The sequence below is a fragment of the Lynx rufus genome, unplaced genomic scaffold, assembly GCF_022079265.1.
Source record: "Lynx rufus isolate CCGP_SWC_20201006 ecotype Redwood Valley unplaced genomic scaffold, mLynRuf1.p SCAF_3, whole genome shotgun sequence".
Taxonomy (NCBI): domain Eukaryota; kingdom Metazoa; phylum Chordata; class Mammalia; order Carnivora; family Felidae; genus Lynx; species Lynx rufus.
This window is the reverse complement of record NW_025814845.1, coordinates 188,283,065-188,571,422: the sequence shown is the minus strand read 5'-3', so window position 1 is coordinate 188,571,422 and position 288,358 is coordinate 188,283,065. Positions and strand designations below refer to the sequence as shown.

At 44.9% G+C, this 288,358-nt stretch overlaps 3 protein-coding genes, 1 long non-coding RNA gene and 1 pseudogene across 4 annotated transcripts; 2 read left to right on the top strand and 3 right to left on the bottom strand.

Moving 5' to 3' along the window:
- The first annotated feature begins 50,538 nt into the window (after positions 1 to 50,538).
- Positions 50,539 to 255,703, top strand: WWC2 (WW and C2 domain containing 2). Its single transcript, XM_047091855.1, has 23 exons — positions 50,539 to 50,669; positions 151,069 to 151,178; positions 162,788 to 162,991; positions 163,805 to 163,881; positions 183,559 to 183,638; positions 190,587 to 190,716; positions 193,869 to 194,015; positions 195,043 to 195,116; positions 199,065 to 199,307; positions 204,958 to 205,047; positions 206,091 to 206,710; positions 209,857 to 209,986; positions 210,818 to 210,898; positions 210,997 to 211,083; positions 213,720 to 213,912; positions 215,530 to 215,694; positions 228,330 to 228,460; positions 230,639 to 230,837; positions 232,064 to 232,228; positions 233,602 to 233,694; positions 236,294 to 236,536; positions 253,104 to 253,231; positions 255,514 to 255,703. The coding sequence occupies exons 1-23, from the start codon at positions 50,539 to 50,541 to the stop codon at positions 255,578 to 255,580; spliced, it is 3,588 nt and encodes a 1,195-aa protein (XP_046947811.1). The 3' UTR covers positions 255,581 to 255,703.
- LOC124520422 (mitochondrial import inner membrane translocase subunit TIM14-like) lies at positions 168,220 to 169,830 on the top strand (annotated as a pseudogene).
- Positions 255,704 to 259,417: 3,714 nt separating the features above from the next.
- On the bottom strand, positions 259,418 to 260,080 carry LOC124519934 (claudin-22-like). The gene has a single exon (XM_047090404.1). It carries the CDS (start codon positions 260,078 to 260,080, stop codon positions 259,418 to 259,420), a length of 663 nt encoding a protein of 220 aa, XP_046946360.1.
- A 1,560-nt stretch (positions 260,081 to 261,640) lies between these two features.
- CLDN24 (claudin 24) lies at positions 261,641 to 262,303 on the bottom strand. The gene has a single exon (XM_047090406.1). The coding sequence runs from the start codon at positions 262,301 to 262,303 to the stop codon at positions 261,641 to 261,643; it is 663 nt and encodes a 220-aa protein (XP_046946362.1).
- Positions 262,304 to 283,879: 21,576 nt separating this feature from the next.
- LOC124521296 (uncharacterized) lies at positions 283,880 to 285,500 on the bottom strand. Its single transcript, XR_006964444.1, has 3 exons — positions 285,415 to 285,500; positions 284,197 to 284,314; positions 283,880 to 284,003 (listed from the first exon to the last, which is right to left on the bottom strand). It is a non-coding gene; the product is annotated as an uncharacterized LOC124521296 (long non-coding RNA).
- Positions 285,501 to 288,358: the final 2,858 nt, after the last annotated feature.

The following is a 288,358-nucleotide window of genomic DNA, read 5'->3' as shown; positions in this document are numbered from 1 at the left end:
TTTGTAAAATAACTAAGCAGGGTCCTATGGATGACAGACAATGGCGACAGAGCCTAGAATCAGTACATGGTCATTTTCATTTCCAAGGAAACTTAGAACGCTGATTTATTCACTCCAAGAGACACCTTCTCTATGGACAGTTTAGAGTTTAGTCCCTGGGAATGGAAATCGTGTAACTTTCTCTCATCTTTCAATTCATTTTTCTTTACTTTTTAAGTAACTGGCTCAAATTGATCATCTTCTTTTTAAAGTTTGTTAACGTCTATTTATTTTTGAGAGACAGAGACAGAGACAGAGACAGAGTAGGAGTGGGGGAGGAGCAGAGAGAGAGGGAGACACAGAATCCGAAGCAGGCTCCAGGCTCTGAGCTGTCAGCACAGAGCCCGACGCGGGGCTTGAACCCACGAACCAGGAGATCCTGACCTGAGCCGAAGTCAGATGCTTAACCGACTGAGCCACCCAGGCGTCCCTCAAATTAACCATCTTTAAGAGACGAAGGGTAAATGAAGAGTCTGGTGCCTCATAGAAGTCTTACCGGCTAGAAACCCGATAGAGTGGATCGAGCCGGCCAGACCAGATTCAGCCTCTACAACTATATGTTGAGTGACCGAGTCTCCCAAACACCTGCTTAGCCCCTGGGCTCCTCCAAGTGGCTCTGTCCCTCCCCTCCCCTCCCCTCCCCCGTGCCTGTGTCTGTGTTCTCTGGCGCTTGGTCCGTGAGTCCTCACTACTGTTCCTTCACCAAAAGGTCACAACCCGCGGCGCTGGTGGACTGACCATGGCCCACAGTCATAATTTCTTTGGCTCGCTTAGCGGTGTTAAAAATTTGCATTAGGTGCTGACATTTTTAAGTGGGGAGACCTCGCATTTAAAAAAAAAAAATTCTAGATTTCCGTCTTCTCTTTAAAACTCGGAAGGTGTGGGGCGCCTGGGTGGCGCAGTCGGTTAAGCGTCCGACTTCAGCCAGGTCACGATCTCGCGGTCCGTGAGTTCGAGCCCCGCGTCGGGCTCTGGGCTGATGGCTCAGAGCCTGGAGCCTGTTTCCGGTTCTGTGTCTCCCTCTCTCTCTGCCCCTCCCCCATTCATGCTCTGTCTCTCTCTGTCCCAAAAATAAATAAACGTTGAAAAAAAAAAAAATTTAAAACTCAGAAGGTGCAACCCTGGGCAACACTGTATGGCCGCACTGAGCTCAGACAAGATTGAATGACCCTCTAATAACACGGGTCATAGTGGTAGTGGTGACAGCTAATGCTTTTTATTGTTAAGTTTATTTATTTTGAGAGAGACAGAGAGAGCGAGGGTGGGGGAGGGGCAGAGAGAGCGGGAGACCGAGAATCCCAAGCAGGCTCCATCCTGCCAGCGTGGAGCCCGGCCTGGGGCTCAAACTGACGAATTCGTGACCTGCTTGCACTATGGGCCACACCCTGTCTTAAGTGCTTTGCATGTATTGTCATCGAAGCCACACCTCAATGCTATGGGGGGAGGGGAAACTATAGTTATCTATCTCATTATCTTAAGCGAGGAAAACAAGGCACAGCGAGGTCAAGTAACTTGCTTCCAGCCACATAGCTTTAACTGGCAGATCCAAGATTTGAACCAACCAGCCAGCCTCCAAAGTCTGAATCGTTAAGTCTAATAAGTGTCGTCTCCCAGAAGATGCTGGCCAGGAAGGGACCCGTGTAGGCATATGGATGGTTAGATGTGAAAGTTATCGCAATTAATGCGTAGTGATTAAAGATCGTATGGGCCCTAGAGTCAGATTGCTTCCGTTAGAACCTGGGCTCTGCCACTGGGAGAATGTAGGCAACCTGGTGAATATTTGTACGCTTTAGTCTCATCTGTAGAAAGGGAAAGTAGCGACATCTCCATGGATTCATTGTACTTTACAGAATTGAGGTGCTAGATTTCTTTTTTTTTAATGTCTTCTAAAAAGTATTTTTGAATGTTGATTTATTTTTGAGAGGGGGGCAGACTGCAAGTGGGGGAGGGGCGGTGGGGGGGGGGGGACACAGAATCCAAAGCAGGCTCCAGGCTCTGCACTGACAGCACAGAGCCCGATGCGGGGCTTGAACCCATGACCTGAGCCGAAGTGGGATGCTTAACGGACTGAGCCACCCAGGCGCCCCCTCGAGTTCTCATCATAGGTAAGTGCTGACACCTAGTAAGTGCTTAATTAATGTCCACTATTATTACTTTATGTGGGTAGCTCTTATAACGAAGAATTTCATCTGTGTTGGATTAAGAGAAGGCTTCAGCATCGAGCACCTTCTCCAATTTCTAACATTTTGCATTTTGTCATTTAAAAGAAATGTTTACAGACGAAAGTAATGTGCTCCGTGTCTCGGAAATAGCGTTCAAGTACGATTTAGCTGGAAAGCATCATTCTATAAAACAAAACTAACTCTGAAAAAAAATAAAACCAACTTCTCACTTTAGTGTCCTTCAGCAAGTGTTTATTGAGCATCCAGAATGTTCCATTCATCATCGCATCGCTAATGCTTCAGCCGGGCTCTTGGTAGGGATGCAATAAAGATTTGTAAACTGCGTAAAAGATAAAAGCGAGAAGTTGACAAAACTTTGTTGGTTCTTCTAAAAGGTAAGAAACCAGAAAAAAAAAAAAAAGTTCTGAGAATCACTTCACGTAGAGTAGGCGAGCAGACAAACATACGAAATGTAATCAAAGAAATTTTTCTTGCTAGGATCAGAATACATTAATACTAACGAAAACAGAACCCAGACCCCTTCTGACATATTTTATACTGTTTAAAGATAAACATTTGTGCACTGCAAGCCACAAATGGATTTAAACTCCGATGAGGACTTTATAAGCCATCTGCTAGTCTCCTAATGAGGCTAGTAACTATCATTGTTTACATCTAGGCACCGGGGGTCATGGATATTTGTTGTAATGAAAACTGCAATGCATCACTGCAGAATCTGAGAGTCTTTCTTCACAAGGGCTAATTACAAATATAATAAGACAACATTAAAAAAAAAACTCTTGGAGTCCGCAGAGAAACCTAATTTGGCACAACAAATACCAACCGTAGTTCCCGCTCTGTTTTCATTTCACGAATTCTGATTACAGAAGCCAAATCATATTTAACCACTAACAATACAAGGCCTTCAGTGGGTCCTTTGCTTCAGATCACTTAATCACAAGATAGATGCTTCGTGAACCATCTGGATCCGGAAGACGTTTGCTCTGACACTCGAGCATAAAGTGTGCAAATGCTCAGCAAGACCCACAGGTTATTTTGGGGGGGGGGGTGTTTTTAATAAGGTGCTACTTTGAACTGGTGCCCAAACTGAACTTGCCGATTTGTCAGTTCAGCTGGGGTGGGGGTTGCGGGAGGGAGCATGTGAAAAATTCTTTCGGATCATAGAAAAAAGAAACTGATTGGCTGACTGAATTTTTACCTTCCGGTTGGCAGTCTGAGCATCCCAGAAATGTAGTCTGAATCACAATTGCCTTGATCTGCGTATTGTGGCGGTGTTTCCACAGTCCCCTGGAGAAAAAAATAGCCTGTTGCATTGATTGGTGATATCCACTTGAGCTCATTATTCTCAGCATCCCAGAGAATGGGAGGAGAGTCTAGGAAAATGTAGACTCTCGGTACGAAGGGTTCTTACAAAATGTTTCACATTGATAGCACTATCTGAACCTGAGCTGTCAAAAATGAGATAATGTTTTTGATCTCACTTAAACTGCCTGTTAATGGTAATAATAAGACCACAGGAATAAACATACCTTGTCTTTGTAGAGTGTTTCTCATATATTCCGAAGCCTTGTGAATAAAACACAAAACCAGACAAAATCAAAACACAAACAACAACAACAACAAAACCCCACTAAGTAATGCATGTATCCCCTTGGGAGAGAATAAAGTTTGCCAGTAATGTTTTTAAAATAGGAGAGAAATTGGGTGGATCCCGCACTACCAGATATCAAAACATATTAAGTTTTGATAAGGTTGGAAGGTCCAGGTACAAGAATAGAATGAGCGCTCAAGGAACTGAACAGAAGGTGAAGATCCACAGGTTATGAATGGAGTCCAGGAAAATTGTGCCGAAGGTATTTAAGAAAGTGTATGTGGTATTTGAAGTTAGTGGAGAAAATCTGGGTGGCTCGCTTGGTTAAGTGTCTGACTCTTGGTTTCTGCTGAGGTCACGATCTCGCGGTTCAGGAGCTCGAGCCCCCCGTCGGGCTCTGTGCTGACAGCTCAGAGCCTGGAACCTGCTTCGGATTCCGTGTCTCCCTCTCTCTCTGCCCCTCCGCGCTCGCGCGCTCTCTCTCTCTCTCTGTCTCTTTCTCAAAAATAAATACACATTGAAAAAATACTTAAAAAATTTAAATAAGTGGAGAAAATAAAAATTATTTCATCAATCACACCAAGATAAGAAGGTAATTTTGGGGGGCATGGGGGCATCCTTCGTATCTCTCATATGCCAAAACAAAGTCCACAAAATTAAGAATTACGTGTAAAAAATGAAACTATGAAAAAAATATTTTAAAAAATGTAGGCAGATATTATTATATTGTATTATATTATATTATATTATATTATATTATATTATATTATATTATATTATTAATATAATCTCTGGGATGGAAAAAGCAGAAACCGCAAAGCTTTGTGGTTCACAGACCACAGATCGTCCCTAGCAGACTATCAAGCAACTCGCAGGAATCTGCAGAGGAGAAGCTGTAAACCGATTCTGTTCATATAGATGTCATAAATTTTAAATGTGAGACAAACTGTGATTTTCACAGAAATGCCAATAAATTACTAAAAAGATTATGGGTTTAGGGGCGCCTGGGTGGCTCAGTCGGTTGGGCGGCCGACTTTGGCTCAGGTCACGATCTCGCGGTCCGTGAGTTCGAGCCCCGCGTCAGGCTCTGTGCTGACAGCTCGGAGCCTGGAGCCTGTTTCGGATTCTGTGTCTCCCTCTCCCTCTGACCCTCCCCCGTTCATGCTCTGTCTCTTTCTGTCTCAAAAATAAATAAACGTTAAAAAAAAAAAAAGATTATGGGTTTAGAGGTTGCACGTAAGCTGTAAGATGTGTTGACCATTTTGGAGGGAACGCCGTCCGGTAAATAGAAGCTACTACCTTCTGGCTTATGTGCTTCCAAATCATTCACGTGGTACCGCTTGTTTAATTAAACGTGCCTTTTTAGTTTTACCCTCACGTTGCATGGTAGCTCCATTTCACAAAAGTGGATTAGTGGCTCAGAATGGTTTATTGAAGGACAAAAACCACAATGAAATAATAACACGCAGACGACGACTCAGAGCAGCGTCATCTATCTATGTAGAGCACAGGATTGCCGTGTAAACCGAGAATGTGGATTTGTGCATGCTGGGACAGGTGCGTCTGTGAAGGTGCTGATTTCACATAAGCTTTGGAAAAGAGAAGTGTGCATAATAACGTAGGCTTCTGATATCTGAACATGGAATTTTCGTTCCACTCATAATCCAGGCACTTCGTCCCTAGTGCACTGCCTGCATTGAAATTTTGTCACACAATGACATGAAGCCATCACATTTTTTGCATCGTTTTCAATCCGGTCGGTGACCTTTCTAGCATCCATACAAGGTTTGCTGGGAGAAAGGCGAAATACTGCTTTATAAGTAGGAAGCTGATCAGTGTCATCCCTAATGGCAAAGAAGAGGCAGTGATGGTACCAGGTGTCGGTGACACAACCGATAAGAAACGTCAAACCAGCCCTGGAGTCAATGGCAATATTATGCTTATGGGGAAGATAGAACAGTTCTTGGCAAAATGCCTCTGTCCAAGGCCACTGGTGGACATCCTATCAGATCAGTGGCAAAGTGAGAAAGTTATTACCATGTCTGCCTCCTGGTGGAGATTTCTCTCTTTCCTGCTGGGCAAGAGCTCTGAGAAACAGAGCACGAGTCTGCTCCTATATGCACAGGACAAGCGCGGGAAAGACGTTCTTTGTGGCTTTTGACTCTATGTAACCTCTGAAAACCCTCACTCCATAAACTGGTACTTTCTTGTTTAGTTAGTGATTATTTAACCAATTAAGTGACAACGTAGTTAATTTGTCCACCGCTTATTCATGGGGAACGGTTGCTGGACAAAAAGATGCCCCTTGACCTTGGTTACTAAGTGTTGAAGAAAATAGCGAAATAGGTAAATATCATCCAATTGCCAGCCCTACGCATACACTGTGTGAAGAAAATGACAATGAGTGTAGACTGCTTTTCCACACTGAGGTATGCTGGTGATTTCAGGGAAGGAGGATCACACAAGACTTCAAAGTCTTTAGACAATTTCTGTAACCTCAGTCATACCTTGAACAACCATTTTATAATTGCCAGTGACTCGTTACCAGCGATCTAATAGGAATATATTTGCTACCGTCTCCCAAGTTGAAAATCTCAGTCTTACACGGCTTTGACCGTGACGGACTGTTGTGTTAGCATCTCACAGAATAGTCAACATAGACCAGCTAAGAAGCTTGTCATATTTTCTAGGTTTTTATTCTATCTTAATATGCAGAACTAGCTGACAAACTTGACAAACCATCAACTCCTCACTGCCATTCCTGAAAACCTGAACCTTATTCAGAACAAACTAGAGGGGGAGCATAACACAGTTCTGGGGCAAGACGATGAAGGCACCGTCTACTGTAAGTACGAGAAACGGCCCTTCTTCCTGGTGGGCAATGAAAGAACATACTTTCCAGATCAGCAGCTGCATACCATATAGCCATTCTGAGTTCATCTGCCCTAGTAAACGTACCACTTCCAGAATGGCAGCTAAGACTGGGGCATTACATGCTAAGTCTGTGCTAGTCCACGGTCATCTGCCATGACCCACCCAGATTTTGCAGGGCCAGACTGGTGAATTCAGTGGGGTTCTAATGAGGGCACCATGTTGAATTACTTGGTCAGACTTTGAATTATTTGAGTCTTTGACGGTGGCTAGAATCTCTGCTATCCCTCCGACATGATCTAGTTACTTTCATGTTTGGAAGGGGTAGTTTTGAGAGCTTCCCCTTGGTCTTTCCTTCTATGGTGGTTCCTGTTCCACTACCTATTCCATAGGTAGTTCCTATGCCAAGTGTGATCAACCCCATTATGTGCCCTGGAACTGGGGCACAGAATAGAGGTGAGCAGGTGGGCGGGATATGTGGACTCAATGTGCCATAGGCTTTATTTTCAAGGGCTTTATTTTCTGACATCCACACTGCTGGGCTCTCACAGAGAGGCCACAATGGCATTTGGCTCCCTGACTATCAGTGTCAACCCCGATGCTGTTCCCAAGAGCCCTGGAAGGACCCGGACATCCCCCTCTTTCTAGCAAATGGCACATGCATACACGGCCAGAGTTTCTCCTGGGATGCCCTGGGGGAATTCGTACTACAGAGCCTGTGCGGGAGATGCTGTATAGACAGGGCCTTCCTGCTGGGGACCTGGCCTCTCCTTCAGTCAGTGAGCTCTGCGTTGAGAATCAGCTTAGATCTTGAAGTAGGGCAAGAGGTTCTAACCTTCCATTGAAAGACGGCTGACTTTGGCCTCCCGATCATCTAAGCTTGGTCTCTTTTTAAAGCTTAAGACAGCACTAAGACTTTTAGTGTCTCAAGCGGGACCCATGTATCTTGCTTCTAGAAACACCGTGTTCTGTGAGCCACAACAGACTCCCCGCAGACTCTGCCACAGACCCCGTTACAGACTACCCTCTGTGGAACCCTCCAGTCCAGCTCTCGTTACACACGTACTGTCCTTACAGCGATCATGCCATCTAGCCCCTGACAATTAAGTTCTGCCCCTGCTACTGTGGAGAGCCCATCACCCTTATTGCTACCAGAGAGGACAGTTCTCTAACTGCATCTCCTACGTCAGCCCCGGCCTGTGGAAGACAGCCGCCACTGAGTTCTTCAGTGACACCGGTGCCCCTCACCGGTGCACGTCTTATCACTTCAGAAACGAAGGGTCCCCTCAGGGAACGCAGTCAGCTGATCTCATGTAGGACACCTACCCTAGCAAGCCCCCTCGCTTGGTCTTTGATTCTTTGCCCCAGAGCCGGCCAGGACCCTTCTGTCATCGTTGTTCATCTCGCATAGGCCAACACTTTCTCCAAGTTTCTAAGAGTCACCCAAGCAGGATATTAGACCCAACTCCTGGGGCCTTTGCCAGGGAGTTAAATCCGGAGGGAAGGGGGAGTGCTCCCACACTGACCAACTGCCCCCTTCACCGGCTGTATTTTCCACCCCCGCGACCCAGCTGCTCACAGTTCACTCCCAGGCAGACTCACAGGTTCCTGCCAGGACGTGTCAGCCAGGCTCTACGGCTACTTTGCTATGGAACCCCTGCTTCCCTTTGCAGGCTTCGCTGTCCCCAGTCACGTCGTGCTGATTTTTGGCTCTAATTATGGGTCTGGGGGCCAAGAACAGAGGTGCAGGCCGATCCTGGGGAAGCCAAGCTATTTCTCAGAAGGCACTGTCTTACCACGTCGTCTTCAGGCCGAGGGGACCCACTGTCTTCCAACCAGGCAGTGGGGGCCACTTCTGCCATCCTGCAGCCTTCAGGGGGCTATCACTGTTTAAAGTTTTCGAGCACGTGTACCTACGTACCCTGTCGTAAGCCGTGAGGTCCTGTTCCTTCCCTAGCAAAGCCCTGAATTTATCTTCCCGCCAAATCACCGCTTCTTGGTTCTTTTCTTTCACATCACAGAAAAGCAGCATCTCTTGAGAGCGTTGGGTTAAATGTTGGAACGTAAAGAGATGTGACTGGTGCCTCCCTTCGTGGGGTTCCAGTGTAGGATGGAAAGCAGAAAATGTACATCAAAAGCAGAAATACAGAGGGACCGCTATTTAAGCCACGTCTCTTGAAGTCACTGCCCCTGTCCCGGAAGCATGCACGGAAGCGTTCACGAATCACTCTGCAGAGGGTAGCTGTCTCCACAGTGAACAAGCATAAAGTGAGGGTTTAGGATATATTCGCCATTCTCTGTGTCATTGGGGAACTGTCACTCTTCCCTTGCCCAAACCTACCTTCAAATTTCTTGGTCACAGACTTTGCTGTTTACTCTTGCCTTTCTGAACTCTCCTTACCCCTAGATTTGTCACACCCAGCTCACTTGGCATGGAACCACCCTCCAGTAAGACCCCTTCTGGTTAAAACTGTCCCCCTGAGGCTCTCCCAGCTTAAATCCTGGCTTCCCGACTGAGCTGTGCGGGTCTAGGAACTCGGGAACATACCAACAGTGTGGAAACGCTGGCAACCGTTCAGTTCTGAGCTCAGGACACCTTTTTCTGTATTCGCCCAGTAAGCTAGGAACAGGAAACACGTCCCAGACTAAAGAGAGAATAGACGCTCTAAAACTCAAGGGTGAGAAAAGATGAAAACAAACTCCAGGAAGACAACAGGTCACTGAAACAGAGCTGTCTGTTCCCATCAGCAGGTGAGGAAGCCCCCCCCAACGCTTTAGCTGGCCCTCCTCGATGCCCCATGAATCCCTCCTCCATGTGGCTGAGACATGGCTCTCTTCACTCTTTCTATCCAGCAAGTAACCAGGGTTGTGGTATCTGTTTCTCTCCTTACGTCAAACATACCTCGAGAGCAGGAACCATGTTTATTATGCAGCTCCCCACGTCTACTTGGCCCCACTTGGGGGCGGGATGGGAAATGTCTTATGCAGAAAGGCAGGAAGCATTCTGGCTAGAGGTGTCCACAGCTCCAACATATGGGAATCCAGGATAAGCCAAGGAAGTGGGCCAAACCACAAGTTGCTGAGAACCGGGGTAAATTTTGCCAGAGCAGACAGAGATAGGAAGCAGTCGGGACAGCGAAACATCAGGAGAACTGGGCAGGGGCCAAAAGTTTGAAAAAAGCATGTGGTCATTGATTCACAGATGCCTGGAGACCATGAGGACCTTAAAGGTCATATGGGGGTGCCTGGCGGCTTAGTCGATTAAGTGTCTGACTCTTGATTTCAGCTCAGGTCATGATCTCACAGTTCGTGGGTTCAAGCCCCATGTCGGGGCTCTGCAATGATGGTGTGGAGCTTGCTCGCGACTCTCTCTCTGTCTCTGTCTCTCTCTCTGCCCCTGCTCAGGTGTTTTCTCTCTCTCTCTCAAAATAAATAAATAAACTTTTTTTTAAAAGGTCATGTGACATAATTGAGACCCTATGAGCTTAAGAAACAGGACTTGAACTTCCCTCCATCGTCAAGTGATAAGAACAAGTAGGGCTTGGTTTTCAGAGGAGTACTGGGATAGTAGGCAGAGGAAGAAAGACTTAGGAACTTAGAAACCAGAAAGCTGGGTACAAGTAGTGTTCAAGGTTAACCTTGCTCCTAAGGTATAAGGAAAGAATCAGTTACGAAACCAAATAAAAAGTCAGCACAGCAAGATCTTACCAAATACATCACTAGGCCAAATGAAGACAAGTAGAAATATTTTGGGAATGGATGGATGGATGATTAAAAGGAATTTAAGATTCTAGACCATCTGTATACAAGGCTAGAACTCCTCAAATTCTTGCCTGCCAGGAATCAGATTGGTTCCAGATTCTGGACATTCTAGGTGAGGACAAAGTGGCCCCTATTGTGGAGATTCTCCATGCCATGGGGTCAAAGGATGCACCAGACCACGGCAGAGCTTACAGTTAGAGGAAATAGCATGGGTGTCAACACACAGAGGAAAGAACTGAAGGCTATGTCATCCCAGGTTTACTTCAAGCTAGAGAGGTTGGTAGCTTGGTCTTATATTCACCCTCTCAACCCAACCGACGGCCCATACCAACTCATCAGCCATGTGCGTGCGCCATCTTGAAAGTGGGTCCTTCAGCCCTCAAGTCAAGGAACTGTAGCAAAGGCCAAGTCGAACAGAGATGAGCTGTGCCCTCCAGGCACTGCCCAAGCTACCAAAATGAACAAATAAATTAATTTGTTGATTTCGGCCACAACATTTTGGGATGGTCTGATACACAACAATAGACACCCCCAACTATCCTGTTGTTCCTTCTCCCTCATCATTTCTTACACGTGCCCCTTCCTCTTCATCTCTCTTGCCACTCTCTTATTTCAGGGCCTCATCATGTCTGACTGCAACAGATTCTAACTAGTTTCCTGTCTTCCGCTTCCTTTCTTTCCCACCCCCCCGCTTCCCAAAGGCATACATACCCTCAATCTCTTCTGCCGAGTAATTTTTCTAAAACGTCCATCGGCTAGAAATCCTCCACTGGCTTCCTGTGGCCATCAGAATAGAAGAGAATCTTCCTTACTGGGTGTGTAAGGGCTTCTAATGTCTAGGGTCCTGCCCACTCATTCAAGTTTCAAAACATCCCCCTCCTTCACCGCCCTCTACAGTCATGTTGACCTACTTAAATTCCCCGAATGGGCCACGCATTCTTCCGTTTCTGTGCATTTGAAGACGCTCCCCCCGACTTCGAATGCCTTTGCACCACACATGCCCAGCCCGCAACGCCAGGTAGAAAACACTGAGCTCAGGCACCCCCATTTCTTGAGAACTTTTGTTCACCTCTCTCCACTTCCCTTTCTCTGCCTTCTCACTGCCGCACTAGGAGTGGTGACTTCTCTGTGGTCCCACCCACAGAGCCCTCTGCGTGCCTCTTCTCAGAGCTCACAGCACTGCTCTCTCTGTCTACAGACCTTCCTGCCTCCACCCTATTATTTCGGGCTCCTCAGTGGTGGGAACAGCATATATCTGAATCCCCAAAGCACGGCACGTTGTCTGAACAGCCCAAGTACGTACAATTCAGAATATTTTGTTGAGCAGATGATTGCGAGTCATTGCGGAGGACACGTGACGTTTGTTTTCCAGGCTCCGCGTTCTCCCGTGCTGGAAACTTCACTTCGGCGTCCTCTGGAAAACCACTAATGCTGCCGCCTGCTTAGGAGTTTTGCATGAGGCCGAGCCCCCCTCTGACTGCAAGAGTGAGTTCACGGAGGCTCAAGCCAATCACTGTTTTCTACTCCCTTGCCCCACGATTGCTTCAGGGTTGGGGATTTAACCCTGGAGGAGCCAAGAGGACATGAAGACACTCGGCTGAGGCTTCTGGAAAGAGACGCTTGCGCTCTTTATTAAATGGGCGTTCCAAAAGTGCGAGGCTGGCTGTGGCGTTCCCCTGCCACATCTTGTAACCAGGATGGGGAAACCAGGGCTTCCGGGAACTGGGGTCAGGAATTGCCACTGTAAACACCTGAAAAAAGGAGCCAGCCTAGGAGAAGCGCTACAGAGAGGAGAATCCTGCCACACCGCTTCCCCTGTCAGTCAGGCCAATCGGAAGCCATACCCCACGGGATATCTCAGTTGTGGGAAACTATTTCATGCTATTATCTCAAAAGCTAGGGTGCCTTTGGGGGGGGGGGCTCAGTCGATTGGGCGGGCGTCAGACTCAATTTCAGCTCAGGTCACGATCCCAGGGTTGTGGGATCGAGCCCCGAGTCGAGTCTCGTGTCCGGCTTCTCGCCGAGCATGGAGCCTGCTTGAGATGCTCTCTCCCTCTCCCTCTGCCCCTCTCCCTCGCTCGTGCTCTATCTCTCTCAAAATTGTTCTAAAAATTTCAAAAACTGTTCGGCTTCACGTATCATCGTTTCTTTGTGTTTGCTTCCTGACTAGATTGTCTGCTCTGTTGGGTCTTCTCCAACAGAACGCGCGTCTATAGAAGACGCTCAGTATGTATTTGAGATATTGATTGTGTGGAAATAAACGAAGATCAAACGAGAACAAGCAAAGGTGATTTATTCAGTACTCGCCAGAGCGAGGAACTCCGCTATCATCACTTGAGTTTTGGCAGACTCGCGGGCAGGCGGAGAGTGGGAAAGCCTTACCGTGGAAGAAAGGGAAAGCATCCGATGGGCCCTGCTTGGAGGCTGTTGGTAGTCGGAAGCTAGAGCGGGCTAACTGGGAGCAGGGCATTTGGTGCGATTGGTTAGGGGTCATGTTTGGCTTTCTCTGGTTGGTCCTAAGTTGGAAGCAGAGACAAGAATTAGGGAAGCTGGCAGTTACTAATTAAGTCTTGGCCATTTTGGACCCATCTGGACAGAGTGACTGTTTATTTTCCTGAAACTGCTACTAGAGACAATAGTCTGACCTCCCACAAGCCTGAGAGCAGGCCGGTTCCTGGGCTGGTTGCTGAAGCCCTGGGAGTCAGTTTTATGTTTCCATCTGGTCTGGCCATTGTTCGTTTGTGCATCTCGTCTATTGTTGGATCCTTTCTCTGACCTACCTCAAGAGACAGACTTTTCCAGAACAGTTGGAAATTGTTATCTTTATTGCTAAAACTTAAACAAAAATGTGTCTACTATTTTTAATGCTCAGGGTTGGCTCAAATCCAATCTGGATTTGGAGAATCAGATCCAATCTGTGGTGATATGTAAGACAAGCTCGAAAAGAGAAAAACAACCCGGCCCACGTAAACGAGACAATAATGAATTGGATGCCGTACCTAGCGGTAAACAAAATAAACTAGAAAGGCATTTCTCTACCTGTGTGGTGGCTTCAGGAGAAGCTGAAAAGTCCCTGAGGATTAAGAATGTCAAGTTTCCCTTACGCGGCAGAAATTCTAAAGAATTACTGGTACTTTTCACATATTGAATAATATACCAAGTATGGATATAACCTAAGTGCAGCCACATGTCCAGAGCTATAAAGTATATTTTTAGGCTTGAAGGGACTTGAAAAGTGCGCAACAAATTTTTTAACGAAAAAAGTAATAAGATTCCAGGGTAAGTTTAATCTTTGTAAAAATCCCCCTTTTCACCATAGACACTTTATTGGTAAGAAAGCCTCCTGGTAATCAGGTTCACGATGATACTGCTACGTTTTCACAGTATATGTTCATAAACTTTAATTACTGGCATTAAAAGAAAGCAGCGCATATGGTAAGACTATCTTGAAATGTAAAGTGACAGATGTCTATAAATATTAAAATTCTGTGATTATCAGTCTAGTTCATTAATTATCTGCCTTTGGATCATAAAAATAGGAACAATACTGATCACAAACATTCAGTCATTTAATGAATAACGCCTTCTAGGAGGAAAATAAGACGTGGTAAGCTGAGAGGCCTTTTTTGGGTACTATTTTACTTTTAATAATCATGCAGTCAGAGGTATCGTGTTGACTCTTTGTACACTTTCATAGTGTGGATATCGCAAACCAGGTCTTAATTTGGATTTAACTATATAAATTTCCTCCATATTTTTTTTTTTCTGAGGACAGAAAGAAAACCGGGACTAGTGGAGGCTTGTATATTGATGGGAAGAAATTAGAATATTGTTTGACCTGTTTGATATCAACGTGATTATTAGAGTCAGCAAAAGAGTAATGTTTGGCTTTCCTTGCACTAAGGATCCTTACCAGGGGGCCGGAGGGTTCGGGCAGAGTGATTTATGGCTTCCTCTCAAGATGATCGAAAACAGGGCTTCTCAGACTTTAATGAGCATACAAACTGCCTGGGGGTCTGGGTCTAGGGTGGGGCCCTGAGTCTGCATTTCTGCAGAGAGATGCTATGTTGCCAATCTAAGGATTCTGAGCCTTGGTTAGAATACCCAAGACCTGGGTTATCAGTCACCAAAGACCTTTAAACTGCCTTACGGTAATCAACACCTTCCTGTAGCTTGGCTTGTCAAAAGTCTCATGAGCGTCTTTAAAGACATGTTCATGATACGCTATCAGTCCTTTAGCGCTGATTGCTTTAGGGAAATGTGTTCTTCAGGGCAAACTTCCCAATGGAAATCTCTATGAGCCCAGGGGCGGGGCAAGTTCCCGTCTATCATTGACTTCGGGGTGCAGGCTGGGAGAGCTTGCCATCCTAGCTCTCTAGGAAACAGGACTGTTCAAAATGGTTACCAGTAAGTGTGACTGTGGAAGGGTATTGTAAACGCTGGTGGTTCCAGTAAAGGAGGCTTCAGTAAGGAGGCTCTGTGCCTTGATTTACACTCCCGCAAAGATCCCAGGGTCTTGGGATCCAGCCCTGCATTGGGCTCTGTTGGGCTCTGTGCTGAGCATGGAATCTGCTTAAGATTCTCTCTCTCTCTGTCTCTCTCTCTCTCTCTCTCTCTTCTTCTGCGCCTCTCCCCCACTCGTGCTCTCTCTTTAAAATAAAAATTTTATTAAAAAAGGAGGCTCTGTATTATGAAATATTCTGAAGTAGTCCAGTAAAAGATTTCTACTTGCCCATTCAAATTCTTCATAAATAAATGAACTGGTAAATTTTGACTATGGAGGTAGTTTATAGGATTTGATTGATTTCTTTCAACAGGGGGGATGGCGAGCTCCTTCCCCTGTGCCTGGAGGGGAGGGGCTGGACAGGCATCACTTCGAGTTCCCTGCTGACACCTTGCCAGGCTGGATGAGAAGAGGGTTGGGGGGCGGACGGTCTGGGACTTGGAGTTCCCAGACCACCCCCCTGGCCAGGTCAGGTACTTAGCTAGAAACCCACAGACTCCTTTATTCCCCAGCTTGTCTTAAGTGTGCCGGGATCCCTAGGGGTTTTCCTCTGTTTCCAGAATTTTGCCACTTCTTTCCTAATCCAGTGCACCTGACCCACATCCGTGTTCCTCAAGGCAGGGATGGGCGACTGGCAAATAATCCAAATATTACGTGAAAAAGACATTTGGGTAATTTTTTTTTTTTTTTTGTCTGAACCCTCTCTCCGTCTCTTTCTATCCAAGTGTTCCCTGTCCTTCAAGGTCCACGTGGATGTCACCTCCTCAGAGCCTCCTGGGTGCCCCCAGCCGACGATAGGACGTGTTATTGTTCTCAAGGTGCTCACCCCATCTGCCTGCCGTTGTGTCCGAGTGCCCAGTCTCCCCTAAAACACTGCAGGCTCCTTGAGAGCAGACACTGTGTCTCTTTCATCTCCAGCAGGCACTCAAGAAAGATTTTGGAAGGAAGGAATAAATAAAGGCGGGCAATGCCTACCAAGGTGTTATTGCAAAACTAAATCTCGGATGGGGCGCCTGGGTGGCTCAGTGGGTTAAGCACCAGACTTCCGCTCAGGTCATCACAAGGTTCCTCAGTTCAAGCCCAGTGTTGGGCTCTCTACTGTCGGTGTGAAGCCTGCTTTGGATCGTCTGTCTCCCTCTCTCTCTCTCTGCCCCTCCCCTGCACTCTCTGTCTCTAAAATAAACATTTAAAAAAATTCTCAAAAAAACCAAATGCTTGGCTTATTCTTATGTGTTACCTTACCTTTGATAATTATAATGCCACTTAGACAGCGTGTTAAAATTTATAAGGCATTTTGGGGCACCTGGGTGGCTCAGTCGGTTGAGTGTCTGACTTCAGCTCAGGTCACGATTTGTGGGTTCGAGCCCCGCATCGGGCTCTGTGCTGACAGCTCTGAGCCTGGAGCCTGCTTCGGATTCTGTGGCTCCCTCTTTCCCTGCCCCTGCCCCGCTCATGTTCTGTCTCTGTCTCTGTCTCTGTCTCTTTCTCAAAAATAAGTAAACATTAAATTTTTTTTTAATTTGTAAAGCATTTTAACAACTGCTTTTTTATAGACCATTTTTTTAAACCATTGGTTTCCAATGCTGTGCCACGAATGCGATGTTTTGGGGTTGGCACCTCTGTTCTTCTGCCCCTGAATTACAACCACTAGTTGGTTGCCTGCACCCCCAACTGGAGATGTTGCCTGGGTAATAGCTCTCAACTCCACCAAAAGGTCATAGCCAGGGACTCAGGACGTGAGCACAGCAGTTAATTCTCTGCTACAGCTGAGGGGGAAAGAAGAGTGTTTTGCTTAATATATTATCAGGGTTGGTGGATATTCCCTCCGTATTCTCTTTAAAAGTAACACTCCTCGTTCCCACAAATCTATTTTACTAGATTCAAATTGCCATTTTGTTTTAGTTTACTCTTCATCTAGATTGCCTTATTTTGTTCTGTTTTTTTTTTTCAAATCTTTTTTTAAAAGTGTATTCATTTATTTTGAGAGAAGGAGAAAGAAAGAACACAAGCAGGAGAGGGGCAGAGAGACAGGAGAGAGAGAATCCCAAGCAGGCTCCATGCTGTCAGCAGAGAGCCCAACGCAGGGCTCGATCTCACGAACTGTGAGATCACGACCCGAGCCAAGATCAAGGGTCGAACTCTTCGCTCTCTGAACCACCCAGGCGCCCTGCCTTATTTTGTTCTATTTCTTTTTTTTCCTATTTCGTGTAGATTTTCACCTCTTCTTTTCTATTTGCCAATTCTTTGAGCCCTTTATGTATTTGTCGTCTAGCCGTTTGCAATGAACTGAATGTTGTGTATCCCCTCAAAATTCATATTTTGGAACCTAATGCTCAGTATAAAGGAAAACCTGATGTCCGATATAATGGTATTGGGAGGCGGGGCCCTTGGGAGGGGCTGAGCCCTCACGAATGGGATTAGTGAGTGCCCTTACGAAAGAGACCCCACGAAGGTCCCTTGCCCCGTCCACCATGTGAGGGGACAGTGAAAAAGATGAATCAGGGAGCGGGTCCTTATCAGACATCAAATCCGCCAGTGTCTGAATCTCGGACTTCTAGACGCCAGAACTGGGAGCAAGAAGGTTCTGTTGTTTATAAGCCCCCCAGTCTGTGGTATTTTGTTACAGTGGTCGGAACAGACTAAGGCACTATCTAAAGTGTGGTACCGACAATGGCCATCTTCTTCTTGCTTATTTAAATTTTCTTAGGGATTATTCATTACCCGTTCTCTTACCCGTGTCTCAATTTTACGAATGTTCTACATCATCACTTCCTTTATTATTTTGGTTGTTTTTCCACTTAACGTTCAAATGACCCCCACCCAAAACAAACAAATCAGGAATTACAGTGTCATCGCTTCGGGGCCCACCACTTGGCTTTACTTGACATTTTGCCCAACTTGCTTCAGATTTTTATTTTCTTGGAAAATGAAAAATCGCTTACGGAAGTTCATTTCTATTCCAATTTTGTAAAAACAAGATGTTACCATGAACTGACACTGAATTTTAGCAACCGCTCCTTCTGTGTTTTCCAAGACATTCTCCTTCTTTCCCCTTTAAATCTGTTAACATCACAAATAACAGAAACACAACTTTCCCATTTTAAACTATTTTGCACCCTGCAATAAATCCAACTTGTTCTCGATGTATTCTTTTATTTATATATTGCCGATGCTCAGTTTGCTGAAATTTATTTAGGCTTTTTGTGACTGTGTTCACAAACGAGATTCTTTATAACCTTTCTTTCTTGCACTATCCTGGCCGAGATTGCATTCACTGGGAGCATTTCTTCTTTCTTTATTTAAAAGAGTTTTTATAGGGGCGCCTGGGTGGCGCAGTCGGTTAAGCGTCCGACTTCAGCCAGGTCACGATCTCGCGGTGCGTGAGTTCGAGCCCCGCGTCGGGCTCTGGGCTGATGGCTCAGAGCCTGGAGCCTGTTTCCGATTCTGTGTCTCCCTCTCTCTCTGCCCCTCCCCCGTTCATGCTCTGTCTCTCTCTGTCCCAAAAATAAATAAACGTTGAAAAAAAAAATTTTTAAAAAAGAGTTTTTATATCATTCAGATAATCATTCGTTATACACTTAACGCTTCTAGGAGTGGGGTTTTTGATTGGTTGATTTTTTTTAACTACTGATAAAATTATTCCATGATTATTGATATGTTCAGGTTTTCTGTTGCTTTTCGAGTCCCTTTTGATAGGTTATATTTACTTTGGGAAATTGTTCATTTTATCGGTTTTCCTATTTTTTTTATTTTTATTTATTTTTGAGAGAGAGAGAGAGAGAGAGAGAGTAAGCAGGGAAGGGGCAGAGAGAGGGACACACAGAATCTGAAACAGGCTCCAGGCTCTGAGCTGTCAGCACAGAGCCTGATGCGGGGCTCGAACCCACGGACCGAGAGATCATGACCTGAGCTGAAGTCGGACACTTAACCCACTGAGCCAGCCAGGCACCCCTTGGTTTTCCTATTTATTGGCTCAAATTCTCTTCTGGTTTTCAAAATCTCTTCTCTCTTTTAGGCAGTGTCTCCATTTTAGTCCTTGTGTGCTGTGAGGGTGTCTCATTTTTTGTCCCATTTTGGTCTCATTTTTTCCAGCCCAATCTTGCTTGCTCACCCTACCATTTTATTAGTTTTTGCACTGAATCAGCTATGGGTTTTCCAGTCTTCTCTGTTGTGTGTTTGTTTCCTCTTTCAAATCAGTTTATGCTTTCAACTAATTCCTTGCATCTGGTATTTTGGGGTTTACTCTGTTGAACATCCCTGTATATCATTGTTTCCTCAGGCCTTAATTTTTTAAAAATTAAAATATAAGCAGTTAAGATGGTTAATTTCCCACTCATGACCACCTTTGTTGTACTCCCCACGTGTTCTTTTTTTAAATTAATTAATCATTTAAAAAAATTGTTTTTAGAGACTGAGCGTAAGCGGAGAGAGAGGCAGAGGGATGGGGGGGGGAGGGAGAGAGAGAATCTTAAGCAGGCTCCACGCTGTCAGCCCAAACCCTGACGCGGGGCCCCATCCACCACCCTGGGACAGCGACCTGATGTGAAATCGAGAGTCAGACGCTCAACTGACTGAGCCACTCAGTCGCCCCGCCCACACATTGTCACGAATCTTACTTTCATGATCACTTGTCTGCATGCTTGTTTTCTAAGTGAAGAGGCAGTTTGGGCTGTGATAAGGAGGATGGTTCTGCCCCTTGGGCAGGTTATCGAATCACTCTGTGCCTCAGTTTCCCGACCTGTAAAGTGGCGAAAATGATAGTTGTCCGGGTGCTATGGAGATTAAATTGGCGCGTGGGAGGCCCGGCGGCTTCTCCCACCGTCTCCCACAGGGCCTGGCTGGCCGAGCTTGCCTGATGCTGGTTGCTGGGGAAGCAATGATTCCACACCCACGGGGAGAATGGAAAGGAGAAATCGCAGAGCTGTTCTTGTGGAAGGCTGTCAGGTTTCCGCAAACCATTAGCTGCTTTTTCCACGGGGTTGCCCAGTTGAATAATCTATAGCAGTAAAGTGCTTTATGTACCGTTAAAGACAGTGATAAATCAAACATCCGTGTAACAACCTGAACTAAGAAGTAAACACAGGCAACACCCCAAAAGTCCCTCCCTCATTGCTTCCTGTCCCCAGTAGAAATAATAACCATTTGTCCTGACTCTTTATTGTTTTTTTTTTTTAATGTTTATTTATTTTTGAGAGAGACAGAGACAGAGCACCAGCAGGGGAGGGGCAGAGAGAAAGAGAGGGAGACACAGAATCCAAAGCAGGCTCCAGGCTCCGAGCTGTCGGCACAGAGCCCGTCGCGGGGCTTGAACTCACAAACCGTGAGATCATGACCTGAGCGGAAGTCTGACGCTTAACCGACTGAGCCACCCAGGTGCCCCTATCCTGACCCTTTCGAGACTCATCTGCTTACTGTTCTTTGTAGTTATACCATCTATGAAAGCATAATTTTGTGTTTTTGAATTTTATACAAGTGGAATTTTATTATCATTATTTGTGACCTACTGCTTTTTTAAATTGTGATGAAATACACATAAGCATGAAATTTGCCATCTTAACTATTTTTAAGTGTACAGTATAGTTATTATGCCATCATCAACACCATCCACCTACAGAACTCTTTTCGTCCGGGGCACCCCGGGGGGCTCAGTCGGTTAAGCATCTGACTCTTGATTTCGACTCAGGTCATGATCTCATGGTTTAGGGAATCAAGCCCCATCTGTGAGCACAGAGCCTGCTTCAGATTCTCTCTCTCCCTCTCTCTCTCTGCCCCTCCCCTGCTCTCTCTCTCTCTCAAAAGAAATAAATTAAAAAAAAAAAAAAAAAGAACCCTTGGGGCACCTGGGTGGCTCCGTCGGTTAAGCGTTCACCTTCGGCCCAGGTCACGATCTCACCGTTTGTGAGTTCGAGCCCCATGTCGGGCTCTGTGCTGACGGCTCAGAGCCTGGATCCTGCTTCACATTCAGATTCTGTGTCTCCCTCTCTTTCTGCCCCTCCCCCGCGCACGCTCTGTCTCTCTCTGTCTCTCTGTCTCTCTCTCTGTCTCTCTCTCAAAAGTAAATACCCATTAGAAACGTTTTTGAAAAAAGAACTCTTTCCATCTTACAAAACTGAAACGCTGTACCTGTCACATAAGAAGTCTTCATTCCCCTCTCCCGCAAGTCGCTGACAACCACCATTTGACTTCTGTCCCTGTGAATTTGACTGCTCTGGACACGACCAATACACGGAATCCTACAGCGTGTGTCCTTTAGTGACAGGCTTATTTCACACACGGTAACGTCCACGGGGTTCACTCATGTTGCAGCCGGGTGTCAGAATTTCATTCCTTTTGAAGGCGGGCCACCATCCCACTGCCGGTACAGACCACACTCTGTCTACCCGTTCGTCCCCTGATGGCCACTTGGGTGGCTTCTGCCTTTTGGCCGTTGTGCATGAGAGTGCCGTGAACGTGGCTGCATGAACATCCCTACCAGTCCTCGCTTTCGCTTCTTCTGGGCACGTACTCACAAACAGAATGGCTGGATCACGTGCAGTTCTAAGTCTTCGGGGCACGGCCGTGCTGTTTTCCACACCACCTGCCCTATGTCACACTCCCACCAACAGTGCACCAACGTTCCAATCTTTCCACATCCTCGCCAACACTTGCTAGTATGTATTTTTTCTCTTTTGACAGGAGCCATCCTGATGGGTAGGATCCCACGGTGGGTTTTTTTTAATATTTATTATTTATTTATGTATTTATGTATTTATTTACTTATTTATGAAAGAGAGAGAGCAAGAGTGGGGGAGAGGCAGAGAGAGACAGAGAATCTGAAGCAGACTCCACCCCGTCAGCGCAGAGCCCGACGGGGGACTCGAACTCACAAACCATGAGATCGTGACCTGAGCCGAAGTTGGACACTGAACTGGCTAATCCACCCGGGCACCCTTTGGATCTCACTGTGTTTTGATTTGCATTTCCCTAATGATTAGTCATATTGAGGATCTTTTCATGTGCTTATTGGCCATCTGCCTATCTTCTTGAGAGAAATGTCTATTCAAGACCTTTCCCTATGTCTTAATAGGCTTGTTTGTTTTTTGTTACTTTGTTTTAGGAGTTCTTTATATATTCCGAGCCTTAACTCCTTAACGAGATATGTGATTTGCAAATATTTCTCGAATTCTGCAGGCGGCCTTTCACTCTGTTAATGGTGTCCTTTGATGCACAGAAGCGTTTCATGTTGATGTAATCTAGTTTATCTAATTTTTCCCTTTTTGGTCTGTGTTTTGGTGTCATATCCAAGAAATCATTGCCAAACCCAATGGCACGAAGTTTTTCCTGTCTTCTTCTAAAAGTTTTATAGGATCTCGCGGTTTGTGGGTTGGAGCCCTGCATTGGGCTCTGTGCTGACAGCTCAGAGCGCGGAGCCTGCTTGAGATTCTGTGTCTCCCTCTCTCTCCCTGTCCCTCTCCTGCATGTGCTCTCTTTCTCTCAAAAATTAATAAATAAACTTAAAAAAAGTAAACTAAAAAAAATCATTTGACTATACGTATAAGGGCTTATTTCTGGGTTCTCTATTCTATTGCATTATTCTAAATGTCTGTCTTCATGCTCGTACCACTCTGTTTTGAAGATAGGGTCTTTAAAGAGATAATTAAGGTAAAATGAGGTATTTAGCATAGGCTCTAATCCAATATGACTGATACCCTTATAAAAAGAGAAAATTTGGGGCGCCTGGGTGGCGCAGTCGGTTAAGCGTCCGACTTCAGCCAGGTCACGATCTCGCGGTCCGTGAGTTCGAGCCCCGCGTCGGGCTCTGGGCTGATGGCTCGGAGCCTGGAGCCTGTTTCCGATTCTGTGTCTCCCTCTCTCTCTGCCCCTCCCCCGTTCATGCTCTGTCTCTCTCTGTCCCAAAAATAAATAAACGTTGAAAAAAAAATTAAAAAAAAAAAAAAAGAGAGAAAATTTGGGCACAGATAAGGTTTATTTCCCACCCTCTAGATTACACGTAGCTTACCAAGACCTCTTGCCCATCCTATCCCATTGAAACTGCGTGATGTGTAATGCATCATTGTGATATTATATGAGATGCTTTTATTTCCTGCCTTGAGAAGGGTAGTTTCAGAGGCTTCCACTTAGCTGTCTCCATTCTGAGAGCAGCTAAGGGACCCAACGTAGAAGTTAAGGCAACTGCAAAATATGTTGATTCCAAATACACACTCAGGGACTGGGGCAATCACTCCTGGATGGGTCCATGGACCCGAGATCACTATGGACTGGACCTTAGCCAGGACTCCATCTATTACCCGGCCAATATACGCCTGCAGTCTAACAGTTGGAGAGGAACATCATGATCTTTTGAGTCTTTGGGTTATCCGTGTCACCTCAGACCCTGTGTCCGATAATTCTAGAAATGTCTGATTATCTCTCTTCCTCCAGTCTGCCCTCCTGTTTCGCTCCGAGGACACTATAGCTTACCGACTATTGGGCCATCTCCTTGCAGAGGGGGCTACCCCTTGGCTCTCCTCTCTGAGCTTTCATGGTCACAGTGATCGTGACCCCCTGGTGCCTAGTGCATCAGGGCTCCGACCTCGCCTCCATTACCGCAGCTTCTTATTGTTCCATGGCTGACGATGAGCCCAGCTCCTCCCATCAGCCCTGGCCGGCAAAGGGGAGCCATCGCCGAACTTCCCACCAGCCCCTCTCTGGAGCACATCTTGAATGGCTTCGGTCAAGACCCTCTCGTAGTACATAATTCACTAGTGGGTTTTTGGTCTCACATAACCTGTCCATCCCAGCATGATCACAATGTCTCGGACTCTACCATTTGGTAGGGCAACGCGGGCATTTCCACTCGGCTGGGTGTTGGTCGTCCCTTTCTCCAGGCTTCCAAGAGCCATCCCGACGAGGAGTTTGCCCCCATTGCCTGAGGTCCTCGCCAGGATGTTAAGTCTCATCTCCCAGGAAATTGCTTATCCAGGCTGACATTGCACTAGCCTTGACTGAGCATCATTAAAGTTCAAATCCAGGTTGCATCCTGGCTAATTGGTGCCATCCTTGTGGGATATGGTCTCTTTCCTCCCTCATCACGTCCCACATGCCTTCGGCTGGGTTGCACGGGGGTTCGGTCCTAGCCGTCATCCTGGCGGCCAAGATAGGAGGCAGGACACTCCTAAGATGGGACAACGGCTGTCTTGTGGGGAAAAGGCCTCCTCAGTGTTCTCCAAGATGGCAGAAGTGCTCTTACTGGAGAAGGCTGGGAAGCCTGGAGAATGGGGGGTTACAGAGCCAACATCTGCAGGGCGTTCATTCAGATGTCTCCTTTCCAGGTTTCAGAGTCCCCGGCTTTTCCCCAAAAGGGCCCTACCTGTCGTGTAACAGATCCGTCTGGGCGACACACGCAAACGTCTCCGAGAGCTCTGTCTTCAGCCTGCTGCTCCCCACCGAGGCTCTCACACTTAGCCATTAACTGCTTGTTAATGGCCCTTAGTTTGTCGTTGTCCCTCTGTAGGCCATGGATACAATTTAGCGGCAAACAGCCAATTGTTTTCGTAGCCATCCCCACCCCCTTCCCGCCATATTGCTTGAATGCCTGCATCACTGACACAGCCCCCTCACTGGGACATTTGTTCAGATGACCACTGGTGAAATCTTTAGCAACTAAGTCTCCACTTTGTGCCAGGGACTACTCGGGCCCCGTCTACCAACGGGGACAGTGCCCTAGTGTCCTCCCGGTCCCCTTGGCAGTGCGCAAAGCAACCTCAAATCCCCATTCATCATCTATGGTCTTGGATTATTCCTGGTACCACTTGTGTTAGTCCAGATCTTCCAGAAAGCAGACACCACGACAAGAGTTTATTGGGGAAATGCCTGTGAAGGAAAATAAGCATATGGTGAAGGGAATAGGAGTTGGGGGTTATGCTACAAGGCAGTTCTGGACCCTGGGAAGGAGGAAAGGGAGAAAAAAGAAGGTCAGGTGGGAGAGTCTTAAACCACAATGTAGTTGTAAGGAAGGGCAGTAAGGCCGTTAGGGGGTCATTAAGCCAGACTGGCCTGTCACAGGAGTCCTGTGTCTCCCAGAAATAGGCTTCCCTCGGGGTTCTTGCCGTGTCCAGTCATGGGCTGGGAGCAGCCTGTAGAAGACAGGTCCTCTGCACGAATGTGCCAATGGGTATCAGAGCACAGCAGCTGGCGCCATCAGCCATTTATGGTCCCCACCCAGAGATCTGGGGCGCATTTTCATGGCGGCCACAGAGACACTGCAGATAGTGGAATTCTCAAGGACAGACTGTGAAACAACTACTTTTAGGTATTAAGAAGTAAAAACAAAAACAACAACAAAAAAACAAACTAGCTTGAAAATATCTCCAGGGAACCAGAAACTATAAACACTTCCTGAACAAAGAAACAAATAGAACATCTCAACTTGGAAAAATCTAGAGCTGAAATGAATTACTCACATATAGTTTAACAGCAAGTTAGACAGATCTAAAGAGAAAATTACTGAGATGTTAGTCAGAAGAAATTGTCTAGAATGCAGCACAGAAGACAAAAAACACAGAAAAAGAATAAAAGACGTAGAAAAGAGAATAAGAAGGTCAACTATATATTCAGTGAGAGCCTAGAAAAAGAGGATAAAACAAATGAGTAAAAACAGTATTTGAAAAGATAATAGCTAATAACCGATAAAAGACACAAATCCACAGATTTAAGGAGTTCATCAAATACAAAGCAGGAAAAAAACATCCACATCCTGACATATCAAGTGAAACTAAAACAAAACAAAACACATTTTTTAAAGCCTAAAACAATAATAATTATTTTTAAGATCCAACGAGAAAAATCTTAAAAAGAGCCAAGAAATAAAATGAATTGCCTTGGAGGGATTTACAGTCAGATGGATACCTGACTTTCTAACAGCAACAAAGGAAGAGCTTCAGGGTGCTGAGAGAAAAGAATTGTCAGCCTAGAATTATTTCAGGAAGGAGGGCAAATAAAGCCATTTTCAGACAAACAGAACAGAGAAATTCAGAAACAGCAGAAATTCACGAAAAGGAAATTCTAAAGGATATACTTTAAAAAAGGTAAATGATCCCATAATCGAAGGCAAGACATGAGAAAGAAATGAAGAGCGGAGGATGTGATAAAATAAATGTTTGGATTGGGGCACCTGGGTGGCTCAGTCAGTTAGGCATCTGACTCGGCTCAGGTCATGATCTTGCGGTTCATGGGTTCGAGCCCTGGGTCGGACTCTGTGCTAACAGCTCAGAGCCCAGATCCTGCTTCGGATTCTGTGTCTCCCTCTCTCTCTGCCCCTTCCCCTCTCACACCCTGTCTCTCTCTCTCTCTCTCTCAAAAAATAAATAAACATTAAAAAGATTTTTTTAAATAAATGTTTGGATAAGTCTAATAAACACTGACGGTATAAACCAACGATAGTGATGTCTTTGGGAATTTAACAGAATGATAGAAACATAGCTGGTATAATCTCTATGGAGGGAAATTTGGCAATAGCTATCAAAATTACAAATATACGTACTCTTTGATTAAGCAATTCCACCGGGAATTCTAGGAGTGTATCTGAAGGTTACATATTTCTTATTTTAATCAGTCTTCCCGATTGTTTCGACTGAAAATAAAGATATTTCAGGCATGTGCACACTTTAGTGGAACTAAGAGAATGCTCAGTATTCTGAAATTGTGTAATTCTTACTAAATTCTTTAATCCTTACTGGCTTTCCGTTTACCCTCACTGGATTTATAAGTACGTCTATTTCTAAATGTTTTACAATTGAATCACAATTTAAATGCCTTCAGGACATCATGTTATTTAGACATTCCATGAGATGTTAATCTATGAGATAACATTTTTTTAACATTATAAACCAAAGAGTCCCCAATTTTTGTGTTTTAATTGCAGACAATTCTTGTCTTGAAGTGCTCTACATTTCTAAAGTTCTAGCTACTTGTTTGGATTCAAAGTGAATTTTCCCTAAAAATGGTTTTATTAACGATGTTTACAAATAATCTGGAGAAAACTATTTAACACACAACAAGCTGAGATGGTCTACCCTTATGATGAAAATTAGCAAAAAACATCATTTATTATTGCTAGAAAATTGAGAATGGATGGGAAGAATTAGAAATCTTTGTCTTCCATATTGGTGCCTCAGAAAAAGTGGGTAAGAGTGCAAATATCATTAGGGAGAAGACAAAAAGGGACTTTTGTGAAACTCTGGGCCCCTTGGGAGGCTTGAGAATTTCATGGAAAAATCATAAAATTGGTGATATCCTTTTTTCCCAGAACAATGTCCAAGAGGGTGGCATTTTTACTTTAAGTCATGATGGGTGTTAATGCTGGTGCACAGATGGAACCCAGGAAAGGAGAAGGGAAATAACCATTTCTAAGGAAACCAAGCAAGAATTGAGGGAGGGAAGAAGGGCAGAGGGTGAAAAAGAATGTTCCCAAGAAAGCGAGTGCATGGGATTAAATAAACTGAAGCGCAAAAGTAAAGCAGATAGACAGGTCTGCCCCTAAGTAATTATCACCTGTCCTGACTCTCATGTAAACTCAATAAATGTTTACTGAGCAGAGCGAAACTGAACTGAACTGGGTGTAGGATGCTCTAGAGAAAATCGTTCGGGGGTAAATGTTAGTTACCCCTATTGACCGCCAGGTGGCAGCATCATCTCATGACCCCTTGGGTGTCCCAGGTAAAACCCCCACAGGCAAGGGGAGCCAGTCTACAAATACAGGATTGTACATGGATGTTCATTAGTCGCGTGTTCACAATTTGGGAAGAGCTCGTATGGGCTCTCCAATCAAGCCGAGTACAGCTAGCGTAATCTTATGATGGATTTTTGGTCCCAAATTCCCCACATATTTTACCCTGAAATCATTGCTCTTCAAAAATTGTCCCCCGCCAACTACATTTCTAAACACCAGTATCAAGTTCAAAACCCGTGGAATGGGTAACATAGCACCAGTTTTGATAACAGACACTCAGAACGAACTATTGCTCCGAGATGTTACTTTTCTGATGGTAGTTGTGAGCTGACCTATTTCCAAAAAAATACAATTATTCAAGTTTCATTATTTCAGGCTGATTCATACGTGAATATTCTTCTGGGTATTACTAAAATAAAAAATCAGGTGAAACAGATTAAAACCTATATTTAATGGTCCCCAAAGAAACCCTTTTAAAAAAAACCTTCTCTCTGCCCATGCTAGAGAATAATATCAGAACAGTTTGAAAGTTGAAAGCAAGTAAAGTAGAAAGTAAAACAAAATGTCCTTAGAATGTGTTGACCAAGATTTGGATAAATGCTGAAGAGAACGAGAAACATAACTGAGAGATGAGCCTTTTTGTTTGTTTGTTTTTTCTTTAATCTCTCGTTTATGTAAGTGCTGATTGCCAGATTGGGATCACTTCCGTGATTCTCCTTTCTCTGGATGCACTCGGAAGATTCAAGCCCTCCTCTTCTGCACTCCGTGGCTGACAATGCACCCATCAGCACAGTTCTGTTTATCTCCAGGGGTGGAAAACTCCAAAATCGCCCTCTTCACACAGATCTCCCTTTCGCTACCAAGAGTTATTTCTCTGTATGCGGAACATCTACCATGGAAAACCCGTGGAGCTTGGAGCACCCGAGAACAAGATAGAAGTCAGATGCCACTTCCTTCTCATGGCCGTGCAGGATTTCACACAATAACCATTATTTACACATGAGTCATTAGCCTCACTGGAGATTCATTTGATTCCAGTGGACTTGAGTCTTGTACTTCTAACACTTTGCAAGGAGTGGCACTAGGTAGGCACTGACCGTTGAAATAGTGAGCGCAGGCCATGGTATTCTTGAAGTTTTATGAATATGCCCAAGACGAATGAGGGATGCCTGCGCTCAAATTATTATCCTCAGTTCTACAAAGCAATGTGGATAATACGTAAGGAGGTCAAACCCACCATAAGATATCAACTCATACCTGTTAGCATGGCCATTGTCAAAAAGACAAGAGATTTACAAGTGTCGGTAAGGATGCGGAGAAAAGAGAAGCCTTGTGCACCGTTGGCGGAACGTAAATCGGTGCAGCCACTGTGGAAAACGGTATGGACGTTCTTCAAAAAGCTAAAAATAAAAGTACTATGTGATCCAACAATCCCACTTCTGGGGATATATCTGAAGGGAAGTACGTCAAAGAGATATCTGCTGTCTCATATTCATTGCAGCATCGTTTACAACAACCACGACTTGAGAACAACCTGAGTAGTCATCAAAGGATAAATGGGTAAAGAAGTGGGTAGAGATGTATGCTCTCACTCGATACGTGGAATCTAAACAATAGAAGAAGAGATCGGATTTGTGGTTACCGGAGGTGGGGGCGGGGGGGGGTAATGGTGAAGGGGGAGGTCAAAGGGTGCAGACTTCCCGATACAAGATACATAAGCACTAGGCATGAATGCACATGATGACGACAGCAAACACTGTGGTATGATATGTAGGAAAATTGTTGAGGTACAGCAAATCTCAAGACTTCTCTTCACAAGAACAATTTTTTTCTTCTTTTTCATTTTCTTCTTCTTCTTCTTTAAGGTTTATTTTTGAGAGAGAGAGAGAGAGACAAAGCATGAGAGGCAGAGGGGCAGAGAGAGAGGGAGACACAGAATCCGAAGCAGGTTTCAGGCTCCGAGCTGCCGGCCCAGAGCCCGACGCGGGGCTCGAACCCACGAACCGTGAGATCATGACCTACATTGAAGTCGTATGCTTAACCAACTGAGCCACCCAGGCGCCCTCCACTTTCTTTCTTTCTTTCTTTCTTTCTTTTTTTTTTTTTTTTTGTATCTGGTGAGATGATGGATGTAAACCAAACTCATTTCCCAATATATGTAAGTCCCAACATGGCATACACCTTAAACATACACAGTGCTATGGGTCAGTTATACCTCCATAAAACTAGAAAAAAAATAGTGACTGGGAACGGGGAGAAGGTGGAAAGTAAGTGAAACTCTGTGGGGGATGGGTTTTGGGCCTTGGAGACAAGGCCTGAGGAGGGAAGGGGATTCACGACGGTTGAGTGACTTCATAGCTCGGGTCACGAAGAAGATAATCAAGTCATTAAGGGAGGGAGGGAAAACGGGAAGACGTATGGATGAAAAGAGAATATTGGGTGAGGGAGTTCGAGCAAGATACAGCTGTGAAGGTGTCAACACGGCATTTGGAAAGGTCTGTGTAGACCTCAGGAGGGGTGAAATGAGGGCTGTGGATTCAGAATTCTTCAGCGCGAAGGCCACAGTCGGGGCCACGAGCGTGAGTACTAGAGACGAGACACGAAGAAAACATACAGAAAGATGGATAAGAGTGCTGAGAAAGAACCCAGAGAGCCTGGACAGGGTGGGGCAGAGAGAGTGGTGGAGGAGGCAGGGGGAAAGCCTGAGTTCCCAGAAACGGGGCACAGTCAGCCGGGTTCAAGGACGGAGAACCCGCAGCGGGAGCCAGTTTCAAGGCCAGAGCTCGAGACTGCACTGCGTATTAGCTCGCTAGGGATGTCGTAACGCAGGAGCAGAACATTAGCACCACAGACCACGTGCCTTAATTGACAGAAATTTATTTCCCGAAAGCTGGAAGTCCAAGGTCATGGTTCTGGCAGTGCTGCTTTCTTCCGGAGGCCTTTCTCCTTGGCTCGTAGATGGCCGTCTCCTCCCCGTGTCTTCACGTGGCCTTTCCTCTGTGTGTGTCTGTGTCTGGTCTCCTCTTCTTATGAGGACACCCGTCACACTGAATCCGGGCCCATCCACAGGACCTCATTTTACCTTAATTATCTCTTTAAAGTCTCTGTCTCCAAATACAGTCACATTTTGAGATACTGAGGGTTAGGACCTCAGCCTGTGAATTTGAAAGGGACACAATTCGGTGCATAATAGACTGTGGGATCTGAAACTTCCTCACTGATCAACCAAGGGACGTGCATTATAATGACCATAGCTAGTCCTTACTGAGCACATATTATATGCCAGACCAAGTCTGAGCACTTCACGTGTATTAACTCAGTGTATACTCTCAACAACCCTGTGAAGTAGGTACTGTTATAATCACTTCTTTCTCCCATAAAAAGAAACAGCAAAGCCAATGGATAACTTGGCCAAGGTCCCACATCTTGGCAATACACAGTGAATTTTGGTCAGTGATTTCTGTTGGTTTTTTTTTTTTAAGTTTGTTTATTTATTTGGAGAGAGACAGAGACAGCTTGAGTGGGGAAGGGGCAGAGAGAGAGAGAGAGAGAGAGAAAGAGAGAGAAAGAAAGAGAGAGAATCCCAAGCAGGTTCCACTCCACCAGCGCAGAGCCCGATGCGGGGCTCGAACCCATGATCCTTGAGATCAGGATCTGAGCCGAAGTCCTAGGCTTAACCGACCGAGCCCCCCCAGGTGGCCTGGTCAGGGAATTCTTAGTTTCCTACCAGCAGCACCAGAGAGAATAACGACAGATGTTGCCGAATACTAAATGGAGCAGAAGCATTTTCCTCTGAGCTGGGGTTGACCGCAGGCTTTCTCCGGCGTGAGAGGAGGATTCTGGTGGCCAGAAGCAGCAATCTGAGGAGGAAGGAAAAGAAACAGTGACTAATAGATGGTTAAAATGCCTCAGACTGAAATGCAGAGGAAGCAACCCCATTTTGACTTCAAACCTCTTACATCCATTATGACCAGACATTTATTTCAGTTCTGTTTCCTACCTTTGGAATTGTAGTCCCAGAAAAGTACTATAAAACACAGTGAGGATATATTCTACACTGCATTTCTATGCTTAAAGATTTTAAAAATGTGTAGTTTGCACAAGAATCTTATAGTCCTGTATTTCCTATTGATTTTGGCTTTCTTGGTTTTTTATCAGAGATAACTTTGTGACCTTCGACTCCAAGGCAGACTTTAATGTGAGAAGACTGGAGAGAAAGAAACACTGAGATTACACACACACACACACACACACACACACACACACTCAACATGTACACACCAATAAAGATGTGAGAGGAAAGGAAATAAAATTAGGTTACTAAAAGTAAATTTCACACAGCACCCATCAGTAAGGGTTCCTAAGAGAAGCTGGGTAGCCTGTCACTTTTACCTAGGAGACAGAGTCCCACGGCCATGGTACCAAAGACCAGAAATGGCTCTAGAAAGGTCTCAGACTGCTTCACTTCGTAGACCCCTCTCCAGAGGAGCAGTCTGGAACAAGAAGCCACAAGAAGTTTCATGAAAGGAATTGCCTCTTCTGTGAACACTGGGAGGTGATCCGTGGCTCGAGCTCTGACCACTGCTGAGAGTCTGGCCCCCCATTGGCACAAGAGACCCTTGGCACTAGACCTCTGCAGTACTCGCAGTCCAGTGCTGAGGCTGCCTTCGCCCTCCATGCTTCTTTGAGCCACTCATCACGGTCACATCTCACCGGGAGCATCTGATTGGCTGGGCTAAGTCGACGCACCGCCTGTGTTCCCATCCTGGTCCCTCTAGCGGGAGGCGTTACCTGCCTTCCATCGAGTCTCCCACGCCGGGCTGCACCCAAGCTTAGGAAGAGGGTTCAGAGGTCGGGAAAAATAAAGTCCTTTACGATTTTTCAACAGCTGTTGTCAGAGACGGTGAAATGCTTGAAATCGTGAGCTTTCTAAATTAGAAGCTTAAAAAAATTAAATTTATTCAGTAAGGATTAAAATATTTTAAAATGTACTTCCAAGATAATGAGAATCACCTGTTGGGGTAAGGAGCTAAACACAGAGGGAGGGAGGACCAAGACAGACAAGACTGTTAGAGGCTGGAAAAGAAAGAAGGGGAAGGGAAAGTGAACCACTTCTGAGCGGTGCTATGTTAGACACTTGCAGCCAGTGTCTCAATGCTCACTGCAATTCCGGGAGGAAGGTGTTTGTATTCCCACGGAAGGAATAAAATTGGAACTCACGGCAAGTGATTGCTAGGGTCACCCAGCTAGTATGTGGTGCTTCCAGGAATTTAACAAAGATCGTTCTGGCTCTCAGAGTCTAGGCTGTTCCCCTGGGCTCTTATAGCTTCATCTAGTGCTCCTACCAGAAGTTCCTGGACATGTGCACACACAAAGAATACAGTCCAAAAAAAGAATGACAGAAAGGAATGCACACACATATCTCCATATTTGTGCATATGTCCCTTACCTCCACATTCACTGAAAGAGGAAGCCAGGGTAGCAAAGGCATTCGTCCATGCCCCAGGAACTCTTGAATGGAGCGGAAAGCTCCTACTTGGCCAATAGGTCAGAGGTTGCTTCACCCCCTTTGTAGGGAGAGTCTTCTAGCTTGCACCTTGGACTTTTCAGAAAGGGGACAATAGTGCCGTCGGCTAAAAGGAAAATCCCCTGTTGTCGACACACTTGTTTTTGGGTTTTTTTTTTTTTTTTTTTTTTTGCATTGAGAAACCAAAGCAAAACATGGGAATGAACTTTGTAGCTATTTCACTCAAAGAAAACAAAGACCAACTGGAGTGTTCACAGCCAACCGTGATTGGACAGCCATGACTTTTTACTGTGTGTTTGCAAACACAACGTGTACGTTACCTGGAATATCTTTGTGTACAAAATTAGAATGCATGTGGACAACCTTTCTGCAGTTCGATGCAAATCGATACTGGCCCTGTGATACATTTCTCTGCTTTACGGAGTTAAACAGGAATCCACCAAGAGGATTAGCTAATAATATGTGGCTCTAGTGAATATATTTAAGTCAAGAACATCTCAGTGTGTGATTTCTCTGGGCATTGAGCCCAAATTAGTTTTACGGTGCTCAATCTCCCATATTTATTTTTAAGTGAATGCTTTATAAATTATTATTCTATTATCCATGATATAAATTTTGATGGGTCAATATATAAGAATGAAAAAGCATTAGGCTCTGCAACTTACAACCGCAATGGCAGAAGAATGGACTTTTCCTGCCAGTTACAGTATAAACGCCAAAATAGTCTGGAGAACTTTCTGGACTTTATGGCAGTTCAGAGCCCATCTGTTTCATCTGCTATTTGGCTGTCTGAGTGGTTGGACTTTATTTCCTCTATGTTCTACTGAACTTTTAAGAACAAAGACTTACAGACAAGGATTGTGCACAGATGTGTGGCGTTACGTATTCAAATAGGTTTTTATATGCACTTAATTTGTCTACCTCAAATAATGTAGTGTATGATGTCTTCCGAATGATATTTTTTTCACCTGGTGTACTCAACAGTGTCTTACACAAAACAGCCATTCAAGCATACTGGATTTTTGAAAGGCCTTGTTAGGCCACATAAACTGGCATTTTTCCAAAGAAGAATTATTTAGAATTAATACTATTTAAAGATTTGTGTGTGTGTGTGTGTGTGTGTGTGTGTGTTTAAAATTTTTAATTATTCTTTTTTGTCCCCCGAAATGTTATTTCAGGAGATTTGGTTGTGTAATACAATAAAAGTTGTTATACACAAAATATACGATGTTTCAAAATAGATAAGACCAACATTTCTTGGCTTTTGTAGATTACTAGCCAATGGTGCATGAAATGAATTAAATTAAATCCTTATTGAGCTGGAGTCATGGATCTGGAAGAAATTTCGAGATGCAAATGGTATCGCCCCCTCTGATGCAAGTAGACCAACTTACCTGCTATAAAAGGCAATGATTGAATTTGTACATTTCAAGATATCTCGGGTCCCGACTGGCTCATTAGGAAGAGCATGCAACTCTTCGTTTTTTAAATTTTTTTAATGTTTTTATTCATTTTTGAGAGAGAGAGAGAGAGAGAGAGAGACAGAGCACAAGTGGGGTAGGGGCAGAGAGAGAGAGGGAGACACAGAATCTGAAGCAGAGTCCAGGCTCTGAGCTGTCAGCACAGAGCCCAACGCGGGGCTTGAACTTGTGAACCACGAGATCGTGAACCGCGAGATCATGACCCAAGCTAAAGTCAGACGCTTAACCGATTGAGCCACCCAGGCGCCCCAAGAGCATGCAACTCTTGATCTCAGGGGTTGTGAGTTTGAGCCCCATGTTGGGTATAGAGCTTACTAAAAAAATAAGCAAAAAAAAAAAAAAAAAAAAAAGGATATATCTATCTTTAAAGAGAGACATCTCCTGATTTCCTGTTCCCGTACAGTGTTTGAACTCACAGAAAAGAAGCTGTCTTAGGTCTACCTAAAGTAATTTTCTTTCAGTCAGCTCTCTACTTTGGAATGATTTAGGTTTACATACACACTGCACCCAATTGCCCCTAATGTGGAAATCTTAAAAACCATGGTCCATTTGTCAAGCTAGGAAATTAACATTGGGACGTTACTACTCACTAAACCCCTGACTTTGTTCAGATTTCACCAATGTCTTTTCTGTTCCAGAATCCAACCAGATGCCTTTTAGTTATCATATCTCCTGAGTCTAGTCCGGTCTATGATAGTTTCTCGCTCCTTCCCTGTCTTTCATGACCTGTTTTGGAGAATGTCCCTCAATCTTGGCTTGTCTGATGTCTTTCCCAAGATTAGACTGGGGTTAGGGGTTTGGGGCGCACATAGTGCAGGACAAAATACACTTCTTATGACATCATATCAGGGCACATGTTATCAATATGACATCACTAGTAATATACTAACCTCGATCACTTCATATTGCCAGATTTCTCCACTATAAAGTTACTGTTTTTCCCTAGTCTATTTTTTAAAACGAGTCACTGACTCCAGCTCATACTTGGGAGGGAGGAGAATGGGCTTCATCTCCTGGAGGGAGAAGTAGCCGCATAAATTGTTATGAATTCTTCTGTGAGAAAAATTTGTTTCTTTTGCACATGTATTTATTCAATCACTGACTTATTATTGGACTCACGTATATTTATTTTATTTTGAGTTGTAACCCAAAACCGTGTTACTGATGTTGTTGGTCAAATAGTTCCAGTTTTGGCTATTTTATGCTATCTCAGGTTGGTGTGTTAAAATGTACCCATGAGAGGGGCGCCTGGGTGGCTCAGTCGGTTAAGCATCTGGCTTCAGCTCAGGTCATGATCTCACAGCTCGTGGGTTCAAGCCCCGAGTCGGGCTCTGTGCTGACAGCTCAGAGCCTGGAGCCTGCTTCGGATTCTGTGTCTCCTTTCTCTACCCCTCCCCTGCTTGTTCTCTCTCTCTCTCTCTCTCTCTCAAAAATAAACAAACATTTAAAAAAAATTTTTTTAATGTTTTTATTTTTTATTTTTGAAGGAGAAAGAGAGAGAGAGAGACAGAGCATGAGCAGGGGAGGGGCAGAGAGAGAGAGGGAGACACAGAATCCAAAGCAGGCTCCAGGCTCCGAGCTGTCCGCACAGAGCCGGATGCGGGGCTGGAACCCATGAACCGCGAGATCATGACCTGAGCTGAAGTCGGATGCTTAACCGACTGAGCCACCCAGACGCCCCTATTATTTTTATAATTATTATTATTATTTAAAGATTTTATTTTTAAATAATTTCCACACCTAACATGGGGCTCGAATTGACAACCTCGAGATCAAGAGTCACGTGCTCTTCCGACTGAGCCGGCCAGGTGCCCTAACGATTCTTAACTTTTTAAGAAAGTCTATGGCAGAAAATTTACTTGACCAAAACATCCAATAGCCAACAGTGACCTGATGATGTTAAATTTTACAAATGTTCATAAATATGATTCATAAATCACTACGAGACAGAAAGAAAAATCGTTTTGCTATGGAAAATCTTCGGCAGTTTAATATTCACTCTGTACGAATCAACGCATTCCTCTGTGGCAAAGCCCTCAGCCATAACTTCTCCAAATTACACATTGTTCCTTTAGTTCAGTGGTATGAGATCTACTCTGTATCCCTTTTTGTCATTATTATTGTTTTCTGCTGGACCTATTTCCTTTTTTGCTGAGAAAGTGGACTTTTTTTTTTTTTTTTTTTACTTGAAGCCCGATCTTCCTTTGGGTCTGGAGTTTTTATTTTATTATGTAGTATTTCATCACTTTAATATCCCCAGTGAGAAAGCAGCACGGCAGTATTAGCATGTAACCTTGACATTCAAGGAATATTTTAAATCTTTGCAGTGGCAGTTTCTTTAACAATGTAAAAATATCTGAAATATTTAGCCTTGACAAAGATATAAGAGATATGTTCTGAACCTATCATTCGTCCATATCTCATTTGAGCATTATAGCTGCTCTGTCTACAGTCTTCCTTTCAAGTTCATGGCTATTGGTTCATAATTAAAAAAAGTCTTGTATGGTTAGGTGGAAGGAAAACATCATAGAACCAGAGAGACCATTCAGAGTCGATCAGGGCAATATTTACAAAACTCACTTAATCAAAGGAGTGATGTGGAACTTATTCAAGAGAACCTCAGGTTATTGGGAAACATAGATTCCACTCCCTTCCGTCGGCGAGTCTGATGCTGAACACCCGAATGCTTAACAAGAGTTCCAGATGGCGTTCACCATTAGGCAAGTTTGGAAACACTGATTTCATCCAAGACCCTGATTGTGTGTGAGGAAACTGAGGCCCGGAGAAGAAGATCCGCTTTCCTCTGAGTGCCCCTCCCCCAACACCCGTTAAACACCTGCTTGTCGATAGCACCAGTAAACTGGGAGCAGATGGCAAGGTTTGGGACAGTGCACGGCTGTGTTCTGCCGGTGGGATTGTACATTGGTACAACCTTCCAGACAGACAGTTTGGCAATTCATGTCAAAATATTAAGCGCGCTCGTCCTTTGATCCAGTAATTCCAGATGAGAACGGCATTTCTTAGACTGTCACTGAGACCAGTTGCATCAGAAGCACGTAGGAGCGGTGCTCCGATGGAGAATGCGCTATTAGGATCCATTTTTGAGAGGCGAGGAAACTGAGGCACAGATAATTCAATTTGTTTACCCAAAGTCACGCAGCTCCGTGAGGAAACTGGGACTCAGACCCCAGGAAACTGACTGGAGCGCCCGTGTTCTTGGCCATCTCACTGCAGGGCAGTGGTTAGTGTGGACCATTACTATGAGGTGCACACTGCCTCTTTTCTTTCTGGGCTCATTCAAAAGTGAGTCATGGCTATTAGTGAATGTAATTTAGGTAGACTTGGACCAGGTTTCTCACTGTCAATTGATGTCAGTTGGTGGTTGCACAATATGAACGTGCTTCATGCCGCTGACCCGTATTGTTAAAAATCATTAAAGTAACGCATTTTGTGCTATATACGTTTTACCATAGTAAAAAATGATGATAATGGGTTATAACACACTTTATGAAAAACAATCCATAGGTCCTTAATGATAAATAATAATGGTAATAATGATGTCGATGGCAAAAAGAGATAGGGAAAGTTCTTCACACACACAAAAAATGCCACCTGCTAAATGTGGAAAAAACCCCCACCATTTTGAAAAACCATCAAGGTAACAATTGATATGTGTAAGTATTGGATCTTCAATAAAATGCCAGATCCAATGGGTGAAAGGTTCGTTTGGGAAAAGGATATTCATGCGATCTCAAAGCGTCACCTCACGGATCATTTTTTAGAGTTTTTTTTTTTTTTTTTTTTTTTTTATAAATTTTTTTTTTCAACGTTTATTTATTTTTGGGACAGAGAGAGACAGAACATGAACGGGGGAGGGGCAGAGAGAGAGAGGGAGACACAGAATCGGAAACAGGCTCCAGGCTCCGAGCCATCAGCCCAGAGCCTGACGCGGGGCTCGAACTCACGGACCGCGAGATCGTGACCTGGCTGAAGTCGGACGCTTAACCGACTGCGCCACCCAGGCGCCCCTAGAGTTTATTTTAAAAAAAAAAATTTTTTTTAACGTTTTATTTATTTTTGAGATAAGAGAGACAGAGCATGAGACAGAGAGAGACAGAGCATGAACGGGGGAGGGTCAGAGAGAGAGGGAGACACAGAATCTGAAACAGGCTCCAGGCTCCGAGCCGTCAGCCCAGAGCCCGACGCGGGGCTCGAACCCACAGACTGCGAGATCATGACCTGAGCTGAAGTCGGCCACTTAACCGACTGAGCCACCCAGGCACCCCAGAGTTTATTTATTTTTTGAGACAGAGTGGGGGAGGGGCAGAGAGCGAGGGAGACAGAGATAATCCCAAGCGGGCTCTGTGCCATCAGCAGTGGGGAGCCGGGCACTGGGCTCGAACTCACGAACTGCGAGATCGTGACCTGAGCTGAAATCAAGAGTCCGATGCTTAGCCGGCTGAGCCCCCCAGGGGTCCCATCACCCCACAGGTAATCAGTAACTACAGACGGAGAAAAGACATCTTTAAAATGGCATCAGATGCCCCTGCCAGTTGCCGCGTTAAGCGAGCAAATCAGGTTTCGCCAGTGGTGGCACAACACCAGCGACACGTGCCTCCAGATGTGATGAGGTGGCAAGTGTGCAACCCCGACTGTGAAGTTCTCTTGACACGAATTTTAATCTGGAACTAATCCTGGGGAGCTCAGCTAAAACCAGATAGTGAGATGTTTTGCAAAACTGCTGGCTTAGACTCTATGTCGTTGCCGTGAAAGATGAAAAAAAAATAAGCAAGGGCATGTTTGAGATTAAAGGAGACTAAGCAGGCAGGACAATTAAGGGCAATATGGTTAAGTTCGTTTTAAACAAAGAGAGGACGTCTTGGGGCAACGGGGGAAATCTGAATACTGACTGTATATTAGATAATATTTATTATATCAATTTTAATGTTTTAGGCTTGATAATAATGCTGTGGTTATGTGGGAAAATCTTTTTTTAAGAGATACATCTTGAAATATTTGGGAATAAAATGCCATATTTGTAATTTACTTTCAAAAGGCTGAGTAAAAAAGTCTAGACCTCGAGCCATAGACGGAATTAAAAGCATTGTGGCAACATGTTAATATTTGCCTCTGAATCTGGAAGATGACACCTAAGTGCTCGTTGTTCTTTCCATTTTTCTGCAGTTTTTCCATTTTTCAAAATAAAAAGTCGAGTCTAACTCTCTAAGTTATGTCTCAAGAAGTAAATGGTTTGGATTTCTTATTTCAAATATACGAAAGTAAGGGCGCCTGGGTGGCTCAGTCCCGTCAAGTGTCTGACTCTTGATTTCGGCTCAGGTCATGATCTCACGGTTCATGAATTAGAGGCCCCCACCTCGGGCTCCGTGCTGACAGCGTGATGCCTGCTTGGGATTCTCTCCTTTCTCTCTCTCTGCCCCTGCCCTGATCGTTCTCTCTCTCTCTCAAATAAGCATTAAAAAATAAGTAAACAAAAATCGCAGTATTACACCCATAAAATTATGGATATTTAAAGACACAAAAATAGCGCAATCTATGGGAATACCCAAATACTGAGAATCAATATTGCGGGCCAGCAGGGACCTTGTTCTTATTCACCTTTTAGTCTTCAGAACCCTGTTCATGGTAAGGGCTTAGTACATGTTGAATGGAGAAGTGAGGAATTTGTTTTATTTTGTAACCGGATGTTTTAGGCAACTCCTTGGAAAGGTGATTTGGATGTTTTATGCAGAAAGAGGGGAGGTGAGCTGGAGGGTAAGAGTAACAGAAAGTGGCTTGCATGGAGCGCCTGGGTGGCTCAGTCAGTGAGGCGTCGGACTTTGGCTCAGGTCATTGGGTCTGTAAGTTCAAGTCCCGCATCGGGCTCTGTGCTAACAGCTCCGAGCCTGGGGCCTGCTTCCAATTCTGTGTGTGTGCCTCTCTCTGCCCCTCCCCCCCCTCAAAATTAAATAAACACTTAGAAAAATTTTGAATTGAAAGTGTTTGGTAAGTAGGTAGAACATTCCCTGTGTAGAATTATTGTTGTGTATAATTTGTTATAGTTTTTAAAAAGTTCTGGTACAGGGGCACCTGGCTGGCTGGGTCTGTAGAGCACGTGACTCTTGATCTTGAGGTTGTGAGTTCGAGCTCCACGTTGGGTGTAGAGATTACTTAAAAATAAAATCTTAAATAAAATAAAAAAATTAAAAATTCTGGTACAGGATAATAATTTGAAGGATATAGTTTCGTGTTATGGAATTATCATAATTGGATCTTCTTTGTATATATGTCCCCAAATCTGTAAATAAATGAACAAGGAAACTCGTAGTCTCTTTTAAAAAGAATAACCTTCAGTGTGGCATTTGCTTTCACACACACACCAAACGTGCCAATTATAACTGAATTTTTCATCTGTTCACGAAAGCATGTTTCCCAGGTGTTGGGGTAGGTGTTGGGTATTCCTCACACTTCGAGATCAAACTACAGTATTTCCATGTGTGTGTGTGTGTGTGTGTACGAGAGAGACAGAGAGAGAGAGAGAGAGACAAAGAGAGAGCAGTTGAACATACAGAAAAGTGGGTAAAACAAGGCATACATTTTGACCAATAAATAGTAAGCAAACAAGTGAAAAAACAGAACATTTTTAGAATCCCCCTTCCTATGTCCTTTTCCCCAGGTTCAACATCATCTCTCTCTTTAGAAGTGAGCACGACCTTGACCCTTGTGACAATTATTTTCCTGTCTTTCTCTATATTTCTACCTCTTTGTATACATCTCTAACCCGTACGGCTTGGTTTTACCTGTTTCCGTGGACTTCATGTGAATGAAATCATACTGTACAAATTCTTCTGTTTCCTGCTTCTTTTCTCCAACATGACGTTTTTAAGGATTCACCCAAAGGGTTTTGTGCACGTGTGGACAATGCATTTATTATTACTGTATTGTACTCCATTGTTTAAACATGCTACAACTTATTCATCCACTATATTCTTTATTGTACATATGCAAACTTCAGTTTTGGGGTTACTGCAAGTAATATTGCTATAAACATTCTTGTACACGGACCTGATGCATATATATGTGTCTCTCTAAGGGTATACCTGAGAGTGGAATCATCAGGTCATAGGTTGTGGATATCCTCAGGTTTCTGAGATTAGGCCAGATTGTGATTATACCCATTTGTATTCCTACCTGTCATTAATAAGAATTCCTGTTGCTCTACATTCTGCCTAACAATTGATATTATTTAAAAAAAATTTTTTTAAGGTTTATTTTTGACAGAGAGAGAGAGAAAGAGAGAGAGAGACAGAGCCCAAGTGGGGGAGGCAAAGAGGGAGAGGGAGACACAGAATCCAAAGCAGGCTCCAGGCTCTGAGCCATGAGCACAGAGCCCGACGTGGGATTTGAACTCACTAACCGTGAGATCATGACCTGAGCTGAAGTCGGATGCTCAACCGATTGAACCACCCAGGCGCCCCTATACTTGATATTATTAAAATTAAAAATTTTTGCCAATCTAGTAGTTGTAGGAGTTATCTGGTTGTGCTTTGAATTGTCATTTCACTTCATTCATTTTACCAATGATGTTGAGCACCTTTGCATGTGTTTATTGGCAAGATAGATTTCTTTGAACATGTTTTCTTCCATGGACCCTTCCCCCACCAATCAATTTGAATATCCCCCAAATCGGACATGTTTGGGAGATTATATTGTAGCTAAATTTTTTTCTACTTTTTTACTTTTAGTTTTAATTTTTTAAAGCTTATTTATTTTGAGAGACAGAGAGAGAGAGAGAGCAGGGGAGGGGCAGAGACAGAGGGAGAGAGAATCCCAAGCAGGCTCTACACTGTCAACACAGAGCCCCACTTGGGGCTCGATCCCATTAGCCATGAGATCACGACCTGAGCCGAAATCAAGAGTTGGGTGCTTAACTGACTGAGCCATTCAGGTGCCCCACTTTTTTTTTTTTTTTTTTTAGAGTAGGCTCCACACCCAATGTAGGGCTTGAACTCACGACTCTGAGATCAAGAGTTGCATGCTCTCCCAACTGAGCCAGCCAGGCACCCCAATTGGAGATAAATGTCTTAACATCAAATTCAAAGCATTGAGGTCAACATCAGAGAACTAAGAACTGAGGGGAAGAGAGAAGATGAAGTGAGGTAAGAGAGACAGGCTGATAAATAATTACTAGAATAATAGTAAACTTTTTAAAATGTTTATTTCTTTTTGACAGAGAGAGAGAGAGAGAGAGAGAGAGAGAGAAAACACAAGCGGGGGAGGGGCAGAGAGAGAGGGAGACAGAATCTGAAGCAGGCTCCAGGCTCTGAGCTGCCAACGCAGATCCCAATGTGGGGCTCGAACCCGCGAACTACGAGATCATGACCTGAGCTGTAGTGGAACGCTTAACGACTGGGCCACCCAGGCGCCCCAGAAATAAAAACTTTAATGGAAATTTCAGAGTGGTTGAAAGGGAGAGGTCAAATTCCCTCCATAGGAGAGAATACAATCCCACCTTTTATTTATTTTTTTTTAATTTTTTTTTTGTTTAACCTTTATTTTTGAGACAGAGAGAGACAGACCATGAACAGGGGAAGAGCAGAGAGAGAGGGAGACACAGAATCTGAAACAGGCTCCAGGCTCTGAGCTGTCGGCACAGAGCCCGACGCGGGGCTCGAACTCAGGGACCGTGAGATCATGACCTGAGCCGAAGTCGGACGCTTAACCGACCAAGCCACCCAGGCGCCCCCCAATCCCACCTTTTAAAGAAGCTATTTTTCAGAGACTGTAAAGCTGGATGGAAACAAATGCAAATTGAAGATGGCAAAAGAAAAATAGAGCCTCGTATTATTTCATTATATAAGAAAGAATGTTAATGAACACCTACTCCAAGAGTCTACCGCGCAGGGTATACAAGAGGTGCCCTCTGAGGGCCTCACTCACATAAATGTGCATTTAAGCTTTTGTTCCTTTCCATTATAAGTTGGAGATTCTAAATGTTCAATATCTTTTTAGCAACCATAGAATTTGCTCTGTGTGGGGCTTCCATCTGCAGTGAATAAGGTAAAACCTCATCTGTTTGATGTTGCTTACAATTGAATTTCAATGATGGTTGTTGCCTAAGGTGTTGTTATAATAATAATTAACTGGGGTTGGGGGGGAAGTAGCTTATGGTAATCAAGATTTCTGGTTTGGCCTAGCGCTGGGAATTCTTAAAGATCACATGCCTGTCTTCTGAAGGACTGTCTAGACCGATACATTTTAGGAATTATGGATTCGGGCTACCAAGCCACAATAATAGAGGTGTTATTTATTTCAACCAGTTCCGTGGCAAAGAACAAAAACAAAAACAAAAAACCCACTCTGGTTTGATTCCGAAAAAAAGGGACGTTCTCTTTATGAAGAAGTTCCACTTTATATAATCGCTGATCTCCCGGAGGAAACGGGGAATATTAAAATATTGAAAACCTGGTCATCTTGTCCCACACGTGAGTTGGTGCAGTAGCATAAGGATAAAGGTTACGGCAAGAATTCATTCACAGATGGTTTACGTGCTAGGAACTACTTTGCACACACATCCTGAAAATGGGGACCACATTTTACAAAGAAACAAACTAGAGCATATCGCATGACTGAGGAGTCAGAGGCCAAATATAGGATTATAGATGGGTTGCTTAAATCTTACTGACTTGCCCTGACATGTCCTTTCCCATATTCAGTCCAGAATCCTCGACCCTCTACAGACTTTCAGGTGGGTGACGCCCCACCATACATTTGCAGTCCTGGCCTTTTGTTTGAGCTCCAGTCCCGACCTTTCACTTTCTGCTGGGTATCTCTAATTTCTAGAAACAACCTCCATATCAGATCCCCCTTTGGACTTCCTCATTTATTTCGGCTATTTGAGTCTCTCTTGACGGCCTAAAATCTTGGACTCCTACCAGACTCCTCCTTCTGGTCTATTCACTGCGCCCTTCTTAATCTAATCAGTAGCACATTCTTGCTAGATCATTTCTTTTCATCCCCCCTTCCCCCACCCCGCTTGCCTTATTTTTAATGCAGACCTTTATCTCTCTCATACCTATATTATCACGCCGGCCTCCTAACTCCACGGCTCCAGCCAGTCTTGGGCTCTTTTGCGCCAGATTTATCTTTGAGCTTTGCACACCCGTTTCTTTGCACAAGCATGCCCTGCCTTGCCAGTCCGTTCTGGCGTCGTGTCTGAGCTCAACTCTACCCCATCCCCTTTCTTTAATGATCATTTTCCTCATGTATACTTCTTTGACGGACCCCCCCTGACGGCCCCCTGTCTCTATTAAAACTCCCTTAGTTTACTGTCTCAGTTCTTCCTTAGACACTACGGAAGAGTGCAGAACACTGCTGTTGGTCTTTACATTTTATGATTGGCTCTACCTCCAGGGAAGTTAGCAAGCGTGTCTTTTGTCCACTCAGTGTATCCTGGACATCTTTTTTTTTTTTTTCCAGCACATATATATTTATCTAATGCTCTTTATTTTATTTTATATTTATAAGTAGGCTCCATGCCCAACGTGGGGCTTGAACTCACGACCCTGAGATTGAGAGTCACGTGCTCTACTGGCTGAATCAGCTCTTTTAACGCCTGCTGAGTATGGGGTGCATGAAAACTCATTGAACCAGTCTGTTACTCATGGACACCGGTGGTTTTGTCATCGTCAAACACACTGCAATGAACACCCTTGCATATCTTGGGGGGCTATAATACCCATAGGTGAAATTGCAGCACTGGGATTGCTGGATTGAAAAATATTTTTTAAATATCCTTAAACATATTTTAAAAATATTTTTATCTCCTTTATATATTATATATATTTATATTTTTTACATCTTTATATTTTATGTTTTATATGTTTTATATTTATACATATTTGTGTCTGTTAGTATATACTTTTAAAACTTGGATTCGCATAATTTGCACCCTCTGCTTTCATTTCTTTTCTTTTCTTTTCATTTATTTTTTTAATATAATTTATTGTCAAATTGGCTAACATAGAGTGTGTTCAGTGTGCTTTTGGTTTTGGGGGTAGATTTCCGTGATGCATCGCTTACATACGACACCCAGGGCTCATCCCAACAAGTGCCCTCCTCAGTGCCCATCACCCATTTTCCCCTTTCCCCCCTCCCCATTCATCCTCAGTTTGTTCTTTGTATTTAAGAGTCTCTTATGGTTTGCCTCCCTCTCCCCTCTGTTTGTATCTATTATTTCCCCCTTCCCTCACGTTGCTGCAAATGACAGGATTTCATTCTTTCTCATTGCCAAGTAGTATTCCATTGGATATATAAACCACATCTTCTTTATCCATTCATCAGTTGATGGACATTTAGGTTATTTCCATAATTTGGCTATTGTTGAAAGCACTGCTATAAACATTGGGGGTACATGGGCCCCCATGCATCAGCACTCCTGAATCCCTTGGGTTAATTCCTAGCAGTGCTACTGTTGGGTCGTAGGGTAGTTCTATTTTTAATTTTTTGAGGAACCTCCACACTGTTTTCGAGAGCGGCTGCACCAGTTTGCATTCCCACCAACAAGGCAAGAGGGTTCCCGTTTCTCCACATCCTCACCAGCATCTATAGTCTCCTGATTTGTTCATTTTAGCCACTCTGATGGGCGTGAGGTGGTATCTCAGTGTGGTTTTGATTTGCATTTCCCTGATGAGGAGCGATGTTGAGCATCTTTTCATGAGTCTGTTGGCCATCTGGTCTACTTTCATTTTAGATATCACGCATCTTCCTGCCCCCCGGGATTTAGACATTGACCGTGGGGGTTTTGTTTAATGGCAGCTCATCCCCTCAGACTATGACTACCAGGAAGGTGTTAAGCCAGGTAGAGAAGAAGGGAAATGAGGGCCAGAAAACAGACTCCTCAGTGGCCAGTGTATAGCTTCTTAGACTGGGGGAATCTGCTATCCTCTGCCAGTTATTACCTGGAGCCCAAATGAAATCTGAATGTATCTATTTATAAAATAGGGATAATCTTTACTTCATTTTTATAGATATGAATATAGATGAAATAAGATTTCATTGTCTTGGGGCGCCTGGATGGCTCAGTCGGTTAAGCATCTGACTTCGACTCAGGTCACGATCTCGCGGTCCGTGAGTTCGAGCCCCGCATCGGGCTCTGGGCTGATGGCTCAGAGCCTGGAGCCTGCTTCCGATTCTGTGTCTCCCTCTCTCTCTGCCCCTCCCCCGTTCATGCTCTGTCTCTCTCTGTCTCAAAAATAAATAAACGTTAAAAAACAAAACAAACAAAAAAGAATTTAAAAAAAAAAAAGATTTCACTGTCTTAACCATTAGGAATTCTCCAGCAGGTTGGTACTGTGCAATTGTGTGAACTCAGAACAGCAGAGTTCAAACTTGATCAAGATAAAAAAAGCGGTAGAGGGCAGTGAGTTTCTTGTCACCTTAACCGCTTTTGTGTGACCAAATGTTTCCTGTGCCTACAAGTGGGAAAGAAGGAGTGAGCTTGTCTCTTAATTGCTTTAGAGTTTTGTTGATTTACTTAACGCACCTTTTTGAAGTCCCGCAATTTATGGAACAATAAATATCATTTTACCACAGTGTGTTATTTTGGCATGCTCATCGGTTTTAGAAGTTTGGGTAAAAATATTTATCTGAGGGGCGCCTTGGTGGCTCAGTCGGTTAAGCAGCCCACTTCGGCTCAGGTCGCGATCTCACAGTTTGTGGATTCGGCCTCTGCACTGGGCCCTGTGCTGACAGCTCGGAGCCTGGAGCCTGTTTCAGATTCTGTGTCTCCCTCTCTCTCTGTCTCTCTCTCTCTCTCTCTGCCCTTCTCCCGCTTATGCTCGCTCTCTCTCAAAAGTAAATAAAGATTAAAAAATATTTATCTGAAAGCTTATCAAATTTGAAATTGTACCACGAAGTATTTTGCAGTTATTCATTCTAGTGAAACAAATTAAGTTGTGGCAACTGGAAAGTTACTTTTTTTTTTTTTAAATAGCAGGATGTAGACATTTTAGTATAATACATGTTTTTTAATGGGTAGGTGCGGGAGCCTGGAAGGAAGGCTGAAACAAGAATAGTTTGGCTGCGTTGCTGAGTGATGTTATTAGTATACTAGAATGCAAATTTTAGCCATGCAAGTGAGTGAGCCAGTTCAGAGTGGTCCAAAACAAAGCCCCTTCACCTTCTCACACCTTAGTAGTGTGAGAGATTAGTTTCAGACAGGCCTCATTTTTTTCACACCATTCAGAAGTCCAAATTTAAGATTACCCACCAGGATGTCACATGTCACTGGGAACTGGAGAAGCTTGCCTTGTGTGATCACGTCTTGACGAGTGGAGTGGGGGCAAAACAAGAGACCGGGAGTTGGGGGCTTCTTTTTGGAAGACCTAGAAGGACAAAGGGATTGAATTCATTGGATGACTCCCTTCCTCGCCTTCTGCTTTTCAGAGTTTCTGGTGCTTTAAAGTTTCCACGCCAAGTGCAAATACAACTCTAAGACTCCGGCGGGAGAAGGCAAGTCCAGTGGCTGCCGTGAAGCTGTTCCGAGCCTGGCCCTCAGTCCTTACTCTTCAGGACCTCACTCCTCCCTCCTCCACCTTCAAGACTGACTGCAGATGGCCGGACTCCCTGGGAATCTGAAAGCCCTCGACATCCCTGGGGCAGCTGCTACCCCAAACCTCGGTGTGCTGTACCACTGTCAATCCTGAGTCACTTGACTCCCTTACCGGTCTGTGAACCCAGGAGACGGGACTTTGTTCCAAACGCTCGGAAAGCCCCTGTCCCCTGTCCGACGCTGTGTCCTGCACAAGGTGGGGAAGTCATTTTGTGTTAGCCGGCAGGACTAAGCGAATTCATACCAGGAGGTGAATGACTGAGCTCCGGGACCCTTCTTTAGGGTGTTTGACTTTTAAAATTTTATTTATTTATTTATTTATTTATTTATTTATTTATTTATTAAAAAAAATTTTTTTTAATGTTTGTTTATTTTTGACAGGCAGAGCATGAGCGGGGGAGGGGCAGAGAGAGAGGGAGACACAGAATCCGAAGCAGGCTCCAGGCTTTTAGCTGTCAGCACAGAGCCCCACACGGGGCTCGAACCCATGAACAATGAGATCCTGACTTCAGCCGGAGTGGGATGCTTAACTGACTGAGCCACCCAGGTACCCCATACTTTAAAAGAAGCTGTTAGTAACCCGGAAGAATATGAATGGGGGATGGTGTAGACCCAGCTGGAGAATACTTTTGGGCCTGGAAGACCCCCTCCCAGACCCAGGGGCTGGGGGCACTGAATGCCCTGCGACAGGGCTCTGCCAGTCCTACCGCTCCTGGCACTGTCCTACCCGGAGCCCGAGGTCCAGCCCCTGGTCAGTGCCCACCGGAACGCAGGAGGGGCTGAATAAAGAACTGCTTGTGGGCTAAGAAAGATCCACGTTCCATCTGAGATTCATCCAGGGCCTAGGAAAGCCTGGCTTCCGGGCCGCAGTGGGCTCCCTCCAGCGTGGTGGCCCACACCTTCTTGGCCACAGCGGGGTTCGGGTGGGGGACTTCCCGCCGCGGGGGCTGGGCGGAAGGGACCGGTTCCAGGATTTGTCCACGTCCAACTGTCCTAAACCCCTGCAGCGGAGGCCAGCGGCAGAGGGGCCCTGATGGCTGGCCTGGTCCCCGCGGGTTGAGCGGCCCGACCCGGCGGGAGGCTAGGGTGCCTTCTGCTCCCTGGCCCGCCTGGGGGTGGGAGGCAGTCGCTTCCCAGGATCAGGCTGGAGTTTCCCCCACAGGCCACAGGGGCAGGCGTGTCACTGCGCTCTGGGACCGCTGGACCCGCCTTCGCTTTCCGCCGCGAGGCCCGTGGCCTCTGGGCTGAGGTCATGGAGGGCCAGGCGCCCTGCAGAGGCCCCAGGGGCGACACCGCCCCGGACACGCCACCGACACGCTTCTAAGCGCTTTCGGTGCTTTCTACACTTTTCCACCACCCCGAACCGCCCTCGGGTGCCGAAGTAGCCCAAGGAGCGGCGTGGGGAAGCCTTTGTGCCCTCGCTGCTTGCTGGGACTTTTTCTTCCCGAAGAGAGCTTCCCCCACCCCTTTCCTCTCGAAAGTCTTGTGGTTTCCCTAGAAGTCGGAAAGAAGTTGCGAAGGTTGCGGAGCGCTCTCTGGCTCTTTTCTGTCCCGAAACTTTAAAAATCCCAAGGCGTGTGGCCGCCGGGAGATACTTGGGGTCAAGGGGAGGGAGCGAACAGCGCATTCCTTCGCCCTCTTCCCGCCCACCTGGTCCCCCAGCTCCCCTCCACCGCCCCCGCCCCGGGCTCGGCCCGGCGCCCCAGTTCTTGCAGCAGGCCCCGGGAGCTGCAGGGTTAAGCCCTGGAATGTGGCGGCGAGGAATGTGCATGCAGATGAGCCCAGCGTGGGGAGGGGCGGGTGAGGGCGGACCCGGGGCGGGGCGCATGCTAATAGCATGCAAATGAGGAGGCCCGTCGCCGCCGGGGCCGCCGCTCCGCGGAGCTTCCCGGATCCGAGCCCAGACGGCGGCGGCTCGGGCAGCCTGGGCGCCGCGACCCTCGGCGGCCACAGGGGGACGGGGAGGAGGAGGAGGAAGAGGCGGAGGCAGCGGTTGCAGCCGCGAGGAGGAGGAGGAGGAGGAGGAGGAGGAGGAGGGTTCGCTCGCCTGCTCCGACGCAGACATGGTGGACTGATCCCCGGCGGGGCCGAGAGCAGGGTTTCCTGAGGCGCCCCCCGCGCGTGGCCCCGCCGCGCCCCGCGCCCCGCAGCCCCTCGCCGGCGCCCGCGTCGGGTGCGGCGGTCGGGCCGGGCATTCGCGTTCCCGCCGCGTCCCGCGCCCGGTCCCTATGGAGGCGCCGCTCGCCGGCGAGGCCGCCGACCATGCCTAGGAGGGCCGGGAGCGGGCAGCTGCCGCTACCCCGGGGCTGGGAGGAGGCCAGGGACTACGACGGCAAGGTCTTCTACATCGACCACAACACCAGGAGGACCAGCTGGATCGACCCCCGGGACAGGTGGGCGGCCGGGCCGCGGGGTGGGCGCGGGGACCCGCCTCAGTAGCGCGGCGGCTGTTGTCCGGGAGATCCGGCCGATCGGCGGCGCCCGCGGCGCGGGGGGCGTGGGGCGTGGGGCGTTGCCGGCCCCGGGGTGCCGGGAGGGGTCTCGGCAAGGAGGCGCGGGACCCTCAGCCGGCGAGGAGCCCCGTAGGGGGCCAGTTGGAGCCGCCCCTTCCAGGGCCTCTTTGCCTTGCTCCCTTCTCGACGCCCCCTGGGACCTTTAGACACTCCCGGCCGGGAGGCAAGGGTGGCATTGGCGCTCCGGGCTGGCACTCCGTGTCCAGCTAATGGACCCCGAGGGGCCACCTGAGCCCCGTGGCGAGCTCGCTTCCGCCTGAAGTGGGCCAGATTTGCGCTGGAGGGTATCTTCGGCCTTTGGGAGGAGGGGACGGGCCGGGAGCCTCCTGGAGAAGGCCTGAGTGCAAGGTGGGGAACCAGCCAACCAAGCCACCTGTGGCATCTTCTCTTGGCTGTCCTTGGCTCCCTGCCTTGACTGCAGGCTCTTGACGGGGCGCGCCACCGGTCAGGCCGGAGGTCCTGGGCGAGGAGGGGGGCTCCAGGCACCCTTCCTCGCCGAGCCCTGGCTGTGGGTGTGATAAGCTCTGCCCCTCAGAGTTTAGAAACACTTTTTTGGGGGTGGGGGTGGGGGTGGTGGTGTTACTGCGTACTGCCCTCACCAGAAACCTTGAACTGAGTCCCCACATCTTGAAAAGGCAGACTGTGTTTTGAAGAAAGAAATGCAGTGAACATTGGAACAGACTTGAGCTTATCACGATTTCTTGTAGTTTTCAACCCACACTTGTTAGTCCTGCCCGGAGGTAAAGAGGGGAACATAACCAAATCATCGTCTAAGAAGTTCCGGAGCTGAAGTTTTGCTGAATGTTCACAAATGTTGGTCCTTTATCCCGTCTTGTTACCCTTCAAAGGAAAATTTCTTATAGTGCGATTTATTATAAGAATAATAGATATTCCTAATTGTAAATTGGCCATTAAGGAGTCCAATTTTTACAGTTCCTAACTGTAAATTAGGGGTTTATAACCTTTTTTTTTTTTTAGGTGCTTCCACTAAACATTGCCCCGTTTCTCAATTTGAAGCTGGAAGAGTTTCATGCTATATGTCCTCAATTAAGTTTTCTCTTACGAATATTGTTTTTGAAACCTATTAACGAGTAATTATAAATGACATTATAAATTTATGGAACAGCCCTTATTAAATTATCCATGAAGGTATCAGTTTTGGTTTCCCTTCTGAAATGAGAAAAGGCACCTTGCTGAGGTTCTGGCTTGCCCCAGCCTGGCGGCCTGTTGCTGGCCTGATAAAAAGTTATGACAAGCATCACACCTTCACAGTTTCTCCAGACGTACTGGTTGTTGTCATAAACTTCCTGCTCCAGGTCAGTTATTTGACTTCTGCCCTTGCACTTGAAACTATTTAACAGATAGTAAATGTCAGTGATGATGGTGTGCACCCAGCAGTGACTTTTAAGGCACCTGTGTAAATATTTGGCTTTTACAGTCCTGTGGTCATTCTGCTTTCTGATACTTGGAGTTTCAGGCTATTGAAATCACAGTGAATTCTTGAAATATTTAGGCATTTCAGAGTCTCTTCATTTTGCATCTTCTATTATATCGTGTCATTTGTGTTTACCAACAGAGATTACAAGAATATGTAATGCCCGGGTAAAGCAAATAGAAAGTGAAGTAAGAAATGACTTGGCTTATCCGTATCACTACTTCTTAAACAAGTTAAGCATGCCTTTTATTTTAAACTGTTAATGGATTAACAATTATTATGAACTCTGTTTTCAGGAAACTGGGTAACCAATAACCAGTTCATTTGATGTGGATAAACAGTTTTGACTAAGATAACTTGTTATGATTCTAGTTTTCTGTGCAGCGGTTAGATCTTTAAGTATTTGGCAATATAAATTTGGGTTATACACATTTCTGGATCTCACTCTGAGTTTTAAAAGATTCTACGAGATCAGGGTCAATATTGACAATACTTAGTTTAAATTCGATTGCTTTCTTTTAGGGCAACGAAGTGACTGTAGGTCTGGCTAAGTTGTGTGAGAGATGGTGGGAGAGGATATTTGGAGGATATATTGAACTCTAGTCAATTTTGTCAGACATGCACCAAACTTATGGAAAAAGAGATGTGACACCGGCCTTTCGGGGGTGTGCCCATTCTTCTACAGGATCACATGACAAATCCTGAAAGAAAGTCAGTTGATAACTGTGGGTAGGCAGCATTTTGGAACCTTCAAAGTCATTTAATTAAAATGGTCATGATGACTTACCCAGTTCTATTTATGTTAAGAAAAACTCTGACGGTCTATCAGAATTTGTGAAGTATTTCCGATTGTATAGACGAATATGCATATTTGTGTGTGTGGGGGAAGCTGGAGGCTTTCATGAGAACGTAATTTTCTTCAGTAAGTAGTGATTTTGGAATACCGAAATATTAAAATTGCCCCAGCACTTATTGACTGAGTAAGCTTAGGTGAGTTTGTGAGTCCCTCTAAACCCCTGTTCTCAACTCTAAAATGGAGGTAAGACCACCTACCTCATGGCGATGGTTAGGGATCCATAATTAGGGCCCAGCCGAATGGTCATGGGTGCGGTGGTGTCATTCCAGTTCAGGAACTGAGGGGTGGTTCAGGTTACCCCTGGAACTAGTGGGTGTACCAGCACATATTTATTCAGTATTTATTGTGTGACAGTCACTGTGCTAAGCTCTTTAACTGTGATCTCCTTCTATTCTCCCATTAGTCCTATGAGGTCGATGCTAGGATTGTCTTGCAGTTACAGAGGAGATGGAGAGACGCCATGGCTGTTCAAGGTGGCCAGGATTTGAAGCCAGGTAGTTGGACTCTAGAACCTGTGTCCTATGTCATTCCTCCAGACCGCTGGAACACCTGGACGTGCTTAGAGGTGTTTGGGTGGAGTGGAACCTCTTTGCCCGGTGTTGATTTCTCAGGCCGATTGACCTGTCTTTATTGGTCTTCAAAGGTTCCTGTTAACTTTTTATGATTCTTAGATACATGTAGGATCTGGTTCATGAATGCTTTGAGCCTAATGGGTTGAAGGCCTGCCAGGTTGACCCCACTGAACAGCAGTGCAGGGCCAGGTAGAACTTGGAAATTCATTGCCCTCTTGGGCACATGAGAAGTTCTGTCTGGGGAAGAGTTAAGGGCTCTGTCTCGTTCCTGAATAGACTGCAATTTTACGATAACAGGCTTGACTTTACCCGCCCCCCCTCCCCCCCATCACCGTTCCTGGGGAAATCTCCCTGTCCATGATTCCTTGCTCCCCTCCCCCACCCCCCAGCGGGTCAGCTGTTATTTTGCGGGTCTACTCCCTCCCTCACCTCTTATTTTGCCCACCGTGGACACCCTTTTGACCACACCAGTTGGTGTTTATGGTGGCCCATAGATCATGGCCAAATGGTGTGGTGCTTAAAAAAAAAAAAAAAAACGGCTACATTCAACATAGGAGAAAAAGGTAGGACGGATTCATTGCCTCTGAAGGGACTAGGGGGCTAAGGTGGGCAGGCCTCAGAGACTTGGGTGAATGGTGGTACAAACTCTCAGTAGAATTTTTCTCATTTTCTGTGCTTGGATTGACTGTTATCCGGAGATACAATAACTTTGTCTAGTTGAACGTGAAAGATTTACCAGCACACAAAAACTTGCTGATTTATATAGTCTTTGGTTTATGGCTAGGATCAGATATTGAGTGCCCTGTGTGCTTTCTAACTGAAGGGAAGAAGTTCTGGGGGGTGGGGAGGGTGACCGGGAGGAGGAAGAGGATGTCAGCTGGGTATCCTTGATGGCTGAGCTAACTCTTGGCTCTTTACACCCAGTTTATGGCACGTGATTAGGCTCTGAGGAACTCTGTATTGTCTTTCTTTCAAAGTCAAAGCAAGTAATTTTGCTAACCCTCCTGCTAGAGTGTAAATTCCTCAAGAGACCTAATTGCTTATTACTGCTTTCTGTGTCCTTTGTCGATGGTACATGTTAAATGAATATTGCTTAGGTCAATTAATGAAGAAAGTTGTTAAATTAATGAAAGAATGCTCGTTGAGCTACTCTCTTATTTCCAGTTGCTTATTGTTCGGCTTTCAGAAAATAAACCCATAGCCACCAACAACCAGAGACAATTGATTTTCCAGTTAGATTAAAAATAATGAGAGAATGAAGCCGCTACATTTTGACTAATCGTATAAATATGGGAATTACTTCTAAGAGCAAAGAAAACAAAATCAGTCCTTACAGTCTTAATCACGGCTGCCGATGTCATAGATTTTGCCGGAAGTCGTTCCTCCCCGGCCGGCTGAGTTCGGGTGCCAAGTGGTTACTGTGAATTATTTGAGTGATTATGGTTTTTGAAGTGTGGAGAGGTTGTTAAAAGAAGGGTTGTTTTTGTTTTTTTGTTTTTTTGAAAACAACAACAACAAAAAAAAACAACCCACTCTGGGAAGCACTAATTTAAACTACACTGTGCTGTCTTCCAAAAATTCCCAAAGAAGTATTTCTTGTTTTCAACACAGTGTGCTTGCAGGAGGGCATAGTGGTTGCTTAGTATTAGTACTGAGATTTCTGCAGTGACTTTAATAGTCCATACTTGGCAGTTTCATTTTGTTGCAAGACCCAGGGCCATACTTGCTTTTTCCAGAAAGACTATTATCTATAAATAAGTGATATATATATATATATATATATTTTTTTTTTGTAGCTGCAGATCACTAAGTTGTGAGTTACATAGTCAGCCCTTGTGAGGCGTGGCCTGCCAAGGCCCTGCTCTGCCTGCCTGTGCCTTAAAAATGGCGCCCTCTAACTCGTTTCCGGTAAATGTCTGTAGGAAAAAAAGATGCCACCATTAAAGAGGGGCGTGGCCACCTTCATTCTGCCGATGGGGGAGTTACTGAAGTGGTAGCACGCAGTGTGAGCCCTCATGCAGTGTAAATTCCTGGAGTTAGGGCCTGGGTCTGTGTATGCGCTGGTCCTGTGAACTTGATTTAAAATCGGTTGACCTGATTTCTTATTAGAATTTTGGACTAGTTTCTTCATTTCTGAAGCTCCTGTTATTGGAAAAATGATCACAGAAGTATATAGAATAGGAAAAGGGAATTTTCAGGACAGTGTATGTATAAGGTGTGGGTTAAAAGTAACATTTCAGAATGCTTTCACTGTCTTCAGTGGCTTTTCTTTCCAGTTACTTATTTTATTTTTTATCGACAGAAAAAAAAATCGCATAAAATTCACCATTTTAACCATTCTCAGGTGTACCAGTAAGTGATTTTTAGTATATTCCCAGGGTCGTGCACCCATAGCCATTATGTAATGCCTGAACATTTTCTTCACTCCAGAAAGAAACCCGGTACCCGTCCGTTCTTTCGCCACCCCGGCTGCCTCTGGCAACCAGCCATCTACTTTCTGTCTTCATGGTTGTGCCTATCCTGGACATTTCATGTAAATGGAGTCATACAGCGGGTGTCCTTTGTGTCTGGTACAGTGTTTTCAGGATTCATCCGTGTTGTAGCATTGTGTCAGAGCTTCATTCCTTTTTATGACTTGGAAGAATATTCTGTTGTATGGCTACACCATACACACTGCGTTTATCCCTCCGTCAGTTGATGGGCATTTGGGTTGTTTCCCCTCGTTGGCTCTTCTGAATAACGTTGCTGTGGACATTCACGCGTCATTTTCGTATGGACGTATGTTTTCGGTTCGCTTGGGTAGATACCTACCAGTGGAACTGCTCCGTCATATGGTAATTCTGTGTTTAACTTTTTGAGGGATCTGCCAAACCATTTTCCAGGGTGGCCGTGCCATTTCCCATTCCTACCAGCAGTGTCCAGAGATTCGAGTTGCTCCACATCCTCACCAACACTTGTTATTTTCTGTGTGTGTGTGTGTGTGTGTGTGTGTGTTGTAAAGTATTTCTAGTGGGCATGAGGTAGTATCTTACTGTGGTTTGGATTTGCGTTTCCCTTTTCGGGGTGTTTTGATAGCCTTCATGTGACCCGAAGCTTTCCCGCCTTTCTTCTAGCCTTTTAGTCCTTCCCACTCTCCCCACCTTTTTGTGTCCTCTTGCTAATTACCTGACCAAGAAAAGTTAGGTAAGAGACATTAGTTCTTTTTAGTCTCGCATCGTGCTTCCCTGTTTCCCCTTTCTGACCCCTTTGAATCATTTTAACGCTGAAGTTGAAGATACAAGTCATTCAACAGTTTTTACTGTGCCAGCCAGCTAAGTGCCCCGGACTCCCCAGCTCAGGCTACTCACTGTGTCGTTTGCATAAGCACCATTTAAAAAGTGAAAGTAGGGGCGCCTGTGTGGCTCAGTCGGTTAAGTGTTGCGACTCTTGATTTCGGCTCAGGTCATGATCTCAAGGATTGGGAGATCGAGCCCCGCATGGGGTTCCACACTGTCTGCTTGGGATTCTCTTTCTCCCCCTCTCTGACCTTCCGTGCTCAAGTGCACACACTCTGTCTTAAAACAGGTAAAATTAAAAAAAAAACTAAAAAAAAATAAAAATCTTAATTTTTTTTTTTTTTTAAAGTGAAACAAAGAAGATTTGGGTAGTGTGCGTTAGATTTTCTTTAGCTATCCCTTTAATTTAGCCTAACAGTGAGGAGGAAGAGTTGAGAGGAATTAAAAGTAGAAGGCAGTGACAAAATCATATTAACTTTTGTCTTCATCTCAAATATGATATGTTTAAGAGGCATAGATGTGAATCATATAAATAATGAACGATGATGTATGTGTATATGTGTATAGCCAACTTATTAAAAATGATTTTGACATTTAAAAGCTTTTAGTTTAGTCCTATATGGTAAGATTCAAGTTCATTTTCATTATGTTCATTTTTTATTTTGTAATTTTTTAAAGTTTATTTATTTATTTTGGGAGAGGAGAGGGAGCGCAGGAGGGGCAGAGAGAGAGGGAGAGAGAGAATCCCAAGTAGGCTCCGCACTGCCAGGGTGGAGCCCGATGCTGGGCTCGAACTCATGAACGTTGAGATCATGACATAAGCCGAAACCAACTCAAAAGCAAACGTCGGACACTAAACTGACTGAGCCACCCAGGCACCCTATTAATGTTTCTTTTTTCAAACAGTTGGAGGAAACCTGGCAAACACTGCCTCAGCCAGGTGATCAAGGTAAATGTCAACAGTGATGGTGACTCCTGTTGAGGTACCCTTGATACGATGTGATGACAGTGGCACTTTTTCTAGGCGGTCTTCCTCCCCCCAAACTAGCATAACCCCAATGTAATCATGAGAAAAGCACCCACCAAATCTCAGAAGAGGGACATTCTACAAAATAACTGCCCCATACTCCTTAAAACTATCACGATCATCAGAGACAAGGAAAGCCTGAGACACTGTCACAGCTGAGAGGAGCCTCGGGAGACATGATGAGGAATGTAATATGGCATCCTGGATAGGGTCCTGGAACAGAAAAAGGACATTAGATAAAAGCTAAGGAAATCTGAAAAAAAGTATGGATTGTAGTAATAATAATCATAACATCCTTATAGGGGGAACCGAGTGTGGGATATATGGAAGTTATGCGAACTACGTTTTTTCTATAAATCTAAAACTGTTCCCCCAAAACAGTTGAATTTAAAAAGATTACCAAAAAAACACGCAAAACAGTTGGAAGTGTTTTTCTTTAGTCAAAATGTAGCCGTGCTATATAATTATGGTTTTTATGGTATCCTCGAAAAGCAGGGGTGGCCAAACTATGGCCCAAGGGCCAGATCCCAGCCTGCAACCCTCTTTCCATATAACCCCCCAGCCAAGAATGGCTTTTACATCATTAAAAGGTTGTAAACAAACAGCAACAAAGAGGAAGGTGTGTCCGAAATAGTACGTGGGCCACAAAGCTTCAAACACTTACTCTGGCCCTTGACGGAACGATTTTGCCGACCTCTGATATAAAGTGAGGTGATAAAGTTTTTAAAATACTTCATGTAAGCATTTCAAAGAAATATTGATCTTCTGTGATACAGTGGCATGTTTATCAGTCATCCTTGATCGTTCGTTTATGCCACAAGTAGTCCGGGCTCTATGCACTGTGTGCTGTAATGATGAATCACACACGGATGCTGAAGGTGAGGAGTGGCCTTGATTTTCTTATCACTTTTCTTTTAACGGAACGCAGCGTGTCACGTGAGTTTTCCAAACCCATTCTTCTCTGAAGTAGCTGGAATTGTATGCAGGGACCTGAGAAAAAACAGGCAAAAATGAACTTTTGGAGATACCATAGTTGTACCGTTTACAATTGGAAAGGATAAACATAGTGATCTGTGGTGATGGTTGGAAACACCGATTTCCCCGTGATAGACTGATGGTATTGATAAAATCACCAAGTGGGTGGTGATGATCAAGTAGAAAATAAGTCCACGTTTGACCTTGATAAAGCGGGTGCCTGTCACAGCCAAGGGTGTTCCAAAGATGCCGTGAAAGGCTAAGATTGTATGGCTCTGTGAGTGAATTTTCCTGTGCTGTTAGCCCTGATGCCAATAAAGAAATCCTAGTTCTGAGAGACCCGTGGGGAGCAGCACTGAAGATGGAACCAGCCGGGCAGTTGGGCAGGATAGTGGGGCAACAGAGTTAAGCTCCGGGACCCGGTCTTTGACTCCTGTACCACTTGAGGAGTTGAGGTGGTCCCGACAGAGACTTTGAACAGAGGTGAACATCATTTACCTTACTTTGGTCTCAATGGCAGTAGGGGTAGAAAATGTATAGGTTATCTTTTTTTTTTTTCTTATAGAGAGGGAGCGGGGGAAGGGCGGGGGGGGGAGAGAGAGAGAGAGAGAGAGAGAGAGAGAGAGAGAATCCCAAGCAGGCTCCGTGCTGGCTCTAAACTCCTGATTAAGAGCCTGTCTTCGGGGGAGCCCGTGGAATGTGTTGTGCACGTCACTGACACGGCTCCCTTCTGTGAGAAGGTAACTTTATTAAGTGGCACTGATCCTCGGTAAAGTTTAAAGCTTGGGACACAACGCGTAACCGCGGAAGAGCGGGAGAGCACGCGGTTTCAGGCAGTGTAAAACTTTGCAGCTTCCTTAGTGGGATGGTTTTTCACAGAGGTAGACGTACACGCGGGCCTTTTTTTGTTTTTTCTTTGAAATCCGAAGCGCGAACGAACGCGTGGGATCCGTGTCGTGCGTGGCGTCCCCGGGCTGCCGGTTTTGTCGGCTGACGGGTGTAGGCCGGTTCGTCTGTGGCTGCTCAGCGGTTCCGTCCGCGCTGTGGGTTCCTTCCCTTTTTGCCGATCGTCCGGGTGTTTGAACTTGCTGGGGGTTTGCTTTCTCGCCTTGCTTACTTTCTCCCCTCATTGCCTCCCTTCCCCCCTTTCTGCTAAGTGGCCCAGCTCGTGACATTTCTCATAGGACCGATGACTGTAGACCGGTATTTAACTTGGCTAGACATTAATGCCCTGGTTTGCTGTTTGCAGATCCAGACTGCGGGGCTGACTTGGATGTCTAATACTCTGTCCGCACCCCCACCGGAGGGATGCCTTTCGATGTATATAGATGCATTCTTGAGAGATTTCCTAACGTCTCGCATGTAAGGAGCATCTGTGTGTCTGCATCACTAATGTTCTCGTAAAATTGAGTTCAAGTCAGTTGAGGACGGAGACCCGCTTTGCACGTACGCCGTTCCTTTGTGCTGTCTGCTCACACTGCCGGTCCCCACGGGACGTTTAAGAACCGCAGAGCCCCGTGCCCCTATACACGAAATGTAAGTATTCGAAGGACCTTCGTCTTCTTCCAGCAGCTTCCATAATCTGTCCCCAGCCTACTCTTGACTGACTTGACCCTCTAGTCACTCACGCACTCGTTGATTTATTCGACCCTTCATCAAAGATTTGTTAAAAACACTACATGCCTAACACGTGTCTTGGGGACGTGGCATGGAAGGGGAGAGGCAAGGTCTCTGCTTTCATGGATTTTACATTCCAGTTCAGGGAAGAGAAAGGATAAAGGCAGTAGTGAACGTGTTTTGATGAAAATAAACAAGGTGGCACGGTAAATGGTGTCAGTGGCAGCTGCTTTGGGCGGGGTGCTAAGGAAAGGCCTTTCTGAGGAGTGGACGTTTAACGAAGACATCAGGGTGAGAAAGAGCCATCCCTGGGAAGATCTGTGAGGAAAGTGGCCCAGGCAGAGGAGAAGGCTACGGGGAATCCCAATCTTGTGTCATAGCTGCTGGGAGTATGTGGCCATTTAAATTAATCAAAATTCAGTAAAGTTAGAAACCTGCTTTCTCAGTCTCACTAGCCACAAGTTAAGTGCTCAGGGGCCACACGTGCAGGTCTAGGGCATTTCCATCAGGGCAGAAAGTTCTACTGGACTGCACTGTCCTGAAGAGCTAAGGAGGTTGGTCCGTTCAAGGAGCTGAATGGTAGCCTGCATGACTGAGGTGTAGAGACACGGAGGGACGAGGGTCTCGTGAGAATGAGGCGGAGAGGTGGAAAGGGGTCCGATCGGGTATGCCTTGTAGACCATCAACGCTTTCAGGGCATTTGGGAGCCGTGGAGAAGTTTTAGGTCGAATGGAGGTGTGGTGTGCGTGTGTGTGTTCCTGTCTTTCCATTAAGGGCGCATCGCTTTGCGAGACCTTATCCATTTTTAAAAAGAGGTCACTGCTCTATGGAGAAGGAGTAGTGGATGTTACTGCAAGGAGGTGATCGAGGGGAGAAACCACGAGATCTTGGCTTTGGCGGTGGGGAGAGCAGTGAATGGATTGGGATGTTTTTTAGGTAAAAGTGACAGAATTGCTCATGCGTTGGCTCTGTGAGGCGTGAGGAAAGGAGAGGAACGAGGGATTTGCTGGCACACCGATGGGGAAAGGGTGGAGTACGGCCGGTTGGGATGCAGTTGGGTCGGTCATCTGGAGTACTTCTGTTTCAGATCTGTAGGTCTGAGATGCCTGCTAATACGTACACATAGATACCCAATAAGCAGCCGGATATAGAGTCTGGAGTTTGGAAGACAGCTCAGAGCTTGAGATAGTAAATTTGGGTGTAGATGGATAGCATTTTTAAATGGTGGGATGGGATAAGGTCCCTGGGAGAGAAGGAAAAGAAGAGGGGCCAGGACTAAGGACAGGCCTGAGGCTCAATACAGGTCTTTTTTGTTCGTTTGCGAAGCCTTGTTCCAACTAAGATAGATGGTTTACTTATCGTCATTGGAAAATCCCTTATACGTTGCACCAGGTGAAAAATGATGGGGACAGAGATGACGGTCATCGTGATGGCCGTCACCGAAGCCTTCACGTATGTCATCTCGGGCCCCATGAGGGTACGTACTGTGTCTGTCTTCTTCACCGTTGCATTTCAGCGCCTAGTTCTGTGGGAGCTCTTCATAAATGTTTATTGAATAAATGAAACCTTTGATAGGTACCGTTATTGCCCCCATTTTAGGAGGCTGAGGCTTCGCAGGTTGAGCGACTTGTCTCGGGCACAAAGCTGTTAACGTGGTGGCGGCCAAACTCATCCGTGTCTCTGTGACTTCAGAGCTGTGTGTTCGGCTATGTTCTGCCTCTGACAACCGCCAAGAAGAGCCCTTGGCCTCTTCTCTGGGGTTGGAAGTCATAACGAAGTTTCAGCACTTGGAGCTCTCCCTTAACAGCTTAGCCACATGCTGTCCACTAATGCCTTCATCCTCACGGGACTTGGTTTTTGCATCTGTATCGAACCAAATTGTGCGCCGTGTTGTCACCGTTGGGTTAAGTCCCGTACACTGTGGTTTAGTCAGGTCCCTCCCAGGACGGCCAGCACGTCTTGTGAGTAACCTTGCGTTGATTCTGTCACTTGTGCCTTATTCCAACGCTTTGAGTTCCTTCAGAGGCCGAGATCCCATATGCGATATATCCTCTTTATCCTTGTCTTCTGGTGCTAAAAACCCTTTGACCTGGTACCACAACCTTCTCCCAATCCAGGCTTCTGTGGAATCGTCCCTTTCGCAAGTGTGCCTTATGCTACCTGCACCCTTCCAGGTGAACCGATTAGTAAGGATAGAGAATTTTCAAAGCATAAAGCTGAATCCCAGGTCTTCCAGATTCTTTTCTAGAACTCTCTTTCATCGGTGTAAACCCTGGTGGGTGATCCATTCATTGTCTGAGAATACCTTGGTTTTACCTCGAGTGTGTACCTTACAGACCTTGACTGAAACTGCTTTTTACTTTGACTCTTGTGGTTGAGCCTAAGTCTTGGGGGGAAAATCATCTTTTTCTGTAAATTGCTATGCCCCAGTTTGCTTTATATTGCTTGGATTTGGAGTCAAGCTCTAGTCTTCATAAATGGGAAGTGATAGAAACTGAGAGAGTGTGTGGTGTATTTTTGTTTGATTTACTAATGCTGTGAAACTTACCTGGAAGAATACAAGCCCTACTAAAACGATGGTTCTTAAGGAACCTTGTAACTTGTATATTCTTAAACCTCGGCACAAGTCGCCGCACTTGTTTTGGTCTTTGTGATAGCTAAACAATATATCGTGTATCTGCTTCTGCTTGGGAATCTAGTATTCTTACATTTCTACTTTTGACTTGGTTTGAGATCCAAGTTTGTGAATTTTAATTAAATGCTTAGATGATGCATGTGAAAAATCTTTTGTTCCTGTGTTGCTATGCGCAACGGTTGTTAAAGTTCACCTTCCCCTTTCTAAAGAAATGTAGACAAATAAATACATGAATTGTAACGCTCAAAAAAGGGTCATCATTTAGTGTTGTGACTGTTCTGCTTATAAAATAAATCGTTCCTGTGACCATAATTATCACGGCGAAGGGAAGAATGCAGTAGAAGTGAATAATCATCCGACACATTGACAAAACATTCCTAAAATACTATTCAAATGAGGAAAGACTTACGGGGCTGCAGCGAGTAGCCGAGCGTTGAGTCCTTTTAGTCGGTGCGTCTGACTGCGCACTGGCTGAAAAGAAGCTGTGTGTAGAGTGGTTTGCATAGAAAAAACCATGACTTATCTGAACTCCCCCAACCTTTTTTCTTTTTTTTAAAAACCCTGCCTCACATCCCCCCACACCACACTTTATCTCACTCTTAGAAGACTTCTTTTGTCCTGACAGTATTTGTTTCGTTGCTTTCCACCCTCCTTCCGTCTAAACTTTACTGACTCCTGGTGATTGCTTAGGCTTGCCGTTTGATTCTGTTGTGTGATTTTTGATTACACTCCTTTGTGCTGTTTAAACTAGCAGTGTTTACCTAAATTAGTGGTGGCTGCCAAGGACTCAGGTTGGCCCATTTGAATGAAAATCGAGACAGCGTTGCCCGATGCATTTCCCTGAGCTCACTCCGCCGAGGGGCGCTAGGAATTTGGCCGGACGGGGAAGCCAGCTCCCCGGTCAGAGGCAGGAGGGCTGGGAATGGCCGGCTTAGGGACTTACAGTGATAATGTAATTCATTCTCCCGCGGGGAGTACAGGACTCCGGGAAGAGACGCCCTTTGCCTCCTGCTTTCTTGCCTCCGCCCAGCCCGCTCTGGAGAACGAACCCCCCCCCCCCCCCCCAAGTGCCAATCCTTTGCACGGTTTGCAGGGAGAAAACAGGACTTTCTTCTTCCAGATTTCAGCACCTCCTGCGGAGCTCTCCACCTCGAGGAAGGGGTGTGGGTTCCTCCGCACGCCAGCGTCTCTGTAGCCGCGTGCTTTGGATGTTGGGAAGCAGCGATTTCTGTTTCAAACGGAAGTCTTATTTTTAATTCTGAAAATGTAAATTGGGCTTTTGCTTTGTAGTTTTTGGTTAAGATGCCAGTTTTAAAAGCACAGGTAGAGTGTTAGCATGCTCACTCTAAAATACATTCTGGGGGCGCCTGGGTGGCTCAGTTGGTTAAGCGTCCGACTTCGGCTCAGGTCATGATCTCACAGTCCGTGAGTTCGAGCCCCGCATCGGGCTCTGTGCTGACAGCTCAGAGCCTGGAACCTGTTTCAGATTCTGTGTCTCCCTCTCTCTCTGACCCTCCCCCGTTCATGCTCTGTCTCTCTCTGTCTCATGCTCTGTCTCATGCTCTGTCTCTCTTATCTCAAAAATAAATAAAAGTTAGGGGCGCCTGGGTGGCGCAGTCGGTTAAGCGTCCGACTTCAGCCAGGTCACGATCTCACGGTCCGTGAGTTCGAGCCCCGCGTCAGGCTCTGGGCTGATGGCTCGGAGCCTGGAGCCTGTTTCCGATTCTGTGTCTCCCCCTCTCTCTGCCCCTCACCCGTTCATGCTCTGTCTCTCTCTGTCCCAAAAATAAATTAAAAACGTTGAAAAAAAAATTAAAAAAAAAAATAAATAAAAGTTAAAAAAATTTAAAAAAATACATTCTGGGAGAAGAGTCGAAATTTAAAATGAGCATGTAGTATTTGGGATGGGTATTCATTCACCCAAACCCTGCCTGTTGTGTACGAAGTTCATTTCCTTTCCACTCTTGTCAATTCTTGTTCCAAGGGCCATCTTTAAGTCCTTTATTGTGATATTCACCCACGGTGTTAATTATAGAGTTCCTAAGCAATCTGTCCAAAGAACTTGAATTTGTTTATTGATGGGTTTTTCAAGAAAGTCACAGCGGAAAGTCACATTTCTGGATGGAAATCATCTAGACATCTGGTTTTATCAAGGTATCAGAGGTGACGTCCTGGCGGTGGAGATGGAAAGTTACCTTTGCAAGTATGGAAAAGATGTTTTTACTACTTTAAGATGAACTCCTTCTAAGTTAACTAATAATTTCAGGATTAGAAAAAAAAAAAACAGGTAAGCTGGTTTTCCTTTTGTGGCCTTGAAGAGTAAAATGAAGAATCACTTCGTTGGAAAACCAGTTATTTTAGAATTTTTAAGGTCACGAGGTCAGTTGTTTGAAAACGGATGTGTGTGTGTGTGTGTGTGTGTGTGTGTACATTTCATTGAAAAACACCTTTATTCATGTTGAACAGTCATGGCACATAAAAATGAAATACTGTGAACTGATAAAGACGTATGGGTGCCAAGATACAATAAGAAATCTCTGATGTGGTCCCATCTGAGTTAAAGCATGAACGCACTCCTCCACACTCCTGCATTCTGATACTTGTCAACTGGAATGGTTTTGAACAAGGAAGCTTTATTAGCAGCTACTTCGGGGGAGGAAGACTGCGATTGGGATAAAAACTTGGATTTTCTATAATCACTTCCGGGCCACATTTATTATTATGTACATAACTTCTCACTTATTGAAACAAAGCTCCTCTTTACAGAGAAGAAAAAGCCCAAGTATTTTATAACTAAAGAGTGTTTGTTAAAATCATAATATCCTTAAATTTCCATTAATTAATATTGTATAATTTTCACCCCTCTGAATTTTGCAGGAAATTCTCTAAGCGCCTCTGGGATAAGACGGATGGAATAAAACACATTTATTAGTTTGTGAATGTTATTTATTGTTCTTAAAACTAATATTGTGGAGGAAAACAATGAGATTGTTGATATGTGTGATTCTTGCTGATTGTTTCCCAAAGATAGAAGTAGAAAGATGTCCATAATCTGTTGGTTGTCTGTGGAGAGAACATTTCTAATATCTACATATTTTAGTTTTGCCAGGTAAAATAGTTTAAGTATTATGCAGTTGCCTGGTTTAGTTCGAAAATTAATTTAAAAAGTTACATTTAAAAAAAATAAAAATAAAAATAAAAAGTTACATTTTATTCAGTGCGTATCATCTACACATGAAATATCTTTCTTCTCTTTGAGTGAGGACTGTTCTAGGGGAGTGGACAAACCGTGGCCTGGAGGTCAGATCCTGCCCACATTTGCCCACATTAGGTGTGACCTAATCAAGGGTTTTACGTTTTTAAGTGGTTGAAGAAAAATCAAACGAAGAGGATTTTGTGACGTGAAAATTATGTAAAATTAAAACTTTTGTGTCCATAATTCAGTTTTATTGGAACATAGCCACACGGATGTGTACATGTTGTCTACTTTTAGACTATAAAGGCAGAGTTGAATCGTGAGACAGAGACTCCTTGCTCCCAAAGGCTGACTTACCTGTTATCGGTCCTTTTTAACAAAAAGTTTGCTCAGCCCTCAAATAAGATAATACTAAAAAAAAAAGTAGGAATGCATTTCTTTGTGGAAAACTATTGATGACAGTGAGTCTTCTTGGTAAATCGTTTACCCTAATTTGGCCTCACTATATAGCATGTGTTCTGGATGGCTGTGTGTGTGTGTGTGTGTGTGTGTAAACCAACTCACCTCCTTTGCTTCTCTTTGCTAACTTTTTCTTATTTGACTTAAATTTCATTTTGCTATGTTATGTTTTTATAAGCCACCGTCAATTGAACTCGTAGAATTGGTAACCATAATAGCATTCCAGTTAGTTTTTGAGGGCCTTTATGTGCCGGAAGTATGGTAGGTGTGTTAAATATATCATCAATTATCATAGCTTTTTAAAAAAGTTGTCAGAAAACACATAAAATTTACCGTCTTAACCTTTTTTAGCATATAGTGCGGTAGTGCTAACAACACGCACATTGCTGTTGTGTCACAGATCTTTAGAACCTTTTCATCTTGCAGAACGGAAATGGTATCCCCTGAATAGCTCCTCTTTCCCCCTCCCCCGCTGCCAACAACCACCACTGGCGGTTTCTGAGAGTTTGACTTAGCTTCCTCGTGGAAGTGGAATCATGGAGTACTTCCCTTTCTGTGACTGGCGTATTTCACTTAGCATAACGTCCTCAAGGTTCATTCATTCATGTTGTTGCACGTGACAGGATTCCTTTCTTTTCTAGGGCCGCATAATATCCCGTAACTTGTATATACCATATTTTCTGTTTCCATTCATCTGGTGATGGACATTTATTTATTTATTTAAATTTATTATTATTATTTTTTAATCTTTATTTTTGAGAGAGTGAGAGAGGGACAGAGTTGAGAGCAGGGGAGGAACAGAGAGAGAGGGAGACACAGAATCCGAGGCAGGCTCCAGGCTCCGAGCTGTCGGCACAGAGCCCAACGTGGGGCCCTGAACCCACGAACCGCGAGATCATGACCTGAGCCGAAGTCCGACACTCAACCGACCGAGCCACCCAGGCGCCCCTTACTTTCTTTTTTTTTTGGTGATGGACATTCAGGTTGATTCCATCTCTTGGCTGTTGTGAATAATGTTGCCATGAGCATAGCTGTGCACATATCTCTTTGCGATCCTGTTTTTAATTTTTTTGGATACATACCCGAAGTGGGACTGCTGGGTCATATGGTAATTCTATTTTTATTTTTTTTAAAGAACTTCCATCGTGTTTTCCATAGAGGCTGCACCACTGTACGTTCTCACCAATAGTACAAAAGGGTTCCAATTTCTTCACATCCTGGGGCTCCTGGGTGGCTCAGTCGGTTAAGTGTCTGACTCTTGGTTTTGGCTCAGGTCACGGTCTCGCGTTTTCTGAGTTCGAGCCCTGCATTGGGCTCTGTGCTGACAGTGCAGAGCCTGCTTGGGATTCTCTGTCTCCCCCCTCCCCGCCCCTCCCCTGCTTGCTGTCTCAGTCTCTCTCGAAACGAATAAATACACTTAAAATTTTTTTAAATTTCTTCACATCCTTACCAACACTTGTTATTTGCTGTTTCTTGTTTGTTTTAATTTTTGTTTAGTCGCTATCCTCATGGGTGTGAGGTGATACCTCATTGTGGTCGTGGTGCGTATGACTGCTGATGGTGAGCATCTTTTCATATGCTTCTAGGCCGTTTGTATATCTTCTTTGGAGAAATGTCTATTCAAGTCTTTCGCCCATTTTAAAATTGGGTCGTTTGTGTTGTTTTTGAGTTGAACAAGTTCTTTGTATATATCAGATATTAACCTCTTATCACATATATGGTTTGTAAATATTTTCTTCCAGTTCATGGATTGCCTTTTTACTCTATTGCTCGTCTCCTTTGTTGTGCAGACTTCCGAAGTTTGATGTAATCATACATGTCTATTTGTGCTGTTGCCTGTGCTTTTAGTGTTGTAACTAATAAATCATTGTCAAATCCAATATCATGAATCTTTTCACTATCTTATATGAGGTTTAGTTTCTGGTCATGTCTTTAATCCACTTTAAGTTAGTTTTTGCATATGGTTTAAGCTAAGGATCCAAGTTCATTCCTTTGCATGTGGATGTCCAGTTTTCCCATCATCGTTTGTTGAAGAGACTACCCTTTTCCCGTTGTGTAGCCTTGGCACCCTTATTGAAGATCCTTTGACCATACGCACAAGGATTTATTTCTGGGCCTTGTTTTCTGTTCCTTTGGTCTATATGTCTGTTTTTTATATCAGCACTTTTAGCAGGATAGGTAATATCCCCCTATAGATAAGAAAACAGGTTTAACTAGAAGATAAGGAGCCAGAATTTGACCACAGGCTTTGAATTTATACAGTACTCTAAGCTAGTTTGTCACTCTTCAGAAATCAAAAGGTCATTAGTACGTATCCAAAACCAGAAATATCTGAAGATGTGATGTGTTTCACTTTTAGGAACGATTATATGTGTATATAAGTATATATGCATGTTTCCTGTCTCTCCTGCTAAATTATAAATTGACTGAAGGTTGGAATGAAGATTTTTTGGTATGTTTCCCAGCACAGCATATATCACCTGCTGGTAACTGGAGGTTGGTATACACTTGTATGAATGTGACCTAGATGACATAATAATGATCTTACATTTGTAGTGTTTACTATGAGCTAGGCACTCTTCTAGGCTCTCCACATGCCTTATCTCATTTAATTCTTACCAAAACACCTTGAGGTGGATAGGTTCACAGTCTTCGGTGTTAGCCTTCTGACTTCATTTGCTTCTTTATTCATTTATATGAAAAATTCCATCACCTGCCCTGTCTTTGCTCTCTCTCCTAGGCTCTGCAGTTCCACTGTTGTTATGGTTCTGTCTTTAGGGGGTAAATAAAATCCTCTTTCCCCATCCTAGTAAGAGGCGGAAGATGCCTCATTACTTTAGCAAGTCAGGATCAGTTAGCAATTTTTTCCCTTTATTTTTCAATTTTTCTCATGTTTTGAATAGGTAATTACATGTTACACAATTCAAGAGCAAAAAGATAGTGAAAAGTCAACCTCCTTCCCACCCCTCTCGGTGCCCCATTTCTCTCTCCAAAGGGAGACCTCAATTACCAGTTTCCTGTGGATTCTTCCAGAGATATTCTTTGCATAAGCCTATATGGGCACATGTATGGTTCTCCGAATATCTTAGCTTTTTATTTTTTGATACAATTGTACTGCCGCTCCGTGTTTTCCTCTTAGTGGGTTCCTCTTATATGCTGTTGCATATAACCTGCCTCTTAACACTCTGTTTTGTGGGTGTACTGAACCTTTTTGAACCATCGCTTCATTGACGGACATTTAAGTTTCTCCCAGGTTTTGTTTTTCTATTACAACAGTGCTTCACTGACACTAATGTGTGTTAAGTTTCTTTAATGCAAGTGAATTTCTAGGAGTGAAAAGGCTGGGTCATCGGATTTGCATTTACAATTTTGATAGGTTGCTGTCCGTTGAGGTACCCGTTTCTGCTCCCGGCAACTTTCTAATTAGTGACTTTTCCCCACACCTTTGCCAACCATTATGTTTCAAAACATTTGGTATTTTTTTACTGATAAGAGAGATGCAAATTAAAATGACAGTGAAATAGCATTTTCCACTTTTATGAGTGAGATAGAACATTATGTCACTTACTTAAAAGCCATTTATTTCTCCTCTTTTGTGAACCAAGTCTTTTTATTTTTTTTTTTTTAAGGATTTTATTTTTAAGTAATCTCTATACCCAATTGGGGCTTGAACTTACAACCCTAAAATCAAGAGTTGCACACTCCACCGACTGGGCTAGCCAGGCACCCCAAGTCTTCATATTCTTTCTTTATTTATTTTTTTGCTATTACTGATTTGTAGACTTTATTTTATATTAGGAAATTGTGAAATCAGTGGGCAAAAATAGATTATTCAAGAAATGGTGCTGGCCCAATAGGCCACCCATATCAAAAAATCCAATTCAGATTCCTGTGCTTTCCATACACAAAAATTTGTGGATTTATCAACGTGGAAAAACAGATTTTAAGCTACTAGAAAATTAGGTCGATGGGTGTCTGTGTGACTCAGTAGCAGGGGTTAAGAAGTCCAGACTGTTTAAGAAAAGGTTCATACATCTGACTACAGAAAAAACTTGACATGGCAAAAGTTACAAATTTAAAAGACAAAAGGGTAGGAAGGACAGCGTTGCATATAACCATAGAAAGTTAGTATTTTAAAAAAAATTTTTTTTAACATTTATTTTTGAGAGAGAGAGAGAGAGACAGAGCACAAGCAGGGGAGGGGCAGAGAGAGAGAGAGAGGGAGACACAGAATCCGAAGCAGGGCAGGCTCCAGGCTCTGAGCTGTCAGCACAGTGCCTGACACGGGGTTTGAACCCACAAACTGTGAGATCATGACCTGAGGCGAAGTCAGATGCTCAACTGACTGAACCACCCAGACGCCCCAAATGTATGGAGAAATCTTGATCTCACTAGTAATAAGCGAAACACAGAGTAAAACTCCCAACGAACTACCATCTCATTTTCATCAGATTTACTAAAGTTAATAAGTCAGGATAACATCAGATATGGAGAGGATCTGGGACTTAGGAGCTTTTATCACTGCTGATAGAAATGTGAGCTGGGGCACCTGGGTGGCTCAGTTGGTTGAACGTCGGACTTCAGCTCAGGTCACGATCTCATGGTTCATGAGTTCGAGCCCCGTGTCAGGCTCTGCACTGACAGCTTAGAGCCTGGAGCCTGCTTCGGATTCTGCGTCTCCCTCTCTCTCTGCTCCTCTCCCGCTCCTGCTCTATCTTTGTCTCTCTCTCTCAAATAAACAAACATTAAAAAAAAAGCATTAAAAAAAAATGTGAGCCGATAATATCACTAAGGAGAACAGTTGGCAACGTATGTCTGCTTAAACATTTGTACTCCTCTAAGTCCAGGGTTCTTTGCATGCCCTAGAGGAGGGCATATGTACAAGTGAGTTCATTGTAGCATGATTTGAAAAAGGAGAAAGTTGGCAACAATCCAAATATCCATCAATAGGGGATTGTAATGAACAACTTTTATGGTTTAGTTATGTAATAGAATGCTATACAGCACTTAAAATAAATGAGCTAGACTCTTCTTACATGTATCAACATAGATAAATCTTGATGACAGTGTTTAGAGAAAAAAGCAAGTTTCAGAAGTGTATATTCATGTAAATTTTTTTAAAAACCCACAAAACTGGAGTTTATAGCATTTGTGGATACATATGTGTTGCGGTCAAGATGTAAAAACAAATGACCCACCCGGACATAAGGAAAGTAATTGCCTGGAAAGGGAAGGGTATGTGAGGGTCTGTCCTCAAAGAGATTCATGTTCTTGGGGTGTGTGGGTGGCTCAGTCGGTTGAGCATCTGACTTCGGCTCAGGTCATGATCTCGCCGTTCGTGAGTTCGAGCCCCTTTGCCGACAGCTGACTCAGAGCCTGGTGCCTGCTCCGGATTCTGTGTCTCCCTCTCTCTCTGCGCCTCCCACACTTGTGCTCTGTCTCTCTCTGTCTCTCAAAAATAAATAAATGTCAAAATATATATTAAAAAAGAGATATTCATATTCTTTGTGTTTAAATCTTCGTTCCTTAAATCTTGGTATTGTACACGTAGATGTTCATTTGTCTCTGTATTCTTTGATACACTTTAAATATACATTTTGAAGCTTGCCACACGCCTTTTCACTGTGTAGAGATACTCAGTGTTTTAAGCTAATAACATAGTGAAATTTATTGATAATTTAATGAATTTTATTAATTTTGAATTTTGATATAAAGCCCCCTCAGTCATTTAAAAAGTGTATTGCTGGATTGTTTTCTCTTACTTTATTTGGGACTTGTACAGTAATATTCATGAGAGTCATCTCATTTTTTTCTTCCTCTCTTTTGATGCTCCCTTTATTAGATTTTGGTCTCAGTGGTACACTGACTTCCTAAAATCAATATGGAAACTTTCGGTCCTTTCCATGGTGCAGTTCAAGGATCGCTGGAATTGGGTGTTCCTTGCAGTGTGGTAAGGTTCACAGTTGTGACTTCCCGTATGTATTCGATCTGCTCTTCCTGAAGGGTTAGTTCTCGCATAACCGTTTTCATAGCGGTGTGGCTGGTCAGGTTTTTGTCCCTGTCTTCAGGGATCAGTTCAGTATTTATATTTTCCTGGAAAATCATCAGTGTTTCAAATTTATTGGACAAGATAATCCCTTAATGTTCTTTTCCTTTCTACTACATCTGTGGTGGTTTTCCTGTTCTCATTTATTACTTCGTGTATTTGTGCTTTTTCATTTTTTTATCCTAGTTTAGGTTAGCTAATTGCTCAGCTATTTGGGTATTTCTTCTTAAAGCAACCAGCTGTTGAATTTATTCTTATTAAGTCGTCTTTTTCTAATTCAGTAGTTTTTGCTTTTATCTTTATTCATTCCTTCCTTCTGCTTTGTTTCTCATTTTTTGGGTAATTTCTTGAGATTGCATAATTTATCCTCATTGTTATTTATCGGTATTAGCAGTTAAAGCTATGAATATTCTTTGGATCTGATGGGGTTCAGGACATACTACCCCCAAATATGGCACACTCCTTAGTCTGTCATATTCCTCAACCGTTGTCCACTCTTCATCAGACCTAGCATAAACAGACACAAGTGTAACCACCTCTTTGGCTCGTCATTTCCTTAGGAAGGCTTTCGTGTCGCATAAAACCTATTACATACATTTCTATGTTTCTCTTCTATTAATTTGTCTTTGTCAATTTATTTTTTTAAAGTTTATTTATTTTTGACAGACACAGAAAGAGAGAGAGAGAGAGACAAAGTGCAAGCAGGGGGAGGGGCAGAGAGAGAGAATCTTCGGCACAGAATCCGAAGCAGGCTCCAGGCTCTGAGCTGTCAGCAGAGAGCCCGATGTGGGGCTCGAACCCACGAACTACGAGATCATGACCTGAGCGAAAGTCAGATGCTTAACCGACTGAGCCACTCAGGCACCCCTGTCTTTGTCAATTTAATTTTTGGACCCAGCCAGGGACCTTAAGAGAGTCAAGGAAAAGTTTTCCCTGCTTTAGTTGTATCAGAGCTTCTGATATGTTATGACTTCGTCATTATTGTTTACTCATTCATCATTACTCAGTATTGAATTCCTCTTTATGTCAGAATTTAGAATCTCTGGTAAGTCGGACTTTCTCCAGAGAAGCATAGAAATGACTAACCTGCTAAATTATTCAGATGTGTTGTGTAGCCAAAGAGATGATCCCAAGTGTGGGAAACGTCCCAAGTGTGGGAAATGTCCCCGGTGCTGCATCCCTGCCAGGGGTTTGGAGGTGACACGGGCTACGAGGCTGCTTGTAATGTGCGTGGGGCACTGGGGCGGGGAAGGCTGGTGTAGAATTGCAGTCTTTTCTTTCAGTTGCCTTCATTCCCCTGATAGCTCAGGGCTGGAGGCTCTTACATAGAACAAGGTATTTTTCTCGGAACAAGGTGCAGGGGCGTGCTCGATTTTGCCAGTTCTGTTTCCAAATGACTCCCATTCAAGGGCGCCGTGGGATCTGCCTTCATGTGTCGAATTCAGGTTATCTGACACACAGTTTTAGCTGCATATGGGTGCTCCCTGGCAACTGTTCTGTTTCGGTGTCGTAGCCGTGATTGCCTATAAAGCACTGTTTTCATAATTATAAAATTTTAGATAAGTGGGTTGTTATTTTATAAAAATGAATGCTAAAAAATGGAAGATACTCCTACGAGTGAAAAATATGATGACTCCTTCGCTTCAATCAAATGCTTATTTGATTTAAGGTAGCTGTGTCTATGTTCAGTTGTGAAAGAAAATCAAAATTACAGATACTCATGTTGGCATTGTATCATACAATATTAGGTCTAAAATTTCATGATATCGTCTACTTCCTTGCTCCCTCCCGCGCCCACACAATGTAAGGTCTATGGAAAACTTTTCCTACTCAACTTAGTGTGTTTTTTTTTGTTTTTGTTTCTTTTTTTTTAGTGTGCTTTTCTAGGAATTTGTTTTTTAATATCAAAGCAGAAGATTCTGTATACTCCTTGCTCAAACTGCCTCCTGTCTGTAGGTGTCTTCCGCGTTCCGGCAGAATTCATGCTCCTCATGTCCTTCCCTCCAAATTAGAGGAAGAGTAACCTCCCACCTTCTCAGCCGCGCCGAACGGAAAGGCCTTTAAGACTGTGTAATGAACGCCCACGTTGGGCAGATGGCAAGTGTTGGCATCGGTCACGTCCAGGACTGGACGGGGGTGAGGCCTAGGACGCGGGACCCGAGGAACCACTCCCCACTGTGCCGGTGCAGGTTTGGGGTCAGCCGTCGCATGGCGTGATGCCGAGAGGGAGGGCCTCCTCGAGTTTCGTGTCCTGGGGCCCCGGCTTGCCTCCCCGTAGCCCCGGCCCTGTCCGCTTCCTCCGCCCGTGTCTATCTTTCCTACTTCTGCAGAGACCGTCTCTGGGGGCCTGTTTGTCCTCCGAGTAACTGAGACGCCACCATCTGGTCCACTGAGGTACCCAGGTAACTTTTGTTCGCTGCCGACCAGAACCGGGTGAGAACCAGTTCTTGTTCTGGATTGGTTTGAGAGATTCAAAATAGGACTTGGTGGTAGACGTGTGATGTCCTCCTCTCTGCTCTGGTCATTTTCAAGGCTACTAAAACTAGAAGTTTCTTAGGAGTAGCAGAGGAGCTATTGTAGATGAAATGGAAGTGATTTCCTTGGAACTTTCCAGGATTTTCAGGTCAGACGGTAGATGAGCTTTTTTTTTTTTTTTCATGAAGTTTATTTATTTTTGAGAGAGAAAGTGAGTGAGCACCAGCAGGGGAGGAGCAGAGAGAGAGAGAGAGAGAGAGAGAGAAGGATACACAGAATCTGAAGCAGGTTCCAGGCTCCAAGCTGTCAGCACAGAGCCCGACCCAGGGCTTGAACCCAGGAACCGTGAGATCATGACCTGAGCCGGAGTCGGACGCTCAACCGACTGAGCCACCCAGGCGCCCCCGGATCGATTAGCTTTTACATCAAACCTGGTTGAGTGAATAGGAAGAATAATTTGGAAAGTCTCTAAGGCCTGTGTATGCTCACACTAGTTTATTTTCACTTACGAGTGAGAATGGGGAGATGATTTGGAAAAGGAAGCAGAATGCTGTACCAGAACTCTCTATTATTTACTACGCTCTGAGATTAGTTGCATTTTGAATTAGGTGCAGGGATGAGTGTGGGTAGATATTCGGTACATCAGTTATTTATTGCTGCGTAACACGCTACCTCTAAATTTAGTGGCTCGGGGGTGCTTACGAGTAGTTTCGTGACTCCCAGGCTCACTTGCACATCAGACTTCCTTCAGAGTATGATCCACGTTTCTCTAATGCGAGTGGGGTCTTCACTGTCCAGTGAACAGACACATTTGTGTTTTGGGCTCCCCCACCATCCCCGCTTGGAATTCTCCTGTTCCTCTTGTCATCCGTGTCCTGTGGATTCAGTAGGAGACACTTGCCGTTTTCGTTCTCTTTCAATACATCTATTAACTCTTCATTCCGTCGCTGATACTTAGTGTATGCCCGTTGTGGAAATCCTACCCCTTTTGTTGAGGACTCGGTCAAGAATGGGCACGTGACCTGTTCTGGCCAGTGAGAGGTCAGGGGCAGTCCGCTGGAGGCTGGGGGCGGTGGGGGGTGGGGAGGCTGGACGAGAAGACGGTCTTGTTCTCGTCCATGGTGTTTCTCCTGGAACTGTGGCGTCCGTCGTGCTGCCCGCAGACGGTGAAGCCACGGACAGCGGCACGGTCCTTACCGTTGAGGCGCCGCAGCCGTCGGCTCTGGGGTGCCCACTGTCGCTGTGATCGGTGGAATAAAAGATTTTCTTACTGTCTGAACCAGCTTCACGCCCAAAGCTTTTACTGGCAGCAGAAAACTTGTAACCTCACCCATGGCCCTTCACATAGTATTGCGGTTCTAGAAAGGAGGATTTGGAATCTGATGGACTCTTAACTTTGTTTTGGTGCCTATGTAAGTGTATCATTTAATCCTTCGAGTGTGATCCTTTTGTAGAGTAAGGAAACTGAGGTTCCGAGTTTGCTGAGCTTGTTGGGACTGAGCTAGGGCCCGAAATAAAATCAGGTCTATGTGACTCCGCTTCTCAGGGCCTCATCATTTAATGTGAAAAGTGGAGATATTCTATAATGCTGACCTCATAGGGTTGTTGGGGGGATTAAATAGGTAATTTAGAGTTTTAAGTATATGGTCTGCTGAACAGACATCAATAAACAGCTACTATTATCATTCGTGTTGCTGTTATTTTTCCCTGTCGTGTGCTCACCGCTTCGTACGGTATCTGGCACGTTTCAGGCTCTGCGTAAGTATTTGCTGACTCATGAATGATTCAATGGCTAAGTTCTCGGATTCTGTGACTTAAGGTGCTCGGGCATGTGGCACCTCATCGTGCGTGCCATTTGACTACTTCACTAAGATTTCTGGCCTCCCCAGTGCCATTGATTTGCATGTTCCTTGGCAGGAGGGAGCAGATCTTACCCTTTTCGGTTCTCCTACCTGGTTCAGTGGTAGGCATTTGAAGGCTATTAAAAATTAAATACTTGCCGTATTAAGAAGTGTGTTTCAAGAACTTTTCTGTTTGGAACACTTGGCCCCTTGCGCTGACTATAACATTTTCATGGGAATTGAAAGTTTTGTAAAGTATCCTATTTGTTATCAGTTTTTTGGGCCGGGTTAATAGATTGAAGAGAATTTATTTTATGGATCACTTCTGAAATTCCTGTTTGCCTTACGCTTTGTATCAGAGGAACTAAAAAATTCTTTAGAAATACTTCCTTTGTTTTTCAGATTCTCACTGAGACGTGAACAGAGATATAGCGCCTCTGTCTCATGAGTTGAATAACTTTTTTTTTTTTTTTTGCCTTCTGAAAGACAACTGAATCTGAATTTTACTCTGAATTTCTGATTTCTAGCTTATTGTTATGCACTACATCATACTTTCTCTCAGGAGCTATAGATCTGTATTCTTTCCTATGACGGCACATGAGAACAATGGACATTCCATTCTGTCTGCCCTCTATGCGAGAAGGTCATGGCACAGGTACAGTGAGACCTTGGAGGGATAGTTTACGTTAAATGTGGTTGGAACAGCCCAGTAAGCTCAATTTCTCAGTTTTAATCCATTGTTTTACTGTTGTGATAATCTTTTTTTTTTTTTTTCCTGCCTACATAGATAACTTTGCTGTATTGGTATTACCCATCAACACAGAAAAGAGTTGTCATTTTGTCCGTATGCTTCAGTAAATTAAGAAATGCTTTTGGGGCCTGGTTTCCTCTTTCTTTTTTAGGGATTTTATGAAGAATGGATATGCGTTGTTTTGTGAGAATTAAATCTGATTTGCCAATAATGAGTAGGGTTGGAATATACAATTGTCTTTTATTTCCACGTCGAAGTGGTATTCAAGAAGATCGTGGATACTTTGGGTCCTAGAGACCGCGGCTGAAAACGACCCAAGCTAAAACGCGGCTAAAAACGACCTTTGAAATACCTTGATGCTTCTTTTCTTTCTTTTAATTGCTCATCTCCTTGAAATAAATTCTTCCACATTCAACAGTCAACAAATATTTAGTGGGCATCTGCTCAGAAAATGATGTGACTGATGCTGGACTACTTAACGACAACAACAACCACCACCTGAAACCCCTGGTCTCGTTTTCCTGCTCCTTTGCTTAATTATACTCTGACTTTTCAAAAGTAAACAGAGGCATGGGAATGCAGGCTGGTGCAGCCACTCTGGAAAACAGTATGGAGGTTCCTCAAAAAACAAAGAATAGAACTACCCTACGACCCAGCAATGGCACTACTGGGCCTTTATCCATGGGATACAGGTGTGCTGTTTCGAAGGGACACATGCACCCCCATGTTTATAGCAGCACTATCGACAAGAGCCAAAGTATGGAAGGAGCCCAAATGTCCATCGATGGATGAATGGATAAAGAAGATGTGGTATATATATACAAGGGAGTATTACTTGGCAATCAAAAAGAAGGAAATCTTGCCCTTTGCAACTACGTGGATGGAACTGGAGGGTATTATGCTAAGCGAAATTAGTCAGAGAAAGACAGATATCATATGACTTCACTCATAGGAGGACTTTAAGAGACAGAACAGATGAATATAAGGGAAGGGAAACAAAAATAATATAAAAACAGGGAGGGGGACAAAACATACGAGACTCACAAATATGGAGAACGAACTGAGGGTTACTGGAGGGGTTGTGGGAGGGGGAGGGGCTAAATCGGGAAGGGGCACTAATCAGTGTTGCACTAGCTGCTACCTAAGTTGGATGCAAATTAAAAAAAAAAAAAGTAAAAAAAAAGTAAAAAAAAAGTAAATCAACCCAATCAGGGTTGATTCAGGAAGACGGAAGCTATTCCCTTTTCTAAGGCATAGCGAGCCTAGGACGCAGTCAGCTGCGCATTGCGGAGCGAGGAGAAGCTGGTGTAGAAGGTGCAGGCCTGAGCCAGCAGCGGTCGCTTCTCAGGGCTCCTGGCGGTGACTGCAGCTCCGGCCGGCTTAGCTCCTCCGGCTGCGGGCGTGTAGTTCTCCCAATCTGGGGGGTCGGAAGGCTGCGGCCAGCCTCTGTTGGGGTTCCACCTTCTACCTTCATTCGTGCCTGCTGATCTCACGGGAGCTCCTCTCCTTGCAAAGCCACCGCGAACCCTCCAGGCGGAGGGGCGCGGGGCCAGGATTTGTGGCCGCCCCGGGTGGTGGGTGGGGGGACAGCCAGCAGTCCCGCACGAGAGAAGCCTGCTTCTCAGGCTTCCTTTCATGTAGGACACGGTGGCCCCTTTCACCTGCTTGGGGCTTATCTGCCTTGCCTTGCATGAGGGTCCCCCCACCTTTTGTCTCCTCTCCCTCTGTGTGTGGCCCTCTTCCCGTTCCCTCCTCCCTTCCCGCCCACAAAGTTTTGTGTCACACGTCTTAAGAGCTTCGTCCTGGTGTCTTCGTTCTTCACCATGCTCTCTCCTTTGGGGGCCACTGTTGTCGTCACACGGGCGATCATTGTTTTCTGTTAGCGAGCCTCCCTGTGCTACGTACATCACGGAGACCAGGCGAGTCCCTCGTCTTTGCGTCGTTCCAGTAGTTCCCATAGTCGTGACTCCCTCCTTTACTGGCTGTATTATTATACAGTGGAGTCTCCTGCAGTCCCACCTCGAAAGAGGCTATATCGTTAGCAGTGTGTTATGTATTTGTCACCTTTTCTAAACAAAAAAAATGCCTGTACTGACATATTTACTTTTTGTAAACAAAATGGGATAATATTAGACACAGTTTATAGCTAGAGCTTTTCACTTAATATCTTAGTTATCTTTCCCTATTCGTTCAGGTAGCTTTAATGCAAGCTTTTAATTAACAGCATCGTATAGAAGTTTCTTATAGTATTTACTTGTAGTATTTACGTGTCTATTCATAGGCATTGGGATCGTTTCCAGTTTTTTGCTCTTGTAAATGATACCCCAGTGACTGTCCTTACATGTACAACGGTGTGCGCTTTTGAAAATGTAAATCTTTTACGGGCACCTGGGTAGCTCAGTCCCTTAAGAGTCCGATTTAAGCTCAGGTCATGATCTCGAGGTTCGTGGGTCAGAACCCTACATTGGATACACTTCGGATCCTCTGCCCTCTCTGCCCTTCCCCCTCGCTCTCGCTCGCTCTCTCTCAAAAGTAAAAACTAAACATGCAAACAAATTTAAATCCTTTATTTTGAAATTGTTTTAATCTTACAGAAAAATTGTAAAAGTAGCACAGAGGACCCTGCCTGACCTTTTCTCCAGGCTCACCAGGTATTGTGAACATTTTTGCCGCATCTGCTTTATGATTTTTCTCTTTTGAAAATTTATGTAGAACTTTTGTTTTCTGAACCGCGTGAGACCTTGCATATACATTTTGCCCCTTTCCCCCCGTGTTACTTCAGAATGTGCACGTTCAAGAACAAAGTTGTTTTCTTATCCAGCCTCAGTACGGTTTCAAGATTCGGGAAATCGATGCCGCGCTCTCATCTGCTGTCAGCACAGCATTTCATCAGTTGCTCCCGTGATGTCCTTCCCCGCTGCCCGCGTAGGGGTCAGAGCTGAGCAATTGCATTTAGTTGTCACGTTTCTTTAGTTTCCTTTAATCTGGAACCCGGATCATCAACCCTTTATGGCCCTGACATTGCTGAAGACTGCAGGTCAGTCGTTTTAGAACATGGTCCCCGGTTTGGGTCTGTCCGATGCTACTCCGCGATTAGGTTCTCGGCTGTGCGCCCTGGGCAGAGTATACTGTCACCTTGTGCCGTGTTGTGTCCTTTTCATGCGTCACAGCAGGGGCGCGCGGGGTCCTGGTCCCCCTCGGTCGTGGTCATGCTGTGTTGATCACATAGTTGAGGTGTTGTCTCGTCTCTTCCCTTGCTTCTTCTCAGTCTCCCGCGTGCTCCTCTCGTTGCCAGCTCACCGGGAACCATCCAGACAGAGGGGTGCTGAGAAATTATTTACTGTTTTCTACCTTGTAAGCGAACAAGGGGTGTGGGGAAGACACTTTGAGAACGTAAAAAAGTCCTGTTCCTCTTCAGAATTCCCCTTAGATTCAGCATCCATTGATGCCCACGCTTTGCCTGCCTCCCATCTTGATAGATTTCAGAATGTTGATTTTCTGTCCTTCCCATTCCCCCCACTTGTACTCCTCATCATAGTATAAGGACGAGCCTTCTGCTGTCACCTATTTTTATGTGTCCGTTTCATTATCATTGTGGTTGATACGCTATTACTGTCCTGCGGGTACTTAAATTCTGACCCCTTCAACGTGCAGGATCTTTTTGGAGGATACATTTCTACGTGTGAAATGGCCTTCTCTGTACATGTACGCTTTTCATAGCTATTTTCAGTGTTGCCCTCACAAAGTGTGTTCATTCCCACCAGCAGTGTTTGAGAATGCTTGTTTCCCTCACAACTTTGCTGTGATTCTGGGGTCTGCCTGTCTTTCCTGATCTGATGGGGTGGAGTGGGGGGGGGGGGAGGGAAACCTTCTTTAATCGTTAGACTGGATTCTTTTAGTAGCTTCCTTGGAAAGTGTTTTTCTCATGTTTAAATTTGGTTGTTTTTTTTTCTTCTTATAATCTGCAAAAGCTCGTATTTAAATGCTTATAGCAGTTAGTCATTTGTTAATGTACTGTATTTTTTTCCATATAGATGTTATAGAGTTTTATGGTGTTTAATGTTTTGAATCTTTATTTAATGAGTTTTCCCAGTCTTTTCCCTTGTGCTTTTGGGTTTTGTCAAATGCCTATACAGGCCTTCTCTGTCTGAAGATTATGAAAATATTCTTCTATTTTTGTCTAGTCCTTAAAAACATTTTTTTTATGTTTTTTTTTTTTTATATCTGAGAGAGACAGAACATGAGCGGGAGAGGAACAGAGAGAGAGGGAGACACAGAATCCAAAGCGGGCTGCAGGCCCTGAGCTGTCAGCACAGAGCCCGACGCGGAGTTCAAACCCACAAACCGTGAGATCATGACCTCAGCTGAGGTCGGACTCTTAACTGACTGAGCCACCCAGGCGCCTTTTTTTAAAAAGAAATTATTTTATACATTTAATCTTCAACTCATCAGGAATACATTTTCCCGTTATTATTTCACATGTTCGGGGCCAGGCTCCCCTTTCCGCTGCACAGCAGATGCACCTTCTGGCGATGTTTGTACCATTGTCATTTCCACCACCCAGGAACAGGGTCTTCTTTGACTCTTCTCCAACGCTTCTTTCTTTGGCTCTTGCTAAGACATTCTCCTTGTTCTTCACCTTGATCTTTGACCCCCCCTCCCCCCGCTACTTGGTGTTTTTTTATCGGGTCTTTAAAAATCAGTCTTTTTAAAATTCTGTGTCCGTAGGGGCCATGTACCCGTGACCGTTGCATCACCACTGCCAGCCACAATGCTTGGCACATAGAGAAGCTGCACTTCTTGAGTTGACTGGCTGTTCCAGGATTTTGACAGTAGCTCTCAGTTCAGTCTTTTTTATTAGTGTCTTAGAGGAACGTGTATCACATTAGCAGATTGGATAAAGTGGGGGAAAGATCAAGTACACGGCACATCACAATGCGTTGTGGATTTGAGTAAAGTAATGAACTCAGTGAAACCTAATGCAACAATGTACGGCCTTGTAGAAGGATCTAAAAACCTATTGTATAAGTATGGTATTTCCTGATGGAAACGTAAGGGGAAATGACTTAAAAGTTTTCATTGATAACTTGGGTTTAACATAATTGAAGAGGGTGATCTTGTTTCTGAAGATGTTGAGGTGTCCTTATGTGACCAGAGGAATAAATTCTGCTTTTTCCTGTGAGGAATTATATTTAGAATATTCTGTCTGGTTTAGGAATGTCAGTCCCGTGGAGCGCCTTCAGAGCCGAGGGCTTGGGGGATGGTGCGTCATAGGAATTGCGTCACAGGAGGATGGTTGGTGACAAGGCAGATGCTTAGCCTGAAGAAGAGAATATTTCAGGGGACAGGGAAGTGTCTCACAACTGGATGATCATATAATTTTATTGTCTAACGCAGGACTCTTTGAGAGTGAAAGAGGTCAGTGTTAATAATTATGCTGGGATGATGGGCGTAAACTGGGACTCTTCAGGGCAAGTGGAAACATATGGTCGTCTACTTAAGATAATCTTCAAACATTTGAAGGTCTGTTATGTGAAAGAAAGATTAAACCTCCTCTGTGGGAGAGATTGGGCCAGTGCATTTGTACCAACCCATCAAATATTTGTGTATGTCTTTTTTGTAGGTACTGTGCAGATGTCCATTTTCTCATTACCTGTAGCATAACCATTTGTGTGCTCAGGGTCCTGTACCTTTCACTAGAGGATGTTAGAACCCATGCCTTTGATGGCTTTTATGGAGACCTCGCCCTGCGGTTGTGGGATCCGAACCCCTGCATTCTGGATTAGGGCGTGGCCCCTCCCGCCCATTCTCCACAGTACCGGCCGGCAAGCCCTTTGTCTCTGGACTTTCCCCCCCACTTTCAGCTCTAGTGCTGTTGTCTTGTTCACTGTAACACCTCTCCTCCTAAATACCTTTCTGTTAAATGTTTTATTTCTGTGAGTCTTGGTTTTATGCTAAACAAAAGAGGTACCTTTTCTTCCTCGTGGCAGGGCCATCTCTTCAGCTTTAAGGGGTACAGACTTTGGATGTGCTCATTCTTTCTGTGGGTGCTGTGGTCATTCCTTGGCTTCCACCGGGCGCTGATGGGGTGCTTGGTCCTCTAGTACCTTGTTTAGCCCTTCACAACAGCTCTGAGTGGCACATGGGACTGTTTCCATTTTCCGTGTAAGGGTTGAGAAGGGTTCGTCTCTGCTGGAGGTGACCCAGCCCATAGGTATACCGATGGATCTAAGCCCAGGTCTCTTCCTTTGTCCCCTTATGTATGTATGTATTTATTTAAATTTTATTTGAGGTGGGGGGAGGGGCAAAGGGAGAGAGAATCCCAAGCGGCTGCACGCTCAGCGCAGAGCCCGATGTGAGGCTCGATCCCACGACCCTGGGATCATGACCTGAGCTGAAATCAAGAGTTGGATGCTGAGCTGACTGAGCCATTCAGGTGCCCCATCCACGTATGTATTTATTTGACCAGTATCAGAGTGCACTGTGCCAGACTTCGTCTCTCCCAGATTCGTAGCAAGTCTCCCCCCACTTCTTCCCACAAGCGCACGCTCGAGTCACATGGGGCACTTTTCTGTACCTTCAGAGTGCCAGATTTCTTCCTGCTGGGGTAAGACAGACCCAGCCACTGTCCCCATGTTGTTGGGGGTCTAGTTGAGTAAACAGATCGAGAATATGAGTTTTGTTTTACATATCACGATATTTAAGAAGACAAGTACAGAATGTAATGGCAGTGTGCTGTGTGGCCCTTGACCTACTCTGGGAGTCAAGGAAGCTTTCCAGGGGAGCTGAGGAAGTGCCACTGAGACAGAAACCTGAAGGATAGTAGGAGTTAGCTAGAGAGGAGTGGGATGAGACTGCTTTGGGGGACAGAGGACAGTGCACGTGTAGAGTCTCTGGGGGAGAAACTTGATGTCCTACAGGTTCAGAAGGAATCCGTGTGTGTGTGTGTGTGTGTGTGTGTGTGTGTGCATGCGCACCTGTATGAGGAGAGAGAAAGAGAGAGGGAGATGCTTGATACAAGACTGGGGAGTTACACAGGGGCTAGATCAAGGTCTTGGTAGATTATCTGGACCACCAGGTAGTTTTTCTTTCCTTTTAGTTTTATGTGTCTTTTGCATACGTGAAGCGATCACGTAATGGGATTTTCAAAGGACCGCAAAGGGCCCGGTAGTGTTGTCTCCTTCCCGCCTCGTGTCTTCCTCCCTCCAGTTCCCTTCCCTGGAGACCCCTGTAGCCTCACTTCCTGCGTGACCTTCCACAGAAGCTTGTGCACAGACGGGTAGATAGACGATGATGTATTTTTCCTCCCCCCTTTTTATGCAAATAGCAAAATACTATATAGACTGTTTGGCATACGTTACTTTTTTCATTTAACATGTTTTAGATGCCGTTCCGTGGCAGTAAAGGAAGAGCTATTTTGTTGGCCCGCAGCCCTCTCGGTGGCTTCCCAGGTGTCATCTGAAACCGGCCTCCATTAGTGGAAGGCAAGGAGAGACCGGAGAAGAAGGCAGGCGCTCCAGGTGTAGGTGGCAGTTTTCACGAGCAAAGGAAACTGCCTCACAAGGCTTCCCTGGGTGGCAGCAAGACAAGTGGATCCCCGCACCGCCCGCCAAACTGTGGAAGTCTGTACGGAGGCCCAGCACGGGTTCAGTCAGCATACCGTGCAGGTGTTCTCAACGTCACATCGCTGTCGCAAGGCTCCGTCCCTGGAGCAGCGGGACAGGCAAGCCGAGCCTACTTCCTAAGAACAAGGGAGGCGGTGAGGAGCCTCTGATTGCCCAGGTCCGGTCATGGGTCCCTCGGCAGCTGTGTCTGTCCGATGACCTCTCTCAACCGATTTCGTTCTTTCTTCTGGCTGCATGGTATTCTGTCGCAAGTATGTATCTAACACCAGTATACCTGACGAGTGCAGTATTGCAGAGGTGGAAGATAACTAGTAAACCGTTAGTATTTCAGGCGGGAGATGATGGGGCCTTGGATTCAAGTAGTGGGGGTGGAGCTTATATGTGATCAATCGATCTACAACAAAAGAGGCAAGAATGTATAGTGGGGACAAAACCATAAATGTGAGACCTGCGACCATAAAACTTCTAAAAGAAGACATAGGCAGGGATCACTTGAGCATCAGCCTTAGTAAGACATATTTATGGATATGTCCTTGTAGACAAGAGAAACGAAAGCAAAAATAAACTAATGGGACTGCACCAAAATAAAAAGCTTTTGCAGAGCAAAAGAAACTCTCAACAGAACAAAAAGGCAACCTACTGAACGGGAGAAGATACTTGTTTTTTTCGTTTTGTTTTGTTTTTAATTTTATTTTTTAAAATTTACATCCAGATTAGGTAGCATATAGTGCAACAATGATTTCAGGAGTAGATTCCTTAGTGCCCCTTAGCCATTTAGCCCATCCCCCCTCCCACAACCCCTCCAGTAACCCTCAGTTTGTTCTCCATATTTATGATCTCTTATGTTTTGTCCCCCTCCCTGTTTTTATATTATTTTTGTTTCCCTTCCCTTATGTTCATCTGTTCTGTCTCTTAAAGTCTTCATATGAGTGAAGTCGTATGGTTTTTGTCTTTCTCTGACTAATTTCACTTAGCATAATACCCTCCAGTTCCATCCACGTAGTTGCAAATGGCAAGATTTCCTTCTTTTTGATTGCCGAGTAATACTCCATGTATATATATACCACATCTTTATCCATTCATCCATCGATGGACATTTGGGCTCTTTTCATACTTTGGCTCTTGTCGATAGTGCCGCTATAAACATGGGGGTGCACGTGTCCCTTCGAAACCGCACACCTGTATCCCGTGGATAAATGCCTAGTAGTGCAACTGCTGGGTCGTAGGGTAGTTCTAATTTTAGTTTTTTGAGGAACCTCCGTACTATTTTCCAGAGTGGCTGCACCAGCTTGCATTCCCACGGGAGAAGATATTTGTAAGTAATATGTCTGATAAGGGGTTAATATCCAAAATATATAAAGAACTTACACTCAACACCAAAAATCTCAAACAATCCAATTAAAACGTGGGGAAGGACATTTTTCCAAAGAAGATACACAGATGGCCAAATGACACATGAAAAGGTGCTCACTGTCATTCATCAACAGGGAAATGCAAATCAGAGCTACAGTGAGAGATCACCTGATACCTGTCAGAATGACTAGCCTAGAAAAGACCAGCAATAACAAGTGTTGGCAAGGATATGGAGAAAAAGGACTTGTGAGCTGTTGGTGGAAGGAAGGTTAAGTGCAGTCACTGTGGAGAATGGTGTGGAGGTTCCTCAAAAAATTAAAAATAGAAATACCATGAGATCCAGTAATTCCACTCCTGGGTATTGACCCGAGGATAATGAAAACACTAATTTGAAAAGATACTTGCAGTGCTATGCTTATTGCAGCATTATTTATAATAGCCAAGATGTGGAAGCAACCTAAGTATCCATTTGTAGATGAATAGATAAAGAGATGTGGGATATATAAATGGAATTTTATTCAGTCATAAAAGAGAATGCAGTCTTGCCATTTGTGACAACATAGGTGGACTTAGAGGGTATTAAGTGAAATAAGTCAGAGGGACAGATTCCATATAATTTCACTTATATGTGGAATCTAGAAAACCAGATGAAGAAATAAAAAACTGAAAAAAACAGACAAATACAGAGAACAAATTGGTGGTCGCCAGAGGGGAGGTGGGTAGGAGTAAGGGCGAAATAAGTAAGGAGTGAAGGGGCTTAAGACGTATGGAGTTCCAGTTATAAAATGAGTAAGTCGTGGAAATGAGAGGTACAGCATAGGGAATATGGTCCATAAAATTGTAAGAACATCGTATGGTCACAGATGGCAACTACACTTACTGTGATGAGCACTGAGTAATGTATAGAATTGTTGAGTCACTGTATTGTACACCTGAAACTAATAGAATGTTGTAGGTCAGCTATATGTCAATGACTTATTTAAAATTTTATTTATTTACTTATTTTTTCACAGAAAAATAGTGGTGATGGAAAGAGAGCTTAAGTGGCTTTATACAAGAGAGATTTAGTGTTAAACAACGGGAGGTTCTGTTGATTGATGGAATATTAGGGGTGAAACACAGGGCTGTCTTCCAGCCTTTCAAGCTTGAGCAGTTGGGTGGAGGATGATGTCATTTTATAGGTTGGTTAACACTAAAGGAAGGTTAAGGTTGAGTTCAGTTGTACACCTGTTGAATTTAAGGAATGGGTGAGACAAGCAGATGTGAAGTAGTCACTTGACTGTTGGAGCCCAGAGCTCAGGAGAGAGGATTAGTCCTAGGACATAATTTGGGAGATGATATTGTAGAGTGATACACAGTTGCAACAATGGTAATTCACATTTGGGGAACGGGTGAGGTCACCCTGGTCGGTGACCTGATGAAAATGTTGTTGTGGTGGAAAGTGCTTAAAAAAGCATGTCTTTGTAGTCTTTGAGATAATGACATATAGCTGACCCTGGCACAACATGGGTTTGAACTGCATGGGTCCACCTACGTGTAGATTTTTTATAGTACAGGACTGTCATTGTTTTTCTCTGTCTTAGGATTTTCTTAACATTTTTTCTCTAGTTCACTGTATTGTAAGAATACAGCATATAAAATATATATATATATATATATATATATATATATATATATGAAACATACACAGTATGTGTTAGTAGACTGTTTATGTTATTGGTAAGGCTTTCCGTCCGTAGCGGGCTATTGGTTAAGTTTCAGGGAGTCCAGTTATACGTAGATTTTTGGATGCATGGGGTTCGGTGCCCCTAATCCCCGTGTTGTCCATGGGTCAACTATACCCAATGTTATAGGGTGTTATTAAAGTCCTGTGAGTGAGTGTGGAGACGATTACAGTTTGTTGTTTGATAACAATTAGCTTTTGAATAGAGTTCCTTGTGAAGTTGGCTATCACACAACTTGACAACAGCTTATTTATTACAAATGCATTACAGATAGTTGGAATCATTCATTTATTCATGTAACATGTGTTGAGTTCCCACCTCGTTCTGGAAGGGTGTTCATATTTAGTGTTGTCTGGAGATAGCCATTGTTTCCAGTTGCTTCTTTCACTTTGTAATTCTTGATTTCAGTTACTGGGGTGTCATTGTCTTCAACTGAGTTGTCGGAGTTATTTTAACTGAATGTAGTCATGCAAGTTTGCACCAAGGGTATCTTTTACCCCTATTTCCTCCTGACAAAACTTCAGACACACTAATTAGGGTTAAAATACGAACTGTCCCATGTACGTGCTTATTCCTGAATTGGGAGGTATTTATAATAGTCATCGCAGACTTTTCTTAGATAGCTACCAGCTTTTTGTTAGTCCTGAGTTCTTTTTCCCAGAAAGAGGAGAAATGGTGGGTGGAGGAAGTGGCCTGTGAGGAATTTCGCTCCTTCAAGGTGGCTACCTTGGCCAAAGAAATTTCCGAGCCATTGGCCTGGTGTAATGGCTGTCAACTCTGAGGTAAGCAGTAACTAAAAAAAAAAAAAAAAAAAAAAAAAAAAAAAAAAAATTATACATGCTTCGTCCTTACCCTAGAGAGAAACAACACAAAACCAACAAATTGTTAGAAATGGAAACCATTACAAAAAGCAAAAACATTGTGTAACTGTTTGGGAACTATGAACATTCTGGTAGTTAACGTATAATAGTTTTGTAAGGGAAGTAGGGTGATAGATGCAAAGTTTAATACTGTATTTGGTAGATACAGTCCCTCTTTTGGGAGTCCTGGCTGTCTAAAAAACTGTTTTAACCACATAGTTTTTTTTTTTAAGTTTTTTTTTTCAACGTTTATTTATTTTTGGGACAGAGAGAGACAGAGCATGAACGGGGGAGGGGCAGAGAGAGAGGGAGACACAGAATCGGAAACAGGCTCCAGGCTCCGAGCCATCAGCCCAGAGCCCGACGCGGGGCTCGAACTCACAGACCGCGAGATCGTGACCTGGCTGAAGTCGGACGCTCAACTGACTGCGCCACCCAGGCGCCCCTTTTTTTTTTTTTTTTATTTTTTTTTCAACGTTTATTTATTTTTGGGACAGAGAGAGACAGAGCATGAATGGGGGAGGGGCAGAGAGAGAGAGGGAGACACAGAATCGGAAACAGGTAACCACATAGTTTTAATGTGGTTTCTCACAACTCGGTGATTAGAAAACCGGCAACGTAACAGAAGGTGGCAAAAGATTTGGGCAGACTCTTGACCGAAGAAGATACAGTGACGGGAAAACAGTACGTAAAAGATGGATGCTCAGTATCATTTGCCATTAAACTGCAAATTAAGTCCTCCAGAGGTCCCACCGCACACCTACTGGAATAGCTAAAGCAAGCAAGGCAGCAAGCGGTTGCTGACGCCGACTGCTGGTGACAACGTGGCCGCTGGACCGCTCGCACACTGCCGGTGCGCAGTATGGGACGGACACGCCGGTGAGCAATTTCATCCGCCTACACAGTTCCATCCCGCAATCCCACTCCTCGGTTATTATTCAAGAGAAATGAAGACATGCGTCCACTGATTTCTCGTAAACAAACTGGTGCTTCTGTATCGAGATTCTGCTCGATCGTAAAAAGCGACAGGCTGTTGGTACATGAGACGGTATGGATGCATCTCCGATGCTACGTCGGTATTTATCAGCCTTGAAAAATTGCTATACCTCCTCTAACCTTTTTAGATTTTCCCCCCGAACTGCCCATTTCCCTTGTGAAATTTTATTTATTTATTTATTTAGGTTTATTTATTTTTGAGAGAGCGAGAGAGAGCTAGAGTGTGAGCGAGGAGGGGTAGAGAGAGAGGAGACACAGAATCCGAAGCAGTCCCCAGGCTCTCAGCTGTCAGCACAGAGCCCAGCGTGGGGCTTGAACCCACGAACTGTGAGATTGGACGCTCAACCAACTGAGCTATCCAGGCGCCCCTCCCTCATGAAAGTTTAATACCTCGGGCCGTAGGTGCTGAGGCCCTTTGGAGGACCCAGACCAGTGGAATGTCTCAGGTTTTTGCACCTGCCCGGAACCAGTTTTTACCTCCTTGGGGACAGTATCGCTCTCACTTCCCCATTGAGAATGCGTGGGCTAACTGAAGGAAGCCGAATTCATGAATTTATATGCCATTCTCAAAAAGGAAGAATTGTCAGGTCACAGGAAAGGCCCGTGCTTACCAGGGTAGAAGGAGGGGTCACAGACGGTCATGAGGCAACTTTGGGAGGTGATGGGAAGGTTCTGTTTCTTGATTGATTGTGGTGGTTGTGCTGCAGTATGCATTTGTCAGACTTAACTAGAATTGTACCCCAAAAGACTGAATGTTACGGGATTTACACTTCAATAAGCCTCCCTTTCCCAAACGTAGCGTCCTGGAGAAGCCTGGAATGGTTCGTGGGGAGTAAGAAGATCAGAAGCGTCAAAGGCTGATCACTTGGGAATCCTGCATCACAGAGTGTGGTCTGTACGCTGAGAGATTAACGTATGAAATCATAAGTAAACCCACAAAACTTGCTGGAAACACATAGATGAGTGCGTGTGTGTGTGTGCACGCACGTGTGCACACAGGCATGCGCACACGTACACACACTCACCCAGTGGGAAGCCCAAGGGACAGTAAACGATGGTGTAAATAGAGATTGTCTAGGGAGTCATTGAGGGTTTGATGGCCCAGCCTCCTGAGGACAGAGGCTTGATAAATCAAGGTCAAAAGTCCTAGTTTTCCCTAGAGACCTGTTAAAACCAAGTGGAGGTTTGATTTGCAAAAAGAGAACAGAAGAAAAGCTGCCTTCTGTTTCTTCGTGGGAGCTGAGCTGGCTTTTTGTCTGTCAGTCTGACTTCAGGTAAAAGTTCCCCAGTTCCTGTGGCATCCAATCGGGGAGAAGTTTTTATGCTACATTTGCTTTTTGTTAATACGCTTTTTTTTTTTTTTAAAGTAAGCTCTGCGTTCAGTGTGGGGCTTGAACTCATGACCCTGAGATCAAGAGTCACTTGCTCTACTGACTGAGCCTAACCAAGCGCCTCTACATTTGCTTTTTCTTCAGTTAAATCTGAGACTTTTTTTCTCTTACTGCAGTCTCCAACTGAAGTACATGTTATCATCTTCTATCAAGAGGAGCCTGGCGAAGCAGGGCTGGTGGAAATACAGGTTTTGCTTTTGGAATATCTTTAACAAAGGTATTTGAATTTGCAAGTGTTGCCAAGCAGTGGAGATTCCTCTCCCATTAAAGCTCTTATGTGTAATCATTGTATGCATCTCTGAGCCAAATGCATGCATCTCTGTATGCATTCTGAGCCAAAATGTTATAGTTTCAAATGCTCTGGTGACAAATGAGCTTTTTTTTTTTTTTTCCTTTTCTTTTGAAAGCCCTTACTGAATTATCACATATTTTGGGAAGTTTCGCGGATAGTGCTGTAAGGAAAACTCTGCTTCTTGTAATCTTTCTCTTGCGGTAGTAGGCATAGGGGTTGTAGGAAAGGTTTTTGACTAGTGCAGATATTAAGGAGAGCACCTTATGGACTGCATCTTAGTATATCTGAAAGCCGTGAAGGAGATATTACTGAGTTCGTTGATCACAGGGAGACAGGCATCTTGTCAATACCTGTTGGTTGATATTGACAGCATGCCTTCTGGGGTTGGAGAGCGCTTTTTCTAGGAACACAGGGAATACAAATGAAACTGAAGATATGCAGTCTTCAAGTTCAGTCACACTTTCAACTAGCCTCGTGGATCACTGGCCCCTAACCTGTCACCTACCGCCGTTACCACAAGTGCTTCTGTAAGATTTATCACTGTTGATGCGGCCTTTAATTTGGCTGAGGTAGTGTCTTTCAGGGTTCTTTTTGCTACAGAGTTACCTCTTCCTTCCCTCTTCCCCTGCTACACTACGTATAGCCCTCACTTAGGGAGTGGGGGCTTATGCTCTGCCTCCTTGAAGGCACAGTATGTACATACATGACGACAGTGATTTTATAAGCTGGCAATAGAACATTTGAAACCAAAATGAAAACAGTAGCATTACCAAACCTAAGGTACACAAAACTACCGTCTTTAAAGTGCCTAAAATGCCAGTGGAAGAAATCAAGGGATACCTAAATGAATGGGGAGACATAGTCATCGATGGGAAGACGAAATAGTACGGATGCCCACTCTTCTCAAACTGAGCAAATTCAATTCCCGTAAAAATCTCAACAGGATATTCTTTCTGGATATACGCACGCTGAGTCTAAAATGTATCCGAAGAGGTCAAGGAGCTAGAAAAGAGAAAAGAATTTGGCAAAAGAAGCTTAAGTTTGGAGGAATCACACTATCCCCTGATAAGACCTACTGTGCAGCTATAGTAACTGTATTAGGGTTCACCAGAGAAACAATCGCTAAGAGGTATGTTCAAGGAGTTGGCCCACACAATTAAGGAAGCTGCTAAGTCCACAGTCTGCGGGATAGGCCAGCAGCTGAAGACCCAGGAAAGAGCCGATGAAGCTTGAGTCTGAGGGGGTCTGTAGGCAGAATTTCCTCTTCTTCTGGGATCCATCTTTTTTTTTTTTTTTCTTAAGGCCTTAACATCTAATGTGAATTTCTTCTAGAAAGTACCTTCACAGTCATGCCTAGGCTCAGGTTTGACCAAATATCTGGGTACTGTGGCTCAGCCAAGTCGACATATAAAATTAACCACCAGTAACTAAGACAGCGTGGTACCATGAAGGGCAGACATGGAGATCAATGGGACATAATAGAGAATCCAGAGATAAACACACAAATGCGGGCAGTTGATTTTTGGAAAAGGCTCAAATGCAGTTTAATAATGAAAAGATACTTTGTGTTCAACAAATAGTATTAAAACAATTGAATATCTATGCAAAAAAACAAACCTCCATGTAAACTTAACATTCTGTACAGGAATGAATTCAAAATGGACCATACATGTAAATGTAAAATATAAAATGAAAATTTTAGAGAAAGCATCAGAGAAAATTTTCATGACCTTCTGTTAGGCAAGGAATTCTTCGACATGATACCAAATACATGATTCACAGAAAAGAACAGTAGCTTAGACTTCATCAAAATTAAACAGTTAAGTGAAAGATGTTAAGACAATGAAAAACTAAGTTAAAGGGGCGCCTGGCTGGCTTGGTTGGCGGAGCATGTGATTCTTGATCTCGGGGTTGTAAATTCAAGCCCCACATTGGGTGTAGAGATTACTTAAAACTAAAGTCCTTAAAAGAAAAGAAAAAAGAAAAGTCAGCCTACAGATTGGGAGCAAATATTTGCCAATCACATATCTGACTATATTTTATGTAAATTATTCTTAAAACTCAACAATTGGAAGCATAAATACCAATAAAAAGATGCCCAAAAGAAAGCCTATATGAAAAACCCACACCCTCAATGTGGAAAAGTGGAGAGCTTTTCCTCTACAGTCAGGAATAAGACAGAGATGTCCACTCTCACCACTGTTAATCAACATATTACTGGAAGTTTTAGACAGCTATCAGACAACAAACGAGAAATGAAAGGCATCCAGATTGGCAAGGAAGAAGTAAATCCCTTCCTATTTGCAGACGACATGATGCTCTATACGGAAAACTTGTAAGATTCCACCAAAAAACTGCTAGAACTGATAACAAATTCAGTAATGTCGCAGGATACAAAATCAATGTGTAGAAATCTGTTGCATTTTTATACATCAGTAATGAAGCCGCAGAAATTAAGAAATCAATGCCATTTACAATTGCACCAAAAACATTGAGATAGCTAGGAATAAACCTAACCAAGGAAGTGAAGGCATCCACGCTCCCAGATTGGAAGAACAAATACTATTAAAATGTCTATACTACCCAAAGCAATGTACACATTCAATGCAATCCCTAGCAAAATACCAACAGCATTTTTCACAGAACTGGAGCAAACAATCCTAAAATTCGTATGGAACCGTAAAAGACCCTGAGTAGCAAAAAGTAGTCTTGAAAAAGAAAAGCAAAACTGAAGGTATCACAATTCTGGACTTCAAGTTGTGTTACAAGGCTGTAGTCATCAAAAACAGTATGACACTGGCACAGAAATAGACACACAGATCAGTGGAACAGAATAGAAAACCCAGAAATGAACCCGTAACAATATGGCAATTAATCTTTGACAAAGCAGGAAAGAATATCCAATGGGAAACAAGTCCCTTCAACAAACAGTGTTGGGAAAACTGGACAGCTACATGGAAAAGAACTGGGCCACGTTCGTGTAGAATACACAAAAACGAAATTTGAACTAGATTAAAGACCTTAAGTGTGAGACCTGAAACCATGAAAATACTAGAAGAGAATACAAGCAGTAACGTCTTTGTCATTGACCATAACAACTTCTTTCTAGATCTGTCTCCTGAGGCAAGGAAATCAGAGCAAAAATAAGGTATTGGGACTTCATTAAAACAAAAAGCTTCCAAACAGCAAAGGAAACAATCAACAAAACTAAAAGACAACTATGGAATGGGAGAAGAGATTTACAAATGGTATATGGGATAAAGGGTTAGTATTCAAAAACCAAATAATCCAATTAAAAAATGGGCAGAAGACATGAACAGGCATTTTTCCAAAGAAGATATATGGATGGCTAACAGACACATGAAAACATCCTCAACATCACTGATCATCAGGGAAATGCAGATCAAAACCACAGTGAGATATCACCCCCCATCTGTCAGAATGGCTAAAATCAACAACCAGAAACAACAGTTGCTGGTGAGGATGTGGGGAAAGGGGAACCCTCTTGCACTGTTGGTGGGAATGCAAACTGGTGCAGCCACTGTGGAAGACGGTACAGAGGTTCCTCAAAAAGTTAAAACTAGAACTACCCCACGATCTAGCAATTGCACTACTAGGTGTTTACCCAAAGAATACAAAAATACTAATTCAAAGGTATACACGCCCTCTGATGTTTATAGCAGCATTATCTACAATAGCCAAATTACAGAAAGAGCCCAAGTGGCCGTCAACTGATGAACGGATAAAGACGTGGTGTATGTATATGCTGAAACATTAATTACTCAGGCATAAAAAAGAAGAAAATCTTGTCATTTGCAACCACATGGACGGAGCTAGAGAGTGTTATGCAAAGCAATAGAAGTCAGCCAGAGAAAGACAAATACCGCGTGATTTCACTCATATGTAGAATTTAAGGGACGAACTGGCAAAGGGGAAAATTTTAAAAGAGAGAGGCAAACCAAGAAACAGACTCTTAACTGTAGAGACCCACTGATGGTTAGGGGAGGGGAGGTGGGTGGTGGGGATGGGGGAAATAGATGATGGGGATAAAGGAGTGCACTTGTCATGATGAGCAACCCGGTGACGTACAGAAGTGTTGAATCACTATATTGCACACCTGAAACTAATATTACGCTGTATGCTAACTAACTGGAATTTAAATAAAAACTTAAAACAATGCTTCAAAGGTTTGAATAGACATGCCACCAGAGAGGATATACACGTGGTAAATAAGAGAATGAAAAGATAAGCAGCATCATTAGCTTTTAGGGAAAGGCAAATTAAAACCACCGCTCTGTTACCGCTGCCTGCCTATTAAAAAGGCTAAAATGAAAAAAAAAAAAAAAGGTGACACAACAAGGGCTGATGGAATGTGAAATGGCACAGCCATTCTGGAAAAAAAGTTGCCTAGCTTGTTAATGGGGTTACACGCAAACTTAACATATGACCCAACAATCCCAGTTCTCCATCTGTTTTTTTTAGAGAAGTAAAAACTTATATTCATTCCAGAACCTGTACATGACTGTTTCTAGCAGCTCTGGTCTAAATGCCCCCTACCTAGGAACACCCAGACGCCCCTCAGTGGGTGCAGGAACACTGCTCAGCCACAAAACTGAAGGCAATAGATTGGCTGGATCTCAGGCATCTTACTGAGTGAAAGACTTCTGTCTCAAGAGGTTACAGACTGTCTGATTCCATGCATATGATATCCTCAAAAAGATAAATTTATGGGTGGTTGGGTGGCTCAGTCAGTTAAGTGTCCGACTTTGGCTCAGGTCATGATCTCAGGGTCTTGAGTTTGAGCTCCGCGTCCGGATCTGTGCGGACAGCTCAGAGCCTGGAGCCTGCTTTGGGTTCTGTGTCTCCCTCTCTCTCTCTCTCTGCCTCTCCCCCACTTGTGTTCTTTCTCTCTCTCTCAGAAATAATAAGTGAATACACTTAAAAAAATAAATTTATAGCGATAGAGAACAAAGCAGTGTTTGCCAGGGTTTGGGGGTGGGTGGGCAGAGGACCCCGTAACTACAAAGAGGTCAAATGAGGGAGTTTTTTGGCGTGATGGAATTGTTCTGCGTTCTGTTCACGGGGGTGGCAGCTCTAATCAATACATTTGCTAAAATTCACAGGCTGAACACTCTCCGAAATGCCAGTTTAATTGTATGTCAATTAAAAAAATAGCTCATAATAAAAAGGACAAACACATTAAGGTCAACACAATGAAAACTTTATATGTATCCATGTGGGTGACTGTCACTCATTTACAAACATTGCTCTGTCATCTTACGTTATAGAGGTACAGCCTGGGGTGGGGGTGGGGGGATCCGTGTCTGGTTTTACCCTGTGAGGACAGTCCTACTCCAGGCATATTTTACACGGCTCTTCGGGCACACGCGCAAGGGGAGATTCCCCAGAGTGCGTACTGAGGGCTGGGTCTGTTGGGCTGTTTCACTAGATAAAGCCAACTTTTTCAAAAGAAATTTTTTTTTTTTTTTTTGTAAAGCAGTTGCCACTCCAGCAGCAAATGAGATTTCCCATTTGTATACATTCTTGGCAACACTTGAATTTGTCTGACTTCTAAACTTTTTTTCATTGCGTGGGTTTCAACTGGGATCTCATTGTGGTTGAACATCTTATGTTTAGAGGCCATGTATTTTCCTTTTCCTAGACATTTCTGGATGGGCTTCTTTTCTTTTCTTTTCTTTTCTTTTCTTTTCTTTTCTTTTTTTTTTTTTAGTTGCTCACCTTTTTATTGGTTTGTTGTTTATTGAGTCTTAAGAGTTCCTTATATATTAAAAAAAATTTTTTTAACGTTTATTTATTTTTGAGAGGGGGAGAGACAGAGTGCGAGCAGGGTAGGGGCAGAGAGAGAAGGAGCCACAGAATCCGAAGCAGGCTCCAGGCTCTGAGCTGTCAGCACAGAGCCTGACAAGGGGCTCAAACCCACAAACCGTGAGATCATGACCTGAGCTGAAGTCGGACGCTTCACCGACTGAGCCACCCAGGAGCCCTGGGAGTTCCTTATATATTTTAGAAACGCATCCTTGTGAGTTATATGTGTTGCCAGTATCTTCTGGTTTGTGGCCCATTTTGCACTCTCTTTATGGAGTTTCTTGTGAATGGTAGTTCTTAAGTTAATATAGTCAGACCCGTCTATCTTTTCCTTCGTGATTGTGCCTGTTTCCTATTCAAGAAACCTGCCTCTTGTATCCTGAAGTCATAAAGCATCCTGCTATATTATCTTTGCAAAGCATTAGCGATTTGCCTTTCACATTTGGGTCTTCAAATCCCCAGGACTTTGGTTTTGAGTAGGGGGTATAGGGTGGGGCCAGTTTCACTTTTTCCCCGGTGGGTCTAACTTGTCACCACAGCACTCTGTATCCAGACGTCCAACTTTTCCCACCCAAGCAGCCGTGATACCTTTTCCAGGTCAGTTTCTATACATAGGTGTCAGTCTTTGTGTGGCTCTGGTTTTGCATTGCTGTTCAGTTCTAGAACAAATTTCAGTATTTGGTAGTGAAGGTCTCTTAGGCTATTTGTGTGAAGACAGTGACTACATTTGCAAATAATGACATTTTTGTTCTCCTTTGCTGTATCCTTAATCCTTTTCCCCCTTTTTTCTTGCCATACAGTACTAGCTTAGATTTGCAATACAGTGTTGAATTCAAGTAGTAATAATGGGCAGCTTTGTTTTGCTCTAAATCCTACAGGAAATGCTTTCAAGGTAAATAGGTGTTTTGTGGATACCTTTATCAGGTTAAGGAAGTTCCCATCTATTCCTAGCAAGCTAAGAGTTGTTTTTTTTTTTTAAATGATGTTGAATTTTATCAAAAGGTTTTCTGTTCTTTTTGAGATAATCAGGTGTTTTTTTTTTTCCCTATGAATGGCACAAATTTCATTAAATGCATTAGTTGATATTTTAATGTTAAGCCAACCTTGCATTCCTGGGATAAACTTAAGTCGGTTATGAATTATTTTTCAGAGTTTCATTTGCCAGTACTTTTTTTTTTCTTCAAATTTAAAATGCTGTTTATGTAAGATGCATTCCTATTTCAGGGATGTTAAATTTTCTTCCTTCCTTCCTTCCTTCCTTCCTTTCTTTCTTTTTAAATGGCTAATGATGATTAGATTGTAAAACATATTGTGGTTTTGAGAGAAGTTAAAATATTTGAAATGTTGTGTCTTGATGCCAATTAAATGTTCTAATATTATATGTTTTGTGTTTGTGTTCTTAAGTGAACTTGACCTACAGTTGTCCTTCCTCATTCTTTTCTTGTCAAACTTAGGTATTAAGGCTGTGCACTATAATAAAATGAGTTGAATAATGTGTTTACTTTTTCGATATTCTTGAATAGTTGATGTAATATTGTCTTTATTTTATTCTTGGCTTCTTGGTTGAACAAGCCTATAAAATCATATAGGGGTAACATTTTAACTACTGATATAGTTTCTTTAATCCTTATGAAACTATTCAGGTTTTTTTTTTTTTATTTTAAAGTTTATTTATTTAAATAATCTCTACACCCAACATGGGACTCAAACTCATGACCCCTGAGATCAAGAATCACATGCTCTTCTGACCGAGCCAGCCAGCTGCCCCTCTATTTATTTTTGATTCAGTTCTTTTGAGGAATTTGTTCGTTTCATCCATAGATCCAAATTTGTTAGCCCAAAGTAATTCATAATAGGTTCATAGCATATGGTTGTTTAATCTATGTAGCATCTATAGTTGTCTACTCTTCATTTGTGCTATTGTCTATTTGTGTTTTATTCTTTTTTCTTCACCTGTCTTTGTTAGACGTTAGTCAATTTCACTGTTCTTTTTAAAGAGATGAGTTTTGACCTTGACATTTTTCATTTTCTTTATCACTTGCTTTCTATGCCAGTTATTAACATACTTCTACTTTGGGTTGATTTTGCTGACTTTTTAAAACTTCTCACAAGGGATATTTAACATATTACATTTTGGTCTTTTCTCTCTCTTTTCTTAATGTTTATTTATTTTGAGAGACAGAGAGGGAGAGAGTGAGGAGGGGGCAGAGAGAGGGGGAGAGAATCCTAAGCAGGCTCTGCACCATCAGTGCAGAGCCTGACGCAGGGCTCGGTCCCATGAACTGTGAGATCATGACCTGAGCCAAACCAAGAGTCAGATGCTTAACCAAGTGAGCCACCCAGGCACCCGTTGGTCTTTTGTCTTTAAAATTGCACTTGCTAGGGGCGCCTGGGTGGCTCAGTCGGTTAAACATCCGACTCTTGATTTCAACTAGGGTTATGACCTCACAGTTTGTGAGTCCTGCATTGGGCTCTACACTGGTAGCATGGAGTCTGCTTGGAATTCTCTCCCTGCCTCTCTCTCTGCCCCTCGCCTGTGTACTCTCTCTCTCAAAATAAATAAATAAACGTTTTTTAAAAAATAGAAAAAACAAAAATTGCACTCGCTAGATAATAAGCTAAGTACACGGTGTTTTACTTGAATCATATATTTTTACATGCAGGGTTTTCTTTATTGCTGTTTTATGAATTTTGTAATGTATAGCTATTTTTTTCTTTTACCCGTAACTCATTTTCCAAACAACTAAGGTTTGTTATTGATTTTGATTTCTGATATAATTGAACTGGTGTCAGAGAATATATAATATGTACAGTGCCAGTCTTTTGACTTTGTTGGAACTTGGTTTATGGCCTGTTACATTATCATTTTAGTGAACATTACATGTGAGCTTGAAAACAGTATGTATTCTACAGGCAGTTATTGCAATGATTTTTTTGTATACAGATTTGAGACCATTGCTTCCAAGGGACAGTGGTCAGTGCTGGCAATAAACAGAGAAAGACAAGGGCAGATTTGCTTCATTGTTATTCGTGGGAAGATATTGATCCACATGGGGTCATAGATATGAACTATTAACTTGGAACTTTTCAGTGCTGTCAAGAATATATTGAGATCACAGCTATTTTTTAGTGTATATATAGAAACATTCTTTTTTAATAAGCAGATAGAATTATGGTTTTACTATCAGATAAAACGATTTATGAGCTCTTATAGGAATAGCACTGGAAAGAAAAAAATGAATTACTCTCTCGATCTGGGCCCACTTTCGCTTTTTTTTAAACTAATATTATAGCATGACCTTCATAATAAAAGCAACCACCTTTACAGGTTTCATTCTGGACCAGTCATGGGTTAAGAGCCTAGAGCCCAGAGTCAGGCTGCCTTATTTCAGATCTTGACTTCTCTGCTTAATAACTGTGACCTCTCTGTGCCTCAGTTTTCCTGAAATGAGGATGCTGGTTGTACCCACTGCACAATGTTATTTTGGGAGCAAAATTTGATAATTGTGCTCCTAAGAATATTTGCCAATATTACGTAGCATTTACTCTGCTACGCGCTGTTCTGAACGTTTACCGTAAGTTAATGAGAGCCTCACCACAACCCTATGAGGCTGACGTTTAGATTTACGGAGGCTTAGAGAAAGGCACAGAGAGAGCAAGCAATGAAACCTTTCCAGAACTGCTGACTTGTGTTACTAAAGCGGGGAAATCCTGACCCGAATAGCTCCTCTGTGTGGATGAGAGAGGTTTGAGGGGAACCAGCTGGGGAGCATTTGACAGAGGAAGAGGAATGGGTTTCTGAAGGATTTCAAGGCTGTTAAAGATCATTTGATTTCCATCCCCTACATCTTAGTCGGCTCGGGCTGCCTTAACAAAATACCATAAACTAGGTGGCTTAAGCGACAGACGTTTGTTTTCTCACAGTTCCGGAGGCTGGAAGTCCAAGATCAAGGCGCCACCAATTGGATTTCTAGTGAGGGCTCTCCTCCTGGGTCGCAGAGGCCACCTTCTCACTGTGTCCTCACACAGCCTTTCTGTCTGAGTGCACATGGACAGAGGAAGATTCCTCTCTCTTTAGGCCACCAGCACTGCCAGATCAGGGCTGCATCCTTATGACGTCATTGAACCTTACTTGACTCCTAAAGATCCGCTTCCGTGTATAATCACAGTGAGGGTAATGGCTTTCACATATGAATTTTGGGGGGACACAGTTGAGTCGGTAGCATTCTGCCACCACCCAAGGAGCACAGAACATCCTCCAAGACTAACTAGGTTCTGTGCTACCTTCTAGTGAGTGTCAGGTTTTTGTTTTGTTTTGTTTTTTTATTTATCACCTGAGTGGTTAGATTCACATTTCTATCACCAACAAGCTTATTTCAAAGTATTTGGCATTTCTTTTTTTTTTTTTTTAAGTTTATTTATTTTGAGAGAGAGAGAGAGAGAGAGAGAAGGAGAGAGGCAGAGGGAGAGGGAGAGAATCCCAAGCAGGCTCCATGCTGTCAGTGCAGAGCCTGACATGGGGCTCGAACTCATGAACCATGAGATCATGACCTGAGCCCAAATCGAGAGCCGGGTGCTTAACCGACTGAGCCACCCAGGCGCCCCCAAGATATTTGGCATTTCTATAGGTAGCAAAATGGTATTGTTTTCCTAAAATAAGGCAGACCGTGGCACCGCTGTGGAGACCCCCAGAGTATGTCTTTCTGTGTACTGGGAGGTGTGTATAATTATGCAGATGTACAAATCTTCATGTCTCATGCATTTTTGAATTAACAGATGCAGTCTAGTAGTCATTCATTTAACAAACGCGTAACTATCTTGCTGTGTGCCCAGTACTGGCTCTGATAGTATAGTGAAAAGTGTATTCTCAGAGGGCCCTGCCTTCACAGACTGTATACTCTAGAAGAGGGACACACGTTTAACAGATAAAGAAATACATAGATGCATCTGTGCCGTGAAGGAAAAATACAGAAAGGTAAGGTGACTGAGGTTAGCAGTCTGGAGAAAACTTTAGAAAAGTGATAGGAAAGTAAGAGAGCGAGCCGGGGAATTATCTCAGAGACCAACGTTTGGGGCAGAGAGGACGAAATACGCTAGTGGGGCTATGCTGGGCAAGTCGTGCGAGGGTGATGATACCCGCTGGCCCTGGGGCCTCAGTGCCTTGGGAGGGCCCAATAAATGTTCAGTATCGCTGTGACTGTCGTCGTTATGGTCCGGACGGAACTGCGATAAACACAACTTTTTTTGCCCAAATGTACCCTTATTGGAAGCTACACTGTTAACAGGGATCACTTTGCCTCCCGTCTCTCCTCTGAATCAAGAGAACTTATTTTTTCCGCGTCACTCCTCAGTTTATGTATGCTAATAGAGTAATATTGTGTTTCTCTAAGTTTTCCACCAAACTATTCTTAATACGAAGAAGATTGAACCCAAAGGGTATGTGTGCATAAGCGTGTGTGTGTGTGTATGTGTATGGAATCGTTCCATAAAGGGAACTTTTTTGGTAATCTCTTATTTTCTTCTAAAGATTCATGCCGGTCTTCTATTCTTGTAAATAATATTATTTGTGCTTATTTTAATATTTAGATAAAGTTGTAAATGCCCTGTCTGTTTTGTGGATTTGAAGACCCTTGCCCCAGGTACATCACCTGGCCTGCAGCAGAATGAGAAGCCTTGGAACAGAGCCATGCGGTGTATGTTCTGGCTTAGGTTCAGCAGCAGGCTAATGTTACCCGAGGGTGTTTGGTGTGGGCTGGGTGGTTTTACTCTTCGGTATCCTGTAAAGCAACACACGAGAATGTTCAGCTTCCTTCCGTAAATTCTATATAAAGTAAAAACAAGGAAAATGCAGGGTTTTTGCCCCCAGAATGAGCAGTATAAAGCGAAGCATCAGAAAATCCAATTTGCGGCCAAGAATGAGCCGTGAAACTCATCCCGTCACCACCAGAATTGAATCACCAGGTAGAAGGGGGAGCAACAAGCCTTTTCCCCCAATCACTTTCATCCGGTTTTGGAACTGATAATGTGATGCTCACTTCTACAGGCTAATTTTCTTCTTGAATTATGTTTCATTGAATTAGTGTTAAAATTAACTTGGCTGTCATCGAATATTTATTAATAGTGGGTGTAGGTGACAGGCCCAGTGTAGGCACCACCACACCCTTCACTCGCATCCTGGCCTTGGTTCTCTGCTGCCTAGAATCATCAACACCGTGCTCCAGGAAGTCGTTAACTAATTCATTAGAGTCATCCTAGAGATGAACTCATTTGCTAACTCTGTTAAGTACATATATGAACTTGATTAGATGATTGGGAGTCCACTATAAAATAGCGGACCCTGATGATCATTCTTTCAGTTGTATATATTTTTAATAATGGAAAAGCATTTGTCCAGGCAAGAATTATGTTCACTTCCATTTCCAGGATACCAAATGAGATACACTGAAAGTTTTTCATAAAATTAAAAACGGTGCGCATTTTGAGCGAAGCCCTGATTTTGCACGGGGTTGACGTTCTTGGCGTCAACTCTTCCCTAACGGGAAGGCCAAACTGCTAGGGAATATGAAATCAGGGTAATGGATCCAGAGACATAGAGAAGGAAATTAGAATAAACTGTTCTCCAGTATCTTCTTCAGGCACCTGTTTCAGAATCCTGTGTGAATGGGAACTTGCGGATATGCCATCGGCACATCCTCAGAAATTCTGAATGAGTTGTTTCCCTACTTTGAGTTACGTAATATTCGAAAGCAACAAAGGCAAGCTTCTTTTAAAAAGCTGGTTAGCTCATTCATTACTTTAGTTTTTAGGTGTTTCCATAGTCCGAATCAGGGACCTCTTCCTCTGATGTGAATGTAAGTGTTGAGGTGTTTGCAAAGATAAGAATGTAAGATAAGAGTCTGATGAAATGTGACCGTTTTGACTTGAATAAGGCATAACTGTTTCCTGTGAAACTTCTGTGTTTAATTTAGTATCCAATTGTAGTATTTCAGTTGCAAACTAAAAAAAATTTACAGATTTAGAGAGGATTTTATTAATAGATTAGTACTGAAATGACCTTGAAGAAAACTGCTTGCCATTAATTTCAGAATTTTGGAGCATTGCTAAATCATTCTCTGAAGGTTAAAATTAATATTTGAAAGCAATAATTAAGGCCTTGGCTGCCAGGACTAATTGGAATTTTTGTAGAGAGAAAATGTATAAGCCCAGATGTCATTGCTCATTCATGATATGTCTTACTAATGAGAGATTGTTCTGGCTTAAGTTGTTTCCATACTGTTTATAACAGGACAAGACTTGTTTAATGACGTTGATTGTACGTGGAATGCTATTCGTTGCATGTACAGATTGCATTGTAATTAGAAGAGAATTACAAACAAACATTATCGTTTTTGAATTGGAAACAGTGTCACCTCAGTAACATCTCGGGCATTCGTAAAGCCACTCTGCTTTTCTTGTATATCTAAGTACTGGTTAGATTTGGTTTATTTAGCTGATGAAATCTGAATCAAAAAATCCCAACCCAAGGAAGCATGGCCATCGGCAAGATAGTGGTGTGCTCGTAGGATTTTTTCTTTAGAGTTTGGACTCCGTTGGTAGAGAGAGGGTTTAATGAACTTAGCCCCACAGTGGAGAAGCCGACAGCCTGGTCGTTGAGAGTATGGTTCATATCCTGGCACTGGGAGCTATTAAGTTTCTCTGCCTGTTCCCTCCTAGGCTTTTTTCAGGGGTTAAATGTGCGTTAATAAAACATTTAGGATCACCATTGCCTCATCGTCCCTGATTGTAAATGACTTTTAAATCCATTTAACAATTCCAGGCAGTATTTATTTTTAAGCTTTTTTGAACATATATCTGGCAAACATTTTTTCTTTTATTATTGAAAAGAGATCAGCAGTATTTGAAAAAAATTTTTTTTTAATGTTTATTTTTTATTTTCCAAATCCGAAGCAGGCTCCAGGCTCTGAGCTGTCCGCACAGAGCCCGCCCGACACAGGGCTTGAACTCATGAACAGTGAGACCATGACCTGAGCCAAAGTCAGATGCTTAACCAACTGAGCCACCCAGGCTCCCTGATAGATCATCAGTATTAAAGAGGAATTTAAAATAATTATCCATATAACCAGTTTTTAAAAGTAATGTTTGTTTGCATATTATGTTCTAATTATAATTTACTTGTATGCATATTTTATGATATTGAAATTATGATGTATGTAGCAGTCACTGAAGGCAACCGAATATGATTGGTCCATCCTGGTCACATGCTTGCTAAGGAGTGGGGCGGTCATAGAGGTTGTAGCCATAGCCACATGGGAGGGGGCATGTGGTCTTCCCTCAAAGAGGGAGAAGGAGTGCTAATATAAGCTGCTGGAGGAAGAGAAGTCCACTATGATGAGCAGTGGGCTTTCTCCTACTGTGTGAGCGGTATTTCTTGTCCAGAAGTGTATGTTCATTAAACAGGTACAATCACTGTGGCAATGACAGCCTAGTACTGCAAAGACTCCATTTCCTTCGGGGATTCGAGCTGAGATCGTGATGTAGTAGGAAGAGTGTTAGACTGAAGGGCCAAGGGAAATGCCGTCTGAGCTGAATAACCTTGGACAAGCTTTCTAGGTCTGTAAAATAAAGCATCAGATCAGTTGATGTTCTTTTCTCCACCCCTACATTTACCCTGTTTAAGGTACAGACTGCTTTTTGATATTTTTGTTTTGCCATACTGCTTATTTAGGATCATTTATCAAGATGTTCTGTTTCAAGTTTTGTTGCCTTCTGCCCTCTTCTTTTTTTGTCTTTAAACATTTTTTAATGTTTATTTATTTTTGAGAGAGAGAGAAAGAGAGAGAATGAGCAGGGGAGGGGCAGAGAGAGAGGGAGACACAGAATCTGAAGCAGGCTCCAGGCTCTGAGCTGTCAGCACGGGGCTTGAACTCATGAACAGTGAGATCATGACCTGAGCCGAAGTCGGAAGCTTAACCAACTGAGCCACCCAGGCACTCGTGCCCTGTTCTTCATAGTGTCTGAACAGAGTAAGTAAAAAGTACATGTTTATCAAAATTGCCCTGCAGCAGTTTGTTTAAAGAAATGATCTCTAAAAAGAAGAAAGGTGTGTGTCCATTTTCTAAAAAGGTGAAAAAAATGTACAACTTTTTTAGCAGTCAAAGATACAAGAGGGGCACCTGGATGGTTCAGTCGGTTAAGCGTCCAACTCTTTATTTCAGCTCAGGTCATGATCTCACAGTTCATGAGTTTGAACCCTGCATCAGGCTTTGCACTGGCAATGTGGAGCCTGCTTGGGATTCTCTCTCCTCCCTCTCTCTCTCTGCCTCTCTCTCTTTTCTGCCCCTCCCTTGCTCACATGTGTGCTCTCTCAAAATAAATAAACTAAAAAAAAAAAAAAAAGATACATGAGGAATAAAACCAATTCTCCCGCTTTTGAAATTGACAAAGCCTTAAAAACATCGTTACTCTCAGTGCTGTAAAAATATCATTATACTCAGTGCTGGACATAATGCAGGGAAATAGAAACATGTAGCAATAGTCAGACTGTAAGTTGACAGATAATTTCTGGAACAAATAGGGTGAAACAGAGTAATTTTCTGATGTGAACTTAATTAAAAATATAACCTCAGATTGTCGTATCTGTTGAGTGCATATCTCTGACTTCACCTGTCAGAGATACACACGGTTCCCCAGGTTTTGAGGTTTTGGTTTGAGGTCTTTAAGTACTTACGATGATACTTGTAGGGATAAACTCCTCGGTTGGGTATTTCATCGATAGCTGGAAGATCTTGGTGCCAGTTTTGGTTTGTGTCTACTCCAGACTCCACCAAGGCAGAAATTGAAGTGGCTTATCTTTTAGAGACCCCTGGAACAACTCACTGCCAGGGTGATGGTCTTTGTCTTCTGTTCCCCCGAGTCTGGCTCTCATACTGAGTGGGTGCTGATGGGAACTGGTGAGTACCTGCTGGCAGAGAGCTCGTCTCTTGTACCCAAGCAAATTGGGCCACAGTTTCATTCTAATTATCAGCCTTGGGTATTGGTAGAACTAGACTTTGACAGGACAGCATTCCAGAGAATCAGGAGAAGTAGGATATAGGTTACCAGGGCTTGGAAATCACAGATGATGGAGCGTCTTCCTCAACTGGCCAATGCTCTCATCTCAGTCCAGGCCAGCAGCTACTAGTTTGAACACCTCAGGCAAGTGTCCACCGTATTTATTTGCAGGATTGAGACTCCCTTTGTCTTGATTTGGGGCAGAATGATTGAAAAGATCTCAAGTGTGATGAGCTGCCTCCAGAACACTGGCAGTCTGTCCACTGAGGGGTTTTTGGATGAGCACTTCCTACAGTTGGGGCAGAGAAAGGGGGGGCGGGTGTGGACTCAGTTATGGTAAACAGAACTGCGAGTTTTGTCAAACCTTCGTCACTTGACTTGGAACACAATTCCAAGAAAAGCCTTAAAAGTGAGGTATAGGACATTCAGAGTTCTTGGGGGGATTCTTCCATGCTCCAGGTGCCGTGGATTTGGCAGAACAGTAATTTGAGACAGAACGGGGAAGGCTCACTTCGGTTCTGAGTGTGCATAGGCCGGCCTGCCCATGAGGGCATTGTACAGCTTGGGTGAATACCAGGCCCTTCTAGGTGTCTGTCTGTGTATCAGGGTGGTGCTGGGGGTGGCGATGGGACAGTCACCACATTGTCAGCGGGAGAGGAGTGCCAGGACGGGTAGCAACCAGCGGTGGTCTGGGAGGTGAGCCACGGAAGTCAAAAGTTGAAGCTACACGGCTGGGCAGTTGAAGGAGCTGGGGTGACCAGCAGGAAGGAGGAGGAAGCATGGGTTAGAACATGGGATAAGGAATCACGAGAGGATGCTGCATGGAAATGCTTCGTATTTCTGGATCTGTAGTTCTCAAACGTTAATGTTCTTAAGCAACACCTGGAAAGCCAATAAAACATAGCTTCCTGGGCTTGTCCCAGAGATTCTGATTCAGGAGGTTGAGCTGGGGCCCACACCTTGAACTTGCATTTCTAAGAGGCTCGCTGCTCATGTCAGTGCTGCTGGTCCTGGGACCACACTGGAAGAACCACTATTTCAGATCTACTGGGTATCACAGGCAAGCTTTTCTTACCCCTCCAATCTCAGTGTTTCTGCAGAGAGGAGAAAGAAATAGGAACTTTTGAGTTCTATCCCAGATGCTTATGTATATGTATAGCATCAGTTGATTTTCACAAACATAAAGTTGTATAATCTGTATTTTCGGTGAGGCTGTGGAGGCTCAGAGAGACCAAGTAATTTGTCCACAGCCACAGAGCTCGTCTGTGTTTTGACCGGTTTTCCGAGTTAATGCCAACTCCTATTGTAACTCCTGTTATTTTCCTTACAAGGAACTGCACAACAGGGTAGAGTTGAGGGCAGCGGAGGGAGCCTTCGCATCTGTCGTCAGGAACACTCGGGTTACTCTGGTGTTGGTACAGATTCTCCATTCACCGAGACCCAAAGTGTGTGGCACCAAGTGGATTTCAGAAATTTGTCACTGGTAAAACCTCATCAACTTTTCGCTTAAAAACCTTGTAAGAGGACGCCATTATTAAAAAAGAATGGAATTTCGGAACTTTAGAGTCAAGTTGAAGATGGTACAGAAATTTCTGGCATATTTTATTTGGCATTTCCGTGAAATCTTATGCTGAGAGATTTGGGGTGAGGTTAAGACAAAGGGTTCTGCAAATAATTTATTTCTTTTATAAAAGTCTGTTTTCTGAAACTTCAGAAAGACAAACATGAAAGCATATCAAGGCAAATACAAGAACAATACGGTGAAACACTTTTTCAACAGCGAAGTATATATTTGCGCGTGCTAATAAATTTCACTCTGTCTCATTGTTCAGTATGAATGGGAACAGCCTTTATAAAATGAATACTTAGAATGATTGTCCTGAATAATCCTTTTGTTTTGAATAGTCAAAAAAAGTAAAAGTAGGTTATAAGAAATTTTAGAACTCTGTGAAATTATAGTCCTGCGGTTAGTTGATCTTACTAAAACCGCCCTTAAACTCTGGTTTACCTCGCCGAGTACAAAAGATACATGTGGTGTGTGAGATCGTGGCTGTCCCACAGGGCTTTAGGTGTGCATATTTCCCCCGCCAGGTAAAAATAGTGGAGTGGGCCAAAGTGTGGGGTTTTTTTAATATAAGAAGAATATTGTTAAAAACAAACAAATTAATTTGGTAATGACAGATCCCATGTTGATAATGCTGCTAAGGAATATTGTAATCCAGTACACTTGGAAAATAGGAAACCTGTAGATGTGGAACTTAGATTTTTAACTAGGCGAGTACGTTTAAGGTTATCGTGCTGCTTCAGTATTCCCCTCCCCATTTTAACCTCAGGTAACGAACATCGAGAAACGGCTGTGTCTTGGTAAGCTAGTGTAATGTTTACTAAACTCTGTGCTTATGTTCCTTGCTGCCTTATCCATTTCTCTGCTAGATTAAGTGTGGCTTCTTCCTCTCCAAAGATGGCACTGTTAACTGAAATAAGTAGGCTCTGGATTTCAGGGAGTGACGGCATGTCTTTGTTCCCTTGCATATATCCTGGCTCTTGCTCTCAGCTCCGAGAGGGATTATCCATGTGCCCGTGCCACTTCTGTCCCCTGGTTTGAACTTGTTGCAACAAGGACTTTCTTATTCAAGTTGGAATCTCTAGAAGAAGCCCTCTCTTTCCCAAACCAGGGTGTCCTAAATGAATTTGGCTGCTCGCGTACTCCTCTCGATTTGGGATGAATTTTCTCTTCGGAAACGCTTGGAGGGTTGTAGGTGTCCTCTTTTCAACTACTTTTTCTCTCTATTTTAGAGGGAAATAAAAGAAGAAACACATTGAAAATTTTTTCTCATTTGAGCTGGGCTCTTGGTTTTGTGGAACTGGACTGCAGTCCTAAGAATTTCTTTCCTTTTTTTTAAAAAAATTAACTTTTAAAATTTAGATGTAATTGACCTGTATCATCACCATTATGTTAGTTTCAGGCGTACAACATAATGATTCAGTATTTGTCCATATTGTGAAACGATCACCATAAGAAGCCTAGTTAACATCCATCCCCACACATAGTCACCCCCAGAGAATATCTTGAAATGATCTTGAAGCCCTTGTCCTGAATGAAGAGGAGAGAGAGGTCAGGTACAACCTTTGCATTTTCCCCAGTGCTGGACTTCTGTGTTCACCAGCAGGATCTCCATTCCTGCAACCGGATAGGTACGTCTCCAATAGAGATGTGCCCTTCGTTACTGCTGTCCTTGAAAATGTGGCAACATTTCATTAACTTAGATTTATCTAACCAACAGTTATTTATCATTTGAACTGGACTAGACGGAGTCCACCCTTCTGTCCGTGGGCAGCATTTGCTGACTACCCCTTAGCCCTCCTCCCTCCCCAGGAGGCATAGATTATGCTGCCGATGGCTGTGTGCTGGGAGCACCGTGCCTGCCAGTGCTGCCTTGCCCACACTCTGGCTCCTGCTCTCAGACCTCAAGCACCGCTTCTCCCTGCGCCACCTTTGGCTTTACGCCTCCTCGAGAACCGTAATGGCTTCGATAGCTGCGCCATCCTGTTGGATTGTAGAATAACCATGTGCCAAAGTACTCGCAAAGCTCGAGCAATACAAGAATGAAAGTGGGGGTAGGAATGACGGGCAGGACTCGGATCGTCGATATTTAAAAAAATGAGAGGGGCGCCTGGGTGGCTCAGTCGGTCAAAGTGTCCAACTTCGGCTCAGGTCATGATCTCGCGGTTCGTGGGTTCAAGCCCCGCGTCAGGCTCTGTGCTGACAGCTCAGAGCCTGGAGCCTGTTTCGGATTCTGTGCCTCCCTCTCTCTCTCTGACCCTCCCCCATTCATGCTCTGTCTCACTCTGTCTCAAAAATAAATTAAAAAAATTAAAAAAAAAAGAGAACTCTAGGGCTTCTCTATTCTTCCTCCTTCTTCCCCGCCCCGCTATGTGCAGCAAGTTCTAATTACTATATCTTCCAAGGAGAGGGAGAGGGTTGAGGTAGTGAAGACAGGCTTCATGGAGTTCGTGAGCCCCCAGGTGGGCTTTGAGGACCGTCAGGGCGAGTGTTAGGGGTCAGCGTAGACATGGTGGCCAGCCTTGGCTCAAGGGGAATTGGAGAACAAGTTTGGAGAAGAAACCGAAGACTAGATAGGAGACGCTGCATATTTAGGGTAAGATTTTTGAACCTGATTGTTTTTAAATGTCTTTCACAGGGTTTTGATAAAGGTGTGGTGGCACGGAGGGCGTATGTTAGAATTCGGACTCTGGAAGAGTGTGGTCGGAGAGATTGAAAAGGAGAGTGATGGGCAGGAGGGAGACTAGCTTAGGTAATATTATAATGAGCTAGGGATGAGGCTGGCGCCTGGGTCCCATGCAGGTACCGGAATGGAGTTATGTAAGAGTTGCTCCGTCATTCTTTCCTCTGTTGGCAGTTGGTTAGACTCTGTGCATTTGAAAGCAAATAGCATGTACTTTACAGGGCGGCTGGGTGGCTCAGTCAGTTAAGTGTCTGCCTCTTGATTTCTGCTCAGGTCGTGATCTCTCGGTTTGTGAGTTCGAGCCCTGTGTTGGGCTCTAAGCTGACAGTAAGGAGCCTGCTTGGGATTCTCTCTCTCTCTCTCTCTCTCTCTCTGAAAATAAATACACATTGAAAAACCATGTACTTAAAACAAAATGTCATATAAACTTTTTGCTTGGTTCCTCTCTGTATGAGGAGGAACCTCATACAGAGGTTATTAGCCTGCTGCTAATACAGAGTCTATTTATAGTCATTGTCCGTGGGACACCCAGCGAGAGGCTATAGTTTCTCCCTGTGCTACCTGGCAAGGCTGGTGTTTTAAATCAGAATTTTCCAACCTGTATTATGGAGCCTGCTTAGTTTACAAGGTTATTTTTTTTTTTAATTTCTCAATTCAGAGTTTTAGATGATATGCTGATGTTATTTGTGAAATTTCAATTCTCTTCTTCTTTGTTCTTTAATTAATCTCCTGTCTACTCTGCCATGGCCTTTTTTCCCCGGTGAATGAAGCAAGGCCTTGTCCAGAAAGTACACACTGGAAGCCTGGGCACAATTTCTCTCTTTTTTTCTCTAACTTGTTATTTTGAAATCATTTCATACTTACTAAATAGTTGCAAAAAGAGGACAAAGAATCCTGGTTTACCCTTCATCCACATTCCTCAAATGTTAACATTTTACCGTGTTTGCTTTATCATTTTCTCTCTCTCCTCCCCTTTTCCTCCCTGCCACACCCACTGCCTCAGACACACTAATTTTTGCTCTGACATTCATGCTCTTAACGTTTGACAGTAAGTTGCAGACATGATGCCCTTCGGCCCCAAACACTTCAGTTTGCATTTCCTAAAAACAAGGACATTCTCTTAGACAGTCACAGTCCGATGATCCATTTCATGTACTTCATTCGACTTGTGCTAAATTTTTAGCCCTACTTATGGTTCTTTATAGGAAATTTCCCCCCCACCCCCCAGTCCACTCTACAATTCATACTCACCTGTTTTATTTAGTTGTAATGTCTCTTTATTCTCTGTTCTCCTGGGATAGTTTCTCAGTACCTGTCTTTCCTGCACTAAACATTTTGGAGGAGTATAGGTCATTTGTTTGGTATAACGAACGTCCCTCAATTTGTGTTTGTCCGATATATCATCATGGTTAGGTTCAGATTATGCATTTTTGCTAGAAGTGCTCCAGAAGCGATCTTGTGTCCTTCGCAGTGCGTCGTGTCAGGGGGCACACGATGTCTGTCTGTCGCATTGCTGGTGAGGTCAACTTTGGTCTCTCGTGTTAGGGGATGTCTGGCAAGGTTCTGACCGTGTACTTGCTTTACTGGATGACTTGGGGAAGACGGGAAGGATTTCCGTGCCCCTCAGTGGTTGAGAAGTTTTTTGTTTTTTATTTTCCTTGCAGGTTTCTCAATTTCCCTCTCGCTTTTGTAAAACTTTACCGTGCGCTTTCCCAGGAGCGACTCGCTTTTTTAACCTCATTTCCCCCCACACAGTTGTCTTTCCAAGACTGCCTCCTGGTGTCCAGGATGCACTTTTAAGGTTGCCTCTTTGTTGTAGTTCTCTCTTTAACCCCTCCGTTTCAGTGGGCTTTCCCGCTGAGCGCTGACTTTGACCGAGCTTCAGGACCACAGCTACCGCCCCCTTCTTTCTTCCGCTCCGTTTTTCCCAGAGTCCCGTTGTTCCTGTTCTACTGCAGCATATGCCTTCCTAAGAAGTCATCGTGCTGTGCCAGATCGCACCATAAAAGCCACAGCACCCGTGGGGAAGATGGGTTTGGGGGCATGCGATGGGTTGCCAGGGCCGCCGTAACGAAATACCACAGGCTGGATGACTTCAACAGCAGAGATTTATTCTCTTCTGGGGGCCAGAAGCCAGAGGTCAAGGTGTCGTCGCAACGGTTGGTGTCTTCTGACATCTGTCTCTTGGCTGGTAGACGGCCTCCTTCTCCCTGTGTCCCCACAGGGTCTTCCCTCTGTGAGTCTCTGTCCTAATGTCCTCTTCTGATAAGGACACCAGTCGTGTTGGGTTAGGTCCCCCCTGGATGACTTTCTTTTACCTTAGTTACCTTTTTAAAGGCCCTATTTTCAATTCAGAAGTACTGGGGGGTTTTAAACATACACATTTGGGGCAGAGGGGACACACAATTCAGCCCGTAACGGGGTACAGCACTCAAAAAATGTCAATGGCACGTTTAAAGAAAAGATAGGAACCTAATAAAAACCGTAGCGCCATTTTGCCCATGTTGAGTCATTAGAAATACATATAAATACTCCAATAAATACGGTGCTTTAGAGAAAGACCTGGTGTCTCCTTGTGGGAGTGGCTCCGGGAAGGACTGTAGCTCGTGGGTTATGTTACCAGGTGGAAAGCTGTGACAGCCGACCTGGACGGCGGTGGCTCAGAACTGTGGTGAACCCGGGCAGCTGGTCGGTTTTTGAGGGGTGCGGGCGCGTCTCCTAGTCCTCCCAGCTCGGTTCCGCCGCGCTAAATGCTGCTTTCTGCATTTACCCGCTACTGTTCCTTACAGGTGAGGAGGCTCGCAAGCACATGGAGAACTGTCATTACGTTCTGCTTGTTCCCTAACGTATCGATCATATTTGAACCCCAGGGTTTGCGTTTTCAAAAAAGTGTTACAGCTAAACTGACGGCAACCCACTGGGCTATGGTGTTTATTTATTTATTTTTAATAGATATATAGATAATCAGAAATCATTCTAGCCTTCTGTTTATCCCAAAGGCCTGGGACATATGGTTTTATTTGTTCTTGCTTCTTAAAGTTGTCTTTTTGCATTTTGGAGGATTGTTGGGAGATGTGGCATAATTCCTCTTTGTAAAATACTTCAATCCCAGTAAGTTAATTCTGTCAGTTAATGTACTGTATAGTGAAATTTTATTGTAACGCCTTCTTTTCCTCTCTTCTCTTTCCACATGCCTTCTATGACCTATTTGGTCAGACTTTAGGGTTCTTTTTTAATTTTTCCTGAAGTTTCATTGTTTCAATAAGATTTTTAAATTTTGTAGCCTCGTGGGCCTGAATAATTTTTAAAGATTTTTTTTTTTTTGAGAGAGAGAGAGAGAGGGAGAGAGAGAATGTGTGCACACACACACGCACGCCTTAGGTGGGGAGGGGCAGAGAGAGAGGGAGGGAGAGCGAGAATCCCAAGCAGGCTCTGCACTGTTGACTGGGGTCTGACGTGGGGCTTGAACTCGTGAACCGTGAGATCATGACCTGAGCCGAGATCAAGAGTTAGATGCTTAACTGACTGAGCCTCCCAGACACCCCTTGCCTGAATAATTTCTAAGCAGAGTTTGGAATGAAATTAGGCAGTCTTCACTTTGAATGATTGTAATGCGCACATACATACGTTACCATGGTTTACTTAAATGATAGCAGTGCTGTGGCAACATGGTTCGCACTTCAGCTACCCCAGTCGATCAGCTGTGCCTGTGTGTAGTGTGGACTTTGCTCAGTCCGCAGATCATTGCCTAAATAACAGATGTGCACCGTGACCAGTGACAAAGCACAGCACCTTTTTTCAGCTCTCAGCGACCAGTCACTTTGTGTCTGTTAATTCTGTTCACATACAGACAACAAAATGTGTAGTTGTAGTGGTAAACCCACAGGTCATTTAAACATTTTTTTAACGTCTATTTATTTTTGAGAGAGAGCAAGCGAGCATGAGTGGGGGAGGGGGAGAGAGAGAGGGAGACACAGACTCGGAAGCAGGCTCCAGGCTCTGAGGTGTCAGCACAGAGCCCGATGTGGGGCTCCAACCCACGAACCGTGAGATCATGACCTGAGCCGACGTCGGACACTTAACCGACTGAGCCACCCAGGCGCCCCAACCCGCATGTCATTTTATAAGGATGAATAATTGAAAGGGGGAATTGGCCAACGAAAATGAAAGTGCAGCAAAGAAATGAAAGGTGATGATGTTAGAAGTGAAATTGGATGTATCAGAAGATTTGAGAACATTGACAGCAGGACCAAGAAGGGATGGATTGATTAACGTTGGACCATCAGGTGAAGCTATAGCAGATTGCAAGGATTAGGGAAGGCCACTGAAGAGCTCCATCGTTGACTGTTTCAAGTTGATGACACACGTTGGAAGGCAACCCCATCAGGAACCTGTGCCACAAAAGACGTAAGATCTTGAAGTGGCTGTAACGGAGTCAGGCACAGGTAACTTTTGCATTAGGAGGCAACACGAGGACTCCTTTAAATTAAAACTGGTGCTTATCTACCAGTCTGAGAATCGCAGAGCATTAAAAAAAACACAAAGAAGCATCTCGACCGGTCACTTGGCAGGCGAATAAAAGATCCTGGGTTATAATCTCATTGTTTGAAAACTTGCTTCCATTGTGTTCTTGTCCAGAGGTAGGCACAATAATTTAATTTTTGAAGCATGATTGCTACTGTTAGATAATGCTCCAAGTCACCCTGCTTCTCTTGGGGACTTGAATGGATGGGAAAACTTGAGTTTTACTAGCAAACACAACTTCATTAATGGAGCCAGTGAACCAAGGAGTTATTTCAGCCAGTAGAGGCTAGTTTATTTCCTTCCTTCCTTCCTTCCTTCCTTCCTTCCTTCCTTCCTTCTTTCCTTTTTTCCTTCTTATAAAACCTAGGACCTTAAATGGACTTTCAGACAGGTTATTGATGCTACAGCTGGAGATCATGCCTTTTCTGTAGCTGAATTTTGGAACAGATACGACATACAGCATGCATTAGAAAACGTCCAGGCATCACAGCCAGAAGTAACAGTGACTAATATGGAATGGCAGCAACTTTTACCACACTCTGCAAATAACCTTGAGGGATTGGAGCTGAACAGAAACAGAGTTGCAGAAGGAACAGCTGATCAGGCAAATGTTCTTCACCTGGCCGCCATTGGAGATACTGGAGATACGGAGCTATAGGAATCTGGTGAAGGCAAGTTTTTTGGCATAAAGGAGGCAAGGATCAAAATGTCCCAGAGGAAGTGATGCCACCAAATATCTTCGCATTAAAGGAGCTCTTGGAGATAATCATGAAATGGCAAAGAGTAAAATGTTGGCAGCCAATCCAGACTTAGCAAGAGTGTGGCACGGGGCACCTGGATGGCTCAGTCAGTTAAGCCTCTGACTTCGGCTCAGGTCATGATCTCACAGTTCGTGGGTTCGAGCCCCGCGTCGGGCTCCGGGCCGACAGCTCGGAGCCCGGAGCCTGCTTCAGATTCCGTGTCTCCCTCTCTCTCTGCCCCTCCCCCACTTGCACTGGGTCTCTCTCTCTCTCTCTCCCTTAAAAATAAATAAACGTTAAAAAAATTAAAAACAAAAAAGAGTGTGACAGTTTGTCAAGTTATGGAAAAGGTTCTCTCTTCGTATCTTAAGTGATGCAGCCTAAAGAAGGCAAGCCCTGTTCCAAGCACTTTTGAGCTTCTTCCGAAGAAATAAACACTTTCATTCCCAGTTTCTAATGGTTTAAATCACAGCATGCTAAGTCAACATTCGTTTTACTGTTTTGTTCGTCCCTCTCTCCATTAATAGAGAGCCTTTAATATTTTGAAGAGCGGGTTTCCAAGGTCATAGAACAGTTGTAGCCTCTCCCATTGATTACGAAGATGACTCGGCACGATTTCGGCCGGCACCTTCGCTTTGACTGCACAGCACTGGCGGGCAACGTGGGGACTCGAGATACAAGTCCCTTGCCTTCATCCCTCCGGCAGCCACCGTCGGCTGTTTTAGCGTCTGCGCTGAGCTGCTGACGTGCTACCCGCTACCGCCGCCTGTCTCACATTGTCTCGCCTTCCCTGTCCTTGTCGTGGTCTGTTGAGTTGGCAGAGCTGTTTTCCGGGGGCCGTGTAGGTCGTCTGACTCGGGAGGAAGTACTCTACTCCTGGGTCAAGTCTTCCTCTCCCTGCCCGTCTCCCCGCCCCGTAGCAGTGCTGTCTTCCCCTCGTGCAGCTGTGCCTTCGGCGGCCCTTGGCTTCCTGCGGCAGGTGCTTGGAGTCTCCTCCACAGTCTCAAGGTCTCTTCAAGGCCTTTGCCTTTTCGAACGTCTTCGTCTTTCGTCTGGGCTCCACCAGGCCTCGTTGTTTCCGGTGTTGGATCCTTGTCGTTCTCTAGAGCGCCCTGGGGAGGTGAGATGGCTTCAGGGAGGAGCAGCCGTCTCGCCTGAGTGCCTGGCACCGCAAAGCCCTCCGACAGCCAGCGACTTGCATGAGGCACAGGAGGGGCCGGGGCCACGCCGTAGGACGGCTTCCTCGGTGAGCTGGAAGGACGGGGCTCCGGATGGGAAGAAAAGTGGCAGCAGATGAAGAGTGAAGCAGCCAGACCCCTCCGCCTGGCCGCAGAGAGATCAGAACCTGAGCGTCTTGGAAAACGTGCCAGCGGGAGGAGCCCTCGCTCTCTGTCTGGTCCACACCCGCGTTCCCGCTGGGCCCGGGCATGCCGCTGGGAAATGTGTTCCCACGCCTCCTCCGGAAGAAAGGCCCCGAGTCCACCGCTGAGAGGGTAATGAGAACGGAATGAGGGCGGAAAGCTTGCCATATGGTGGGGAAGACCAGAGACCTTTATGCCCGTAAACCGTGAGGGCGAGACTTCCGCCATCTGGTCTGGGGGCCTCACCAGGTCAGCACCCTGTGCGCTGACCGGCTGGCTCGCCGACGAGCTCTTGGAGCCTAACTCCGGGTAAGCAAGGGTGGCTTTTAGATGTGTTCAGCTCTGGGAAGAGACGTGGGGTGTTTTCGAGGTCATCAGGCAAAAGCGACGAGTGACCTAGCTATTGGGTGCCTTGTAATTTTACGACGTAATTATACTTAGAATTGAATCATAAAATACAGTGGCGGGATTAGAGGGAGCGGTATGGTCAATGTTGCAGGTTGCATTAATTTCAGATAAAATGAAATTAGTGTTCCTTCGGACTGTTGAGCCCAGTTACCGGATTGCTGTATTCAGTTGGGACTGACTCAATTTAACAAAATGGTACTTCTAGAGGTTTTGAGGGTAATGAGAAAATGGAACAGAAATTAAAATTCTCTTTCGCAGTTTGGACAAAATAATTTCTGTAAGCAGCAATTAAGAAGGTCCATATAAGAAATTCACTTCCTGCTCTAAATTTCATTTAGTAAGGTTTCATGATCTTAAACTGCCTTTTCTTTTGCCTGGAAAGCGTTAGGACTTAATGCAGGTCAGTGTCCTCTGCGTTATGTGACTTGATCCTTTTTTAATGGGTCAGAAAGAGGTGGGAACGGAAAGAAGAGATTGGGAATCAGTCTTTAAAAGACAGAGAAAGTTACAGCTAAGTTAGAGATTCTTGCCTGTGTAAAAATCAGGAGTATTTGGGGAAACTCTGAAGCCAGTCTGTACCGTTGGAGGCAAGTTTTACGTGGCTTCGGAGCTGGCGGAAAAGTTTGTCCTTTCTTGTGGGTACGGGTCCTAGAGAAGATCAGGGGTAGGCCAGCTTGACCCACCCGTTAGGATGTCCCACAGTGGAGCCAGACCTCTGGGTATTCTTTGATATTCACTGGCTTCTGGGGACATAGGTAGATTGTTCAAAAGCCAGGCAAATTATAGCTGGCAGTGTGCCAGTTCTGTACGACAGCCTCCAGTGTGGTGACATCCACACTGTCATTACCATAATGATTTTTTTCTTGACCAGTGGTATCCTGTAGAAAAGGCACACTTTGGACATTTAATAAACCAGAAGTGCTGCCAGCTGTTACTAGGTGCTGTCCCAGAGGGTACGGATAGCTGATGAATGTTAGACTCATTGGAACGGTGTGCTAACGATCCCGACCTCTAATATCCCATCCACCAACATTCCCGAGCCCGTGCGCCTCACAGTCCATTACTTACTTGTCCTGGGTAAACGCCCGTGGGAACTCAAACCAAGGTTGGGCAGAGTTGATACGAGGTGGGTGAGGGAGCAAGGGTTAGAGAGGTGGAGTGGGGGGGGGGGCGGGGGAGGGCCTCTCCTGACTTGGAGAGTCAGAGAGCCACGTTCACGTCCAACGGTGGAAAGGCCTCTTGATCAGGGTTTGGTATGTGGAGAATGGAAAGCCGAGTTGGTAAGCTTTCTTCTTTTCCTCCGAAATTCCACCCTGATAACGACAGAAAAGCATATTTGACCTGCACGGCATTAAAATATTTGAGCATTAAGGGTCAGGGGTTAGGCTGGAGGAGCTGTTGAAGCCGGGCTAAATGCAACTGTAGTGGAGATGTGGTATCTAAACACACTACGGGATAGGTGCACTATTTCTATTAGTAACTCGTGTTTGATTTTTAAAGAACACAGCAGGCCTTTGAAGGCAGTTTAAGGACTGGGTGTGGAAGGGGGTGTGGGGGAAGGAAATCTCAGCAGAATGCTTTTAGATACTTCCTGTTATATAAATGCTACATACTTCTCATGCCTTCAGACCCGTAGCAAATGGGAATGGAGCCCGTTGAGGCTTACATTTAATTACTGTTACAAAGAAAGAATGTAGAAACTGTGCAGGTAACGAAGGGACCTTAAATACTGGCATAAAGTGCAAGTTTTAATTTTTCATCCGAATCCAGTGTGTGGCATTTAAAGATGGTATCATGAAATATACTTGGACAAAAAAATAAGTGTGTTTGAGGTTTTAAAAGTGCTTGTGTTTAATCCGTAAGACGCTCTGTGTCAGTCCCAGAGTCCATCACCAGGTGGACATTCGGCAGGATGAAGAGCCTCTTTTATTGTGTCCCCAAAATAGCTCGATGCGTTTATGTAGCGACATTGTAACATGTGCTCGTGATCTGTGCTTAACACTTTCTGGCACTTAACACTTTCTGCTTCTAAATTCCTTATTTCTCTCAGTTGTGCTTTAATTTTTCTCTTTTTACCCGACTCTGACATAGCTAGGTCTGTCTGTATCTGAAAGCAGATCACGAAAGCTTCTCTCCCTTTGTTTTCAGAAAATTAATAGAAACGCCTAAGACCCTGGGGGCCGTTTTCTGTTGTAGCCTGTGGCACTCGGGGATGAGAGTAGCTATCGACTGGTAACACCTCCTGTTACATGCATGCCAAATCTGTCAAGTTCATTGCCGTGTGGCTGTGTGAACCGAGACAGTCCTGTGGTCAGAATGTGTGGATTTAAGAGCTGCCGCATCACTTAGCAGCTTTCTGGACAGTGCTCTGCATTTCTCTGAACCATAGAGTGTTTTGTACCATGAGGACTCGTCATATCTACCTCATGGGATTTTTGTACATTAAGGAGTTGGAATACGTGGACAAAGCAGGCGTGACTCACTGTATATCTGAAGCACATTTCAGCAGGGCCACGGAAATTCTTCCTTTCCACGTAAGTAAGGCTGCCGCACAATTTCAAGTTACTTACTTATCGATTTAAAATTAATTCAGCCCATATTCATTGAGTGAGTACTATGTATGTTATTCTGGGCGCTCGGAGGATACAAAGATCAGTGAGTACGGATCTGGACCCCACAGTGTCTAGAATGTATGACTAGAAATTAGTCAATATCCTAAGAAAGGAATGGATGAAATACTTCGGGATTCAGGGCGGTCAGAAGCCTATTGGATAGGAAGTAATCTCTCAGCTCTTAATCCTGAGGTGTAAGACTGCCAAGGGAGAACAAGGCTCTTCATGAAACATCTCCTCACAGATTGGAAACAGAATTCTGTAGATCTCGATTCAGGCTTAGACGTGTAGCTGTTACCAAAGCACCAAGTGGTGGGTGATAGGGAATCTGTCCCAACATATGACACCGTATGTGAATTTGGCAGAAGGGAAGTTTCATACCAGGACGAACCACCATAGTGTGTGAACGTGGCCATTTCCGAGGGAGATGGCTCTCTGGCGTGGCCAAGGAGCGTGGTTCTTCTCTGTGTGAACTATGGCGCTGATTTTAGAACGTATGCAACCGACTTGAAAGAACCTAATGTACTATACCAGATTTAGACATACCTAGGAGCTCAGCCATTCGTCGGATATTTACTGAGCACCTAGTATTTATGCTAGACCTTGAGGGGAGTATAATGCTGAATTATTTCATGACTCAGACTGGTAAGAGAGATAAAACCTGTTATACATGTAGCTCAAATATACAAGATTCGACCATTGAAAAGAGATACATAGATTCCTGGCGTCCTCGTGTCCCACCCAATTAACATCCCCTTTCACTGTCAAATCGTCCCAGTTGAGATGGTAAGTTATATGGTCCCTCTGGCTTGAGGATTAGGTAAAACTTGACTTTGTGGAGACAGAGAACAGTCTCTAGGTAAGGATAGTACCTTGAATAAAACAAACCTGGACAATGGGAAGGCTTTGGTGTTCAGTTTGGAGCTTTGGGAACAGGAAAGGGAATTATTAGAGATAAAAGTCGGGAAGGCCCATTGAGGTTCTGGGTATACCTGAATGCCAGACCACATATATACCTTGCATTTTATGTAGCTGGCCACGGGAATGAGTGAACAATTTTTCTCTTAAGATTTATAAAGATCTTCGTATTTCCTTCCAGACAGAGTAAAGGGCTCTTTTGGGGGCACGGGGGTTTAAAACAAAATTGTTAGGGGCCCTGCCAATTAAGGATCGTATATATTTCTATCTAAGTCCGTGGGAAAATGAGATCTGAATTACTGCAATCTACAGTGAATATTGCAGAATCCAAAAAGTCATTACACTTTAGAGCATGAATTGGCTTTGAATCAAAGCCTGTTGTTTTACAGATGAAGAAAACTCAACAGTCAAAGAGATTGTTAAGTGTTTAAGCTCTTCGAGTGAGCTATGGGCAGAGATAGATCCTCGCAACCCTGATTTCTTGCCTACTGAGTACTTCACTGTAGAGCTGTATTCTGGGCCTCTGTGATAACGTCTAGCCCGGTGATACCAATGTCATCGTGTCTCGGCTTAGTTGTGATAAAGTAAAGATGTCTACTCTACTTCAAGGATGTTGAAGCCTACTTTTTAAAATGCCGAGTGCCTAGAAATTCCTTGAAGAAAGCAGACATTAAGAAGGGAGGTTGTGAAGCCATTTGCTTCTCGTCTGTCCCCGGATGTCAGAGCGCATGCCACCTATGGTAGAAATCATTAAGGACAAAAATTAAGAGCAAGGACAGTAAGTACCATTTTCACACATTGAAACAGGATTTTAAATTATGGCTTGGGTAGAAATGCAAGAATTTTTTAAAAATATCTTTCATTATGAAATGTTATCTTTTACAGCAACAGCAGAAAGCGTCATGAAGTCTAGATCTTTGTATTTTTAAAAACACTTGGAAATATTAAAATTAGCAAAATTGATCAAATAAGGACAGGCTTACAAATTATCGGCATGCGAGCACTTTATTTTGCTCTAATTAGACACAATCATGATTGATACTCATTGAGGTTAGATGTGTTACTATAAAGCTGTAAAGGTCTGAGGAAGGAGCGAAAGCATGTTTTGTGTATTTTTTTATACTTTATGGAAAGTTAATGTTTTTTTATCATTATATTTCTGGATGTCCATCAGAGAAATCCGGAGAAAATACCTTTGGAATGACCATGGTGCATATCCAAGCAGTGGGGTGAATATTTTCATGCGTAAAAGCCTAATTGTGTATATCACATACTATTTATGGTAAAGGAAGTAATTTTGGAGATTCAAGACTTGATGTAAAGAACGGAAGTGTTATATGAAGTGCTACAACTTTCTCTTGTAAGCCATTAGTTGAATCATCAAATAAACGTATCATGTAAAATTAGGTTTTCATCCCAGGAACACTTTTGGAACCTGATGCTGGCTTATTTAATATAGTGTAAACAATCAGGTAGAAGTCGCTATAAAATCAGTAGTTTCTCACAGACATCACTTAGAGCTTCAAAAAGAAAGCATACTTCGAAAAGATGGTTTTATTTTCTTTGGGAACTAGGTTTCTCAAGTTACTTAGAGAATAATAGCTTTGGGAGTGCCTGGGTGGCTCAGTAGGGTAAGCACCCGACTCTTTTTTTTTTTTAATTTTTTTTTTTCAACGTTTATTTTATTTTTGGGACAGAGAGAGACAGAGCATGAACAGGGGAGGGGCAGAGAGAGAGGGAGACAGAATCAGAAACAGGCTCCAGGCTCTGAGCCATCAGCCCAGAGCCCGACGCGGGGCTCGAACTCACGGACCGCGAGATCGTGACCTGGCTGAACTCGGACGCTTAACCGACTGCGCCACCCAGGCGCCCCAACACCCGACTCTTGATTTGGGTTCAGGTCATGATCTCATTGTTCGTGAGTTCAAGCCCCGCTTTGGGCTCTGTGCTGACAATGCAGAGCCTGCTTGGGATTCTCTCTCTCTCTCTCTCTCTCTCTCTCTCTCTGTCAAAATAAATAAATAAACTTTAAAAAAAGAGAAGGAATAGTAGCTTTGTTGGACAAAACAAGCACACAGCTGCAGCAGAAATAATGGTGAGAGGTTTATTCCAGGTGCATATTCCAAATGCTTATTAGAAACTCAGAAGGGCAAAGACATATTAGCAGTTGCTATGGCCTTGGCCAGAGAATGATTTCCACTGTAGAAAATAGTGGGTCTTCTTTGATCTGTCATCTGTCTTAAAACGTCAGATTCAGGAGGCAGACGCTTGAAGTCACAACGGGGGATGAGCTAGCCAGGCCAGCCTGAGGCTCGAAAGGTATAGAAATAAAACATTCTAAAACCTTCCATGAGTGTGATCTCCAGATATCTGACAACAGCTGCAGGACTTCCATGGGCAAACTTTTCAGCTCTGAGGTCCTGGAGTTTTTGTCATTTGGAAGAATGCGTGGGGGGGGGGGGGAGGAGTTGCGGGGCGGGGGGGGGGGGGGAAGGAAAGCACGTTGGCCAGGTTTGGGGCCTGGTAGAGTACTGCAAAGAGGCGGGGACCAGGGGAACTCAGAGCAAGTCCTCCTGGGGGAACGCTGGAGCCTCGGATGTTGAAAGGCGCTTTTGGGGCATAGTTTTTCACTTATACTGATTTTTTATTTGATTTTTTGAGAGCGTGGTAGACATAATAGAGCAGAGAAATGGTCACCTATTAGGACATTTAAGAAGAGGGATTCCTTCAAATTAATGTGTATTTCTGCTTTCTAAATGGGGAGAGAGAAGGTAGCTGATGAGAGCTTAGCATGACAACCACCATTTCAGATGCATCCAGATGGAATCTTTTTCTAAACTGCCTTCATTTCTTCATACCATTCATGTGGTCCTCAGCACAGACCGCCTTATGTGATACTATTTCTGTGTGTGCTTTATCTTCCCAGTTAGACTATAGCCTCTTTGAGAACAGAGTCAAGGGTTCAAAAATGAAAATAAAAGCATTAGTGTTGTGCTTTAACAGTTTATGGAATACTTTCCATGTATATTATTTGGTATCTCTTAATGGTGCATTGCACGTTAACAGGCTTCTAAATAAAAGCTAGAAGAAAAAGATATATGATGTGTATTTTCTATTTTATTTGAGATTCACTAAAACTTGGTTTATACTAAAAGACCACATTGGCACGATTTTCAGATGTTTAGGTTATGTGCTTTCGAGTTCCAAAAAGTCTACTGTACGTAAGTTCCGAGCAAATGTAATGTTATCAGTTTATATGAAATTTACTTAGAGATACATCTGAAATCAGTAAATAGAGACAATAGAGAAAGGTTTCAGACTTTTGAAATTACAGTTGGAAACTTATGGGAGATTTTACAACTTTATTTCAATCCAAGTTATATCTGTAAGTGATTAATAAACACAAAATAAGTTTGTGGTCTCCTGATTGACTTCCTCGCACCCACACCTGATTCTCTCTCCCCAGAATCAACTACACATGTAGATATTTAATGGTTGCTTTTGGTATTTACCTCTGTGTTTTTATTTTTTATTTATTTAATTTTTAAAGTTTATTTATTTTGAGAGAGAGAGCGCGAGAGAGCAGGGGAGGGGCAGAGAGAGGGGGAGAGAGAGAATCCCAAGCAGGCTTGAACCCATGAACTGTGAGATCATGACCTGAGCCGAAATCAAGAGGCTGATGCTTAACTGACTGAGCCACCCAGGAGCCCCTACCTCTGTTTTTAAATAGCATATTTATATGTCTTAATTTTTTAGTTGTAGGTTTTGAGAATCAGCTTCCTGCTCTGGATGAGGATTCAGCTCTCTTACCGGTGCCCTTCCTGCACACACACACTTCCTTTCCCCTCATCATCTCAGAGTATTCTGTAGCCTTGTAAGAAATCAGTATTCAGTGTTTACATTTTTGACTATGTAAATATTATTTCTGGATGACCAATCTAGTGTAATAGAATTGAATTTCCTTTGTGGTTTTTTTTCCCGTGGTTAATAATTATCTCTCTTTTTTTCCCCCATTGGTTCTGTTTTCTATGTCCCTTTCACCAAGTAGCTGCCAAAATTATAAAGCTCCTCTCGGTGCATTTAAACACAACAGATGTTCTTTTGGTTTCAAACTTCCTGCCTCCTTCTGTTCTTGGTCTCCACTTCAGACTGGTTATCACTATAACTGCTACACATGTCATATGTTTATGGGATCTCCATTTACTGTCATATCGTAGATTTCATTTGTCGTTTACCTGTGCTAGATATTTTAATTTTTGGATCCCAGTCTTCCCGGTTTCTTCTGTCATTTTGGTAGAGTTCTGTTAGAAAGGGGCCATAAGAGATGAATTTGTAGGGGCTTCTCATCTCAGAAAATGCCACATTATCGTACTCTCATATCTGATTGATATTTTAGCTGGGGATATAATTCCAGGTTGGAAATAATTAGCATTCAAAAATCTGATGATATTGCTCTACTGACTTGTAGCTTTCAGTCTTGTGTTTGAGAAGTCTGATGACTCTGATTCTTGCTTTTCCAGTTTTATTGAGAAATAATTGTAAGTTGAAGGTATACAACATGATATTTATTGTGAAATAATTATAGAAGGTTCAACCAATATCCATCATCTGATATGCATATGGCAAAAAAATAGAAAAAAGAAAATTTCTCCTTGTGATGAGAATTCTTCGTATTTATTTTTTTTGCAACTTTTCTGTATATCATATAACAGTGCTAGTTATAGTCACCATATTGTACATTCCATCCCTGGAACTTATCTATCTTATAACTGGGAGTTTGTGCCTTTTGACCACCCTCCTCCAATTCCCCCTTCCCACACCTTTGGCCTCTAGCAACCACGAGTATGATCTTTTTCTATGAATTCGTTTGTTTTATAAGATTCCACATATAAGTGAAATTGTCCAGTGTCTGTCCTTCTCTGTTTGACTTAGTTCACTTGCATAATATCTTCAAGGTCCATCCATGTTGTTGCAAATGGTTGAATTTCCTCAATTTTTAAGGCTGAATAATATTCCGTTGTATGTATATACCATAGCTTCTTTATCCATTCATATTTCGATGGACACTTAGGTTGTTTCCGTGTCTTGGCTGTTGTAGAGAATGCTGCAATGAACATAGGGGTGCAGACACCTCTTGGAATTAGTGTTTTCATTTCTTTTGTATATATTCCCACAAGTGGAATTGCTGGATCCTATGGTAGTTCTATTTTTAGTTGTTTGAGGTTCCTCCATAGTGGCTATACCAGTTTATATTCCCACCGACAGTGCACAAGGATTCCCTTTTCTCCACATCCATACCTACATTTGCTATCTCTTATCTTTTTCGATGATGACCATTCTAATAGGTGTGAGGTGATATACTTCATTGCGGTTTTAATTTGCATTTCCCCAATGATGTTGAGTATTTTTTCATGTACCTGTTGGCCTTTTGTAGATCTTCTTTGGAAAAATGTCTATCTAGGTTCTCTGGCCATTTTTTTAAATGGGCTATTTGCGGTTTGTTTGTTTTTGCTGTTAAGTTCTATGAGTTCCCCAATATTTTGGATATTAACTCCTTATCAGGTATATTGTTTGCAAATTTTTTTTTCTCATTTTGTAGGTTGTCTTTTCACTTTGGCGATGATTTCTTTTGGTGTGCAGACGTTTCCTCGTTTGATGAAATCCTACCTGTTTATTTTTTATTTTGTTGCTTGTGCTTTAGGTATCATATTCAAAAATTCATTACCAAGACCCATGTCAGGGAGCTTTATTCCTATGTTTTCTTCTAGGAGTTTCATGGTTTCAGGTCTTACGTTTAAGTCTTTAATACATTTTAAGTTAACTGTTGTGAGTGATTTAAGACAGGGGTCAGTTACGTTCTGTACATGTGAATATCAAGTTATTTCGGCACCATCTATTGAAGAGACTGGCTTTTCTCCACTGAGTATTTTGCCTTCTTTGTCAAATATTAGTTAGCCTTATATGCTTGGGTTTACTTCTGGGTTCTCAATTCTGTTCCCCTGGTCTATTTGTTTTTCTGCCAGTATCATAGTATTTTGATGCTATAGCTTGAAATCAGGCAATGTGATGCCTCCTGCTTTGTTCTTCTTTCTCAGGATTTCTTTGGCTCTTCGGGGTCTTTTGTGCTTCCATATAGACTTTCAGAGCGTTTTTTCCTACATGTGTAAAAAATCGCATTGGAATATTGATAGGGATAGCATCAAATCTATATAAGGCTTTTGGTAGTATTGACACCGTTAGGATTCTTCCAGTTCTCTCAGCATGAGATACCTTTCTGTTTACTTGTGCCTTCTTCAGTTTCTTTCCTTAATGTCTTATAAATCTCACAGCAGGAGGTCTTTCACCTCCTTGGTTAAATTTATTCCCAAGTATTTTATTGATTGATGCTGCTATGAATGGGATCCATTTTTTAAATTTCTTTTTCAGAAAATTTATTGTTAGTGGATAGCCTCTCTGGTTCTTAATTTGTTTGTTTTTGGTGACCTCTTTCCTCTCGGAAGCTTTGAGACTTTTCTCTTTGCCTTCATGTTCTAAAATTTAACAATGTTGCGCTCTGATTCAGGTCTTTTCTTAACCATGGTTCTGAGTGGGCCATATACAATTTAGAAACCTATGTCATTCCGTTCAGAGAGATTTTCTTGCACTATATCTTTGATAATATCTTCTCCTTCATGTATACCTTATTTTCTGTCTCTGAAACTCTAGGCTGTCAGATATCAGTCCTCCAATTTTCCTGTCTTTTCCCTTCTTCTATTGATCTTACTGTCTGGGAAATTTTCTTAACTTGATCTAACACTTAATAATTGAGTTCATTTCTACTATCATATTGTTTATTTCCAGGAGTTTTAATATTCTGGATATTTTTCTTTTGATCTGTTGTAACTATCTGCAGGTGCTGATTGAAATGTCTGCTAAATTGAAATTTTCTCCTACGCGTTACATTGCCTGTTTCATTGTTTCAGTATGTTTGTTTTATTTTTTTATTTTTAATTTTTTTAGCGTTTTTTTATTTTGGGGGGAAAGAGAGACAGAGCACAAAATGGGGGGTGGAGGGGGTCAGAGGGAGAGAGGGAGACACGGAATTGGAAGTAGTCTGCAGGCTCTGAGCTTCAGCACAGAGTCTGATGCGGGGCTCGAACCCACGAGCCATGAGATCATGACCTGAGCCAAAGTCAGATGCTCAACCAACTGAGCCACCCAGGTGCCCCTCAGTATGTTTGTTTTAAATGTTTATTTATTTATTTTGAGAGAGAGAGAGAGTGTGTGCGTGTGTGCGTGTGTGTGTGTGTGTGTGTGTGTGTGTGTGTGTGTGTGTACACGAGCGGGGGAGGGGCAGAGAGAGAGGAGGAGAGACAGAATCCCAAGCAGGCTTTGAACTGTTAGCGCAGAGCCTGACGTAGGGCTTGATCTCACAAACCATGAGATCACGACCTTAGCCGAAATCAAGAATTGAACACTGAACCAACTGAGCCATCCAGGTGCCCCAGTGTGTTTGTTTTAGACTCTGCTTTTATTTTACAGGTTCTTAACTTCTATGTTAGACATAATTAATATCAGTCATTCTGGTTCTTAACTCCTTCAAGGCACATGAGAGGATTAACTTCCCTGCTTTTATGTGACTTGTTTTGGCCAGTGTAATATGAATAGAAGTGATGTGCATGTCTTCCCTGCCCACAAGATGCATGTAACCTTGGGATGGAGGTGCCACAGTCACCCGGAATGTGTTGTGGAATGGCTGAGCCATGCTATCGAGGCCAGTTGCCTAGAGGAGTCATCCAGACTCACTTTGAACTTGGCTCGGGTGGGAAATGGGTGATTGTTCTGTTTAGCCCCTGAGACTGGCATTGTTTCTTACTGCAGCGTCACCTGGCTTGTCCTGACTAGTACAGCTATCAGTCCTATTTAAGAATGAGGCATTTAAAGCTCTTTAGAAGCTCTATGTTTGTGGGTCGGGCTTCACTGGGTAGCGATCGAGCTCAGGCTCCCTGCTGTGGTACTCCCAGACATTCGTGTCAACAGCTCTCTTCTCCCGCTCTTGTTAGTTTTCCCAGGAAAAGCTCCACCGTCCCCTACCTACCGTAAACGTAAGCCCAGCTACCAAGATTCTACAAGCTGGGTAGGGAGAGGGGGCTTGGGAGGCTGGCCGGGCAGTATGTAGACTGTCCCTTAATCCTCCTTTCTGCCATACCAGCTGCCTGGAAGCCCACAGTCCCTCTCTGACTGAGTCTGTCTAGAGAAGAAACCTGCAGTTGCTGACCAGGATGGGCACCAGCAGGCTGAACCTTTGACTACTTCCAGACGGACTTCCAGCTCGTCCTCCCAGCCCAGCCTGACGTCTGAAGTCCTCGATGCTGGAATTACAGAACCGTGTTAGGGGCTTGGAGTGTGGATCACTCAGCTTCCGAGCTTGCTTTCTTGCCGATTAGGTTTCCTATTTCACGCGTCTGCTAAGTCGGTTACTACTCAGCCAGCCATTTGCTTTTCACTACCTCAGATTTTGTTGCACTTGTCCGTTGCTCTGCCCTTTGTCATTTTGTGTTTATGCCTTTTTTCACCCCATTTGCTGTGTTCCAGAGGCAAACGTGTATTGAGTCTGTTGTGTTTATTGGAATTTCCTTAACGAAGGATGTTCCCCCACCTTTTTATTATAAAAAATTTCAAACAGACAAAAAAAGTAGAATGAATGCACATACACCTTCTACTTAGATCTGACAAATAACTTATGGCGGTATTTGCTTTATCCTCCCTTTGTCTGTTTTTACATACATGTGTATATTATATTTATATCTATGTTTAGCTTTTTTGCTGGAACATTGGAAGGTGAGTTAAGATACTATGACCCTTCCCTGCTACGTAGTTCTGTATACATCTTCCAAGAACAAAAATATTCTCTTACACATCGTAATACCAATTATCACAGCTATGGAAAGTCAAAAAAGGTTCTACGATATTACCTAACATCTAGTATATTTAAATTACCTTAGTTGTTCCGGGAATTCTTTTATAACCTTTTTTTCCCCTTAAAAATTGGAATCTAATTGAGATAAATATGCTGTAATTGGTTGTTATTTCTCTTTTGGACTAAAAGCAAATTCTTCAAACTTTTTGGGTTTTGCATTTTTTTCTTTTAATTCATCTTGACCAGTCCCAGCACCTATAGAACTGGATAAGTAACTAAAGATGAGGTCCTGATAAGGAGAGGGGAATGACCGTATGTGTGAACGGGCTGGGTTTTATTTTAGAAAGTAATTTTAGTGGCTCGTTTTTCTAAGTCAGGGGTTACTCATCTAAAAACTAACCAAGCAATATGCATTGCACATTCAGTTCATTAGCATTGTAGATAAAGAAGCAATATTTATCTTCGCAGTGATGAAGAACTATATTTAGCGCTTTTCCCGGCCCACCCCACTTCACCTTGTACCCTTTGCCAGCATTCAGCCTCATGACTTGTGTTTGCTTCACAGTGAATCTGAGTCGAAGCTCAGAGGGCATGCATTTTTGTTTACGACGAAGGGCTGATCTCTGAGGTATAGTTATCAGACATTCCTGGCATTCCATATGTCTAATTCTTAGTGCTTCAAGGGCCTGGTGCTTTGCCAGAGGAAAATAGACAGTGAGAGCACAAGGAAATACCACCAGAGACAGTCTTCGTATAAGTTACAAAAATTCAGTCATGTGTTTAACTAGCCAAGCGAATGCTAGGTATGGAATTGATTTGTAGCGTGTTCGTGCCATCGCTTAGGCTGCTTGGGAACATTTTCTTAGTTCTCTCAGATTTGATTCTTGAAATCCCAACCCTGGAGGTTTAAAAGATTCTGTGATTCTTTTGGTTTGTGTGTTAGCTGTCCTCGGGGCCAAGATGAGGTGCTTTCCAACGCAGAAGTCTAGTATCCCGAAGGTGATGTAGTGTGTGGTCGATGGGGGCATCGGTACGGATGCAGTGATTGGCGGAAAGCACATTTATTGATCGCGTGTTGAATGAACACCGGCCTTTGTTCTGGACACCGAGGACTGCGGTGGTGGACAGGACGGTGGTGAGGAGGTACCAAGAAAGACCACATCAGTAAGCAAGACGAATCAGACCTGATAGTAACTTTGAGGAAATCAACTGAGTGATATGATGTATAGTGATTATTTTAGGTAGACTTGTGTATTACTCAGCCCTGCTGAGTTAACAAGCAGCCTGCAAATCTCAGTGACTTCTACACAAACGTCTGCCTCTCGTTCATATTATATCAAGTCAATTAAAAAACAAAATAAGAAGGAAGATAGTCACCTAAACTATAAATTGAAGGGATGGGGATTACACGTGATCTATTAAACTGGTCACTGAACACATGTGCTTTAAACGAAACTTCAAATTTGGGGGCACCTGGGTGGCTCAGTTGGTTAAGCATCCGACTTCAGCCCAGGTCATGATCTTGTAGTTCATGGGTTCGAGCCCCACATCGGGCTATGTGGTGACAGCTCAGAGCCTGAAGCCTGCTTTGGATTCTGTGTTCCCTCTCTCTCTGCCCCTCCCCTGCTTGTGTTCTCTCTCTCTCTCTCTCTCTCTCTCTCTCTCTCTCTCGTTCAAAAATAAACAAAGCCTTTAAAAATAAATAAATAAATAAATGAATAATAAAAAATTCAAATCTGGCTCAGTCCAGTATACGCATGTCACAGAAGAGGCGAGTTAGGTCCCAGTGTTAATACCTTAAAATTATAACCTTTAAATTTGAGAGAAAACAGTCGATTACAAAGAAATGGAAGTAAACTGTAGGATCTTTGGTCAGAAGCTTTAAATGTTTGTTATACTCCTTTGATGTACACCAAGAAAAGTTTAAGAATGGCTAAATGATAGAAAGATGTTTTCTCTTCATAATGAAGACATTATACCTAAAATACTTGAATGGATGTTTCCTCCTCTTAACGGTGACATTATATATAAAATATGTGAATAGATACTCTATAGAAACTACCGACCACAACTTAACTAAGTTTAAAAAGTAGGGGGCGCCTGGTGGCTCAGTTGGTTGAGGGTCTGACATTTCATTTCAGCTTAGGTCATGATCCCAGGGTCGTAGGATCGAGCCCTGCGGCTCCGCACCGAGTGTGGAGCTTGCTTACGAGTCTCTCTCTCTCTGCCCTCCTCCCCCACTCGTGCTCACTCTCGGTCTCTCAAATAAATGAGTAAATAAATAAATTATCTTCAAAAGCCCGTAGCCGATGTTATCCCCAGAATTTCCAAGTAACATTTATGGGTCCAGGCATACATTTCTTGCCTGTTTATAAACAGTCAGCTTTGAAACCGGCACGCCTTCCAGCAGGTGCGTTTCCTCTGGTATGAGAAGCCTCAGGTACACAGAGGCCGAGGCCTCCTGCACCTCAGAGCTCTCTTTGGAAGCAGTCGGACGCGGTTTAATTTGTGGGAATCTGGTCAGACGTCTCCGTGGTCTTCACGTTCTCGAAGACCTGTGTTTACCTGAGACTCCCTTCTCCACTCTGGGCCCCTGCAAGGTCCCTGACGGTGAAATGCTAGATCCTCCATTTGGGTCGGTCCTCAAGAGACCCCTTAACGCAAGACCGACCGGGCTCTGCTAATAGGATCACCAGAGCATCAAGGAAACTTTTCCAATCAAACCTGTCAGGAATGCAGTGCTCACGGGGCCAAACCCACACACCTTCTTGGGGCGTTCATCCGGGCGGGCTTGACAAAGTGGGGATCTGCTGAAACAACACGAGCTTCCCGTGACGAACAGTATGCCACGCGTTGGCTTTGTCCCTACGTGGAACAACGTCCGTAGACGTAAACTATAAATAGTCAAAACCAGAGGGTAGGAGTGAAGCACCAGATACGTCCCCACAAGTCACCAGGGCTTTTAATTCTCAGAATTCTCCAGCCTTGAAACCAGCGGCCTGCTCGTGGTGGCGGCCAGAACCCGGCCCGCCGTAGCTGTGCCCTCGTCCCACAGCCACCGGGCTCGGGGCTGCAGAGCCAGAAACCCCCCCACACCAGGCACCTCGGCCTGAAGTCACCTTCCCCTGAGGAGCTGCCCTCCTGCGAGCCTGTGGGTAGCTGTGCAGCGGGCAGTGCCTTCTGGAATATTCAGTCCGGTGTTGCTTTTAGATACGGTCCGAGTGTCCATCAGTACTGGACTGTGCCGAAAAGGCTAAATAAACCGTGATGTAAACCTGTCAAAAACGAGATGGCAAAGGAAAGGTCCCAAGTTACATTGTGAACTGCAGAATGACACCTGCAGTGTATTATTTATGTTAACGCTGCGAATGGTTTTCTAGCTATGTGCAGAGACGGATCTGGAAGGATACGCACCGCGCCGGTAAGAGTGGGCGCTTCTGAGGAGAGGGGTGTGGGGACGGCGGCGAGAGCCGGCCGTCGAGGGAGGTGGAGAAAGTGAGCCGTGCGTCTGGAGGCTGAGCCTGCAGGATTTCTGATGGATTGACTGGGGGGGGGGGGGGCGGGCATCAGGAGCTGTGACTCCAGCATCTGGGTTGAAGATCATGGCATTTTCCAAGATGGGGAGTCTCAGGGAAGGAGTGCGGTTGGGGGTCAGGGGTTATGTTTCATGGGAGTTAAACATTCCGTGTGGCTATGAACTCCCCCCCCCCATGGAATTATCAGGTAGACGTTGGCTCTGATATGCAGGATCTCCACGGAGAGGTGTGGCTAGAAATCACTCACTCACTCGTTTTCTCTAACATCTGTTGAGCCAGTGCCGTGCTACGCGCTCAGAAAAAAAAAAAAAACCGGGAGGGACTTAGTGAACAGAATAGACGAGTGAACTAGAAAAATATAAACAGTGCGGAAAATGACCAATCTGAATGGGAAAACCAGTTCCCAAACCGGAGCTCACCCAGTGCAGTCAAACGGCCCAGCCTCGGGGGCAGGAAGGCTTGCCTGGGAAGAAGATGCTTTCTGAATGACCTCTTAAGGAAGTTGGATTTTAAAGGACAAGCGTAGGGAGAAACTGGGGAAGGAGAGAGCACTGGAAGAGGGGAGGCAGGGAGGGTGTCCAGGCCGAGGGAGCTGCACATAGCACACGAAAGCACGTTTCTGCTGCCTGTGTGTCAGGTTCACGGTTTTCTGCTTCTTGCGGACTCACTGAGGCTTTCAGCAGTCTGGGGAGCAGGCGTCCGAAGTGCAGACGTCCTGCTTCCAGGCAAGCGAGGTCGCGTAGGACCGCCACCCTCGCCAGCCGGCAAACATCGTGATTTTCTGGTGTTAAGGAGGTTAATAAGCGAATACCTTGTCGGTCCGAGCTGGTTTTTCCCTCTTCTCTCATGTTTCGCGTTTGTGGCCCACGGTGCCAGTAGCTCGTGCCAACCACGTCGTGAGACTTGGCCCTTCACGCCGAGCTTGAAGTCTGATCTTTTTTTTTTTTTTTTTCCTCTCGCAAACGCTAGGTTTGTTTGCACATGTTTATAGCAGCCTTATTCACACTGTCAGAAACAGCCCCAAAGTCTGTAAAGCCGTGAGCGGATACAAAACGTGGTACCTCCATACAATAGAATGCTATTTTGCAAGAAAGGGAACAGATTCTTGACACGCACACAGCAATATGGATGAGCCTCAAAAAAACCCAAACGACGTGCTGAATAAAAAGACAGGCACAGGAAGCCACACGCCGTAGGACTCCGTTTAGGTGAAATTCCAGAAAAGCAAATCTGTAGAGACAGAAGGTAAATTGGTGGTTGCCCGGGGCAGGGGGTAGGGATCAGGGGGTGACTGCACCTAGGCACAAGGGATCTTCGGGGATTGGTGGGAACGTGCTAAACGTAGCTTGCGTGGTGTTTCTAACTCCATAGATTTACTCAAAGTCTCTGATTTGTACGCTTAAGCGACGGGCAGATTTTATGGTGCAGAAGTTACATTCCAGTAATGCTGTTTTTTTTTTTCCTTTAAATTTTTTTTAATGTTTATTTATTTTTGAGACAGAGAGAGACAGAGCATGAACGGGGGAGGGTCAGGAGAGAGGGAGACATAGAATCCGAAGCAGGCTCCAGGCTCCGAGCTGCTCGAACTCACGGACTGTGAGATCAGGACCTGAGCCGAAGTCGGGTGCTTAACCGACTGAGCCACCCAGGTGCCCCTCCAGTAACGCTGTTAAACAGTACCGACGGGCGCCTGGGTGGTGCAGTCGGTTAAGCGTCCGACTTCGGCTCAGGTCATGATCTCGAGGCCTGTGAGTTCGAGCCCCGCGTCAGGCTCTGTGCTGACAGCTCAGAGCCTGGAGCCTGTTTCAGATTCTGTGTCTCCCTCTCTCTGACCCTCCCCCGTTCATGCTCTGTCTCTGTCTCAAAAATAAAGAAACGTTAAAAATAAATACATAAACAGTACCGACAACAGCTGGGCTTGGGGTTACGAGGTCTCAGCACGAGCAGTGGCAGCTCCCCGCGGTCAGGTGGCAGGAGAGCACGGTAGTGAAGGCCTCGTCAGCGTGTGGAGGAGAGGCCGTCCCCGTGTCGCCTCTGCCCGCCGGGTTTCCCGGCTGCCGAGATTCCTTCCCTTTTAACAAACATGGGGTCGGTGGGACATAAGCCGGAGAGCTGGGTGCTTCGGTCCGTGGAGAGTCTGATACGGTGTTAAGAGGATTACCTTGTGTTCGGCTGAACGGCCTCCCTCGTGTTAATTCAGTGATTTTCTGGTCGTCCAACAAACAGGCACACACTCAGGGATGGGTTTTCAAAGCAAACACTTAGCGATCACGGGGCGAGAATTTTAGGCCAGGCCTACATCTAGAGGGCAGCCGGTCACCAGTCACCTGTGGAGAAACCACTGGGGGACGGACGAGACCCATGCCTCACACATCCTGTAAGTCCGGAGCTTGGAGGAGACGTTCGGTCAATATTTGGTGACCCGATGCACGCGTGAATGAAATGTTCCTCTGTGGGGAGTTTCTCATTACTTCCTATTGGCAGGAATGAAACGATCAGAGAGTGAACTGGGGCTTTTCCCCTCTTCCGGTGGAAGTCCGTTTTCTAAGCCTTCTTTTTGCCATCTGCTTTTGTCCGGTTGACTGTGGGCACATCCCAAGCAAGGCCTCGTCTGGTTCATTGATCTCTTCCAGCTTCCCATCCCCCTGTGGAAATTTGGGTCCATATCTTACCTGTGTGTCCCTCTGCCACCTCACACATGGCATATCTTAAATTAATTCCCGATGACTTTGCTTACCCATCCTGATCTCGCTCTACTCAAAGCACAGAATCGGAGACTTGCTCAGTCAACCTCTTTCGCGTGAAGGGAGCTCATTGTTTCAGTAACACTCCAGCACTTCTTTATCCAGCTTCCACTTCCAAATATCCATGGCCGGGAACTCTGCATTTACTAGGAGGCTTTTCTCCTCCCCGGCAGCCTCAGATGCTGCTATCACCTTCCCTAGACAGCCCTCCTGTCTGCCACCATGTTGGTTTCCTTTCTCCTTGTCAATTGCCGTTGCTTACGACGTGATGGTGAAATGGAACCTTGAGATGTTTCAGCGTCTCTCCAGTCCAGGGCCTCTCATCCTGTAGCAGGCGTCGGAGGCAGGTGCAGGGGGCGGCCCCACCCTCAGAGTTCCTGACTTCGTGGTTTGAGGGGAGGAGGTCGATCACTTGCATTTCTTTTTTTTTTTTTTTTTAATTTTTTTTTTCTACGTTTATTTATTTTTGGGACAGAGAGAGACAGAGCGTGAACGGGGGAGGGGCAGAGAGAGAGGGAGACACAGAATCGGAAACAGGCTCCAGGCTCCGAGCCATCAGCCCAGAGCCCGATGCGGGGCTCGAACTCACGGACCGCGAGATCGTGACCTGGCTGAAGTCGGACGCTTAACCGACTGCGCCACCCAGGCGCCCCGATCACTTGCATTTCTAATAAGTCACCAGATGATGCTAACGCTGTTGGTTCGGGGACCACTGCTTCCCTCCGTTCAGTGCGCTGCCGTTAGGTTCACTTTCCTAAATTAAAATCTGTCCCTGTTATGCCAACTCCTTGCTGGGGGTCTTCCACTGGTCTGGGACCAGGTTTCCCAAGGTGGGGGTAGTAGAACAGGGACATCACATTAGTCATATTATTTTTCTATTTTACTTTTCTTTCAGCTCTTCCAGTCAGGTAAAGGAGAAAGTCTGTCTGGCGCTAATATGACTTCAACACCTTTCTGATTCTCATTAATTGCCTTTCCAACAAAGAGAGCAACCTGTAAGCTTAACGTCTCTTGTCAGCAGCTCTTTACAATTTCTCATATGATTGTGTTCTCATTGTATTTATTTTCAATGGCAAGTGTTAAAGGACCACAATTTGAAACACTGGATGTGGAAATGGAACCCGGAAGTCTTAAAGAATTTTTGTGTATCTTTTGTTCTAGTTGGTTTCATACTTCAGTTTCATTTATCCCATGCGATTCTTTTGATTTATCTGGAATTAACTTTTTTTGGAAGGATGATCTGGGACCTAGCTTTTTTCCCCTAACTGGCCATCCAATTTTCCCAACACTTTTATCTTATTTTATTTTTAATGTTTACTTATTTTTGAGAGAGAGAGAGAGAGAGCAGAGAAGGGACGGAGAGAGAGGGAGACACAGAACTCAAAGCAAGCTCCAGGCTCTGAGCTGTCAGCACAGAGCCCGACGTGGGGCTCGAACCCACGAACTGTGAGATCGTGACCTGAGCTGAAGTTGCACGCTTAACTGACTAAGCCACCCAGGTGCCCTCCCAACACTTTTAAATAATCAGTCTTATTATACTCACTGTAAACAAAGTTCACGGACAAGTAATATCCATGGGAAAAAAATATTTGCAACTTGACAAAGGATTAATGCCAGCGTATATCACAGGTTGCTACAAATCAATAAGAAGGGCAGACCGCACAGTTTCAAAAAGGTCAATTTAGGGACTCCTGGGTGGCTCAGTCAGTTGAGCGTCCAAGTCTTGATTTTGGCTCAGGTTTTGATCCCAGTCGTGGGATTGAGCCCTGCGTCAGGTTTAAATTCTCTCTCTCTCTCTCTCTCTTCCTCTGCTCCTCTCCCCTGCCCTTGGTCTCTCTCTCTCTCTCTCTCTCTCTCTCACACACACAAATTAAAAAGAAAAGAGCAATTCACAAAGGAAGCAAATAAACATATAGAAAAGTGACAGGGGCACCTGGGTGGCTCAGTTGGTTAAGGGTACACCTTCAGCTCAGGTCATTATCTCAGGGCTTGTGAGTTCAAGCCCAACATCTGGCTCACTGCTGAAACCACAGAGCTCGCTTCAGAGTCTGTTGCCCTCTCACTCGCTGCCTGTCCTCCCCCCCCCATAAAAATAAACAGTTTTTTTTAATGTAAAAAAAAAAGAGAGAGAGGAAAAAAATAAAAGTTACAAACCTTACTAATAATTATTAGATTCCTCCTCCCCTTTCGACCATATCAGGGGTAATGGCGCTCACTTCCATTGTGGATGAGAGTGCAAATTGGTAATGCCCACGTGGAGGAGAGTAGGTATCAGAATTAAAAAATTTAAATGATGGGGCACCTAGGTGGCTCAGTCGGTTTAGCGTCCGACTCTTGATTTTGGCTCAGGTCATGATCCCAGGGTCATGGGATCGAACCCTGTGTCGGGCTCTGCACTGACAGTACGGAATCGGCTTGGCATTCTCTGTCTCCCTCTCTCTCTACCATTCCTGTGTACACGCTTTCACTCTCTCCCAAAATAAATAAGTGAACATTCAAAAAAATTCCAATGGTAATATGTCTTTAACGTGTCTCTAATGCACACTGACACTTTTGAATTTTACAAGTAGGTATGTTCTTTGACTCATTGTCAGAAATTTATTCTAAAAAATACTCTGAGAGCTAAAATATTTACAAGTATGTTCATTGAAGCATTAATTCCTCTCGAAGGAAGTTGAAACTGATGTCTGTTAATTAGTGATTAGTCAAATAATGGGCTGTAATCCATTCTGTGTATGTAGATATTAGAAGATTGAGGTCAACCTGTAGCGACGATCATTGAAAGGTTTCTAACTTGTATTGCAAACTAAATAAAGTCCTAGAAAATGCACACAGTATGAGCCTGTTTGTATGTTTGATAATCGCATGTGGATTTATAGATGGACTGAAAAGAACCAACGTATTGGAATATAGATCATTGTATAGGGAAATGAAGGCAGGACTTTAATAATAGTTTATTCTATTTTATATATTTTTCATAATGAGAATATATTAGTTGTGTTTTTTAGGGCAAGGCTCAAAACTGTAGTGTCTGTATAGTTTATTTAGTTTAACACCAATCTTGTAAAAATGTGCATAATATTGTATGTGCTTCCGTATGTGGGTGCATACGTTTATTTAAGAAAAATAGCCTGGAATGAAACCGCTTGTTACCTGGGGTTATCCCTATGTGATAAGGTGTTAGGGATTAAAAAACATCTTCCTAATTACTTAGTTGTTGTTATGTTTTTTTAAGTTTATTTATTTTGAGAGAGAGAGAGTGCAAGGGAGGGGCAGAGAGAGAGAAAGAGAATGAGAATCCCACGCAGGCTCCACTGTCAGCAAAGAGCCTGAGGCAGGACTTGAACCCACGAACCGTGAGATCATGCCTGAGCCGAAATCAAGAGTTGGGCGCTCAACCAACTAAGCCGCCCAGGAGCCCTCTAGTTCCTTAGCTTTTGATCAAATGAGTGCAGGATCATTGCAACCATTCGGGAAGCCTCTTGAGGGAAGAGGACGAATCCAGCAAGGTTCTAGCCATCCAGAGGGGTGTGCTGTGTGTGGGTCCCTTCTTTGTTGTTCTGGGGACAGCACATCCTCCAGAGTAAGTCCTCCAGCGTCTTGCATTCTTGTCTGGGATGGAGTCCGTGGTGGTCGTCCTGTCTGAGCGGGAGGCAGGAGGACGGGGCAGTCTTGGTGGTGGGTTTGTTTGTTGGGATAATAATCTGTTAAGCCCTCTTCCTCTCGCCCGCATTCCTACCTTCTTTACCGACATAGCCACTTAAAATCTCAAGCTGTTTTCCAAAACCAAGTAATCCAGTGGGCAAACATTTCTTGACACTTAGGACACAGAAGAGGTTCAGGTTAAAGTGTGTTGACCACCCCGTTTTCTTCCGTAGGGTCAAATACTTGGTAAAAAAGTTGCCGAATTATTGAAACACCTGCAATAAATTCTCTTACCTCTCTGCAACGAAGAATGTGTTTTCTGTTTAGCTGTTCATTTGTGGTGCATGATGTAATTATAATAGGCTAAAATAAGTTACAGGGCCAGAGATTTTGGGGAGCGTATTGAAAGATTTTTCTCCTAGCCTGTCCCATAGTTAACTCTCACCTTATTATCGACTGTTCATCCACATAGTCATCAACTATCACCTAAATACTAACCTTCATCTTGCTCACAGTAAATGCATTTACCGTTACATTTACATACATTGAAAGTTACAAACAAACAAACCAACAACAGCCCTTCCATAATTGTTTTCATTCCTTTCCAGTTCTTTCCTTCTAACCTGCGTCCACTCAGTCAGCACGGATTACGAGCTGGCTACGTATGAAGTGGACGTGATGCCGGGAATGCAGAGAAGAGAGCGGGGGCCGTGCCTCTGAGAAGCTCAGAGAACAACAGGCTGGTGGGGGGGTGGGGTGGAGAGCAGGCCGTCATCCGCCTTAGATGGCAGCCGAGCCTGTGTTGGAGTGGTCCTCTGGGACAGGAGTCAGGGGGACTGGGTAAGAATGGCATTCCTAGGGTAAATGGAGTCAGCATTTCAATGGTTTTTTTAATACTGCCAAACTGTCTCTTAAAAGGAATGTATCAAGTTGCGAAATTACCAGCAACAAATGAAAGTAACTGATTCCTCACATCCTCGCCAGAACTGTGTTTCATTAAGACAAAGCAAAACAAAAACAAAAACTTGATACCCTAATAGGCTGCAAATTAAATCAAGCCTCGTTTTCTTTGGCGCTTCTTTTTATTATTAGTGAAGTTTTGCATTTTCACGCATTTTTATTATTTAACTTCCTCTTGTGAAAATACCTTACTCACTTGGAGTCTTTGCGTTGTTATGACTCGTTCCTATTTACAAAAAAATAGTTTGTTGAGGTTCGGTTCACACACCACATAATTAACCGCTTTAAAGCGAACAGTTCAGTGGCATTTACGACAATTCCCAGGGTTGTGCAAGCACTATCTCTGTCTGATTCCAGAACGTTTCTACCCTTCCAGAGTCTCTGTCCACTCACTCCTCCCCCTAGCTCCCGACAACTCTTCCCGTACTTTCTATCTGTATGGATTTGTCTGTGCTGGGTACTTCATATGCCTAGAATCATATCATATGTGGCCTTTTGGGTCTGGCCTTACTTAGCATCGTATTTTGGAGGCCATCCGCACGTAGCTTGTATAGGCACTTCCTTCCTTTTTACGGCGGGATAACAACACTGCGTTGCATGTACAGACCGCACGTCGTATATCCATTCATCCACTGATGCACGTTTGAGGTGTGGCCACTTTTTGGCTCCTGTAAATAGTGCTTCTGTGAACATGCATGTACACGTAATTGCTTGGGTACCTGTTGTAAGTTCTTTTGGGCGAGCACTCAGGAGCAGAAATGCGGGGTCATAGAGTAATTCCGTGTTGAACTCTTTGAGAAAGTGCCAGACTTTTCTGCCGAGGCTACACCATTTTACCTGCCCGCCCACGATGCACGGGGTTCCCCTTTCTCCACCTCCGTGCCAGCACTTTCTATGTTGGGGGTGTTGCTGCTGTTGTCTTACTCATAGCCATCCTGGTGGGATGAACTGGTACCTCATCATGTTATTTATTTTCATTTTCCTGACGACTACCGATGTTGAGTACTTGTCACTATTTTGTATGCAGGTGACAAAATGAAAGAAAAAGGAAAGCCTGCTTTCAAAGAACTTATTTTAAAATTGTTTCAATGTTCCTTGAGGGAAAAAAATGCTTACTTAAAATTAAATGAAGTGGCCCTAATCTGAGAATTATTAAGCCATTAATTCCGTAGTTTTCGTAATACGGGTATTTATGAAGCACAGGCTTTTGCCCTCAGTTTCAGTTTCTTTATAAAACATTTTTTAAAATTTTATTTATTGGGGCGCCTGGGTGGCTCAGTCGGTTGAGCGGCCGACTTTGGCTCAGGTCACGATCTCACGGTCCGTGGGTTCGAGCCCCGCGTCGGGCTCTGGGCTGACGGCTCAGAGCCTGGAGCCTGTTTCGGATTCCATGTCTCCCTCTCTCTGACCCTCCCCCGTTCATGCTCTGTCTCTCTCTGTCTCAAAAATAAATAAATGTTAAAAAAAAATTAAAAAAAATAAATAAAATTTTATTTATTTATTTTGAGAGAGAGAGAGAACAAGTGGGGGAGGGGCAGAGAGGAGGAGGAGGGGAGAGAGAGAGAGAGAGAGAGAGAGAGAGAGAGAGAGAGAGAGAGAGAATCTCAAGCAGGCTCCACGCTGTCAGCGCACAGCCTGGTGTCGGGCTTGAACTCACGAGCCATAAGATCGTGACCTGAGCTGAGACCAAGAGTCAGAGGCTTAACCAACTGAGCCACCCAGGCTCCCCTCCAGCTTCATTTTTAAATGGAGTTTGTCTTCATTTCTCCATCACCTGGGTGGATTAGGGGTGTGATTTTGTGGCTTAACTGGTGGTTCTCAAAGTATGGTCCAGGGACCACAGCGTCACATCACATGGGGACTTGTAAGAATCACAGATTTCCAGACCCCAGCTCCCCAACTACTGAGGCAGAAACTCTGAGGGTGGGCCCAGCAATCTGTTTTAATAAGCCTTTCAGATGAGTTGGATGTACACGTAGGTTTGAGAGTCACTGCTGTAAGTCCACACTTTCAGTCTGAGCTTACATTAAAGAGCTCCTGTTGGAAATGTAATCCACGATTTTGACCTTATAGTCACCAATTTTTTCAGTTAAAATAGGCAGACAGTGTAACCAATTCAGGCGAACCATTTTATAACCTCCTGTTTCAGAATGGCGTGTGTAAATCATATAGTTGTATGTAGAAATTGCAATTCAGGGGCGCCAGAGTGGGTCAGTTGGTTAAGTGTCCGACTCTCGATTTCAGCTCAGGTCACGATCGCACGGTTGTGGGACTGAGGCTTCACATCCAGCTCAGTGCAGAGTACGGAGCCTTCCTGGGATTCTCTCTCTTTCTCTCTCTCTCTTTTTTCTCTCTCTCTCTCTGAAAAAAAAAAAAAAAAAAGGAAACTGCAATGGAGTCTACACATCATGTAAAAAAGATAAGTATCTTTTAAAAGCTACTTTCGACCTTTGGGCAAGTCTTCAAAGAATGTGAGAGTTGTGTGTCCTTGATCTGTCTCTTTCCTGCTCTCTGTGATTGGACTTTACCTTCTACTCCCTTCAGAGCCTCTGGTGAAGGTGGCTGGCGTGAAGGCCCGTGTAGGGGAGCTCGCGACCATTACCTCCTTACAGGAGCCCCTGGGGCAGTGACTAGGGCGGCAGATGTTGACTAGAAGAGGTGTATGTTACCCAGTCGTGTGCTTACTGGATCATAAGTAAAATTTTTTCCTATACGGGCTATTCATTTTTTGTTTCTAGTTTTTTTTTCTAATGTTTATTTTTGAGAGAGAGAGAGAGAGAGAGAGCATGAGCAGGGGAGGGCCAGAGAGAGAGAGAGAGAGGGAGACACAGAATCAGAAGCAGGCTCCCGGGCTGACAGCTCAGAGCCTGATTGACGCGGGGCTCGAACTCACGAACTGCGAGATCACGACCTGAGCTGAAGTCAGACGCTTAACCAGGTTGAGCCACCCAGGTGCCCCCTACACAGGCTATTCAGATGCAACAATACTTGTATCTACTTTGCAGAGTTTTATGAGGATTTAACGTGCACATTTATGTGTATTGATGCATGTGTGTGGTACGTGGTAAACAGGGAGTGTTTTATATTTTCAGTGTAATCACTGTACGTAAAAGTCAGCTTCTTTTTCCGTAGCATATTCTAAGCTTCGACATTTTTGCAGATGATGTAGCTGAGTCCCCAAACCAACAGCATAAGCAGCGTGCTTTTTCCAAGGTGAACTACCCACAAATACTGCCTTTCGGTAGTGTATTCATGAAGCAGCTAGAGAAGGGGTTAGGTCTAAGGGAGGTGATAGGGCCTCCTAAAGTCCTCCACGGATTTCAGATCTCTAGGTTGGAATGAATGAATGATTAGGAAGTGAATGTCAGAGAGGAGCCAGAAGATTTGAGGCAAGGCTTTTTTAGGGTGGAGGGATTGGATATGTTTGTAGGCTGCCGGGAGGAAAAAATGAACTCTAAGAGGGGAGATCCATACTTGATAATCATTGATGGGACGTGATTGCAGAGCCGGGAGAATGGGGTGGATTACGGACTGACGACTGGCAGGCTTTTGAGAAGAGAAGGAATTATGAGCGCGGTGAAGGGAACCAGGCATTTGGGTTCTAGGAGAGCAGGTTTGGGAAACAAGACTGTTGTGTTCAAATAGTTGAAAGCCCATCACATGGAAGAGGGATTACACTACTACTCTTTGGTACCAAGGGATACCAAAGGGATCAAAGGGATACCAAAGGGATAAAGCGTGCACCAGCGGGTGAAAGTTACAGGAAGACCAGATCCTGGGCCGACACAGGGAAGGACTGTCTGGGAGCCCGGGCAGGTGCAAAGAGTACTTGAACTCAGTCTGAAGAAATGGGCTGGTTGGGCTGCCCAGTTACACGCCTTTCCAGCTTTGAGACGTTGGGCGAGCCATTGATATCACGGAGCCCCGGTCTCTTCCTTGACCCGGTGTACCGGGCTCAGCACTGTCCCTGTCTGTGGTTCTCCTATCTAACATGACTCCTTTTGAAGAATCGTAGTGAATTTCCACAGAGACACAGAGTTAACCTTCTTACCCTCTTCTGACTTGGTTTGTCCAGTTTCTCTTAAGAGTCATTTGCTCGGGACGCCTGGGTGGCTCAGTCAGTTACGCCTCCAATTCTCGACTGCGGCTCAGGTTATGATCTTAATGGTTCATGGATTCAAGCCCCGTGTTGGGCTCCGTGCTGCAGCGTGGAGCCTGCTTGGGATTCTCCCTCTCCCTCTCCCACTCTCTGCCCCTCCCCTGCTTCTCTCTCTCAAAATAAATAAATAAAGATTAAAAAAAAAAAAAAAAGTTGTTTGCTTCTTGCTGCCCCTCTTCACGCCTTCCTGTCATTCCCCTCTTTCTGTCCCTTTGCTGCTTCCCCGGACTAGCACGGTGATAGAAGCAGAGGGGCCTAATCAACATCATTATAAATTAAAATTAGAAAACATGTTGCCCTTCTTTCGAAATCCAAATCGTGAACCACATCCTTACTTCTTCCCTGTTGTTTCAGAGCAGTTCAGCAGTGTTAGTGTGGACAGATTCTGCAGTGATCATAGACCGCTCACAATACGAACTCTGCTTTGAGTTAGCTCAACAATGGCCACAGCAGATGCTGTGAAGTAAAAATAACTGTTAAGACCTTTATTAACATTCAGGCCAAACTATACATTTGGGGGACTTGAATCGTGGCAAGAGTACTGTTAACCTGAGAATGGTTTTCTCTGTCCAGTGCCTTATCTTTTAGTGCAGTGAGTACAAACTCCGTTCTGGTTTTGTGCTGCTCACACACAGTGTTCAGCGTCACGTAATCATCAACATTTAGTCTGTGTGGCGTCTCATGTCATAGGACAGGTATCCATGATTGACAGTAAATACTAACGGACGGCTCATGTACGGGGATGACATAATGCCCGCAAAGAGGGGAAATACCACGCGAAGTTCAAATTTCGTATGTCAACGTTGGCACAGTGCCGCAGTAAATTGCCATTTTCTTCACATTAGTCACGGTGCAAAAGAAGGCTGTTTTTAAAGCAAAGAGTAGTCTCTGGAATTTAGCATAAAGACTCTTGTTAGTTTCAGACTTTTTGCATGATGTTGCTCCTTTGTGAGGAACCAACAACAACCACAAAACTCCATCGATTTTTACTTCCTCAACATCAGAGAAAGATTGAATGTTTCAGAGATTCCTTGTCCAAAATAAGATGAAGAAGTTTGGAAACTAATCAACATTTCTGCTTACTGTGTTTGTTCTAGGTCATATTGTTTCTGATTTTGGAATGCACCTGTTACTTCTTTTTGTTTTGTGTTAACTTCTTACTATGTCATAGTAATATGTTCCCATTATCAGGATAACAGCATAATTGAGTGCTTAATTCTGTTTGGTATCTGAGAATGTCATTCTATTTGTATCTTGTAATTCGGGTAAGAATTACATTCTAAAATTTTGAAATTTACAAATAGGTATTTAATGGTTTTACTTATTGATAGAGTGCGGAGAAAAGCTAGCTATCTATCCAGGTACAGAATATAAAGCATGTGATTGATTTTTGAAGTCACACTGCAAATAACTTTTATGTTAAAATTCCCGAGGATGGAAACGTCTGAATTTTTAACTGAGCTCGTAATTACATGGGTACCTATAGATGTAATTCTAGTCTTGGAACAGTGACAGTTAATAAAATGCTTATTATCTACTGAACAATTAATAGGAGAAACTGGATTATTTCCAAGTGTAGTCAAATTACCGTAACTTGTAATCATAACCCATGTTCTGAAGCTTTTGTGACTTTTCATTCTTCGAGTGATAAATATATTCCTGTCCCCCTCGTGCTTAAACACGTTGACTTGGTACCAGGATAAAATTTGTGTAATACCACTCTTTTGTCATTTCTGTGTCTTATTCATTTCTTTAGGATGTGTGTGCGTTTTAGACGGCATCGATAAAAGGGGTTAGGGAAAGAGAACAGAATAATATGCAAGGTAACTTGGCCAAGGGGCTTTATCTAATAATCCACTTGATCAAGGTAGACAGAGATCAGTCTTACAATGGGTGAAGACAAGGCCACTTCCTATGGTACGGAGATTTTTTGATACAGTATCTAATCCCTTGGTCACTTTTCCTGGGTGGTTTATGATCTGAGATGGAATTTAAGCACAGCTCCAAGAGCACAGGTTTTTTTTTTTGACTCCGATGGGGTTCAGATTGACTCCAGGTTTGCAGAGGAAATATGGCGAGTTGCCGTATTCGGGCACGTTGCCCGAGGCTCACTTCACTAACGTATAATGTCTAATGTATATTGAAGCTCACCGTTTGTCAAGCATTATGCTAGTCAGGTCTCATTTAAACTTCGTAATCCACCCACCTTTGAAAAGAAGATCGAGAAATGGGTTTTTTAAGGTTAACAACCTGCCCTAGGTTGTATAGCAAGTAGGTGGCAGACAAGGGATTTGACCCATGTCTCTGGTGCCAGATTTCAAGCTCTTACCTCCTGAGCTAGTGGTTCCCAGATTTTCCATCACTGCCTGGAGAGTTCGATGAAACGTGCATTGCTGGGCCCTAGAGTTTCTGATTCTCTAGGCCTCTGCTAGGGCCCAGGAATTTGTCCTTTCTGACCGGTGCCCGCACGTTGATGCTGCTAGTCGTCAGGGCTATACTTTGAGAACCAGAGTCTGACTCCGTCCCTCTGAAGAACGAATGAGAGAACTCACGTGTTGTGCTGGTATTGATAATCTCTAACCTTTGTTGACCGTTTACCATATGTCCTCGACAGTGTCCTAATTTCATTCCTTTTTTATCTCACCTCAATCTTAGGAGGCGGTTAAATTGCAGGGAGAGGATAAGGGAGTGTGATCACCGCTTGGAAGAGAAGGAAACTGAGGTAGATAGAGGCTCCCAGTAAGGTGGCCTCGTAGTGAATCAGTGACACAGCTGGTTGTTCTCATTATGACTTCGGCCACCTGACCTGGTTGCAAAGAACAGTGTCCCTGGAGCTCTGTCCGGATGCAGATTTCATGCTATGGGAGCATTGAGAGGAAAGGAGGCACTCCCTCCGTTTCATCCGTTGGTATTTTATGTCCTTGGAGGAGGCTCCTGTAGGCCAGGCCTGGGAAGAAAGGGTCTCCCTCCTTCTCATATTGTTCCTGCGGCGTTCTGAAGGGTGCAGACGACACAGTTTGTTACTCTGATGACCGATGAGGTGCTGGAAACAAGCTCCATTTCAGCTGAGCTCTGACATGGTTGATACTCGCGAGCGCGGATAAAAGGGACTCCGGGTGATTTTGTGTGTAGGCATTGTGCTGGTGTTGCTAATACATTAAATCAGAAGGTGTATCAACTCATGTTGGCCACCCAGGAACAGGGCATTCACTAGTCTGTAGGGTTAGCCTGCCCGTGGGTGCGCCGACAGCCAAGGAGAATCTCAGAATCAAAAATGAAGGAAGTGAGAGAGAAAGATCAACCCGCGATCAGGTTTGAAACCTGCTTAAGAAACTGTAAGGTTCCCCATTCATTTTGAAGCTTAAAGAGAAAGTGTAAGGCCGTTTCAAAAGGTGACATCACATCGATACGTAAATACCTTGTGCGTTTGCTTGCATTAAAATTCGTGTTGAGTGACTGTTATGTAGAAGATACTTACAAAAATGAAATAAACTTGTCCCTCCCATCAAGGAGAACTCATAGCGGACCTCACAACCAAGGAAGTGTTCCATTAATTTACGCAGGAGCCTCTAAATCTGAAGTTAGCGTAGGCTGATGCATGCCTTGTCTTGGGGTTCCTGGTATGGTGATTTCCACGATGCCAGCGTTTGAATCCTGAGACAAAATCGTCTTCGTACTGAGATAGGCATTTAGCCGTAGAGCTAGAGCCTAGGGCCCAGGCGTCCTTACTGTCAGCTTGGAATGGTCTTATTCAGGGCACTTGGGTGGCTCCGTCAATTAAGCGTCCGACTCTTCACGTCGGCCCAGGTCATGATCTCACGGTCGCCCTGGGCCTGGAGCCTGCTTCGGATTCTCTCTCTCCTTCTCCCTCTGTCCTCCCCTGCTCGCTTGCAGGTGCATGTGTGCACTCGCTCTCTTTTTCTCAAAATAAAATAAAATAAAATAAAATAAAATAAAATAAAATAGTCCGTATTTATTTTTTGTATGGATTTACCGCCCAGTCTGAAGCTGTGAACTTTGAAAACGATGTTATGACTTACTGCTCCTTTTCTGGATGTTTGTCTCTGTATTTTATCCTTGTTTTTCCCCTTTGAGATTCCAGACACAGCGGTGCCAACTCTAGATACAATCAAGAACGGCAGGGAAATGCGGCCTAGACATGTCTTCCCTTGTGGGGAGGGTAACTGAATGTTGACACACGTGGTTTGACAGAAAGAATCACCTGTACGTGTATTCTGGTTTGTTGTAGGTTAACGAAGCCCTTGTCGTTTGCCGATTGTGTTGGGGATGAACTTCCGTGGGGATGGGAAGCAGGGTTTGACCCACAGATTGGTGTCTACTACATCGATCACGTCAACAGTAAGTTTTCCATTTTGGTAACAGTAAACATAGCAGAACAGTGATCCCCCCCGCCCCCCCCCCCCATCTAGAATCATGCAAAAGCATCAACCCTCTACAAAGTGAACTTCTTTATTGTAAACCCCACTTTGTCAGTGACTGACATTAACACATATGCCTGTTTTGCAATCTGGGACACGTATAGAATTGGGCTTATGGGGGCAGAGACAGAGAAACGAATCTGTCTGTGCGTGTGCGTGTCTACCTGGTAGGAGGGGAGTTTCTCGAGCACAGGTCTAGAGGCCTGTGGAGACCATGAGCCATTTGCCTCGTCCCGTCACCACCGCCCCTCAGACTGGGTTTCCTCTTTTTCTCGTCCTTGCCACGGACAGAGTTGGGCGTGCGTACGGCCCAACACGAACAACTTTTTGAAACACATACTCGGGGTATTTTTTATATGTCTGTGTGTGTGTTTATGTTTGGCTCTCTATCCACCCCTTTAAAAATTTTTTTCAGGTGGACACATGTAATACTGATACTCACTTTGCTTATTTCACTTAAAAACTAACCCTTTTATTTTTCTGGGTTTTGAGTAATACCTCATGGTTTATACTCTGTTAACTTATTTCTCATAAGTCTGTTGCACTAAAGATTTATATAATATAGTACTCTTTTTTAATATCTTTAGGAATAATATTATAGAAGAGTATCTGGGGCGCCTGGGTGGCTCAGTCAGTTAAGCGTCTGATGCTAGATTTTGGCTCAGGTCATGATCTCGCGGTTCGTGAGTGCGAGCCCCACATCGGGCTCCGCGCTGACAGTGCGGAGCCTGCTTGGGATTCTCTCCCCGTCTCTGTGCCCCTCCCCCCGCTCCCTCTCAAACATATAAATAAAAAGTTGAAAGAACAGAAGTATCTTATTTCATGCCCGGTTATTAGTGGTGGCTTGCAGCCTCCCTCGTGTCGGTGTATGATGAAGTCTTGAAGAGACACAAAAAGCCCGTTTTAATAACAGTTCTCTCTTAGAAACCTCCGTATGTTAAACATATAGAATAGGCTTACAGCACTTCTATCGGATCGGAGAAAATATCCTGGCACTGGTTTCCTGTCAGGATCTTTCTTTACCTGTGCAAATACTTCCCAGGACAACGGGGAAGGGTTCCAGAACTGATAGAACTGCTCCACTCCTGCCCGACGCCTGCAGAGGCTGAAGGTGGGGGCGTGTGCCGAGCTGGGGAGGAGGCCCGGTGCCCCCAGGAGATCTGGTGGGAGGCTCCAGTGCAAGGGCGGTCGGGATGCAGGTCCCCATTCCAGCAATCCACACCACGGGGAGGGGCTCTGCCGGGAGACCACCGAGAGCGGCGGGGAAAAGGCTCCCCCACAACCCAGTGGCCGCCACGCAGCCAGAGGAGAGGGCAGTTAGGAAGTATGGCGAGGCGAGCGTGGGTTCCACCGTGTCGGGCCCGCAGGCGGCATGGGGAGTCCTGTCGCGGGATAGGCCTGAGGGCTGGAAACTTGTCTGAGCCTCACACAGGTCGATGGGATGGAGGGATTGAAAGGAGCGAGGACACGGGAGAGTGAAGCCAGTTTTCCAGTGAACACCGACAGCCGGTGATCTGGGGCGTATAGTTTGGGAACCAGCTTTCACGCACACGTTAGTTCAGTGTTAAGTGCAGGTGACAGTTTCTGCAGGTTTTGCCGCTGTCTCTTTTCTGTGTCATTAGAAGAAGTGCGACTTTTGGGTGGAGAGATGTTTCCCTGAAAGTTGCCCCGGAGTCCGTGAAGAATTCATAATTGTGGGTTTTAAGGTTAGCTTTCATTTTTGTATCTTTCAGTAAACGTTTCTTTCTTCTTTAAAAATGTTCGTTTATTTTGAGAGAGAGCGAGTGGGGAAGGGGCAGAGAGAGAGGGAGAGAGAAGGAATCTCAGGCAGGCTCCGTGCTGTTATCGTGCCCAATGTGGGGCTCAAACTCATGAACTGTGAGATCATGACCTGAGCTGACATTGAGAGTCGGACGCTTAACTGACTGAGCCACCCAGGCGCCCCAAACTTTCCTTGATTGTATTACTGTGAGTTCTATTGCTTATCAGTGACTGACATCTAACTATTTGAATGCTATTTTTTTTTAAAGATTTTCTTTTTTTAATTCCTCTCCACACCCAGCGTGGGGCTCAAACTCACAACCGCGAGATCAAGAGTCGCGCGCTCCAGCAAAGGAGCCAGCCAGTCACCCCCAAATATTTTAATGTTACGATGGAAGGGACTGCTTTTGGTAAAATTCTGACAAATAAACGGTCAGCGGAATATCTGGAATGCGTCACTATTTAAATCTCACTTGCATCCTTACTTCATACGGACGCAAGTTTAGCTTGTCTTCTTTAAAGAACATTTGCGGAAGCAGAAACGAGCCTACCTGCCCTGACTCGCCAAAACTGAACTCTCGTGGTACCAAACGAGGAGATGAACGCCCTCGGCTTCCCTCTCGCTACCCACGGGCCACCTGTAGGGCTTCCTCCCCGTCTCGGTAGGTTCTCCTGCACCCCCATCCCCAGGAGCCCTCTTGATAACTTTCATATCCCATCTTCCTCCCCTCTTTCGTTTCTTTACCCGTCATTCTCTGGTTTTAAAAATTCCTCCCCCCACTTCTTTACCTAGTGCTTCTGTTGTCTTCGTATTTAAACTCTGGAAACTCTCAAAATGAAACCAAACCCAAACTACCAGAAGAAACCAATAACAGCCGGCTCCCCCCGACCCCGCTCATTCGTACCCAAAACCGTCTTTCAGCCCAAGTCCCTCGCCGGCCGTGGCCCACTCTTTCTCCCCCTCTCGGCGAAGCTTCCCGAAAGCCACGGCCTGCGTGAGGCCTTCGTTCTCCGTCGTGTCACAGAAACTGCCCTTGCTGAGCTCGCCTGAGACCCCGCAAATGGCCCGATCCAGGCCGCACCGGGGTCTCGTCTTTCTTCATCCGACGGAGTCCCTTGTCACTGTGGGCTATTTCCTCTTGCTCTTTGCTCCTTTGGATTTCACAGTACCTTCTGCTGGGATTTATTGATTTATTGATTTATTGATTTATTGATTTTAACATACCTGGCTGCTCTTGCCCGGTTTCCTCTGCCTGTCCCTCGTCACCTGCCCCTGGGCTTCTGTGTGCAGCCTGCGGGTCCCCTTGGGTGAGGACCTCAGTTACTTCCTGAGACTGACGGCTGCCAGGTTTGTCCCTTCAGCCTTGTCCAGAGTTCCAGATGCACGTACTTGATTCTTGCTACGGGGCCCTTTCCTGTCTGCCCCCACAGGCCTCCACTTGCCTCCTTGCCTCTGCCCCGCCCCCACCCCGGAGGACATAGCACCTGTGCTGGGAGCTTCCTTGCAACTATTGGCTCGAGCCCGGGACGCTCTCGGCCCAGCCCCTCGGCTCTCCCTTTCTCCACATCCTTCTCGACCCCTCTGCCCAGACCTCCCTGCTTCCCACAGACCTTCTCCGGCACCAGCCCTCCTTGCAGGTGCCCGCCGCCCCCCCCCCCCCCGATGGGGTGCTCGGTCCGGGTATTTCTACAGTGCCAGGTACCTAGGGATTTTTGGAAAGCACGTGGCAAACGGCCTTTAACTTATTGATTTGTGTGTTCTCCTCACCAAGTTGTGAGCTTCTTGTGGACAGTGCCTGTATCTTCATTTCTTTAACCTTGGGTGCCTAGTAGAAGGATAAACTCTTAAATGTTAGAAGGACGGAAGAGCTCGTTGTTTAACTCACACGCTAAAAGTTTTGTTTGTTTTTGAAGAAACTCAAGTTCATTTCAAGTGTATGTGGTGCTTCAGAAAGCACCACTGTGGATATTTAAAAACTCAATTATTACAATGTAGATTTTTAAATTTACCATTTTGCTTTAGTGCGATAATCGTATCCCAGTGGCCTGATGGACTCACTGTGCCCTAAAGTGCCCAAATTACCCACAGCAAGTGGTTTTCCCACTAAAAAAGATCTGGTCCATTATCTCATTAATCTTAAAGACAGTCTTGTGAAGTAGTTTAGGGAACAAATGGTATTATCTTCTCATAACAGCTGGTCCACACATATGTTGTGTCTTGACATTGTATAGTTTCAGCATTATTTTCTCTTTATTTACAAAAAAAAAAAAATGAAATGAAGACTGTTTGGCTGTTTAATACTATTTCTGTGTAACACTGTTAAGTATCTAGAAGTAAAAGATTTGACCTTGACAATAAAAGTATTTTAGGCCTTACGTGTTTTATGATAGAATCCACCTTTTCGTGGGTTTGTGTGGAGTGGGGGTTATGGATATTGGTGGGCGACATTGGTAACTAACGGAAAGGTAATTATGAAATACGGTTTATAAGGTTTTGATATTATCACTAGAAGCAGAAATAAATCACTTTTTAGTAGCTTTAGAGTTGTGCCTTAATGTTTTTGTCTTTCTTTTGATAATGGAGGTCTCATTGATAGAAAATATACAGCTCTTAAGTGCACCTGGGTGAATTGTGGCAAATGAATAAATCTTTTGTCACGGCCGCTCCGGTCAAGATGCGGATCACCCCCCTAAGTTCTTTCCTGTCCCTTCCAATCACCCCCCTCCCCACTGCTACGGATCGTCCTGACTTCTATCAGGATGGGTTAGTTTTGCGTGTTCCAGAACCTCACGTACACTGAGTACATTTGATTCCGTGAATGGAATCTTTCACTCAGCATATTTCTAAGGAATCGGATACTGATAGCACATGGTATCGTGGATGAATATTCGTGCCTTCATCTGACAGAGAAGCCATATCCAGGCCAGACACAGAACTCTTGGAAATCCACACTAAGAAGCAAATAACCGAATTTAACAAGGGCCGACCTAGACACTCTCCCAACTCTCCTCTCTGCCATCTCGCCCCATGCCCTCTGGCTCTGTGGAGCCTCTCGTCTGGGCATTCTAGCAGGTACTCTCTGGCTTTAGCCTCGCCACACGCTGCCGGCCGCTCCTCAGGACAGAGCGGACAGGAGACGAGCTGGTGCAGGGGGGACCACGCCACCACCGTTGGCCGCCACGGGGTTCAGCCCGTTTTCCCGGGCTTCTCCGGATGGTCGTGGGAGACGCGCCCTTCGGCACCCCCTCTCCCTGCCGGTCCTCCGACAAGACAGAGCCGGGTCGGGCTGCACCCATTTGCAGTACCTGGGGGTATGGGAAGCACCAGAGGTGAGGGATGTGTAAAACAACAAGATAGGACTCACTGCCATGTGATGCTTCTGCGAGTTCCAGCTTCCTTCCACGATCCTCCTTGCTCTTACTTACTGTGCCGAGTCTTGCTTTGATTGTTTTCCGGACATTGTCGCTGTTGTTCTTGTTGTTTTGTTCTGCTGTCCTCGGTTTTTAGTTGTAGTCAGTAGGAGGGACCGGACAGCGTGCGCTTACCCCGTGTTAGCTGAGCCAAACTGCTCTGGATTAGTTGCGAAGCAACACCTGTTGTGTTTAAATTTGATGAAAATTCCTCAAGTGTTGGCGATATTTTATGTGGAGCTGTTTCCTTTAGGAGAAGGGAAATAAATTTGGGACCCTCCTGTTTCATCTGTGTCTTATTTTATCCTTTATGTTTCCCTAGGAGGGGAAACCGTTAGGATATTTTATAAAGAAACATTCTAGGCACTTAAGACATGCGAGTAAAACAAACTTCAGTGGTAATGATACTCGTTTTTAGTGAGAGTAACTAACAGTTGTCAGTATCACTGATCTGTAATAATCCACATATTTCACTTCCGGGATCTATTCTCAGTCGCAGCGATCCTTTCCTTCCACCCAGAGGTAGGGTTGGCGTAGATGACCGTGCCTTTCCTCCTGAACCTGTAGCCTTCCTTCCTGCAGACTGTTCCCCCTCTCCCCTCATTTGCCACGTATTGAGAGTCCCTGTATCTTGTCACTCCCCGAAGATGTGACCTCACCCTCATTCCCCAGCGTGCTGTCATTTATCTGCCGGACTATTGTTCTTTGCCCTTCCCGTGTGAACGACTCTTCTGTCTTTATTTGTGGCTTCGAGCGTCCTCTAATATTTTGTCAGACATTTCATTTATAGGACACTGCCGCGTCTGTTGTCATCAAAACTTGCAAACAAACAAGTACAAAATGGGATTCTTCTGTTTTCCCTTTGACTTTATTATTTTTTGATACATTACAGTCTTCATGATTATTAACTTGAAAAATGTAGAATCATTTTGTCAGTTCTTACAGAACTTTTATCTGTTATGTAATTCCACATTTGCTCCTCTAACCTCTTTTCCACTGTCATTTTCCTAATTCAGACCCTCATTACCTTTGCCTTTGCTTTCTGTCTCTTTTTTTAAAAAAACAAATTGCATAAAAGTGATGCACGTGCATAGGAGAAAAATAGAAAATACAGGCAAATCAAAGGAAGAAAAGTATTGTCCATATTCACACCACCCAAAGAGAACTAAGTATTCTAAGTCTCTTCGTGTGTATCCTTCCAGACTTCATATTACTACAAACAGACACACAGAAGAATTTTAAATATAATTTTATATCACAAGTGGGAGTAGTATGCATACGGTTTTATAAGCTCTTTTCACTTACCATATAATCTTTTATCAAAAAAACTTGCTGCACAATTATACAGACTCTTCTGTAGAGTTAGTGCTGAGTTGCGCAGAGATGGTAGGACCTCACATTTCTGTCAGACGTTCTTCCTCACATACAGCCGAGATCCTTTCCCGGCCTTGCTTAGAACCTTTGTGGTCCGCCATCGCTTACAAATGGAGTTTCATGTTTATTAACCTGGTATTCAAGAAACCACAGGCTCTTGGAGTATGGGGGAAGAAATGAGAAAATACAGTAGCCTGTGGAAAGAACCACCCATCGGGCCAGCAGAACAAAGGAGAACACGTGGGGCGCCTGGGTGGCGCAGTCGGTTAAGCGTCCGACTTCAGCCAGGTCACGATCTCGAGGTCCGTGAGTTCAAGCCCCGCGTCAGGCTCTAGGCTGATGGCTCGGAGCCTGGAGCCTGTTTCCAATTCTGTGTCTCCCTCTCTCTCTGCCCCTCCCCGTTCATGCTCTGTCTCTCTCTGTCCCAAAAATAAATAAAAAAAACGTTGAAAAAAAAAAATTCAAAGGAGAACACGTAAAAGTGCCCTGTTTCGGATGTCCTGAAGGGTGTCGCTGAGGCTGCTAGAGACAGTGCTTTGAGCTGATACCCAAAGAATGACTGAGTGAACCAGGCCTGGGGGAAGAGGGGCTGGGGTAGGGTTTGAGGGTTGGGAGAAGGATACCTTCCCGGAAGAAGAGAGACCACAAGTTAAAGCCGAGGTCTAGAGAGGCCACAGAAAGCAGGGCTTGACGAAAGAAAGAAATGCAGAGCAGCTGAAGGCTGGTGTGTGTCTTTGTGGGGGTCTTGGGAGGTGACTGGAGAAGTCAACAGGGGCCAAGTCCTGAGGGGCCATTGTCTGGAACCTTCCAAAACCCGGTTCCGTCACTGCCTGTTGCATGGAACGTTCCTTTTCAACCAGAGAAAGCCCTGTGTCTCTAAACGGCCGTGGCACCGCATTCTCCTCTCAAGGCTTTTATCACTTTTTACTGCACAGACGTGTGTGTGTGTGTGTGTGTGTGTGTGTGTGTGTGTGTTTAATTCATGTGTCAGAAGTTTTTCTGTATTTTGTAAGTTCTTGGAAGGAGGGACTCATGCCTGAACATCTTGTTTCCCTGTTGTGTGTAGCAGATGGTCGGTACTTGTCTGCAGAAGTAACAACAGATAATAAGCATAGCGGATATTTTCTAGAAAGGAAGACAAGGAAAGCTACTCATGTTTGTTTCATCCATTCTTCCCGAGCACGACAGAAAGGACAGAAATAGGCGTGATAGACAGAAATCACGTTCCTTTCAAGAATCTGATGTGATCTTCCATGGTAAAGCTCTTAGAACTCACAACCGTGTTCTCTGTCTGTAAAGTCCCACATCTAAAACTGACGCCATGTCGGTTCCCTCGAGGTACGTGACATGTTCGCAGACATCATGCAAATTATACAGCATTCTGACACGGTGACTTCCCAGGGTCACCAGGTCTTAACACTAACATACCACATTTTTATAATGCACTTTTTTAGTATTTACATTTAATAAAAATTCTTCACAGTCCGTTCAGCAAATACAACCAATGGAGATGAAGCACGATCCTACTTTATGAAGCCTTCGGAGGTGCCTTCGGGAACCCTCTTTGTAGCTCACATTTGATTTGTACGGCATTTCAGAAATGTAAATGTTCCGCCGCAGCTCTTGTAGCATATAGTATTTAAACCAGCCTACTGGAGTGTTTCTGCTGATCTGTCCAAATAAACGCTCATCGTTTATTATTATTATTATTATTATTGCACTTTATTCATTTAAATGTCAACGTTACTTTCAGTGTTTTGTGGCAATTTAGCCATCGACAGGTATTTTATTGAAACTACACCAGTTCCCCAATATGTAGAGAAAATACGAGTAGACGAAACCTCTGAAGATACTGAGGGAGAACTCGGGGTACATATCTTCCTGTAACTATTGCAACTTACGAATATCTCAAGTTGTTCCCCTGCACTTTGTTTTTGTACCATCCCTTTAGTTGTGTAGCTTATTAGTTATATATCTCACTGGGACACATCGCCCCCAAACCCAGTGGCTCACAATACACTTATTACCTCATGGTTCCTGCGGGTGATGAGTCCAGGCAAGGCTTCGCGGGATCCTCCGGCTCGCCGCGTCACAGGCTGTCTGTCCTCAGGGTGTCAGCCAGGTTTGCTGGGGGAGGATCCGCCTCCACGCTCACTCACGTGGTGGTTGTCAGGATTCAGGTCCTTGTTGGCTGTGGGCCAGCGGCCCCCCTCATTTCTTGTCACGTGGGCCTCCCCATAGCACAGCTTACGACATGGCGGTTTGCTTCACCGCGGAAGGAAAGCCAGGAGCCAGGGAGGGAGGGCACGCACAAGGTGGCCCGCACGGCCTTTTGTAATCTAGTCCCAAGTGCCATCCCTGTTGTACGCGTTAGAAGCAGATTACTAGGTCTAGCCCGTATTCAAGGGTCAGGAATATGAGGAGGTGAGGATTATTACAGGTCATCCACAATGGGGCAAACTTTTCTAAGACCATAAATTCCCATTCGTTAGAGGATGAGTTCTGGACTTTGAGTCAGATGGCGTTTACATGTTGGAAATGCTTGGATAGCCGGAGAGCTGAGTTGTAATGAATATCGTCACTTGAGAAGTTTAGGCTCTTGGGGCGCCTGGGTGGCTCAGTCAGTTAAGCCTCCGACTTCAGCTCAGGTCATGATCTCACGGTTTGTGAGTTCGAGCCTCGCGTCGGGCTCTGTGCTGACAGCTCAGAGCCTGGAGCTTGCTTCGGATTCTGTGCCTCCTCCTCTCTCTGCCCTTCCCCCACTTGGGCTCTGTCTGTCTCTGTCTCTCAAAAATAAATAAGTGTAAAAAAGAAAAAGAAAAAAGAGAAGTTCAGGCTCTTAATTAGCTGACAGCTGCCCGTTCTCCTTATTCTCCAAGGTGGCTGGGCTGCCCCACCGTGATGATGTCCTTGAGGATTCTGGGCTGGAGGGGCTGTCCAACCGGGACTGTCCCCTCCTACGTCTCTTTAGACATTGACTCCAGCATGGTTTTTTTCCCATAGTTACATGAAATATGCCTCTTTGGCATGTTGCAATATTTACGTCTTTAAAAATTAGAGCTCAGGGGACACCTGGGTGGCTCAATCGGTTAAGCATCCAACTCTTGGATTCGGCCCAGGTCACGATCTCACGGTTCCAGTATGGAGCCCCACATCGAGGCTCCATGCTGGCGGTGCAGAGCCTGCTTGAGATTCTCTGTCTCTCCTTGTCTCTCGGCCCCACCCCTGCTTGCACTCCTCTTTCTCTTTCTCAAAATAAATAAACCAAACGAGACTTTAAAGCAAAATGAGAGTTCAAAATACTACTTTAGAGGACGCTCAACTTTTTGTACCAGTGATGGTGAAGCAGAGATTCTAGGCCCGAGTCAGCGGCTGCAATGTGTCTGGCTAACTCAGGCCATTTTGTAAATCATCCAAAGCCTCTCTAAGCCCTAAGGGGACCCAGGGTTCATAGCTGAACCACTCCAGTTTAGTGTTATCCCTTATCCCCAGACACCACATTAGTTAGACGTTTCCAGAACCAGCCTGGCCCCTAGAGGTTCTCGTGGTCCACGTCAGATCCCCTCATATCACTGTCTGGGTTTTGACTTACTGCAGCCTCCGGGGCCAACCAGTAATACGGAGTTGGGGTGCCGGAAGATCGGGCTTCACACGCAAAACACCTTAAACAGCACGTGTCATGGAACATTCCAGCAAACTAACAAATTAATTTTCCTGTCCTAATTGGTCGGGAACAGGTTCTCGTATTCATACAGCGGCCGACCCGTTTTGACACACCTGTTTTGGCGGTAACTGATTGAATTCAGAGAGGTGACTGCCTGTCAGCACAGGGAGGTCGGTGCCATGGAAGGAAGTTGTACCACAGTCCCCCTGTCCATGCTTGCAGGGCCACAGGGGGAAGCCCCTGGTTCGGTCAGGAGGCAGGAGGAGCGAAGGAGAGAGCGCTGGCCAGAGCCTTCTTTGCGGTTTCCGTGGGGAGGAATGGGCGAGGCAGGGCGGGCAAGTTTGGGCAAGCTCGAGATTGGATCGTTTGGATAATTTCGTGGAGAAGGCAGCGTGTGGGCCATTGCAGAGGGGTTCGTTGGAATCTCTTGTGGAACTTTGAAACCCGCCATTGCTTGGGTTCTACCCACAGAAACTCTAATGGGCCGGGATTTTCTTTTTGTAAGAGCTCTCTGGGCGATTCTAGTATCCAAGACTGCAGAACCAAGAACCGGGCCGTAGAGTGTTCTTCAACCAGGACCAGGCTTTGGTTTGGCTTTTTGGCTTCTGTGTTGGGCTTGTTTTTAAATGTCAAACCCACTGTGGAATGACAGATATTTTTGTAAAGTACAGTAAAAATGAATTCCTTGAAAAAAGGGAAAAGAAAGTAGAAAATGCAAGCCCCAATATTATTAGAGTCATCACTATACAATAACTATATAAAATTGCTATGAAGATTTCAAAATGTTTCCTCGTGACTTCTCTACTTTTTGCAGTGGACGTGTGAGAGAGTTCGGGGACCCGTGTAGTCTGCCCGCAGAGACTCTGAGTGGCGCTGATGTAGAGGGCAACATGGCGTCCCGGATTAAGTTAATGGAAACATGCACCGTGGGAAGCAGATTGGGTTCAGATCACACAGGGCCTTGAATGCCGGCATAAATAGCTTGGCTTTTATTCTGTGGGTGTTGGGGAGCCAGAGAATTCTTGAGAGGAATGGCGGGACCCCAGCTAAGGAAGCCGACTTTGGCAACTTGGTGTAGGATGGCTTCCCAGTGAGGATAAACTGTTAACGATCTGAAAGGGAGTGGACTGTGGGGAGCCCTGGGGATAAATAAAACTCGTATCAGATTTCTGGAGAAGTCACTTCACAAATAACCAACAAACTGCCTAGAGTATATAAGACTTAAAGCTGGTAAGTTTTTTTTTTTTTTTAAAGCTTAAATAATCCAAAAAAAAAAAATCATTAAATTCTAAACGATAACCCACCTGGTGTATTTTCAGAAACCACACAGATCGAAGATCCACGGAAACAGTGGAGGGGGGAACAGGAGAAGATGCTCAAGGACTATCTCTCGGTGGCCCAGGATGCTCTCAGGACACAGAAGGAGCTGTACCACGTGAAGGAGCAAAGACTGGCCCTGGCCCTCGATGAATATGTACGATTAAATGACGCCTATAAGGAGAAGTCAAGTTCTCACACAAGCTGTAAGTGCAGTGTGGCTGTTCAGACTGTGAGAATGGGGACCAAAGTGTAGCTAAGAGAAGGCCACCTGCGTTTCGCTGGAGTTGCCTGTTGAGGCCTGTCCCTTCCTAGGCCGAGAAAGTCCCCGGAAGCCAGGAGAGAGGGCGAGGGTACCCCGCAGACTTCTCGGCAGGGCGCCTCCCCTCCGTCCAGGCAGCAGTCGCTCCCTCATTTGTGGGTCATCAGTCCCTGGTGGTTTTCACTCCTCTGCCTGATTGCCGTTTACTTATTTATGAGTTAATGTTTACCTCTGCGGGTCAAGGCAAATAATTCGGCCCCCTTTGCTGCTCTTGTGCAGTATTTTAGCGGGAGGAGCTAGAACTGTTGGCTGGAATGAAGTTTTCTGTCGATCACCCGCTTACATCTCAGAAATGGATCGCCTGGAGCTGGTTTGTTTAAAGAAGCAGTCTTGATGTGAGCGGCTCAGAAGCTCTGCTTAAACTACCGGTTTCTGGGTAACGCACAGCTCTGGCAAACCGTGTGCACAGGAAGGTCCTCTGAGAGTTCGTACATAGGTGTGAAATCCAGAAACCAGTAGGCTCCGTGGTCTTTAAGGCATTCCTCTTTCTTGAGTTTTTTTTTAAAAAAAAGTATAAAGGTTTGAAGACTACTTTTTATATTTAGGTGTCTGATGAATGACAATAAAGGAGTTATAAAGTAAGTATCCACAAAAGCATGTAAATCTCGTTTTTAGAGTTTGTAAATTCCAAGCTGAGAGCTAGTTCTACAACTGGTAAAAGTTCTTTTTTTTTTTTTTCTTTTTTCTCTTTGAAAAGTATTCTCAGGATCTTCATCCAGCACTAAGTACGATCCCGATATTTTAAAAGCGGAGATCTCCACTACGCGATTAAGGGTAAGGTTTTTCTTTATCATGGTTCTATGTTTAACATAGGCATCGAATCTGAGGGTGACGGAGAGGGCTTTAGGGATCTGGCAGGAACGTCCTCCACTTTTTCCTGGAAGCTGGCCATTCTGCCTTTGTTACCACGTTCAGTGCCCGAGACCGTCCTTGTTGGAGAGACCGTGTGTTCCGTTACTCGGCGATTGTTATTACCTGCATCGTGTTACGTGTATTATACGCACCCAGTATGTTAAATGTACTTATTTAATGTACACTAATGTGACGTTACAATAGACTTAGAATATTTAGTATATTAAATCAAAATTTGAGTCTCTGTAACCTTCCCTGACCATGCTGGAAAGCGTCTTCCAGAGCTGAGGGTAACTGCCCTCCCGTTGGACAAGCCGGTACTTACAGGTGCCCACAGATCGTGTTCCCACATCATCCCTTCTCTCGGTCAAACTTCACTCGTTCCTCACACTGCCTCATGGCTTTGTTTCCCGATCTTTACCTTAAATCTTTTTGACCGAACTGCTGCTAAGGCCAGACCTTGTGTATCCTTGATGTTTGGAGACTGAAAGACCGTTCGTCAAGTAACTGCATTCATGCAACCAGGACGTAGGTCACGAAGTAGATTATTATCATGACTCCAGAAGCCCCCACTGCGTCCCTGCACCGACGCTGTCCTTCTCCCGAAAGGTAACACTGGCCGCCTCAACGTGGTAGGGGAATTTTTTGCTTGCTCGCTTTGGATTTTGTAAAACGGGAATGTTACCGTACGTATCATGAATGGCTTCCCTTGAAGGAACATTTGGAGATTCATCCACGTTAGCCTTTACTGCGTTAAAGCATCCCACTTTTGTCTGCACACCCTGATTTCTGTATCTCGTCTAACTACCGATGTACGTTAGCGTTTATTCCGATTTCCGGTAATTAAAAAAAATACCTTTCTGTGATGCATGTCTTTTGGTGCACGTAAGTACACGTTTTCATTTGTTGTGAAACTCGGAGAGGACTTGCCATGTCGGAAAACACGCATGCTTCAACGTTAGCACTTGCTGACAAAGGGCTTCGGGCCTTCTAATTTCCTGATACCTGCCCTTAAGGTTTAAACTACTTTTTACACATAGCTTCTGCATTCATCCCCCAGGTTTTGAACTTCGTATTTTTATTATCAGTTCAAAATATTTTCTAACTCTTTATGATTTCTCATATAAGGGTATTAATTTTTAAACAGTTGAGGATTTTTTTACCTTTTTTTTTTTTTTTTTTTTACTGATTTCAGCTTAATTCTCCACTGTGTCTTTTTCAGTTCTAAAATTTCTATTGGAGTATTTTTTATTTCCAGTTACTTGCCCACATTCTGCACACTGATATGTAGGTTTTTGAACAAAATAATCCGTTGCTTTTAAGCTCCACATCTTTATTAATACAATGTCTAGATTTCCTGTACGGTGGATTCTTCAATGTGGTCTGTTTGTTTCTCATGACTTTTGCTCACTATTTGGGCAAGCTTCGTATCGCTGCTTACTTTTTATTAAGAGCCATGTATTATGAATGAAGAAGTATGAGGATACTTTGAACTTTGGGATGAAATTGTCATCCTTCAGTGAGGATTCAGTTTTGCTTCTCATGGCCAGTTAGGCCAGGGGCCGATAATTATAAATCCGTCTCGGGTCAAGCTATCTGAAATCTGGGCTTCATTCTTCTTCTAAGAGCGGGTCTATTTCCCGTCTACCCTTTCTCTCAGGGCAGAGCTCTTCAAAATCCCAACTGAAATTTGAGAACGTTTATGAGGGCCCCTTCTGCTCGACTGAGGTCAAACTCCAAATCTCTCCCCTGAACCTCTCACCTCTATGGGATCGATAATAGCTCTGTACTTGTGGCTTCAGTCGCTGTCTTCTCCCACCTTTTCAGCCTCTCTGTTGTGCACACAAATGCTTCAAAAGGAAAAACATCACCTAGTCTAGATCTTGACTATGAGCTTTCCTTACCTTTTGAGTCTTTAGCACAAGTTCCTGCTGCCTTGGTAGTTCTCCCGTGTCTTCATGTAGATGTTTTGTTTTGTTTTGTTTTTTCTCACAACTTTTCTATTTGTTCTCAGAGGAAGAGTGTGAAAACAGTTTGTATTCTTAGAAGCTGTATCTCCCTTCAGTTTGGATTTCTTGGTTTAATTTATGAAATCATTAATAGAAGTGTTCTGTCATTCTACCATAAACATCCGTCCAGTGTATCACTGACCCTTTACTCCGTCAGCCCACCATATTCCTCTGTACGTTTCTTGAGAATATCATGCGATGGCTGGTCAGATGCCTTGTTGTTGTACCTCAGTACTGTGTCTACACATTTCTGTGATCTGCTTGGCTAGATACCTTACCTAAAAAATGGAAATGAGGATATTTTGTCCAATTTACTCTTAGTAAACTTCAGCACTCACTTGAGCTATGCACTTCTCAGGAAATTATCACTTATGATTGCCCTTTGAAATTTTAACAGTTTTTCACAGTTCTTATCTTTGTAAAACACGTTGTAAATGGAATATTACGCAAGGAATAGTGTTCCATTTTTTCCTTTTAGGAAAGATGTAAACCAAAGAAAAGATTTAAAAGCAAATGCATGTAGGATATCTCATCCACATAAACCATTTAGAAGGAAATGAAGCCCCATTGGAATTGGGGGATCCCAGGAGACCCCAAGTGGTCACATTCCCCAGACCTGTCTCCTAATGCAGCTGGCCCTCTTAGATAAAGCTTATCTTGCCCCAGGTTTGATGTACTCTTACTATCAACAGTCTGTATTTCATATATATATTTCATCACTGTGAGGCCACAAAAATGAGGGAGTGCCCACCTTAAGAAAGCGCTTCCCTCCAGAAGAGGGTGTAAGACATTAATAACCAGCTGGAATGTGGGAGATCAGAAATGACTGTCTTCGTCTTTGTCATTCGTGAACAGTTTAACACTTCCTGTCAGTGTAAATGCCTTTTTATAAGCACTCCCACAGAAATTGGCCCTTGTGGTCTATGCTGCTGCTGTCGTGGTCTGAACACTGTGAATCAGATGGTGCCCTCGCTCTGCTGTTTGTGCACATTTTGGCCAGGTAGCCCTTTTGGAATGCCCCCGCCATCCGGAAGTGGATGGGTGACTTGGCAGAGTCTCATAGATGTTGGTAACTTGGCCCTTCTTGGCTTGCCTCCCCTTTAGAAATCCCTGTGTCTGTTAGTCCCTGTCACAAGCTGATGCCACAGAAATAATAACTCATGAATGAACTGACTCTTCCTTGCTTTGGGGTCTCAAGCACCTGCCTGCATTTTTGGTCACCAGCAGTTGTTCAGGCATAGCCAAACACTAGCGTCATGCTTCATTATCTTGATGTAATGGTGTAAGTAGATGTCGTGCACTTGTTTTACTGAATTAGAGCTAGTTGGTCAAGTATTGGGGAGCTAGGTGCTTAGGAACATCTATCTAAAACATCTGTTTTAGGTCATAGGTATTGGTGATGATTGGGTTTTCTTTTCCCCCTTGGTCAAGGGATAATAGTACTTCTTGACATCTTATTCCTCATTATTGAAATGGTGAAATAAGTAAGTTCATGCTTTTTATTAATATACTCATGAGTTTTAGAGGTGTCATTTAATTGTACGAGAAAATCTTTCTTGGGAAGAGGAACGTAAAAACTTTTTACTGCAAAATTTATTATTTCTACAGGGAAGTCAGCTATTTCTCAAGAAACTGGGAAAAAATACTATTTACTTTATTCATAATAGATACTTAGACCATAGCCTTCTTGGGATAGAGAATGGAATATCTCATACAAGCTAAAACTTTAAATTCAGCTGATATTTTAAAAAACTTATACTCCATAACATACATTCATGGTAAAAACTCTCAACGAAGTAGGTTAGAGGAAACATACCTCAACACAATAAAGGCCAGCTAGGAAAAACCCACAGCTAACATTGGACTCAGTGGTGAAAAACTGAGAGCTTTCCCCGTAAAGTCAGGAACAAAACAAGGATGTCCTTTGTTAAACACACTTTTATTCAACACAGTACTGGAAGTCCTAGCCACAGCAGTCAGACCACAAAGAGAAATAGAAGCCATCCAAACTGGTAAGGAAGAAGTAGAACCTTCACCATTTGCAGATGACATAATACTACATATAGGAAATGCCAAAGAGTCCACCAAGAAACTACCAGAACTGACAAATGAATTCAGTAAGGTTGCAGGATACAAAATCAGTATACAGAAACCTGTCGCATTTCTGTACACTCATAATGAAGCAGCAAAAAGAGAAATTAAGGAATCAATCCCATGTACAATTGTACCGAAAAAAACAAAATACCTAGGAATGAATGTCATCGATGAAGTAAAAGGTCTGTGCGCTGAAAACTATAAAACATTAATCAAAGAAATTGAAGACAACAAAAAGAAATGGAAAGACATTCCACGCTCATGGATTAGAGGAACAATATGGTTAAGAAGTCTAAACTACCCAAGCAATTTACACATTTAATGCAGTCTCTATGAAAATACCAACATTTTTCAGAGAGCTAGAGCAAACAGTCCTAAAATTTGTATGGAGCCACAAAAGACCCTGAACAGCCAAAGCAATCATGACAAAAGAAAAAAGCAAAAACAAAGCTGGAAGTGTCATAATTCCAAACTTCAAGTTATATTACAAAGCTGTAGTGATCAAAACAGTATGGTACTGACATAAAAATAGACACATAGATCAATGGAACAGAATAGAAAGCCCAGAAATAAACCCACAATTATATGATCAATTAATTTTCAACAGAGGAGGCAAGAATATGCAATGGGGAAAAGATAGTCTCTTCAACAAATTGTGCTGGGAAAACTGGTCAGCTCTATGCAAAAGAAGGAAACTGGACATTTTCTTACACCATACACAAAGAATAAACTCAAAATGAATTCAAGACCTAAATATGAGAACTGAAACCATAAAAATCCTAGAAAAATCATAGCAGCATCTTTTCAGATATGTCTCCTGAGGCAAGGGAAACATAAGCAAAAATAAACTATCGGACTACATCAAGATAAAAAGCTTCTGCACAGCAAAGGAAACAACAAAACTAAAGGACAACCTAGTGAATGAGAGAAGACATTTGCAAATGACATTTCCAATAAAGGGTTCGTGTCCAAAATACATAAAGAAGTTGTACAACTCAAAAAAGCAAACAATCCAATTCAAAAATGAGCAGAAGACATGAACAGACATTTCTCCAAAGAAGACATCCAGATGGCCAACGGACACTTGAAAACATGCTTAACATCACTGTCATCAGGGAAATCAAATGAGAACCACAGGGATATGTCAACGCATACCTGTCAGAGCGGCTAAAGTCAAAAACACAAGAAACAGGTGTTGGCGAGAATATGGAAGAAAGGAACCCTCATGCAGTGTTGGGGGGAATGCAAACTGGTGCAGCCACTGTGGAAGACAGTAATGGAGGTTCTAAAAAAATTAAAAACCGGTTCTGTGCCTACTGGTGGTGGCCACCTCACTGTCTGGTGGAGGCGTGGTATTGGTGGCTGTGGCTTTGGACCGGGATGAACTGCACTCCGCGTGGAGCCCGGGCCGCCGAGCCACAGCCATTGCCAGTACAGCGGTCGCAGTTGGACTGACCGTTGCCGCAGCAGGATTCACAGGCCATTATGTTGTGCAAGCCACGAAACGTGTGGAGCCTCGAGTAAGACCAGCTTTCCGAAGTCTACCAAAATCTGCGTCAATGGAGAATATCAGAGAGGTGGGGTTGAAGTGACAAAACGAGAAGCAGCGTTAATAGTAGATGTAAGCCCTACTGTTAATAAAGGAAAAATAAGAGCTGCTTATTGACAAATTATGCTTTTAAATCATCCAGACAAGGGAGGATCTCCTTATATAGCAGCCAAAGGCAGTGAAGCTAAAGATTGACTAGAAAGTCAAGCTAGTAAATGAAGTCAATGTGTGATGAATTTTAAGTTCTCGTTAGTTTACGTATATGAGTGCCAGCTTTTTATAAGATGCCTCAAAGTTAAAAAAAAAAAAAAGAAAAATAGAAAAAGAAATCCAGGAATCGCACCACTGGGTGTTTACCCAAAGAATACAAAACATTAACTTGGAGAGAGATATGCATCCCCATATTTATTGCGGCATTATTTATAATAGCAAATATATGGATGCAGCCCAAGTGGCCATCGATAGATGAATGAATAAAGAAGATACGGTGCATGTGGAATATTTTTTCACCCATAAAAAAATGAATGAAATCTTGCCATTTGAAGCAACATGGATGCATCTAGAGAGAATAATGCTAAGCAAAGTCAGACAAAGACAAATACCATAGTATTTCACTCATATGTGGAATTTAAGAAACAAACGATCAGAGAAGAAAAAGAGACCAAAAAACCCCAGACTTTTAACTAGAGAGGACAAACAGATGGTTACCAGAGGGGAGGGGTGAAATAGGTGATGGGGATTAAGAGTCCACTTGTCTTGATGAGCACTGAGTAATGCATGCAACTGTTGAATTACTATATTGTACACCTGAAACGAACATAACACTGTATGTTAACTGCACTGGAATTAATAATAATAAAATTTAAACATATAAACACACACACACAAAACTTATATTCCCAGTTACATATAGGTGAGAGTTGATGAAAATTTGGTGGAGAAAATAGGTGGTGAATTTTAAATTATTTCTGTTGTTTATTAAAGTGAAGTAAAATGTTAGAAGTGTAAAAGAAAATCCCTAGAAATACAAATGCATTTGAGAAATTTATTGAGCACTATAACATATTATGTGATCCAACTTTTACTTTTGCAAAAATAAATAAATAAATAAATAAATAAATAAATAAAGCCCCTTTAGTTAAATTATATACACTCCACTCCAAACACATGGCTGGTTAGTGAGCCACTTCTGTTAAAAACTGTGTACTATATTTTGTTCTCAAATATATAAATTACGCAGTAATTTACTCTCACATTGTTAACGTGAATTCACTTTGAATTATTTTTAGCAGCGATGATAGACTCGGAAAAGTCGTCTCTAATCTTACCTGTTTGTAATCTTGTGCATAGATTTATAAGAATGGCAGTTAAAGTTCAGTTTGTCCCTTCCTGTGGATAGAGTTAACTCATGTGAACATCGAATTATTACACTTTAACTAACGTTGTAACTAACACAAAAATCCTAGCGGTGTGCTTCCGATGAAGAAAAAAACATGCCTTCTGCGAACATACATTGCTGCCAATAAGGCTTGTCTTTCGACCCGACACAGGAGGTGTCTTTATACTCACGCTACATTTAAGACTTAGCGGACGTCCCAAGTTCTTCCAGCTGTGATTTACCGGATATTGAAGGAGCTGGAGCAGTACTGAGGCCTCTGGCACCAGCCCGTACGTTAGGCAAGGCTCTCGTTCCTTCAGGACGTTCAGAAATGAATTTGCATTGCAGTCGGTGCTGGGCTAGAACATAGTACACCGGTCTCAATCGTGAGCGAAAGGAATGATGTGACTTGACTCACATTCCTTAAGAAAGACAGAGAGAGCAGACTGAAAGAGAAAAGGAGGCAGGAGGACTCTACTGAATGCAAGAGCCACATTATAGTTGTCTCTATGATGACGTGCTAGGAACTTGAAGTAATTGAAATTCATAACCTAGGAGTGCTTTTTTCGAAAACCGTATTCAGACCTTGAGGAAAGTGACTCTGGAACACTTCGTCACATCCATTGATTTCATCATATTTTCTTTCTCTCTTTCTCTCTAAGGATTTTGGTCTCCTTTTCTAGCTTTGACAGGGGCCATCCAGCAAGCAAAGTAATATATACTTGAAAAGAAATCCTTTATTGACACTGTGCTGTTGGGGAGAGGCTTCGTTTCTTCTCACCCAGATGAACTACCATCTCAGCCTCTCTGGCCCTGACCTTCAATCTCCTCCCTCTTAACTCAAAAACATTCTTACATCCATAATGCTGACGGCAATTTATAAAATGAAATGCAATTAACTTCTTTTATGAGAAAATATGTAGTCACAGGCAGACAGGAAAATGATAATTCGTAAGTGATCAATTTTAAATGATTCTGTAAAGCCCGGAAACTCATTCTCTCATTTTTGAAAGGCCTTGGGAGTTCAGGTTTGTGAAACTGTATGTGATAAAGATACTACAATGAATATATTCAAACTAGTACTTATATTCTGATACTTTTTCTTGATACTTGCACGATAAATACATTGACCTAATGTGTTCACATAAATAAATAGCATATTTATACTATATGCATTTTGTAATCTTCAGCATTTTCATGTGCATGTTTATTTCTAGAGTTGAGAGCGGGAGACATGGTACTAACCGTTTCTACTTTATCAGAGAACCGGAATCAGAGAGCTCCTTCAAGGTATAGGAAAATAGAATTTCATGATTTGAGATTAGCCAATTGGACACCAGATTTAGATCTTGTCCCTTTAGAGAGAGAACGGAAGATTGAGGAGATAGGTCCAAAAGGGAGATATTTTATAGGCTGTTGGAAACATACAAATCTCTTTTATCTTTTAATATGTATACATTTTTAATGTTTGTTTTTTATTTTGGAGAGAGAGAGAGAGCGAGTGCACTAGCGGGGGAAGAGCAGAGAGAGAGGGAGACAGAGAATCTGAAGCTGTCATCACAAAGCCCGACGCGGGGCTCGAACCCACAAACCGTGAAATCATGACCTGAGCCAAAGTCGGGCACTCAAGCAACTGAGCCACCAAGGCCCCTCCCACAAGTCTCCTTTAAAAGCTCGAAATGGCTCAAATTATGGAAAGAGCCTAAATGTCCATCAACTGATGAATGGATAAAGAAATTGCGGTTTATATACACAATGGAGTACTACGTGGCAATGAGAAAGAATGAAATATGGCCCTTTGTAGCGACATGGATGGAACTGGAGAGCGTGATGCTAAGTGAAATAAGCCATACAGAGAAAGACAGATACCATATGGTTTCACTCTTATGTGGATCCTGAGAAACTTAACAGGAACCCATGGGGGAGGGGAAGGAAAAAAAAAAAGAGGTTAGAGTGGAAGAGAGCCAAAGCATAAGAGAGTCTTAAAAACTGAGAACAAACTCAGGGTTGATGGGGGGTGGGAGGAAGGGGAGGGTGGGTGATGGGTATTGAGGAGGGCACCTTTTGGGATGAGCACTGGGTGTTGTATGGAAACCAATTTGACAATAAACTTCATATATTGAAAAAAATAAATAAAATGCAAAAGAAAAAAAAAAAAGCTCGAAATGGCTCGTTACAGCCCAGGAAGGATTAGCTGCTATAGGAATTGGCTTCTAACAGCTGACAATTAAAGAACTGGACAACATCTATAAAACAGCTGCTCTCAGACACTGGATAACAGGCAGCTGAACACTGTAATCTCTTACCGAAGTGAAACCGAGTAGGTGAGCCCTGAGATCACACCATCTCCAGTGGAGGGAGAAGGTCTAAAACATAGTCTACTTGTGTGCTTGAGCTGAAGAAACAGAAGAATAAAGTTCGGTGAAGTGGAAGCGTCTGGAATTTGTGGGGAATCCTAGAGAGGAAGGAGCTACAGAGAGAGAAGGAACAAGAAAAAGCTCTGGAGCCTTCCAGTGTGATCTCCTCAAATCTCTGAGTACTAAGCATGGTATAAAATATGACAAGAATGGGGAAGGAAAGCAGTAGGGCAAACAATTCTCAGAGCTCGTAGGGCTCGGAATAGTTTGTGTTCTATGAGCCAGAATGGAGAGACCTCATACGCTATGGGGCAGTAGAAAGAGAGCTCAGTAGTGGGACCACATTAGTCTAACACTAAAGGCTGCTCTGGAACTGCCCTAACAAAAACCACAAGCGAGCCTTGAACAGATCACGTTTATTTAAAACAGTTTAACTCTGTGCTAGACTAAAGTCCAGCACTCTTTAAAAGAATACCTCAGAATTCAGCACCCATGGTGTAAAATTTACAGTGGCCAACATCTAGTCGAAAATGTCCAGGCACGTTGGGAAATGAGAGTAGTGAGGAGAGGCAGAAGGAAGGGCCCCCGAAGGGGCATGAGGAAGCTTTCAGGCGAATGATGGATATATTCTTTATCTTGATTATGTTGGTGGTTTTGTGGGTATATACAGGTCAGCACTTATCAAAGTGTATTGTTTAAACACACTCACTTTATTATATGCCGGTTATACACCAATGAAGCTGTTAAAGATTGCCAACCAAAGAAGCAAGAAAATATGACTTGTAAGAAAAACAAGAAGTGACAGCTGTTATTTAATTAGCAAGCAAACATGTTAAAATATATTATACAAATTGTTCAACAATGTAGAGGAAAATAGTAGAGAAATAAAAATATAAAAATGATCAAAATAGAGGTTTTATAGATTAAAAATACAATCTCAGAAGTGAAAAATGACACTAGTTGAGAAGAACCTATATGCTAAGTAAGATCAGTGAATTTGAGGACACTTGACTAGTTAACTATCCAAAATGAATTACACAGATGAAAAAAGCCTGAGAAAACTTTAACAGCGCATTAGTTTCCTCTGATACAATCTTACATGGCCTAATGTATATGTTAGAGCCCCCACTAAAGAGCCAGGAGGAAGAAATCACAAAAAATACTTAAAGAAATTAAAACTATAAATCCGTAGGTACTCCAAAGCAGAATAAAAACAGAGATCACACCAAGGTATATTATAATTAAATTGCTGAAAATCAGTGATAAGGAAAAAAAAAATCGTAAAAGCAACCATAGAAATTAAACACGTTACATGCAGTGGAACATTAAACACATTACGTACAGTGGAACAAAGATAATCAGAACAGACTTCTCATCAGAAACTATGCAAGCTACAAGACAGTAGAGTGATATCTTAATACTAAAAGAAAAAATGTCAACCTCGATTGCTACACTTAATGAAAATATCTTTCAAAACTGAAGGCAAAAACAAACAACCCACTTCAAAAATGGGCCCGGGACTTAAGAGACTCGTGTCCCAAGAAGAGACGCAAATGTTCCATAAGCATATGAAGAGATGATCAACACTGCTATTCATTAGGGAAATGCAGATCAAAGCCACATGGAGATATCACCTCACACCATTGGGAGGTTTTGGTTTTTGTTTCTAAAGTGGAAAATAAACCAGTATTGCTGAGGATGCGGAGAAATTGGAATGCTTGTGCATTGCTGGTGGGGATGGAAAATGATCCAACCACTGTGGAAAACAGTATACCAGTTGCTCAGAAACAGAATTACCATGTGAAATAGCAGTTCTGCTTCTAGGAGTACCCAAGCAGATTCTTGTACACCAGTGGCCATAATGACATTATTCACAATAGCTGAAAGGTAGAAACAACCTGTATTAGAGTTTTCCAGAGAAACAAAACTAAGTGTGTGTGTGTGTGTGTGTGTGTGTGTGTGTGTGTGTGTGTGAAAGAGATTTATTATAAGAATTGGTTCACATGATTGTGGAGACTGGCAAATCCAAATCTGCAGTGTAGACTGGCCAAAGATGTGTTTCCTATGCAAAGCTTACAGGTTGAGACCCAAGAGAGCCAGTGGTACACATGAAGTCTGAAGGGAGTCTCTTGGAGAATTCCCTCTTACTTGGGGAAGCTCATCTTTTTGTTCTAATCAAGTCTTCAGCTGATTGGATGAGGCCCACCCACATTATAGAGGTAAAGCTGCATACTCAGTTCATTAATTTAAATGTTAATGTCACTCAAAAACATTCTCCATGTTGACACACAAAATTAGCCACTACACAACTTGTATATCCATCAGCAGATGAATGGCTAAACAAAATACGGTGTGTGTGCATGTTTGTGTGTGTGTGTTATTCAGCCTTAAAAAGGAATGAAATTCTGATACATATTATAACATGAATTAATTTTGAAAATATGATGCCTAGTGAAATAAGCCAGACACAAAACAATACTGTAATCATTCCCCTTATGTGAGGTGCCTAGAATAGGCAAATTTAAAGAAAGAATAGTTGTTAGGGACTGGGGGAGGGAAGAATGGGAAGTTAGTGTTTAATGGGTACAGAGTTTCAGTTTGGGATGATGAAGATATTCTGGAGATGACTGGTGATGATGGTTGCCCTTAATACCGCTACATTGTACACTTAAAAATGGTTAAAAGGTTGGGGCGCGTGGGTGGCTCAGTCAGGTAAGTGTCGGACTTCGGCTCAGGTCATGATCTTGCAGTACATGGGTTCGAGTCCTGTGTTGGGCTCTGTGCTGACAGCTCAGAGCCTGGATCCTGCTTCAGATTCTGTGTCTCCCTCTCTCTCTGCCCCTCCCCTGCTAGAGCTCTCTCTCTCTCTCTCTCTCTCTCTCTCAATATTAAAAACATTAAAAAATAAAAATAAATACAAATAAATCTTTTTAAATATATTTGCTTATTTAAACAAACATAATAAAAATATGTGATGGGGTTTATGAAATATTTAGAAGCACAATACAGGATATCGCAAAGGTTGGGGGAAAAGAAACTGATATTGTCACAAGGCACGTAAGAAATATAATACTATTTGCAGGTAGTCTGTATATTTTATACACTAAGGCAGGAGTGGCCAAAACTTTTTTTTATAAATATCCAAATAGTTAAAAATCAGATTTTGAGAAATGTTAAGCAAAATTATAAGGTATCCTCTTTGATTTCCTGTTTTCCCACCTTCCCTGGTGATAGTATATACTCTACGTAATCTCCGAGCTGAATATGGTGGATCTTACTTTCATGATTAAGTTATGTTATATGGCATATTTAACTTAAAAACGGGAAGATCATCCTGGTGGGCTGGAAAGAATGACATGAGCCCTTTAAAAACAGAGCATTTCTAAAGGGAGACAGAGACAAAGAGAGAGAGAAACAGACTCTTAACTGTAGAGAACAAACAAGGTCACCAGAGAGGAGATGGGGGGGGGGCGGGGCGGGGCAGGCGGATGGAGGAAATAGGGGATAGGGATTAAAGAGTAGACTTACCATGATGAAATAAAGTAAAATGATAAAATTTAAAAAAACAGAGCATTTCTGTAGCTGGTTATAGAGAAGGAAGTCAGATGTTCAAAATACAACAGGCATTTAATGCACCATTTCTGTATTCAGGATGGAGGAACCCACAGGGAAAGGACCTGAAAGTGACGTTTGCTGATAGCCAGTGAGGAAACTTACTCTCAGTCCTTTATGGAGCCATGGGAATTAAATTCAGCCAATAGCAAGAATGTAATTAGGACTGAATTTTTCCCCAGAGTTTCCATATGTGAGAACTCAGCCTGGTTGACACCTCGATTTCAGTTTTGTGGTACTTTGAACAGAGAACTCACAAGCTACACCTTGCTTGAGCTATTAAATGAGTGTAATTTTAAGCAGCCAATTTTGTGGTAATTTGTTCTGCAGCAACAGAAAACTGATAGAGAAGGCCACATACAGTCTCTGCCCTAGGTTTTTCTTTTCAGTTTTGGGAGAAATTATTAAAAACATGAAAACCATGGTTAAGTCATGAGCCATAAAAAATTAGGCCCCAGGGTGTGTTTGACCCACAAGCTGTCATTTGCTGATCTCTGCCCTAGAATAACCACTGAGAAAATATAGAGATTTTAGAGTTATTACTAATAGTGGAAATAAAATGGAATCATAAAAAAGTTAGTTACTCCAAAACGAGGAAGGAATAGAGGTAGAAAGGATAAAAGAATATATGTGACAAGTAGAAAACAAATACAGTAGATTTAAACCCAACTGTATCAATAATCACACTAAATGTAAATGGTGTACACTCTCCAATTAAAAGGCAGAAATGATCAGAATGGTTAAAATAAGACCCAACTTTATGATGGCTGCAAAAGAGCTATTTTAAATATGAGGGCCCAGATAAGTTAAAAATGAAAGGAATGAAAAATATCTACCATGAAAATGGAAATACAAAGAAAGTTGCAGTTGCCATATTAACATCAAAGTCAACTTTAGAACAGGATAGTATTACCAAGGATTTTATACTAATAAATCCGTTCATCAAAGGACATAAATATGTGTGCACATAACCCTAAAGATGTATACACATAACAGAGCTTCAACTGGGTTTCAATAAAGTATACCTTTAGCCACAATCTAATTTTAGAACATTTTGGTTTCCCCCAAAAGGAACCCTGTGCTTATTAGCAGTTCCTACCCATTCCCCAGACCTTTCTTCTCCACCCACAAGCCCAAGCAACAACTAATTTATTTTCTGTCTCCAGATTTATCCATTCTGAACATTTCACATAAATGGAATCATATACTATATGGTCTTTGTGACTGGGTTCTTACACTTAGCATAATGTTTTCAACATTCATCCATGTTGTAGCATATATTAGTACTTAATTCCTTTTTATTGCTGAATAATGTTCCATTGTACAGATATACCAGTTTCATCCATTCATTCATTAATTGGTGTTTATTTGGGTTGTTTCCACTTTATGGCTATTATGAATAGTATGAACACTACTACACAAGTGTTTGCGTGAACATATGTTTTCATTTTCCTTGGGTAAATACCTGTGAGTGGAATTGCTGGGCCATATGGCAATTTACTGGCTTATTTTAATTACTTATAGGGATCTAGCATTGACCTTTTATATTTTTATCTAATATGTGTATCTCGGGGTAATATGTTTCATACATATATCATACAGTTTTTTCCAGTGGCTTTTGTTTCATTTTCTTTTTATTGTTGTTAAAGTTTGACTTATATGTATACACACACACACACACACACACACACACACATATACATACACATATATTGTATTCAGTCTTCTTGTTTCTGATGATAGAATCCTTGTATTAGTTATCACAAATGGCTCCAACAGCATCTGGGATTGTTTTCTCTATTCTTTTTTTTTTTTAACATATATATATATATATCATATGTATATACATATATATATGTATACACACACATATGGAGAGAGAGAGAGAGAGAGAGAGAGAAAGAGAATCTTAAACAGGCTCCATGCTCAGCACAGAGCCCGACTCAGGGCTTAATCCCACAACCCTGGGATCATGACCTAAGCCAAAATCAAGTTGGACACTCAACTGACAGAGCCACCCAGGCACTCCTGTTTTCCTCTATCCTTCAGTAAAGTCAAAAAATTGTTTATTATTGATCCTTTATCTATCTGGAGCTGATTTCTCATCTTCTTTAAAGGTGACTTGAGATGAGGCAGGGTGGTGAAGGATACTTAGTGAGGTGCAAGCAATTGTGAAGAGAAAGATTTCTAGAAGGAGCAAGTTGACAGTTGCCCTTTGTTGGTTTGCTAAAGGAGCTCTCGGCAAGACAGTAGAGAAAGTGGTGAAAAGGGAAGGTAGTCATTAGTAAAATGCCATTTTGCTCATTATAGTTTTAATGGTGCAAGGTTCACTTTTAGGGCAGATGTATGAAACCTGCCTGTCTTGTGATCCTTCCAAGGTTCACAGATTTCCGGAATTTACTTTTCTTTCAGTGTCATCTTCTTTCTCCTTCTTTTAAAATAAAACTTATTATACCAGGATTGTAAGAAACGATAAGAAACTGTGATTTCCAGTCACACTCATCACGTTTAATCACAGTATCTTCCTGGTTTTCAGAAATAACTTTGAAATCAATTTAAAATGTCAGTTGCTTTAGTGTAGTCAGTGTCGAAAGCAGGAAATGTGTAAAAGCCATGGGTCTTTTGCCTCCAATTTGATACTCTGTGTTGTGAGATTTGATTCCTTAGAAGTAAGTCTATGAAATTAGATGGTCAGCTATGGCAGAAAGTTGAGTATGTAAGAGAAAAAAACATAGGCCCTAAGGCTTGTGGACTGTTCATGTGTTCAGTTTGGGTGGGATATAAGAATAATGAAGTTTCTAAGGTAAAATAAGGGCCATAGGTTTTATTTGGGTCATTTTCCAAAATGTCTTTTGTATTAGCAAAATGTATTACCGTGCCATTAATAGCTAATGCTTGTATAATTACAGTTCGTTTTAAAATCCATCTCCTGGGTTCCGGATCGTTCTCCACTCTTTGGTAGCAGTGTAACCTTCAGCACATTACTTACTTATTCTTTTTTTGGTTTGAGAGTCCTCACCTATAAAATAAGAATTAAAACTATAGAGTAGTTACGAGGATTTAAAATCGGCATTTATATTTAGCACAATGCCTGGAATACATAAAGTCCCCCTGAATTGCAGCTCTCGTCATTGCTTCCCTACATTGTGCTAAATTTCCAAGTCCTTTAGCTTTAGTCCTTTAGTCCTTTAGTCCTTTAGTCCTTTAGTCCTTTAGCTTAGTCCTTTAGCTGTGATTGAAGGACGTTGGCGTTTACATTCCAGTCCTACCTTGAGGGTGAGCTGGAGAATGAAAGAGTAGACACTGGGATCCTCTAGTAGCTAAGGGTGTCCAAAGGTTCTCGGAGAAGAAGGGCTGTTGAACTAGTTCAGACCATATTCTTAAAACCAAACATAATTGGAAATGATGTTTGATTGGAAATAATCCCTGTTTTCACTTGTCATTATGACAGGATCAGGCTTTTTCATAGGTTACAATATAAAATGCAACACTGAGACTCAGGTAAGAATCCTTCAGGTAATTCACTAAGAGGACACCCCCCCTCCGCGCCCCAAGATGAAAACAGTGGCTTAGAGCCAACTTTAGGGAAAATAAATAATGCAGAATGAAAGAAAGCACAGCTTAACTTCCTCTATCCTGGTCACTCGACGACATACGATAAAATCTCACATCACTTAAACAGAAGAGTCTGAAAGGTCAAAAGGTAACTTTAGATTTTGAAGGAAAAGTTTTGAAAGAAATTAAAACGAGTGGGTCGAGTGGGTCATCGCAGTCCAAATGATTTTAAGTGGAATGCTATTTTATGTCCATGAGATATGCTCATTGTTTTAATTTGGTTGTTTTAAGTGGGTTCCACATCACCATTGTTTTTATCAACGGTGTCTTCAAAGGTAAAGTCAGGCCTCAGCCAAGCTATTTGAGTTGCTCTTGATTTTCGGATTAACTGTGGTTGTTGTTGTTTTAAAATAAAAATGTTACAGTCTTTGGTAAACAGCTCTTTAGAGAGCTGTCAGAAGCAGAAGTTCATGTGGAAAGAGCTATTGATTGCTGATGGCTTTTTTGACATGATAATAATCGAGTCAACTGGAAAGTCTTGAGGATCTGCTGTGAATGAGCTCCTTGCTGGTGATGAATATTCAAGCACTTTCAAAAATCCAGCTCCAAAGTCCCCTGCTTCTGAGGACAGCCACAAGTACTCCTGTTCTTTGGATTCTGGTAGGATTGTTTGCACCTCTCTTTGTAGTTCTGAATTGGGCCTTGCAACATCATTATTTGTTTTTTTCTTTTCCCTAATAAAATAGAAGTGCCTTAGGACACAGACTGTTAGCCATTCAGATAAGCTCCACAGGTAATTTATCAACAGATGAATTATTGAATATCCATAATGCCCAAAGCCCTGTGCCTTAGGTATACCAACAGGAGACTTACACAACTCTTGTCCTTGTCATTTTATTCTGCATAGTGCCTCGTCTCCTCCTTGACTTTTTTTCTCTCCTTTTCCGAGATGCCCTCTTTTCCCTCCAACTTCTCTTGCCACGACTTCACAGTGTGTTTTGTTCCTTCCTCGAGTAGACTTCTGAGTGATGGAGGTGCCTGAGGCGTGTTCCTGAACTCTTCTGTTTTCAATACGCACTCTCTCTAGGGGATCTCATTAATTCTCATGCATTTAAAGTATCATCTTTGTGTCAGTGACTTTCAATTTTATATCTCTGGTCCACACACTTCTGAACATCAAGCCTCCATATTCTAATCGCCTTTGAAGTTTCATGGGTATCGGAAAATTAAACGTCTTAAAAAACACCCCCGGTCCTACCCCAGGATCTGGTCCCACCCTTCAGGGAGGCACCTTCGTGCACCCACCTGGCCAGTAAAACTCCTGGCAGTGATCTTGGGCACATCTTCTCTTTCACCCTGCACATGAGTCCATCACCAAGTCCTGTTGAGTCTGCCTCCCAATATATTCTTCCTCTGGGCTCTACTCTCTATACACTGCTCAAAGGCCAGCCCACGGTGCAGGTAGAACGGCCCCTTTTGGCCCCGCTGGTCCAATCACTTGAGTCATCACGGCGGTTTTTTAAAAATCATAAAGCAGATCATGCTTTAAAATTCCTCCCCAGCTCTCATTGTTCTTAAGGTTTAGAAATCTTCCCCATAGCTTCACGACTCTACAATAAGGCTTTCATTTCCAGTCCCATTTCATGCTACACAACACTTCCGTAATTCAGCAAATGGTAACGTCCTTTAAATCCCAAATTTGCCAAGTACCCTCCTCCCACAGTTTAGGGTTTGTCCGTGAGCCCTACCTTTTGAGGACCCCCTTTACCAAACGAAGCCCCACTGACCCGCTCTGCTTAACCGGCCTTTCACACACAGGCTCTGACCAGCTCCTCACTAAATCAGGTCCTGTCGTTCTTTTTTATCCTGAAGTATCCTGAACCCTTCCTTTATGTCCCCGTGGTAATTGGTAAGACTTAGGTCGTTAGATGATTATTTGCCCAACATCTGGCTCCCCTGTTGTTCTGTAGGACCCATGAAGGCAAAGGTCTCGTCCGCTTTAGTCACACTTCGGACCCAGTACCTGACATGGTGGAAAGTCAGTAAATATTTGTGGAACGGATAGACCGAATAGGAAATAATAGTTCAAAAGCACGTGGAAATACTGTGTAACAGAATGTGCTGAAAACTTAAGGCTATAATACGGAAATAAATTTCTGACAGCCCCGTGAAGACCTTTAGTTTGTGATGAAAACAGGCTTCTGCTCTTTTTTTGACCTATCACATCTTAGCATTGTCATTACCAAGAATATATGGGACCACAGGGAAAAAAAAATATATCTTGTATCAGTTTGATGGCAAATGTGTATCGATCACACATTTTTTGTCGTTGTCGTTTTATTTCTCATGGTGCCTGGTACTTTTCTAGAAGTTTGGGATCTAGCTGGTGCGATATATGTCCCCTGGGGGACAGCCAGTAAGCAAGAACACAGAAAATGTCAGTGCTTGAGAAATACTATGAACTAAATAGAACAGAGTGATGGCATGGGTGGGATGGTTAGAGAAGTCCTATTTGAGTGAAAAGGCGACCTGGGAGCTGAGGCCTGAGTGACAAGAGTCAAGCCTTCCAGCCGGAGGGAACAGCATGTGGCAGAAGTACATGTGGAAAGAGCTATTGAGTGCTGAGGCAAGTACTGCCTGTTGTGTTTGAGAAATGGAGCGATGGCCAGTGGTCCCGGAGTGGAGAGAAGAGCAGAGAAGGAGGAGTACACGCTTTTGGGGGTAGAGAAGCTGGGGTTTCAAGTTCTGACTCTCCCCTTCCTGGTTATCGATCACAACAAAATGGAGACAATCATGACGCCAGCTTGTAGGCAATGTTGCTAAATAAGACGGTGAGGGTAAATGTTAGTAATAATGCACATCATTGATAATTTAAACATCGTTAACCTACCTTCCACAGAACTTCTGTCCAGGGAAAACCGGTAGCCTGAATGTTAAACTAATGGCTGTGTTTGTGTGTTTAATAGCTTGCTAATAGACAGTCTTTTGAAACGGCGTTGCTACTTATTTATAAACATTCATATTTACATTGATGTCTCGCAAAAGGTTAAAAAGCTGAAGAGAGAACTCTCACAGATGAAGCAGGAATTGCTCTATAAAGAACAAGGCTTTGAGACATTGCAACAGTGAGTATAAAAATACTAAAATTCACTTTAGAATAATTGAAAGCCCCCTAACTAATACAAAGAAAATAGAAGTACATTGGGGCGCCTGGGTGGCTCGGTCGGTTGGGTGTCCGACTACGGCTCAGGTCATGATCTCGCGGTTTGTGAGTTCGAGCCCCTCGTCGGGCTCTGTGCTGACAGCTCGGAGCCCGGAGCCTGCTTCGGATTCTGTGTCTCCCTCGCTCTCTGCCCCTCCCTCGCTTGCACTCAGTCTCTCTCTATCTCAAAAATAAAAAAACATTAAAAAAAAAAAAAAGAAAAGAAAAGTACAGATTACACAAGAGATTTCTCCAAGAAACATGAAGTAAAAAGCTCAGAGCTCTGCACCAGAAACCAAAGCAAACCAATCAACCAACAAAAAAACGTGGGGGAAATCTGTACACGTTGAAGAGGTCTGAAGTTTTATCCGTCATCGGAGATCCAAAGAAACCAGTGGGAATGTTAACTTTGTGCCCCGGGCACCTGCCAGCCTGCTCTGAATTTGAGGTATGGAACCAAGGGACGAGGCACAGGAAGTGCCCCCACATTGGGCTCCTGCGGCTGCACGAGGTGAGCCTCTGCTGCCCTGAGCCCGGGGTTGATCTCAGGGAGCAAGTCAGGTTGTCCGCGAGGAGCTTGAGTGAGTTCCTCGTTTCCTGTGTCCCTTCTGTCCTTTCCAGTTCTGTAGTCAAGTCTGATAGGCTGGGCCAAGTTAAGGAAAATATGGCTGACAGAGGGCAGCAGAACCTGGGATCTCCCGCCCCATTCCCGGCCCCCAGAAGCCACTGTTCTCCCTGCCGACGAGGTGCGGCCCAGCTAAAGCCTGGCAGGCACACCGAACTTTCCAGCCCTCCCGATCCTACCACAGGGTCTCTGGTGCGAGGCAAGAAGCTGATGGTTTTCACAGCCACATGACTGCAGAGAGGATTAAGGGCATGATCCCTCAAAAGGCATTTAACTGTTTTTTACTTCCCTCCTCTGTGTACAGGGCCCTCTGCCAACCGCGGAGCAGGGTTCACAGAGAGAGTCCCTGCTTGCCTGCTTGTTCCTCCCCCGCCCTCCCCTGTGTAGCCACCCAAGGCAGATGGCATTACCCCTTTGAAAGATCCTGTATATTTGTTGGCCAGACAAACCACAAGCTGGGTGTTCTGTGTGTTTGCACGATGAGTTATACGTCAGGACGCCAGTCATGACTCTTGGCCACCAGTCCCGTGACTTTGGCTTCAGAGACTGGTTTTATGGCTCCGTCTTCTTTCTGGCCACTCACTCATGTCATCATAACCGTCTTATTCTTCCAGATGCTCCTGTCCTAGTGGTTTTCAAACCTGACTGCGTATCAGAATAATCTGTTTAAAAAAAAAAACAAACCTGTTTTGGGTCTCCATCTAGGTATATTTTATGAGATCCCCAGGTGGTTCTCAAGTATAGCTGTGTTCTAAGAACCTCAGCGGACTGCAGAGCCCCCCCCCCTTCAAAACTGAGCAGATCTAGAATGCCACAGATGTGATATTTAGTAAATTGCATATCAACATAAAGGAGGGCTTTGTGGTGCCAGTGGAGAGAGGACACAAACTTTGAAGAGTGCCACAAAACGTTCAGCTATACGGTAAACATTCTTAAGGCACACGCAACTCTAACTCATGTCACCACCCGGGATTAAAGGTTAGCCAAACTTTGCTGTTTTTGTTATATTGATATAACAATGCTGTATTGTTTTAAAGCAGTTTGCTTGCAAGCAATTTTTATAGGAATCTAAGGCATGTTTAAGAATCTGTCAATAACATTCCACAAGAAAACAATAGACATCTGTTGTAGAAATCCAGGCATTCTCTTGCAATGATTCTAAGCCCTTGAACCAAAGGCAGAAAGATACGATATCTAACATCAGAGACCTCTCTTGTTGATCCTAACTATAGACAAAATAAAGCTGTTTTCATTCAGATGTTAACTACCATACTACTAGAACATTGGATAAAAATTGATTGAACCCAGAGGCCATACTTTCCAAGAAACCGCATTCCTGATACTATAAAGGAACTTTTACTTGGGGTTTTGACAGAAAATATATTTCAGGGAAAGATGTAAACGGAATCCTACTGCATGCTTTACCACCTCTCATTTATTCACGATAGAGTGGAATATTTTTGCCAAATCTGGGGCTATAATATAATTTAAACTCAGGCTTTCATTTTACTGGGTACAGTAGTTTATGCTGGATGAATGAATGTAGCTTTATTCTCTACATTATTCATTTCAGTCTGTGGTCCCAAAGTTGACTTTGGCCTCGGCAATAGCAGAGCTTATGTGTAGATGGACATTTCTACTTTGCCACCTGCAGCATCCACTCAAATGTGGAAAATGAGAAGGGATGGATGAAGCACTGAGCAAGCCAAAAGTATATACCTATTCTGTGAAAATTTGGCTCAGGGGGCACATATTTGCCAGGGAAGGTGTGCAAATGGGACTCTCTTCTCTTTCGGGAGAGACGAAGACATAGGGGAAATTAATAACGGTGCACAGAAAAAAAACAAAAGGAGAACGTTTAGTTTTTTATTTTTTTTTTTAGGGAAGAATACAAAATGGCATTTCTCAAATCAAGAACAAAAAACACCGTAGTTTGTCTTAAAGATCAGCAAATAACGCCCATATTTTGTTTGATTTTTGTTTGGTCTTATTTTATGGTCGGTTAGGGTCGAAAAAGAGAGAAGAGGTGGGAGACGCAGAGTTGAGGAGAAAAAGAGGAAGAGGAACAGTTAGAGGAGAACGGAGGTGTTCAAAGGAGGAGGAAGAAGGGAGAGAAAGCCCAGAAGGAGCTCCGTGGTGGGCGCTGAGTTGAGATGGCCTGTCCTCGTCGTGTTTAGCACCCAACTGGGCGAGCAGTGGGCAGCCAGGAGATTTTTGTCTAGTTCTGAAGCTCTCTGAAATGTAAATGAGCAGGCTTGAAGTAGTCCTGCCTTTATTTTTAAGTGTTAAAGTTAATTTCTGAGAACGGCTCACCTACTTTTTTTGTTTTCAGATGTTAAAGTTGATTTGTGACTTCAAGACCTGTTTTGCGGTTAGATTCTGAAGGTTTTTCACAAATAGAAAGAAATCACTTGGGCTTTAGAAATTCCCTTTGACACAGTTTAAGAGTCCTGTGTTAGTAGCTACTTCATGAATTCTCAGGGCTTTGTGGGGTTTTTTTTTTTTAATTAAAATAAGGGTTTTTTTGCCTCAACTACTCAGTTGGTAGATACAGTACTTAAGGGAGCCAACAATTTCGCTGATGAATCCTTTCCCAGATAAATGGAATTCACCAATATTCAAAGTACCCCCAGTGATTTTTATCGAATATTCCAAGTGTAATAGGAGAGCCCTAAGCCCGAGTCTGTCCTTTTGAGGATTATGCCCCGACTAGCTAAGTGTTTATGCAATCTCAAGGCTAACGTCGGGTAAACTTCCTGGTCTTACTTTTCCTACTTGGAGGAAGTGTGACTAATATATCTCTAGGGTCCCTTCCCACCCTAAACACTGTGTGCGTGTGCACGCGGCTGCTTAATTCAGTGATGCCGTTGGTTGTACTGTATTATCGAACAACCTGATGATGAAATTTATTTGATCTTAGGTTAAGACTGTTCGGCAATAAAATACTTACTAAAACGGTACTTGGGGAAGTAGGTTATCTACAAACTGCACTTGCTCGAGTCAACTTTGGAAGAGTAAGATGGCATCATTGGTGGGTGGTTGTTTGGTTTTTGTTTTGTTTTTTCAGATTAGTCCCTTCACACTGACATAAATGTCCATCATTACATGTTTTAAACCGAACGAGCGCAGAGCCAGTTTTCTGTGGCTTCACGGATGCCATTTCTCTGTGGACAAGACTAAGAATTATGTCCAAGAGTGAGAGCTCTTGGCCAGTGGGGCAGAAGCATAGCCGTATGTTCTTCAAGTGAACCCTGAATTGTATTCAAAATGAATGCCGGGCAGCATCAGTGGCTGGAGAGTGATAGTGAGGGTCCTGTTAAACCATTTTTTTTTTTAATGTTTACTTATTTTTGAGACAGAGAGAGACAGAGCATGAACAGGGGAGGGGCAGAGAGAGAGGGAGACACAGAATCTGAAACAGACTCCAGGCTCCGAGCCAGCAGCACAGCGCCCGACTCGGGGCTCGAACTCACGGACCGCGAGGTCATGACCTGAGCCGAAGTCGGACGCTTAACCGACTGAGCCACCCAGGCGCCCCTGCCACTTTTTTTTTTCTTTTTTTTTTTTTAAGAATTAGGTAATTTGGTTGGGCCCTTCATGCACAAAGAATTAGGTTACTTGAAACCCCCTGACATAGGGTGACCATGCAAACTGAAAGGACATTTGGTGAGCAGATCTGCAGGGGTGACGGATGAGCTGGTGGAAGAACTCTTTATTCAACGTTAGCACCTCTGCTCTTCTGCCTGGTTCCTAGATTTGAACTCGTCCGCAAGGCAAGCAGTTTTACCTCGACTCATAACGGCCATAAAACAGAAGGAGTACTTTTCACGTATTTGGAAACCAACAGGAAACTAACCACACAATCCAAATATGTAGGATTCTCACTGGTATAAATAATAATCACTCCCGTTTACGCATCGCCCACCAGCTCCTAGGCACCGTACTTGGTTTTGCACAGACATCAGGGCATGTAAGATGAGGCGACAGTGAGGGATCTGCACTTCCTGTAGTTGTTCAGTTTATTGGCACCTCTGTCCTGCTAAATCCTTTCCCGGTGGCCTTAACCTGTCTCAGGGTGGAGGTCGGATTAGCGTGAGGAGGTTTGAATTCAGCCAGTGGAAGGATCGCCCAAACTGACTCAAGACAAAATGACCGAGCTTGAAAATGTTGAGAAACGGACTGGGCGTGAGGTGGGCGATGGGGGAGTGTGAGCTAGGAGTGGTTGGAAGAGACAATGGGAGAACAGTCGGCTTGAAAGCACGATGTCGGTATGTGGGAAGAAAATCGCAAAGTCACCAGCCAACTACGATTGTCCAAAAACCAGCTCCTGCTGTTTGTGTAACTTGTACTCTGTCAACAGTCTTTAACATTTTTCTTTCTTCTTTCTTTCTTTCTTTTTCTTTCTTTCTTTCTTTCTTTCTTTCTTTCTTTCTTTCTTTCCTCCCTCTTTCTTTCTTTCTTTCTTCCCTCTTCCCTCCCTCTTTCTTTCTTTCTTTCTTCCCTCCCTTTCTTTCTTTCTTTCTTTCTTTCTTCCCTCTTTCTTTCTTTCTTCCCTCTTTCTTCTTTCTTTCTTTCTTTCTTCCTTTCTTCTTTCTTTCTTCTTTCTTTCTTCCTTTCTTTCTTCTTTCTTTCTTTCTTTGTTTCTTTCTTTCCTCCCTCTTTCTTCTTTCTTTCTTTCTTCCCTCTTTATTTCTTCTTTCTTTCTTTCTTCTTTCTTTCTCCTTTCTTTCTTTCTTCTTTCTTTCTTTCTTTCCTCCCTCTTTCTTTCCTCTTTCTTTCTTTCTTTCTTCCCTCTTTCTTCCTTCCTTCCTTTCTTCTTTCTTTCCATCTTCTTTCTTCCCTCTTTCTTTCTTTCTTTCTTTCTTTCTTCTTTCTTTCTCCTTTCTTTCTTTCTTCTTTCTTTCTTTCTTTCCTCCCTTTCTTTCCTCTTTCTTTCTTCCCTCTTTCTTTCTTTCTTTCTTCCTTTCTTCTTTCTTTCTTTCTTTCTTTCTTCCCTCCCTCTTTCTTTCCTCCCTCTCTCTTTCTTTCCTCCCTCTTTCTTTCTTTCTTTCTTTCTTTCTTCCCTCTTTCTTTCTTTCTTTCTTCCTTTCTTTCTTCCCTTCTTTCTTTCTTCCTTTCTTTCTTTCTTCTTTCTTTCTTTCTTTCTTTCTTTCCTCCCTCTTTCTTTCTTTCTTCTTTCTTTCTTTCTTTATTTCTTCTTTCTTTCCTTCTTTCTTCTTTCTTTCTTTCTTTCTTTCTTTCTTTCTTCCCTCTTTCTTTCTTCCTTTCTTCTTTCTTTCTTCCTTTCTTCTTTCTTTCTTTCTTCCTTTCTTCTTTCTTTCTTCTTTCTTTCTTTCTTTCTTTCTTTCTTTCTTTCTTCTTTATTTCTTTCTTTCCTCCCTCTTTCTTCTTTCTTTCTTTCTTCCCTCTTTCTTTCTTTTCTTTCTTTCTTTCTTTCTTTCTTTCTTTTCTTTCTTTCTTTCTTCTTTCTTTCTTTCTTCCTTTCTTCTTTCTTTCTTCTTTCTTTCTTTCTTCTTTCTTTCTCCTTTCTTTCTTTCTTTCTTTCTTTTCTTTCTTTCTTTCTTCTTTCTTTCTTTCTTCTTTCTTTCTTTCTTTCCTCCCTCTTTCTTTCCTCCCTCTCTTTCTTTCCTCCCTCTTTCTTTCTTTCTTTCTTTCTTCCCTCTTTCTTTCTTTCTTTCTTCCTTTCTTTCTTCCCTTCTTTCTTTCTTCCTTTCTTTCTTTCTTCTTTCTTTCTTTCTTTCTTTCTTTCTTTCTTTCTTTCCTCCCTCTTTCTTTCTTCTTTCTTTCTTTCTTTCTTTCTTTCTTTCTTTCTTCTTTCTTTCCTTCTTTCTTCTTTCTTTCTTTCTTTCTTTCTTTCCTCCCTCTTTCTTTCTTTCTTTCTTCCTTTCTTCTTTCTTTCTTCTTTCTTTCTTTCTTTCTTTCTTTCTTTCTTTCTTTCTTTCTTCTTTATTTCTTTCTTTCCTCCCTCTTTCTTCTTTCTTTCTTTCTTCCCTCTTTCTTTTCTTTCTTTCTTTCTTCTTTCTTTCTTTCTTCTTTCTTTCTTTCTTTCCTCCCTCTTTCTTTCCTCTTTCTTTCTTCCTTCTTTCTTTCTTCCTTTCTTCTTTCTTTCTTTCTTTCTTTCTTTCCTCCCTCTTTCTTCCCTCTTTCTTTCTTTCTTTCTTCTTTCTTTCCTTCTTTCTTCTTTCTTTCTTTCCTCTTTCTTTCTTTCTTTCCTTTTCTTCCTTTCTTTCTTTTTTCTTTTCACAGAATTGATAAGAAAATGTCTGGAGGCCAGAGTGGCTATGAACTCAGTGAAGCCAAAGCCATTCTAACTGAACTGAAATCTATCAGAAAGGCTATCAGCTCAGGAGAAAAAGAAAAACAAGATCTGATGCAGGTATGTTACAAACATTTTGTGAAGTCGGACAGCTACCTTCTGGGGCCCCAGAAACTCTTATCGGGGCGGAAGCTCTCCATCGGAATTCGGATGGCCCTTTATCACCCTGCCTCATTCACATAGAACTTGCTCCCATGGGAGATGTTTGTGGGCACTGAGGCAACAGGCTGCCGTGAACGCGTTGGTTCCGAGGTTCTGATGTGCTTGTTTGAAGGCAGGCTTTGGATGGCCTTTGAGACAGGACGTGCTGGATCCTGGAGCCCACGTGAGATTAGCATTTGGGGGCACCTGCAACTCACTGAAACTTCATGTGGAAACCAGATAAGCAGGGTTACCTAAACCGGGATCCTCAGCTGGGGACACACAAAGGGTACGTCACCCGTCAACAGCAGGTCGAGGATGTGCCCTGAGGAGTATGGGAAAGGCATGTGAGGAGCTTCAAAAAGCTTCGCCCCACCCTAGGTGATTCTGAGGTGCCAGCTGGGGGTGGGGAATGCCGACCCAGCTGGGGGGCGCCCATCTAGTCATCCTAGGAAAGCTGCCGGTGGCAGAAAATCCCCGTGTTAAACCTGTATAGTTCTCAGCCCAAAGGTGAGCCAGCCTTGTGGGTACAAGAAACAACCATTCAGTGATCAGTGTCCTGCATTTTAAACACGTATAGTCAGCAGGTGCAGTCAGATTTGGGGGGTTTTTAAAGAGCATATCTGTTCCTTCTCTTACCTTCCCTCCATCCCATAATGATCACAAGGTCCAAGAATTCTTTGTATTTCAGATATTTGGGGTTCTGAGTAAGGATTCAGTCTGTGTCTTTGGGAAAATGTTAGAGCCAGTGGCAATGTTTGCATTCTTAGTAGAACCTCTACATTTAAATACTATATTCAAGTACCTCATGTCAGTTTTCAAAATGCCAACGGAATGTAGGTACATGTTCTTAAACACCTATACATTTGGGGAATTTTGAAATAACCTGCAGGAAGAGATCAAATAGAAAAGACAGTAGTGATAATGGCGAATCCTTGTAAGTATTGACTGTGTGCTGGGCAGTCGTCTCCCTGCCTCGCACGAAAGTAGTTCAGTTAATTCTGACAACAGCCCTTGGGCATGTATTGTTCTCACTTACAGACAAGGAAATTGCAGGACACCAAAGTTAAGTAGCCTCCTTAAAGTCACACAGCTCAGGAGTGGCAGGACTTTGGTTCAAACCTAGGCAGTCTTGCTCCAGAATATGTGGTTTTAAACATACATGGGAAACATAGAAAACTTTATTTGGATATATTTCTATTTTGTTCTAAAGCGATCCTGATGATTAAAACAGTAATTCCTAAAATGCACATCAGAGGTCCTTTGGAAAAAATTAATAGTTAGCTTGAGCAAATTTATGTCGGAACTTTATAATTCAGCAGTCTTAGGTTATCTTTGGTTCTTCCAGTAAAGAAGAAATTTGGATTTATAAACAGACCAGATTAAGTTAAAAGATTAGAGTCCTTTTCAGTTACTAAAGCATATAAAATAATTAACTAGTAGATACAGAAATCGAGAGTAGAGCTAAGAAGGACATTAGGTGGGTAGCTTCCATGACTTTCAGACCTCTTTGACCATGACCCACAGTAAAGGATACATTCTGCATGAAAACCCAGTCACACACAAATGTCTTTATGTTTGGACACACACACACACACACACACACACACACACCATATATCATAGATGTTTGCCTGCTCTTAATACTAGTAATGCGGTCTGAATTGACTTTCTAGTCTCTTCTTTTTCAGCACAAAACATGCCAGTCATGACCTACTAAATTGATAAGGTATACTGGCATCCCAGACAGGCTTGAAAAAATACCACTCTTTCCACTCTACAGGTGAAAAAATAGAAAAGACTTGCCCAAAGTCACTAAAAGGCTTCTATGTTCTTTTCTGTGATATATTTGATATGATCATTTAAGTCTCATCCCTCTTGTATTTACATTTTGCATAAATGAACCTTTGAAAAAAAATAAAAAAGGCTAGGTAAAAGGCACATGTCAGATCTCTGATATTTCTAGTTTTTTGGGGACACTTCTCATTTTTTATTGTAAAAATTGTAAATATCAGGATTAAATCCTGGCTTTTCTTGAAGTTGGCAATAATGAGCTCCTTACCATTTTTATTAGTGTTAGGGCCAGGGGAGGGTTGGGAACAATTGAGTTAAGATTTTTCTCTTTCTTAATACTTTCACTTGCTCACATCCTCTCTTGAAAGTAAGCTCAGTATATTGAACATGGGTGGCAATGCCAGGCACATTCATTGTTGATTATTCACTTTACAAAACCAGACATTATCACTCTGGCATTGCCATGCAGTCAGTGTAAAGATGGGCTGGGACCAGCTGCCAGCACTTCAGCTTCTGGGCCTCAGTTTCCTCATCTCTGACGTTACCAGGAGCAGGTAATCTCTTGGGTCCCATCCAGACGTAAAATGGCATAATTACGGAAGTCTGCTAAGTAGGAAGTTTTCTTCTATATCTAAAATGAGATTGCACCGTAGGTATTCCACATTTACATAATTTCTGCTGTATGAAGTGAGTAGTTAAGATGAGTCATTTTAAAATAGAGATCTTTTTGGGGCTCCTGGGTGGCTCAGTCGTTAAGCATCCAACTCTTGGTTTTGGCTCAGATCATGATCTCACGGTTGGCGAGTTTGAGCCCCACATGGGGTTCTGCACTAACAGCGTGGAGCCCGCTTGGGATTCTCCCTCTCATCCTCTCTTTCTGGCCCTCTCCCGCTTGGACTCTTTTTCTCTCTCAAAATAAATAAATAAACCTTACAAAATAAATAGATTTTAAAAATAGAAATCTTTTCGATTGTTAAAAATAAGAAACGTATGTACTAAATGTAAAGGTGCCATTAAGCACAGCGTGAATAATTCCAGCTTGGGAAAGGTAAGATAATCTGTTTATTATGACCTCACACACTTCCAGAGTCACACGGGTGTATGTGGGAAATTAGGTTCTAATCTTATTTTTTCAATAATTTAAAGTGATACATACCTGTTAAAGTAGCTGGTTTTTTCCTATCGAGATCACTTCTTTCAATTTAATTTTACCTGCTGGGTGAGTCTTGCCATCCTAAATGTTAAGTTTCACGTAAGACTTTGTGTTTCCTGAACAGAGTCTCGCTAAGCTGCGGGAGCGGTTCCATTTGGACCAGAGCACGGGCACATCCGAGCCAGATTTGAGGTCCAGTCCTGTGAACTCCCATTTATCTCTCTCCAGACAGACCCTTGACGCCGGGTCACAAACCAGCATTTCCGGAGATGTAAGTTACCCACGTGAACGGTTGGCCCCAGCGCTGGCCATGATGGGCCTGAATTACAACATGGATGGCAAGTGGGACAGGTGCTCGCTAGGTGGTTTGAATTCCAACTGTGTGGGTTCAATATTTCATATTCAGAGATCGGTTTTAAAAATCAGAGCCTTATCTTTTCTGTCTGGATGTCACACGTATCAGGATTTGTCCGTATGAATGGTTTTGCTCAGACTTTCTCGTATTTATTCAGAGACATTATTAAAAGGTTACAGACATATAAAAATTTAAGTTTTCCCTATTAAATTTAGAGTCTTAGAAATTTAGAGCTTTTCAATTAAACATTGAGGCTGATGAGAAACAAAAAAATATGCCTTTAAAAGCTAACAGATTTTTTTTTTTTATATCCAAGGTTGTTTATATTAAAATGCATGTATGGTTTATGCCCAGCATTTGAAAATATTTACTATGGCTTTGAAAACTATGAACTATTTTGCCTTCTCTTTGGGATGCTGTTTAGCAGACATTTACTTTTCAGTACGTTCCCAGTTTGCATATTCTGTTCTGCGTCCTTGAATTCTGTGCCATGAAAATAAAACAGGCAGAGATCAACAGTAGGACTTACCTGTTTGAAAAATCATTTTTTGAAGTTGTTTAGTTAATATCATGCATTTGGAAGCTAAACGATGGAAATTTTGGCTCATGGAGACGAAATTAGTTTCAGTTCGTAAATTTTATTGACCTGTATTCCCTTCGTAAACTCTAAGATACCGGAAACATTGACATGATACTTTTTATCTTGAATCCGATGTGTGGAGAAAATGATGTTGAAGTCTTTGAAAAACAGGCAAGCTTGAATTAAAAAGAAATGTTTTGCCCCCACTGAGACTGGAAAGTAAGTGCCTTTTTAACTGGCGTTCCTGATTTCAAGACCATCTTCGTTAGTTTTCCAATTACTTGTGCTTCCTAGAAACAAAAGCAGTTTACCTTCATTCATTAGCAGACTTAATTGACTTTTTTCCCTTTTGTTTTTTACCAGATCGGAGTGAGAAGTAGATCAAATTTAGCTGAAAAGGTCAGGCTGAGCCTACAGTATGAAGAAGCCAAAAGAAGGTAACAACAGGGGAGCTATTCGGCGTTCGGTGGTCAGCGGGTGCAAACAGTATTTTCTTTTCCAGAATTAATCTTTACTCGTATAGTGACATCTGCTGGGTGCTCCCCACGCCTTCTTACCAGGTCTGCTCTTCAGGGTTTTTAGATGTGAGGGTTGCAGAGTTCCCCCTCTGCTCGCTGTCTCCCCCTCACCCCAAAGCTGAAGGAAAAGGAGAATTAATGAGAAGTGTGGGCATGAAATTGCGCCCTTGTCTTTTGGAAGAAAGAAGCTTTGAACTTGCCCAATCCTTACTCACAAGTACAAGCGGGAAGATTGGCTGCTTAGGTGGAGTCGTGATATCGGCTCAGGTACAGGACTTAATAGTAGTTGAGCTCTCAGGTAAATAGCTTTAATTCCTTTGATTTGAGGGGAAGACTTCCTGCTAAGGTGCTTGAAGATGCTGCAGTGTCTGTCCCTGCGACTGCCTTCAGGGCAAAGGAGAGATTCTATTTCCCTCCATTCCCTTACAACCCCGTGCTTGCTTTTCGTGCTTCGTGATTCTCTGGAAGGTTCAGGAGACTTCTCCCTCCTCATCCAGTGCACGGGCTCACCGTGTTTTCATAATATGGACACCTTGCTCATTTTGTGGGGGAGGGTCATACAGCTACGTGTGATTCCGTTATTTTCCTCTTAAGAGTTTAAAAATGCTACTGATTTGTGATTCGGGAAGACATTGGCAGGAGAGAAACTTCATTGTCACCCTGTAGGTGACAGAGAAGCTTATATTCCTCCTCAAGAACATGAAAAGCTCAGCTGAGAACCTGCTAGAATGTCAGTTTCCTATAAGACCATCAGATAGATATTGAAGTATACCCATTATTCTTGGTGATGAGGATTATTTAAAAGTAATTAGCAAAAATTCCTAGAGGTTATCTGGCTTTAACAAAGCAATTGTTTGATTTGCCTAAATACAGAATTTGCCTCTTTATAGCCTCTGTTACTGCTCTTACTGGGTTCTTTGATTTACCGAAAAAAACAAAAAACCCTAACTAAGCTCTGTTATAGCCTCTGTTCCACAAATTATTAACTGTGTGAGTTTGGACAAGTCACTCAGTCTCTCTGAACATTTCACTCAGCTGGTTTTAATGCTTGTAAGTTTTCCTTGTCAGATTTTACATTTCCTGAGGTTCTGAAAAATCCGGTATACTTTCTGGCTGCTTCTCAGTGCCCAGGCCACGCCTTGCCCTCCACCCTAAGGATTGAGGACTGCTTTGTGGTTTTGTGGCCCGGTGACGTGAAAGCCTCTGGTGGATGGTGTTTGTGGCCCTCCAGCTGTGAGCACACCAACCCCTTAGCAGCCACAACTCCTGGGCTCTGTTGTAAACAAAGAGCGTTCTGTATCTGGTGTTCTGAAGGAGAATGGCCGTAACTCAGAATTAATTTTGGAGAACCACGCCTCATGCCCTGGGTTCTCTGGAGCTCCACTTGACTTCCCTTGGATCAGCTTGAACTTGCGCTTTACTTTTGCTGCTAACAGTTTATTCCATCTGGAGTTTATACACAGCTCTTCTCTCCCCTGGGTGTCCCCAGAAATCTTCATCATGTCTCGTTCCCCAGATTTGGTGTGCTCTTTCCAAATAAAATTCAAGACCCACCTAATGCCCGATCACGCAAGTAATAGGTGCGTTTCTTTCCTTCATTAAGTCGTCGCTCCCAGTTCTGTTGTTAAGTCAGTCACGTCAGAACTTAAGACATGGTTCTTTCCCACTTGGTTGCCTTGCTGGCCTATTACCATTTGGGGCTTTATTTTAAAGTTACTAGCGATGCTGATGAGAGGGTAGATCTCGAGGGTTTGTGCATATGTTGAAAATGCTTTTCTTCCTCAATTCCGAGTACGTAAAGAGGCGGGTTGTATTTCCCTGCAACCTGTTTTCTCCTCCAGCCTTTGTTTTATGTGCTTAATGAAGCTAATAATATCATGCTTATTTAGCATTTTGATGATTAATTTTCTAGTACATTGAGACAGTTGTGTATGGTTTTGTGGTTAAAGCTGATGTTACATCTATGGGAAGTGCAGACGGTGGGGGAAAATCACAAGTACGTTGTATATGCAGGGCCAGCTTAAGATGGGAGTTTTTTGTGTTTTTTTTTTTTTTAAACTAAAACCAGAAACTGTGAAACTACTTCCATCTTTGTCCAGAAAACATTATTTTGTTCATCTTTTTCCTGCCTTTCTACAACTTCTTCTGTCTAAAAGTAAAAAAAAAATAAATAAATAAAAATACCCCCTTTCTATCTACTTCTCATATTCCAGTATGTGCTGTAACAGCATCCAGAGTAACCATCCAGCTTTGTTTTTTGTTTTTTTTTAATGTTTATTTATTTTTGAGACAGAGAGAGAGAGCATGAACAGGGGAGGGGCAGAGAGAGAGGGAGACACAGAATCGGAAGCAGGCTCCAGGCTCTGAGCCGTCAGCACAGAGCCCGACGCGGGGCTTGAACTCACGGACCGCGAGATCGTGACCTGAGCTGAAGTCGGCCGCTTAACCGACTGAGCCACCCAGGCGCCCCAGCTTTGTTTTTTAATAAGAATATAGATTCCTTGTGCTAACATCAGTTGCATTCATAACTTACCTTGATGTTGTGCTCGTGGTCAAAACAGCCACGTGCCATTTACCTCGTGAACAGTCCTGATGGTCCTCACGGTGCCGCAGAGCAAGTTCTTTGATTCAGATGGTCAGAACGTTTTTTTTAAGTTTATTTATGTACTTTGTGAGAGAGAGAGAGAGAGAGAGGGAGTGGGGAAGGGGCAGAGAGAGAGAGGAAGAGAGAGAATCCCAAACAGGCTCCACACTGACAGCACAGAGCCTGACACGGGGCTCGAACTCACGATCCGTGAGATCATGACCTGAACGGAAGCCAAGAGTCAGACGCTTAACCGACTGAGCCACCCACACGCCCCCAGAACATTCTGGTTCAGTCAGAAGTTAACTTTACCAATTAGCGTTAAGCAGTAGACATAGTAGAATCGGAGGTCAGGCAAAATTATGAGACCAGTGAACTTCCCCTCTGCTGGTTTTTCCTCCTCCTCCCCCTTCTCCCCATCCCTGTCCCCCTCACCCCACCACCTGCTGTCACCGTGGTGGAGCCGCTTCAGCTGCCCGTGCCGGCGAAGGTCCACTGGGAGCTGCGTGCTCCTGGACAGCTCCTGCATACTCAGGGAAACCGGGTCAAGTGCAAGGATGTCTGCGGTGCTGGCTCCATGAGTGCTCCGTAAGCGGCGTGGGCACCGATGTCACAGTGCACAGCTTCCGGGCAGCAGGAGGCCTAGGGCGAGGCAGGGCTGCTCCCTTTCCCTTGGCGACGCGGAGCCTGCTGGATCGACTTTGTTGTATTACTGGTCAGCCAAGCCACCGCTCCGTCTTCTCCCCTCATCCTCCCCGACGGGCTGATAACCCGGCTGCCCCCCCCCCAGCCGACCCCGGGGACCCCCATCTTACTAGGGGACAGCGTCTTCACCCAGAGGAACAAAACCTATAGTGATGTCACGGTAGCCATCATTTACCTGAGTCGTTTTTTTTTTAAACGGAAGCCATCTGGGTATCCCTCCTGCCACCCTACCCAGGCAGTCGCGCGTCCCGGCGGGCCTGCCCGGGGCTCCCAGCGCTCTCAGCTTTTTAAGCTTCGGTGTACTTTGACCTTCGCTCTTCTTTTTAGCGAGGCGGGTTTGCTTACTTGTGACTTAAAGGTGAGGAACGTGCAGCAGACCGGAGCCAGGTGTGGGGCGTCCCGGGGCTGGAGGGCGGGCTGCCCTCCCAGCAGGCGATCACCGCCCCCCCTCTCACCCCGGGGAGGGTCACCGGGTAGAGTCGGGAGGGCATCTAGACCCCCAGCCTTGGCTGGGTTGTGTCTTCCCTTTCCTGGGAGTTCTAAGTCTGTGCGCCCCTCTTCTTATCGCTTTATTTTAGTATGGCCAACTTGAAAATTGAACTGTCAAAACTGGACAGTGAGACCTGGCCCGGGGCGCTGGACATCGAGAAGGAGAAGCTGATGCTGATTAACGAGAAAGAAGAGCTCTTGAAGGAGCTGCAGTTTGTCACCCCACAAAAACGCACCCAAGATGAACTGGAGCACCTGGAGGCCGCCAGGCAGCGGCTGGAGGAGGAGCTGTTGTCCGTGAGGGGTCCGCCGAGCCGGGCGCTGGCCGAAAGGTTCGTTTTCCTCCCTGGGGCCCCGGGCCCGGCAGCCCCTGGGGGTGCGTCTTCCCGTGCCCGGGTGCCCGTGCCCCCGGTCTCTGCAAGTCTGCATTGCGGCCGTCCTTACTGGCCCGAGCCCCGGCACCCAGGGCCTTTCTTTCTGTAGGGCGGTGGAGCGTTACCCTCCTGAGGCCCCGTGGTGTCAGCTCCCCTGTTGGGAACGTGAACTGCCGCGACAGACGTTGAATAAGTAAGGAATGTGGACATAAAACCAGGAATGCAGCACGTCGCTGACCGAGTGTGATAACAATGGCTATAAACTCTTGCACCCTGATAAGAAAGATTATCTGGACTGTTAGAGCCCCTGAAGCTTCCTACTCTGGGTTTTACGACTCACAGGAATGCAAAAGTTTATTGCCTTTCATTTCACAAGGCAAAGACAACTTGCTCCCTTTGGGTGTCTTAACAGGTCGCAAAATGTTCGCTTGGATTTGGTTTGTCAGTCGAAACCCTCCTGTGAAGCAGGTGAAGATGTAAAGGGAAATACTTGAAGCAGTTTCCCGATCTTTCTGTGGGAGGGTGTGAGTTGACCACTCCACGTAAAACAGCCAGTTGTGTGAGCGGGAATATCAGGCAGGCGCTGTGCCCAGGAGCCCCGTGTCCAGGCCTCGCTGACGGACGTGGTCGGACGGACGCCTGTTCCAGCCGTGGACCGTGCCTTTCAGAACCGCTGCACCAGGGGCTTCCGGGCGGCTCAGTCGGTTGAGCGTCCGACTTCGGCTCAGGTCTTGATCTCGTGGTTTGTAGGTTTGAGCCCCGCGTCGGGCTCTGTGCCGACAGCTAAGGGCCTGGAGCCTGCTTCCGATTCTGTGTCTCCCTCTCTCTCTGCTCCCCCACTCACTCTCTGTCTCGCGCTCTCAAAAATAAATAAAAACGTTAAAAAAAAAAAATTACTGCGCCAGCAAGCGCTTTAGGCCAGCAGGTGAGGAGCAGTGCCTGTCCCGGAATGACAGGAAGGAAGGTCACGTTCATATAATTTCAAGTGACCTGGAAGTAACTTTAAGACACCCAGCCATAATCCAACCGCCTTTTTTTTTTTTTTTTTTTTTAATTTCTTGGCTTCTTGCCTTCTAATTCCTTGTCCCCTTAAGGTTGTGTGGCTACATAATATCAAAATATTTGAAGTGTGGCGCGGGCAACAGTAGGAAGGAGAACCGCTGACGTTCCCGGGTAGGTGTTGGCCTGTGGACTTGCCTGCCCCGAGTTTAATCGCCTGGGGAGAGTTGACTTCTGTGAGTTAAATGCCGGTCGAGAGGATGCCTGGCCACAGCTTTACGGAGCAGGCACACGCGTCAGAAGGGAAAGCCTCTGCAGCTCACATTCCTGAAAGAATTCTCGTTGCCCACCTGCCGTTTCTTTCCTCCCCTCCTGCTCAGACATCTCTGTCTAGCAGTGCCGGCTGAAGCCTCTCCCCAAAGGTAGATGTCAGCAAGGCCGGCCAGGGAAAGATACACCCAACAAAGAGCAGAAGGAACAAAAAGTTCCGGAGAGAAGGCAGAGTCCCGTTGTATTCCCGAACTACCTTGATGTCCTGTCCGTGTTTACAGGTCTTAAATTTCTAGGGTAAGAGTTTGATAATCACCAGTGAATAGGACGGAATGAGTAGTTTTTGTGTGGCCCGCACACAAAGCAGCAGGCGTATTTGCGCCCTGTGTCACGCTCACTGAGTGTTATCTAATGACACGTGCCTCACGGGGCCAAGTGCGTCCCAGCCATTGTCTGTGGTGTGTGTCTGGGAAGGGCCCCTACACGGCCTTTACGTTTGTTCTGGGAGAGAGAAAATAGGTGTGTGTTTGTTTAAATCATCTTTTACAGGAGTAGCGTCTTGTTTGTCTTTTTTATTAGAGTTAGAACTTCAAAAATGACTAACGAAGTAGCATTAGAAATAGTTTGTTCCCAAGCGCCGAGGCTTTGGCTTTCGTACTTTGGCTTGCGCATAATCCAAGAAATAACTGGAAATAACTGCCCAGATCCCAGCAGAAACAGTAGGTGTGAACCCCTCAGGAAGAGGAACTATGAAATACATAAAAAAAAAAGTACCAATTTAGTGAGATCCAGCCCTGGGTTTTGTATCGGATGGGGAGTAGGCAGTTTGACTCTCCTCCTGACTCAGGATACCTGCGTGACCCTGTCTCCCACAATCGGATGTTAACGTTAGCAGGAAGGGAAGTGTGTATGTTTTATATTCGTAGTATGTTGTTGGCCAGAAGCAAATCTCCATCACTGTGTCGTAGTTTGAGGTTGAGGGGACTAACACCCTCTTGCTTGAGCAACTTAGACTTTCCTCACTGCTGTCCTTGGATGCAAAACGGCCCAGCGTCTCCCATGTCCAAAGGAGCAGAGCCACCTGCCGAAGGGAGCACTCTGGGAGCACCGAGTCTTTTGCCGCCCGAGTAGACCCAGATGGGTCGGCTTTGGAGTTTGTTGTCGTCAGCCGTTCTCCTTTACTCCCCTGCGCTCTGTCACCTTTTCTACCTCTGCGTTATTTCCTTCTACTGTCTGTGCATAGAGTATTTCCGCTCTGCTTATTGTTACTGTTGAACTGAAAGAGGTGACTTAGAAGGCAAGAGGGTGGCTCTGAACAGCGGGCTTCCTCGGTGCTACAGCAGGTGGTGGCCGGAGACACTTCCGGGAAATAAGGGTCACCGCACAAGCCTTGGTTTCATCATAGAACAAACTGCTTCACCAGTACGAACCCCCTCAGTCTCCCCTTGGCATCTGCACGGCCGTCAAAGAAACCACTTCTGGGTCCCCCCCAACTCGCCCTGTTTTCCATTTATGTGTGGGTTTCTCATCATTTGGGGGGGGTGGCCTCAGGCAAGACTCTGAGCCATGACTGAATTTACATCTCTGAAGGAGCTAAACTCTCCCGAATTTCGTGACCCCAGAGACCCCCAGCTTTGTGCCCCCAGCACCACCACTCTGTGGGCAGAGCACTCAGATGAGGCGAGGACGCTCCCACCTAGGGCAGCAAAGCAGTTTGGGAAGAGGGAGACCTCCCTGTGAGGGATCAGCAGCAGAGAGAAATGGTTCTCAAATGAAAAACGTCACGGCGTCTAGGATTTCTCACACAGCTTCCGTATTCTCTCCATAGAGCTGCTGAAATTCTAAAACCTCTGTGCTTTTCCGCAGCTGATAAGATCTTAACACTGCTCCTTCTTTCCTCACAAATCTCGTCTTAAATCTTGCCTTGATGTCTTCGTTGTTCCTTAATTATATGAATGTTTTTGTCTCTGCTTCTGAACAAATGTTAAAGCAAGTAGGTGGGGGTATGAGTGTCATTTATTTTTTAACGGAAAAGGAACGGCTCACTTGTACAGATGGCGTGACATTTTCCCTAGGTGGAAAGTTCTGGGTAGTCATCATCAGTCTTCATCAGTCTTTAAAACACCTCGGGCAGGGGCTTCTGTCTCTCAGGGAGTGAGGGCAGAGAGAGGGCGGAGTGAAGGCCCTGCCCGGGTCTTGTGTAGAGCCGAGGAATGGAGAGTGTGGACGGTAGGACCAGCGGGAGGGGCCGAGTTGAAATGACCCTTTCTCAGCTTGGAGAAGGGCTTGCGGAGCCTGGGTTGCACCCTCGGGAAGGGGCTGATACCTGAGCAGTTTCTTCTTATCCCTGGTCCAGAGGAAGTTGGGGAGAACGCTTCCTACAAAGGACCCCTGGGATCTGAGGGAGGCTGCGGGCTTCAGTGACTCCCTCAGAGACGAGGGCCAGGTGCTTGACCGAGGACGGCCACTCCACGGGAAGGGCTTCTGCGACTCTCCCGGGTGCTTCGTTGTGCTTCTCCCAGCAAAGACACAAGCACAAGGGAGTGTCTTCAGGCAGCCCGGGCAGACCTGGGGCTCGCCTTCCAGGAGCTTCGGGTCTGACTGGGGAGCATGCAAACAAGAACACGAGGCCGGGTCTCAGTGGTTCAAGTGACCATAAGAGGGCCTTCGCAGTCGGCTGGGGGAGGCCGCAATGGGGCCGTCGCTTGTGCCTGAGAGGCGGAAAGCTTTGGATGCTAAATTTCGCAGGAAACACGGTAATGTCACACCGAGGCCTCCTTAACCCACTGGAAAAGCCTTCATTTGTTCGTGCAGGATTTAGTTTTAAAACTTATCTAACAATGTTTCTCCTGTTTCGGAAGACATGGATTTGGGTAGGTTCTTGGGCTTTTTCCAGACCTTTATACCTTCCGATTCAGTTAATCTAATTCATATTCATTTTCTCCCCCGTTGAGTTTTTGTTTATATTTAAGAGATTAAAAAAAAATAGGGACTGTATTCCTTTTCGAAATACACCTTTGAAAGCTGGGAATTAAGAATTTATCATGCTTTGAAGTGCTAAACAAAATGACAAGAATTGCTTTTTTTTTTATTTTAACATATAATGAAATTGTGTGGGTGACACATCAAAGGACCGATAGCTATAAATAAAATATGGGCATGTTTCCTTACTGCCTAAAACATACATTTCAAAGAGGTGAGAAATTAGGGAGATTTTCTCTTTCTCCAAAAAAAAAAAAAAATCGCTAATTTTTGTATCCCCACCTTGCAAGGCGTGCTGAGGCTCTGAACAAAAAGCATGTGTTTTGATGTCTGTGGAGTACTTTCTCGTACATCACTGCATTTGATCCCTTTAACAGCCCTCGCGGGCAGACACAGTAGGATTTTAATCGCCGATTTGCAGAGGAGAAAACTGGGACCCCTTGACTAAAGTGACTCGTTTAAGGACACACGGTTCACAGCAGCAAATCCACTGGAAACCCTGGTGGTTTTCTGGGTCCCACTCTGCCATGGTTGGCCGCGCTGGACGGGCTCAGGCCAGGGACGTCTGAAGTCCTTCAGCTGACACTGACCACAGGCCCGTTAACGTCTTAAAATAACTTAGTCAAAAACACGGTTCTCTAACCTTCGAAAAAAAATTTTTTTTTTAAAACTTGTTCGGTTGAACGTGGATGAAATTTCACGATAATGGGCACAGGCGATGAGATGCGTTACGGTAGGAACCGAAATCACTTTTGTGCCTTTTCCTTGTTTAAACTGTTAAGCCCAAATGAGCTCACGCTGGCAATATGGACTAATTTGTTTCTTAATCGCTGAAATTCTCATCCAAGTAAGATTGGAATTGTTGTCACTAAATATTAGTCCGGAACGGTCCTTGTCAATTCCAGCCCTCACAGTGGTCCTTCACAGATTGGCTGTCGCTCCTGTCAAGTGTTGTAGTAATTTAAGCCCAGGTCCCAGGCCTGTGGAAGGATTCTGTAATCTGTGTTAGTGGTTTGTGGTTTTCCTCCTCGCTGTCTTTCTCTACCTCATAAGGGCACAGGGGCTTTTTTCTTTTTCTTTTTTTTTTTAAGCCATTTAAGAAAATAGCAGGTTATCGAAAGTTTTAAACTTCCCAGTAAAGTTGGAGACTCGGGCTAGGTGTCCCTCTTCCTCTGGCGTGGCTGTGGGCTCTGATGCCCTCCTCACTCCTCGCTGCCCTTCTGTCTTCTCTCTGGCCGACCCATTGGGATTCCCCCCTCGTGGTACATAATGTCTACGGAATCAGAATCTTTTCCTTCGGTTTCCACGCCTTACCGTAATTACATGGAAGTAAATGCATTTGTTTCTTTTTTTCCAGATTGCAGTTGGAAGAGCGAAGGAAAGAGCTGCTACAGAAACTTGAGGAGACTACTAAATTAACTACTTATTTGCACTCACAACTGAAAAGGTAAGCCTGTTCGGCCCTTGAGGGAACAAGAACATTCAGGCATGTTTTGGTCCATCCTTGATGACTTGGGTCAACTCTTTGAAAGTAAATAAAATAGTGATGCCAGTACAGCTGAAACTTGGATGATCAAATTTAAAGTTGCATCGATTTTTTTTTTCCCCACGAACCCCAAGGTCACAATGTGGAATATGTGTGAAATACGTTGTGGGAAGAAGATCTATTGTAGCTATGAGTGCATACTTAGGAAAAGGACACATTTCTCCACCTCACCTTTTCCTTGAAAAAGGGAGGACGGGGATGACTTGCCTTCAAATAATTAACTGCCCATTCGCTCCTTCAGTGTGCCCACAGAGGAGAGGAACGGACAGGGAGACGGGCTTGTGTGCAACCCCCTTATTCTTATAAGCTTGCCTTTTCCCTCTCTAGAGACTAAAAGCTTTATTCTTTAAGCAGAATAACTGCATTAACTACCGTCTATGCTTTTTCTCCTCCTTCAATATTATTATTTTAAATTTTTTTAAGTGTTTATTGAGAAAGAGAGAGAGAGCATGAGCAGGGGAGGTGCAGAGAGAGAGAGGGAGACACAGAATCTGAAGCAGGCCCCAGGCTCTGAGCACAGAGCCTGACATGGGGGCTAGAACTCACGAACCGTGAGATGGTGACCTGAGCCGAAGTTGGACGCTTAACCAACGGAGCCACCCAGGCGCCCCTCCCCCTTCCACATTATTAAACTGCGTAGTTGCTTCTCGATATCTGTGCAGGTAGATTTATCAATAAGTAGTTATCACTTTTTTTTTCTTTTTTAATTTTGCAAAAGGGAAATTAGTCAGAACAGAACTGCTATTTTGAGAGGACTCAGGGAGCCAGCCTGAAAGTGCTCAGGAGTCACCAAGGCTATAGGTGGTATAGTGGCAGCCACCCCCCCCCACCCTGCCCCCATCATGACGTTATTTGGCGCCTCGGGGGGCCGGAGGGGCCGGAGGGCGCGGTGCTCGGGTGTTGTGTGTCGTACCAGGTGTCACAGTGAGTGCTTCCCCCCTCAGCCTCTCTGCCAGCACCCTGTCCGTGTCGTCCGGGAGCAGCCTGGGCTCCCTGGCCTCCAGCCGGGGGTCTCTGAACACCTCCAGCAGAGGGTCGCTCAGCTCCCTCAGTTCCGGAGAGCTCTATTACACCGGCCAGAGTGACCAGGTAGACGCGGATTATCAATGTAAACTGGACCTCCTTCTGCAGGAGAAAGGCGGCTACATTCCTTCTGGACCCATCACCACCATCCATGAAAACGAGGTGGTCAAGTCCCCCAGCCAGCCTGGCCAGAGCGGCCCCTGTGGGGCGGCAGCCACAGCCACAGGCCACACTCCCCCACGGACTGAGGCCCCCAAGTCTGTGACGTCCCTGTCCTCACGGTCTTCCCTCTCCTCCTTGTCCCCTCCCGGCTCCCCCCTGGTTCTGGAAGGCACGTTCCCCATGTCTTCCCACGATGTCCCTCTCCATCGGTTCACTGCTGACTTTGAAGACTGTGAATTGAGTAGCCATTTTGCAGACATTGGCCTCGGTGACAATCAGATCTTGCTGGACTCGAACTCAGGAGGAGCGTCCCAGTCTCTCGCAGAGGATAAAGACCTCAGCGAATGCGCCCGGGAGCCGTTGTATGAAGGAACTGCAGGTGAGCCGAGACCTTTGCTTCCACGCTTTCCCTCTTAATTATTTTCAGAAGAGTGACGGGAGGGTTACGTTTTCCACATAAACAAATTGTGCTGGCCCCCTTCTCTGTCTGCTGCGAATTCATTTTGGCTTCACTCGAGGAGGAGTTTTTATTGATATACCTGGACTAGACATTTTTTTCTTTAACAGCTAAAAGTCACTTTCCCTATTTAATAGGCTTAATCGTTAAGTATCTGTCCTGTTGTCCAGAAACCCTCTGTACGGTGGCAGCTGGCTGGGAACATGTTTTGTGAACACACGTCATACTTCCACATAGATTCTCGTTCTGAAATAGCAAGGCAAAGAAGAGGGCTTTCTTTTAAAAGTTGCTCTAAAACAGATTAAAACCAAGGCAATTAGCATACCAGCTAATTAGTACCGGGGTTCAGTGTTTGGACTGCTCAGGGAATTCTATATAAATACAATTTTTGTTTCGTGCCAGACTCTCCTTTTCTGCCTCAAGTTAATTTGAGGAAAGCCGGTTCCGAGGTGCCGGTGTTACCCTGCCATCTTGTGGCCACGTTACTTTTTGCAGCCCGGGGAAGGAGCTGCCCATTGACTTCTCACTGCTGCCTTTGTAGTCCGCCACAGAAACAGAGGGAGAATCGAATTCTTTTTCTTTTCATGTTTGTATCCCTTTGCAAGGCGGAAGCTTTCCATATATTCGGTGTGGCTGTAAAGGAAACAAGATGCCTTGCCTTGCTGGCAAATGACCATAGCTGTGGCCTGAGGAGGACGGTGGGTTTCGGAGCTCGCCCGGAACAGAATGTGAAAGCAAAGCCCCAGTGCTGGTCCCCAGGAGCCCCGCTCCGATCTGCACTCGGCTACCTCGTGCGCCCACGCGAGGGGACAGGCCTCTTTACAAGCATTTTCCTGCCCTTTCGAGAAGACTGTTTTGTATTTCTGGTCCTAAGAATTCTAAGCATGAATTGATTGGCCAACCCAGACGTTTAAAGAGAGAGGCAGATCCATCGCGTTTGTGTGGTTTTTAGTACTGAAGGCCGAAGCGCCACCTGTTGGTGGCCCGGAGCAGGGGCAGAGGCAGGGCACGCGGGACACGGGTGTGGTTTGTGCGGCGCTGCCTGGAAGGAGCCAAAGTTACAAGTCACGTGTTCACTCAGATCATCAGCATCAGAGACCAGAAGCACAGGAGTGGCGTTTCTCTAGTGGCCAGGAGGGAGCAGAAGCCAGCCGTGGGGCCGCCCTCCTGCCCCCGGAAAGGAGTGCGGTGTGTGGGCCGTGCGTTCTGGCCCCGGAGCCGGTTCGGGCCTGCGCTCTTACTTTGGTGCAGTGAGCGTGAGCGCCTCACCCAGGCCGCAGCCTTGTTGCTCCTCCCCTGCACAGTGGGAGTGACACCGTGTCCACCTCGTGCGGTCCTGGGAGGACGGGTGCCTAACACCTCATGGGGTCCTGGGAGGAAAGCTGTCTCCACCTCGTTGGGTCCTGGGAGGACGGGTGCCATAGCACCTGTAAAGCATCTCCCTGCGCCGGCGCTCGGCTCTCAGTTCACGTGATTAATACCACCGTGTCACCAGAATTCTGTGCCATTCGTCTGTGCTTTGGACCTGAAGGATCTTGAGCGTTTCGGCTCTTTGCCCTCTTTGTGCGTCTGGAATTCTCTAGCGACTCTTCTCCACACTCAGTTCTCAGGGGCGGGGCAGGGAGGCCGGCCCGACAGTCGCCCGGGGTCCGAGCCCACCTGGGTCCTTCGGCCTCTGCCCGGCCGTAGCCTCGCTCCTGCCACTGGGTCTGCGGCTGTGTCTGAGAAGTCTGTGTCCGGAGCCCAGTGTCGCGGAAGCTTCCGGGACACGGCTTTTAGCTTTGAAACGCATATTCGATCGGAAAGCTGCTACTCAAAAGTGCCCCTAAAAGAATTCCGTCCGAGAGTTTTATTTGTGAAGAGTATCCGGTGTCGAAGACAACTAAAAAGCACGTTTTTAACCGTAAAGGCTAGTAATCCCCTTCAGGCCAGATCGCCAGCACTGGGTCCTCTCAGGGAGCGTCCGCCCTCCGTGCGGGGGCGGGCGGCCCATGGGGGTGACACGGCTCGTCCCCCCTCACCACTCTGGAGTCTTCCGCAGGTAAAGTCGGACTTCCCTGATGCGCGTCTGGCTGGAGGCCAGAGACCCCGTCGGAACGAGGACGAAGTCCTTCAGTCGGTCTCTGTCATGGTCAAAGTCAATTCCAGCTGCTGTGGATATTCCTGGGGGTAATCAATAAATCATGCCGTCACCTTCACCCCCTCACAAAGGGGGGTGGGCGGAGAGCGGCACTTCGTCATCAAGGAAAGAGCATTCCCGCCGCCGGAAATAAAAGGGGAAATGCAGCAACCAATGCCGTAATCTGAAGCCGTAAAACTTAAACGTCTTAACAAGATGTAAAGTCACGACTCAGAAGGGGGGCGAAATGCCTACCAGCCCTGATCCCTGCTCCCTCGCTGGGGGATGAAAGCGCTCCACAGGCTTGCTGCTTATTACATAGGATCGCAGCTTTCAACGAACGCTTCTTGGCTCACTGCAGGATGCAGAGTATGAATATGAGTTAGAGATAAAAGTTAAGTGGTAGTTGGTGCTAAGGATTCAGTGGCACAAAGTTTTTTTCAACGGTGATAGCCGGTGAGGAATTCTAGAAGTCAAAGACATTTTTTTTTTTTTTTGCTTTTACTTCTGTGAGAGACGCAGAATATGGCCTGTGGAGCGAAGGGGAGGGCAAAAGAGGCAGGAGCCCGTCTGCCATTGAGTACTAGATACCCTCTGTTGCAGAAACACCTTTAATATTGGAGGGACGCGGCCTCCTTGCCGAGTGCGTGGGAACTGCAGTGACAGAGGCCAGGGCCCAGTGAGGGTGTCTGTCGTCTGCCCCTTCCCCTCACGTCCGTCAGGACAGAGGAAAACCATAGTCTCTCCAACGACGACCAAACTAACCGGCGTCCCGAGAAGTCCCGGTGCCTCGAAGCAGCTACATCTGTTGATTCACAAGGCAACGTCCTTGAGTCTCAGGCGGAAGGAAGTGTTTTGGATTTCTCATGACCAAACCGCGGGTGTGGTTTTATACTTAACTTTTCTGAATGATAAATCCTAAGAGGAACTATCGCTCGCCCCTCCCTAGATGTGGAAAAATCATTACCAAAAAGAAGAGTGATCCACTTGCTTGGGGAGAAAAGTGCTTGCGTGTCAGCTGCTGTGTCCGATGAGTCTGTGGCTGGAGACAGCGGGGTCTACGAAGCTTTCGTGAAACAGTAAGGACTTAGCGGGAGTGCTTTTCGGTGACCCTGTATGTCCTCATAGCTGCGCACGGAGGTGGGGGCGGGGGGAGGACTCTGGACTGTGAGTGCACCAGCGCCCTTAGTCCGCTCGTGCAGTGGTAAGGGTCATCGGCCCTTAAGAGGGTGTAAGGGTTGTGGGTGTTAAAGAGGTGAGGTGCCTGAAAATTTCTGTACACCAAAAACATCCCACCTGACCCGCTTGGAGACTTAAAATTTGATTAAAAAAATTTTTTTGTTAACGTTTATTTATTTTTAAGAGAGAGAGAGAGAGAGAGTAAGCGGAGGAGGAACAGGGAGAGAGGGAGACACAGAACCCGAAGCAGGCTCCAGGCTCTGAGCCGTCAGCACGGAACCCGACGTGGGGCTCGAACCCACAAACCGTGAGATCGTGACCCGGGCCGAAGTCAAACGCTTAACTGACTGAGCCACCCAGGCGCCCCTAAAACTTGATTTTAATGAGAATATTGGAGGCGTTGGCCAGTACCCAAATGGCACATGAAGTTCCTTGTGTCTTTCTGAGAGCCTGGAGTATGTCTCGGGGTGTGGTGGGCCCCAAGGAGGCTCAGGAAAGTCTCAGGCATCAGGAAGTCTTTCCCCTCAAGGTTCGGAAGCAGACTGCTCTCGAAAAGGTGAAGAAAGATTTAAAAGAGTGAGTTCTCACTGGGGTCCGGTCCACTGGGTGGTGTCGGAGGGCTGTGAATTCAGGTTTTCATTCGGAATCATTAAGTGGCAAACGGTAACCATCACGGTCAATACCCCTGCTCCTAAATGGGTCCCCTACACCCACTGTCGCCCTGTCCCTAGGCCTAGTGAAGTTGAAGATGTTCCGTACAGTGAAGGGGATGTCACCATCGTGGAGACTGCCCAGGTGCAAATCGGACTCAGGTAAGGGAAGGCCCCCCGGGGATGGACGGTTCTGGAACTCGGTGCAGCGACGAGTGGCCTGTGCTCTCTCCTGGTCTCATCAGCTCCTCTCTTGACAGATATGATGCCAGAAGGTCAAGTTTCATGGTGATTTTAGCACAGCTCCGAAATCTCCATGCCTTCCTGATACCTCACACTTCAAAAGTGTAAGTAAAATTAGCGAAGAACAAGTAGGGGAACTGAAAATTTTTCCCGTCTGATAAATTGTCCGTTGTAACCGAGCAGTTCATCCAGATAAAGATGAGAAGGACATGGCCGACCACGTCTTAATCCACAGTGGATAAAACAGAAAGAATCGGAGAATGTGCAAAAACCATATTAGATGTTGATCCTTATGCAGCCAATTCGTTAATTAGCCTGGGAACCAAGATTTTTCAATCTCCCTTTACAGCCAGAAATTCTATATTTTGCTATGTTGGGGCCTAGTTGTTGTTGTTGTTGTTGTTGTTTAATTTAATTAAAATGTTTGTGGTTGCCTAATTATGACCGCTGTTGGTTTGCAGGGATTTTCTGATCTGTTACAAGAAAATGTGGTGATTAAATTTATCAGTACAACTTTGCCAAACTCCTTATCGTGTTACGTGTAACGCTCCTTAACATCAAGTATTCGTTTCCCCGTGACCATTAATTTCTTAAAGTTACTTCACGTCGTCAAATGAAGTGATGTCATTACTGCTCCGTAGTCTGTTGCTTAGGGACTGTGTTTCCTGACAGGTATCTCTAGCAACCTTTACCACCATTCACACTTTCTGGAGTCAGCGTTTCAGGGACTCTCTTAACAGCCCATGGCTATAGAGCACCAGAAAGAAGCCAGATTTCAACTGAGCACCTCTGACTTCGAATCCAGAATCCATATGTCCTACAGCCTTGCACTCAATAATATGTTCAGTCTGCCAGTACAAGGGCTTGGAAAGAAGAAAGTCCTATTGAGGGGTGACTCCCCCCTCCCCAGACTCTGTACCCAGCCAGGTGGATGTTTTTCTCGTTGATAAAGTATATTCCTCAATGAGAAAGACATTGAACAGAGTAAATGTAAGAGTTCTGGATGCTTTCCCTATGGGTTTACTTTTAACCACACCTGAATATTCTAAGAATCGTCAGAGAAAAACTAGATCTAAATAAAAATGTAGCTAGATGGAGATCATTCAGTAGGCAGTAGATTAGAGCTAGTGGGTGTCTGTGTGTTAATGATCGTCAAGGCCGGAGGGGCGTAAGGTTCCAGGGGGGGGAGTGGGCTCACAGGACCTCCTGAGTCAAGGTGTGGGTGGGATCCGCATTAATAGCAAGACCAGTAAAGAAGGAATGCTTACTGGGGAGTATCTGGATCACCCCAGAGAGCCTGCTTCCCGGGACTGAGATTAGGAAGTCCAGCCAGGGAAGACTGGCTTCGTATTGTTATTTGTGACTTCTCCCTGCCAGTAAATACGCGGACATACTGGGGCGTTGGCAGCCTTTTCATATCAGGGTGGCAGGTCTGGGAGATGACGGTTCCCCCAGGGATCGAACCTATGAACAGGGAGAGCCAGCCCACAAGCCCAGGAGACAACCACAGAAGGGCCCAAGATCAGGCATTTTCTCAACCTCGTCTTGTCGGGGAAGGGCTCCCCAAATGTCCTGCCGCTGCCACTCCGGTCACTCTCACGTTCCCCCCCAGGGAGTCACAAAGCGCCCCTGAGGTACGGTGACAGCCAGCACAGCTCAGGACCCGTGTCAGCACTCAGGCAGTGAGTTCAGCAGGCTCTTCTGCAACCCCCACCCCCTGTCCCCGCCAGCTCTCAGGCAGTCACTCCTCTAACTGGTCTGAACTTCGCCGAGATGCATAGCGCCACGTTCCTAAACCCGTACCTGAAAGCCTTGGCCCAAATAATGGCACTGCAAAAAGTGACAGCTTGTGTGAAATATCTTCGGCCAAGGCCCACTAGTCTACCAATGCTGAACCTCCGTAATCAGTGTCGATGTCAAATACGGAAATAACGTGACGTGCCTCGGCCCTGCACGTGAATTTACAGCTTTCATAATTGGAGAAAGGCATCTTTTAGAGTATGAATTAGACAAGGCTGGAATTGGGGGTGGGGGAGGGACTCAATGGGTGTTCTCTTTCTGGGATTGAAAAGAAAATACCTCGCGCTGTTTCTAAGAATTGTGAACCCTCACCTAACGGGTGCTTAGAAAAATCATTTGAAGGTAGTGTTAGAAGTTACCGTTTTCCGCGAACTCTTCGTCCGAATTTTACAAAGCGTAAGCCTCTTAAAACAGTTTGTCGCATCTGAAACTTCCGTGATGCTAGACAATTAAAATTTTTAAGTTTTCTTATATGCTACTTAGCCTTTCTTTTTCACTAGTAGGATAATGTATTCCATTCCTGGGAAATGATCATAAACACCTCTTGTGTAACACTGAGGGTGAATATTTTTTGGGACAAAGACAGCATGATTCTGTCTTCCCAGGCTCAGGAAGCTTTATTTTGGAATTGGCTGTACGTGGGCAGGTGGGACGTGAAATTCGTCCGCCCCGCAGATTTTCTTCCTCTTCACTTTCCCATCGTGCGCCTCTGCCGCAGCCCTGTGGCGAGTGGCAGGCTGGGGCATAGCCCGCCCGGGTGGGTCACAAACACGGCCCCTCTGCCGCCGAGCGCGGACGGACCCGTTATGGCACCAGTCGTGGTTGACCATGAACTCCGTGTTCCCGTGTTTCTCTCTTTTGCGGATCATTTCAGACGATAACTGTGAGTCTGGGATCACTGAAGGGCGCGTGAAATCCGTTTTGCTCTTGTTCTTCGCAGATATTTCAGGGTTGCTCTGCTTCCCTCCTCAACTGACGTCAGCTGTCTGTTTCGAACGAAAGTCCATCTAGCCACAGAATCCATTCTGTTCAACGATATGTTCCGGGTGGCCATCTCCCAAACAGCCTTACAGCAGAAGACGCTGAGAGTGGATCTCTGCTCTGTCAGTAAACACCAAAGTGAACAATGCCTGGTAGGTCGTGTTGCAATTAACCATTATCAAGTAACACCTCTGGTTGCATATCCTCACAATAGCCGTCTAGCTGCCGTTTGCCAGCCCCGGTACCGCTCTAGATCCGCCCAGTGCCGTGGACACACCCAGTGACGGGTTCCTTTTTTTTTTTTTTTAATCTGGAGTAGTGATTTCTGGCTTTCATCCTCTTATTCGAGAACTTTCAAATCTGCTTCTTAACTGTGATTTTCTGGAAACCTACCCAGTCTACCCTTTGGCTAAAGCCAAACTCTGAGCTCTGTCACGACTGTCACTCCGAGCGTGTTTATTATTCCCAGCACGAGCGTTGTGCTCGGTGCTCCGTATGCGTTCTGTCATTTAATCCTCGCGACTGTCCTAGGGAAAAGGTATGATGACCCTCCTTTCAGATAAAGAACTGCTATACGAGGTAGCGTGTACGGGGTCACACAGCTGGTGAGGGATGGAACCAGGTATCAAAACGCACCCCACGCATAATGCACCATCACAGATTGAAATCAGACTGTGTAGTCCCATTATTCTCCCCAGCCCTGACGTTGCAGCTTCTAGGAAGACTTCAGTGTTGCTGTTGAGAGGAATATGATATTTAAACGCTAAAGCAAAAGGCTTCATATGTCACTAAAAGTGAGTTTTGCTCACCACTGTACATAATAACCAGAGAACCGTTGCACAGCGGGAAGGTGACACAGGGGGGTCAGATGTGAGCCTCTAGAGGTGTGCCCGTGCGTTCAACAACAGCACGGGTCTCTGGTTGACTCTCCTTGGCGGTACAATGGGAAGCACGAAAACACGCTTCATGACGAGCAAAGTTTAAAAGGTAGAGAGACTTCTTGTAAGTATTTCCTTTTCTTTATATGAAAACAATATTTGATAATATTACCTGAGAATAAAAAAAAAGAAGCAAAGCTAACAGACAGACTCATTAGGCTGTCAGAAAGGCGTGTACCACAATAGATATGGGTGTCGGGAGCTCTATAAAATTAGTAGGTATGTTAATTAATCTCCTTTAAAAAAAATGATACAGTTCAGTTAGATTCTGGCTCATATGTGTGATTCGCTGGAATGTAAAAGCTTTTTTTGACGTACTACTAACTTACCCAAATTAAAATTTTGCTGTCTGGTCTCTCATTTAAGAACCACTATAGAGTTTTTATTTGTTTTTGAACTTTGCAGTGGACAATGGGTTTTTGTGAGTAATAATCAAATGTTGCAGCATATTGTAAGAGGTATTATGGTTTCTGCTTAGTCGTTTACTCTTTCAATTTTCATTTTTTGTCTTTTCGTTTAAAAATAATTCCACACGTACAGAAAGTTGCATGCTCTGTCATTAGGTTTTGGCAAAATAGTATCTCACAAAATAATCCTAGGGTTGGCTTCTAGATTGGGATTATTTCTTATTTAGTCGCACCTAAAAATATAAGACATCTTCAGGTTTAAAAAAAAAAAATCCACCGATGCTTTAGAACATGAGTATTGCATGTTTTAAATCCTAACACAAGCTTTCCCAATAATCTTAATTGTATGAGAGGAAGGAAATATGAATTTAAACATGTTATTTTCTCTCTTCTTTGCTCCCCCCGCCCCCTTCATTTCACATAGGCTGGAACTCAGATCAGTTTGGCCGACTTACCGTTTTCCAATGAGATTTTCACTCTGTGGTATAACTTGCTGCCTTCTAAACAAATGTCTCGCAAAAAGAATGGCGAAGAAAATGAGGATTCCGTATTTCAACCAGACCAGCCGTTAATCGAGCCTATAGACTTGGTGAGTCACGTTCGGAGAAAGGGCTCATAGTATGACCGGATGAAACCGTGTGGAATGGCCGCGGTGCCCACTTGCTCCCACGCGCTTTCACAAAACTGTCCTCTCCTCCTCTGACCGCTCACCCTTCCTCCCGGCTTCCCAACAACGACGACACCAGACGCTCATTTCTGCTCACACGTCCTTCCGTCACAATAAACCGATGCGGAGCCTTCATTGGTTTAGGTGACCGTGGAAGACCTTTTGATTTAAATTTATACTTCCGTGCGGTTGTGTGCGTGTCTTTGATTCCTCTGCCAGGTTATCCGTTCGGAACTCTGGTAATTTGCAAATGTTAAATCGTCAAGGCCAAAGAGGGCCTTCGTTTCTATCCGTGGCATCAATATCCATAAATAGTTTTCCAGGAAAAAGGTTTTTTGTAACCAACAGCCATACTTCCAACGTTTCAGAAAACGTACAGAGGGGCATTTGGGGAGGCCGTTCATCGCTGACTTGGCATTTGTGAACCTTGTTACCGAGTTCAAGTTTATTTTCGATTATCTGTGGGGAAAGAGCTTACTAAGCAGAAGTCAGATAATCACTGATCATCGACCGTGTGCAGGGCGCCAGAGTGGACGTCGCGGTGGGTGGTGAAGGGGACGCAGATGCCGGGAGAGCTTGCACTCCATGCCCGCGGCCGGCCCGGCGTCAGGCCCCCAGGATGATGGAATGCGACGGAATGCGACGTCGCCTTTGAGAGTGCTTCTGTAATGGTCACACTGTGGGGAAATGGCTGCTCACAGCTCGATGCAGTGTAACTCACATACCACACGGTTCCTCCACTTAACACGTACTTCGCCCATCTGAAGCACGCAGTTCAGTGGCTTTTAGTATGTTCACGGGGTTGGGCCTCCAGCACCACAATCTGGTATTAGAACATTGTCGTCATCCCTGAAAGAAGCCCTGTGCCCGTTAGCGGTCCCTCCCCGTTCTCCCTAACCCCTCTCCCCCAAGGCAACCACTCGTCTTTCTGTCTCTGTACATTTGCTTGTTACGGACATGTCAGATAAATGGGATAAGACGGTATTTGTTCTTTTGTGACTACCTCTTTCCCTCAGCGTACTGTTTTCAGGGTACATCCATATTCCAGCATGTGTCAGTACCTCATTCCTTTTTATTGCCAAATAATACCGCATCATGTGGATATACCACCTTTTTTCTGTTCATCAGCTGATGGGCATTTGGGCTGTTTCTGCTTTAAAAAACTTTTTTTTAATGTTTATTTATTTTTTTGAGAAACAGAGAGAGAGCACAAGCAGGGGAAGGGCAGAGAGAGAGGGAAACACAGAATCCGAAGCAGGCTCCAGGCTCTGAGCTGTCGGCACAGAGCCCGACACGGGGCTCAAACCCACGAACCGTGAGATCGTGACCTGAGCCGAAGTTGGACACTTAACCGATTGAGCCACCCAGGCACCCCGTTTCCCTACACTCTTACCACAAATCTGGCCTTCTGATTTTAGCCATGTTAGTGTTGTGTGAAGTACGATCTCGTTATGGTTTTGATTTATACCCCTAATGACTAATGATACTGAGCATATTTTCATGGACTTACTGGCCATTAGTATGTTTTTTTCTTTTTTTTTTTCTTTAAATCCAAGTTAGTTAACATACAGTGTAATAATGATTTCAAGAATAGAATTTAGTGATTCATCACTTACATATAACACCCAGTGCTCATCCCAACAAGTTCGCTCCTTAATGCCCATCACCCATTTAGCCCAGCCCCCCACCCAACGCCCCACCAGCAACCCTCAATTTGTTCTCTGTATCTAAGACTCTCTTATGGTTTGCCTCCCTCTCTGTTTTTATCTTATTTTTGCTTCCCTTCCCCTATGTGCATCTGTTTTGTGTCTTAAATTCCACATATGAGTGAAATCATATATTTGTCTTTCTCTGACTTGTTTCACTTAGCATAATACACTCTAGTTCCATCCACATTGTTGCAAGTGGCATGATTTCATTCCTTTTGATCACCAAGTAGTATTCTATGTACATATACACCACATCTTCTTTTTTTTTTTTTAATATTTTTTTTTCAACGTTTATTTATTTTTGGGACAGAGAGAGACAGAGCATGAACGGGGGAGGGGCAGAGAGAGAGGGAGTCACAGAGTCGGAAACAGGCTCCAGGCTCTGAGCCATCAGCCCAGAGCCCGACGCGGGGCTCGAACTCACGGACCGCGAGATCGTGACCTGGCTGAAGTCAGACGCTTAACCGACTGCGCCACCCAGGCGCCCCCACATCTTCTTTACCCACTCATTAGTCGATGGACATTTGGGCTCTTTCCATAATTTGGCTATTGTCAAGAGCGCTGCTATAAACATTGGGGTGCATGTGCCCCTTCGAATCAGCATTTTTGTATCCTTTGGATAAATACTGAGTAGCGCAATTGCTGGGTCGTAGGGTAGCTCTATTTTTAGTTTTTTGAGGAACCTCCACATTGTTTTCCAGAGTGGCTACACCAGTTCGCATTCCCGCCAACAGTGCATTCCCACCGCATCCTTGCCAACATCTGTTGTTTCCTGAGTTGTTAACGTTAGCCATTCTGACAGGTGTGAGGTGGTATCTCATTGTGATTTTGATTCGTATTTCCTTGATGATGAATGATGTTGAACATCTTTTCATGTGTCTGTTAGTCATCTGGATGTCTTCTTTGGAAAAGTGTCTATTCATGTCTTTTGCCCATTTCGTCACTGGATTATTTGTTTTTTGGGTGTTGAGTTTGATAAGTTCTTTGTAGATTTTGGATACTAACCCTTTATCTGATATGTCGTTTGCAAATATCTTCTCCCATTCTGTCGGTTGCCTTTTAGTTTTGCTGATTGTTTGCTGTGCAGGAAGCTTTTTACCTTGATGAGGTCCCAATAGTTCATTTTTGCTTTTATCTCCTTGCCTCCAAAGACATGTCAAGTAAGCAGTTGCTGCAGCCGAGGCCAAAGAGGTTATTGCCTGTTTTCTCCTCTAGGATTTTGATGGCTTCCTGTCGTACAAATTTAGCTCTTTTGTCCACTTTGAGTTTATTTGTGTGTATGATATAAGAAAGTGGTCCAGGTTCATTCTTCTACATGTTGCTGCCCCGTTTTCCCGACGCCATTTGTTGAAGAGATTGTCTTTTTTCCATCAGATATTCTTTCCTGCTTCGTTGGAGATTAGTTGGCCATACGTTTGTGGGTCCATTCCTCGGTTCTCTCTTCTGTTCCATTGATCTAGGTGTCTGTTTTTGTGCTAGTACCATACTGTCTTGATGATTACAGCTTCGTAATCTAGCTTGAAGTCCAGAATTGTGATGCCTCCAGTTTTGGTTTTCCTTTTCAACACCACTTTGGCTATTCAGGATCTTTTTTGGTTCCAGACAAATTTTAGAATTGTTTGTTCTAGCTCTGTGAAGAATGCTGGTGTTATTTTGATAGGGATTACATTGACTATGTAGATTGCTTTGGATAGTATCTACATTTTAACAATATTTCTTCTTCCAATCCATGAGCATGGAATGTTTTTCCAGTTCTTTGTGTCTTCCATTTCTTTCATAAGCTTTCTGTAGTTTTCAGGGTATAGATCTTTTACCTCTTTGGTAATTTGGTTTATTCCTTGGTATTTTATGGTCATAGTGCAGTTGTAAATGGGATCAGTTCCTTGATTTATTTCTCTTTCTGCTGCTTCATTATGGGTGTATAGAAATGCAACCAATTTCTGTACGTTGATTTTATATCCTGTGACTTTGCTGAATTCATGGATCAGTTCTAGCAGTTTTTTGGTGGAGTCCTTTGGGTTTTCCATGTAGAGTATCGTTTCATCTGCGAAGAGTGGAAGTTTGACTTCCTCCTTGCCAGTTTGGATGCCTTTTATTTCTTTTTGTTGTCTGATTGCTAAGGCCAGGACTTCTAACACTATGTTGAGTATCAGTGGTGCGAGTGGACATCCCTGTTATGTTCCTGACCTTAGAGGGAAAGCTTTCAGTTTTTCCCCATTGAGGATGATATTAGCTGTGGGTCTTTCGTATATGGACTTTATGATCTTGAAGTATGGTCCTTCGATCCCTACTTTCTTGCAGGTTTTTATCAAGAAGTGATGCTGTAGTTTGTCAGATGCTTCTTCCGCATCTATTGAGAGGACCATGTGGTTCTTATCCTTTTATCAGTGTGATGTACCTCATTAATTGATTTGCGGATTTTGATAAATCCCATTTGATCATGGTGAATAATTCTTTTAATGTATTGTTGTTTCTGGTTTGCTAGTATTTTATTGAGAATTTTCGCATCCATGTTCATCAGGGAAATTGGTCTGTGGTTCTCCTTTTTAATGGGGTCTTTGTCTGGTTTTGGAATCAAGGTAATGCTGGGCCATTAGTATATTTAAAAAATTTTTTTTGAGAACTGTCTATTCAGATCCTTTCTCTTTGTTTTAAATTCTTTATCATTTTATTTTATTATCTCTTTATTAATTATTATTTTAGTATTGAGTGATAAGACTTCCTTGTGTAGTCTTGGCACAAATCCTTTAGCCAATAAATGACTTACAAATATCCTCTCTCATTCTATGGGTTTCTTTTCACTTTTTAAAAATTAATTAGTTAATTAATTTTTGATAGAGGGCAGGCGCAAGTGAGTGAGAGGCAGAGAGAGAGGGAGAATGGGAGAGAGAGAGGGAACCCTATGCTGACATCATGGAGCCCAATGCGGGGCTCAAGCTGACCTGACATGGGGCTCAAACTCATAAACCATGAGATCATGACCTGAGTCAAAGTCAGATGCTTAACGGACTGAGCCACTCAGGTGCCCCTTCACTTTCTTGATGGTTTTGTTTGAAGTACAAAATTTTTAATTTTGATAAAAGTCCAGATTGTCTGTTTCTTTCTTTTATTGCTTCTGCTGTTGATGTCATATCTAAGAAGGCTTTGCCTAACCAAACATCACAAAGATTTATGCCTGTGTTTTCTTCTGAGTGTTTTACAGTTTAGTCTTATTTTTAGGTCTCCAGTCCACTTGGATTGTTCTTTATGTGTGATGTCAGGAGTGTGTCCAACTTCATTTTCTTGTATTGTGGGTGTGTGATTGTCCCCAGTACCACTTATTGAAAACACTGGTCTTTCCCCAGTGAATTATCTTGGCACCGTTTCTAAAAATCAGTTTGCCGTGTGATTGTTTATATTTCTGGACTCCAAATTCTGTTCCATTAATCTGTATGTCTGTATTTATGTCAGCACCACACTACTGTGATGACTGTAGCTTTGTAGTTATTTTGGAATCAGAACATGTGCATCATCCAACTTTGTTTTTCTTTTGTAGGATGGTTTGTCTTATTCGTGGTCCCTTGCATTTCCGTATTTCTGCAAAAAAAAAAAAAAAAGGCAGCTAGTCTGTAGGTCAGTTGAGGGGTGGGGTGGGTATTGTCATCTTCACAGTTTTAACTCTTCTTATCCATGGATTTGGGATATCTTCCCATTTATTTAGGTCTTCATTAACCTCTTTAAAAAATGTTTTCTAGTTTTCACAGCCCAAATTTGCACTTCTTTGATTAATTTTATTCTTTTTGATGCTATTGTAAATAGAAATATTTTCTTAGTTTCATTTTCAGATTTATCTTGCCATCCTACAACCTTACTAAACTGGTTTATTGGGTCTAATAGTGTTTTCGTGGATTCCTTAGAATGTCCTGTACATAAGATCATATCTTCTGCAAATAGAGTCGGTTTTACTTCTTCCTTTCCAGTTCCTTTTAACTTCTTTTTCTTGCCTCTTCATCCTGGCCTGAACCTGCAATACAATATTGAAAGAAATGGTGAGAACAGACAAAATTCTGTTCTTTGTCGTGTATGTGATCTTGTAGGGAAGCTTCCAGTCTTTCACTATTACATATGATTTTTGCTGTAGTTGTTGTAGTTGCCTTTTGTTAAGTTGAGGAAAATCCTTTTCCTAGTTTGTTGAGTGTTTTATCATAGAGACTGTTGGATTTAACCAATGCTTTTCTTCTGCATCTATTGAGATGACATGTGTTTTTTGTCCTTTATTCTCTTCATACGGTTTACTGATTTCAGATGTCAGATCAGCTTCTCGTTCCTAAGATAAATCCCACTTGGTCATGGTGTATAATCCTTTTTCTATGATATTAGATTCAGTTTTCTAGTATTTTGTTGAGAACCTTTTTTACGTCTGTATTCGTCGTTTTCTTCTGATCACCTTGTCTAGTTTCAACATTAGGGTAATTCTGGCCTCAGGGAATGAGTTAGGAAGTGTTCCCTCCTCATCTACCGTTTGAGAAGAATTGGCATGAATTCTTTATATGTTTGGTAGAATTTGGCAGTGAAGCCCTCTGAGTTTGGACTTGGGGGGAAGTTTTTTGTTTACTAATTCAATCTCTTGTTCTAAGTCTACTCAGAATTTTGTTATAATACCACTTTGAGTAGTTCGCGTCTTTCTGGAATGTGCTCACTTTATCTAGGTTTCCAACGTGTTGGCAGACAGTTGTTTCTAGTAACCTTTATCATTCATTTTATATCTCTAAAGTTGATAGTGATGTTCCCTCTTTTGCTCCTGATTTCAGTAATTTGAACTTTCTTTCCATTTTTCTTGGTCAGTCTAGCTAAAGGTTTTTACTTTTTTGAATCTTTTCAAAGAATCGACTTTTGGTTTCCTTGATCTTCTCTAATATTTCTCTATTCACCGTTTTGTGAATTTCTACTCTGGTGTTTATTATTTCCTTCCTTCTGATTGCTTTAGGTGTACTTTTTACTCTTTTTTCCATTTTCTTCAGATGGAAGGTTAGGTTATAGATTTGAGATCTTTCTTCTGTTTTAACACACGCACTTAACACTGTAAATTTCTTGCTGAGCACTGCTGTAAGCAGCATCTTACAAACTTCAGTATGTTTTAATTTTCATTCAGCTCTTTAATATTTTCTAATTTTTCTTGTGACTCCTTTGACTCATTGGTTATTTAGGAGTGTGCTGATTTTCACATCTTTGTTATTTCTTATTGTTTCCTTCTGTTACTGATTTTTAATTTCTTTACAGTGTGGTCACAGAATATATTTTGTAGGACTTCAGTCCTTTTAAGTCTGTTGAGGTTTGTTTCAGGGCCTAGCATGTTCTGCCATTCCTGGAGAATGTGCCATGTGTACTTGAGAAGAATGTGTATTCCGCTCTTGCTGGGTGAGTTTTCTATAGGTGTTTGTTAGGTCTCGTTTGCTCACAGTGTTGTTATATGCATACATATGCCTTCTTATTACACTTTTTATCGTATCCTAATCTCACTTTAACTTGTTTCTTTTGTGGAGGGGAGTGATGGAGAGATTTATAGCAGAGCGTACAGATCTGATATGAATTTTCCAGTGACTTTTCACAAAGCAAGCACACCTGTGTAGCTCCCACCCGCATCAAGGTATAGTGCATTATCAGCACCCCAGCGCCCTCCCTGGTGCCCCCGTCCTAGTCATTACCACGCTCCCCTAAAGGTAATCTCTACTCTGACGTCTGTCTCTGAACTTTACATAATGGAATCTTTCGATATATGTTATGTTATGTCTGGCATCTCGTGCTCACCATTATGTCTGTGAGAGTCATCTATGTTATTTTGTGTGATTGTAGCTCATTCGTGCTCACTGTTGTGCAATATTTCATTGTGTAATTTTATCACGGTTTATTGATCCATTCTGCTATCGATGGACATTTGAGTTTCTGATTTGGAGGCTACTAGGATTAGTGCTGCTCTTACCATCTTGCACATGTCTTTATCTTTCATTTTAGCCATTGTGGTAAGTATATAGTACTCTCATGTTTTTCCATTTCCCTGATTATAATATTTAATGGCCAAATGGATGTCCTTTTTTGTGAAACATCTGTCCAAGATTTCGCCCATTTTTCTGTTGGATTCTCTCTCTTTTTTTTCAGTAGGTTGGTAGCCGTTCTTCATTTTAGATTTGAGTGTTTTGTCAAATATGTCTATTGCAAATATCTTTGCCCATTCTGTGGTTTGCCTTTTCATTTTCTTAATGTTGCCTTTTGGTGAATAGAAGTACTCAGGTTTAACGCAGTCTTTTTTATCAGTTGTTCCCTGTGTGCTTAGCGCTTTCCTTTGCTATTTAAGAACTATTTGCCCACCCCAGGGTCATGAAGATAGTTTCCTGTCTTGTCTTATAAAAGCTTTATTGGTTTACCTTTCACATTTAGATCTGCAGCTCATCTGAAATTAATTTTTTTGTAAGGTATGAGGTAGGGATCGAGATTTCTTTTTATCCACGTGGTAGCCCATTGGCCCAGCACCATTTGTTGAGAAGACTTACTTTCCCAGCTGCATTGCATTTTCATCTTTGTCATAATCCACTGACCTGGACATGTGGAACTCTGTTCCTAGATATTCTGTTGTATTCCGTTGGCTTAGTTGTCTACCTTTGTAGAAAATACTCTACTTTTTTGGGGCGCCTGGGTGGCGCAGTCGGTTAAGCGTCCGACTTCAGCCAGGTCACGATCTCGCGGTCCGTGAGTTCGAGCCCCGCGTCAGGCTCTGGGCTGATGGCTCAGAGCCTGGAGCCTGTTTCCCATTCTGTGTCTCCCTCTCTCTCTGCCCCTCCCCCGTTCATGCTCTGTTTCTCTCTGTCCCAAAAATAAATAAACGTTGAAAAAAAAAATTAAAAAAAAAAAAGAAAATACTCTACTTTTTTCAAAGCGAAAGCTTTCAGTAATTTGTCATGTAGAATGATTTTTCTGAGGCTCTGTGTAGATAATCACCATCAGATTAAAGAAGTTTCTTGCTCTTTCTAGTTTGCTAAGACTTTTGATTATGCATGGATATTGAGTTTTCTCAAACATTTTTACTGTCTACTTAACTCTTAAATTTATTACACAGTTGTTCTCTTTTATTCTCTTAGTGTGCTAGATTGTACATTGATTAACTTCGGAATGTTAAACCATGCTTGGATTGCTGGAATAAAACAGACTTCATCGCGATGTATTTTATATGTGTTTTTATATATGTTGCTGGTTTTGATTTCTTGATTTTGTGTTTGGGTTAATTTTCATTTATGTTCATGAGAGAGGTTAGTCTTTAATTTCCTTTTTTTTGTAATGTCGGGTTTTTTTTTACTTCAAGGTTTACCAGCCTTCCTAATGTAAATTAGAAAGTATTCCTTTTTCACTTCCTGCAGAAGGTTTTGTAAGGTGGGTATCATACCTTCCATAAGTCATTGGGAGAATTCCCAAGAGAATTCACCAGCCCAGCCTATAATTTTCTTTGTGAGAAGCAGCCTTTCACAACCAAGGCTATGTAAGAAGTAAACATTTACCAAAAAAATATTTTCGATGACTATTTTCTTATTTCTCCCAAGGATGGCACATAACTCACACCATTTTACATGTCATGTTTTGTTTTGCTTTAACATAATGGATGCTAGAGGGCACAAGGGCTTAACTCTAATGGAATCCCAGTTGAAAAGGGCTGGTGGACCATTTTTTATTATAGATTCCATTTCTTTATTAGATACAGAACTATTCAAGGGGCGCCTGGGTGGCTCAGTCGGTTAAGCGTCCAACTTCAGCTCAAGTCATGATCTCACGGTTCATGAATTTGAGCCCCGCGTCGGGCTCTGTGCTGACAATTTGGAGTCTGTTTGGGATTCTCTCTCTCTCCCTCTCTCTCTGCCCCTCCCTGACTCATGCTTTCTCTCTCTCGCAAAGTAAATAAATAAACTTAAAAAAAAAAAGATACAGGACTATTGCAGCTTTCTATACTTGTATTCATTTCAGTAAGCATTATTTTCTACAGGATTTGTCTATCTTACCTAAATTATCAAAATTTTAGCAAAGCTATCCAAGGTACCCTCTTACTTTTCATATATACAAGGACTTTGCTATGTTTCTGTTTTATTTCTCACATTGGCAAATTTGTACCATTTCTGCTTTTTTTTCTCACTCTTGCTAGGGACTCGTCAAATGTTTTATTTTATTCAAAGAAACATCTTTTGGCCTTGTTGATTCTTTTTCTCTATTTATACATGTGTTTTCTATTTTATTAGTCCTGCTCTTTTCTTTATTATGTCCTTGCTTCTGCCTTCATTAGGCTTAATTTGCTGCACTTTTTTTTTTTTTTTAACTTCTTGAGATAGGTAATTGTTCACCCATCTTCTTTTCCAATTTATGCATTTAGGGCTTAAAAATTCTTTTTGAGCACAGCTTTGTCTGCTTTTCACAAGTTTGATAATATGATATTATCAAAATATCATTGAATTTAAAATAGTTTTTAATTTTCATTGTAATTTCTGTTTTGATCTATGAGGGTTTTTTTTTTAGAAGTATATTTACTTAATTCCTAAACTGGGGTTTTCTAGTTATCTTTTTATTATTGATTTCTTCTAGCTGTATTTCACTGTTTTCAGAGAATAGAGAACATACTATTCAATCATACAGAATATTGAAATTTCCTTTATGGCTTAGTATATGGTCAGTTTGGGTAAAAGTTGTGTGTGTTCTTAAGAGAACATATTCTACAGCCCAAGTTTGTCAATTTTTGTCTTTCACATCTTCTTCAAATTTTTCAATTTGCTTATTTTACCAGTTATTGAGAGAGATATTAAAATCCCCCAACTTATGATTGTAGATGTCTGTTTCTCCTTTTAGTTTGTTAGTCTTTGCTTTCTGACTTCTGTGTTTATGTTCACAGACGAATATAAATTTAGCGTTGTGTTGTATCTTTCTGTTCAGCTGGCCCTTTCATTGTTATAAAATATCCCTCTTTATCTGTACTAATACCCCTTGTTTTAAAATCTGTTTCGTCTGGTATTGATAAAGCTGTGTCCACCCTTTTTCGGTTAGCGTTTTCATGGTTTATCTTTTTCCATCCTTTTACTTTCAATCTTTCTGAATTCTTAGATTTAAAGTGTTTCACTTGCAAGCAGTATATAGTTGCTTTTGATTTATTATCCAGTCTTATAATCCTTACCTTTTAATTGAAATATTTAGTTCATTTACATTTAATGCTATTAGTGATATATTTGGGTTCGAACATATTATCTTACTCTTTTTTTTTTTTAAGGAAAGGAAAATTTCATTTGCCCTTCTATTAGATCATTAGTAATGCAGTCTTTTATTTTTTGCTGTATCCCTAGTGATTACAGCATGCATCCTTGCCTTCTTAAGAGAAGCTACCTTAAATTAATGCTTTTACTTTTTCCCACACAGTACAAGAATTTTAAAAGACTTGAACTCCATTTATGCCCTCTCCTCCTTCTGCGAAATTATTGGTCATGCGTTTTAGTTCTGTATATTTTAACGTATATCCCACAAGATACTATAGTTCTATTGCCAGTCAATATTCATTTAGATTTCCCCGCATCTTTACCCTTCCTGGTGTATTTCATTTCTTTCTGCATTAGTGCACTCCCATTTGGGTCATTTTCCTTCTGCTTGAAGAACTCCCTTTAGGATTTCTTTTAGTGCATATCTATCAGTGTCTTTATTTCCACTTGAAAAGGAATTTTTTTCCCCTGCATATTCAGAATTCTAGGTGGGCAGTTAATTCTCTGAACACATTACAGATACCATTTTGTTGTCGTCTGGCTTCCACTGATTCTGTTGAGCTGCTGGAGAACAGCTGATCCTTAAAAAGTAATACATCTTTTTTTTTTCACTGCTTATAAGATTTTCTCTCTCCCTTTGCTTTTCAGCAGTTCCTCTCTGATGTGCTAATGTGGATTTGTGTTTACACTAGTGAGACTCTCCACCGTTTCGTCAGTTTTCCTGAACACGTCAACTGTAAAAACTTAAATTCCTTCTCTAAATAATGGCAGTGTATGGACCACCTGTAGGTTGCCTCTTTTATCTTATCCGTTGTTGTTCTTGGTTTCCAGTGGATGCTGGGTATTATGTATGAAGAATTGTGGAGGCTCTGGCTGATATCTTCCTCCAGAGAGGATTTAGTATTCTTCCAGAAGGCAGATTACAACGTGGGCAGATCACCTGAGTCACTTGCAGGACCTCCAATTCAATTGGAGGAATTCCAATTTTTCTCTCCCTAGGACCGTGAAGAAACTGAAGTACCTGCCTACTGTTTTAGCCTCCCTGCAGCTGGGCTTTGCTTACTTTCCCACTTCTTGCTGTCGGATCTGCAGCTGAGGAGTGGGAAATACCGCAGCAAGAACATCGTGCGGAATACAGGACTCCCCTTTCCGTTCGTTTCCCCGGGCCCCAGTGTGCTGGCTGCCTTGGGGGCCTTCTCAGTTTTCATCTTCACGTTCTATCCATAGTGCCGCTGTTGCGCACAGCCACAATTTTAGCCTGTGTGCCTCAACCGCTAGAACTGATACACGTCCCTGAGGGGAAAGGGTGGCAGTGACGTCGTTTCACCTGCCTGCGTTTCTCCTCTCCCCGGGGTCTCGGCCTCCAGTCCCGATTGCCTGTGTCGCTCTCGGTTGCTTTAAAAACGCCGGAGGTTGGTTTGTCGCCTTTTGTTTTATTTCCATCAGCTTTCGTATTTGTTCTCGGCAGGAGAATTGGGTCTGGTGCCACCTTCTTTTCCACAACCGGAAGCTTCAGTCCCCATCTGATGAGTTTTTGAATCATTTCTCACAACATGTGATGTTAACTGCCGTCCGTACACCTTCTGTTCTCCAGGATGCCGTGTCAGCCCTCCTTGCAAGAACATCAGCTGAGCTGTTGGCTGTGGAACAAGAATTAGCACAGGAGGAGGAGGAAGAAGAAGAACCAGGGCAGGAAGAAGAGGAAAGGGGTCCAGATGGAGACTGGTAAAAACCCTGGCTTCCTTTTGCTATTCGGGAATGCAAAGAGGGTGTGTGTATCACAGGGAAACCTTTATGGGTTCAGATATTACCCCGGAATTATGGAAAGCGGTGCCGTGTTAGGCTGCTACCACTGAAGGAAGGACCCTCTTTGGTCATTAGAGAGTTGAAGAAGGTAACAGCAAAATTGTGGACCGCGCACGTCAGAGTTAACACAGGAAGGACTTTCTTTGTTCCTGCCTCCGTACGTTCTGACACTCTTTCCTGGGCTTTTTAAAATTCTTGGTCTCAGCTACCTGTTTTGAGGGGCGCCCGGGTGGCTTAGTCAGCTGAGCGTCTGACTCTTGATCTTGGCTCAGGTCATGATCCCAAGGTCCTTGGATTGAGCCCCGTGTCGGGCTCAGCACTAAGCGTGGAGCCTGCTTGGGATTCCCTCTCTCTCCCTCTGCCCCACTCTCCTGCTCTCTCTCGCTCTAAAATCATCATCATCATCATCTACCTGTTTTGAAAGGTGTGGTAGTTTATTGTCAATTGGTAAATAAATTTAAGAACTTACCTTCTTTTTCTTTAAATTACCAGAAGTACCTCTGTACCATTTAGGTTCAGGTAAAGCAAAGCACATATCTGAGTACTCATTTTCTATTTGTTCACCTCTGCCTTCTTTTTCTGTTTCCACCTAATTATCCATACCCCGTCCTTTGAAAAAAGAAAAAAGTTATTTATAGATTTTGTCCAGAATCACATATGTATAAAGAACTGCCTTTCCTGGTTTGCATTGTTTTCTCTAAAAACAAATTTTAATGAATGCATCCGTTTTTAAAGTATAGATGTAAAATTATTTGGATTAATTTTAATGTATATGTAGTTGCTTATATTGTTGTGTTTGATTGAACTCCTGTTAACACATATGCACATACATAGATAGCATGCGTTTGTGTGTGTGTGCATGTGTGTATAAAACTTGTTACAAACGAAGACTGGCAAGATACATCGTAAATAACAAAATCTTGGACATTTGGAAGGAACAGCTCACTACAGTTAGGCAAAAAGGTACAGATATACATTGTTCTTGTCAGGAGCCTTTTACAGTGATTACCAGTCAGAGCACTGCAAAAAATAAATAAATACGAGAGTGATTATAAGGCCCATCATGATATATTTGTGTGTGTAAAACACAGTTTGTTTCACATACATTTCCAAAAATACACTCGATTTGTAGCAGAAAGGAATTTATAGCTCGTGGAATCCTTGCTAGCTTCCCTGTGCTCATCTCATGACTAGGCAGTTAATAACAGGCGTGTGCCCATCTGCCAAGAGTCTCACCAATCACAATTACAGCCCACCCTTCAGTTATCAGTAGAGAAAATGTTACTGTCCTAAGGACATGAAACTCAACAGACCATGAGATATTCTAAGCCACGCTGGTACCCAGGCTTTCCTGTCGATGCAGTTTATTCAGAACATAAACCCGTATGTACATTCTGGGGCCCCGCTTGTAATACCACCCAAGCCCATGCTATGGCTTTGGTTAGAGACAAGGTCACATGGCCTTAGGATTCCTGTTATTTCAGGTGTAAAACTCCCTTGACGCAGGGTTTTTACCCCTGCTAGACTGTAAGCACAGTTGTTTTTTATAAAGTTTTTTTTTATAAAGATTTTATTTTTAAGAAATGTCTACAACCAGGGTGGGGCTCAAACTTGCAACCCCGAGATACAGAGTTGCACAATGCGCCGAGCCCGCCAGGTACCCCGACGATGGATATTTTCAATGCTTATGTCTTTATTCGCTTTTAGCGAAGTCACTCCATTCTGCTGGAGGATTAATTTTATAACAAGTAAACAACTGAAATCAAGTTACATTAAAGTGAGTGTCAGTGCTTTTAAATGGCGGGGCTAAATGTTATACGTGATTTTCAGAATATTTCTAACTTAACGCCTAAGAATTCGGTCCGATTCCATTAATGTAACTTTGTAGTACCCAATTATGGTGATTTTGCTGCATATTGCTGGAGGGTCGGTTGCTGATTTCATTTCGCGTGTAGCAGTTCGAGCCGGGGAGATGGCTTGAATCGTTAACGTGAGCCTCATTCCTTGTGGGAGAGCGGTGTCCGCCCCAGGTGGCCCTGCTCACGTGTGCACCTGCCGGACCCAAGTTGTGTGTGGTTCTGCTCCGTCTCACCATAGGTTGACAATGCTGCGGGAGGCCTCTGATGAAATCGCGTCTGAAGAAGAGGCCGACGTGAAGTTGCCCGAGGGCGGTCGCCGTGCAGGAGACCTGTGCTCGCGCCCCCGCGTGCCCGAGGCGGAGGAGGACGTGGGCAGGAGAGAGGACGGCGGTGCTGAAGGGCGCGGCAGCCAGCCGCCCGGCGGGCCGTCCACCCTGGTGAGCACTTTCAGCCACACTCCCCACCGGCCTGACCTCTGGCGGCAGCGCGCAGGCTAAGTCTGTCTCCTCGGGTGTAAATCCGTACCAAGATCTGTGCCACAGCTGCTCACGGCAGGCGTTTGTGAAAGGAGGCTTTAAGATGTTCATATGGGCCCCAGTATTCATTCGTGACTTAAGTTTTCTGTAAGAAGATGAACAGTGCTGTGTAGAGCTGTGTCAGTGGTCTGGGAGGATTTATTAAAAGCGTTTCCGGAATTTCCCGGCTGACACCAGGACGACCACTGAATTGCGTCACGTTTCGTAAATGTTGTGAGTGGACACGTTCAAGTCCGTCTCGGTGACGCGGTGCTCTGACCGGAATCTGCTCTGGAACGTGGCAGGTCGCTCGGTGTAGGGATGGGTGCTGGTTACGGGAGGGACGTGTTGGTAGAGAGCGCATCCCCAAAGGGAGGAAATCATTTTCAGGCTTGGAGGATGCTTGGGATGTCGATGATGGAGTCTACAAAACTCCAGCCCTTTGTTCCTGAGGAAAATAGTATTTTGCCCTGACCCAAGACTTCCTCCGATAAAGGAGCAAACCAGCACGAGGCAGCTTTTGAATCCTTTTATGCACGTGAGATCAACAATAAACGTCTGCCTGTGCCTGTAGAGTTAGTGCCCTGAGAAACTGGTTTTTACTTAAATTTTATTTTTTATTACATTTCCAGAGGTACAGCGAAAATCCAAACGCAGCTTCACAGCAGTTGCTATTTCCGTGTATGCATAACTGCGTATTCTGTGTAAACCTATAACTTTGTAGTATATTTTCATTTTCTTATATGTCGATTACTTGTATCGTTCTGAAAAAACAACCACCACAAAAACCAGGGATCAGCATGTTGAACGGTATTTCGTGTTGAAGTACTCCTAAACAAGATTCTCTACAGAACCACATTTACCCTGTGGAAATTGAAGGCTTCCTTGTGTAGGTCAGATGTGTTGGGGGGCACGTCCGTTTATGGATGACACCGTCCTGCTCACTGCAGGTCGGTCACTTCCCACTCGGCAGAAAACCATCTCCCGGGGTCCTGTCGGGAGGAACGCCAAGCCTGTCTCTCAGAAGCGGCCCGAGTGCCGGATGAGGCTCTGTTGGGAGATCAGCTGTTGCCTTTGTAGCTGGGCGAAAGGAGCAGAAATGTATCCTCGTCCATCCGCGCCTGACAGGTGTCTGACTTCCGTTCTAGGTTGATAAAGAGACAAACACGGATGAGGCAGGCGACACCAGTGTGGCAGTTCGCCCCAAAGACCGCAGCGGCCTGAGCACTCGGCAGCGCCCCTTTGTCCGCAGCAGCGTGATCGTGCGCTCCCAGACCTTCTCCCCGGGGGAGCGGAACCAGTACATCTGCAGGGTAAGGGGGACACTGCCCCCCCCCCGCCAGTGGGTGGCCCGCCGACCACCAGGGACAGTCACCGGGGGTCTTCCGATTCCGCCTACCGACACGGATGGGTAGAAATGCCCCAAAATATACATGAAATACCACACTCTTATGGGTCTTTCAGTTTGGGTTGTTTTTTTACCTTTTCTTAAATTTCATGTCTCATTAACTCTAAGCCATTTATTTCGCAAATAAGTGAATTAAGGACCTGGCTGCTGAATATGTTTGTACTTCAGTGTGTATTTAGAAGCTTCAAATGACCTGAGACTTAAATATTTCTGCCGCCTATCATACATGCCTCAAACCATGTTAATCCTGCAGAACCAAAATTAGGTTTTAGAACAAAAATCATCTTTTAATAATGCCTCTAGACACTGAGTCCCATCCCTCCCCGCCTCCGTAGACAATACGGTGGGCCTTGCATCGGTTTGCCAAGTTCTACTTCCAGAAGAAGTCATGAGTGATAGTAATAGATTAATATTATATTATTAAATATTATTAAATTATATATTATTAAATTATGTTGTTAAATATTATTAAATCATTATATTATTAAATGTATTAATATTACATTAATAAATATAATAGTATTAAATATTATAAATAATATTATATTATTACATGGGTTAGAAAATACCCTCAAAATTCTAAACTTAGTGCAGCAAATATTTTTATTAACCATCTGCTGGTAAGCATGTTTCTAGACACTTGACTGGAATTCCTCTGTGAACAGACGAGGCCCAGAGCCCTGCCCTCGCACAGCTTACACCCCTGTGTATTGAGACACAGTTACCGTGAACAAGTTGTGAAGTGTCTTAGGTGGGGACCGATTCTCTGGAAAACAGTAGAGCAAGTGAAGGGGGTTTGGAAATGGCGAAAACGAGGGTCTCAAGTTTAAAAGTAGGGTCCGAAGCAGGTGAAAGAGTGAGTACAGGCTGTCTGGGTCAAGGACATTCTAGGTTGTTCTAAACTGTGACTGAAATCTGGCCTGGAACTCTGTATCTTATACAGACCCTACTTTTGAAAACTGAATATTGCAAATTAGCTAAAAATACAAGAGATACTTTTATTTCAAAGTCTGTATGATTATCTTAATGCATGAGTTCTGATGACTGCCCCCAAATGGCAGCTGTTGAAATTATACGTAAGAGAACTTAGTTGTTTAAGGAAAGCACAGAACGGAGAAGAACTTGTTTAGCGAGGATTTTCTTAAAGAAACAAACTCCTGTAATCACTACCTGCTTTATCTGGTAAGTTTCTCAGTTCTAAACCGCTAGCATGCTGTTATGCAGTGATTTTCTTTCTTTTCTTTTCTCTCTCTTTTTTTTTTTATCCTTTGTTGCCAGTTGAATCGAAGTGACAGTGACAGCTCAACCCTGGCTAAAAAATCACTGTTTGTGAGAAACTCCACCGAACGGCGCAGTTTGAGGGTCAAAAGGGTATGTATTCCTTTCGCCACATCTCACTGTCTCCGACCAACCCAGAACCACAGATCGTGAAGCAAAAGGACCAGAACTCCTGAGCGTCATTGCTGCACGCTCTTGGGCTGCTGAATGAGGCCGCCGTACTTCCAGAGAGACACAGATGTCGTGTTAGTTACGGAGATGGAGGGAGGGTGCCCCGGAGAGCAGCCACTCAGTGTGATTTGGAGCCTGTGCTAATTAAGCCAGGAAATTCACTCTGCGGTATCCACGGAGAAGGGGCTTGCCGAACGGTTGATGGCTGCTAGGTCCCCACCCCACATCTGGCTCTGGAGCAGTTGTGGGAGCAGTGTAACACCCAGTACCTTTTTGGAAGGACCAATGTTCTGGTACAGGAGTGCACGGTTTTAGCAACTTGCTTGAAAACAGATATTTCGGGAAGGTTAAGGTTAACGTGGACGGGAAAGCTCCAGCTGACCTGGGGACGTCGGGCTCTGGACTGGCCTTAAAGGATGAGTGTGAGAGAGTGTTTAAATATGTTAAAAGGTTGGACTGTTGGGGTACTTCAACAATTCCTGCTTACTTACAGCTGAAATACTGATGGAGAGTTACTTTCCTGCTAATAATTTGTTTAGTAATTTATTAAGCCATCGTATTGCAGCTTAGGTGTGTCGTTTAAGTGAGGACGAAGCATCGTGTGTGCTGAGCGAGGCAGACATGGCCGCAGGAGTTTCCAGTCTACAGAAGGCGTCCAGGGAGCACACAGGGCTGGGAAAGGTGCCTGGGTGAGAGAGAAGGGACTGAGCTCATCTGGTTGTGGGAATCTAAAAGGCTTGATGGGGGAGGTCTGTGACCTTGACCCCTGTCTGAAATTTTAAAAGAAGATAGTAGCTCTGTGGGAGGTGGGGAGGAGGGATACCTGTGTGGTCTTCCCAGTGCAGTAACGTCGCGTTGACAGCATGAAAACTGGGATGACGGGAGTAGTTACACCATGGAAATCAGCAAATTCTTACAAACCCAGGCTGCTGCTGCTTTTTTTTTCTGAGAGAGAGAGAGAGAGAGAGAGAGAGAGTCGGTGCACCTGCACAAGCATGAGAAGGGCAGAGAGAGAAGGAGACAGAGGATCCCAAGCAGGCTGCGTGCTGCCAGCCTGGAGCCTGATGTGGGGCTCGATCCCACGATCCTGGGATCATGACCTGAGCCGAAATCCAGAGTTGGATGCTCACCTGATTGAGCTACCCAGGCGCCCCTGACCGGTGGGTGCTTTTTTCTGCACCCGTGCCCCCACCCAGAGCTGCTTGTTAAACATCGGCCAGCACAACACCGCACGCGTACACATAACCGCTAGGAAGGATTTCTTATTCTGAAAAAAAGCAATACGGCCAAAGCACGTGTGTGTCTAGGTGATTCTGCTGTGTAATAAGTTTGTTAGAGCAGAGACCGAACACAGGGGACCTAATAAGAAGATTATAGAATGTTCGAGAATGTTACAGCAATATGTGTGGGACAAGGAGGAGGGGGTACAAGCTATGCAGCCCTGAAACAGGAAGAGGGACAGCAGGCCTCCCTCTGCCATCTGTCATGAGCATCCCTGCCGTCCAGATCTTCAAGCCCGAGCACTTCTCAAATTTGAGTCCCTCCTCTCTCGCATCAGAGTACCAGTTTTTACTCTTATTTTCCATTCCCACTGCCAGTGGTCTGGACAAAAAATACCCTCCTCGTTCCCCTCTGCTCATGCAACCTTCCCAGCCTCTTCTGACTTCCTTTCCTCAAGTAGGCGTGACCAGCTGTGAGTGGTCTCTCCCTTCCTGTGGCGCAGAAGGCGCTGCCTCACAGCTCACGGCTGGACGTCTTCAAGGTCAAGGACTGGGTCTTCTCTCCCTGGTGTGTGGCCCACAGCCAACCCCCACCCCTACCCAGCAGACATATTCAATCATTATTTCTTGGCAAATGGGTAAGATTGGCCCCAGGAAGAGCACCAGTGACTCGCTGGTGAAAGTGCCTGTTAGACACTGGGAACTCGAGGAAGGGGTTGGGGTTCGAGCGTATCGATGGGGGAGGCGCTCAGACCCTCAGCCGCGCCGAGCAGCTGCATTCTGGCTGGCGCTTCCGGAAACGAGGGCCCGAGGAGTGAGCAGTGGGGTGCCGCCGTGTGTCCTGAGCTGGAGGGAGCGTAAGTTTCTTGTGTTTGTTTTGCACCGAGGGCAGGCGCCGGGTGGTAAAACGGTCAGGCTAAGTGAGGCTTGTGCTACGGCAACGACTTCACAAAGCCCCTGCGGTCTGAACCAACACGGGTTCGTTTCTTACTCAGCTGCTTGTTCATTGCCGGCCGGCTAAATGCTCTGCTCATTTTGTCTTCCCTCGGGACCCGAGCCGACGAGGCCTCCGCCCCCGAATCTTTGCCGTCCCTCTAGCCGGGGACGGAAATGTCCACACGTCACACCGGCCTCGAAAGGCTGCCGCCTGGCGGTGCCCGGCACCGCCACTCACCTGTCCTCGGCCGCTGGCGCCTCCCTTCCCGGAGCACGGAGACGTGCCAGGAGGGACGAGGAGCCGGATGGCCACCACCAGCCACCGTAACGAGGGTGTTGTGCTGTTCTGTCTTCTGACCCTGCAGACGGTGTGCCAGCCCGTCCTGAGAAGAACGGCGCAGGAACGGCCCGTGCGCACATCCCTCGACCTAGAACTGGACCTTCAGGCGTCTCTCACCCGGCAGAGCCGCCTCAACGACGAGCTGCAGGCCCTGAGGGGCCTGAGGCAGAAGCTGGAGGCGCTGAAAGCTCAGGGGGAGACTGACCTTCCACCGGGCGTGCTGGAGGACGAGCGCTTCCAGAAGCTCCTGAAACAAGCTGAGAAACAGGTACCGGTCTCCGTGTCCCCGCTGGCCCTGCTAAAGCCTGTCCCGTGGAAGGTCCCCAGCTTACCCTCGCTTTGACAAAGTCTGCAGGTGCTTTTCCTGGAACCCGGAACTCTTTTTTCCCCTTGTCGTAGGCCTATTTTTTTTTTTTTTTGACCTAGGATATTGCTAAGAGAGCAGCACTGCCAACCCCCCAGGTAGACAGCAGGTCCCCCGACCACTCCGCCCCCACCCCTCCGGCCACCTGCCGGCCGGGAGCATGGCCGCGAGGGGGAAGTGGCCATCCCGTTCCTGCTCCGCGGTTCTCACGGTCTCAACACGAGACTGGGCAGAGAAACTCAGTGGAACTTTTCACATCGGTGACAGATTTCATCTGAATCTTCTGAGTAGCCCTTTAGGACTCATTAACCACCTCAACTGTTAACGCCTTGTCAATTTGAAGCCTTCAGAATTTTCACAGTCTTTCTTCCCTTCAAAAAAGATCACGCGTCCCATATTGGCATTTTTGCCTCTCACCCCACAAGTAACCGTACAAAATAGATCCGATCACCGATTAAAAACTAGGGTATTGTTAAGGGAGTATTTCTATTGTCCTGCCACCTACCTGAACCAAATTTTTTTGGAGCCTGCTTTGTTGGTTTATTCTCTAAAGTTTAGAATTCGTATTTGGGCATAAGAGAGTGTGTCCGCAGCCGCGTGTAACGTACAAACAGAACTTCCCACGTAGCCAAAATATTACAAGTGCCAAAACATTAGTCTCTTTCAATCACATTTGATGGAAACCCGAAATAGATTAGAAACTTTCTTAAACTAATAGAAATTCTTGTCCATAGTATAAACTTCCCTTTGTTGGCCCCTCGTTGTTATTTGGTCACTAATGTGTGATACTATGGACAAACTGAGTCATTTCATTGACTAGCACTACTAATCCTGGATGGAACTCAGAAAGTTAATGAGTTTTAGGGATCAAACTGATCCCAATATTTTTTTAAGGAAAGTCCAAGCAACAAAACATATCACACATCTGTGTTATGTCCCAACCGACAGACAGAAACCTGGGCATACAGTAGAACGTCGTTAAGTATCTGTTCAGTGGGGAGTTGAATTATACGCCCTACGTTTGGTACTTTAGAGACTACCAGGGTGATTGGACGCTGTCATGCCCTCCTAGGGCTATTGGTAAAGGCGATGAGCCAGATAGACCAGGTCCTCAAGAGAAATCACTTTCTAGCGAGGTCGGGAGAGGTTTCATGGAGGAAGTGGCGAAGTGGTCTTGAAGGCGAGTAGTGGGACTCCATCCACAGCGGTGGGGAGGCCAGCAGGCACGGGAACCCGCAGTAGTCAATGTCCGGGGTAGCTCGTGACAGTGAAGGGAGAGCCCAGAGCCTGGCTGTCCCTTTGCCTAATGGAAAATTGCATTAAAAGCCGAAGTCACCAACTCTTACATTTGTCACCTTGATAATAATAACCATTGCTTTTATTCTCTTGAGTCTTTCGATTCACCATTAGCAATCATTTCAAAGTCTTGGTTAACACTGACCAACTTTAATATCATGGAGAAGCATCACAGACCTTTGACCCCTAAAGGTCAAAGGCTTTCAAAGCTGGATTAGAGTTTTACAACTACAGATTTAAACAGAGCCTTGCATCTTTAGGGGTTTTTGTTGTTTGTTTTTGATTTGCCACAGTCTGAAGTTCTAGATCCTTGGGCAGCAATAATTATAAAAACTATGGGACTTTGTGCACTTCATGTCATGTTGCTAAATTCATCCGTGAATCGCTTGGACAATTATTCTGGTTTGTTTCGACTGCTTTCTAATCTCCAGTGTGTAGAGAAAAGTTCAGTACAGCTAACGTTGGTTATTTGAAAAAAACTAAAAGAAAGAAACAAAAATAGGCAAAGCTCTGGCAAGATCCACGAAGAGAAGATACACATAAAGACAACTATAACAGGAAAGAGGGATAGAATTACAGGTAAATTCTGTAATTCTCTTCTTGAGCAGAGGTTTCTTTGGGAAGCCTGTGGCAGGGATGTGTGTGTGACATCCCTAGGGCTAGTGTGGGAACCCCCCCACCCCGTCCATTTTCCGCAAAATACAACGAAAGGAGCTTGGGCAACATCTAAGCTGTCTAATCCTGATTGGAAGAAACGGGATCGAAGCATCCTTTCAAAGATGAAAGTATCGTAGATGCACTGTTTCTAAGTGGGCTTTTTAAATCTTTCGTCATATAGAATTCTAAGACTTTTACTGGTGTTACTAGAGGATTCAAGGTTTGCAGGTTTTTCGGGTGACTCTTGTTTTCCTTCCTCGTTAAAGAAATCCTTAGCACAAGTGGATGGAAACGGGGAGGGCTGTAGAACAGCAACCACGGAGATCTTCAGGGCCACCCTAGGTGCGTTGCTGAGCCTCTAAAAACCTGAGTGTGTCTGTTCTCAGCTGCAGAAAATTCCGGGAAGGGTTTCCTGGGGAACTTGAGCAGAACTGTTGCCTGCAAAAGAGAAACAGCTCTTGAGTGCGAGTCTTTTCTCTCCTGGGTGCCTCTGGCCTAGCGGGTGAGCTCCCGCGTAAACCCCCCAGGGCAGTGGCGGGGCCACCCCCTGTATCACGATGCCACCACAGGGGATGTTCCATCTGACCTGGGTAGAGGTCTCCTCTGCCTCATGAAAGCCTGCTGACTTTGCTTACCAGCCAAGATTTTATCCTGTTTGGAGTTTTGCTTGTCCCTTACCCGCCACTGGAGCACACATTTGCCCCTGACTTGCTGGTGGATGGGTAAATAGAGCATAGACAGGATGAGGACAGTCGGTGGCCCCAGGGTAGCTCGGCCACCTGAGGCCTAGTCCCCACCCTCAGGGTTAGGCCCGGCCGTGGTGTCGGCATCTTGGTCTGGGCTGTGCCTCCAAGCTCCGGGAGTACCAGGGTCCAGGGCTGTTATCAGGTCAAACCCAGGGGCTTAGGTAAGACACCGCTTTGTGCATGAACCTCAACAGTTCTGAGAGACGGTTCTGAAACAGGGATTTATGCCGTTCTGATCCCAGCATCCCACGTAATGTTCATAGTCACTATCTAGGAAAATAATGGCCGTGATACAGAGAAAAGTGGCCTGCTCACGCTTTCCAGGCTGCCGAGATCCTTGACTGCCCTCTGTTTTCAGACCTGTCGATCGGCCCCTCTTCCTGTCCTCACTGGCAGAAGTAATCCTAGGAACGTCAGGCAGATTTCCCAGACGTAATACGAGGTTGAATTAAATTCCCTTGGAAGTGGCCTCTCTGAAAACTGTTGGAGCTCGGTCATTCGGGCAGCCATCTGTGTGACGTGGGTGGTAGTTTCACCTCCCGTGTCCTAATTACCAGCGTTTTGATTGTCCCCGTGGTAAGCCACCGTCTAGGAAGCGGGCGCTGCTGAACCACTGGCGGCCGCTCTCATCTCTGCGTCTACCCCAGGGCCACCGTCTCCACGAAGGTGCTGCTGTGGGTGTGTGAGGTTTCTGCGGGCCTCAGACCCCAACACAACCCAGCACACTTCTGTCCAGAGCCGCGTGTGGCTGGCCTGGCCAGCCGAGTTCACTTGCACGCCACGTTGGACGCATTTGCCCACGGAGTGGGTCTTCTCCTACCACCGGGTGACGCTCACTGAGAGAAGGCGGGAGCTGGGCACCCGGCCTTACCGCTGCCCAGGGACCCTTCAGAGTCCTGGGCCTCGTCTGTCTGCTGCGGGGAAGCAAAGATTCCCCGTCCCTGGACGCTTGTCCAGCGCAGGATAGAAGCACGTCTCGTTCCGGCTTTAGGAAGTGTCTTAGAGGAGTGACACTTGAGAATTCTCTCTTGTGAAATGGTGGTTAGTTTTTATATTAATCTGCAGTTGTTTAGTCATTACACTGTACCCACTTATGCATGATTCTGGCCTCATAATACGCTACTGATGATTATAATCATCCTTACAGAAGTTGCATTGATGGTTTTGCTTAGAAATTTAATTATATCTTAATAGAGGTCTTCTCATCTGTGTATCTGATGAAGCAGTGCCGAGTTGGGTTCGTAATCAGCGCGCACAGCGAGATCCCGGGGGGAGAGAGGAGCCCAAGGAGGATTCGCTGGCAACTGTGCAGAGCAGGAGATAAACACCCCCGTCGCTCTGCGCCACCCACGGGCCGCCGCCCCGGGGAGCAGGGAGGGAGGAAGGAGATGGCGCCTTTGTGGGTGCCAGGCAATCCCATGGCACGTTAGGGCTTCAACAGGGAAAACCCACAGCAGGGACTGGAGGCTCGGAGAAGGGACACGAGGGGAGGCTGTGCCTTCGTGAAGTCCCCGGGGCCCCACAGGGAGCTGATGTCCCCCGAGGGCAGTGGGAAAGGATGAGAGGGCCTGGGCTGACGTGTTAGGAGTGTCCATTCAGAGAGAGACTATGGTTTTCCAGTTCTCGTCGGGAAAATCCAGCGGGACGAAGCAGGGGTGTAGCCAAACAACTAAGGGCCAATAAGAGCTGAGGTAGTTGTTCGTCTTTCTCACTTTTTTCTTCAAATGTCCATGCCGTCGCTGTTATTTCCTAGATTGTTACTGTGGACGTCAGATGCAGATTCTAATGGCGCAGGACGCACTGCTTTGCTGGGGAGTTGAAGCTCACGTGAACAGCATGCTATGCTTGTGTGCACAATGCAGGGCGAGCTCTCTACTCAGCCTCCTGATAAATAGTGAAAAATGCTCCGGTAGACGTTGGGGGCCTCGGTGAGCGTCCCAGTGTGAAGGAAGAGAGTGACTGTGACAGCGAGGCTGGCCGGGCCCTCCCTCCCCTGCGCCGGCTCTGTTTTCTCACCGCGGGCCCCTTCCTTCCTGCCGCAGCTCCCTCCCGTGTTTCTAACAAAAATATGAACACAGATCCGCCTGAGAAAATGCCATAAAAAGGTGCCTATCTTCGGCTTCTGTGTTCTCCGTGCTCAGGTGGAGTTTCACATCCTCACCTACAAAATAGGAGGATGGGACTAGATGACTCCCAAGACCCCTGGTAGCGGCAAACTCTGTCATCTGTTTGTTTGCGATCGAATCCAGCACGTTCCCGGGATGAGCGAAGGTGCTGACCAGCAGGTGCGCCTGGAAGGCCACGTGGCCCAAAAGCCAGCCCTTGAGGGCACGTGCCGGACCTGGGTAACTCGGAAGTCTGCGCCGAGCTGGGCTCCCCGCTTCTCCACCGGAAGGCGCCCCCCAGTCGGCCCTCCCACTGGTCGCCGGGGCAGCGCTTGCGGCCCCGCAGTCCCCGCACCTTGACCCACGCCTACCTCGGGCCGTTCCCCGCCGCCGCCGCGGCGGGAAGACCGCGCCCCCGGAGCCCGGTGTGCCCTGGCCCCGGGTACAGTGATGGGGGTCCCGGGGACGGGAGTTCTTCCTCACGGCTACCAGCCCTGCTCGTGTGGGCCGCTTGAGTCGCGGACCTCGCTTTCCCACCACCCAAGTTCGCGGCAGCCTCGCCCGTGAACACGCGGACGATTCCGGCGGCGTCCCCTTTTCACCGCGGCCGCCAAAGTGGGCAATCGCGGCGGACTTCCCCGTCCCGCCGGCCCGTTTCCGCACCCACGTCGCTGCGCACACGCGGACACGCCGGCACGCCCGCCCGCCGCCCTTCGGCCCCGGCTGCCCCCTCGGGGTGGGGATTTGTCAGGTGCGCGGCGGCAGGGCCACCAAAGGCGTGACGGCGAGCGCAGAGCCTGCCAACCGCCACGAAAACTACAGCGCCCGGAAGAGCGGTTCGTTGAAGGCAGCGGCAGGGCCCCGATCCACCTCCGTCGCCCGGAAACCCGCCGGGGCCCAGGGTCGCGCCCCGTAGCCCCCCCTCCTTCGTGGCCGGAGGTCCGTTTTGCAGCTCGGAATAAAAACCGACGCAGAGCCCGTGGCTTCGCGTGTCGCACGACGCCCTTGGGCAGCGGAGCAAGAGACGCAGGGCTGTAGATGAAGACGGGACTGCAGATCAAGACGGGACTGCGCTCCTTAGGCCGGTGGGCTTCTTAACGCGGCTGTGGCCAAGTCACCGGACGTTTCCGCAGGCCAGGCTCCCGTGGCCAGGCTCTTCTAGAATCTGGGACGTCGGAAGTGGCTTCCTGTGCCGGGCCCCGGGCAGCTCGGTCACGACCCGTTGGGGGAGAGGCGAGAGGGGTGCCGAGGAAGGCTTGGCGTTTTTCCAAAAGAGCCTCGTGTTGCTTCCGCAGCAGAAAGTTCTTGTTCTTCCTCAGGGTGATTTCCCTGTCAAAATGCCTTTTTTACAGCTTAAAATGATACAGATGTTAACATATATATATATTTTTTGAGTTAGAATCTGCTAAGAAAATGACGTGTCAAAGATACTAATACACGTCGTGGGACAGAATAAATCTTAATGGTCACAGGGAAGTATCCGGCATGGAGAGGTAACCGCCTGAAAGTTGGCTACCCTGGATGATTGACAGCTGGCAAAAACTTTATGACGCATTGTGTCGCCCAGATTTTTAGAGAAAGACACACACACAGAGATCAATGTAGTTTTCAGTGAAGTGTGTTCTTGCACAGCGGGGAAAGGAACGTGTGCCACGGTCGGTCTTAACTTCGCACAGAACAAAGCCGAATTTCTCAGTGATTTCCCAGCGACCGCAAACACGCTGGTAGTTGACAGCAGACGTCAGGCTCCGTAGAGAGACCATCTCACCAGGGCCCTTCCGTAGAGAGCAGAACAGGCCCCCGCGCTTCCATTCCTGCGGAAGGCAGTCAGAGGCACAACGGGATCCGGGAAGCCCGTTGTTCATTCTGAGCCGATAAAAGACATCCTGGGGAACCTGGCCCACGTTTTCTTAAGTATAGCCAGCACGTACCTTCCTCGTCTGGCCTCTCACGATCTGCCCATTACTTAAGTCAATAAGCCGTTGGCTATTTCAAGATTGGTTTATTCACGTTGTAAGTTGCCAAGAACTAGGAAAACTGGGCAGACTCTCCAGTCTTCTCAGCAGTTCACCACTGTGGTGGAGACCGCAGCACGGCAGAAGCCAGGGGCTTCTCTTTACCGAGTCAGCTGCTCCTTCTCTGGGACCTCACGAAGCACCGAGTGACAGCTACCTGGCCTCGTCAATGGCAAGATAATCAAGAGAGAATTACCGCTTGGCAAAAAAAGGCCACTTTCCTAAACAGAATCCTCCAAATCAGGGAATGGGGAAGGGGGACAGTGAAAAAGATCCGGCAGAGGGATCCTTTGCGGTGACAGATGCCAGCCGCTAACTGCAGGGGACGAGGAATGCCCTTGTGCTGGACATGTAGCTTCTCACAGAGCCGTGTGCGTGGGATTGATTCTTCATACGCACTTGCTGAATAAATAAATTTTCAAAAATCTCATCTTCCCTAAGAGTGCCTCAGCATTTTTACTTTCAAATCTTAAATGAGTTAGTACGCTTACACTTTGAGAACAGTTTGAGATTTAAGAAGATTCTCAAAAAAATTAACATACGCTTATTATAACAAGTCAAACAGTAACAGAACTGTTAACCCTCCTTGAAGCCTCATTCCCGCAGGTATTTGTGCCTCTGGTTCTTTGTTAGCCTCTAGGGTTAGTTGAAAAGGTTACACAAAAATAGGGTCATAAAGACAAATTGTTGCAAAACTTGTTTTTCTCTCCCCCCCCCCCCCCACTTAATTCTATATTCTTATACAAACAGCTTTCCTGGGGCGCCTGGGTGGCTCAAGTCGGTTGAGCCCGTCAGACTCTTGATTTCAGCTCGTGTCTTGGTCCCAGGATCGTGGGATCGAGCCCTGCATGGGGCTCCGTGCTGAGCATGGAGCCTGCTTAAGACTCTCTTTCTCCCTCTCTCTGCCCCTCTTCCCTGCTTGCACTTGCCCTCTCTCTAAAATAAAATTTAAAAAAGAATAGCTTTCCCGGGGCACCTGGGTGGCTCAGTTAGTTAAGCATCGGGCTTCAGCTCAGGCCGTGATCTCTCAGTTCGTGAGTTTGAGCCCCGCGTCTGGCTGTCTGCTGTCAGCGTGGAGCCTGCTTCGAATCCTCGGGCTCCCTCTCTCTCTGCCCCTCCCCTGCTTGTGTGCTTCTCTCTCTCAAAAAAATAAACATTAAAAGAAAGAAAAAAAAAAAGAACAGCTTTCCATACTAGTAAATGCTGCTGTAATTCATTATTTTTAAGGCATTCGCTTGGTGGCTATGTCATAATTAGTCATTCTAATGACAGTTTCCCAGATTTTCAGTTATGGACAATGTGCAAATGAGCATTCCTGTATCTTTCTGGATTCAGTAGTGTTTCCAAAGTTTAAATACCTAGTAGAAGACTTGCCGGTCCTGAGAGCTTGGCTGTGAACCACGGTCAAAGGTCTTGTCTCTGCCACGTCTGATGACCTCGTCCTTCCGCTTCCCGGCCTTGACAGTGTCTGAAACAGCCGGTGCGTGTGGGAAGCCAAGACCCTTACAATCCCCTTTTTGCCAACACCAGTTTATCTCCTTCTAAACGTTATAACTGCCCAGGTTAGTAACAGGGGGACTTGGCTTTTTCGAGCGCAGAAGGTTCTCCGTGGTGGGATTGTCCAGTCAGTTTAGACTGCAGGCTGCAGGCTAGCGCCCTTAGCAAAGCGGTTTTTCCTTCCCTTTCCTTATGCCAGTGCTGACTTCTGGCCTGAGTTGATCTCCCTCTAGTAAGACTTTGCTCCAAGCTACAAACAAACTGGCGCTACCACCGTGACCAGTGGCCTCCACTAAGCAGGGCCACGTTTTATATTCTGTCACTGGAGCGCAGCACTTGGGAGGTCATGGCGAGAGAGGCTGACCAGTGCTGGGGCGGGGGGTGGGGGGCTCCCAAATGAGCTGAGTCTCCCCAGCCCCTCGCTCCTCTCCCCTACCCCAAAACCCCCTTGGTGGGGTGGGGCGGGGCGGGGCGGGGCGGGACGGCAGTTGTGACTCCAGATGCTTCTTCCTGGCTCAGTAGCAGCACAGTCCTCTCACCCGTGGAGGCTCAGGCGTTGGGACATCCGCCTTGCTGTCCCCATGATTCCAGTCCCGTAACTGTTCACAGTGTGGTAGGTGAGAATGGTAGCACTTTGGTGACACGCGTTGATTTGCCATTAGTGTTTATTCCGTGTGGTGCCTGCTCCTGCCCGGTGTCCTTTTTCCTGTTGTGTTTTTCTCCTTGGAAGGCCTTTTAGACACCTTTCTGTTATTTGAGTTAAAAATGGTTTTGTTCATTCTGCCATTTGCCTTTTGAACACCTATCAGATGACAGAAGTCCAGATGTTTGTTTGAATCTAAATGCATCAGTTTCCATTTTCTGACTTTCTGGAGAGCTGTGTTGGCAGTAACCACTGGAAAAAACCCAAGGTGGTTCTAAATCTTTTGAGAGTTATTGAGGCCTATTAATCTTTAAAAGATGGTCACCTAAAAACCCGTTTTCCCCAAAGACTGACACGCATTCATTCAGACTGCATTAGCTGTGCCCCCACTGTGTGCAGTGGAATCTCCCACTGGGGATTCCGGCACTGAGGGGGCCAGACAAGTCCCCACCCTGAAGCCACTTGAGAAAGTAAGGCAGGGGCAGGGTGGCTCGAAAAGAATCTCTAGTCCCTGTGCTGCCCATGGGTATCACTGAGAAAATGGCCGATGCTTAGTAAGATGTGCCAAAAAGCGCTTAAGACACGAATTTGAATAAACCAAGTCACAGCCCATCTTGTCCAGGAGAAAAGTGACAGTTTCTGTTGAAATAAGAGCTGCAAGGCGTGGGTTCCCTCCAGCACGAGGCAGCTTCCCAGCGCGTGCTTGGCCGGCTTGCTTTCCCCAACACCCTGGCGAGAAGTAGGAGGGAAAGCGAAGAGGAAAGTTACCCTGTATCACCACCCCAAACTTTGTTTAGACTTCCTTTTCTTAAAGCAGCTTTCCAAACAAATGCCAAAAATTAGCACGCATATTTATTAGATCTCACTCTCCCTCAGAACGCAAAGTAATTTGAATTAGATTTTTGTTTCTGTCAGGTGCGGACAACTACTGTTTTGCGTTAAGTACGCGTTGACAAGACTGCTTCTAGATGACATTTCCCCTCATCTGAGTACGTAGGTCACGTGAAGTCTCCAGCCACTTGACATAATACAGTTCACTGTATAACGCAACATCACGAGCAGCTTCTGCAAATATAGGCAGTTTTCGAAAACAAACCACTGGCTTCAAAATCTTTATTGAGCACTTGAACCTCTATAAATCATGTCAAACAGATGCAGTCCCTGCCCTTCGGAAGCTTACGGGCCCATGTAAACAGCTCGGACCCCAAGGCAAACCATGAGCCAAAACCAAAATTAACAACCAGGCAGCCTCTTGGCTTCACCTGCAAGTGGGAGTCCGGACCTTGGTGGAGGCCGGCGTCCACATGATGAATAAACCCCATAATTTGCAAATAAGAAGGTAGGAAGAGTAGTAAGTAGCACGTTTATACCTAAGCCTCATTTCCTACTTCACAGTTGATTTATATAGCTAAGGAATTGTCTTTTTAGTTGATGTACTTTTAAGCTCTAAGTATAACTGAAACAAAATTGTGATTAATTTTTCCCCGAGATAGTCGAGTAGTATAAAACATACCACACACACACACACACACACACGCACACACACACGCACGCAGATGTACTTATTGTGGATAGTTTTCAGAATACGCAGGACATGCCTGTGTCCCCTCTACATCTGATTTAACCACATGTTCATTGATCTAGATGTTTAAATGCTAAATCCCAGGTGAATGAACATTGCAGCCTGGAAATAATTGAAACGTGAGATTCTAGAAGGTTAGTTCAATAATTACGCCCCAGCTATTAAATACAATGTTACGAAACTATTAAAAAGTTATGGACTTCCATTTCCTGGTCTGGCCTGTTAGGAGCTTAGAAGTCACTACTCTGCCCTAACAACAAGGACAGAAGCTGAACAAACTGAAAAATCAACAGCTCTTCTTAGATCTGTCAGGAAGATGAGGTCACAGGTCAAAACGTTGCCCCCCCAAATTAGAGAGCCAGGCAGCACAGACAGTGACCATTCACGAGAACAGAAACTCCAAGGGGGCCAGTACTGGGGTCCGAGAGCCTGAACTGGAATTGGTGAACTGCGGGAGTTCACCCAGTCAACAAGCCTAAGACCTAAAACCTCCAGGGGGCAGCCATGGGGAGCTCCCCACCCCGCACTTCTGTGAATTTTCCGTCTAGGATCTCTACTAGGTCCTTGGGATCAGAAAAGAAAACCTGTGCCTCCAGCAGCGTGAGGGGAAAGCGACCATTCTGAAGTAGGCCGGAGCATTCTGCTAACAAGACCCACCCTCGGGGGCAGCTAGAGTCTAACCTACAAGGGTTTTAAAGAGAGCCTGACCAACTTGGGGGTAGGAAAATACCCACTCCAGCCACCCTGTCTCACCTAAGGGGGGGGGGGTTGGGGGACTGACAAGCATTTGTGAAGTTCTCATTTGGGGACACAGGCCCACCAAGAGACTGACCGGATTCAGACATGGCAGGGATGTTGGAATTATCAGACCAGGAACTTAAAACAACTGTGATCAAGGCTCTAAGGGCTCTAATGGGAAAAGTAGGCAACATATGAGAACAGATGGTCAATAAAAGCTGAAAGAAAAAGGCAATTCTAAGAAAGAATCTAAATGAAATGCTGGAGATCAAAAACACTATCAAAGAAATGGAGAATACCTGTGATGGGCTTGTTACCAGACTAGATATGGGCTGAGGAAAGACTCTGAGCTTGAGGAGATGTCAGTAGAAACTTTCAAAACTGAAAATCAAAGAGAAAAAAGACTGACGGGGAAAAAAAGGAAGAGGGTATCTGAGACCTGTGGGACAATTACAAAAGGTAAAACTCACACACAATGGAAATACCAGAAGACAGAGAAAAACAGGAGAAATATTTAAAGCAAGAATGGTTGAGAATTTCTCTAAATTCATATCAGACACCAAACTACAGACCCAGGAAGCTCAGAGAACACCAGGCCAGCTAGATGCAAGAAACTCTGCACCTAGGCATGTAACATTCAAACCTCAGAAAATCACAGATACAGGAAAAAATCTTGAAAGAGGCCAAAGTGGAAGAACACTTAACTTATATAAGAGCAAAGATAATAATTATACATACGACTTCTCAGAAGCCATGCAAGCAAGAATAGAGTGGGGTGAAATATTTAAGGTGTTGAGGTGGGGGGGTGGGGACACCACCAACTGAGAATTCTATACCCAACAAAACTATCCTTCAGGACTAAAGGAGAAATACTTTCTCAGACAAATGAAAATTGAGAAAATGTGTTGTCAGGAGACCTGCCTAGCAATAAATGTTAAAAGAAGCCCTTCAGGGATTAGGAAAATAGTGTAGGTCAGCAACTTGGATCTGTAAAAGAAAGGAAGAGCACTGAGGAAGGAATTAGTGACTGTAGAGTTAAAACTTTTATTTTTCTTATTCTTAAATGACCTAACAGATAACAGTTTGTTCAGAATAACAATAGCAACAATGTATTTCACATATATATGCTTACGTATAAGTGAAATGACTGACACCAATGATACGAGGGACAAGAGGGAGATGTTAGGAATATTTTATTATTATATGGTACTTGCACTATCCATAAAGTACGGTGGTGTTTTGCATATTACAAAATATTAGACAACCACTTAAAAGTTTAAAAAAGAAGTACAATTGACATGCTAAGAAAGGAGAGAAAATGGAAGAATACAAGTTGCCCAATTAAAACCACAAAAGGCAGAAAAAGAGTAGAAGGCAAAAACAAAGAACAAAGGCAGTGACTAGAAAACAATAATAAATATGGCGGGTATCAATCCAGCCCTATCAGTAATCCCTTTAAACATTGATGATCTGAATTTGCCAATTCAAAGAAATTGTCAGCGTTGAACAAAGGACAAGACCCGACTACATGTTGTCTACCAGAAACCAATTTTACACATAAAACACATAGAGGCTAAAAGTAAAGGCATAGAGAAAAATATGCCATGCTAACACTAATCAAAACCAAATTAATCTGAGACAGACATCTGAGCATAAAAAGTGTCCGGTATAAAGAAGGTCGTTGTATAATGACAAAACAGCCAGTACTTTTACTGTTGGAGACTTCAATGCCCCCTTTTCAGAAGTGGACAGATCCCAGCAGCAGAAAGCCATCAAGGATGTAGTTGAACTCAACCATTAATTAGCTAGACACAACTGACATCCATAGACTACTTCATCCAACAACAGCAGAATTCACATTCTCCTCAAGCTCACATGGAACATTCATCAAGATAAACCACGTTTTGTGCCATAAAATATAACTTAAAAATGTAAAAGAATACAAATCATACGGTGTCTACTCTCAGACCACAATGGAGTAAAACTAGAAATCAATAACGGAAAAATAGCTGGAAAATCCCAAAGTACTTAGAGACCTACGACACCTTTTTAAATAACACATGGGTCAGAAAAAGAAATCTCAAGAGAAAACATATTTTCAACTAAATGAAAATGAAAGGCCAACTTATCAAAATTTGTGCAATGCGGCAAAGAGGAAAATTTATAGTAGTCAATGTATATACTAGAAAAGAAGAAAGATTTAAAATCCATAATCTAAGCTTCTGCCTTAGGAAACTAGAAAAAGAAGAGTAGATTAAATCCAAAGCAATCAGAAGAAAAATAATAAAAATTAGGTAGTTCTCAATTAAATTGAAAACAAGAAATCAATAGCAAGTTTGCAGGATACAAGGTTAATGGAGTCAATTGCTTTTCTGTATGCTAGTGATGAACAAGTGGAATTTGAAATTAAAAACAATACAATTAGCACCCCCTAAAATGAAATACTTAGGTATCTAACAAAATATGTATAAGACCTAAGTGAGGAAAAATACAAAACCTGATGAAATGAAATCAAAGAACTAATAAATGGAGAGATAGTTCATGTTCATGACTAGGAAGACTTAATATTGTCAAAATGGTCTTCCCAAATTGACCTATAGATTTACTGCAATCCCAATCAAAATCCCAGCAAATTATTTTGTGGATGTAGACAAAATGATTCTGAAGTTTACATGGAGAGAGAAAAGACGCATGATAGCTAACACAATATTGAAGGAGGCAGGGTTGTGGGACTGACATTACCCGACTTCAGGACTTCCTGTAAAGCTAAAATAATCAAGACAGTGTGATATTGATGAAAGAACAGATAACTGGAGCATAATAGCCCAGAAATAGGTCCACATAAATGTGGATACAGGCAACTGACCTTTGACAGAGGAGCAAAAGCAACACAACGGGACAAGAGAGTCTTTTCAACAAGTCAAACAACTGGACATCCACATGCAAAAAAAAAAAAAAAAAATCTAGACACAGACCTTACACCCTTAGCAAAAGTTAACTAAAAATGAATTGTAGGCCTAAATATAAAACACAAAACGATAAAACTCCTGCAGTGTAACAACTTAAGAGAAAACCTAGATGACCTCTGATATGGCAATGACTCCTAAGATACAACACCAAGAGCATGACCCATGAAAGAAAGAATTGGTAGGTTGAACTTCATTAAAATTAAACATTTCTGCCCTGTGTAAGTGTCAAGAGAAAGAAAAGACAAGTCACAGAGCGGGAGAAAATATCTGCAAAAGACACATCTGATAAAGCCCTGTTATCCAAAATATACAAAGAACTCTTAAAACTCAACAGTGAGAAAATGAACAGCCCAATTAAAAAGCAGACAGGGGCACCTCGGTGGCTCAGTCTGTTGAGCATCCAACTTCGGCTCAGGTCATGATCTCATGGTCTGTGAGTTCAAGCCCCACAGAGCCTGAAGCCTGCTTTGGATTCTGTGTGTGTGTGTGTGTGTGTGTGTGTGTGTGTGTGTGTGTGTGTCTTTCTCTCTGCCCCTCCCCCACTTGTGCTCTCCCTCTCTCTCAAAAATAAATAAACTTTGAAAAAAAAACTTAGAGCAGTGCAACCAAGAAATCTCTCCTGTTAACATTTGGCAAATACACTTTCAATCTCATTCATCTTTCCAAACCTTTTTTCTTATATTAGCCATTTTAAAAACAGTTTCTTGGAGTAGAATTTACATACGAGATTAGCTTCTTTTACTTAGTGATATACATGTAAGTATATCATGTGTTTCCGTGTGTTTCCATGGCTTATAGCTCATTTCTTTCCAGCAGTGGATAATATTCCATTGTTTACAAGCACCACAGTTTACCTGCCTGTCACTCACTAGAGGACATTTTGGCTGCACCCAAGTTTTGGCAACATTTTTTTTAAGATTTCATTTTTAAGGGGCGCCTGGGTGACTCAGTCGGTTGAGCGCCCGACTTCAGTGCAGGTCATGATCTCATGGTTCGTGAGTTCCAGCCCCGTGTCAGGCTCTGTGCTGACAGCTCGGAGCCTGGAGCCTGCTTCAGATTCTGTGTCTCCCTCTCTACCCCTCCTGCACCTGCACTCTCTCAAAAGTAAATAAACATTCTTTGAGAGAGATTTCATTTCTAAGTAATCTTAACATGGGGCTTGAACTTAAACCCTGACATCAAGCATGCACGCTCTACAGACTGAGCCAGCTGGCATCCTCCCCCCGCAAGTTTTGGCGATTATAAAGGAAGATGCCATAAACATCTGAGTCCACAACTTTTCAACTCCTTTGCGTAAATACCAACAAGTATGACTCCTAGATCATACGGCAAGAGCATGTTTATTTAGCTTTGTAAGAAAACGTCAACCTGCACCTTAAACTTAAACCACAGTATATGTCAATGGTATCTCGATAAAGTTGGGGGGGGGGGGAGAATTGAAAACAATGCCAAAGTGTCTCCAAAGAGGCTGTACTATTTTGCGTTCCCACCAGCAGTGAACACGAGCTCCTGTTGTACCACATATTTGCCAGGATTTGGTGTGGCCAGTGAACTGTCAGTGTTTTGGATTTGGGCCATTCTAATAGGCGTGTGGCCTTAACTGGTTGTTGTTTCAATTTGCATTTCCCTAATGACATGCGACGCGGGGCATCTTTTCATATGCTTATTTACCATCTGTGTATCTTTTTTGGTGAGGTGTCCGTTCAGGTCTTTTGTCTACTTTAATTTTTTTTTTTACATTATTTAACATTTATTTACATGTAACATTTAATGTTTGTTTATTTTTGAAAGAGTGAGCGCCACCAGGGGAGGGGGAGGGGGAGAGGGAGACAGAGGATCCGCGGCAGGCTCCAGGCTCTGAGCTGTCAGCACAGAGCCAGAACCGGGGCTCGAACTCATAAACCGTGAGATCATGACGCCGAGTGGAAGTCCCAGGCTCGAGCCACCCAGGCACCCCGCCTTCATTTCTTTTCTGAGGGTTCTTAGGCTTTCCAGATGCAATAAAACGATCACATATTACCCGTGTAGTAAGATCTTTCAAATGCGCTGCAGTAAACTCGTCCCCAGCGGCGGCCGCGCCACACCTGCAGGGGGAGCCGCGCGGGACTGTCGCTGCGGGGGCTGCCCTCCCGGCTCAGCGCCCAAGCCCTCAAGCCTTACACCCTGTCTCCGGGACTTTCTAATTAGCGTCCCGTGGGGGGTTGTTTTTATTTCCTTTGCCAGGCCGAACAGTCCAAAGAAGAGCAGAAGCAGGACTTGAACGCGGAGAAATTGATGCGGCAAGTGTCCAAGGACGTGTGCCGGCTGCGCGAGCAGAGCCGGAAGGTGCCGCGCCAGGTGCAGTCCTTCAGGTAAGCGGCCCGGGCCCGCCGGTGCTCCCGGACTGTCCTCCGCGTGGTCTCGGTTCGGCAGGAGCTCACGTCAGCAGTGACAGCGGGTGGACCGTATGTGCTTCCATTTGCTCCTTCGTGAGGTTACACCCCCCGCCCCCACGACAGCGGTCCTGACCCGATTAAAGCCTGGCTCCCCAAGAACCCAGGGTGTCCCCGGCGCTTAGAAGCAGTTGGCACATCCCGCTGAGAAATCTTGACGCAAAATACGAAGAGGTATATATCTTTGGGTCTTGTGTTGTTCACTCACTCAACAGACGCCCCCCCCCAACCCGTGGGCGTGGATGCCCCTCACCCCGGCCCCCCAGGCTGTGCTGGGCTTGCGGGGGGTTAGGGGGGATACACGCCGAGAGCCTGGGGCACAGGCCTGGGTGGGAGAGCCGGATACCTGCCCCAAGCATGGTGGGGGGGGAGGAGTGGGGGGGGGGACAGTCCTGGTTTCACCTGCAATCAGGGGCCCCGTGTTCCCCAGCCGTCTGATTTGTCAAGGGAAGTTGGAAATAGGAGTCCTACGTGAAATACCTCAAATGTTAACACTGGCAACTGACTCTGGTATGTAAACCCCGCCTGAGCCAAAGAAATCCATTAGCGGGGAGTGTTCAGTTTGTGGTTCCACCTTAAGGCTTTCAGTGACGTCATGATCAGGCTTACTTGCCTTTTTTTTATTTTTACTTTGTATTTTTATTTTTTAAGAGTTTTTTTTGTTTTGTTTTGTTTATGTTTGAGATAAAGAGCAAGTGTGGGAGGGCAGAGAGAAAGAGAAGGAGAGAGAGAATCCCAAACAGAGCCGGGATCAAGAGGAGAAACCACAAGAGCCAGACGCGTGGGGAGGCGCCTGGGTGGCTCGGCCGCTTGAGCGGCCGACTTCGGCTCAGGTCATGATCTGGCAGTCCGTGGGTTCGAGCCCCGCATCAGGCTCTGTGCTGACAGCTCAGAGTCTGGAAGCTGCTTCGGATTCTGTGTCTCCCTCTCTCTCTGCCCCTCCCCTGCGCGTGTTCTGTGTCTCTTTCTCAAAAATAAGTAAACATTTGAAAATTAAAAAAAAAAAAAAAAGCCAATGAATTCTTAGCCGACTGAGCCACCCAGGCGCTCCAAGGGTTGTTTTTTTTTTTTTTTTTTTAAGTAATCTCCACACCCAGCGTGAGGCTCGAACATACAACCCCAAGATTAAGACTCACTCACTCTACCAACTGAGTCAGCCAGAGGCCCCTCAGTTGCCTTTTTTTTAAGTTTTGCTTTTATCTCTTCTGGAATCAAACAAGTCTAAAGGATTCAATACCATAAAAATAACTCATTCCAGTTTCCACAGTTCTGTCATTCCCCCTTTCTTCTCTTCCTTTTCCTTAGTCTTTTGAGCTTTTCCACCTCAGTGCCTACTTCTTTGACCCCACGCTTCCTCCACCATGTAGACAGACCCGTAGTTTCCCAAAGGAAGGCCGGTGCTGTATTCTTTCTTTTCTTCCTTTTTTTTTTCTTCTTTTTTTGCTTTGTTCTTCTTCATGGCTGCCATCGTGCCCCACATAATGTAACACATCCTCAGTAAATAGGCGTTGACGGGGTACTCTGTACGACATGAACATTACGTACCAAAGTGGATAGATCGCTCCTATCTTTCGTAACTATACAATCCCAAAACGTTATTTATTGTTTTTTGGTTTTTGGTTTTTGTTTTTTTTCAGTATTCTCCTAACCTCTGAAAACCATCCTGCCCTATTTTCTCAGCTTCTCCCTTTCGGGCTGTTTCTCCTCAGCGCTGTTTCGGGGCGCAGGACAGACCTGCCTTTACCACAGTCACGCTCTTTCTTTCCCCTTCATTTGGAGTCGCGACATCACTCCACCCTTTCCTTAGCACGGTACTGATTTTAAAGGACTTTCCCGATATCACGTACTTCTCTACGAGGCCCTGAGAAGTTCCCTGGGACTTTGGACTTCCTGCATCCTTGACTGCCTAGTTCAGAAGCACTCCTAACTGACCCGCTGATGGTTTAAAAACTGTCTCACACTGGAAATCCAGGAGGGAACGTACTGCCTTTGTCTGTAGGTGATTTACCGTAAGCCAGAACTACCCTTCTCCCGCATTACATCCTGTCGTAACAGGCAAAGACGATCTTGACCTTATGGGGTTCTGCCTAAGGAACAGATCCCCTCTCCAGGCTGGCAGAGCTCTTGGGACTTTTTTCCATGGCCACAGAGTGTTTTCAGCTTCCTACTGAAGTCCATTTATTTCTCACCCCTGACTCTAGGGAGAAGATTGCCTACTTCACCCGAGCGAAGATAAGCATCCCGTCCCTGCCAGCCGATGATGTGTGATCACATCCCTGAAGACATTACGTTGTCTCCTGTTCATTCTTAGGGAGGGTACAAGACTGAACGTTTGTTTTGCTTCGGGGGGTTCTTTTTGTAATGTAACTATCAACTCTTAAAGAGCTTTTATTTCACAGCAGATTTTCAACATGTTAATTTGTAAAGTATCTTGAATGTAATTCTTATATGTTTAAAAAAGAAAAGAAATCCGATAACCAAAACGGGCTGATCTGGTACACGAACGTCCAGTACCTGCGTTTTGCCAACGGGCTGCAGTTTATAAAAGTGGAACGGAGGCCGTGCCCCGTGCATATCCCAGTGGCCCAGCTGTTGAGAAATGGCTCGGTTTAGCAGGTGATTTTTGCTTTTCCTTGGTTGTCCCACGAGCAGACTGAGGATGGCAGCCGGCCGGGCGGTATTTTTGTACCAAGGGGCAGCTCTTTGAGTTTGAACTCGAACGTGAGTACGGTTCCAGCTCCACCTGAAACAGGTGTCTGCGCTCCGGTCCGCCACCTGTGTCAGAGCCCCTCGTTTCCTTAAAACAACTTCCTTTCTGTCCTTTTCTTTGAGTCTAAAGAAAACAAACCGCCGGAGCAGTGCTCCTGGCCGCGGGGAAGGCCTTTTGATGGGTCACCTCCTGAGCGGGGAGAGGAAGGGGGAGAGCCGGGGACCCTACACACACAAGTCACCTCCTCGGCGAGCACCTGCCGCCTCGGACGCAGCCCGGGCCCGCGTACGTGCTCCGAGGGCCGTGCCCAGCCTGCGCCCTTGACGCCACGTCCTGGGCATGAGGCTGGTGCCCCGCACGGCGCCGTGGTGGCCGGCGCTCTAAGCCCAGAGCGAGCGGGCGATGCGGAGGGAAGCGCGTCAGCACGCATCTGGTGAACCTGGGAGTCCCGATTGGATCAAAGTTGCCAAAAAAAAAAAATTTTTTTTTAAACTTTATTAAACAGATTTCTAACATTTACTAGAAACTATTTGGCAGCTCTCGTGTTTAGGGGATCCTATCTGCAATTTGTGGTGAGGAGGCCAAGAGAAGAGTGTGCCTGGGGACATTATTAACTTGAAATATCAGCCAAGGCGGTTGGTTAAGAAAACAATTCTAGATGATCTCGTGTCGAGAGGGGAAAAAGGCTCTAGGTCGTCTGTGTAGAATGTTAGCCCACCCGCCCCAGGCCCTGCTTGCGAGAAACGTATCTGCTCTGCCAGCATAAAGGCTTTTGAAGTAAAGAGTATTTGTGCAATTTAACTCCTACTTATCATTCAGTCAGTTCTACTGGAAGAGGCAGTTTTTGGTCAGCCATCTTTCATAGCAAACTCAATCTTGGTGGGTTTGCTTTGTTTTGTTTTGTTTTGTTTTGTTTTTTGAGAAGTACAAAAATCCTCTTAACGGAATGGATCCCTTAAAAAAATAATAAGTTCTATTTCTAAGATAGCATCCTCAGCAAGAATTCTTAAGTTTCTTGAAAGTAATTCTACATATTCTGGAAAGTTCGTTTTATCAGAATCAAAATTCGAAGTAAGCAATTTCTGAGCCGAGAACTTTAATTATCTCTTCCTAAGTTATCCCACCACTTTCATCTAAAATGTCTCCGAAGCCATAACTGGACGTGACACCACTCTGGACAAAAACCAGCCTCGCGACTGCGCACCGTCCTTCGAGGCCGCGCGGCCCATTCTTTCAGATGACTAAGGAAAACCAGAGCAGGAATGCCATTCCTCCTTGTCAAGGTCAAATGTGAAAGACAGAAGTTTATTTAATATAGAGCTAAATGAAGGTCAGCCGTTTTCAGCTTCGTAGTGTGGCCGTGAAAATGTTTATAGAATTATGTGTAGTTGTACCGTACGATTTTATTTTCTTCATTTATTTATTTACGGTCTTATTTATGTTCTGTTTAATATATAGTTCGGTTCTGGCCATTTTAAATGTTTGACCCAGAAGAGGCTATATTGGACTATTTACACCTTTATAAATCTTCCTCAGATTAGCAAATCACTCTTTGTCATACAAAAAGCTTCAGACCAGTATACAAGAATTAAATCTGTCTCAGGCTGGTAGTTAACAGTTGTGACCAAGATGCTTTAGGTTTTATTTCACAAAATGTGCTCCTTTCTAACATGAGAAACGAACTTATTTTAGTATAATCCTTTTCCACACTTTAAAAATCAGCAATAGTGTTATGTATTTATAGGCAGCTTTTCACAATTCTGTCATGTTTGTACTAACCCAAATGATTCACAGTGACAAAACATTTTAATAACTTGATCACAAAACCGTATGAACAATATGAATTTTAATATTATAAATACTATTTTTTAAAGGTAGAATTTATTCTGCACAGGGTAAAAAGAATGTAATATTTAGGTCTCAAGTTTGAATTATCAGTATGTTATTATAATTTTGTATATCAGAATCTAAGTTGCAGGTACAAAAAAAAAAAATATTGGTAGCCAAATGAACAAAGTTTAGCTGAATCTCTGTGGCATGCAAATCAAATTTAAAATCTTTTTTTTTTTTGCTATTACTTTATCTATATTGTATTAAATATCAAAAGCTCAGGACTGAACTAAATATTTAATCAGGTTAAATTCTGAATATGTTTCTGTTTTAATTTGTCTCGTTTGTAAAAGTATGCAAATACATCACATAGATTAACTTTGGTTTCTGCACTTTCCCTGTGTTTGTGGGTGGACAAAAGTTCGGTGGGTTTTTTTGTTTTTTTTTTTTAAACAAAGATGCATATTGCCTCATACTTTATTTCAGTGTCGTTTATTGCTTAATTTCCCTAATTGCTGCAAACAAGAGTTTTCTTGAGCCACGTACCGAACAAGTATAAAATCTCTCACGAGGAAATTCCCAGCCCCGCAGTTTGCTATGGATAGTTCTTGGTTGGAAGATACGTATTGCTGAGAGGAATAAAAATGGCATATTTTCATAGTGGGAGTAAAAGAAGGGGCTTCCAAGGTGAGCTCTGGGGTCCCCGCCCATCCCAGCCTGTGCTCTGGTCGGCTGGCCGGGCCGTGGTCCCGGGAGCTTCTCCGTCAGTGCACCCCGCCCTGACCCTGAGTGCCCCCCGTGGCCGCTCACCGAGCCAGGGGTTGGCCGGGGCGTCAGTTGTCTGCAGAGCACAGGACACAGAAGCCAAAGCACACCTGTGGGGTAGGCTTTCCGTGACTCTTCCCATGCACCAGACCGCCCCCCTCTGCCTCTGCCCCGGTGAGGAAGCATGAATGAACCCGGCTGCCTCTTGGAAAAGGCTCCGTAGAGGCGCTGAGGTCTCCGAATAAAAAGGAGATGGCGCGTCCCACATCGCTTACCTCCCAAGCTTTCAAAGAACCAGCAAGTTTTTAGGATACTCTAATGACATTTGCAATCGATCTGCAACAAGACTAGTTTCAGTATAATAGGTGATCTTACACACTTAAAAGCAGTAGGCGATCAGCAGTAACCTTTCCAGCTGCCAAAGTGACCCATCTCTACGAATGACACCTTCAAAGATACGGAGGCACTGATACAAGGCTTTATTTACCGGTTCTGTGCAATCACTGAATCTATTTTAAAATTGAGAAAACTCATCCACAGTAATGAGTGTGATTACTGTCGAGTCTTGAGTGGTTTTGGTCTCAGAATAGAAGAAGACAGTGGTTTACTCTCCTAGAAGGAAATTGCAATGTAAGAAGCCAGTAGCCACAGTGAAAAAAACAAAACAAAAAACAAAAAACAAGTGCATTTTAGAAAATTAAACAGCTCAGTGTACGGGCAGCTGTGCAACGGGAGATCCTACCAAACCCAGACAGGAGTGAGCTTCACTTGAAGAGTAGACGCCACTGATCCTTCCTGGCTTAGACTTTCAGACGGGCTTTTTTCATCTCCAGGTGCTGACGGTGACACTGTGTTTCTACCACCGCGTAGGGGCCCGGAGCCGGAGCTGCCTGGGTAACGCAGGCCACGCAGTTCAGCAGGCAGCCTCCCAGGAGGAGGGAAAACCCAGCAGACCAGCCCAGAAAGAGGGCTTCCCCAAACTCCCACCGGGGCACAATCTCTGGCATGGTCTCATCCCAGAACTCCTGGACGGTCACGTGGGCGACCCAGGAGACCGGAACCAGGGTCGCGACGCCTGCTGCCCAGAACACGGTCCCTCCCAGGATCAGCAGTCCCTTCTTGAGGCCTGGCCGCGTCTCTCCGACCCTCAAGCAGTCCAGGCCGAACCCGGAGGCCAGCAGGCCCAGGAGCCCCAGCCCGTTGGACAGGAACATTAAGATCCTGGAGATCCTGAGTTCGGCAGGCAAAGCCAGGAAGGATTCAAAGTCCTTGCACTGCGTCCCCCCTTCCTCTTGGACGACACAGACCTGCCAGAGTCCCATGGTCCAGTTCTCCATCTCGTTTAAGTCCAAATTGAGGTTTTTCCATTGTGGCAGGTAGTTTGTAAGACAGGACAAAACCCATCCCAGCAGAGAGAGTGAAATTCCAGCTAATTGCGCCACGCTTCGAACTACCAAAGCCATTGCAGATCCCCAGGAGCTTGAGCCAAACTAACTCCTGCCTTTCGATCTCTGCGTGGGGACGTGTGACACCTTACGCTGTCACTTCAGAGCTCGGAAATATTTCTTCATTGTGTGTAGAGGATTCTTGCCAGAGCTGCTATTGTTTGAAAAGGTGTTGACTAGGTTTCAGCAAAGGATACAAGGAAGTAAGTCTGCCAACCAGTAATGCCCAGGTGTGGCCAGCACCGTGCCCGTGTCCTAGGAGCTGACTCCGTAGTAGCAGTTTGTCTCTGCAATAACATCAGGTAGGACCGATCCTCCTTTCCTCGTTAACATTGCTAGCTTTCTAGCGAGTCAAAGAGTGAAGAAGTCTCAACGCAAAATGTGTACCCGACAGCTTGGGCTCAGCTCCCACCGCTCGCTTTCTTAGCAATTACACCTGTCCAGATTGCCATCTGTTGCCGCTCTCCTGTTCCAATACGTACGTCGTGGTCATACCGGATGTTACCATTTTCTAAAAGTGAGTTCCAGAAAAGTATTTCTTATCGGAAATCTCTCTAGACTTTGCATCGGGTCTGTTCAGAAGACCCATAAGCTACATCCACCACATAACATAGGAAGCAGTACTGAACTCCCAACCCCAAATACCCAGTCTACTTACCTACACGCCTTTTTGTCAGATCCGTGCACGTGTGCGTACGCACTTGTTATTTATTTATTTTTTTCCCCTACGTGGGCTTTCTGCATCGTGGAAAAGTTAAGCTGTAGGACTTTGTAGGTCAGAATGGACATCTCCCCTGGTTCACTTACTAATGTATGTATCCCCATGTCTGTCATTTTTCACTGAACCAAGGAAAGTTGTTACTGAGCAAACGAACTGTCACTATCTGGATAGCAAGCAAAATATTTTTGGAGTTGTTGATTTTATTATTTTTTTTTTAATTGGAAACTTTGGAAGGGAGAGACAGGAGAGACTGGCCAGTATGTTGACTCTTGAGAGAATCGTGATATACTGAAAACCGTAAGCCCCCCTAAAACCCTGTCACACGGCACCTAGTCATCTCCTAGATGCAAACCACCTGTGTTCAAAGAAGACCAAAGTCCCTGTGGTGGAAATAATACTTTGGGACAGGCTTAACAGGGGATATTGCTAATGCAGAATGTTTAAAAGATCGCAGATTGGTTTTTTTTTTTCCTTAGGAAATAGAAACTAATTATTATTATTCCCAGCTATCAACAAAAGCAAAGTTCCTGATATAAAATTTAACACATCAAAGCTTAATTCTGATTAGAATGGACGGCCACCGCCACGTTTTGATTTAAATAACCGGGTCGATGAAATTGTCTTCGCTCATCCCTGTGTAATGCTTCCCATGATAGTTTCCTTTTAGATATAAGACTTGCCTCTTTCTTACTTCTCCAGATTTGGGGAGGAAGAGGGGACCTAGGATCGAAAAGTAGTTACTTAATGAGAAACCGAGAGCAGCACAGATTTAATTACATAACAAAGACCCCTTTCTAGCATAGACCCCACTTCGCGGTTGATGTGGAAAGATGTGTCTTTCTGCTCTTGCCAAAGTCTTACACTCTCGGGTCTGCAGTTCCATTTTCCAGGTACAGACACTGAATTTGCATTTCTGCCACCGCGTAGGGGCCCGGAGCCGGAGCGGCCTGGGTCGTACAGGCCACGCAGTTCAGCAGGCAGCCTCCCAGGAGGAGGGAAAACCCAGCAGACCAGCCCAGAAAGAGGGCTTCCCCAAACTCCCACCTGGGCACAATCTCTGGCATGGTCTCGTCCCAGAACTCCTGGACGGTCACGTGGGCGACCCAGGAGACCGGAACCAGGGTCGCGACGCCTGCTGCCCAGAACACGGTCCCTCCCAGGATCAGCAGTCCCTTCTTGAGGCCTGGCCGCGTCTCTCCGACCCTCAAGCAGTCCAGGCCGAACCCGGAGGCCAGCAGGCCCAGGAGCCCCAGCCCGTTGGACAGGAACATTAAGATCCTGGAGATCCTGAGTTCGGCAGGCAAAGCCAGGAAGGATTCAAAGTCCTTGCATTGTCTCCCCACCTCCTCTTGGACGACACAGGCCTGCCAGAGTCCCATGGTCCAGTTCTCCATCTCGTTTAAGTCCAAATTGAGGTTTTTCCAATGTGGCAGGTAAGTTGTAATAATGGACAAAACCCATCCCAGCAAAGATACCGAAAGTCCAACGAGCTGCGTCGCCACTCTAAAGACTAGAGCCATTGCAACAAGTCTTACAACTTTGGCCACCCCTGTGGGAGTCCCTGTCTTTCGTGCTTCACAGTAGTGTGACCGTTTTGGTCCTATGCTGCCCGGAATATAAGCTTTGGCCATTAACTCTTTGGAAACTCTGAAATGCGTTTTTGTTCTTCTCGAATATAATGTTTCATGTAAAGGACGAAGGACCCTGTTAAAACTATGAGTTAGGCTTTCTGATAAGGATTTGATCTGTTACCTTCCAATTTGCTTGGTAAAATTATATCCCCAATGCTTGATGAGTATAAGTCTGAGGATGAACAAAGAGGGCTCTGTGACCCCTCACCCTAAAATACAACAGAAATCTTTGTGCTTCAATATGGGTTAATTAGATTTTAAGTGGTGATAAAAGGCCGGCTCTTTCTGCAACAGGACTTCATTGTGATAGCTGAATCTGAGGTTTCAGGGATGCAAAACAAGACCTTGTAAAGAAAGGTAGACTGTTTCCCTATAATCTTTATTCTCCTCGGACTTCCTTAACCTACACAAGGGCCTGGCCCTCCTTCTTGAGTGTCACAGGCCCTCAGTGGGGACTTGGCAGGAAAGTTGCCCCAGATTCCTTTGAAAGGTAGAGGCGGGTTCACTGGGTTCGTTAAAATGAAAAAGACCGACGACTGATGCCCAAGAGGTGCTAAGTGAGGAGGGGAAAATCCTGGGAAGCTCTGGGTCTCACTCTTAAGATTTTCTCCATCCACATTGGGGACTTGGTTTTCCAAGTCCCACATTAGGGACAGTGTTTCTCGGTATCTGAGAGGCGTGTGTGTGTGTGTGTGTTGTGTCCCCGTCCAAAGCTGAACTGTGTTTGCTGTCATTTAAGCCACACAGACAAAGCACCACCAGGCAGGAAGACTCCCGACGGGTCCAACACAAAGGTTCTGGTGAGAAAACAACAGCCACAAGGGGGCTGACCTTTGAGGCTTCATCTTGTTTGTTTTTTCGATTTAGGCCCCACCTTGAGAGCATACTTCTGCAGAGGGTGACCCCTGAGAGAATACAGGGCCTCCCAGGTGGGACAAGGGGTCACGTGCTCCAGGTTCCCAGGGCTGCTCCAACCCCTCTCTGTAAGGGGCCCCGGGACTCCTGCACCCACAGCGGGAAGGTCGGATCTGACAGGCTTGGGGGGGGACAGACAGGAAGGTTCCTCAAATGGAGCCGTTGCCCTGGAGGCTTCTAACCGGCTGAAACAGAACCACTGCCCGTCACGACCCAGTGGTTGAGTCTAGTCCAGGGTCAGAGAAGAGCTTTTATGATATTGCTCAATGGGAGATGGGAGAGAAACAGAACCCAGAGCCTGATGTAGCCAAAGAAAGCCTCAGAGTCATTAGGTGAATGGTGCTGTCTCGAGTATTTGCTATCATTTTATGTTAAAAAAAAAAAAAAAAAGATGAGTTCTTAACTTTTACAAATTTTCAGAATCCCTTAAGTATACTGCTGTCCTCAATGAACTAAAATAAAAGGTGGTTCCGGTTTGCACAAAGACGTAAGAGTCCACAAAGGGCTAGCGATTTGTCCTGAGCCCTTAGCACCAGGAGCTGGGATAATGGTAAGCTAGGGCTTTCCTGTAGGCAGGTGGCCAGGATGCAGAGAGCTCTGGAGAACAACCATTAAGAGTCACGAGGAGACGATTCCGAATATCACAATGAGACGTGTGTGTGTGTGTGTGTGTGTGTGTGTGTGTGAGAGAGAGAGAGAGAGAGGGAGGGAGATGGAATGGAATAGGCCGCCCTGGGAGGCAGTGACCCTTCCTTCCCAAAGATGTTTTAAAAAGGCTAATTCTCACCTGTCCGGGCCACCGTGGGGGAGGTTTGTGCCATGCTGGGGGGGGCTGATGGGTGACCCCTCAACTCCTTTATTCTTTCAGCATTTAGAAAAATTATTCTAGCACCTCCTCCTGGCCAGACTGTTTAAGTGTGAAAGACACAATCAAGACCACGGTGGATGCAGGCCCCGCCCCAGGGGCTCGCATCCCAGTGGGAAGAAGCCATCGCGGAAACACGTGAGTAAGAGAATTCGGAGAAATACAAGGAGCAGGGGAAGTGAGTGCTCAGGGCGGGGAAACCCCAGTGCAGCATCCCTGGGACTGGAAGGTGCGAAGCCCCGACCCACAGCCGCATGCGCCTGGGCCGGTGTGTGGGCTCCTGCTCAGGCCGCGCTGGTCCCGGAGTGGGTGTGGGGGCGGAATTTGGAAAACAAAATCACCAGCACAACGTTCAGTGAGTGGAGGACCACACGATCTCTGTCTCCCAAACATTAATCTGAAAACAAAAACCCCAAGGGCGCCTGGGTGGCTCAGTCAGGTGAGCGCCTGACTCTTGATTTCAGCTCAGGTCGCGTGATCTCAGGATCGTGGGATCAAGCCCTGCGTCGGGCTCTATGCTGGGCGTGGGGCCTGCTTAGGAATCTCTCTCCCTCGCCCTCTGCCCTTCCCCCCCAACTCGTGTGCGCCGTCCGTCTCTCTCTCTCAAAAATTAAATGAATGAATGAATGAATAAGTAAAATTAAAACAAAAAGCCCTGTTTACCAAAAGTCACACACCTGGGGACACCTCTCAGTCCAGAGCAAGTGTTGACGAATGTCCCCAAGTTAAACCATCCGTAAATTTAGTTGCTTGAAAACAGCAATCACGTAGATGTATTTACTCGCGAATCTGCAGTCTGGGACAACGGGCTCTGCTCCCAGTGATGTCAAGTGAGGCTGAACATCACCCTCACAGACAAGGCTGTCACAGGGGCCTGCTCCATTCTAGGAGAGGGACGGAGAGGCACCGTCTCTCGGTGGGGAAGCAGCAAGTCTCTGGAAGAACTGTGGGACTGGAGGTACTTTCGTGGCCATTTTCGGAAAACGGATCTGTCAATGCAGCTGTGAGCCAATCTAGATCCTAGGAGACACGTGGCAGGCATCGCGTGGGGAACACGACCTTCCTTTCCCTCCTGGGTTTTATGTTTTCACGTTCAAGGTGAAGTCTGTGGTCGCAGGCAAAATGGGTTGCTTGCCCTCCCCTGCCTGCTGTCCTGGGACCTGCCGTCGGGGAAGGGAGTCCCTTCGAGGGTTCACGGGTTCAGCCTCACGCGTTTGGGCCCCCGCTCTGTGCCAGGCAGCACGTGAGAACCAGGGCTGGAGAGAGCGGTCGTCAAGCAAGACCAACCCAGAGAAGAAGACGGGATGCTGAACACCCTGATAGGGACAGCGCTGGGGCAGGATGGCTGTTTCAGGGGAGGGACGCCGGCAAAGGTGTCTGGGGATCGCTCCCAAAAGACAGTGGGCCGGAACAGCTGGTGCCTGGCCGGAGACCGAGGGCGCCTGTCGAAGATGAGGCCGGGTCACGGGGCACCGTCATGCAAGCTAAATCATTTGGAGTTTAGAATATAGATCATCAAAAGCCTTTGCAGTATTGTAAGCAAGGGTCATTTATGCACAACCTAACCGGTGGCCCCAGGGACGAGCTCCTTTGTACCATTAAGTCACAGACGCCCCGGGGGCACCCAGGTGGCTCAGTCGGTTAAGCGTCAGACTCTTGGTTTCAGCTCAGGTCGGCCTCTCACGGTTCCTGGGTTCGAGCCCCATGTCGGGCTCCGCACTGACAGTGCAGAGCCTGCTTGGGATTCTCTCTCTCTTCTCTCTGCCCCTCGCCCACTCTTTCTCTCAAAATAAATAAATAATTTTAAGAAGAAAAAAACGTTTAAAAAAAAATGGAGCGCCTCGGTGGCTCGGTCAGGTAGGCGTCCGACTCCCGCTCAGGTCATGATCTCACGGTTTGTGCGTTCGAGCCCCGCGTCGGGCTCTGTGCCGACAGCTGGAAGCCCGGAGCTGCTTCCGATTCTGTGTCTCCCTCTCTGCCCCTCCCCTGCTCTCTCTCTTCCTCTCTGTCTCAAAAATAAACATTAAAAAAAGCAAAAAAAAGACACGGAAGCCCTAAGAGCAAGACCACCTGAAAGCTTGGCTGCTGCCTGAAGCAGGTGGCCCCCTGGGCAATGGCAACCCTAATGCAGGGGAAGATGAGCGGGGAGAGGGATTGAAGAGAGAAGGGGCCGGGGCGCGAGATGTCTTTTGAGAGCGTTAGAGTCTGAAGGCCGTGGAGAGACACAAGCCCCGTGATCTCAGAATTTCCCTAAGAAGCCCCATCGGCCCTGGGAGATCAGCGTGCACCTTCCCGGGGCCCAGCGAAGACTCTGGAATCCGCATTGTGGGGACACGCGGGGGGAACAACCAACCACAGAAACTACAAACGTCCCTCCGCGTCCCGTCTCCCAGCGGGGGCTCCGGCGCTCGATGAAGGGGGAGAATCCGCCTCTGTCGTAACAGGTGCTCAGGCCTCCCTGCCACTTTGACATAAGAGTAGAGACAAAGGGGTCCTCCTGCCAAACACAGTTGTTTTGACCAAAAGAAAACCTGTGGTGGATGACGTTTCTGAAAAACATCCCTTGTCCTGCTAAACAGAGATTCGCACTCTGAATCCTGGGAGGGCGCCCATGAGGCTAGGACACCCTGTCGCCCTCACAGCCCCCAGGGCACGATGCCTTGGGTTCAACAAATAGTTGTCTATTAAGTAAAAGAGGTGGGTCCCTCTAAATGATAGTGAATGGAGACATACGGTCCCAACGCTGTAATAAATGCCCATCACCGCCGATTCCCTTTCGTGACGATGATGACACAGCCTGGCCGTCCTGGTGTATCTGAGCATGACCGGTGGTAGGAAATGTTACCCAAACATCATGAGTTAGCAAACAAGAGTGTCCTGTTCCGGAAGGGTGTCAAGATTGACCTATTCTAGGTTTGGGAAAATGCCAGAAAGGCCGGGGGTGCACCGAGACGTTCACTGGGTGCTAAAGGTGGGGGCTTTTCCTTTCCCACATTTTCGTTAGTTGTGTTTTCTAAATGTTCTACAAACCGTGCAGGATTCTCAAAAGAAGGGTTATAAAAAGGGGGGGGGGAACTGTCGGACTAAGGCTTTTTTTCTTTTGTCAGATCATAATAGGTAACAGTTGCCACATGCTTTCTGCTCCCCAGGCACTGTCCCGGGGGCCTGGAACACACGGTAGCTTGCTTTGTCCTCACGATCACCGAACGCGGAGGCACTAGCCGCAGACCCATTTTGTAGATGACAAAGCACACACAGGCGGGCAACTTACCCACAGTCACAGGGACCTTTACAGAGCTCTGGATGCAGGCGCCTACATTCTTTTCCCAGAGGACAGACGTGGGCTGGGGCCCGGTCCCCAAGTCTGCCTTCAGCGGAGTTGCTCTAAGGCTCTGGGCTTCAGAACCTCCTGAGGGACTTCGTTCCAGCTGGACTTCGGGGTTCTGCCCCCCAGTGGTGCGCCGGTAAACATTTCAGCAGCGGCTCCTGGGCTGTGGGAGCCCCCGTTTTTAGCCTTTGCCAGTTTCCGCCGTGTAAGTGCTCTTTTTTTTTTTAATTTTAATGTTTATTTTTGAGAGAGGGAGAGAGAGAGAGAGTGAGTCGGGGAGGGGCAGAGAGAGAGAGGGAGACACAAGAATCCGAAGCAGGCTCCAGGCTCTAGGCTCTGAGCTGTCAGCCCAGAGCCCGACGCGGGGCTCGAACCCACAAACCGCGAGATCATGACCTGAGCCGAAGTCGGACGCTCAACCGACTGAGCCACCCAGGCGCCCCAAGACACCGATGGTTTAAAAACAAACAAAAAACTGTGTTAAAGTTTATAGCCCTTATCCATCACTTGAATTGACTGGTTTGATTTATCATTGCCAGGCAGTCTATGCGTTGAGCGTCCCTGAAACTCACCAAACAACTTTGAGAGGAGAGCAAAGGAAAACGATCCAGTCCTTGCCAACTGGAATCAGAGAGAGAGAGAGAGAAGAGGACATCGAATACCGTAAAGAAAAATATCTCTATATGTCTATAAACAAAAACAAACTATTACTGCTCTGCAAGCGGGAACACGTGTGCCTGGGTTTTTAAACTTGAATCCAGTAGCTTGCTCAGATCTCTGGGCGCTCGGCGCCAGGAAGTTATTCCCCCTGGCCTGCGGTGTTGTGCCCGGGACGGTTCTGGGGGTGAACGCAGTGAAGCAGGTGGCCGGGGGTGGATATCCGAGGCACGGATCGGGGAGGAGGTGTGGACCCTTTTCCCGGGATGCGTCGTCCACACGCACTGGTTCTGGTTTGTGAGCAGCTCCAGGGTCGGTTTCAGGCGACGGCATTTAGGGCAGGAAGCAGAGGAAGCCTGGTCCCCGTTAACCGATCCCCCCTGGCGTGCCCCGGCGTGAGGGGACGTGTGGGGTTCCAGCAGCGGGTCTGAAAGCCCTTTTTCATAGCTGGGTGTGTGGGGGTGCAGTGTCTCTGAAGGCCCCGTCACCTGATATTCCTGAAGTCCCAGCTGAGATTTGGTTCCAAGCCTTAAGAAAACTGAGGCTGAAAAACTAATGTGAGGCCTCGACTCCGGGTAGTGAAGGGAGCCTCCCGTCCATGCGGCATCTGCTAGGGAAAAACAGAACAGAACAGAACAGAACAACCCAGAATGAAGGCTAATGCCAACAGCCAGGATTTGATGAGCGCTTCCTGCTGGCCGGGCATTGGGATGAGGATTGTATCTGTGGTACCTTCGTCCTCCTCACGAGAGCTCTATGATGTAGACGCTGTTATTACTCCATCTAACAGGTAAGGGGTCTGAGGCTTAAATAAGCCAATTAGCCTCCCATACATAGAGCAAGGATTGAAGCCCAAACCCATCCAGCACCAAAGCCCAGGCCTTAACCCCTTCAGCACCGTGGAAGCAGCCGTCAGCCATCGTCGCGCTTGCCTCTCCGTTTTGTCCAGACGCTTTGCACCCGCGGGGCACCCTGCTCTCTCCTCGAACCAGGGTCAGGTGCTGAGCGCACCTCGGCTTGGTGCCACGAAGCCCACCCAGGCTTTAGGGCTGGGAAGTTAGCAGCTGCGACAGCAGGGGCGCCCGGGCAGGGGGCTCAGTCGGTTGAGCGTCCGACTTCGGCTCAGGTCATGACCTTGCGGTTCGTGCGTTCGAGCCCCGTGTCCGGCTCCGTGCTGACGGCCCAGAGCCCGCTTCGGATCTCTCCGCTCCTGACCCGCTTGCGCTCTCTCTCTCTCTCTCTCAAAGTAAATAAATAAACATAAAAAAAAAAAGAAAGAAAGAAAGAAATGCACAGTTTTGTCCTTCGGTTGGGGAGAGGGACAGGGGAAAACAAAATCAGCACAAATCTGGTGAGAGTCATGGAGGCTGGTCCAGGTGTCTGAGAAAGTGACATGTGAGCCAGGAACTAACTGATCAGTCAAGCAGACAAAGACCCGGGGGGACCGGGCCAGGCACAGGGAGCAAGAGTGGGAAGTTGAATGGGAACATGCTTGCCGTGTTTCCGGAACCCAGCTGAGGGCACTGTGGCAGGAGAGCAGGGAGCAAAGTGAGGTGCTGGGGGGCCAGGTGAGGCCACCACACGCCCACCGGGGGTTGTGGAGAGGGGCTTGGGTTTCACCGTGACTGCTTCCCTGCGCCGCAGCCCGGAGCACGGACGTGATCCAACGTGTGTTTTTAAGCGATGACTTTGGCAACTGGAAAGAATGGCCAAGGCAGCGCTTTGCGCGGCCGGGATGATGGTGCCGTCCTGGGAAGACGGTGAGAAACGGAAGAATTTCGGCCGAGCTCTCCAGAGGTTGAGTGGGGAGGACGTGTTGACGCCTGACAGTGGGGGCTGAGGAGTGGACGGGGACCCAGGATCTTGGCTTTAGCCCCCGGGTGGCTCGTGGCACCATGTACTGAACTGGGAGAGACGAGGAAAGGACAAGAGAGAAAAGAGGCAGGAGTTCTTGGGGCCTGTCTTATATCTGTGATCCTACTTGCCATCCACACAGGGATGCCGGGTGGGAGGCTGTATAGACGCGTCGTGCGCTCGGAGATCTGAGCCGGAGGCCTAAATGGGGAGTCTTTGGCCTTCCGGTGGGATTTGGGAGCATGGCCAAGATTTATGGGGGATTCGGAGGGAAGAGAAGAGGGCTCACAATGAAGCTGTGAGGAACACCAGCCCTGGGAGAGGGTAGAGGAGGGTGAGTGGGCGGAGGTGACAGGGAGAGAGGCACCAGTGGAAAATCGGATGTGGGGGTGCAGGACCCGGGACAGGAGAACATTCCAACCCCGGTTGGTCTGACCAACTTGTCTAATGCCACCGGGCAGTGGAGAAAGGGGCAGAGAAGACTTTTTTGCGAGGCAAAGCCTCACCTTGCATTTCATGTGAAGTCGCCTGAACTTTGTCCTACGAGGAAGGAGGAGTTCAGAATGGCTGACAACGAGCTGGAGGGAAAGAGACCCCTTTGAAGGTTCTTCAGTAGTAAAGGCAACACCATGAGGGCCGAATCTAGGGCCAGAGCGGTGAAATCGAACAGGCAAGAAGAGAGAGTCAAGGTAGAATCACTAGGCGCCTGTGACCTATAACGCGGAGAGGAAGGGATTTCGATGTTGATATACGGACTGTGACATCTTTAACCCAGACGGGAGCTAGCGGGGCCACAGGTGGGAAGGTGGGGACAGGCAGAACTGAGCCCATGTGCCTGTGGCACCTCCCTGTGGCTTTAGGGGTCTTGTGCTCAGGGGAGAAGCTGTGGCTTCTGGTGGAGTTTCTAGAGAGAGCAGCGGATAAGAGTTGAAGCCCTGGGCTGGGATGAGCTTACTCAGAAAAAGGATGAAAAGCAAGAACAGCAGAAAAAAAAATTAAAAAAAAAAAAAAGGGGGGCGCCTCGGTGGCTCAGTCGGTTAAGCCTCCAACTTCAGCTCAGGTCGTGATCTCACGGTTGGTGAGTTCGAACCCCGCGTCGGGCTCTGTGCGGTCAGTGCAGAGCCCGCTTCGGATCCTCTGTCTCCCTCTCTTTCTGCCCCTCCCTGCTCACTCTCTCTCTCAAAAATAAATAATTATTTTTTAAAAAAAGCTTCAAGAACAGCAGAGGCTCTCTAAGTGCAAGGTTCCCCACGGTGGACACAATACACGGGACTCTTCAAGCCTTCGGTAGATGAGTAGGATCGTTGGGACTGTCATCCCCTGGGGAGTGGCCGCAGGATCTGTTTACAGCCTTTCTGGTTCTGGGGCTCACTTCACAAAACTTGGGTGTAGACTCCCGCTGACAAGTTCCTGGACTCGCTCGTGAAGGGTGGGGGCCCCACTCGATCAGCATTCCCCAACCTTAGGGAGCTCTGGACTCTGTGAACAGAGGGGGCTCTGGTCCTGTATTCCAGAATGAGTTGACTTTATTTTATTTTATTTATTTAATTTTATGTTTATTTTAGAGAGTTGGGTGAAGGCAGGAGCAGAAAGAGAGACCGAGAGAGAGAGTGAATCTCAAGCAGTTTCCATGCTCAGTGTAGAGCCCGACATGGGGCTCGATCCCACGATCCTGGGATCATGATCTGAGCTGAAATAAAAAATCAGATCCTCAACTGACTGAGCCAACCAGACTCCCCCAGAAATTAAAATTAAAATTAAAATTAAAAATTAAAAAAAAATTTTTAATGTTTATTTATTTTTGAGACAGAAGAGACAGAGCATAAGCGGGGGAGGGGCAGAGAGAGGGGGAGACACAGAATCCGAAGCAGGCTCCGGGCCCTGAGCTGTCAGCACGGAGCCCGATGCGGGGCTCGAACTCACGAACCACGAGATGACCTGAGCCGAAATAGGATGCTTAATGGACTGACCACCCAGGCGCCCCGCCCCCAGAATGACTTTAAAGGAAACATCAGCCTAAGGACCTGTACCAGTCTTAGCCAGGAGTCACGAAATGAGGAATTTCTGGGAACAAAAGGTAAAATCAGAATTCGCATCACTGCCCGGGTCAAGTTTCCCCGAGGTCACTACGTAGGGGGAGCCATTTATATAGAATGCTGTGGAAATACTTGTCCCTGGAACTGGGCAGCGCAGTGAGGTGCCAGTTCTGTTCCCTTTCTTTAAACACCACCACCACCAACACCACCAACAGCAACAACAACAAAACAGGCTGCAGAAAACATTAAGAGTCTCAGTCACATGATCCAGAGTTTGCTGAGCACCTACGGCCAGCCACAGGGCTGGGCCCCGGTGGGGGGGGGGGGGGGATAGTGGTGATCACGGGCAGTCATGGTGCCCGTCCTCCTGGAAGGAGTCTAATGCATTTTGGCTGGAAATACGAACTCAGTGCCTAAATGAAGCCATCTATGGAAAAGCAATCAATTGAGTTAGGTACCTATAAGCCATCCATGTCTGGGTTTAAGCTTCTGGGAACTCTGATCCCCAGCCCGGCAGGGTCAGTACACTCAGAGGCTCACCAGAAGAGGGGAGAGATAGCCACCATGAGGTGGGGGTCCCAGGACACAGGGAAGGCCCTTCTCAGGGCAGGTGGGCCTTGGGGAGCTGGGCCGGGAAAAGCTCTGTTTCAATCATGCCCGAACCCCAAATCTCAAAGAGTGTGGGGCAGAGTGGAGGAGCTCAGGTCACTTGCTTACAGGCCTTTCCAGAGCAGTGAGCCTTTCTGGGGACCCATCTTAGCGGCTGTGTCCTGAAGACTTGAGCCCCAGAGGAGGGGTGTCTCCAGCTCAGAGCCAAGTGGGCGCCACCCAGCCCTCTGGTGGCTGAGTGTGGGCCGTGGAAAGGGTCCGTGGGACGGCAGTGCGCACCTGGGCCTCCCCAGAGGACACGCCTGTGGCCACCGGGTACACGTCTCTCCCAACACAAGTCTCTTTGTTCCATCCTGGTTTCCCAAAGACGCTGTGCTAAGGGAGTCTGAAGGAGGTTTCTCTCTTAATTCCCCTGACAAAGGAAATCACTTGTATCCCAGTGACATTATTTTTGTCATGGCCTTTTCCTTCAGAAGCTCCTTGTTATTGAAACCGCTTCAAAGCATTGAGTTGAACAAAAATCAAAATGGCTGCACGAACGCTTCAGTGGAGCTCGGGTTTAAAGTAACCTTTTTCCTCTCTTCCACAAACCTCCCCACCTCCCCTCTAAGCTTTTTGTTTCAGGAACCGGGTACCACCCCAAGGACAAGACAGAGGAGGCTGGCAGCAATCTCTGTCAAAACGAGCTAAATCCTGAGGTGACTGGGCAGGTCAGTCAGTTGAGCATCTGACTCTTGATTTAGATCCCAGGGTTGTGGGATTCTCTCTCTCTCTCAAAATAAATAAATAAACTAAAAAAAAAAAAAAAAGGCAGCATATAATCTTACAGGGAAGACAAGACATTCACCTGGCAACCACCATAGAAGGTAAAGGTGGGGAGTCCCCTAGGCCAGGTACAGATTACAGGAAATGCCTCCAAGGGGACCAAGGGCCAACGATGCAAGAGAAGCAATGGGTTGATTTGGGAAGGCGTCACTAAGAAAGTGGTCTTTGAGCTTAGCTCAGGAAGCTGGGCAGGATTTGAATAATATTGATTTCATGTGGTTTAATCCTTGCCAGGAGAGAGTAATTCCAGACTGGAATTCTTTATCTTACTCCTTGATATTTCCTTATTAAAGGTCCAGCTCACCCTCCCAGGTATTGTGAATAAAGCTTCCTTATCTAAATTTTATCCAGCGTGCCTTCAGCATTTGATGAATGCTACCGTGACCTCTTACATAATTTGAATTTTGCTTTTGTAAGGGTGACAACGTGAAGCTTTCAAACAGTTCCACGACCCTTACAATAAGCAAAAGATAAATGTATTTTATTTCACGTGTAGAATTCATTCAGCTCCTGCTCGCATTTTTAACAACGATGAAGAAAATCATGGTCCTGGGTGGGGAAAAAAAAAAAACCTCTCTTGGCAAATGTTAAGACCTGTTCTGGAAAAACAAAAGTGCATCAGGAAATTAAAAATAGAAGTAGATCTTCTACAACCAGGGACTTTGTTTAATGCCAAAAAGATATTGCAAAATGTGAGACACGGTGGTAATACGTCATTCATTTGACCCTCAAAACCGGAAAAGAATGGACTTTGAAGTGTAAGGATATGTACTCTAGCAGTGGTCTTGAAACTTGAGGAATTTGTAGGGAAATAATTTTGTTTTAGTTCTCCCAGAATTTGTTCACAAAACCCAATTTGTGAAAACATAGACTTGAGAAACGTAAAATCTTCTTCTAAAAATATCAAATGTAAATTCTCTTAGTGAGTTTTGTCTTTAAAAAGTACTCATTTTTAAAAAGTATCGCTGGGGCGATACTTGGGTGGCTCCGTTGGTTGAGCATCTGACTTTGGCTCAGGTCATGATCTCACAGTTCAGGAGTTCAAGCCCCGCATCAGGTTCTGTGCTGACAGCTCGGAGCCTGGAGCCTGCTTTGGATTCTGTGTCTCCCTCTCTCTCTGCCCCTCCCCTGCTCACTCTCTGTCTCTCAACAACGAATAAACATAAAAAATTTTTTTAAATAAATAAATAAATAAATAGTATCGCTAAAACGAAACTGCAAAATTAAAATTCGGTGGGTGTGTAACCGTTTATGATTCCCAGTTTGAGAAACGATTTTAGAAAACTATAATTAAGGCAAATTATATCTCTAATTGCCTGAGAAATAGTAGTAGCTGTTGTCTTTAAGTACGTGATATACTGAAAAAAAAATGTAAACTTTAATTATAAATGGCTACAACCTATGGTAGAGACAGAATAGTAGGACCAAGGGAGCGTAGTTTTACTCTGTAGATTATACTCTATATCCCACCTCACCTACTACTTCTTTAAAGAATCTGAAGTTGGCTAAGACAATTAAAACCTCTGCAAAACAACGCTGTGGCAAAAACTTCTGGTTTTATTGATTTATCTCTTTTGCACAGAGTACGCGCGACTTCAAAATTTTGAAGATTGCGTTAAAAGATTGGTTTATGCTATCAACAAAAATTTTTAATCTTTATTTATTTGTTTATTTTTATATAATTTATTTTCAAGTCAGCTAACATCAGTGTATACAGTGTTTTGGCTTTGGGAGTAGATTCCTGTGATTCATCACTTCTATACAACACCCAGTGCTCATCCCAATAAGTGCCCTCCTCAGTGCCCATCACCCATTGCCCCCCACCATCAACCCTTAGTTTGTTCTCTGTATTTAAGAGTCTCTTATGGTTTGCCTCCCTCTCATTAACTACCTTTTTTCCTTCCCTTCCCCCATGGTCTTCTGTGAAGTTTCTCAAATTCCACACGAGTGAAAACATATGATATTTGTCTTTCTCTGATGGACTGATCTCGCTTAGCATAATACCCGCTAGTTCCATCCATGTTGTTGCAAATGGCAAGATTTCCTTTTTTTTTTGATTGCCAAGTAGTATTCCATTGTGCATATATATATACATATATATATGTATATATATATACACCACATCTTCTTTATCCATTCATCGGTTGATGGACATTTGGATTCTTTCCATAATTTGGCTATTGTTGATAGCACTGCTATAAACATTGGGATACATGTGCCCCTGTGAATCAGCACTCCTGAATCCTTTGGACAAATTCCTAGTAATGCTATTGCTGAGTTGTAGGATAGTTCTATTTTTAATATTTTGAGGAACCTCCACACTGTTTTCCAGAGCGGCTGCACCCATTTGCATTCCCACCAACAGTGCAAGAGGGTTCCCCTTTCTCCACATCCTTACCAATATCTGTTGTTTCCTGAGTTGTTAATTTTAGCCACTCTGACCGTATGAGGCGGTATCTCAGTGTGGTTTTCATTTGTATTTCCCTGATGATGAGTGATGTTGAGCATCTTTTCATGTGTCTGCTGGCCATCCGGATGTCTTCTTTGAAAAAGTGCCTATTCATGTCTTATGCCCATTTATTCACTGGATTATTTGTTTTTTGGGTATTGAGTTTGATAAGTTCTTTACAGATTTTGGATACTAACCATTCATCCAACATGTCATTTGCAAATATCTTCTCCCATTCCACTGGTTGCCTTTTCGTTTCATTGATTGCTTCCTTTGCTGTGCAGAAGCATTTATCTTCATGAGGTCCCAACAGTTCATTTTTGCTTTTATTTCCCTTGCCTTTGGAGACATGTCAAGTAAGAAGTTGCTGCAGCCAAAGTCAAAGAGGTTATTATTGCCTGTTTTCTCTTCTAGGATTTTGATGGTTTCCCGTCTCACATTTAAGTCTTTCATCCATTTTGCATTTATTTTTGTGTACGGTGTAAGAAAGCCATCTAGTTTCATCCTTCTGCATGTTGCCGTCCAGCTCTCCCAGCACCATTTGTTAAAGAGACTGTCCTTTTTTTCCATTGGATATTCTTTCTTGCTTTGTCGAAGATTAGTTGGCCATATATTGGTGGGTCCAATTCTGGGTTCTCTATTCTATTCCATTGGTGTATGCTACCATTTTTAATATAAAAAACATAAAAGGTAAACTCTTGGCTTAAGCGAAGACTAATGTGCAGCCTGTCTAAGCTGACAAATAAAAAAGTTGTTGTTCACATATTTACCGTCAGTGTAAAAAAGTTAAATGATCATGGATGAGAATTAATTTTTGTTTTTCCCAGTTCGTTCTAGTGGCCTGTTTCTCTGTCTGCCTTCCCTGCTGACTGGATAATTGAGGAAGCCCTGGAAGGCGATGGCCATATTCTATTCCTTTCTGGAAGCTTTTTCTACTCCTGGTGCATTTGGCTCTTGAGACTGCATTTTGCAGTGACGACTTAATGCAAGGGTTTGACCATACAGCCTCCCCTTGACCGACACCTCTGGTCCATGCCCTCAGCTCTCCTCTTTACTGGCTACGTTCTTGAGAGCTTTGGTTTGGCACTCCCTTGGCATCATCCTTCTTGTTCTTAGACCTCGACTGAGCACCACTCTCAGCTCAAATCTACTGTTATTTGTTTGGTTTGGTTTGTATTCCTTGCAGTTGCCTCAGATTAGAATTTCTGTACCCAGCCACCCAATGTGAGGACGCCCACCGTGGCCCGCAGGGATTCTGGAACTTTGCATTTGCTCATTAACGCTTGTGGACTAAACCCAATGCGGTGGTAACAAGCAGACTTGGACCGCCAATGGATGGGGTACATGTGTGACGGTTGGTAGGGTCTTTGTAGATCAACCTGGAAGAAAAGGAAAGCTGTTTCCTTGGAACAAGGTTGTGATTCATGGATTTTTGTGTATTTTGTATTTTCTGGTCTTGTTTCATAAAAGCCATTAGAACAAAGACGAGAGCCTGAAAAATGGTTGGAGGAAGTGATCCTAATTTCACTGAAGCGGAAAGATAACCATGGAACAAGTCTGCCAGCCCTTAACCCTGTCACTGAAGAGGTAGGTTCTTTCCCTACCGAATGCCTTTTGCCAAGTGACTGAACAGTATTTGTCAGCAAGTAGGTAACTTATTCAATGGCCAGAGAATGGAGAAGGGGGGCTCAGGCTCTAAAGGCACCTTCTCCCCAAAAGGTCTCATGGTCAGGGGGTAATGAGTTTGGGGTCATTAAGGGGCCCAGATGCAAGCTGACCTGGGAGGTTTTGGGGGGAAGGAGAGAGGGCTTCTCAGAATCAGAGTGCCACCTCTTTTCTTCCCTTAAATGGGCACAGTCACATCTGTCCCCACACTGATAGGTGTGTTCATGGTCATTACAACCAGAAGTAACGATCCCGAGGTCTTGTGGGGAGTTAGCCTTGCATCAAAACTAGATCAAACTGGTTGAAAACTATTTCATTAGGGCTTGTTTGGAGCTTGTTAGCGCATCCGTGGTGACCACTCCTTCCCCTGCTCCTGCCCCAGGAGTCGGGCTCGTCTCTGGGCTCTGAAGTGAGGAGCACCCGTGGGCTCCCTTGTCTAGAACGTCTCACAGATTTCTGGTTCCGCCCCGGGTTGCTGGACACTGTGAGCCCCGGCGGCCACTGTAAGTACCAGGGCTGATTAGTTCATCCTCTCATCGATTCACCCATTCTTTCACCAAATCGAACCACGCCCTGGTCCCAGGGAAACATGGCACCAACCGCCACAGTCCAGTGGGACGCATGTAAGGAGGGACAGAGGGCAGGGTGCTGTGGGAACACAGACAGCAGCTCCTAACCCAGAACGGCAGGTCGGGAATGAACTTCTTGGAAAAGATGATCCACATTTATAGGTATTAGCAAGAGCTGTGAGCAGGGGGAGGCGTCCTGGCTGAGTGAACCAGCAGGTCTGCAGGCTGGGGACTTAGGTCAGAGGGGAAATGCACCTGAATGCTGGTGGCGCTTTCTCAGTGAGCCCCTCCTCCTTCCCTGGGTGGGGCTCACTGCCCGCTTTCCCGCTGGGGTCCCCACATGGACCTTTGGACGTCTGGCCCCACGCCAAACTGGTGGATTTCAAACTCCCGGCAATGATAGAAATGTCACTTAAAACAATCTCCCGGGGCGCCTGGGTGGCTCAGTCTCTTGAGCGTCCTACTTCGGCTCAGGTCATGATCTCACGGTTCGTGGGTTCGAGCCCCGCGTCGGACTCTGTGCTGACCTCTCGGAGCCTGGAGCCTGCTTCGGATTCTGTGTCTCTGTTTCTCTCTGCCCCTCCCCCACTCATGCTCTGGGTCTCTCTCAGAAATAAATAAACATAAAAAAAAATCTCCCACCTATTTAGCACAATCTTTTTTTTTTTTTTAATAGAATAAAGGACAATGCTGGCAGGACTTTAGGGAAATGAGCACATGCTTACATGGCTGGTGGCGCTTCACAATGTTTCTCCTCTTCTTGAGAAAAATTGGACAATAGGTAACAAGAGCTACAGAACTGTTTGACCCGTAACTCCGCTTTGGGGAATATGCTACAGGAAAATAATGCTTCAGAAGAAAGAAAAAAAACCCAACAACCTAATACGTACAAATATATACACAGCAGCTGCAACTTAACATGGTATATATAAAGCTGGAATCGGGCCAGACACGCAGAAAAGGGGAAACGGCTGAGCAAATTGTACAGTGATCTCAAATACCCCGCGGCCAGTAACGACAAGGACGCGGACCACGTCAGTGCACTCGGGTCTGACTATTTAAGCCACGGCGGAGGGTAAAAGCACCCTGCGTGTGCGGAGGGAAACTATACTCTTTAAAGCATGGAAGTATTCCGCAAACACTGCACGATAGCTTCAAAGGAAGTGTCATTTACATGTTCACTGGCTCATTTCTTTGCCTAGACATTCAAGTTCATGGTTTACAAAGCACGGTTTTAAGAGGCAGTTGTATGACCATCTCTTCAGAAGGAAAACAACCCGGACCTGGGAGCGAGGGGGCCCTACGCCATGGCCCGGGACGCCCCCTGAGGACGGAGGGCTGCAGTGGGCGGTGGGTGCCGCTTGGTTTCGGACTTGCACCCCAGGCTTGCACACCCGCCTCCAGCAGATTACACACAGCTCTCTTCTCCGCTCACCGTGGGGCGGCCCAACGCCGGGGAAGCCACGTGTCTCCTTTCTGTGCCGCATCGTGCTGGCAGGAACTAACAAGGGAGGCAGGAAATTTCCAGCTTGATTTAGAATATGCCGAGATGTCGTCCTGACCTCCAAGACAATCCGTCTGGCTGGGCTGGCATTTGCTGCGCCAGGATGTAAAGAAGTCACTCACAAGGAAGTAAATGAGCAACAGGCCGGTATTTAGGGTATTTAAATGGGTCGAGTAACTAAGACGTATGGGCTCTGGTCCTGATGCAGACTAGACCTTTCAGGAAATAGTCGCCATCAATTCTCTTTTCACTGCGTTGCTATTAAATTCCAATCCAAAGGCCACTTTTGTGGTAACGGCTTTATTTTTTTTTTAATTTTTTTTAATGTTTATTTATTTTTGAGGGACAGAGAGAGACAGAGTGTGATTGGGGAAGGGGCAGAGAGAGAGAGAAAGACACAGAATCTGAAGTGGCTCCAGGCTCCGAGCTGTCAGCACAGAGCCCGACCCGGGGCTCGAACTCACAAACCGCTAGATCATGACCTGAGCAGAAGTCGGAGGCTTCACCGACTGAGCCAACCAGGTGCCCCTGTGGTAACAGCTTTATTAAGATGTAATTCACACACCATACCATTCCTTCATTTAAAATATATGATTCAATGGTTTCTAATATACGCGGAGTTGTGAAATTATCACCACGATCAATTTTAAAACTTTATCACCTCAAAAAGAAACCTCATACTCTTTGGCCATCACTCCCTAATCACCCCTACAACTAGGCAATTAGATACCTTCTATCTCTATCAATTGCCCATCCTATATGGAAATGGCCCATATTTCCTATATGGACTCCTACAGTATGTTGTCTTTTGTATCTGGCTTCTTTCCCTTAGCATGAGGTTTTCAAGGTTCATGTTCATGTTGTCACATGGAACAGTACTTTACTTCCTTTTTATGGCAAAATAATATTTTATTGTATGAACATATTTTATTGATCCATTCATCAGTCGATGAGCATTTGGTGTTTCTACTTTTTGGCTATTATTAATAATGCTGCTATGTATATTCAGGTACAAGCTTTTATATGGACACATATGGACACATTCGTTTCTCTTGACTATGGACCCAACAGTGGAATTTCTGGGTCATATGGTAACTCTACGTTTAACCTTCTGAGGAGTCACTAGACTGTTTTCCAAAGTGGCTGCACCGTTTTACGTTCCTTCGGCAGTGTATGAGGGTTCTAGCTTCTCCACATCTTCGCCAAAACTTATTGTTCTCTTTTGTATTCTAGTCATTCTAGTGAGTGCGAAGCGGTAACTCATTGTGATTTTCTTTTTAATTTGAGAGAGAGGGAGAGGGAGTGCAAAAGCTGGGGACAGGGGCAGAGGGAGATAGGATCCTAAGCAGACTCCATGCTCAACACGGAGCCTGACAAAGGGCTCAATCCTACGATTCTGGGATCATGACCTGAGCCGAAAATCAGGAGTCGATGCTCAACTGACTGAACCACCCAGGCGCCCCTCCTTGTGATTTTGATTTGATTTCCCCGATGATGAGTGCTGTTGAGTATCTTTTCATGCTCTCATTAGCTATTCACAAATCTTTGGAGAAATGTCTGTTTAGATCTTTTGCCCATTAAAAAAAAATTTTTTTAATATTTATTTATTTCTGAGAGAGAGAGAGAGACAGCATGAGCATGAGCATGAGTAGGGAAGGGGCAGAGACAGAGGGAGACACAGACTCTGAATCGGGCTCCAGGCTCTGAGTTGTCAACACAGAGCCCGACGCGGGGCTCGAACCCATAAACTGCGAGATCATGACCTGAGCCGAAGTCGGACGCCTAACCTACTGAGCCACCCCGGCCCCTCTTTTGCCCATTTTTAAGTCCGGTTGTCTTGTTATTATTGAGTTCGAAGAGTTCTCTATATATTCTAGCTCCAAGTCCTCTATCAGGTATATGATTTGCAAATATTTTCTCCCATTCGGTGGGTTGTCTTTTCACTTTCTTGATGGTGTTCTTCAAAGCACAAAATTTTAAATTCGATGAAATCCACTTCATCTATTCCTTAGTTGCTCGTGTGCCAAAGACTCTTGCAGACTTTGGTTGTACAGAGACATTCATTCGGTCCTGAACTTTCTGAAGAAATTTAATTTAAAATTTCTGGACTCTTACCGTATTACAAACCCCAGTTCTGCATTCAGAAAGTTATCAAGTCTGTGAGTAGACTCCAGCGCGATTCACCGGAATTTCAACTTGGCACGCTCTGAGTTTTAGAACAGGACTTGCTGAGCGATAAAGAGAACATCCTCTCCTCAGGAAGCCCCTAAGCCGACCTCCATCACTGCTTCTCTAAGTAACTTGCCAAAGTCTCCATCGGTACCAAAAGAAGAGCCAGGAGCACGCCTAGGCCTCCTCTGCAAGCCCTCCCTCGCTGCCTTGCGCTGTTACCCCCTAAGATAGTTCATGGCTCCTGGAGGCTGGTTCCTTCCCCGGGCTGCAAAGAGCCTTCTGCGTTCATGTCCCACCTGTCACCCCTCAGACCGGTGGGAACGTACCTTGGCGCGTCTGACCCAGGCGCGGGACCCAGAGTATGCCACAGCTCTACTTAGCCCCTCTAAGCCTCAGCTTATAGAAACACGGAGATAATAACTCTCTCGCGCAGGGCTGTTGTGGGGGATTCGATGGAATAATGCATGTAAAGCACCTGTCACAAACTAGGCTTTAAACGATGGTAGTCTACTGCGTGTCCGATGTGTGGCTCATCCCACCGTCAGTTCAATTCAGGCAGCAACTGATCCTCGGTGTGAAAAAGAATGATCATGTAGACGATCAGTAGCTCACACATTACAAATCAACGAGGTCAGGGCTATGAGCCTTAGAATTCACAAACCAGGAATCCACAGACTGAGACTGTGTGCTTTGTCTGGCTTTCTCAGTATTTCTGTACAATTGAGATAATATTTTAAAATGCAGAGGATCCGGGGCCCCTGGGTGGCTCAGTCGGTTAAGCGTCCGACCCTTGGTTTCGACTCAGGTCATGATCTCATGGTTCGTGAGTTCCAGCACCACATGGGGCTCCAGGCTGACAGTATGGAGCCTGCTTGGGATTCCCTCTCTCTCTCTCTCTCTTTGAAAAATAAATAAATAAACTTAAAAAAAATTTTTTTTAAACGCAGAGAATCCACATTAAAAAAAAAATTTCCGGGGGCCCCTGGGTGGCTCAGTCGGTTAAGCGTCCGACTTCGGCTCAGGTCATGATCTCACGGTTCGTGGGTTCGAGTCCTGCGTCGGGCTCTTTGCCGACAGCTCAGGGCCTGGAGCCTGTGTCTCCCTCTCTCTCTGCTCCTCCCCCACTCACACTCTGTCTCTCTCTTTCAAAAATATATAAACATTAAAAAAAATTGTCTGGCTTCTGCTTGGGGTCCAGAAGGCTTCACAAAAGCACTGGGCCACCCGCCCTGCCCCGGGGCTCCCACCAGCTGTGATTTTGCTATGTGCGGACAGCTTCTTTTTGCCACATCTGCTGTGTTCTTTATTTCAACTAGAAAAACCTTCATACTTAATCATTTTTCTCAGGTCTTGTAAATGAATGCCTTCTTATTCCTGTTTCGTATTGCCAATTGCTTCATGTTCTATAAAATAAATATAAGGAGTGTTTCAAATTTTTTCAACATTTTTATTTATTTTTGAGAGAGAGAGAGCGCGCGAGTGTGAGCAGGGGAGGGGCAGAAAGAGGAGACACAGAATCCGAAGCAGGCTCTGACCTGTCAGCACAGAGCCCGATGCGGGGCTCGACCCCACGAACCTCGAGTTGATGACCTGCCCTGAAGTCTGACGCTCAACGGACTGAGCCACGCAGGCACCCGGATAATTAGTGTTTCAAAGCCTTGCTCATCTGTTCCAATACTTCTGCTTTGGATGTTATATGTTGTCCCACTTTTTGGTCCTTCTTTTGTGATATTTTGCTCCTTGGAGAGCCTAAGTTCGTGTTCTGCTCGTACCCCTTCTGTAGGTGGTGCCCATTGGGGTTCAGGGCCAATTCCTGGTGCCTCTTGGGAACCAAGGCAAGAGAAGGGATGAGCCCTAAGACACAGAGTCACAAACCCCAAGACCCCTGGTTAGCCATATTTATCTGTGGGTGTAAAGAGTGTTCCTACACATTTAAAAGGAAAGCGAAGTGTATCTGTGTCTGTTTTTCTGACACCTGGCCCATTTTGCTCCCACATGCTACCTGCCTGTCCGCTGTGAGCATCGGAGTTTGTCACCTCCCTGCCAACGATTGTGTGGGCTTGACTCAGAGGCACGTGCCAACCGAGGACGGTTAAAGGGGATGTGCGTGACCTACAGCCAGTGCTGATTTTTGCCGATTCCTGGTCGAAGGGGAGACAAGGGGTGAGCAACTCGCTGAGTAGAGCAGAAGCCCTCATATCGACACGATCGGCGTTGGTAGTTAGTCGTCTCATGGAAACAGTCTCGAAGCGGGGAATCGTGAAAAATGACACACGTTCACCTTAGTCGGGTCATTTCACTTTCAAAGACATAGACAGACACTCACCCACTCACCTTGTGATGTCAGGCCAGGCTGTCCACGACGGCGTGTCCGCTGACCCGAGCCTCTTTGTACTCTCTCGTGCAGAAGCTACCCCTGAACGCGCTATCCGCCAAGGCTGCTCCTGGGTTCCTTAAAGTGGAGTGAAAACTTAAAGCACGTGAACATTTCCGGTGCAGAAGGCGTCAAGATTCTTACGGCTCTCCCCCAGCCTGTTAACGACTGTTTCGCCCATACCTGCTCCCATCTTGAGATCCCCACCTTTATCGTTTTCCCCAGCGCGTCTGCAGAGAAATAAACTTTATTGCCACTCGTATTGAATCGGTGTAGGTGAGATCTAGCTAAATCGAAACCGAAGAAAAATGGCCCTAAGCAGGTCTAATTCGAGGCAAGCACACAACTGAGCGGGCGGGAGCCAAGTGCTGGACAACGGCCTGCATTCTGAGGGCCGGAGGCCCGGGCTGGCCCGTCTGCGGACTCCCGAGGGGCTGGGGAGTGTCGGCTCACCCGGCCAGTGGGCAGCGGGGGGAGAACTTCGGGCTGAATGTCTTCTTTCAGTGGCCCAAGGCAGGGGTGGCGCATTGGGAGAAGCCTTGCCCTGAGAGTCAGGGGACCTGAACTCTACCCGGGTTCGCCCCCTAACTGAGTGACTGGAAGGAAACCTTTAGACCTCCCGGTCCCTCCCCCCTGCCACACTGAGCCGTGGGGGCTGCTGGAGAATCACAGGACCTCGCGCCCTAATGAGTGACAGCGTGACAGAGGCCGTCAGAAGAGACGTCCACACACTCTGGCCGTCATACGTAGCCACCCCTGTGCATCCCACCCGCCACCCGTCAGTATTCACCTCTGCACTCTGCCTTCCCTCCTGCGAGGAGGTGGGGGCTGTCACTGTCCTTGACCGCGAGAGCCCATAACCCCTAGCAATTCTCCCCGCCTCTCTCTGGCAGCCTCAGTTTCCCCCCTTCACTGCGTCTAGATCACCATCATCCTGTAGTTGCCCCCACAAGGGCAAAACCCTCCCAGCGACCAACCGCTGTCTCTCCTTCCCTTTACCGCAAGCTCCTAAAAAGACTCGTCCACGTTTGCGTAGACATTGTCTCTTCCCTTTCCCCCTGGAACCATGCCCAGCAGGCTCTGGTCCCCAGGCGTCACCTGCAACGGATCGCTTCCTGTCCTCAGCTGACCCAGCAGCCGCACCCGACGCCCCTTCCTTGAACCACATCTGCACTTACTTCTGGACCAGCTCATTCTGTGGCAGCTCCTCGTCGGTCTCTGTTACCAGAAAAGGCGTGTGGCAAACCTAACTTCCAGTCGGAATGTGACTTTATTTGGAAACAGGGTCATTACAGATGTAATCGGTTAGGTAAGTGAGGTCACCGGGAGTAGAGGGAGCTCCTAGGCCGACGTGATTGGTGTCCTTGTAGGAGGACGACACAGGGAGAAGACACACGGAGAAGGCCAAGGGAAGATAGAGAAAGAGATTGAGTGACACCTCTACGAGACAAGGGACACCAAAGATTGCCAGCCTTCACCGGAAGCCTGAGAAGGGACAGCCCAGAGGACACCTCCACGCCAGACTTTTGGCTTCCGGAACTGTGAGACAACCCTTTTCCGTGGCGTTAAGTCACCCACTCTGTGGCACATGGTTATGGCAGCCCTTAGAAACTAATGCCGTCTCCCTTCCACGTTTCGTTTCTCCCAAGGCTGGAATGTTCCAGAACTCAATTCTTGGACTTTCTTCCTTCTCTACATTTGGTGATCACATCTACTCTTCAGTACCTATATTCTTTAAAAAAAAAAATTTTTTTTAATGTTTATTCATTATTGAGAGACTTCTCTCCCTCTCTCCTAGCCTACATCCAATCTGTCCTCGAAGCCCGGCGGCTCTAACTCCAGATGCATCTGGACCCCATCCACTTCCGGTCACCATGTTGCCTCTCTTTCATGTCCTTCCTGAATAAAGCACACGCCTTCCACTCCTCCCCGCCGTTGCAATCTCTTCTCTGCCAGCAGGCAGACTTCTACAACAAAACAAAACAAAACAAAACAAAACGTAAGATAATTCTAATAGTCAAGGCTCCTCCAAAATATATGACCAGTAGTCGGTTTTCAAAACTGTCCCTGTCATCAAAAGCAAAGGACATCTGAGAAACTGCCACAGCCAGAGGACGCTGAAGAGACAAGGCAACTAAATGCAATGTGGTGTCCTAGATAAGATAAAAACTGTGGAAGTCTAAATACACCCTGCGTTAATACGAAGGCATCAATTTTCATTTATTACTTGCAACAAATGTATCATGCTAATGTAAGATGTTAGTAGCAGGGGAAACTGGGACATATGGGAACTTTCTATACTAAGTTCTCAGCTTAAAATTTTTTTTAATGTTTATTTTTTTTTTTTGAGAGAGAAACACGGAGTGTGAGTGGGGGAGGGGCAGAGAGAGAGGGAGACACAGAATCTGAAACAGGCTCCAGGCTCCGAGCTGTCAGCACAGAGCCCGAAGCGGGGCTCGAACTCGCGGGGCGCGAGATCATGACCTGAGCTGAAGTCGGCCACTTAACCGACTGAGCCACCCAGGTGCCCCATATTCTGTGTTCTCAATTTTTCTGTAGATCTAAAACTGTCCTTAAAAAAAATAAAGTCTGCTAAAAAAGGCTTTAAGTCATTTCAAGTCAAGACCCTTTATCTGTTGCCCTTTCCTTATGAGAAAACCCTATGGTTAGACTCACTTCCTCTCACATCTTGACGTCTGTGACTTCCCCACCTTCTCCTTGTGGCTGCCTCAGGACCTTTGCACTTGCAACTCCCGCTTCCTAGGATTGCCTAAAGATATTCTGATAAGTTTTGAAGAAACATGAAAAGAAGTAGGAGATTAGGTCTTAATGACAAGTTGTCTAAAGAGCAGAATGTCTTCTGAGACACTGAGTGAAGGGGCAGGGCTATGCCGGGATGACTTGGGGACCCCCAAGGTATTCTCAGCATCGGAACCTTCTGGCCAGGATGCAGACTCAGTGTGAAGAAAAGTTCTTACACGGCCACGGTCTAAGGTCAGCTGTATGTCAGAGCCTTGAGGCACCTGTGGTCGTGGTAATGCCCAGCCCTGCTTTGGCCATGTAAACAAATGCAATTAAATCCATTCTCCGAAGGCCAGGATATGGCCGTTTTTCTTTGTTGTGATGGGACAGAAGCCAGTGGTTGAAAATCCCATAGACTACAGTAAAAGTGCTTTGGGGCTTGAAAAACAGAGCATGAATGCTCTTTTCCTTTCTTTCTTTTTTTTTTTTTAATTTTATTTATTTTGAGACCGACGGAGAGAGAGTGCAAGGGGGAGACAGGCAGAGAAAGAGGGGGACAGAGAACCTGAGGCAGGCTCTCAGCTCTTTGTGGAGCTCAAACTCACGCACCGTGAGATCATGACCTGAGCCAAAGTCAGATGATTAACGACAGAGCCACCCAAGCAGGCACTCTGCCTTTTTCCATTCATGTTATTAGGAGAGAAGCATGGGTCACCCGTGACCACACGTGGGGGCTTTCTCTCATTTACATTTTGGGCAAACTCCTGTCATTGTTTCATGCAGATCATAACACTGCTATCACTCAGCCTTTTCTTCTTTGTCTCTCTCTCTCTCCCTCTCTGTTATTTGCTTTTTTCACAGTACAAAGTAACGTAGCATCATCTTCTTTTAATGTACGAACCATGAATGAGTGAATGAATGAATGAATGAAAACAAAGAAAAATCATCTGTAATCTTGCCACAGAGCAAGATCCATTCTAGACACTCCTGGGTTTTCTCTCACGATTACTTTTTTTTTATTTTTTTTAAATTTTTTTTTTCAACGTTTATTTATTTTTGGGACAGAGAGAGACAGAGCATGAACGGGGGAGGGGCAGAGAGAGAGGGAGACACAGAATCGGAAACAGGCTCCAGGCTCTGAGCCATCAACCCAGAGCCCGACGCGGGGCTCGAACTCACGGACCGCGAGATCGTGACCTGGCTGAAGTCGGACGCTTAACCGACTGCGCCACCCAGGCGCCCCACGATTACTTTTTTATGCTTAGATACGCACACACATGGTTTCCTTGCCAAACAAAGGATAAGAAGACATTTTTCTCCCGTTCCACTGGCCCTCTACCTCTGTGTCTGCATGAGAATCTTTCCATGGTTGTACCACAT

Excerpts from the sequence above, each read along its gene's own strand:
- CLDN24 (XM_047090406.1), bottom strand. The coding sequence starts at position 262,303 with ATGGCTCTAGTCTTTAGAGTGGCGACGCAGCTCGTTGGACTTTCGGTA.
- LOC124519934 (XM_047090404.1), bottom strand. The coding sequence starts at position 260,080 with ATGGCTTTGGTAGTTCGAAGCGTGGCGCAATTAGCTGGAATTTCACTC.
- WWC2 (XM_047091855.1), top strand. The coding sequence starts at position 50,539 with ATGCCTAGGAGGGCCGGGAGCGGGCAGCTGCCGCTACCCCGGGGCTGG. Across the intron at positions 162,992-163,804 it reads GTCAAGTTCTCACACAAGCT|TATTCTCAGGATCTTCATCC; the intron begins GTAAGTGCAGTG and ends CTCTTTGAAAAG. Across the intron at positions 233,695-236,293 it reads GCAGTTTGAGGGTCAAAAGG|ACGGTGTGCCAGCCCGTCCT; the intron begins GTATGTATTCCT and ends CTGACCCTGCAG.